The sequence below is a fragment of the Ceratotherium simum genome, chromosome 7 (genome assembly GCF_057802395.1).
Source record: "Ceratotherium simum simum isolate JZ-2026a chromosome 7, ASM5780239v1, whole genome shotgun sequence".
In the NCBI taxonomy this organism is placed as follows: Eukaryota; Metazoa; Chordata; class Mammalia; order Perissodactyla; family Rhinocerotidae; genus Ceratotherium; species Ceratotherium simum.
Genome location: NC_141906.1, coordinates 72163990 through 72452347, shown reverse-complemented (window position 1 = coordinate 72452347; position 288358 = coordinate 72163990). Strand labels below are relative to the sequence as shown.

Genomic DNA, 288358 nt, shown 5'->3' with positions numbered 1-288358 from the left:
TTATTGTGTGATGGGCTTAGGGTCTGAGACCTAGGGAAGCCCTGTAAAGGCCAGGTATTAGGCTGTTGCCTAATTCACCTTAGGTAGAAAAACTTTTACCAACAAAGTTAAATTATAATTATCATTCAACAAGCTTTAATGTCCATTATATGTATTATAGGCACTGAAGGCCCAGAAACAAATGAGACATGGTCCCCAGGCTCAGAAATCAGGCAGAGAGTTTCTGTTCTTTGACCACGAACGTTTCCGCTGTATGACCCACCAGAGGATGAGATCTTGCAATGGAGGGAGGAGTGTGGCTGTCTCCAGGGAACCAAAGTGCAATGCTGCAGATTCCTCTTTATGGCTTTTCTTTACAGTGTTGGAATACACCAGACAACTGAGAATGCTAGTAATTTTATAGCCCAGTCAGAAAGGTGCCTAGAGATTAGAGACAGGAGATTCTGCCCTCCATCCTAACACCCTCTCCCTCAGGGACATACTGTCTGATGTTGTATTCCTCAGTGAGTGTAAATTGTGTCAAGCCTCCACAAATATGCCAAGTACTAGATAACATTTGAGAAATGGCTAATGTCTCCCAGGAAGTAGCATTCTAAAGAAAACATATGTATGAAAAATATTTTTTCCATTAGATCTTTGCTTTAGGTATGACTTCTTCCTCCTAATTTGGAGGGAATTCCTGAAGGCAGTGAGTTTACAGGGAGGAAGGGAGAAAGCTTTTTTTCTCAGGAACGTGTGTATTAGGGAGACAGTGTGTTCCAAACGCCAAAGCTGGACCAAAATATCATTGAGAGAAGATTGTGGGTCAGGAAGGGCTCTGGACTGAGAAATGGAAGGACCTGGGGTTGAAGTCCATGATCTTCGCTTATAGATATTTTAATCTGAGCAAGTCACCAAACTTGCTTAAAATCAGTTTTCCTATCTATAAAATGAGTATAATAATACCTTTTTCATATAGTCTGTAATGAAGATGAAATAAAAGATGATAGTTTCAGAACTTTTTGGACTTTGCACCCCCCTTACAAATAGGAAAGGAGAATTATTATCATGACCATTAGGAGGAGGAAACCTGTCTGAATTCTTTGGAAGAACAGATAGTTATGCGAGTGCTATGTGGATTAGAAGATGGTCAGCCAAGGTCTTTGGAAGTCAGAATGAAGAATGGTTCAAGACCATTTATTTATTTATTTCCAGGGTAAAGAATGATGGGAATATTGAAGAATTTAAAAAAATGATGTAACTTTGTCTCAATCTCTTTCAGTGTAGTAGCAATAAAATTAACCTTACACATTGAGTTAGGCTAAATTCATTCAGTGGTAGTGTTAATGAGGAAAGCCTCTGCTTCAGTATAAAATAGGGTTATAATAATGAAAAATTGGCTTATTGAATACAGGTATGAATTGGATAGACTACTGGCTCTTTTATAAAGTCAAGAGATCAGTGAACTTGTGGTTATATAGTGTATTGATTATTTGCACAGAAATTATGACTTAAATGCTAGTGAGAGAAAGAAAGGGGAGAGTAGGCTATTTGACCTTCATACAACTGGGAGTCAGAAAACTTCAGGAGGGTGTGACAGGAAGACAGATTTCAGAACCAGAGGAAGGTTTGAAAAGCGTAAATACACAATCACATATCCTCTGGTGCCTTAAAACTAAGCTGGGGAATCAATTTTGTTTTTCTTAGCATTTTGGGCGTTCAATCTATGGTGATTACGATCCATGGCAAGGTAAAACTTATACTGATGCCAGCCCCCTTCTATGTTCTAGGTATACTTGGATGGTAATTAAGTAAACCAAGCATATGCTGATACGCTCAACTGAGCACTTCCAGAATCTCCAGTAGAAAGCCATTGAAGTAGATGATAAAGGTGGAGGGTAAAGAAATATCAAATAAGAGGAGTGGTGAAATTCAGAGTAACAAAGATTCCTTGTATAACAGCACATAATATACATTTATTTTAATAGTGTTAAGTGTACTATCTAAACTATAGGACGACTTAACAACTTGAGCATATTATGACTGTATCACCTCTCCACCATAAAAATTATGGTTTCTATTTCTTTAGTATCATCTATGTTTGTATTATACATTATATTTATTGAGCATCTACTATACAGAAGAACAGCGTTGGGTGTATGTGAGGGAATAGTCTTCATTGGCCAAGGACAGAGTGAGATCAGGTAAGATAAAAACTGAGCAGTAATTAGGGGTTGGTAATTACTAAGGTATTAGTGGCAAGTGACATTTCAGATGAATGGGAAGAAGAATGACCCAGATAGTTTTTGTTGTCTCTCTTTTCTGGTGGTATGGTTGTCACAGATATACTCAGGCCTTGCAAGTTTTCCACGTTGTAAGCATTGAGGTCATCTAGGGAATTAGAGATGTGAATGGGTTGGCTGTTCCATCCTGTGTCTCTAGGACTTGGACACTCTCTTTAGATCTCATTGACAGATATGTAACAAACTGCCCTTAAGACAGGATCTTAAGACTTTCTCAATAGAATATAATCCCTCCGAGGGCAGGACTGGGTCTATCTTGGTCACAACTGCATCTCCAGTCTCTCACATTGTGCCTGAAACAGAGTGGGAATTTGGTAAATGAAAAACTTCATATTTGTTGGAAAAAGGTCTTCCCTGAAGCAGAAAATTCCTTTGAAGCTTAAATATATATCATAAAACTCTGAGGCCATTAGTTCGAGTCTGAAGAAGACTTGGAAATGAACACTTCTAGAATGATTACATTTGTTCAATGGACAGTATATCCTGCCATCACAGGAGCACCCATACATACATGCCTACACCCTTGTATCCCCACATAGCCTCACTTCTGTCTGCTTTTTGGTCCTCTGATCTTTGTTGTCTAGTTTGAAAAAAGCAAGGAAAGCGACATGAATTTCAAGTTGTGCATTGTAGGCTTTAGGCCTTAAAAGACAGTATATCATCAGAGAAATAAATCCTTTCTTCTGAGACTGACTGTAATTTTTTTTGGCAAGTTCTCCCTCTCTGTTTGCAACTTTCCCTCTTCCTTAGAGGATTCTTTAAGTTCTATCCATCATCTCATTTACTGAAATGTACCTCATTTGGGAATGAGAACGTTTTGGCATAGCTGAGAGCTTTTAATGGAAATATGAGAGAAGACATCTCTGACATACATAATACCTTCAATATGTTTCCATATATTGCACGATCTCTGATGCGTTACCCGAGACGCATAACGACAGATGGGCCGAGGAGGAGAAGGAACACTCCCCAAGTGGGGATTTCTTTAGAAACCAAAACTCTTTCCAAGGTGCTTTGAGCTATTCTTAGCAATTGGGGTTCAACACATTCACCCCCAACAGAGGCAAGTTTCTGCCAACAGGCTGCCTTGGGAGCTTTGTTGCTTAGCGTTTTGCTCCAAACAAGAGTCAAGCCGGGCAACATAGTCTTAGACTTAGAGAAACCTAGAGCCAGAGCACTGAGTCCTTGTTTTCAGGTGTGTGACTATGGTCCAGTTACTTGGCTTCTTTGAACCTGTGAATCCTCTGTCACGTAATGGGGCCGAGAAGTAGTTTCTGTTCACTTCCAAACTCAGAAATAAGCGATGAAAAATTTTTTAGTTAATGGTGGAAATTATGAAAGTTTCAGTGTTGTTTATAGCTATCTTTTTTTTCACGCATCTAGAGTGGAAATAATTAGGAGAGATGTTCCTTTTCCTTTCGTATTTTACCCAAACCTAATCTAATCATTTGATGACTTGAAGTTTCCTCCAACGCAAATCACACATTCCAGAATAATGCAAAACTTCATTTTGGAGTGAGAGGAGTGAGCAGCAATGTGATTTGACCATATATTATGGGGTTAAGAAAGTTTAAAAACCACCTCAATGAAGATATAGTTTTGGTATCAATAGCTGTACAGTCATTAGCAATGTTTTACTGTATAGTCACTCTAAGAGCATCTTTCTCCTTCCCTTATTTTGTTTTTCGTTTTTTTACCCTGTCTGACCCATGCTATAACAGATCTGAATCTATGGAAAGTTTTATATGCTCTTTCTTAACTGTGTTCCATGAGCTTGAGCTGTTTATCAGAATCTGCTTTTTTTCTAATCATTTATTTGACTTGCACACAATCTAGTTGCCTATTTTCACCACACCCATACATTGTGCTGACAGAGCCTTGTTTTTTTTCAGCATAGTTTTCCCATCTGGGCTGTGTGCTTGTTATTGTAGTAAGATAGATAAAATACTTATGTAAAGACGTACTGGGGCCAAACCGAGTGTATTCCCAGATTTATGGCTTGTTAGAGTAGGAGAGAACTGAGAGGTCTTTGGAGCCAATGCCTCAGCTTTGCAGATGAGGCAAGAGGGACTTGCTGGGCATTATAGAGCTCATGATTCATCAGGGGAACAAATGCCTTTGGAAAGGAACAGCTACCAACAAGAGAAACCCTAGAATGTCTTCCTGGGTTAATTTAGAATTCTTTACTGGAAATAACTGGGGCGATTGGAGGTACAGAAAATTAACCCTGTTATCTTGTTTCTCTGAATTAATAAGAATATTCTTCAAATTGGAAAACCATTATCCTTTTGCAGACTGCAAATCAGAAGACATATATCCATAACAGCCAGCTTTACTGGATGTTCAAATTTCCTTTGAAAGTGTACAGTAGTATGATTACAAATAAAACGTTTCCTTTTTTGCATCCTTAACATGCCTACCGTGCTGACCACTTCCTACGTGCCCACTGCATACCTTCCCTGCCTCTGCCCCTTAATCTAGCCGAAACGCCCATTGCAAACGTATCCACATTAGTTGTTTTCAGCTGACTTTTGTTCTGGTCTGATCTCAGCCCATGTCTGAATGCTTGGCTTGGAAGTTGAAGGTTTTCAACTTCATTCTGCCTGTGGTTCTTAGACTTGGTGTTTGGCCTTGGTCTCCATGGAGTTTGAATTTTGTTCTGTTCAGTAAATGAGGAAATAGGGCTGAATGAGAACAGCAGCAAGTCTGAGCTTGCAAGTGGAGGCAGAAGCTCTTCCAGTTGGGACTTTTTGATGCAGGGACAATGCCATTCATCACAGAATCACAGTGACAAGATGTGACCACAAAGGGAGGCTCCTCTATGACAAGGACCGGTGAGTATATTCTGAGCAGATTGCCTGTGTTAGGGAATACTGTCCTCCATCAATACCAGTGAGAGGCATGGGACTTTCCTCAAAGGAACACCCCACCGCATGTCCAGAACTTGCCATTTTGGGATCCTCAGCCGCTCAGCATTCCCCAGCCATTGTCTACTCCTCTTCTGCACCGACTTTATTGCCCAGACCTGTGGTGCACACATCTTGCTCCTCTGAGCCAGCACACTATTCACCTTCTGTGACCTGGGTTTCCCTTCTGGCTTTATCTTTGTTTCTCCTGGGCAGTTTGATCACTAAGCTTTCAGTTAATAATCCCTTCTTTTGCTTCTAGAAACTTCTTCCATGACACCTCCCATTCAGGCAACATTTCACTTCACTTCTTTTGGGTGGATTCAGGAAAGTGTACAAGTTGTTCCTTAATCAAGCAAACTACAGATACTCTTTAGAGGGGTGTGTGTATGTGTGTGTGTGTGTTTAAACACAGCTTCAAAATAGTGATTTAGCTCCTGATTCACAGGAAATAGGCATAGAAGGCTCAGCATGGAGTAGTGAACAGAGCCCTTGGCAAGGATCAGGGAACCTGAATTCTATAGCTTGCTCTGCTAATAGCCATTGCTGTGTGACAGAAGATGAGTCACAGCCTCTATGAAATCTTAGGTGCAAACTGCTGAGTTGAATCATTTGACACTAGAGCCTTTTACAGATTATGTCTATATGAGATAGACCAACTTAGCATGGATTTGGGGTAATATATGTGTGGGGATTTATTGTAGAAATATATTAGATTGGATCTCTTGTCCATCAACTGCAGTGGTTTTGGGATACCTGAAAGATTGGTTCAGTTGAAGGAATTTTACATGTTCATAGCCAGTAAGTAAAGGGAGAGAGAGAAAGAGAATAACCAGAGGAAATACATCATTAGCTATTATTTAAGATATTCTGTTTCCATCTGTCTGATACTGTTGACATGACTTCCTGAGAAAATACTCTTCCTGTTGTGTTTGACTGGCGTGAGCTATATTTTTGTTTAAGATATTTTACTCTTCTGACATAAACCAATTAAGTGTCATATTTTATCCTTCCAGGAGTATTCAAATATAAGGTTGGCTGGCAGCCAGTTTGCTAAGTCCTAGAGGATAATAGCTTATTGTCTATAAACAGCCTTGTTTTAAAGTTTCTCTATTCAATTCTGACTGTACTTGTGATGCAAAAGATATTTATAGGGCTGTGAAAAAAGGTCATATGTTGCTGTTTGCTGCACTGAGTAACCTGAGTGATTTTATTTTTTCGTTCAACAGTTCTTTGTTGCTGTAGAGGACCAAAACGTTGACTCCCTTTTCACTATTTGCTGAAAATTTCACTGTTGTCTGAAAGCTTTGATATTGGACTTGCTGAGTGGTTTGGAATGGCCCATTGCAATGTTAGGTATATCCTGAAAATATAAATAAATAATAGGAAAACGAATTTAGTCAAATTCAGCACTTCAAATTCATAGGCAACAATATTGTGGTATTAGGAGGCAACAATATCTTGATATATTTAGGTTTCTCTTCTGTAAAAAAATGACCTCCGTGTTTAAAACGAAAAGCTGCTTTCAACAACTTCAACGAGAGGGTGATTTTTTTCATCTTAAAAAGTTCATTCAAACCAGCATATTTATGATTTATGAACAAATGAAGGGAGAATATAAGGGATTATACTCCTTTTGAACTATACAAAGTTATAAAAAGCTTAGAGAAAAAGAACTTGTTTCAAGAAAAATGTTTGTTGAATTGATTTATTGAACCCTTCTAAATGCTCTTGGATGGAAAAATTCAAATCTAAATTTTATTTTATGTTGCTAAGCTTTCTATAAGATGGCTTTGAAACTTGAGTGAGCATAAGCTTAACCATAATTTCTAGCACCTGATAATTCCGGTTGAGGATGTGGATGACGCAACTTTAGTGCAAGAAAGAATGGCAATCAGTTAAGCATCACAGCACCCCAAGAAAAAAGGAAGAACCATGTGGCCAGTCTTCTGTGTTTCAATCCACTCTTGTTATCTCACAATTCAACGAATATTTACTGAGTGCCTTCTCTGTGCTAGCACAGGGCTACATGTTACAGCTACAATAATAAAGAAGAAACGCATTCCTTGCCTTTAAGGAATTTACAGACCAGTGGAAGGGTCTGGACGAGAAAATTGAATATTATAAGACAGTGTTATCACCAGAGACAAATAGGGCAGTTTGGGAATTCATGGAGCCCAGTCAGGAAGGGCAGAGAAGATCTCCTGGGAGAAGAGCAGTCTAGGCTGAGCCCTGAATGGTGAGTAGGTGGTTCCATGTGAAGGGTGGCAGTGGAAGAAGATTGTTTAAAGAAGAGGGAGCAGTATGTATGAAGGCCTTCAGATGACAGAGAACAAATGTGACTAGAGCAGAGCATGCAAGGGGTGAGAAGTCTTCCCTCAGGCACTCTTCATCATCATAGAAAGCAAGCATTCACTAAGGGTCAGCCGGATGTGGCTCTGTGCTATCAGAGAGTGATTGCTCATCAATGGTTCCCTACTTGTAAAAAGTACCTTCAGTTTTAAAATTTTTGCACATGTTATCTCATTTAATTCTCATATTAAACCTGTGAAATAGACCACATTATCCCTGTTTTATAGATGAGGCCAGAGGCGTGGTGACATTGTCAAGATTACTTAATGAGTAATGAGCTAGAACTGAGTCTTAAAGTAGTTTCCTCCCCAACCCCCGCTCCTCCTCATCCTTTCCATCATCATTTTCCCTATCTTCATCTTTGTAATAACAACCACCATTTGTTGAGCTTCTGCCATGGGTCAGAGACTACCAGGCACTCTACAAACATGGTGTCATTTAATCCTTTTAACAATCAGGATCATCTGTAGAGGAAGGAACCCATGTTCTTTTCCCTCCATCCTATCTCCTTTTTTATGAAGAACAGGGCTTGCCCCTCTTCTGCTTTCTGTCACGGTTGGAAAGACTGCTTTGTGGGGAGAGGGGACATTACAACAATTCCTTTTATATGAAGACTTCTGAGGTGTTTTATCTTCTGGATGCTGTGAATTGTGTAACCGATCAGGTTTTTCCTTTGATTGATTGCCAGCCTGTTTAGAGCTAACTTTGTAACCCCCTCATGTCCCCTGCAAATGCAAAGGTCTTTATGGTATGTATTTTTGTATTAGCTCCATAAAATACCATTTTATGGAATTATCCTTATTTTTCTTCTTTCTTTTTCTCTCCTACATCTAGTTTATCCTATCATTTCAGGACATACACGATTAAAATGTACTTAAATTGCCTGAGAATAGCATGGAATTGAAGAGTTTTTGCTTTGTTGTTCTCTGCTGCTGAGAGTGAATTGCACCAGTCAGTCCACACATTTTCACTCCCTCTTCCCCAGCACTCCAGCTCTTGTGTGTGAATCGGCAGTCCAGGACTTAGGGTGACCAAGGAGCAAAAGACAGAGTGTTGGCTTCCAGTCCTCCCCAGTCTTTGCCAGTAACCTTAGTCTAATCAGCCTTGTGTTTCTTTCCTTTCGAGCTCACTGTTCATTTACTCTGCAGGTTTGTCTTGTCTTGTCTTCATAAATTACAACAGCTTTGTTTTTGGTTTAAACAGAGAAGCTTAAGGAAGAATTCAAAGTTGTGGCATAGAGTGCGCTGTCATCCCAGAAAGATGTACATATAATTTATAGTAATTTAGAGTGAAGGGATGGGATTCAGCTTAGTAAATCTCTCCAAAAGTGAACATCAAAATATACTCTATCTTGTGGGAGATAGGGAATTTCTTACATTTCTTGGAGGTGTTTATTTCAATCTGTCAAATAACAATACTGGGCTTGGGGTGAAGGGCATTTCAGGATCAAGAGCTTGGGGCCTGCAGTGGCATCCAACTCTGCCACTAACTTTGTGACTTCAGATGATGTCATTGTGCTGTTTTCTTATCCTTAAAAGAGAACATGAGCTCCTTCTTAGCCTTGTGAAGATTAATGTGATAACATAGAATTGCTTGGTAAAATGCCTGGTGCTCAATAAGTGTTAGTTACTATCACTAGCCTAACTTCTGCTTATCTTTTGTATCTAAGCTTAGTTGTTACATCTTCTGGAAAGATGTTGATAGAAATAATAATTATTATTATAATAACCATCATAAAGTTATTAGATATGTGTATATATGAATAGAGTGTTCTATATATCAATTCATACAATACATATATGAATTATGTATGTATATATGCATTACAAGAATAGATATATAGAATACTCTATACATATATATACATATGTGTATTATACATATATATGTGTATATAGAGGTCCAGTGTTTTTGTTATTTCTTGCTGTCATTTTGCCATTAAGAGCTTACTTCTCTGCTCTGCTGATCCCTCTTCCCTTCTTTCTTTTTCTCTAAGCACTTCTCATCATCAGAATCAGATTTACTACATATTTAACTTTTTTGTTTATTGTTTGTCCCTGCCCTGCTGGAACATACACTACAAGAGGGCCCAGCATTTGTGTGTCTGTGTGTCTTCACACTACAATAATCCCCAGCAACCAGAACATTGCCTGCAGTAGTCACTCAAATCTGTATTGAATCAATGAATGATCTTCAAACATCATCAAAATTTCATTAATATGAGTTTTGATGATACTTGAAAAAGAAAGGGTACTTTGGCTGAGGGCAGAAGCTCTTCCCTGTGGAAGTGGGTGCTTGAAAGGCCAAGGGAGGATATGGGTTTCATGACTCTTTAAAGTGGTTGGTAGCTCAGAATTCTGTAATAAATTCGTTCCAGTCTTTTTGTCACCAGCGAATGGAGTGCCCACTGTGAGCTGGAGAAACCAAATAGAAACCGCCGACATGCCTTCAGAACACTAGCCTTTTTTCTGTTTATAGACAAGGGTATTTTGACAGGACCAAGAAATATGAATATCTTAGTTGGAATTCACAGATGTCAAGTATTTTTCTTGTGCAGTGTTTGGTCTAACTGACCCATCTGGGGTCACAGAAGTTGACCATTTTATATTCAAATACCATATTAGTTAAACATAATCTAGGTCTTGATGGACAGAAGAGTTCTGAGATAAATTCAGCTCAACAAATATTCACATAGCACGTGTTATATGCAAGGATTCTGCAGGGCACAGCGGAGGATGCAAAGATAAGACCCTGTGCTGCCCTTTAGGAGCCAACAATCAAGTAGAAGGAATGAAACCAATGCCAACATCCAGGGCCAAAAAGAATCAGGAAACTTGTTTTCTTGTCTCTACATCTTGCGGATATTTTTAATTCTTCTGATTATATTAATGAAAAATTTTCTGAAAATGCCTCTCTTTTTGTGAAAAGGCTTAATTGAGGATCATTTCCTGCCTATCACAAGTAAAGATGAATATTTTTACATTCTTTGGGCTTCTGGGTTTCTGTATGAAAGGGAAGTACTATTTACAAATACTTCCTCTGTGGCAGATAAAGTGCTAGGCACTGTCTTATCTATGATCTTATTTAGTCCCTAAATCTCATTGTGAGTCAGGCATAATTATGCCCACTTCATAGGCAAAGAAGCTGAAACAGAGAGGTTAAGTAATTAGCCCAAAGCCGTGGAGTTAACAAATTCAGTTAGTAAACGGCAACTGGGTTCCAAAAACATTTTTGTGACTCAAATCCCATGCTTTTCTTTTTCTTTGTTCTTATTTACACTATAATTCACCGGATGTAGAGGCTTTCCTCTCTAAGAAGTAAGTAATATTATGGTATCAATTTTCCCTGTTCAAGTGAGACTATCACCACATACTATTATATACACAGGAAACTTGCTTTAACCTGTAGTAAATCTTTCTCTGGTATATGAGATTTTTGAGCATAAAGTTTCACTTGAATTATTCATATAGGAGCTGAGTTACTAACAAGTTTCTCAAATGTAAACTGCGAGTTGGTTATGACATAGCAAAGAGACCAGCAGTAACCAGCATGGAATGTCATTCCACGGCTGCTGGGATCCGGTAGACTGCACATGGCAGAGCTTGCCACGGAAACGAACAAGATGAGAAGAAGGAGCATCATCATCATCAGTGTTTTGTGTGCTAGTCTGTTTGTGCTCAGGGCAGCACTGAAGATACATTCTCTTGGTCAACATATGTTTCACATTGCAGCCTGAAAGAAGTGTATGCAGTACAACAAAATCTTGTTAATTTGAATTAATTAGTGGGAAGGTCAATCTAAACTATGAAGAAATTTGAACCAAGGAAGAGATACAGAAAAGTACATTTTTGTTATTCACAGGAAACTTGCATCAGAGACCTAAAAGCTGAAGGGTTCACGAAGGCCTCTGGTCTTTGCGTAACATAAGACTAAAGTGTCCTTTTAACGGAGAAACCACGGAAAGCCAGGGAGATCAAGTGATTTTCCCCAAGCTCAGACAGCTGGTAAATGGCCCAAGAAATGCCGGAACCCGGTCTTCCCAGAACAGAGGTGTCTGTACTCCTCTTCTATTTAGAATTAATAAAGTATTGCCATTTAGAAGTTTCATGTAACTTTTCTTGGATGAAAAAATTTATAATATGACATTTATTTGTATGTAAGTGAGTGCTGCTACAGTGCTATAAACCAATTATGGTTTTATTTTTTCTTGTTGATATTAATTGACTTTTTTAAAAAATTGAAGTATAATTGAGAAAACTGTAGTATATTTAAAGTGTACAGCCTGATGATTTGATATATGTATACACTGTGAAAAGATTCCCACCATCAAGTTAATTAATACATCTATTACCTCACATATTTACCTTTTTGGGTGTGTGTGAACACTTAAGTTCTGATCTCTTAGGAAATTTCAATTATACAATATGGTATTATTAACTATAATCATCATATTATACATTAGATCCTCAGACCTTATTCCTTTTATAGCTGAAAGTTTGTCCCCTTTTACCAACCTCTCCCTATTTTCTCCATTCTGCCCCTGTTAACCCCTTGCAACCACTATTCTACTCTCTGTTTCTATGAGTTTAACTTTTTTTTTTAGGTTCCATATATAAGTGATGTTTGTCTTTCTCTGTCTTGCTTATTTCACTTAGCATAATGCCCTCCAGGTTCATCTGTGTTGTCACATGTGGCAGGATTTCCTTCTCTTTTAAGGCTGAATAATATTCCATTGTATATATACATCATATTTTCCTTATCCATTCATCCATCAACGGACATGTGGGCGATTTCCATACCTTGGCTATTATGAATAATACTGCAATGAACATGGGAGTACAGATATCTCTCTGAGATAATGATTTTCTTTCCTTTGGATATTTACCCAGAGGTGAGATTGCTGGATCATATGGTGGTTCTATTTTTAATTTCTTGAGGAACCACCATACTGTTTTCCATAGTGGCACTAATTTACATTCTTACAAACAGTGAGTGAGGGTTCCCTTGTCTCCACACCCTCACTAGCATTTGTTATCTCTTATCTTTCTTATGATGGCGATTCTAACAGGTGTGAGGTGATATCTCATTGTGGTTTTAATTTGCATTTCCCTAATGATTAGTGATATTGAACATCTTTTCATGTACTTGTTGTTGGCTTTTTGCATATCTTCTTTGGAGAAATATCTGTTCAGGTCCTTTGCCCATTTTTTAATTGGATTATTTGTTTTTTTGCTATTGATTTGTATGAGTTTATATGTTTTGGATATTGACCCTTATTAGATACACGGTTCGCAAATATTTTTTCCCATTCTGTAGACTATCTTTGCACTTCGTTGATGGTTTCTTTTGCTGTGCAGAAGCTTTTTACTTTGATGTAGTCCCACTTGATTATTTTTTATTTTATCGCTTGTCCTTTAGGTGTCAGTGGGTCATTTCCTAAAGCCCTTTGCAGCTCTAGAATTCTGATTCTATGATCCATTGCTCCTCGGTTTCGAGGATTCCAGCATTTCACCTGGCAAAGTTGTTTGCACTTTGAATAATCTGTTATAGGGATGTCATCTTGGGGGCTTGGAACGATGGAGACTCTGTGCCAATAAAAGCATACAAAACCATAGTCTTTTTGAGTGTAGAGAGTGCCTAAAACTTTCATGTATCCCTACCTGGGTTTGAAACCCAATTATGGCTCAATAGAACCTGGTTAACTCTCTCTAGACTCTTCTAGGGACGATGTCAATATATAGCTTGAGTCTCTGGGATTTTTTGAATGCATGTTTCCCCTAGATATGAAGTGCAGATGATGAAAAGCAGCCCCTTTGAGGTGATCATTTTCTCAGTCTGTGTTTTCCTTGGCTTGGGTATGGAACATGGAGGTCTCTGAGGCCTTGGAAGATGGGCCCTGTGCACGTACTACTCAGCTCCTAGGCCTGTGTTTATGGGAAAAAGTTCCTAAAGAAACATATTGAAATTGAGCAAGATCAAGTATTCACTTGTGAGTTTCCACGAAAGTTGCTTTTTTTTAATTTTCCCCTTCACTATCTTGTGGAAATGTCTCAGAGCTGTCTTATCTGGAGAGACTTGTGCATTAAGCCAAAAAAATTTATAATTCATATCCCTTTCTGTTCTCTTGGGGCTTCAACACACAGACAATCTTATTTGCATTCTCTAGCATTCATCTCCCTGCTTCCTGCCTGTTTCAAGACTGCCTTAGTAAGTTACAACATCCCTTCTCTCCAGCCCTGAAGCCTGTGTCTGTTGTAAGTCAGAAATTCGATTGTGCTCAAAGTGGAAGGAAACTGTACTGCTTCACAAGGAAGGGGTCTTTGGCCATATCTACTAGCCTCTTTCCCCACATTTCAAATTCTTTAATTGAGAGCCAGAAGAAATGGTAGGAGGCTGAAGGATTCAATGGCAAAGGCTTGTACCAAATACCAAGTACCATCCTCTCTTCTCTCTGCTCCAGGAGTTATTCTTAGCTTGATGATTTTTCATAAACATTGGCCTAAGTGTGGGGCAAATTCTCCTACTATAAAAGATGTTCTTCTAGAGCAAGTTAATTTCCTTTAGAAGCAATGCTAATTCTTTCAGACCAAAGAAAGTATTTAACATTCTCAAACTTCCTAACTCAAAAGTGGAGACCTGTTACTCTGAACATTTTTGAAGCACTCAGAGATATTTGAGGGAATAATTTATGTCCTGGGAAAATCTAGATAATTAAATGCTCCAATAAGGACTATTCCCTTTTGCCTCTTTGTCTCCATATCCGTGAAGAGCTAAGCGTCAAGCCCTCGTCTGGTATTGACCCAGTGAGCCCCTTACTAAGTCTGATGGTGAAAATCAATCCACATGCCATTCAGTCTAGACTTCAGGGCCAGAAGGAAAGAGGATACATCAGTCAGCACACTAACCTTCCTTGTGCTTCCAGGTTCCTGCTATATCCTAGAGGAAGTATGGTATAGTACATTAGTGAATTAATTAACTCATTAATTAATCCATTCATTCAGCACACACACTGTCTAGATGTTCATAGTATGTGGGGTGCTGAGCTAAGTCTTAATATTCAAGAGTAAGAGTTTAGCTGTTCAAGATAAACATGTACACAAGTAAATGGACCGAAGTGGTGTACACACCGTAATGGAGTATATGTAGGAACAATGGGGAGAAATAGATGATCTCTGGCTTTATGAGAGATGCTTGAGATAAGAGGGCACTTAACATTTCCTGTGGCTGGTCTCACCAAGGGATTAAGATAGAAATGGGAAGTCTTGTGTTCTCTGAGAAGCAATTTGCGCTTTTCCAGACATTCTCTTAGTGCTTCCTAGTGTCTGTTATGAAAAGCCTACGTCCCACCTGGCTGACTTCCCAATGCTGGTGGTAAAGGAGCACCTGCTGCTGGGGAGGACTACTGGTGTAGAAATCTGACCTGGACAGAATCTGGCTCCCTGTAAGAACCCATGATGAACTTTACATTGCAGATCTCAATACGAATCAATGAATCAATGAATCAATGACATGAGTCCTTTTCCTAGATTTGTTACTAACTCGTTGCATGACCTCTTTGGGTTTCCTTTTTAATAGTTGTAAAAATGGCTGCTCTGCTTTGCTTCATGGGGGCTGATGTGAAAGATCAAGTGAGAAAACCAAGGAAATATTTTGAAATGTGTCAAGTTCTTGAAAAAACTATACACGTATAAGAAATGCTATTAATCATTGTCTTTTGGGAAAAACATGATATATTGAAGGCAGACAGGAGAGAAGGAAGAAAAGAGGGAAGGAAAGAGGGAGGGAGGAGTAAGGAGAGAGGAAAGAAAGGAAGGAAGGTAAGACTAGAAAGAAGGGAGAGAATGAGAAGGGAAGGGAAGAGAAAGAAGGAGAGGGAACAGAAGAGAAGAATAAAATGAAACACATACTCAGACAACCAAATCCAGGCTGTGGTCTCTGCGTAACACCAAGATATGTAGGTAGTACTGGGAGGAATGGAGAATCGGGTCAAGAAGGATCTCATTAGCCTCAAAGGCTGTAACCTGCTAGGTTTGTTTGGACTCACTATTCAATGACTGGCACTGATTTTTGCTTCTTCTACTAAATTTGTAGCAGTCTAGGGGAACTTTTTTGGATAAATATGTGACATGAAACCAACACTCACTTGGTTTTTTTTTTGTAATTTATTTTTTTTATTGCAGTAACATTGGTTTATAACATTGTATAAATTTCAGGTGTACATCATTATACTTCTATTTCTGCATAGATTACATCATGTTCACCACACAAATACTAGTTACAATCCATCACCACACACATGTGCCTAATCATCCCTTTAGCCCTCCTCCCTCTCGCCTCCCCCTCTGGTAACCACCAATCCAATCTCTGTCTCTATGTGTTTGTTTGTTGTTGTTTTTACCTTCTACTTATGGGTGAGATCGTATGGTATTTGATCTTCTCCCTCTAACTTATTTCGCTTAGCATAATACCCTCAAGGTCCATCCATGTTCTGACAAATGGCTGGATTTCATCATTTCTTATGGCTGAGTAGTATTCCATTGTGTATATATACCACATCTTCTTTATCCATTCGTCCCTTGATGGGCACTTAGGTTGCTTCCAAGTCTTGGCTATTGTGAATAACGCTGTAATGAACACAGGGGTGCATGTCAATGAACACAGGGGTGCATGTATCTTTACTCATTGGTGTTTTCATATTCTTTGGATAAATACCCAGCAGTGGAATAGCTGGATCATATGGTAGTTCTATCCTTAATTTTTTGAGGAATCTCCATACTGTTTTCCATAGTGGCTGCGCCAGTTTGCCTTCCCACCAGTAGTGTATGAGAATTCCCTTCTCTCCACATCCTCTCCAACACTTGTTGTTTCCTATCTTGTTAATTATAGCCATTCTGATGGGCGAACACTCACTTGGTTTTCAAGTTGTGTCTATGCCTCCTTCACGGCTTCAGACATCAAATAGTATACTGTTCGTTGAAAACTACTAGCCAGAACATAGAGAATACCAAATGCTATGCTAAAAGCTAGGTCAATTGTTTTCATCACAGATAAAACAGAAATTTTCATTACAAATATTCACACCTGTATAACAAGACCTCAAAGGAAAAATTAAAAATGTTAGGGGATTGGGCCGGCCCCGTGGCTTAGCGGTTAAGTGCGTGCGCTCCGCTGCCGGCGGCCCGGGTTCGGATCCCGGGTGCGCACCGAGGCACCACTCCTCCAGCCATGCTGAGGCCGTGTCCCACATACAGCAACTAGAAGGATGTGCAGCTATGACAGACAACTATGTACTGGGGCTTTGGGGGAAAAATAAATAAATAAAATCTTTAAAAAAAAAAAAAAAATGTTAGGGGATTGCATTGCTTGAGCACGTGCTATGCACTGAGAACGGTCCTGGGTCTTTAGTGGGGTGGTGAGAGGGTTTGGGACATGGACAGGGACATGAGAAGAACTTCAAAGGTATGGAGAAATAGTTCTTGCCCTTGGTGCACTGTACTCTTTAGAAAGGATTACACTGTATGCAGAGGGGAAAACAAGCAAACTGTAAATGCCCTGTAATATAGTGGAAAGAAGATCTGGGAGTCAGCAGCACTGAGTTCTAGTTCTGACTCTCTATACAGATGTGCAACCTTACCAAGTCATGTCAACTTTCTATCTGACAAGCCCTCTGCAAAATGAAGAGTTTGGGGTAAACAGTCTCTGAGGTTCCTGAGAACCTCAGAATACAAGTTCATTTAGTACCCAGAGAGTATTGGGTTATAATAACAATAATTATAATAGCTAATATAATGTATTATTGTGTTAAATCTTTACACATTCTCTCAGTTCATCCTCATGCAGTCTTATAAAATAGGTATTTTTCCACCCATTCTTTAAACAAACTCAGATTCCAAAAGGTCCAACACTCTGCTCTTAACCACCGCACAATAACAATAATAGTACTAGCTAACATTTATATAGAGCTTGTCATGTGCCTGGCACTATTCCAAGCATTTTGCATATATTAACTCATTCAATTTTCACAGCAAGCCAATGAGGTAACTACTGTTCTTTTACGACCTCCACTGTACAGCTGAGGAAACTAAATCACAGCAACTGTTAAGTCATTGGACCAATAAAAGGCAGATCTGAGATTATAATCTACGCAGTCTGGCTCCAGGTGTCAAACTCTTAACCATTAAAACATCCTGTCCCTTAGTCTATGCATAACCGCAGAAGAGGTGTGGCTTTAATAATGTAATGACATTACATTCCACACCCAAAAGTGTGTGTGTGTGTGTGTGTGGAGTGGGATATCATAACAGAAAGTCTTTATCCGAAAAATAAGTCTTGACTATGGCTTGGTAATCGAGGTAGAATATAATTTTAGAGAGGAAGCAAGAGGAAAAATTCTAGGCAGAGGTTAGCCAGCAATACAGCAGGACACAATAATGTGTGGTGAGCACAAGGAGTCAAGAGGCTGCTGGTGATGTGAGCAGGCGGCAAGGTGGCAGAGGGCTTTGATAGTCAGGCTAATTGTCAATATTGAGTAGGACAAATAGTGAGGAAACGTAAATCTTGGTCACAGTTTTTCTATCAGAAGGAAAGATTCAGGGTGTATGGGTGGAAGCCATCCAACTGGTTGGTAGCAGGTGTGATCATTCAGGGCAGATGTGAAAAGGAAGAATAAGACCCTAAAGGAAAGATTAAATGGATGAGAATTATTCATCTTGGAAAAGAGGGCTGAAGGAAGAAAATAATTTTCAGAGATTATTATTTTTTTAGTAGTCAGGATTGTGAGACATGAGTTTTTATGGGACATCATGCTTTTCTTATCTGGGAGTACTTAAAAGAAGCTCAGATTGTATTATCTATCTTGGTTTAGGTTAATCTTGTTCCAAGAGAGGCTGCCAGTCCGAGATGACAAATATGGTAGCATGTCTGTCACCTGTCTCCTATGACACACCTGCAGCAGACAATACTAGTCGATCACCATGGCACTCTTCCCCTTTGAAGCCAGGTCTGGTCCCAACATTCAAGAGAGTATTTCAAAAAATTCCAAGAAACTTCAAATGATTGAAGGTGGCATAAAAGTTAGGAGGTGTTTGTCCTCCATGGTTAGCGGATTTCGCAATGTCCCTTAAGGAATAAATGACTCTTCCTTCTAAATATCACTTTGTCATTGCTTCTTCTCCTACTCTGTCTTCTCATTTGCTTTTGCCTAGATGACTGATAAATTTCCTCTAACAGGCTCCCTGTCTCCAGCCTTGATCTCTTTTCATGCATTCTCTACACACTTGTCAGAATTGCCTTTCTACTACACTGCTCTGATTATGCCGTTGACATCCTTAGGATGCTGTAATGGCCTCACTTCCTTTTCAGAAGCAAGCCTCAACACATAAGTGTGGACAATACAGCGCCTTCTCCTTTTCTTCCTGCTTCCTCTCATTCGTCCAAATTTACCATAGCACTGTATGATCTCACTTATATGTGGGATCTGAAAAAGCTGAACTCACAGAAACAGAGTAGATGGGTGGTTGTCAGGGGCTGGGTATGGGGGAAATGGGGAGATGTTGGTCGAAGGGTACAAACTTACAGTTATAAGATGAGTAAGTTCTGGGGATCTAATGTACAGCATGGTGATTATAGTTAAAAATACTGTATTGTATACTTGAAGTTTCTTTAAGAATAGAGCTTAAATGTTCTCACTATAAAAAAAGGTAACTGTGTGAGGTGAAGGATGTGTTAACTAACCTAATTGTGGTAATCATTTCACAATATATATGTATATCAAATCATCACTTTGTACACCTTAAACTTATATGATGTTATACGTCAATCGTACCTGAATAAAGCCGGAAAACCCTCCTCCACCAAATTCACCATTATTCTAGCCCTACCAAATTACTTGGAATTTTTGACTCGCTATGCCATTTCTGCTTTAATATCTTTCTATATACTCTCTCTCTCTTTCCTTCTCTGCAAAATATACTCACTCCTTTTCTTCTGCCTGCTAAACTTTCTGCTCATGCTTCAAGATCAGCTCAAACATCAATCCTTCTGTAAAACCTTCCCTGACTTTCCCCTGCGACAGCTGGTTGTGCTTTCTTCAGCATTCTCATGGCCCTTTCAGAGGCAAGGACTTGTCTTTTTTACCTCAGTACCTTGATGCTTAATAGAGTGTCTGGCATGCAGTACATTCTAAAATTTGATTAATAAAAATATACATCAAATGACAGATCAGTATTAGTTTTCCCTGGTTCATTTGAGAATGAATATGGTACAAGAGAGTTGAAACCAGGTTTTCTGACACCAACTCCCTTTGATTTTTATCCTTTTCCATCACTAGGTCAGGATCTTATTACTTAGACCCCTGAAATGGCCTCTTTGATCCACAGTTTCTTTCTGCCAGACCACACTGCATCCAATCCATAAGCAGATTAATCGTCCTAAAATTAATATTTATATCACTTTTCTGAAATAAAACTTTAATTTCTCTCTTTTCTACCCAAAAAAGTTCAAACTCCTTGGCCCTATAGTCAAGGCTTCACAATCTGTCCATGACCTCATTTTATTGCTTTATCTAACTCTTCCTCCCAAGGAAAAACTTTCTGCTATTGCCATCTGTACTGCTTATTATGGCCGGTCTGCATCTGCTGATTGCCCACCTCTATGCCTTTGCCTGTGTTCATCTCTTTTGTTATGAACGTCTGCCTTCTTCATTTTCATCCTCACCACTACAACTCTCTCCCCATGTCCTCTTGTCTGTCCTTACTCCTCTTTTTCACATCCACTTTGTGATTATTTTTTGTACCACACCATTCGGAAGTAATCCTACCATTTCTAGTCTTCCCCTACAGCACTTAGGTGATTTATACTACTTTGAACTTGTCACATACTGCATTGTCTTGAAGAAGCCAGAACATTTGGGTTCTAATTCTAGCTCCACCATTTATAAGCAAAAATGACTTATTCATCTTTGAAACGAGAATGATGATACCTATCTAACCTTTGTTATAGTATGAGAAAGATCAAGTATGATGGTATATGTGTGAAAGAACTCTAAACTGTAAGGAGGCTCTTGCTATATCTTATTGTTTATATTAGTTTGCAAGTCTTATGAAATCCAGACCTGCGTGTTGAACACTAGCACTTTCCCTTTGTATCCTCAACAGTTTGAAGCATAATGTCTTGCACACAGCAGGTGCTCAGGAAATATTTATTGCATGAATGATGAATCATCTCCACAGGAAACAGAGTGAGCCAGCTAATTGTCCTCGTAGGGTCTGTTTGTTGACAAGTGAGACTAGGTATCATCTAGAAATGTGAGATTGTGAAGATTCTCTGACATTCCTTTCAAGCTTCACTTCCCTCAACCTCCCCAATATACGTACACTCACATGCACTTGTTCCCTGCTCTTCTCTGCTGTCACTGTTTTAGGAAGTAAATAGCAGAACTGTGAACATCTGCCATTCATTTTGCTTCAGTGCTGGTGCTCGAGTGAGCTATTGGCCTCTTTGCTCAAGCCAAAGACCTAGGATGTGTTACGGGACTGAGCGTATTTTCTTGCTTATGATAAAAATCACAAAGGGCAGTGAACTATTCCACAATGTTTTGGAGAGAGAGTAAGATAGCTCAAGTTAGAAATTGGAGACAGACAGCTTTATGGCTCTTGGTTTTTAGTGTTTTAGTAAAATCACCATCTAAAACATGTCCTCTAATGGGAACCACTGCAAAGATTAAAGAGTAGTTTTGGACACTATTATGCAAGTGAACAGGTCCTCAGAGTGAAGGGCTAGTGATGCATCTGGTACCACTGGTGCCGCTGAGGCCCCTGAGAAAGAGCTGGTTAAGTTTGACCTTTGTGGAACACTTGAGGTGGGTGTCCATGTGTCACTTCAGTGCCATGCTAAGCCATGTCAAAACAGAACTCAAAAAGAAAAATCAGTAACACTGACTTAGTCTTTAAAAAAAAATTGTATTGTGGGGCCCACCCTGTGGCCTGGTGGTTGAGTTTGGTGCACTCTGCTTTGGCGGTCCCGGTTTCACAGGTTCCGATCCTGGGCACGGACCTATACCACTCATCAGCCATGCTGTGGCAGCAACCCACATATGAAATAGAGGAAGATTGGCACAGATGTTAGCTCAGGGTGTATCTTCCTCAAGCAAAAAGAGGACGATTGGCAACAGATGTTAGCTCAGGGTGACTCTTCCTCAGCCAAAAAAGAAAAAATTGTATTGTGTTCATCATGAAATTTTTTTTGCATTAATTTAATTTAATTAATTAATTAATTAATTTTTTTGTGAGGAGGACCAGCCCTGAGCTAACATCCAATACCCGTCCTCCTCTTTTTTTTTTTTGCTGAGGAAGACTGGCCCTGGGCTAAGATCCGCACCCATCTTCCTCCACCTTATATGGGACGCTGCCACAGCATGGCTTAACAAGGAGTGCGTCAGTGCGAGCCCGGGATCCGAACTGGCGAACCCTGGGCCACCGCAGTGGAGCACGCGCACTTAACTGCTTGTGCCACCGGGCCGGCCCCAGCATTAATTTTATTTTTTATGATGCTGCATTAAAATATTATTTATCTTGATTACTGAGTTTTTTGGCTCCATCTTAAATTTGCACCTGAGACAAGTGCCTCACTCATCTGACTTTAGTCCTAGCCCTAATTCATTTGATTTTAGTGTGTGCACCTGTAGCAAATGAAATAGTTAAAAAAAAATTGCCTCAATTATAGAGAAAGTGCATGCTTCCTTGAGGAAGCATAGATTAAGAAGATAATGAATGTATACAATATAGCCTGCAAAATCATGGAATAATCATTATCCTTATAATCTCAACAGTTAGTGGTTGCTTGTTTTTAGATTTCTGCTAGGTGTTTTCTAGAATGCTGTGATCACAGGTGGTGCCTTCCTTCTTGGAATTTACAATCTAGCAGGATATACACAGGGGACATTTAAAGGCAGTTGACATTTATAAGCACACACAATGTTCTAGATGCTCTGTGAAGCGGGTTTACATGCTTTATCCTCATGATAATATTATAGCGATTTTAAAAAATAGCCAATTTTTAGAGTACTTCTTAGTTCAAAACAAAATTGAGCAGAAAGTACAGAGTTCCCATATACCCACTTCCCCTCTTACATGCATAGCCTCCCCCACTATCAATATCCCCTGCCAGAGTGGTACATTTGTTACAAGTGAGAATGTATATTGACATGTCATTATCACCCAGAGTCCATAGTTTACATTAAGGTTTTCTCTTAGTGTTATACATTCTATGGGTTTTGACAAATGTATAATGACACGTATCCACCAACATAGTATCATATAGAATAGTTTCACTGCCCTAATAATCCTCTCTGCTCTGCCTACTCATCCCTCCCTCCCCCAGTCCCTGCAACCAATCCTTTTACTGTCTCCATAGTTTTACCTTTTCCAGAATGTTATATAGTTGGAATCATACAGTATGTAGCCTTTTCAAATTGGCTTCTTTCACCTAGTAATATGCATTTAAGTTTCCTCCACGTCTTCTCATGGCTTCATAGCTCCTTTCTTTTTAGTGTTGAATAATATTCCATTTATGGATGTTATTATATCTGTTTTCATATGAGGAAAATGAGGCCCAGAGAGGTAAAGTACCTATACCAAAGTCAAAATGACCAGAGAGCTGAGATTTGAGCTCCAAATCTCCTGACGCCAATTTGAGTACTATTTCTTCAAATCTACAGTTGCCTCAGAGAAGAAAGTAGAGGACATTGTCCGAACACATATGGGTACCAAAGAAAGTGAGTTGATGGGGCCTTGAATGAAGGGAATTGGTTTTAGAACTTCATTTTTAGATAAGGAACGATTGAGACAAGTTGCCATTTGTTCTTTGGTGATTCCAGGAGCACTTCATGGACTGAGGAGTCAGTGGAGTTAGGAGGCATTTTTTAAAGGCTTCTTTTTTTTTTTTTGTGAGGAGATCAGCCCTGTGCTAACATCCGCCAATCCTCCTCTTTTTTTGCTGAGGAAGACGGCCCTGGGCTAACATCTGTGCCCATCTTCCTCCACTTTATATGGGACGCCGCCACAGCATGGCTTGCCAAGCAGTGCGTCGGTGCACGCCCGGGATCCGAACCAGCGAACCCCGGGCCGCCGCAGCGGAGCGTGCGCACTTAACCGCTTGCGCCACCGGGCCGGCCCCTAAAGGCTTCTTAAGGGATGAAAGATAGACTGGGATTTGGGAGTTTTGCAGGTATGAGATGTAAATTGAGAAACATGGAAGGACATGTGAACAAGTTAATTTGTTGAGAAACTGCCCATACAAAGCACATGTAGTCTCGTATGCCAGCTATCACATTAGCACAACTAAAGGATGACAAAAGCAAAACTCTTTCAATAGAATCAAGTTTATGTTTCTCTTGTTTTGATATTTTTCTTCCCCACTTAACAATGTGTCTAAAGTAGGTATTGACAACAGTTGCATTTATGAAGCACTTACCGTGTGTCACGCCTGGTGCTAACTACTGTATATGTATTTATTTAATTCCCACATGTCTATAAAGTACGTTCTGTTATTCTGCCCATTCTACAGAGAAGGAAATTCCACATCGAAAGAGAAGTAATTGGCCAAGAACAGACAGCTAGTATATGCTGGAGTGAAATTTGAACCCATGTTATTCTGATTTCAGATCCCAGACTCTCATTCACTACATTTAGTAGAATCTGGCATGAAAATGTGTTAACTGATGTTAATTTTTCCTCACCACATGTGATCATCCTCTTTAAACTTCTGAAAAGAGTCATGCAGGAGAACTTAGCATCACTGAACACACATTAAATCTATCATTCAATAAGGATGTCTATGATATTTGTTTTTTGTCTTTGATGTATCTGCATTTATGTGTAGTTATACCAGACAAACATTGTCACTTTTAAAAGTAGAGAATTAAAGTCATATTGAGTTGGCATATTGGCCAAGCCTTACATATTGCATCAACATCCCTTAATGAATAGAATAAATTCATTATAAATTAATCCTGGATAAAAATAAATAAATCCTGGATAAATGTTGTTTCGACTTTTTATGTGTTGGCCCTGTTGCATGTGGTACTAGTTGGATGCCTAATAAAGACAGACATGGTAATTAAAAATGCCTAGGAGGAGAAAAGATGTTAGGAGCATGTGTGAGTTTAATACTGGCTCTAAAATACTCACGTGCTCTCTCAAGTGAAGACTCAGATTGATCAGTCCCATTCTCTAAACTTTATATGCTCTTTCTTTCTATAAGGTGGGCCAAAAAATAGTGTAGTATTGACTCAGGAGTCCTGACCTATCTACAAATTAGCTGTGTGGCTTTCTGCAACTTTGGACATTGGTTTTCCTCTGTTGCAACAGGGGAAAGGGTTGGACACATTGTGTTCCTTGGCCTATGACTTGATGATATTTGGGCATGTGCTTCAGCCTAGTCTTCTTAATTCAGGTGCACAAGCTGGATCTTCATCTTGTAAAATCTTTATTTATTATTTTTCACTATAATCACAAAGCATCAATTAGACAACCTTCATTGCTTTCAATAATTATGGTGACTTATGTCTGTATAGCTCTCAGTAGTTTATAAAGCTTCATTACACACTATGTCTCATTTTATCTCTCAATAACCTAGACGAAGGGAGACAAGGTCAAACATGGGTTTGAGTTACTTAAATTCCTTATCTGAAATGTGCATGATATTATATCTACCTTCTCAGTCAGCAGTGAGGGAAAAATAAGATCATACATGTAACATGCTTAGCAGGGAGTCTACCACATAATCAATGTTGAACACGTGTTGGCTGTTTTTTTGGTGGCTTGTTCCAGCTGTCACACATTCCTGATGACAGAGCTGTTCTAACTCAAAGACAAGTGCTCTTACTAATATACTCTACTGTTTTTCGAGTCTGGGAGGGGAACTAGAAGGAAATTTTCTTCCAGGGAAAGAGTGGACCATTGGCTTTAACCTTGGATCTATGTATGCCCAGTATATTCACTCAGTGTGCTCTTACAGTCACCTACTCTGGGTTAGGCACTGTGCTCGGCATTGAGGATACTAAAATATAAGAATGGCACAGTCTTTGTATTCAGAGAGCTCATATCTGGTGGGTGAGACACATATGTAAAAAACAAACAGTGTTCCAGGCTTTTAATAAATGCTTTTTTAGATGAATAATGAAAGCAAGTGCAAGATGCTTTGGCATGCAGAAAGAAGGAGGCACCTAAGTGCCAGGGGAGTTTGGCAAAGTCATGCTTGAGCAAGTCCTGCCTGATGAGTTGGTGTTAGCTAGACAATAGGCCGGAGGAAGGAAGGACATTACAAATAGAGAGAATGGTATATACAGAGGAAAGAATTGTGGGAAAACGTGACACACTCAGGGAATACAAGTACCTCCATAAGGCTGGAGTCCAGTAAGAGTCTGAGGGGTTGACAGAAATTGAGTCTAAGGAAGAGGGTAGGAGTCAGATTGCAAAGGGACTGTATGCCATGCTAAGGGGGTGGACATTTATCTTGGAAGCAACAGAGTAACACTTCATGATTTTTTTTGTATTTTATTTTTTTATGAGGAAGATTGGCCCTGAGCTAACATCTGTCACCAATCTTCTTCTTTTTGCTGAGGAAGATTAGCCCTGAGCTAACATCTGTGCCCATCCTCCTCCTTTTTGTTTTGTATATGGGATGCTGCCACAGCATGGCTTGAGCGGTGCACAGGTCTGCACCCAGGGTCCAAACCTGGGAACCCCGGGCTGCCAAAGCAGAGCATGTGAACTTAACCACTATACCACCAGGCCGGCCCAACATTTCGTGATTTTAAACAACAACAAAAAAAGGCATGTTTATTCATTTTAAGAGAGCATTCTGGTGTTTACGTGGGGAGGGATTGGAAGCGGGGTTTAGATACTACTACCATCGAGGCAAGAGAAACTGAGGATGTAGATTAAGACTACAGGAGAGGCACTGGAAAAGTGACCTAGGTTAGTGAGCTCTTCTGGAGATATTTGGGAGGACTGGTTATTGGGAGTGGAGAGTAATTTAGAGGGAGGGAGCGGGGGTCACTCCCAGGTTTCTGGCTTGGGTGATGGAGTGGCAATATCCATATAAGATCAGGCATTGGGAGGAGGAAAGGGTGCTGCTGATGAATTCTCTTTAGCTATGTTGCGTTTTAGTTTCCTGGGGATCATTGGGAGAAGTCTAGTGAGACTTTGAAAGTATCTGTCTGGTGTTCTGGAGAGAGACCTGGGGTGGCGAAGGGAATATATATGAGCAATATCAGTAAAGAGGATAGGGGTTGAAGCTTCAGCTATGGAAGAGGTGGCCCAGGGGGACTGGGTAGTGAGAAGTTGCTTTGTTTTGCCTGTGTTTGCAGAGACCAGGGATTTTCATTACATGAATGATAATTATTGGATAAAACTCCTCTAAGAACCTCAGTTCCAAGCATCTCACTGGGTCCCCACATTTCTCTGACTGGCAACTCCTGAGTAATTAGCAAGTGATTAGGGAGTCAGTAGGGGATTTAGGGTTTGTCCTCCCTACTGCTCACTTTCTGCCTGTCACTGCTCTTCTGAGGCTGAATCAAGTAAAGGTGAGGAAGGGAAACGAGAGTCTACCTGGCTACACGTGAAAGACCTCCAGCTTATTAGGACTGGAGATGAACCCATTCAACTCTTGGCTCTTGTGATGCTGTAGTGTTATTTCTGAATTTGTAGTGCCATTCCCAGATGCTGTTATAGCTGGTGGAAAATTGATGGTCTTAATTATGGTCAATGTTTTCTTGGTGTGAAGCATGTTTTTAAAAATTTAGTTGTTTTTATTTAAAAAAAAATTTTTTTTAGAGACCGCCCTCCCCTCAAGGTCCTTTCTCCAGAAAGCTGCTCCAGAGTGAGCAGCTCTCTGATATTTTTCTCAGAAGAACTTCTCTTTTCAGTTCAGAATTTTATCAGCAATTCTTATGCTAAGAGGGGTCAGGAGATGAGGCATTTCTCACGTTACTCTTGAAGCTACTCATGAATAATGGCCTATATCACCTCTATTGTCTGCCCCAAAACATAAGCAACCAGACAGAAAGGCAGAGGAGAAATTAAAGATCACTGAATGAGCCAGAAGAGCAGGGTAAGGCTGAGATAGTGTCAAGAGGTAAAAAAAGGCAAGGTAGAGCATATGGTTATGTAGGGAGAAATGTTTGCATAGATTAACTACCCAACAGATAGAGAATAAACCCGATTCCCTGGTTTAAAGGCTAGAAGAACATCAGAAAAGAATTCTGCAATCTTCAGAGTGAGATTAAGGGCATCCCCACCAAAGAGTAATGTAGCTAAAATAAATTAGGGGTCATTATTCCAGGCCGAATGGATAATGGACTAAGAAACCCACTGAACTTTTCCCCGCCCCTTCATAACGTTTCCAGTGATTTATGCTGCCAGTTTCTGCTGCGGGAGGGGAGGAATCCGTCTCTCTAAATCCTTCCTTCATCAGTGAATTGATTTCATTGAACTCCGACTGGGGTTTTCGGTTTGCGGGGGTGAGCAGGCAAGAGAAGGAACTAAGAGGGACTAGAGAAGTCAAAGGGAGCAAAATAATTCCAAACGGGGGGGCTGGTAGGACCCGTCCTGGGAAAATACGGTTCCGGTTCTTTGTGGGAAGGCTGTGCCTATCTTTTTCCTGCCTACAGGTGACAATATTTATGAAAACAATGTGTTCTAACTTGAAAGCATAGCACCTGCCTACCAGAAGACTCATCCAAGACTCTCAAGGGAGGGGCAGCATTTAAAATGAAAACTTGGCGGAGCTTCAGTGCTGTGCCGGCTGAGTCGTTTTGAAGTGAGAGGAGGAAACAAAGAACACACCAACCGAGGAGGTCACGGAGTGTGACAAGGGGTCTGTAAGAGGGCACACCATGCTGCCTAACGAGAGCAAACCCAGCCCTTTGTGCTGGGGCACGAGTCCAGGGAGCGGTGGATGCTGTGTGCGCGGAGGCTCCGACCTTCCTGTCCCCGGCCGCGCTGCTGCTGGGCCCTGGGAGGTGACTCGCTGGGGGGGGTCTGGCCTTTTGTTTCAGCGTCTTCCCAGGCGGTGACATCAGATTTGATGGGCTACTGGCGCCTTCAGAGAGGCAAGTTTTATGTTCCCGTGTTTCTTATTAAAGCTTGTTAGAAGTACTAAGTAGAAGGGAGCCCTTTAATCCTAACTGGGAATAAAAGAGCCCAGCCTTTTAAATGAGAATAATAATAAAACTACAAAAAAAAAAAAAAAATCACTTCAACCCTCCAAGACTCTCTTGAAAGGTTACCTCATGCAGTATCTCCATTAAGACAGGCGGAGTAAAACAGCATTGCATTCTGGCCTGAATCTTCCTTGTTTTGTTTTTAGACAAATAGCTTCTCTTGTCGCAGTCCCAGGTACAAATCCAGCACTAGTGACACTAAACCAGTGGCTGTTCTCTGGTGGTCTCTGAGGATATGCTTCAGTTTGGTGTTTGATGGTGGTGGTGGGTTCCATTCCAGAGCTGAGAGGGGTCTGATGTGTTCAGAGTATCTTTCGAGTGAGATGGTTCAGGGACTGGTCTAAGGACTGGTTAATATTCACACCTTGTACTCTTCGCATTGAGATAGTAACAAACCAGAATCTACAGAATCAGAATTAGAAGTGGAAAGGGCTTTGCAAGGTCTCTCTTGTCCATCACATGTCACTAGGCAAAGAAGCCCTTCAGTTACCCAAGACAGATGAAAATCCCCACATATAGGACCCTGTGCCCCTCATTTAAATAAGAACCAATATATAGTATTAAACAGTCTCCTGAAATGACTATCCAGTCAGCCCTAGCCAGGAATGGCTCGATTTTGTTGTACTCAGAGCACTTCCTTTTTTTCCCTTAACCTACTGAAATCTTACAGATATATGGATTCATTAAACCATTCATTTATCCAACAGGCATTGATATGTTAAGTGCCTAGAGTGGGCACAATGCTAAACTGAGCACTGTGGGGAATACAAAAGAAGTAAAGGAATAGTCCTAGTCCTAGAGGAGTATCTCATGTTGAGTGGGCAAGAAAAGAATTCATGAAGTGACTAGAGAACAATGCAGCACAGTGCAGTGGAGGTATGATATGGTGCAGAGAGATGGCACATGCTCTGGGAAGTAGGGAAATCTCATGGAACGAGGCCAGTCTTGAATTGGCTTTTGAGGGATGTGCTGGATTTAAATTCGTAGAAAGAAGAGGGTTTGGCAGAAACATCTTAACTTTTGTGCAGACTATATAGGAATTTAAGATTCCATTCCTTTCTTCCTCAGAGGTTGCTCCTATCCACGTTGTAGGGACCATCCCATCTACCTTATAACCCACAGTCTCCATCTTTCCCCAACCACCAAGTCTTCTGTTATTTGTATTGTCAAAGCTTTGTGTTGGTTGTTCTCTAAAGAGAACTTTATCTATGAGAGGCAGATTAGGTGCTGTTGGAGGAATGGGTTTCATGGAAAAGGCCCTCTGACTGCCCACCCTGCCTTTCCTTCCTCATGTTGGGCAGTACTAGACTGGTGTTTGCTGACACCTTTATCTCCTTCAATGAGTGGCTGGTAAACTTAGGTAGTCTGGGTTCTCATATTGTCAAGCACGGTGCTCACTAAGAGCAGCATAACTTCTGGTGGGCAATGTCAGTAATTTCTTCAGCCTTGTGGACTGCTTCCTTCAAGCCAATGTTCATGAAAATTTTACACTCCAAGTTGGTGTTGCTTCTTACATATCCTGCTTCATATCAGCTTCAATGCCACTTCCTCAGGGAGATCTTCCCCTGCAGATCCACAGAATCTCTTTCTCTTCTCCTCTGTGGTCCTTCAATCACAGTTCGTAGTGATATGTTTACCTGTGTGGTTAGCTGGTTAGCGTTTGACTCTCCCACTAGGATGTTAGCACTATGAGTCAGGAACCTGATTTGCTTTGTCCACGACTATACACTTAGCCCATAGCCTCAGTACAGAAATAAATGTTGGTTGGATGAATGAATTTAAAAATAGAAGCGTGGGTGGGTAGAGATGCATGGTCTTGGGAATTAGGACACTTAGAGTCTCTTTGGGATTATCAGCATAGGCAGGGAAGTTCTGGCTCTGAAATCACCCATAGGATCTCCAAGAAAGCTGTTGAGAGGGAATTGCTGCTGTCACAGTTTAGAGAAAGGACATCCCCGTACCCTCTCAATGAACTCAGTAGTCCCTTGGAACTGTCAGGCCAGCTGTTTTAGAGGTGCTGCCTTCTCTGTGACTACATGCTGGCTGCCTCTAGCATTGCCACAGGAATCCATTTTACTGCAATGTGGATTTTCCATTAGGGATGGGAAAATCAGCTCAGAAAATCAGATTTAGTTATAGCATCTTTCCAAAGGAAAAGAAATTTCCCCTTATTTCATGTTTTCAGTTTCTTACTGACTTTTTCCTGGGGATTTCAGCTGTACATTCTGGATACTAAAACGATAGCAATAACAACAGCTAATTTTTACTGTGACAGGCACTGTTCCATTTCATTTAATCGTCACAACAGCCTCGTGGAGTGGATATCACTGTATTCATGTCCATTTGATAGAGGCATCAGAGAGGGATGAAGTAATAGGACAAGCAAGTGATAGAGCTGGCATTTGAACCCAGGTTTAGTTCTGCACCTCTTATTCCCTATACTGCCTCCTAACACAGGCTAATATTTATTTCAATGCTATTCATGTATCAGACTCATGTATATAGTTCATACATGAGTTCAGACTCATGTATGTAGTTCAAGAGAACATAATATAAGTTCTCTTATTTAGTGTTACAACAACCCTATGAGGTGAATACATTTATTATGCCCATGTTATAGGTGATGGCACTGAGGCTCAGAGAGGTTAGGGAACTTACTCAAGATCACACAGCTAGTTATTACAATAGCAAGACTCCGGCTTTGATTGGCTTACTCTAAAGGCCGTGTTTCTAACCACTGCACATTACTCCCTACACACTCCAGAAATGCTCCATGTAGACTGTTCATTATGGTGGCATTGTAGGACTAGTTAGTTGTGTGCCATGCAAATGGCCTATCAAAATTGCAGTAGAAAGCTGACTAGTTTTTCTGCCATTATGTCATAGCCTTTTCCTCCCAGTTCCTTGGAAAGGGAAATTGTTTTTCCATTTGACAACCGTGCATCGTCAAACTGATCTGTTCTCCCCACTTGGAAACTCGCACTGTATTTCCTATACTAGCATGCTTCTGGTAAATGAGCAGCTTCAGTTCTCACCCTTCCCACTTGAATTGATTCCTGCCCTGCAAAGGGAGAAGGTGAACCAAGGCAGGTGTCCCCCTCTGTTTATTTCAGTCAAAACTCTATCTTTGTAGAAATGAAAAATAAGAGAATTTAAATGATCCAAGTCAGTTCTCTGTAATAAATTAATCATGTGTTTGTGTGGGGAAATATAAACTGTAGTTAAGTTTCTGCAAACTAGATGGCCAAATGAACTTGTGCTCCTCGGCCTTGATCCACTCTATCCATCCATGCATTGTCCATGTGCTAGTCGAGGAGACAAGCCCAAATCCCCCATCCCTCTACACCTCCATACTCTATCTTTCTCTTTTTGAGATGCTTTGGCTTCTGTCTTCATTAGGTTCTGTGAGGATGAATTCAAGCTTGGTCTGATTTCTTCAGACTCTGATTTGTAAGCGCTCTCATCAGTCCCTGGGTCTTGACTTTCTCCTGCAGATTCTTATTTGATTAACCCTTTTGACTCCTGCCTCCCCCTGTTGCCATAAGGTGGAATCTTCTGCCCTAATCTTAACTCCTCTGAATTCAATTTCAGCCCTTTGCCCATCAAGGCCAGTCCTGAGACCCAGCTAGTTTTAGCAGCTGTCTTATCACACCCAAAATCAGCAATACAACTTGGCCCAATCCTTAATAATAGGATATTTTTTGTGTCTCACTCTGATAGCAGAAGTCTTTCAGTCCTAGAGATGATGAAATAGAAAAATGCTTTGACAGTTTCATTTACTAGAAAGAATTTAAACACAAACATTTGAATAGAATAGGTGGCCCTGAAATATGCTGGAATATATATACCTTATCACACATAAAATATCAATGGAGATGGGGATGGATCTAGGAAAATTGCCAGCTGAAGGGGAAACAAAACCCTCAAGTTATATCCTTATGTCAAAAAATGCACCAAAATAAATTTCAGGTAGATTACATGCAAAAATTCTTCACATAATATAACTTGAAGACAATATAGGTAAATATTTAATTTTGGGTGAAAAGTACTTCAAAATATAAAAGTATCTGTTGATGTGACAAAGGAAAATATTAACAAATTTGCATATACAGAATACAAAAGTTCTGTAAACTAGAAAAATCATAAACAACTTAGAAAACATATTTTCAATAGTTGACAAAGTGCGTATATATATACATGTGTGTATAAGATATACATATATATGTATGAATCTTAAAAATCAATAAAAAGGGGCCAGCCTTGTGGTGTAGTGGTTAAGTTCGCATGCTCTGCTTCAGTGGCCTGGGGTTTGCAGGTTTGGATCCTGGGCATGACCCTATGCACCACTTATCAAGCCATGCTGTGGCAGGTGTCCCACATATAAAGTGGAGGAAGATGGGCACAGATGTTAGCCCAGGGCCAATCTTCCTCAGCAAAAAGAGGAGAATTGGCAATGGGTGTTAGCTCAGGGCTAATCTTCCTTACCAGAAAAAAAAAAATCAATAAAAAGAACAATAGCAACACAGTAGAGAAAATGGAAAAGGATACAAACAGGTAATTAGTAAAATAAAAACAATAAATGGTCAATGAATTCTTGAACTATCAGTCCAATCTCACTAGAATTCAAAGAAATACAGACTAAACAGCACTGCTAAATAAGTAGTAGCAATTAAAATAAATAAGATGAAACTCAAGGCTAGTGAGACTGTAGAGAAATGAGAATTTCCTTCAATAGCTAAGTATGTAAATTGGCAAAAACTTTCTAGAAAAAAAATTAGCAAGACATAAAAAAAGAAGAAAACACTTTGATCCAATAATCCCACTCCTAATCTGTACTAAGGAAAGTGGTCAAATAGTTATGTAAAAAGATGTCTATGACAACCTTATATTTAGTACAAACCCTAAATACATCCTAAGTGTCCAGTATTGGGAAAATAGTTAAATAACTTATATCTCTAGAATAGAACATTGTACAATGTTTTAAAATGTTTTTGAAGGATATTTAAACACCAAGAATGCTCCTAATATGGTATTAAACTAAGATAGAAGGAAGCAAAATTATTTACATTATGGTCTAAATGCAGTAAAAAATGCATAAATACATTAATATATAAATGCCCACATGTGTAAAAGATTAGAGGGAAATCTATTAAAATACCAAAAGTGGTTATCTTTAATTGTTATTATTACATGTCATTTTAATTGTCATCTTTAGATTTTTGTTTTATTTTCTAAAATTTTAGTAGCAAACACGTGTTGCTATCATAACCAGGAAAAGTAATAAACGTTATTAAAATGTGTATATCTTCATCAGTTGAATTTTTTTGTTTTTGAGTGTCTGTAAAACATCAGGGGAGAGAGGCAAAGAGGAAGGTGTCTCCCGTCCTCCACTGCAGTGTCTGGGCTAGAGCAGGCTGTCTGAGAGGCAGAAGACGTGCATCTCCAGGGTAGGCAACAGGGAGTCCTGGTGAGTTGCACATGTCACACAGGGCCAGAGAAAATAAGGACAGAGATTAAAAGGGGTAACTGTGGTCAGCATTAAACTAGATGAAAGTACCACTGAGATCTGTTCCTGAGAAATTTCTGGATCCAGACATTTCTAATCTCACGAACCTGCTTTCCTTAAAGCTATCCCAGATGGAAAACAAATATTCTTTTTTTTTTTTATTCTTTCTTTTTGTTTTTTAATTTTTGTTTATTGCAGTAACATTGGTTTATAACGTTGTATAAATTTCAGGTGTACATCATAACACTTCTGTTTCTGCATGGATTACATCATGTTCTCATGTTCACCACCATTGAGGAAAACAAATATTCTGATTTTTCAATTCTAGTTTTTCTAACAAAGCACTTCTGCCACGGTACTGTAAAGTTTGTTGTAACGGCAGTCTCTTACACTAGCCTGTAAGCTTTGCGGGGGTAGGGACCTGCTCTGTCTGGTAGGGTCGTGCTCAGTAATATTTGCTGAATGGATGCATGCATGAATGGACTTGGAAAGTAAACTAGAGAAAAGAAGGCAGGCTTTACAGCAGCTTCACACTGTTACATTTGTTTTTGGCTATAAGTTTTACTTGGTTATATGGATTATTTCTCTTTTTCTCTGCGAGTTCACCCATAGTAGATTTAGCTTGTTGGCCATTCAGTCTTGCTTTGTACTGAAAATCCGAATTGATGAGCATCTAAAGGAAAAAGAAAAAGATGAGAGGTGATTGAGTGCAGTGGTCAAGAGCGTGGGCTCAGGCATTAAATTGCCTGGGTGTGCAATTTGGCTCTGCCAAGTGTTAGCTCTGTGATCTTGGGCAGGTCACTTGACCTCTCTCTGCTTTAGTTTCTTCATTGATAAACCAGTGATGATAACAATAGAATGTACCTGATAGGGATGTTGTGAGGATTAAGTGGGTTAGTTGACATAAAACTTCACACATTGCTTGGCACAGTATAAGTGCTCTATAAATGGTAGCTATTATTATTATTTTTTCCCTTAAAAGAGCAGACATCCTCCTCAGTTCACCACAGCTATTGAATTAGTTTTTTAGTTTCTGTAAGCCTCCCAATGTTTTCTATCCAAACCATGCATAGATAATGAATTTGATGTCTTCATAAAGCTTGATATTTTGTAGCAATGATTTTAAGCTCTCTCATCTATTGTCTCATTTCATTAGTTAATGATCATCATGACAAAGTAATAAAAAGGGTCCTTTAAAAATACTTCTGATATTGCAGATGTCAAATACCAATTACCACAATACTTTATTCTAAGACCTGTGATATTTTTCTTACTTAACATTTTGTAATTATTTGCATTTTGTGATTTAAAATTTTTCTTTTCTAGACTCTAAGCTCTTTGAGGGAAAAATTTTTTTCCTGTACTTCTGACCTTTACTAATCTTCATGAATATTTTGCTGATATACAAATATTTATTAAGTGAGTAATTAGATCCTTTCTCCTTTTATTACAAACACAGGGGACACTGAGTGTCTCTGACACATTGCTAGATTTCTTCTTGTAATTTCATCTGGGAACTTTCAATTCTTATTTTCTACCCTCAAACAGTGGCATCTGCAAATAAGAGAGGATCCACTGGAGGACTGGTTGGTGCTGGCTGATTCACTTGATGTACCTCCTTCAGTAGAAATGACAGCCGGCATTTCCCCTGTGGCTTTGAAATACATAATTGCAAACTCGGTGAGGTGCTGGACCCCATTATTCATCCTTTATGTCTTACACTGAATGTGTTCATTTTTTAAAAACATTATTGTTATTTTATGTCAACAATAATAATACCCTTCTGTTGTATATTACTGAACAGTTTATAGAGAGTCGTATACATTATTTCATTTAATCTGTACAATAAGCTTATATTTTTATTGCTATATTATATGTGAAATCTGAGGATTGGGAGGAGAAAGGGTTAGCTAGCGGGTGCCATGTGCTTTACACACATTATCTCATTCAGTCATCATAGCAGCCCCTGAAGTGAGCAATAATATCTCTATTCTACTGATATAAATCTAAGGTTCAGTGATCCTAACTAGTGTGTGATGGAATTGAGATGCAAACTGGTTTGTCTAGCAATGAAACCTGTGCTTTTCCCACTACACCAGCAGTTGACTGAATTACACTGTAACCTTTATTTAGTAGAGTCTACTTTTTATGACTGAAGTCCCTGGTTTTTTCCCCCAGCTTTATTGAGGTATAATTAACCAATAAAAATTGTATATATTTAAGCAATATAATGTGATGATTGGATATATGTATACACTGTGAAATGGTTACCACAATGAAGCTAATTAACATATCCATCACCTCGCATAGTTACCATTTTTTGTGTGTGTTTGGTAAGAACACTTAGATTTACTCTCTTGGCAAATTTCAGGTATACAGTACAGTATTGTTAACTATAGTCACCCTGCTGTATGTTACATCCTCAGAACTTATTCATCTTATAACTGGAAGTTTGTACCCTTTGACCAGCATCTCCCCATTTCCTCCACCCCAGCCCCTGGCAACTACCGTGCTACTCTCCACCTCTGTGAGTTCGCTGTTTGTTCACCTCTAGTGACAATAAGATCTGGACACGCACATGATTCTAGAGAACATCATAGGACAGTCTTTCTGTGCCTCATCCTTCCCACAGAGAACTCATACTTTGCTTTCCCAGTCCTCTGTTGCTGGTAATAAACGTGGAGAATGCAGACACCGTGTTGCATTGCTATCTGTCACTGTTTGCATTGTCTCAAACCAAGGCAATGATTTGGGATGGGGCTGAGGTCAATTAGCATTCTCACCACTCTTGTCGTGTCCTACTCTTTCTAAACCTAACTCCTTTACACAGAATGCCTAGATCACAGATTTGGCAGTTTGGCTGGCCTAGGAGGCAGAGAGCAGTGGCTGCGCTGGCGGATACTCTGACTTGCATTTCAAGGATGTTTGTTCCAAAATTCCAAAAAATGACCAACTTGACTAGACCTGTGGTGGTGTGAGTGTAATACAGAGAATCTTGTGGATAAAAAAAAATAAGCTTGCTCCTGACAAAGTGATTTGATCTTTGGATCCTAATAACCCTGGTTGGAAGGTAGAAACTCTAGTGTTCACTTTTGGGTCAGGGAGTCAGTGCTCAATATGCTAAGAGAATTCATTTTCCTTGAGTGTTCTTCCTTTCAAGTCACGTTTTACTGCTGGAGTTACTCAGCGAATTAATAGGTATAGAAATGCAAAGCTCTTTTCTTATTACATTCTATCGATCTGATTGCAGTGTCATTAATTGAAAGACTAGGAAAATGTGATAGATAGTTCAGCTCAAGATTCTACACTCATTTTGGCCCAGATCTGTTGTAAGAAAACTGCATGAAACTGACTGAAAGGAGCCTTTTGGTCTGATGTGAATTATTCTTTCTTTGTCACTCTTTGTAAGAGCATTCAGTCCTAGTGAGATTTACAACGTGAAATTATAAACTGTTTCTCCTCTTAAAGGAAAATCAAAACTCACAGTGCTTATTTGTAGAGTTGGAAATAATCCATGTAGTAACTCATTTTTATAGATTACGTATATATGACATTTGAAAAAACCGGTTCTGACAGAAACAAATTGTGACTCAAAAATAGGGAAGCGGGCATTTTACTCTTCATTTTAAGCAATTTCCTTTGGAATATCGTGGTTGTGGAACATTATTTTCCTTCATCCCCGTTGCGTCCATCTCATTCTAGTGGTGTGTGAAACTTTAGAGAGACTGGTATGTGGTTAGGGATTGTTTTTTATTGTTTTTGTTTTAGGGATTGTTTTTATTGATTTTTGTGATGTTTTTTACATATTTTCTTTTTGGGTTGTTAGGCCTGCTCTCCTTTGGATTTCCCCTATAAGTTTAAATTAACTTGAGAATTTTGTATATGTACAGATGTGCCCACAAACATATTTAATAGGTGTACTCGAATATGAAAATGTAAAAGAATTAAAAAAAATATTTTAATCCTCTATGTGACGGGAAATTCCCCAGGCTCAGACAAGAACATACCAGGTTGTGTGTAACTTGTTCAGGAAGGCTGAGCATCACTCCTTGCTTCCTACTTATACTTTAGTAAGCTGGGCTATTTTTTTGTTGTGGTTATTATTTTAAATATTTGAAGCTTGAAGTGAACGGGAGTAATGTTCAAATTTAAATCACATCTAAATGACATAAAACATCATCCAACTCTTGCTTTTAATAAATGTTGTTTGGAGAAGTTTAGAAGTTTAGTATGTGTTACTGATAATACATGTCCCACCAAATATTTTTTTATCCTTAGTCTATGGTGTTTGAATTGTCTTTCGCAAGGTGCCATTTCTTCTCCTGGGTGTGATTTTGATGGTAGAATAAGTCATTTGTGGAAAGATAGGAAGGGAGCAAATTGCCACGCAGTATGACCTCCTTTTGGAACACGTCTTGCAAGTGTATTTAATGCTCTCTGAGCTCAGAGACAATGGCTTATGGTTTGAGGTCCTCCTAACTGACCTTTGCCTTGGTGAGCAGTGTGAGCTGCTTCCTCTGATCATCAGCTACTCTCAGAGTGAAAAAGAGGCTGCACCAGCGGGAGGAAGTAAGTGCTGTTGATGAGAGCACAGGCTGCCTTACCCCTGATATTATGTCTAAAAATACATCCACAGAGAGGCAGGCATATGCTCGCGCCTTGGTGTGAAGGAGCTCTCGCCTGTGTTTCTTGCTATACCCATCTAAATTCTGGAGTGAGGAATTAAATTATTACAAAAGCCTTGCCAGTCTTTGATTTGCCATTGTCTCTGCTTCTCCGTTGCCTTTGAATGGGACTCTTGATACAGGGCTTTCATAGACCAGCCGGTGCTGATGGGGTCCGTGACTTGACGATGGCGCCTGCTCGTTCCGTTGCGTTCTGTCTGAGGAGTGCTTTTCTTTCCTTTTTGGGAGGCAGAGAGCACTGGGCAGAGGTTGCACTTGGCACATCACAACGCCGTTGTCACTGCTGTGGCTGTTATTGCCCTCGGCAAGAGCCCGGGAGCCGACAGGACGGTGGGTCACCTCGCCAGCCATTTAGCACCATTTCCCTTCTCCCTCTCCACACGGTTAGGATTTGTTCTTTCTTCAGTGACAGGGTTTGGTGGGGGTTCCCGAGTCTCCCTCTCCACCCTTGCTTCATCCTCACAGGGACCTGCTTTATCTTGATTTCTCACACCTCCCCTGCAACTCACTTTTTAGCTTCTATTGTTGGGGTTTTCTCTTTCAGTGTTATCTCCAAATTTCTCAGCTTCTGTAGTTACCTCACAAGTTAAAAGGGGTGAAATTATTATTCGAGCCCTTTTGTCTAGGAAGAAAGAAAACAAAAATTGCTCTTTAGAGCGATAGTGCTAAGAAGAGGAATAAATAGCAGAGAGAAGTAAGTGACACTGTTTTGCAGCCCCTGCTACAGCTTGGCTGTAAATACATGTCTTCAGGTAAGATTTTCCATCTTATTTACAGAGTTAGAGGAAGATGTTAACCTTCAGGATATTTTCCATACCTTGGTTGAAAGTAATTTCAGTTCTAACAAGAAGTGCTGAAGAAAGAAAGGCAGTTTTTCATGTACCAGAAAAAGACAAAATCACTGATAACATCAGATACAAAGTAGACCATTCCCTTTGAAATTATCCATATTCAAAAATGAGTAAGATCAGCTGTTACTTATACCTCCCTCTTTCTTCTTATATATTCAACAACAATATTTTGATGTCCTTGAAAACTGAAAGGCAAAGCATTATTTTTCAAAAGGGTTGATTTTTTTTCAGGTTTCTGCAAAATGAGATAAAAGAATTCTTTATATTGCTTCAGATGGTTAGCACAGAATACGTCCAATGCAAGTTACCACAGATATATCCAATGTAAGCTGATATTCACATGTGCAATTAAAAAAAGATACACATACACACACACTCCAAAACAAACCCACTCAATGTTAACCAAAATCTAGACTTGAATTTAAACCAAAATAATTTCATCTTTAAAGAGGAGAATTAATCTTCGTATATGCTTTTCTATAGCTGAACATTCCCTCTCCTTTTTTCAACATTATTTTATTAGTTTCTTTCATAAAAGCCACTGAAATGGACAAAGAATTCTACCATATAGTTAATTTAAATTCTAGTGGCAGTTGATTAAAATAGAGCATGGATCAAATATGTCATAAACTCTTATTTGTCACCAGGTATTTCCTTTTAGTTCAGCTTAATGCATTTTATTCCCAATGATGCCAAAGAAATATATATGCCTGTGGACACTCCACACCTAATTATGCAGCTGGATACATTAATAGCCTGTAATATTATATAGATCTGAGAGTTAAACAGAAAAAAAAAAAACAGGAAAAGATGCTGTTATTTGTAGCCAGCAAGTGGCATGATCCAGGTGCTGGAGTATTTGCATGTCTTTCCACCTTTGTTCCTTCAGAGGCGTTGAGGGTCTCAGCTATTGCTGACTAATTGGTAGTTGTAGTAACCGCTATAGGCTCCTTAGATTAGAAATGCATGCAGACGTGGGTCTCGATTCAAACACTGGGGAACGCATACTCTCACTTACTTACACAGGCAGAAAGTCTTCATACTAATAGAGGTGTGATGGAGATAGCAGGACATAAAACAGAAGAGAGAGAGAGACAGACAGAAAGAGAGAGAGGGAGATGGCTGGCAGCAAGTATACCCCTGCAAATAGTTCTAAAATGCGTTTGCAAATGCAGAAGCCTTCAGAACCATCCAACAATTCAGACACCCTTTTTATTTCTTCTCTGCGGGACGCCTCCATCCAGACTATTCGCAAAAAAACGGAAAAGGTGAGAGCCCTGCCATGTTAGCTCAGAATTCATCTGATTTCCTTTTTTCCCCCCTGCCTTGTATTCCTCAATCCATTGTCCATGCATCCGATGGCAGCCGCCCTTGCTCTTGAATGCAAGTGTCACAGCAGGAGCAGAAAAAGGGTTGAGGGAAGGCATTGTCAAAGCCACGGTTGTCTATTGTTTCTTCGCTTTCACTGCTCTGGATTTTTTTTTTTTTTTTTTTTTTTTTTGAGGCTTTCCCTCACTAGTGGCCTCTGTCCAGGAGGAGGGAGAAAATTGCAAGAGTTCGTGGAGTAGTAGAGTGGAGCTTTTTTTATTGCACGCTGTTTTGATAAACAGCTCAGCAATACAGTTCACGAAATTAGGAAATACAGCACGAGTGGAGGATTCTGGTGGGAGAGCGAGGGGGTGGGGGGCTTCAGAGATGGCTCCAGCCTGGATGCCAAAGGCAGTTTCTTTGCAAGGACTTCGGTGGTGATTTTTGTTTTCTGCTGCATTTTCAGTTTTAAAAAATCATGAGAAAAGTCTTATTCATCTGTCAAGCTTTCCATTTGTTTATTTTTGTTCAGCTCAACAACTAGATGGAAATTTTAAGCCAGGCCAGATCTGCTGTTTGTGATTTGCTCAGAGGTTGAAATCGGTTCAGCCTGAATCGGTGATTGTCTTTTTCAGATTGTTTAAACTTGCATGTGAAATGTGTGTGGTAACTTTCCAATGTACATTACAAAAAATGGGTTTGATCATCATTCGTGTGGCTATAAATCTTGGAATTATGTTATTTTGCACCTTAACCGTAGTTATTCTTTTGGGCGACATTTATCCGCAACTGATTATCATCTTTGAACAGGCCAACTCCTCTCATAACTCCCAAAGTTTTCAAAGGTTACAAAGTCACACTTTCAGACTAGATTTTTAGGAAAGTATTTCAAATGAGCATTTGACATAAGCAGGAAAATGCTGGGAATTTTTTCCAGCAACTTTATGTAATCTATATTTCTTCAAATAAATAAAAGTGATTAAAACTGATTCCACATAAAAAGAATCAGAGGGCAGATTGAATTTGAACTCCATATTCAAACAATTTTGCTAAAAAACAAACACATTGGCAAATTTTATAAACTTAGTTTTAGCTTAGAAAAATCACATAGCTATAATTGGGGTTCTCCATAGTTTTCTTCCTTCTAAATATTGTGCTATCTATAATTATCTAGAAAAAATTATTCCAAATTGATCATTTTTTTTTCCTCAAGCCGGCTAACTTCTGGCATGAGCATAGGACTTTTCACTGTTATCAGAATTTGCTAAACACTCAGAATTTCAGTTTTGAAATGTATTTTAAGTCAGGAGGGGATACATCTGGATGCAGAGGAAGAAATTTTTTCTTTCAAGGAGCCATTCCATTTTATAACACATGCAGGTGGGTTAATAGTCAATATGAGCTTATGGTTTCTTTCTTTCCCAAATAATGACTGTAGTCTGTCCATGAACATAGGAGTAGAATAACTTTTGGGTTCCATAAGAAAACACCCTAAACTGGAAGTCTGAAATCTCCATGTACATGAACAGCTTATTGGGCACCCTGAAAATACATTCTCTCCCTTTCCATTTTCATTGTCTTGATTTAGGGGACTTGGGCCCAGCCACCCTGCCTCCTTCTTTTGTGAAGGGACATTTTGAAGTGTCTATAGAAAGCAAACTTCTCGAAGCAATACAGAGCGGGCCATGGTTTGAATGCAAGTCTGAATTTAATTGCGGCCACCCTGGTAGTACACTGTTTAGTTTCCAGCACACATCTGCATGATCCTTACAGCAACTCTAGGCAGAAATTGTGAGCAAGGAAAACTTATCTGTGATAAAGTTACATATCTTTTGCCAAGGAACAGTCACTTGGGGTTGATTCAAAAGTCAAATTTAAACAAATGTTTCCAAGGCTTTTGTGTACGGGGAAGTTGGAATGGCTAACTTCTTCAGAGCACTTTGGACAGAGAGAAATGGAGAGCCCCATCTTCTGACAAATTCTAGTTTGGGAAAGGGTGAAATGAGGGGAAAATGGCTGAAATATTACAAGGTCGGCTAGTATTTCCACCTTAAAATGCTAAAGACAAAGAGGTTAGTGAAAGGCTCAGGGTCTCTGTGATTGAAGTAGTGTAAACAATTTCCTTTTTCACTCCAGAACAGTGTAATTCTCCAAGGAGCTGGAAGGAATGCTCAGACCCCTGGGAGAACAGACTTGGAGGGAACCCCGTCTCTTAGCCTGTGCCCCCTGCAAATTTTTCCTTTCTGCTGGATCAACTTAAAAGGAACAACTGATCTTGCGGCCAAGGTCAATCCCCAGACGTTTTAAAGGCACAGGTTCAAGTTCAACCGTGAATCCAAATATTTTACATAACTGTCTGTAGTTGTTCCAGTAGATATAAAACTTGCAAATCATATAGAAAACCTAACCTGGGCATTTCTTGAAAATGGAAACCCCACCTCTAATATTTTACGTATTGAACACAAAGTGGTCAAAATGTTATCTGTGCCTTATATCTTCTGGGCCCTAAAAATACAAACATCTTTTAAAAAGCAAGGGAAAAACAGTATTTTTTGGCATTTTTAGAACAACGTCTCAAGAATCAAGCAGAAGATCGCATGCACGTGTATATAAAAGACAAAATACGATGCAGCTGTTCCACTTCTTCTACCCTCCCCAGGCCCTCAGGCTGATTTAAAATAACCACTGAAAGGTCAGGGTGTGGCCAAAAACACTCAACTCATTTTCAATCCCCTCATTAATTGAAAACATTTTCTTTTTCAAAAGCATGTACTTTGTTGAATCTCTACAGTCAAGCAGCAGACACACCCTTTAGGGTTATCACTTTTTAAACCCTTTTGGATCTCTTTTTTCCCCTCCAAATTGGGAGGACAGAGTTGAGCTGCCCCTTTTTGAGTGAACAGCACACCTTCCTCTACCTAATGGTATGAGGCCTGTAGAGATAAAATGCTCCTTTAATTTCCTTTGTGATAAAAGGTTCCTCGTACTCATAAGAAGTGTGAAACATGAGCGAAATGAAGACTTTCTACGATGCTCGTCAACTGGCACCACGAACTGTTCTTGTGATATTTTGGGAAGCACACAGAAAGCTCCTAATGGTTTGTTCAGTTAGCAAAGAGGTGGCATTTGGATTTGATGTCTCATGTTCAAGGAGTCGGGTTTTAGAGTAAACAAATACGGAAAATGAGGATTCCATCTCTAGAGGATGCTTTGACTAAGCTCTATTTTCTCCCCAGATTTATTTTTCTGGAGTGGGTGGGGGAGGAGGTAGGCACTATTTTATTTATATAGTCTTGCTAGGCTAACTGCAGATGTTTGGGATTTCCTTGAAAAATAATTATGTTATTTTGACAGTTGCTGGTTTAAGTACAGCATAAAACTCCTGAGAGCATTCTAAGAGAAGTTATGTGGTAATCCAGGGCTGGATTTTTGTTTGTTTGTTTTCATACTCATTTAATGTAAAATTCTGTGTAAACAGTGTTGATCTGGAGAATGTTTTTCCTCTACCTACTTCTCTGAGTGTAGGTCTGGAAGGATGAGAAGTGGGTTTGTAAAATGTCTACTCCAGAACCGCTAACAAGAAAGTTTGTGGGAGGGTATTAAAAGGGATGCCAGCCCTGGTGGTCTAGTGGTTAAGATTCACGCTGTCACCACTGCAACCCGGGTTAGTTTCCCGGTCAGGGAACCACACCACCCATCTGCCACTGTCATACTGTGGTGGCTGCATGTTGCTGTGATGCTGGAAGCTATTTCAAATACCAGCAGGGTCACCCATGGTGGACAGGGCTCAGTGGAGCTTCCAGAGTTAGACAGCCTAGGAAGAAGGACCTGGCCACCCACTTCCTGAAAAATTATCCATGAAAACCCCATGAAAAGCAGCAGAGCATTGTCTGATAAAGCATGGGAAGGTGAGATGATGGCACAAAAAGACTGGGAAGGGTTCTGCCCTAGGGTCACTAGGAGTCGGAATCAGCTCCATGGCACTAACAACAAATTAAAAGGGATGTCTCAGGTTAGCCACCTTTAAAAAGTTAGCAATTTTATAATGCCTCTCTAACCTTCTTCAGTCCGTTTCACTAGTCTCCATCCGTTTGGGCCCTGTTGTTCCACCCTTGCCCCAACCACTGGGTAGGTAGAATTAAAATAAAGTCAACAGGAAACACGAATGCCTTTACCCCAGAGAAACCTGGTCATCCAAGCATAAATCAAAACTCATGGAATAAATGTAATTTATTTGCATCATTCAACCTCTTGAAGGAAACAGGTTATGGTTATTGCTGCAAAACCTTTTCCAAAAAAGCTAAAGTCATTTGACTGTCACAATCTAATTTGTCTTCATATTCTTGAAAGAGTGATTTTTTTTTTCTGATATACATAAGGGGACATTGAGGACCAAAGAGAGCTTTGGCGTACCCGATGTTAAGAAACATATGGTGCAGGATCATGTACCCAAGTGAAGATCTAAGCTTCCCAGCTCAGCTCCTTCTGCCAGCATGCATCACTTTTCAAGGTTATACTTGAGATCTCAGAGGAATTCAGTTGCTTCTCTGGGCTGATTAGTGAAACCCAAAACCTAGACTGCCCTTAGGAAATTCACGATCAAAGGGGAGAGTTGTCTCAATATGATGCACTTTGCGGGTTTTAAGGACCTATTTCAGGGTAAAGAGAATCAACTTTTTTGCACATTTGAGACATTTTAAATAATTTTTAACTTTCTTTTCTTTTCGTGGAAAGCTTTGACAAAGTAGGACACATGAACATTAGGATGGATAATATTAGAAGTGTTGAAAGTTCTCAAAGTGTTTGGTTTTTTCACTACTTGCTAATTTAAGAAATGATCTGAAACAGCAATTCAGGACTGCAGGGTGGTGATCTTAAGGGCGACCTGTCCTTTCCTGACACGGACTAGTTATTTTGGATATTCCACATCACTCCATTTCATACCAATGAATTTTGGTGGGATAGATAATCAGTTGAGATGATTCAAGCCCAGACCAATCTTTTTTTCTACTATCAGATTTTACAAAACTAATCTGGACTATTGCCTCAATTCTTGACTTCATTTTATTCTTTTTGGTGGAGTCTGAAAATACTGCATTGTAGCTAATCGTACAAAGGACCTCATTGCAGAAAGAAAATCATCTATCCTAGATCATTGAATTTTAGAGTAATCATGACTCTAGGGACTTTTAAATAAAATCATAAAATGTGAATTAAAGTTCACCAATATCACATGTCTTTTACATTAAATCAGAAGTGCAGGGTCTTTATTTTCCACCTTTAGGTAATTTCGTCCATAGACCTATCTGGAAGAAACTCTAAAATTGTCCGACATCTCCACTATTGTAGTATATTATTTGATTCCTGTCCCTCCTCCCAGCTGATGTGCTATGATCAATGTTGAGCTTATTCTTTTTATTTAACTCAAGTTAATGTGATTTCCTAACATCCAGAAAAAATATCTCCTCATTGGTTGCTCAGTTGCTAACAATGTTTTGCATGATGGTGTCAGCTAAGTTGTGCCTAGGCATTCAAGAATGGTTGGGCAATTTATAAGCTTGTATATAGATTATTTTATCTATATAAAGTTATTTTACTTAAACAATGGAAAAAAGAGAACTTTTATCATGTTTGTGCTTTTTAAAAATGTGGTCATTATTATTAGGTTAAAATGAAACATACCACACAGTGTCTTCATAACTTTTATTTTAATAATAATGTGAGATTGGGTTTATTTCCATAAATATCTTGACATTTGAGTTTATTTTTAAAAAACAAAATCCTGAAACCCTTCAGTTGTGGATAAAGTAATGTTGTAAGTTTCCATTATCCAGTAGGCCTATGTATTATGAGTGCACTGAGCAGTAATCCAATCCTTAGCTTTGTTTGAATAGAACTTGTCACACAAGTAGGCATTATTTTTTATTTTCCTGAGATTTTTGTTTCCATGTCCCCTCTAATTTTTTTTTTTATTCCTGAATAAGGTTAATATGACACATGCCAACCTGGTGAACATATTGGGGCAACTGGAAAGAAGGGAAATGGCTAGTATTAGACTATGTAAATAAGCTGGGAATTGGAACAGTGACAGATCAGATTTTTCTAGTGACTTGACTATTCATGCTGAAATATCAGGATATATATAGAACAACAATTAGAGGTGGGGAATAGCCACTGAAAGGCTAAATCTTTCCTTTCCTGGAAACACAGCTAAGAGGGACACTGCATCTTCTCAAGGCAGGCCTAAACTTATACAGGAATATTCAATCAGAATTTGTCAAATGACAAATATTTGTTGAATGCTTGCTCTCAGTCCAGGGCTGGAGGAGATGTTGTTGAAAATGTGAGAATGGTAAAAGATTCAGTAAGGGTCCTTGAAGAGCTTATTATCTGGAAAGAATGACAGTAAATTCAGTTTAGCTGTTCCAGAACATTGGTGAGCAGAGCTATTTGGCAGACACTGTGCAATGTGCCACAGGTAAGAAAGAGATAAAAACATGGTCCCTACCCTTAAGGAACTTACAGCCCTAGTGAAGGTTATGGACTCATAAGCAGATAATTTCAATAAAAGATGTGCTGTGGTGACAGAGCAAGGTGTTGCCACTTCATAGGCTAGGAAAGGCTTACTGAGGAGATGTCTAATCTGAATCTTGACTGAGGAATTATTTATTTAGTAAGTTCTGGACCCTTGCTTGGTGCTGGGGATTTAAGGAAGGATAAGATGGTATCTATCTTTGAGGAGACCATAATCTAATTTAGTAGACAAAAAGTTATGTGGTGTGTTTGGAGGGAGTCAAGAAAGGTGGCCTACCCAAGCTGTTCTTCAGGAGGAACACTGTGAATAGAATGATATGAAGGTGTAGAAGAGGGAACAACTAGTTCTGCCTGGAAGAGGGTAGAAACTGGGGAAGACTTCATGGAGGAGGTGACATTGGTCTGAGCATTGAAAGTTAAGTGGAATTTTCCCAGGTAGGGATAGTGAGATGAGAATAGAAGGGAATTCCAAGAAGATGAGATGGCATGAATCAAAGCATGGGGTTTTGAAAGGGTATAGTGTGTTTAGGGAAACAAGGTCTAGTTTGGTTTGGCTGGAACCTATGGGGCATGGAAGGAATTGGAGGAAATTGGGTCAGGAAAGTGGCCTGGAGCCAGAATGTGAAAGCCAGGCTAAAGAATCTGTTGTTAGTTTGTTTCTGAAAGGCAGTGAGGAGACATTATTATTGGAGATTTTGAAAAGTAATTTGGGCAGTAGAGGGGGGAAAGGAAGAGAAGAAATGTTAGAACAATGGTTCTCAGCAGGGATGGGCAATGTATCAGAATAACCTGAGAAGCTTTTGCAAAATACACCAGCCTGATTTTTTTCTTTAGTCTTCTGTCTTTTCCCTCAGCCAAGTTTCTGATGTGATATGGGGTGATGGGAAGGTAAATAAGGATATTTTGAAACAGCTTGCTAAGTGATACTGACACATCCTGCCCTCTGCTATTGCATTAATCTAGTCAAGAGATGTTCAAGTAAGGCTGAGACAATGGAGATGAGAAAGGATGGTTTGAGGGATGCATGAGAGTTAGAATTAATAGGATGGATTGGAGGAGGGTGTGATGGAGAGGAAACACGCTAAATACTTAGGTAGCTACTGTAAGTGACTGAGAAACTAACTGAAATGAGCTCAAGAAGAGGAACAGAGTCTTTGGACAAGATTATGGATTCTACTTGATACATGTAGACTTTGAGGTCCCTGGAGCCAGTTGGTAACATAAGAAACTGGAGTTCAGGAGAGCTTAAAACCATACATATGCAAGTCAGTTTATGAAGCAATATAAAATACCATATAAGTGTTTAAAAAAGGCAACAGAAAATCAGGGACAAGGGAGATTTGTGTTGGCTGGAGCAGACATAAGTCTTCAAGGAGAAGTGGAACTTGAGTTGCATCTCAAAGCGTTAATAGAAAGTTCAACTTCAAGAGATGAGATTAAAAGTGCTCATTTGCAAAAAAAGTATGGGGTGAGAAAGAAAAATGCTGTTTCGAGAGGGCAGGACAGCAATATAAATGACTTAATAATAAAACCTAATATACTCTCATTTATTCTTCACTCCTAGAGGGAGCCATTATTATTCACAATTTATAGATGAAGAAGTAGGTTCAGAGAGGTTAAACAAATGACCCAAGTGGTTCCAATTGGAGCCTTCAAATCTAGACTCTTGTTCTGATCCATTAGGTGTGTGCCCTTCGAGGCAGGGTTCATTTCTTACCTAGCCTGAAAATAGAGTAGACTCTCAATAAATAATTTTTGAATTAAAATGAAACTTATCAGTTCTTTTATGCATTAGTTTAATTATTTGCCACCTACATTTGAGACTAAACATGGAATGTAACACTGTAGGACTCGAAATCACCTTAATGATTTTCTAATCCAACCAGCTTTATAAGAGGAGGAAATTAAGTCTCAAGAAAGGAAGTGACCTACCTAAAATCTCACATCCAGTTATCAGCAGAGCAGGACAAGTACCTTGATCTCAATTTCTTCTTCGATTGGGGAATTTCTCACATACCTTTCAATCCAAGAGAGCCGTATATGCAAAGTGTGAGACAGTCCTCCCTCTTCTGAGCTCTCCAAAGTTGGATGGAAATGGAAAACATGGGTAGGATATAAGAGGTGATTTGATAGGTAGGAACTTTGACTATCTTTTTAATCATCCAGTCTAATCATTGTATTTAATGGCATGAATAAGAGAAGGCTGACACAGGAATCAGACACAAGGGTTAATGAGCAATTCATCAGAGAAAAGAAAAACAACAAACAAAAGCTTGGGGGAGGTAGTACATTTTTCCATCTATTATGATGGGATGCTATGGAGGCACCTTTGTTTTGCCATCTTTCAAATGAAAGCTTGGTCTCACTACCCGGGATAGATGAGAAGAAATATCATCCCAGGCTAGAGAACTGATGAGAGGGAGTGGCGCAAGGCGTGCTGGAAAGGGTCCAGGGCTGGGATTCAGGACCCCTGAGAGGGCTCACAAGCTGTATGATTTTGGAGACTCATATTACTTTGTTCTCCCAGGTTCCTCATCTGTAAATGAGAGGGTTAGATAAGATTTGTTTAGCTCTTGCTTGTCACTTGCCCTCTCAAGTAAACCCCTGCCTGAAGCTAATGAGCCCCTCCTTACCAGAATGTGAGGTGAGGAAATAACTTGAGGCAGCTCTACATTACCATGAATGCTGGCTCCTAAGGGTGAGCGGAGACCGGGGCTGCACAAACATCAAGTGGCAGCCTCCTTGCTCAAGCCACACCACATGGGGCCAGTTGGCCCCTCTGGTATCTTCAGCTGCTGGTATTTAGCAAAATACCACATCAACCAGTTGGCTTGCGGGGAGCCCAATCTTCTCACCTAGTCCCTGCCAGCCTGTCCTCCTGGCTCAACTCTGCTTCCGGCCTTCCATGCTTCACCTCAACTGCACATTCTTGATGATGACCATGAATTGATCTCACTCTTTATCTCCTCATTCCATCCTGCCCTTCAGCTTATATCCTTTGAGTTTTTTATGCATTATTTTTTTTTGTTTTAAAATTGTATTTTTTAAATTAACATATAGCGAAATTGACTTTTTTGGGTATACAGTTCTATGAATTTTGACACATATGTAGATTCATGTTATCATCACCAAAAGCAAGATGCAGAACAGTTCCATCAATTTCAAAACAATTCTTTCATATTAGTCCTTTGTAGTCATACCCTTCCCTCATCCCCAGTCCCTAGCAATGCTGAGATGTTGAAACTGTCATATCGATGGAATCACGCGAATGGAACTCTTTCTTGCAAATGGCTTCTTTCACTCAACATAATGCCTTTGAAGTTCATCCATGTTGTTGTATGTATCAATAATTTATTTTTTTATTGCTGAGTGGTTTTGCCTTGTATGGATATAGCCCATTTGGTTTATCCATTCACTGGTAGGAAGACATTTGAATTGTTCCCAATTTGGGTTGAATATGAATAGACCTGTCATGAATATCCATGTACAGGCGTTTGTGTGAACATGTATTTTCTCTTCTCTAGGGTGAACAAGAGGAGTGAGAGTGCTGAGTTGACCCCCTTTAATTTTGATTGCTTCCCACTTTTGAATCTCGGTTTCCCCACCCCCTGGACTTCTGATCCTGGCCACACACCGCTGCCTCACCTCTTCCTCAGACGAGCAGGCCCATCCATCCCTGCAGTTCTGGCTCTCTCTCCTCCATCCCACAGTCTTCCTCTTTCTGGCTAGGAACTCCCAGCACAGAATAAAACTAGAGACCATTTTGATTAGTCTAAATCTTTTTCAGGTCTGAATTGGCTGTGATTTGGATTATCGCACCAGTATTGTAGTACCCTCTGCTGGCTGATTCACAAAGCTGGCTTTATGCCTGTGTGAAGAGAGAAATTGTAGGTGCAATGGAAAAAAGAAAACTAATTGGGGGAAGGAGGTAGTTGTGGCAAACTACCATTGTAGTGACAGCCTGACAGGGACACTTCGTGTATTTGATGCTACACATATAGATAAATGCTGTAATATTTTTGTGGAACCCTACAATATTGTGCTTGTCTTCTCAATTGTAGGCAAAGATGGGCTGTCTGGAAAGCTGGACTCAGCCTGGAGCCTGTTACCCAGATTGCTATTTTGTGAAGACTTCCGCATACAAGTGACTCAGATCCAAATATTCAAAAATGATCTTGGAGGACCATCTGGTTCTTACTGGTTCTAAAAGCTTCATTCAGCCTGGTGGATGGATCCAGTACAAAAGATAGTGAGGGCTCTTCACTGAAGTTTAAATATGTTCCACTGACCGAAGCGAGAAGCTGACTTTTAAAAATAGCCAATGCTGGTATTCCTAGGGCCGACTCATGACGTCTCCCTCTCGTAGGTCAGTGGAAGTCTGATAAATATTTAATTGATGATCACGCAGTTGTGTGGAGGCTTTGAAACACATATACACACCCACACACACAATTTTGTATCATCAGGGAACATGTGTTAATTTGTTTGGGTGTCTGAAACAGGCTGGGAATTAGGCTGACCCAGCATGTCAGGCCGTGAGGTCTCTCAGAGCCATGGGATCACTGTGATGTGTCATATTTAATTTGTGAAGACAGTGCTGTCAGCCTTGCAGTTTGGATAGTGGTGCTGATGGGTTGGCTATTTGCACTCGCTGGCTGCTCTCCTTTCTGATCAAAGGCAGGGCTGCTCATTGCGTGGCCCAGGGACAGAGTGTCTCCTCTTTGGGAGGCGAACAGGCTTAGATAGGGAAGGAATCCTATGCTCTTGGCCCTAGCTCTGACCAAGTCCAGACAGAGATTGGGAAGGTAGTGAGAGGGACAGCGGGCACCAGGGAACATGGATTGGGGACAGCCACCTCATCAAGCAGAATGCATGAAGGGGCACTCCTTGATTAACCTTTTGTTTTTCTGAGCTATTGCTTTCTCACTTGAAAGTGGCCTGAGGGGAGGTGTATGTGCTTCCTGTAGTTCATGCAGACAAAACCACGATACATCCTATATTATGACAGTGTAATTCATACTGTAATGCTTTCTCATTATCTAGGATGTCAAGTCATTGAATGCAGGGACTACATCTAATTTCTATGTACCCCCAGCTCAGCTGAGGCCTTAGCCTAAAGAAGACATAAAAAGGGAGCTTGTTAAGTGCTGTGGGTAGAGGTGTGACTTTTTAAGAGCACCCATAAGTTGGATGTGGTATATAGATGTTGAGACCATGAGGAAATTACTTTACCTTTATCTCAAGTAATTTGTCTTTCTTGTATTCCCTTTCAGTGAGGATGCTGGTGTTCCATATCCAACTGTTCTCATCTTTCCAAGACTATGGTGCTCCGGCAAATCTTCCCTACTGAAAGGGAACCAAGGTCTAGAGTATATCTTAGATGAAATAAATTGGTAAGTCTTTACCAGCAAGTTTAATATTTTGATTCCAAAGTGTACAAAATAACCACAAAGATCACCTCAGTACCCATGACCCTATCTGAAGACATGAAGCAAAACCTCTTCATAGGCAAAAGCAAAAATTAATGATTTAGAATGTTTTAGTCTGTCCTAATATGTCTATTCTATGAAGATGGCACTTAAAATGATTTCTAACTGTTAATGGAGAAATTTAACATTATTGGTTTTATAAACCTCTAGAGAGGCTTATGGTTTGCAAGAAAGACTTGCTAGGGCTCTGCAGTTTCTTCAACAAGGCTTTCCCTCTTCTCCTCTCAGGATATCATACTTTCACACAGAATCTTAATATTGCCTTGTGAGTGGTTTCTATAGGGGCCTCCCCTAGCCTGGTCCCTTGCAGTGTTCGCTGGGTCATCAGAGACTTAAGTTGGTTCCTGGTGAGTTTACTGATGATGGTGGTTACAGTGCCTGGATTTTTAAAAAAAATTTGGTAAAATATACATAAGTTAAAAATTACCATCTTAACCATTTTTAAGTGTACAGTTCAGTGGAGTTAATACGTTCACATTGTTGCACTACCGTCACCACCATACATCCACAGAACTCTTTTCATCTTGCAAAACTGAAGCTCTGTACCTGTTAAACAACAACTTCCTATTCCTCCCAGCCCCCCAGCCCCCAGCAATCACCATTCTACTTTCTGTCTTTATGAAGTTGATTACCCTAGGCACCTCCTATAAGTGGAATCATACAGGATTTGTTGTTCTATGACTGGCTTATATCACTTAGAATAATGTCCTCAAGGTTCTTCCATATTGTAGCATGTATCAGAATTTCCTTCTTTTTCTAAAGCTGAGTAATACTCCGTTATATGTACATACCACATTTTATTTATCCATTCATCTGTTGATGGCTACTTGGGTCACTTCCATCTTTTTGGCTATCATGAGTAATTCTGCTATGAACATGGATGTACACATATTTCTTCAAGATCTTGCTTTCAATTTTTTGGCAAATATGCCAAGAAGTGAAATTGTGGGATCATATGATAGTTTTCTTTTTAAGTTTTTGAGACACCAGCATACTGTTTTCCGCACTGCTTGCACCATTTTACATTCCATCAACAGTGCACAGGAGTTCCAATTTCTCTACATCTTCTCACTTATTTTCTAGTTGTTTGATAATAGCCATCCTAATAGGTGAAGTAGTATTTCATTGTAGTTTTGATTTGCATTTTTCTGGTGATTAGTGATATTGAACATCTTTTCCTGTGCTTATTGGCCATTTGTATATCTTCTTTGGTGAAATGTCTTTTCAAGTCCTTTGCCCATTTTTGAATGGAGTTGTTTAGTTTTTTTTGTTGTTGAGTTGTAGGAGCTCTTTATATATGCTGATTTCCTTGTCAGGTATATCATTTGTAAATATTTTCTTCCATTCAGTGTGTTGCCTTTTCACTATGTTAATCATGTCATTTAATGCACAGAAGTTTTTAATTTTAACGTAGCCCAATGTATTTAGTTTTTTCTTTTTCTGTTTGGCTTTTGATGTTGTATCTAAGGAATCATAGCCAAATCCAATGTCATGAAACTCTTCCCCTATATTTTCTTCTAAGAGTTTTATAGCTTTAGGTCTGGTCTGTTTCATGTAGTACCTGTTTTTACCCCTCCCTAGACAGTGAATTTCTTGAGCACAGAGACTATGGCTGTTCATCTTTGTGTACTTAGCACTTAGTATATACCTGGCACATAGTAGATGCTCAGTAAATTATAGTTGAGTGAAACAATTTTATCAGACATGATGAGACTAAACCAAAGAATATATTTATAGTGATTTGTCATCCCCATAATAATAATAGCAGACTGCCTTGGAGACCCATAAAGAGATCTCTGAAGTAAAAAAGTAAACCTGCTTTCAAAGGCTTTTTGGCATTTTATTTATTTACTTTTTCTTGAGAATGTTTAATGGAATATTTGAATATTTGTCATATTAATTGTGTTCTTATCATACCTGACCTTGAGTGCCTTTCTCATGAGCTCTGTGCACAGGTAGCTCTATAATGATGACAACGTTTGTACAAGGAGATTGTTTCTCCACATGGGTCCATAAAACCCTGGGTCAACCAGTGGCGGAGGTGGGCACTGGAAGGATAGCTGGCCAAGTTAGCTTCATGACCTCGGGCAAGTTATTCCCTATCTCCGAGCCTCCCTCAGTTTCTTCATTTATAAAATGAGAGCATGTACAAGATTCCTTCTAGTTCTAAAATTATAAAAGTTTAGGTATTGGTGATAGGACATTTCAAATAGGAGAAAAAATTCAACCACTTCTGGGAAGAAACAAAGATAAGATTCACCACAATCTCGCCTCACAGAGAAGCTTTCTACCCCAGAAGAGATCTGAGAGTCAGGTAGAGAGAAGGCTGTGCCCAGTATCTGGAGTTACATTCCTGCTCATGCCACATGTGCTGGCAGGGAAGGCAGTGAATTGAAAACAAAATTCCCATTATTGTTGTTGTTATTACTGAATCAAGGAGATCTTCTCCACATTTCAGCCGTTCCAGAACCAATTGTCTTGTACTTGGGTATGTGTGTGGCACAACTAGTTTAAAACATAAGAAAGCTCTTGGTTACACTGTTAGTTAAAACTATGAGTACCACCCCACCCTCCAAACACCATACATCCCACATGTTTCCTGGGTGACTTTCAGCCATGTTTGAGAGACAGCTGCAACTACAGCCTCCCTCTTGGACACCTCTATAAGAGGTGGCCCGTGGCGTACTAATCTCTGATTCTGAGGTCTCCTTTCTTCCATGGGAATCATTGGACCTTTCCGAGACTGGGTGTTGGGTCTTCTTTATGGTGCCAATGAAACAGCAAGGCCTAGCAGGGAATCAGGGAAATCTGGGTTCTGACCTCTACTCTTTCCATCTGAGTGTGGTTTGGGCAAGTGACTTACCCTCACTGGGAATGGGTTTCTACAAATATGAAATGGTAAGGCTGTTATCTACTGTTTTATTTGGAGAATTATGTTGCTGAAAGAGAGGAAGAGTGGAAGGAACTAACTTTTATTGAGCACCTTCTAGGTGCTAGGTGCTGTGCTACGTGTTTGTATAAATTATCTCGTTTAATGCTCAAAGAGCTCTATGAAGGAGCCATTGTTAGACTCATCTTAGGATGGGAAAATTGATGCTCAGAGAGGTTAGGTGACTTGTTCAGAGTCACACAGCTTATACAGTCATGTGCCACATAACGACATTTTGGTCAACGAGGAACTGCATATAAGATTAGTACCATATAGCCTAGGTGTGTAGTAGGCTATAACATCTATGTTTGTGTAAGTACACGCCATGATGTTCGCATAACGACGAAATAGCCTAACAACTTATTTCTCAGAATGTATCCCCATCATTAAGCGATGCGTGACTATACCCAGCAGAATCAGAGTTCTAATGCATATCTGCTGGATTAAAGCAAATGCTCTTTCCCCGACATCATTAGACCTTGACTTAGAATGAAGCAAATGTATTCTGCACTGATGGGGCCCCCTTCCTGCTTCTTCCACTGTTCAGGTAGCTAATTTGCTTCTTTTAGGGCTCCTGAGACGGGGAGCTCTCAACCTTTCAGTCTTCTGGCTTTTACCTTTGCTGCAGAATGGATACCACCTATTTTCCCCAGAAGCCATATTTTCGAGAGAAAGAATGACTTTTGGTCATATCTGAGGGGCAAAAAATTATCCCGAAGATAAAGATGCAAGCACAAGTGAGGCTCCCTCTATCCATGACCCTGCCTTACCGTCGTTTCTTTTTCTCTCTTTTCCTTTTGCTAAACACATTCTTCAAAACCTCGTTCTCATTGGGGTCCCTGGTGAATGTGATGGTGGCTGGAATCCCGCTCTGGGGCCCTGGATTCACAAAAGGCCAAGTTGACGTCCATTCTGCATCTGGTTTATTTGATGCCAGAGGAGCGCTGAGGTCTCCTGAGAGAGCCAGGAGAGATTTGCCTCCTGCAGAGGTTTAGATAAGCCCCAGCTAATCTCCATGGCTTCTTAAGGGCACACCTGCTTGTCTGCCAGCCAGCAGCCTCCTCGTTCATTTTCCGTGGGACGGCTGGGGTCAGAGGGCCTCCAGAAAGCCTTTTATCCCCCGCGGCCGGCCAGGCCCCCCTCAGCAGCACCTGGATCCACACATAAGACTTCCTTTGAGGGGAGGTCGAGACGTTGTCCCTCCCAGAGTAGGGGCCAGTGCCCTTTTCCTTCCTTTTGAGGCGGCTTGCTTGTTCCTTCCTTCTGAATAAGCATTTAATTCTAGTTTCATCATGCATGCCTCAGACTCGATCCCACTGGGGCTGAGCGGATCTGAATTAGTTTCCGGGCTGCCGAGCTGTGAACACATAGTAGGTGCTCAGTAAATAGAGATCAGGTCTGATTGTGATCTGCTTGGGAATCCAGGAAAGACTCTTGGTCAGCTTTCCATTTGTTTCATCATTGGAATGTAACAGTAACACTGGTAATATTAAAGTCTTGCAGAATTCAAGAGTCATTTCTGTTTAGGAGTTAGAGATTCTCTCCTCTCTCTTTTCCCAAGTCACATTTTCCTTGTTAATTATCTTTAGGAGTAATTAGTGGTGAAATTGATTTGTTTTCTATGAGCATTCTGCTTAAGATGGGTGGGCAGAGATTGCTGTTTGACACAGGAAGCTTCCAGGGATTGTCTCCCTCCCTCCCTCCCTCCCTCCCTCCTTTCCTTCCTTCCTTCCTCTCTCTCTCTTTTTTAATTTTCTGTACATAAAATGGAGACATACATCATTTTTGAAGAGGGTACTATTAATGGTAATCTGTGGGGGTATGGCTAAAAAAAACCTAATTTAAAAAACTATAATCCTCTCTTCCTTTGAGCTCACCAATTCTTCTTCAGATTTATAATTCCACTTGCCCCCAATTCTACTAATATTTGTTGAGCGCTTATTTTCTAAGTCCCTGGGCTGAGTAAGATGGGATGAATCCAGCCCCATGGAAACCAGTTTAGCTGGGAAGATAGGCCATTGGAATTATACGGTAAAGCTATGTGTGGATTGATGGCCAATTTGAGTGTTGAAGAAAGGAGGGATGATTTATAAATATCAATTACTCTGATTATGGGCATGATATCACAAGCTTAAACACATTTCAGTTATATTCCCCAAACCATGCAGGATAAGCAGTGTGATCCCTGTGTTATAGAGAGGAAATGGAAGCTCAAAGACATTGAGAAACTTGGTAGATTGGTGGCAGGGCAAGGACTATACCCCAGGTAACACAACTAGTACTCGGAAATCCAGCTGTCATTTGAACCCAGCACTGGATCTGAACAACCCTTGGATTCTATCCTATTCCATCTATGCAGAAAAGCAGCTGTTAACAGGGGCAGAGAATTCTGTGTAGGCAGCCACTGTAGATAGTTAGCACTCCAAAGAGATTTTATTAAGGGGAATACATGTAAAGATAATTTACCAGCTAATTGCTAATTTTCCCTTTCAGCTTGGATTGTATATATATCAGGGTGTGTGGTGACTTTAAACTATGGGTTTTAATTATTTTAGCTAGAGTGCTCTAACTCTTCCTCTGCCTGCAGCATCCCCGTTAGGATGCTTCCTCCTCGCTGAAATGCTTTGGCATTGTCTCTCCTCTAATAATGTGTACACAAATGGATGCTGCACACCTCCCTTCTTCCCAGTGGAGTACACAAACAGCAAGCAGACAGACACTATCTAAGAGGCTGCAACTCAGGGCCCATAATATTGTGGCAGAAAGCAGAAAATAAAACAGCCAGTGCTGGGTGCAGGATAATAGCATAATAGGATAAGTGTGAGAGAGTCAGGAGGCGGTAATGGCCCTGGAGATGGAGAAATTCTGGGAAAGTAGGGTGGTATAAAAGCGGAGAGACCATCTGTGGGATCTAGGCAGTTGTGAGAGACTCTGAATGACACAATATGGAGATCTGTTATACAACACAACAAATAGTAGTGAAGTAATCATCTGGCCTTACGATTGTCAGATGTTCTTCGTTTGAAATACCACCTTCCTGGCCTTGAGTACCAGTGTAGCCATGTTATAAACAGCAAGGTTATAAATTGCCTCTTCCTCCAGCCAATTAAAATTGCAGAAAGTGAGAATCAAAAAAATGTGATGCCTCCTTTCCCCCCAGATGGACTCTCCCCTCGACCAGCAGTGGGCACTGCTCAGGCCCTCAACTCATCTTATTCAAGCACAATAAACAGCTATATCAATTAAACAGCTATATCGGAAGAGATGGAGAAAGAAACTAAGCTTTACCGAGTGAGTGTGTATACGTGCCAGGCACGGCACTTGGCTTTTTGTGTAGATCAGCTCATTTGGTCCTCACAATTCCACCACCTTGAGGTTGATAGCATCCTTCTGATTTGAAAAATGAAGAGATGGAGGCTCAGAGAAGGAAAATGACTTGCTCAACTTCACCCAGCGGTGGAGCCAGGATTCTCACTCAGATCTGGATGAGGCCCAGGTCCCTGCTCTTTCCCCACCGCATGTTTCCCAGAGGTGGAACAATCCGTGAATGCATGACATCTCATCTGAGATCCTTTTCCAAATAGCCGTTATCCATGAAAGGTTCTTTTGACATGAAATGCTTCTCTTTAAGTCTCTGGAAATCTGGAATCAACTAACCCACACCCTCAAGTAATTGGATTGATTCTTCTATACTCCAATTTTAGATGAAAGAGACGAAGGAGAGGCACACCAATTAGTTTAGGAGTTTAGACAAAGCATTAACTTCTTGGATATACTTTTATCTTAATATAATTTTTCAGCTCAGTAATCTATACCTCTACTCTATTGAACTATGACTGCTAAAGTTTAGAATGATGACCCAGAGGTATGGCAAGGACCTAAACCATTAAAGAGGACCAAGGAAGAGCATGGAAGAAAGAGACTGATTTTGAAAGTCTCAAGAACATAGGCTTGAATCTCCATATAAACCCCCATAGGTCGTGGCTCTAGGCAAATTGATCACTGTAACTTCAGGTCCATCAGCTGGAAGGTAGTCGTGTAGTACTCAAAAGGTGGTTGTGAGAAGTGGATGAGATAACGTGTGTACAAATCACCCAGCCCGGAGGGTGATACTTTGTACCTGCTCTGTAAATCCTAGTTTCCTTTGTAAGGCAGAAAAGTAATTTGTAACGACAAGTGAAACAAAGTGGGTATTGGACATTTGGAATTTTTTTGTTTTCACCTTTAATGCAGCATCTATGAAATGGTCAAGAGGGTTTGGGAGTCTTAGACCATTTCCCTAGGCAGATGGGCCCTGCGAGTGTGCTCCCAACATGGAATTTATGTCCTGGCAATCAGCTCTCTGCCTCCAACACTATTCTTGCTTCTCTTAGTGTAGGTTCTCACAATGACATGTCATATATTGAACAACAACAAAAATGTAGAGGTTTGAGCAACCCACAGTAGAATTCACCAGTTTATTGCTTTAATTCAACAACCCAATTTTCTCTAAGCAGACTTAGCCAAGAGAAGCAAATGGCATAGTATTATGCTTAAATCTCCATGCCTTCTGCATTTCCCTATAAACCATTGTTTTATGCCTCCACCCTCTACCCAGATAGCTCAAATGCTTTTAGAGACATTTTGTCCTTGTTCCTATGAATCCAGATAGGTCAAGTGCATACTGATGACCTTGACATAGTGAAGACCATGAGGAAGAGAAGGCCTTGAGAAACATATTTACCTGTATTTACAAATGAGCCTTCCATGGGGCTATAGAGCATTGGGGTTAAGACCACTGACTGACTTTGTAGTGAGGCAGACCTTGGTTTGAGTCCTGGATTTACCACTTAAATCTTGTGATATTGGGAAAGTGACTTCACCTCTCTAAGCCTCAATTTCTTTATTAGTAAAATGTCCCTGGCTCATATAATAAGTTCTCAATAAACTTGTCATTAAATAAAGTTTGCTTTCTGTTTATCCTACTGTTAATAAGTTCTTTTAGCTACCTCGTGATCTCTTCTGAGACTGAGATATAGTTTATCCTCGTAATTCTAAAAATAGTTCATGCCCCAGTGTTTTCTGCTTGAATTGGCCAGATGGACACTGAACTAGCTGGGGCTTCTCAGTTGAAGACAACACAATACTGCGGTATTGCCCCTGGCTCGTGCTGTTTCTCTCCCTGCCTCTCTTCCTCATTCTCCCCTTCTACAGAGGGGGTGACACACTGACAATGTCAATATGGCAGATGTAGGGTTTCCATCAGGAGCCCTGAGCATGGAGACCATTTTATCTAAATTTGCAATGATTTGTTTCTTACTGCAGACACTACTCTTTAGCATTATTGATCTCTTCTGTCTACCGAGCCATGTCAGATGTCTTTGACCCTGGTTTGCACCAGGAGCAGTCGAGGGGCTGCCTGAGACCGTGTGGCATTGTGATTGAATTCAATTCCTCTTTATGTTTGCACAGGCCTCTTTTGTCCTGCCTTGAGATGGTTTGTGCCATTGCAGGTGGGGTTCAGAGTCTGCATCCTTTGTGTCACGCTCCTCAATATAGTGACGACTTCTCTCAGGGTCAGATCTCTTTGCTGCGTGACTCCTCCTGTCTCCCGGAAGGAAGGGCTCTCAAAGCTTGGGTTTCTTCTCCAGGAAGTTGGTGGTATGGTTTCTCATTGAAACTAGGAGGGGGCTGGAGAAGAAATTATTTAATCAGTACATATAAACAGAAATGACAGGACGAGATGAGGAGGAAAAGGGGAATATAGAAAGAAGTGGGGAATTCCATCTTTTTTCTTTTTTTCTTCTTAGAGTTGAAAGTTTTCCTGTATGACCTTCTAGGGCTTGAGTGAGAAAAGAAGTCAGGAGAGTTTTTTCTTTACCCCTTTATTTTACCCGTTCAAAGAACAACTAGACATATTAGTCTTCCTAGACTGCTCTTGCCTGGCCAACTGTTGTTCTTCAGCTCGCCGCATCTCATGAGTCCAAGCCCCTTTCTTTTCTCTTTTATTCTGGATCCTGCATGATGATCCACGTCCCCTGCCATTTGTGCTGTCTCAAGATTACTGCTTCTGGACACTTTGAAGCCCTAAGGTCGCTCAGAGAGAAGAGTAATATCCCTGGGGAAGGTAGAGTAGCCCCACCGGAAACATTTGATTTTCCTAAGAGAATGACGCTAACTTGAATAAGTAGCAAATATATTGCAAAGCAAAAGGCTCATGGTCTACAGAGAAGGGATCAATAAAGGTTGTGTTTGCATGGTGAAGTGAATCAAAGAGTTGGGGTAATTACTCAAGAAATTTGCTCCAAAACCTCTTCTTAGGAGGGATTAAATTTGATTGCTTACTTTAAATGTATTGCCCCCTCAGTTCATCAACTCTATCAGATTTTACTTGTATAGGCCCAATCTCTCTCTTTCTGTCAGTCTGTGTGTGTGTGTATGTGTGTGTGTGTGTGTGTGTGTGTGTGTATTTTTTTTTCCAAGCAGGTGGGGGTAGGGTGATAATCCTGTACCAATAATCTTATCTTTATTCTAAAATCCAATTCATTCCAGAACTGGCAATATCATCAAAATTGTTAACAAATCAGTGTGTTAAATTATGGTTCCTGGAAGGTGAAAGACAAATAGTTGACTATCACACCATAACCCTTAGCATAGTTTACTCCATAGGATATAATCATTGTATGTTTTCACTGGCATAGCTAGCGCCAAGCATCCCAGTACATCACATACACTCTGTTGCTTTAACTGTTGCCACGACAACCTCAACATTTTTCCCACAGTAACAAAATTTAAATATGTATCTATGAATTTGAAGAAACGACTATAAGATTAAATAAAACCCTACTAACATCAGTGTGTTTCATACAGCATTCTGAGATGATTTACATAATAACAACTATTGGATAAAATTTCATGAGATGCAATCTATAGTTAATCTTTCTTGGAAAAGCACAAAATCATCAGGCTCTTTTATAGGCAAAGGGGTGAGTGCCCTATTCAGTTATTCATCATCTCTTGACTGTTGATATATGCCACTGTGTTAGGCTCATGTATGAGTTAGTACACACTCTGGTAGCAATTAGACCTAAAAATATATAAAGATTTTTTAAAAATTAAAGTGTATTTCTCCCTCTTGTATAGTCCCATACACTATTTCTAGTCAATAGTAGCTTTCTTCAATGCAGTGATTCTGAGACCCAGGTTCTTTCCATCACATAGCTCAGCCAGCTCCTGAGCCCTCATCAGCCTCTGCATCCAGCTGGCAGCAGGCAAAAGAGAGTGTGGAGATATGATGTGTTCTAAAAGCATCAAAGTGAAATTGATCACTTCTTCTTCTTTGCATTGGCTAAAACTAGTCACGTGGCCACACCTAGCTATAAATTGGGCTGGAAAATGTAGTCCCTGGCTTGGTAGGAGCTTCTTGGCAACAACTCTGTGTTATAGAAGGAGAATCATGAATGTTAGTAGATCGCTTGCTAGCTCTGTCGCTGTACGGGTAGATAGAAAGGTGAGGAAGATGTACTTAAAACAGATGAAGGGGTCGGGGCCGGCCTGCTGGCACGGTGGTTAAGTGTGTACGCTCTGTTTTGGCTGCTCAGGGTTCGCAGCTTTGGATCCCGGGCATGCACCGGCACACTGCTCGTCAAGCCATGCTTTGGCGGCGTCCCATGTAAAGTGGAGGAGGATGGGCATGGATGTTAGCCCAGGGCCAATCTTCCTTGGCAAAATGGGAGGATTGGCATTGGATGTTAGCTCAGGGCTAGTCTTCCTCACACACACAAAAAAACAAACAAAAAACAAAAAAAAACAGATGAAGGGGTCACAGTTTTGGGGGAGAAGGTCATATAACGTGTAAGTGCTGTAGTAAAGGGGCGGGCTGAGTGCCATGGGGAGTGACTGCTTCTGCCTGGCAGGATTGGGGAGGTTGATGGCCCTGCCTTTATAGCAGCTGCAACTTAGTCTTATCATAATTTTAAAACAATGGACTTGCTTAAAAGCATGTGTGTAGGAGTGGGAGGCTGGAGTAGACGGGAATTAAGAGAAATAATTAGATAATATAGTTGTCCCTGCTGGTTCTTAAGCGATAAGCCTATATTTCTCCTTCACTCTCCACTTGCCTTATCATGAGTGGGTGACCTTGATGAGACATTTTCAACACGGTATCCTTGGTTCCTTTTAATCTCCTGTCAGTTGCTATCGCTGTCAGCATGACCTAGCTCCAGTGAAACATTCAGCTTTCACTTCAACCTTACCAGGAATGCTAAATTATGAGGAAATGTCAAGATGAGAGGAAGCTATAAACACTGTGGACACATTACTTGAATGGGTCATTGAAGGACACTGAGATCTTCCCTCAACATTACAAGGGTTAAGAGGGCCTGTATTTTGATCTTCTGAATCCTTCTATAGTCTGAGTTGATATAACCTGTCACTTGAGTACTGTCTGTCTCTGGTGCTGACTGCTGTTGTATTCCAGCCAGGTGAATCGCACTGGACGGTTACTTGCCTGGAGAAGGAATGACCAGTTACCAGTTTACCAAAAGATGCTAAGATTCCAGACATAACTTTCATTGGTGGGTGGGGCAATGTTCTTTGAGGTCTATTCATAAAACAAATACCAAAAATTCTTGGTAGCCATGAAAATGCTTTGAAAAATTACAATGACTTCAATACAAATGAAAGAAGGTGTACGGTAATTATTATCAGTATTTCAAATGGAGAATTTTCCTAGTGGCGTTTTTAGGAAGCACTTCCCTCTCACCTAAGGAAAAGCAGAAGTTGGGTTTGTATGAAACATTTTTAGTGATTCTATGGGATGCTAGTCAACCATAGTGAGCAAGGCGAGAGATTGATATGGATAAAAGAAAAAGCCATGGCCCTCAGGGATTTGGAGTTTGGTATGGGAGACAGAACTGACAAACATGAAATAACTGATGCAACATAAATGCAAATACCTGAACAGGGAGTAGAAATTGAGGCAGTTATTCAGATAATTGGATCAAAAACACTTATTTATGAATTACTGTACATTTTTGCACATTTTCCCATATAACAGATTAATTTTCTCTATTTGAATGCTTTTTAAGAAAAAAGAAAAAGAAAATTTTATAGTTTTACTTGGTTTTCAGGTCTTGGCCCTTAGGTTCCGGTTGTGGCTTTGCTTCTCCTTCACTCTATACAGTCAGCCACTTGATAGCCTCGAGCCTTTGTTTCTATAAATCTATAAATGGACAGCTGAAATGATGTCTTATGTCCCGTGTTTTTCTACAGGTCTTGGGTTCTAAGAGTATGCCCTGAGTGTTTGTACTTTTTACTATGATAGCTTTTGATATACCCCACATTTGATTAATTGTGTGATGAAAGCCTTAATCGTGATATGACCCCTCTGTCGCCTCCCCTTTTCCTCTAAGCTGTGGTCTTTCTCTCTTCCTACTCTTTCTTCCCTAGACTCTAATCTTTTCAGGTTCAGTGCTTGGACTTAAAAAAAAAAAAAGGCATTGAGACACTGAAAAGAGAGATTTGAGGTTCTACTCCTCAAAAAAGGCAAATGCCACTCCAACTCTTCTAATTTATGTCTGTAACATTGATGACATGTTGGTTGAACAATTTAATGTTTTTAACAAAGCTTTGTTTTCTCTGTTTTGATTGTTGATGGAATAGGTGACCCCAAATTTCTAAGGTATGTTGGGCTTTAAAATTACTTAGCTCAACTTTGCCCAGAAAAGTACACAAGCTAAGATTCCACTGAAGACAGGTATTTCTGAGTGATGAAGTGAGGCCATAGGAGTTTATCCTCAAGGCACATAGAGTCAGGTCCTCAGGGCCCAGGCAGCATAGAGGAACACTACAAGGTGTTTGGGTAAGTGAGAGTAGAATTGACCATTGTTCTAGCACTTTCTCCCACATCATGAGCAAGAGGCCTTTCCAACAGGAATGGAATGTTCCAATGATGTCCACTTCATAGAATAATCTTGTGATTTTCCTATGAGGTCATTGAATGATACAACTTCACAGTTATAAGTGATATTAGAACATTTAGTCTAACTTTCCAACAATGAAAGTCTTCCACATAAGGCGTCCTTGACTGAAGGCCATTCAGCCTCTGTGTGAACCCAGAAGTTATATCAATAATAAGAAAACGCTGTCATTTTATCTCTCTTGCAACTAATTATAAGTTTCAAAAGAACTCTGAGTGTCTGACGTGAAGATCAACTAGCTAATGTAGATACCAACCAGAGTTTTAATTATAGCCATAGCAGAGTTTCTACATTTAATGTTGATGAGTAACTACAGACTATTAACTGCTTTGATAATAAAAAAGCAGTATCATGTATGCAGCCTTTTAAGGCGCTTCTCAAACCTGAAATGCCCCTATTCTGGACATGTTTGAATGTGGATTGATAATCGGTATGGGAAAGAATTGGGACCACTGACTGGAGCACATACCTGGTAATAAATTCTGATTCTTATCCCTTTTTTTTTTTGCTTTATATTCTTTTTCTCCCTTCTAATCCCAATTCTTTTTTTCCTCCTACTACTCTCCCCAACTCAGATCTGTTCTCCTATATATAGTCACCTTTTGATTAGCTATGTCAATTAAAAATCCTAGACTACTTTTACCCGTTATTATCACATATACTGCTAACCTGGAGTATGCGTATCTGCGGGGCAAACTAATTGTGAATTTATCTTCAGCAAAATCAATTTTAGAGGCAGATGTATGTGTATGTGTGTGTGTGCACGTTTGTGTGTAGAGAGGAATTACAATATTAATCAAACACAGATGTTTTAGAATTATCATCTCTCTAAAGTTTTCCATAGCAATGCTCCTCTACATTAGGAGCAGCCATCTAGAATACATTATGCCTTATATTTCTATGGCCTTAGAAATAAGTATAAAATATGTCGATCGTAAAGTTGTTTTTCAAAGCCCCAGAACATACCCATATATTAACACATCTTATTGTTCAGTGTCATATTGTTTTTGCAGCTCACCTGGACTAGATTGTATTATATCTTGTGCAAATGGGCTGGTGGCTGCTTTCAAGAATTACCCAGGTATCTATTTATCTAGCTAACACTTGGTAAATGGCAGTGATAAATGATCATGTACTTCCTGGAAGCACAAGTGTATTTGCACAGGTCAAGCATGTTTGAGTGATCTGTTGATGCTCTGTAAAGGTGGAAATCAGGAGCCACAAGACAGAAATAGAAAAAGCTGAAAGTTAAGCAAGGAGCAGAGTGGCCCTGAGCTGCAAGGTGCTGAATAGCGGGACTCTTGTGCTTTCTAACAAATAGTCTTTCACAAAAGTTCATGAACTCGGTGAACACATAACCTTGGAACCTAGTGGTGCCAGGACATTTTAGAGGACCCTGGATCCTCTGTAGCAGCTTGCGTCAGAGTGAAATGTGGTGGAATCCTGGAAGGAAGCTCCTTTGTTGTCTCTGAGACACATTTTGGTCATCCTTCTCCCTCAGAGGCATTTTCTGTAATAATCTGCTTAGCCACTTACAAAGCCCTTTACTAGCGTTCCCTAATGAAGCTCAGATCCACGGATTGTGGTCCCCATTTTTCAGAGCCTGGGTTATTAGATGCAGAGAGGTTAGGGTAATTGCCCAAGAGCAGACTGTTTTGATCTGAAATGAACCTAGACATTTAGGATATTAGTTCTGAAATGTTATGCCCTAGACTTTCTGGATCTGAATTGCAATTCTTTCATGTATGGCTTGTGGAGTCATTTATTTATTCGTTCAACACACATTTACTGAATATCATTTTGTACTAGGTTAGATGTTAGAGAAATTAAGATAAGTCAAATGTAGTCTCTACCATCGAGGACTTCAGTCTAGAAGGAGAGAGAGACATAAATGAAAATAATTGCCATATGACGTGACAAATGCAGTCGTAGATGAACAAGTGAACAGCTCCAGGTGGTGGAGCTCCCAACTCTGCCTGGGCATTTAGGTGGCTAGAAGAGGTGATCTGAGTCCTGAGGGACTACAGGAGTTTGCCAGGCAGATAAGAAGGGGAAATGGCGTTTTCCATAACGACTTATCTAGGCAGTCTCCAGCAACGTCCTCACTCCCTTTCCTAGAACTCTCCTTGTTGAGAAGGTTGGGACCATCTGATGTGAGTTGCCTCACTTCCTTCCATGTCAAAATATCTCTACGTCTTCACCTGCCCTCTCTTTCTTCTTGAATCAGAGGAGGAAGTGTCCTCCTCTTTGACAAGACTCGAGCACCCAACTGAAACCACCCCCCACGAGCTTTCCGGATTCTGTCTTCATTCGGAAATCGTCCACAACTCTCTCTCACCACAACTCTTTTCTCTTTCTCTACTTGAAAGTTCCACTCGGATAACTAATGAGGTACCCCTTGTCTGGAAGGGGAAACAAACTCCTTTGAATTAACATCCATCTCTTGCCTCCCTTTTGTTACTAACCTTTCCACAAGGTAAGTCTATGCTCCCTAGCATCACTGTCTGACTGTCCCTCGTAATTCAGCTTTACCCTCCACCCTTCGTGGAATCTGCTCTCTCACCGTCTTGCACTCCTCACTGTGCCACGGCCCAGTGCTTCCAGTCGTTCACAGCGCTCACTCCACTTTACGTTGCTGTCGTACTTGACACTGCTAGCAATTACCCTCCTACTTTCTTTAAAGCTCTTTCTCCTCCTGCTTCCATGACGTAGCATTCTGCCACTTCTCTTCACTGTGACTCCTTTCTCAACCTTGCTAGATGTTCCTTGATTTTCCAGTTTGGATTTGATAACTCTCATCAGCTCTTTCTTCAATACTTTTATGACTTTTCTTTCTCCTGAGTCTTATAATATGCCAGCTTTCCTTATAATATTCTTTTCAAGGACTATACCTTATTCATTATGATAAGAAACAGGATTGCAGAGGAGTTGGGAGAGCAGTCTGAGGCAAACTGCCTGGCTCTACTGTATGACCTTGGGTAAATTACTTAACGTCTCTGTGCTTGTTTCCTTACCTGCAAACCAGGGGTAATAATGCCTTTTTTACAGTATTGTTGTGAGGATCAAATGAGTTAAAACATGTAAAGTGCCTGGAACAGTGACTGGCGTGTGATAAAAATCTAAAAGTGTTAATGTGCTGCATTTCTATTCACCATGGCACCCAGCTCAGGAGTAATATTAACATTGCTTATACACATTTATTTAAAAAATAAACAATTAATTATACATAATAAACATTCAATAAGTTTGTTATTGCTATTGAGAGCTTACTATTGTTAGACTTTGGCCTAAGCACTTTTCTTGCTTTATGTCATTTAATTCTCACAAAACGCCTGGAAACAGGTGCCGTTATTATCCCCATTTTGCAGAGGAGGCAACATAGTCTCTGAGAGGTTAGGTGGCTTGCTCAGGTCCCACCTCCTTGTGGTGGAGCCGCTCTGACTCCAGAGTGACGGTTCTTAACTACGGCGTGCGTAGAGGTGTTCCTTAAGTGCCAACTGACGAGTGCCTTCAGGAATGTTCCCCTGCCTCCTTCTAACAGTCCACAGCCGGGACAAGCTTAGCTCCATGGTGAATACCCATTTTCACTGTGCAGAGTTTGAAAAGTTCTAAATTTTTATGAAGTTATAAAGCCAAAGTTGGAATTGCATTGCCTCGCATTCCCCTAAGTTATGCAGTTATTTTTACCTATGCTTCTTTGGACTCACTATCACTTTTTAGGTTCTTGGGGATCCTATCTTTTACTTTCTTTATGTGTCCTCCATAGTGTCTGAGACAGTGCTGTGTTCAAACAATTCTTACTGTTACACACAACAGGCAAGAAGGTTTGACAGAACCAAATTCAGTTCTAAGGCCTTTAGTGACATGATCCCGCACCCTCGCCCCTAACTGGCACCTCCTCTGAAAAGACTTCCAGGATCCCCTCCTTCCCCCACCCCACCTCCTTCTACCTTCACATCAGAACTGGTCACCCCCGGCCTCGCCACCTCCCCCAGTGCACTCTACACTTCTTCCGCAGGCGACCTGGCACGCTGGTCTTCCCTTCAGACTGCTTGCTCCTACTACAGGTCAGAGTCCTAGTCAGCCCTTCTTATTTCCTTTGTGCCTAGTGGTGCTCCACACATAGAAGGTTCTCAATAAATACTAATCCAATAAATAATTGAAGTAGGCTTTTTGCTAAACTTTCTGGATCTCCCTATGAATTTGCACATGGCAGTAGCACTTGATTCCTTGGGGACCTCAGACAGGAGTGGGAAAAGATGTAGTCCCTCTGTAGGTGTATTTTCTGGGTATGAACGGTGGTGAGCATGTGGTCAGGCCTTCTTTAGTTGGCTAGCTGGATCATATCTGTCAGCTCTACTTCCCCCCTCTCTCTGGCTTACTCTGAAACATCATCCGCATCTCCACCTCCACCCAGCCTAGGCAGCGATGACACCAATGTTTCTAGACCTTTCAGCCATACCTCTCAGCTGAGCTACCTCTAGAAGTGAGCTCCCATTCCCATACCCCCTGACTCCCCCAGTGAATCCTGTAAGTGTGATTATCTCCGTGGAACTTTTGGATCAAGAAATATTGTTAGTTTTTCTGTGTCCAGCTCTGGTTATCGTAATTATTTTTTATGTGTTTGCTTTCATAAAGCCCTTTCACTTATTGAAGCACTGACACATACTTTTCTTCATTTGGACAAAGCAACAGAGGGAGTTTAATAATAATGTTGGCAGTGTGAAATGAATGATCGATAATATTGCTGAGTGTCTGGTACCAGAATCAATACTTTATATATTATTCCATTTAATTCCTAAGTGGTGACTAACAGCACTCTAGAGTTTGGGCTGATGGGATTTGAATCCTTACCAGCTGCATGTCTCTGGATAACTTACTTCAACCTCTAGGCCTGCTTTCCTGTAAGACAGAGGGGCATTTAAGAGCAAATATTGCATAGAGTTGTAGTGAGTAGGAAAGAAGATAAGGCGTGTCAAGTACCGAGCACAGTGTTTGGCACATAGTTTACAAATGCAGTAAACATTTTTATTTTGAATCCTCACCATAAACCTGTTATGAACTATATTCAACAGATGAGTAAAGAGAGGCTTGAAGTCTAGATTCAGGGTCCATGTGGCTAACCATGGTGCACCCCACCTCTTGGATATTGGCAGACATACATTCTTATCAGATTGGACTGAAGAGCGTCAATTGGTCTTGAAAAGTAATGAAAGCTTCCAGCATGTTATTTGATAATTTGAATTCTCTTTCTCCCAGGTGGTATGTGCCAGGCCCTCTGATCTGTCTCCCTCATCCCTACCCCCTACCAGACTATAGGAATAAACTTCTCAGTTTGCAAAGGCAGTGCAGTTCCCTGCTATGGTTGAGCAGTCACATCCTAACCGTTGACCTTCCCACCAGCTGTCACACCCTCTATCTGCTGCCAAGTGGCCCTAGAAGAATCTTCCAAGTGATTTCCTGCCCCTGGAAACATCAAAGCTGTCCCTCTCCCTCTCCCCATTCTTCCTACTGAATGCGCCACTGGTTGGTATAAATGGAGGCAAGTGCTCATAGCCTCGATGACTTGGGGGGAATTCTGGTCCACGGGAGGCGGGGCTCGATGACCAGGGCAGGGAGATGAAGTCCCACACAATGTCCAGGGATGTGGGAAGACCCTCAGACCCTGAAAACACCCCTGAAAAGGCCAGCAGGTTAGATGTGTAATCATACATCCAACACCCTGCATGGGTTTCAAAGGGGAAGCCTACAGCCTCGAGTTGTTATTTCTATATTGTATAATAATCAGGCCACTGTTTTGAGATCATGTCAAAGATAACAAAGCATCAGAAGCCTCTTCTGTTGCTGAAGAACCAATCAACCTAAACTAATACTTTAATGACCACTTTTCCCAACGAGAAAACAAATTCAGGCAAAAAAAAAAAAAAAAGAAAAAAAATGAAGCAGGGCGCTAAGAGGAACCTTGTCTGGTCAATGAAAAGAAGAAAGAGACGTCTGGAGCCATGGCAATGGTGTAGGGATTACTTTGATCTGGAAAATAGGTTTCTTCTTTTTTTTTTCTTTCCTCCAGTGCTTTTTCTCAGGCAGCCAAGAGATGCTATTGAGCTTGATGAGGGAGGCCCTTTCAGAAAGAAGGGGCACCTCAGAGGAGACTTGAATGACTGCTTTCATGGACGGCTACTTTAATAGTCTCATGTTTGAAAAATATGCAATTAAAGGAAATACTATTACAAATAGCCCCTATTTGTTGCTTGAAAAATACTATCGATTAACTGAAAAACGAGAAAGAGGTGTGCAAGATTATTCTGCTAAGTGTGAACGGCAGATTGTAGGAGGGAAACACAGGCACACACAGACACATGACCTACATACGACACCCAAGGAGATGGAGAGAGGACACTCATAACACATCATGAGCTCTTTATTCCTTTACATAGAAAAAATGACTTTCAGAGAAAGTCTTGCCCACCAGAGTTTTAATCACTTTCTTTGCGTCAGTACTGTTAATAAACATGAAAGTGTTATTGGTTAAGGATTCAATTTCTCGTAAGCTTAGTCTGCAGCAGTTGGGGGGTCTTCATGCGTGAGAACGATGTTTTTTAATGAATGCTCTTTGGGCATTTTAAATGAAACAATAGCGACCCTGGGAGTCTGATCTTTCATTTTCCACTGATATTTGCCTTTACCTTGCAGCCCCCTGCCAAGTCCCTTTCCATCCCGCCACCTGCCCGCTCATGACATCCTCTCTCCTCTCAGATCAAGGCCTGTGTTAATTGGCAGATATTCAGCAAACAAGTAGACGTGTGTCTTTAGTGGAGGATAAAGGAAGACTTTGTCCTTCCCCAAATAGATGGAAACATCTCTGGCTATTCTTTTAAGAGATTTCCAAAATCTTTGTCCAGGTAACCTGCCTCGTTGTCATGGCAACAGCAAGATGGTTCCTGTCTCTTTCTTCTTTGCCTTCACGGATTTATTTAACACTTTTATAACTGATATATAAGTGCCATCTAAAAGTGGATGTTCTACTCTTCTGCATACTGGTAGAAAATAAGAAGAATGAAAGTGTAATTACCATTTTTAGGTATTTGCTTTATTTTGGTTCTCCCTGGAAAAGTTGACCAGAGATTTGTTAGTCCCTAAATTGTGTACAAATCAACCCCAGATGCAGATGAAATTAGGTTGTCCGTTTTCTTTTTTAAGCTAAAATTTGGTAAGCATTTATGACGAGTTAGGCACTGTACTAAGCCTTTTATCTATATTTAATCCTGAAAATGAATTCACTTATAAGGCCTATTATTGTGCCCATTTACAGATGAGAACCTGAAAGGTTGAGTAATTAGCCTAATGTCACAGAGGTCACAGGAGTAGAGCCAGGAGGCAAATCCTGACTCCAGGGACCAAGCGTGGCTGAGTCACAGGCGTTGGAGACAGTCTCCTTAGGGGAGCTGACAGCTATTCTAGCACGCATGAAAACAGAATTGAGAACTCAGGCCTTTTCAGCATGAAAGCTTTATATCAGACCTGAGTAAGTGTGTCTTAATGGAAAGGAATATTTGACACTGAAACAGGATGCTAAGGGAGTTGGGGAATTTTCTTAGGAGAAATTCTTTCTCAGGAAAAATCCTTTCAGAAAGCAGAGGGATGAACTAGAATAGCTCTTGGGATCTTTCAGGATTCTCTGATTCCATGGGGTCGAGGCAGGCTGGCATTAAAGGGAGAGCAGAGATATCCTTGCTGACACACAGCAGGAAGGACTCCCCGGTCACTGGGGCAGGCGACGGGGGGACACAGTAAAACACGGTCCCTGGGAACTCCAGCACACTGAAGACTCGGGCAGCGGAACCACAAAGCTCCCTTCAGGGACAGGTTGGCTGCCCCAGGGCCCAGTCACTGTCCTAGAGTCTAACTGGGAAATGGCTAAATGTCTGTCTTAGAGGAACGAGAGACTCTCCTGGAACTGTTAGAGGCCTATCCTTCAGTTTCTCCACACTTTGTGCTCGAACTCCTCACTGCCTTTGTGTATGCGTGGCCTTCTACCTGGGCCTTCTTTCTCTCCCTCTTCAGTGACTAATCCACTTGAGAGGAAGGATAGAATACTGGTTAAAGGTGTGGTCTCTGGGTGTCAGTCTACCTGGGTTTGAGTCTTCTACCATTGCTAGTAACCTTGGACAAACGGTTCAACTTCAGCCCCAGTTTTCATATGAGTAAAATGGACTAAATACAGCTTCTGCTTTGTGGAGTTATTGAGAAGATTAAGTGAGGTGACACATTTCAAGTGCCTGGAAGAGAGAACAAGTTCACTAAGAATTGATTGTTATTACTATTACACAATTCTTAGAATTTCAACCTAACTACTAAACTCACCAAATAACCTTCTGGTAGCCCCATAGATCGGGGTAGCAGCTGCTCCTTTGTGCTTCTGTGGTACCTGCACTTCTCTTAGCCCAACGTGATCGCCTGTTTGTCTGTCTTTCCAGTAAACTGGACAGGTTAGTGAAGGAAAGGACACTGTCTTGCTCCCCAGCGCACAGCATATTGTTTGTGCGTGATCTTTGCCATGGAATAGCATCGGGAATGGGAAAGCCAGCCTGCACTTGAGTAGGGCAAATAAAAGTTTTATTAATGTATCCCAGTAATTATTTAAGCAGTTTTCTGTTAACCTAGTACAGTCTTGAGCACTGGTGGACAGAGAGAGAAGACGCATAGTATATATTCTGTGCCTTCACAGAAGAGCCCACGAGAAGGACACGTTTAAGACGTGACTGACCAATGAATGCAACAATAGAGAGCACTCAGTATGCAATGGGATTTTGTTAGAGAGACACATGCAAAAGGCAAGGCTTCTGGTGAGCCTGACAGGATGCAAAGGATTCAGTAAAGCAGAGGGACTAACTCAGGAAGGGGGAAGAACAGGAGTGCAAGTGCAGAGCTGGAGACAACCATTGAGTGGATGTGGAATGGTGGAAAGTGCGGAGGCTAGACTGGAAGATGTGGGTTTGTGAATTCACAGCTCTGTAGGAGATAATCTGCACAGTGGTTAAGAGCGTGAGTTTTTTTTTTGTTTGTTTGTTTATTGCAGTAACATTGGAAGGGCATGAGTTTTATAGTCAGAATTGCCAGGGTTTGAATGCCGGCTCAGTTGCACACTGGGGCAGTGACCATGGGCAAAAATACTTAACTTACTAAGCTTCAGTCATCTTTCCTGTAAAATGGGAGTAAGAGCATCTCCCTAAGGTTCCTGTGAGGATTAAACGAGATGATGTGTGAATGAGTTGAAGCCTGGCATATAGTGTGTGGTCAGCTATTATTTGCTTGGTTACCAAACATGTCTCTCTGAATGTTTTATTTTGTATTTTCCTGACTCTGGAGGTTGATGAGACATGTTTCATCTCCAGGTCCACTAGGGAGAGTTTTACCTATTCTCCTTTTTTAAATTATCCCCATTTTATGATCAATTGATCATGCATTCAACTACATGAATTGCAATTACAATTTGCAAAAGGACTATTGAATTTCAGAAATCCGATAATCTTGTGGGGTAGGCTGGGAAGTACAGTTATTCCTATTTTCTAGCTGAGACAACTGAGGCGTGGAAAGGTTGGAGGATTTTTGCAGGGTTCAGCAGTTAGTGAGTGGGGGCACCATTAATATACTCAGGACTTCTGATACCAGTGTAATCCCCTTCCCTCGTCCCCTGCCGGATGGGTGTGTTTATTTCTGATGACTGGCTTTGATGAAGCCAAAGTCCTCTTCCTTGATCTCTGCCTAATCCTTTTAGAATTTGTATCACATCATAATTTGAAAACTTGCTAAAGTAAGAATGTAAAACGGCATTTCAAAGATAGTGATTTTGCATTCATATTTCTAAAGGACAATTGAAAGCAGAACATAAATAAAGAAATCAATTTATTAGATATCAACCTCAAAAGTACCAAAAATCTCTTGGACAAGGTAGATGGAGCCACAAGGGAACTAGTGCTCATTGCCTCTAGATAGACTGTAGGCATCATATATGTCAGGTGTGTTGTGGTTCATCGCCAAGATTTTGTTTGTTTTCAGCTCGTGGAGTTGATGCTATCACATATTGGATTTTTAGTTTGGAATATTGGGCTCCATTAAGTGATGCTGGCAGAGGCCTTGTCACCCTTGCCTCATTTAGCAGGGCATCTCCTGGCAGCCGGAAGGGAACCTTTTTAGGAGAGCGTTGGGCAGCTGCTGGTAGGGTAAATCCCTTCTCAGGTACCACAAGAGCAATTGAACGCTTCTTCCAACCTGCAAACTGAGTAGATCCTGTGTTTGAAATTATTTCTTTGGAGCCTGCTGGAGATTTTTTTAGCCTCATTTCTGAAATTCGTGTGGCGATAGACTGCTTGCATTTTGTGTTGAAGCAAATACAATAAAAGATCTGAAGCACAAGCATGCTTAGCTTCTGAAAGTCTCTGGGATATAAACATGTGCAACAATTGTGCCTCTCATGGTTCTTGCTTTATCTGGGACCAAGGCATTTGATAATTTGATACACTGGTGGTTTTACTGAGGCACTTTTTAAGAAAAATTCGAGAACCATCAGTCATTATTCAGAGGCAAATTTCAGAAATGAAATTGACAATCTAGTTAGAACATTACTGCTTATACTGCAGAACAGAGCCACCTGTCTCAAACTGCAAATTTGGAAATTTATTTTTCATTTTGTTTTGGAAAAAAGGCTGGTATTTCTTGGATATATCTTCAAAACACATGGTACAAGGTGATGGAATGATAGACTGTTAAAGCTGGAAAGGACTGCCAAATAATAGCATTGAGGTCTTGATTGTTTCCTACTGAAGAATACACGCATACGGAATCATAGCTCCAATTGACAAAGCATGCTGCTGTTATTACAGGATTTAAGAGATTTCACATACACTGTGGCTGTAAAAGCTATGCAATTTGTACTAATTTACAATCTTCTTTGGGGATTTCATTCAATGATAAGCTTTCATTTTGTGTATGTAGTTCACTTTGCATGTGAAGACTTTGATTAGAACATATGTGTACACGCTTGGCTACATGTCCAGAAGAACCTTATCTAATATTGATGCCGAGTCACCAGTGCCACTCCCAGGTCTTGTTGTGTTATGTATATCTAATACAGATACTACATACTTCAGGCATATGGCAAAGTTTGCTACATTAGACTTTTCTGACTTACCTCTTCAAGTTGATAAAATTGTATAACACGTTTTAAAGGATCTAAGATTGATTTAAAACTTAAACCGAAAAAGGAGGCAGGCAAATGAACAATTCTCTGAAGAACTGAAGTTATAAGCTGTAAGAATGACCTTTCTGGGTATAAAGGATGGTGGAGAAACTGCATTATTTTATCAGAAGGCGATCCATCCTTCCGTTGGCCGAGCCATATACATGCAGTTGAATGAATTCAAATGAGAGCATTAATAGAAGCCACATCTGTTGATGTATAATTGATTATGACGTTGAAAATATTGTCAATGAATGTAACGTATTCCGGGCTATTTAGCTTATTTTTACCAAAGATTGTTTTTCCATAGGAATGGATGGAGAAACCTTTGTCAATAACCCATATTATTTTGTGAAACTTTTTGAATATGCTCATAGTAGGCACTCAAGACATATTTTTGGAACAAACCCCTGGTGGTTTGTCTCAAAATGGTTTAAGACGCTCTTAATTTCATCACAAAATCCTGCTGAAAAGTCACAGTGTTGAGCTTGTATATTAGTTTTCCATTGTTGCACTTATTCAAACTGGGAAACTTTTATTTAGGGAAGGAGAGCAAAGCATCGTGATGTCCCAGGAAGAAATTATTGTTAAAATTAACATCTTTTAGGTTACTTTAGGCACTTAACTACTTGTTTTATTCCGAAGGAGTCCCCCTAGAAAATTCCAACATCTATATATGAATAAATATATCAGTGCTAATTAGTCCTAAATTAACTTGAAATTCTTACTTATATCTTACTGAAATCCTCTTAGTGTTTTATAGTTTAAACCTATTTGCCTTTGATGTGGACACGCATAGGAGCCATCAATTTTTTTCTGTTTAAGATTGTTAACTCTACCTTCAAAACACATCGCTAATTCTTTTATTTCTATCTCTACTGCTACTGCCCTCGTTCATATCATCACTATTTCTCACCTGGGCTACCATGGGAGAACCAGCTGAGTACTGGACTACTAGGTGGCTTCCTAACGTGTTACCTTGCATCTTCTTTTACCACTTCAAGATCCATTCTTCACATTGTAGCCAGAGTTGCATTTTTAGAAGTCATGGCAAATCATGTCACTCTTCTGCTTAAAACTCTCCAACAGTACTTAGAATAAAATCCAAATTCCTTACTTTGGCCTACAGGGCTCCACAGCATTCATATGTTTGATTATGTGCTAGCATCTCGGATCTGCAATGACCTATTTAAGATTGGGAAGATGCTAGAATCTCAGCTATCAGCTGGCTGGGAGAGGGTAGACCAGGGCTAGGAGAATGAACACAGCTGTAGGAATGTAGGCAAATCACAATATCAAGGGGGATGGCAGATATGAGTCCAATGCAGGCCGGTCTCAGTATTCTTAGGGAGTCAATCTGGGAGGGAGGTATTACAATAGGACTCCTAGCAGTGACAGTACTCTCCAGGCTAGCGGTTCCAGGCGTGTTAAGGTCAGAGCACTGCGTGGAAGGGTCAAGCCCCACTGTGACACTAACAAATCACCTGGGTTCAGAGTAGAACTCCAGGCCAGAAGGGAACTGGTTTACATTATGGAGTCCAGTGGTTGGGGAGCAGGGGGGAGGAAGGAAGGCTTCAGCTTGGTGGACTGAAGTATACCCAGGGCAGAATGACCCCTGTGTGCCCCATCTGCCGTGGGGTTCCACAGGGCTCACATTCTTTCAGGGCCAGGCAAGGGAAGGCCCTGTGCTTGATGGTTTTCAATGCCTATAGCTGAGGGGTTGGGTAGGTGGGGGCTTCCAGGATCCGGTGCTTGTTTCGAGCCTCAGATCGTCATCCTCCTTCCCTCTGAGTGGGGACCCACTTCCTCTTATGTCTCTTTCACTGTGGATTGTGCTGCCGTAGTGTTCAATCAATACTTGAGATTCAGGGAAAAAGGTCCTCGCTTGAAAAGAGTTTTTGAAACTAAAAGCTTTACCGAACTGCAATTGTCCCTTCCTCCATTCCTTGTCATGGTCTTCACAAAGGAACACTTATTTATTTTATTTTTGTTTTGTTTTATTTTATTTTTACTTTTTGGCTAAGACTGCAGTGCTTCCCCAGTGTTCAATGTCTGTTGAAGATGTTTGATAAAACTTTGAGGGTGACAACAGAGTCTATATTTTCCTTTGAGCTCAATATGGTCTTTCCCAAGTTTCTTTAAGCATCTTCTGGTTGGCGTACAGCATCGCCTCTTCACATTTCTGTTACTTATTTTTAATTTCTTTCATAAGCAACATTAACCTTTTAAAATCCTCAAGTTGCCCTTAGTGTTTGCCTTTCACACCCTTATTAGATCATACCCACCCTAGTTTATCTAGTAATTTTTTTCTTGCTGGGATACAGTAATGCTTCCTCTGCATTTTGATTCTGTTTTCTGCTTAAGAAGAAATTAAACTTCACAAAACTCTGAGATCACAAAGACTATTCACTTTCAACATCTAATTTCCTTGTGGAGGGAAAGACATGAGTATTTCCTGGGAAGGGGCATCAGATATTCTTCACGAGACAGATCTTGTCATTATGGAGGCAGGCATTGGAGATGAGCATAGTGGGAGGTGAAAGATGGTGCAGCTCATCTTGGAGAAATGAGAGTTTTATTGTCTTCAGTCTCTCTCATCTGAAAAATGGAAGTAAAGCAAAGAAGCAAAAGGGAACTAGATGGTTTCAATAGGAACATGGAACATAAAGACAATTTTTTTTTTATTGATGTTTTAATGGTTTCTAACATTGTGAAATTTTGGGTTGTACATTTTTGTTTGTCCATCACCACATATATGACTCCCTTCACCCCTTGTGCCCACCCCCACCCCCACTGCCCTGGTAACCACAGTCCAGTTTTCTCTGTCCATGTGTTGGTTTATATTCCACATATGAGTGAGATCATGCAGTGTTTGTCTTTCTCTTTCTGGCTTATTTCACTTAACATAATACGCTCCAGGCCCATCCATGTTGTTGCAAATGGGACGATTTTGTCTTTTTTTATGGCTGAGTAGTATTCCATTGTGTATTTATACCACATTTTCTTAATCCAATCGTCAGTCGAGGGACACTTAGGTTGCTTCCACTTCTTGGCTATGGTGAATAATGCTGCAATGAACATACGGGTGCATAAGCCTCTTTGGATTGTTGATTTCAGGTGCGTTGGATAGATTCCCAGTAGTGGGATGGCTGGATCATAGGGCATCTCTATTTTTAATTCTTTGAGGAATCTCCATACCGTTTTCCATAGAGGCTGCACCAATTTGCATTCCCACCAGCTGTGTATGAGGGTTCCTGTTTCTCCACATCCTCTCCAACATTTGTTGTTTTTTGTCTTGGTGATTATAGCCATTCTAATGGGCGTGAGGTGGTATCTTAGTGTTGTTTTGATTTGCATTTCCCTGATGATTAGTGATGTTGAGCATCTTTTCATGTGCCTATTGGCCATCTGTATATCTTCCTTGGAGAAGTGCATAAAGACAATTTTTAAACATTAGTGAGACATTAGAGTAGGTTACCAATTGTGAATGTGGGTTTCTTGGAAATCATTGAGAATAACGAGAGACAGTCACCTGCCTAACTGATTTTGGCCGTGTGCTGCCCGCGGGTAGGTGAATGGGATGAACTGAACATAGGACAAGAAACAGCTAACAGGAGAAGGGAAGCTGTGGGGCATCCTTTTGCAGGTAGATGTGGAGCAGTGGCTGTGCTGAGCATCTCTGGACCAGGACAAACAGATACTCTTATCCTCCTCGTCTCTCTTGCCCCATATCCAGAATATGAAGACTTGGATGTGTAGATTTATTTAGTTTTAATTAATTTCAAGAGCCCCGTGTGGCCAGGGCCTACCATATTGGAGAGTACAGTGCCCAGTACAGGGAGGTAATCAACAAATGCTTGTTGACTGACAATAAATGAAAGGCAAATGAAAATAATGAACAATGAGAAAATAAGTGAATACCCATCTATTTGCCTCACAAGGTTGCGTTGAGGGTTAAGGGGTTTAGTATACACCTGAGAACTTTAACAAACTTCACAAGCTGCCATTCTAGAGTAAGGTAGCATTTGGAAATGAGACACTGCTTGAAAATTCGCACTTAATTTTATTTAGATCATTTGTGGAGGGAAATCTATAAAAAGTGTAGCATATACTTTGTTATCCTCTTAAAACTTAACTTCTCTTGGATTTTGGTTATTTCATGAGTCAAGCCAGAGAGTAGAAGCAGGTTGAACTTCAAGTATTATTAAGAACGTTACTGGGAATAGCTGTGTGCCTATGTCACTTCTTCTTGCCACATTATCAACTTGTACTTCTCTTGTCATCGTGCTTAACTTAAAAGCCTCCCGCCCTCCCTTCCCTTCTGGTTTGTTATTTATAATCTAATATGCTCTAAACAACCAAGTAAATAAGCTGTTAAGAATTACATGCCAGTGACTGCGGGGAAGCCTCTGACTGTTTGTGACCAATACTTACAGGAAGACATGTGTCTCTGTATCCAGTGGACACAGAGGTCGGGAAGACATTCCCGTGACAGCTAATGCAGAATTCAGATATTGTACACCCTTATTTATTGCTGCGGTAAGGCTTTATCCAGAAGGCAAAGTATTGCCTTTTATATGGTTGTGATTTTATTATTTTGTTTGTTTATTTCTAGGCACAATCTAAGTTAAGTTCTTCCTAGCTATAGGAATCTTATGCTTTATACAGGTTCCTTCTTGCAAAAAGATGAAGTGAGGACTAAATTAGATATGAGGCAACTTTAGCTCCATTCTTGGCTTAGACAGAAATTTCTATTTGACTTTGAATGCAGGATATACATGCTTCATTCCACCACTTTGTTGTGCAGTTAAGAAATTTTAAATAATTTGGACAATTTTATTTTATTAGTAAGAATTACATCCTATAGGTTTTTCAGGAAAGGGTCTGATTGATGCAGGAGAAAATACAGACATGGTCAGAATTGGCCACTAGCCTTCAGGCTTTGTGGTGGCTGGTACAGTATTTGCCCAACAACTAGGACAGGGGTGGGCACAGATTAGAGCTCTATAAATAACCACTGAGTGACTAGTGAATGAATGATGGTGAATGAATCAATGTGTATATGAAAGAATCAGCAGTGCACATAACTTGCCACTAGGTTTTTGCAAGATTAGGTATATCCCAGTTCTTAGCTAGTCTGGGGAATTTGTGCTGACCTTACTTGATTGCCTGGGAAGGCTTTCCCTGGCACACTCAGACACAGCTGTCTGTTCAAATATGATCCAACAGCAGTCCGGTTTGTCAAACACCAGAAGCTGGTAGACTTGGTCTTTTTCACATCTTTAAGCAACATGAAATGAATGTTACAAAGAATTGCTCTGAACCACCTGCTGGCAGTCACCATTTCCCTAGGGCCGGCTGAGTCAGAGACAGCCACTAGATCCAATTTGGTTTCTCTGATTTAATTGGCAATTTTACTGGAGCTGGAGGGGGCTCGCTTTCATCTCTGGCAGATCTGGCTAAGTCATACATAGCAAAGGGTCTGGAAGGGAGCTACTCTGGGGCCCTTGGGCCTAGATGGGAAGGCTGCTGGACTCTCATTTCCTTGGGGGTCTCATAGAAGAGGAGCAATGAGTGGACAGACTAGAGCTGTAGTGCCAGTGGCTGGCCCCTAGGACTAGGACAACCAGTAGGGGGCAGTCACTGCACTGTTCTTGCCCAGGGCCCCAGGCTGATGGGGAGCAGAGAGCCTTGGTCTTGGGTGTGGTCACATTCATATTGCTATCTGACCCTCAGTCAGTGAGAACCAGTGGCAAGTGTTTTTATTTTTGTTCTTTGAGGGATATAGTTTTATGAAAGTAACTGAAAAATAAAATCAAATGAAATAATTTTCACATCAGGGGCACAATAAGGGACCTAGAAAGAATGGCATTTTATTTGGACTTCATGAAGCCATTCCAATGCTGGGGGAAGGAGAACTCTTCTTCTATTTCTTTTCTTCCATTTTTACCCCAACCTTGTACCTTACAAATTTTGAAGTAGTCCAGACCATATAAGGACCAAAGTAACTGCAAAATCAGGGACCTCATAAGAGACAGCAGGTCAACAACAGTGGTGATCAGTAAATGAAATCAACAAATCTCAGCACGGCCAGAATGTGGGCCATAAAGCAGAGAGATTGATCAGCACCACTGGAGGGGACCCTCGGCCCTTTAGAGAGAACATGTGAGCCATCCAGAGGCCCAGAGGTAGTCCTAGAGGAGCTGGGCTTCCAGCAAATTTGCTGGGGGGACTTATTGTGTATCCCTCTCCCCTCTTTGATTTTAACTCTCTGGACCTTTGAAGTCTGAGAAACTGAGTTCTACATAATACTAATTCAGGTGACTGCATTGTCACCTGTGTAGAATTAACCGTCTTATCTTGGATTTTTCCTGATGTGTTTGGGAGAGACAGAGAGGGTGAGGTGAAAGAGAAAAAAGAGACATACCCTTGAGGAGTTTCAGTCATGTCACAGAAGCTGTAACTACAATGTTGACAGAAGTGCCAGACATGTCAATTCTAAGAAAGAAGATTGGATGAAAAACTTGAAAGCTTGGATGCGACCCTGATTAGTATCAACTGTTATTATAGGAGGGCTCCTTCATAAAGCTATGCCATGGTGCCACTGAGGAGCATATCTTTCAGGAATGTAGACCCAAATATTCATTGGAATGTACTTTTGCATGTTATACTCATGACTGAATATAAAAATCCACTAGTGCCCCATAAAGAACCCTTTCCATAAGATGTAGGCAAAGCAGGTAGAGGTCTAATACAAATGCTCTGAGAAGAAGATAGGAGCATTAGATGCCAAGAGTTGATTGAAGGAGTAAGCATGACCCACACTATTAAGAAGTCACACTTGACTAGCTGCAAGCTGATGAATTAATTGAATAAAGCAAAACTGAAGAAAATCAAAGCATTTAAATGCACACACACAAGAACAGACATACACAACACACACACCACACTTGACTCAAAGGTCCATTAGCTTCTCCTTATTGGAAAACCTTAACTAATCAATTCATGTCAATCAGATGGCAAAACATATAGGAAAAACTGATTTCATGTATCTGACATCAGAGAGTGATTGAGCATCAAATAGTCCCCTAGGCGTTGGCACTGCTGGCAGATTTTTGGAATGTCAAAAATATGGGTCCTTAAATCAAGTATGAACATGAACCCTTTGGAACAAGAGTTCCTCACATATTAGAACCATTATTTGCTTCATGTTGACCGAAGAGTTCCAATAAAGCCAAAAATAATGCTTTTGAGACAGAAAAGCAAAGCAGAAGTTCTTTAACTGAAATGTGCCGAAGAACCACCCAGGAGTTTGTTGAAGAGGCAGATTCCTGGGTTGTACCAAGAGAGACGGGGACTCAGTAAACCTCAAGCAGAGCCTGGGAATCTCATCTTTAAGCAAGTCCTCAGATGATTCTGGACCATATTCTGAGAAACACTGACTTAACGGCCACCGTTGATCTAATGGAAAATGTTACATTAGCCATTTTCTTATTTATTTATTTATTTACTTACTTATGTAATCAAAACTGATTAATCAGAACTTCACATGGGCCAAATGCTGTGCCAGGGATATAGAGACAAATATTGCAGAGTTCCTGCCCTCAAGAAGCTCAGAGTTGAGTGGGGCTTAAAAATCTTTGAGGGCAGTTTTGTTATTATCTCTTCTCCTATTTAGATATTATCTTATCCTATTTACTATTAGAGTAAAAGCAATGTTATTTGTCATAAAGCAATTAAGTGTAAACATTATATGATAGAATCTGTAATCTACATGCATCATCTAGTGTAGCAGTTTGTCCAAATTAATTTTAATAGTTCAGAGATTAATCTATTTGATTGTTTATACCAGAATCCCATTTCCAAACACCTGGGGTCTGTCACATCTCTTTGAATCCTTTAAGTGGAAAACTGAAATTGTTGCCTGAAACGGGAAATTGAGACCACCGGCCCACCACCTACTGGAGGAAATTAGAGCCTATATCCTACAAAACAGAGGTTTTAACTAACCTAGATGGAATCTGATAATCCAGATAGTTATGAAAGATACTAGGCTACTCTGTGGGTAGGTTTAAAGCCTCATCTTGGTGTCATAGAAAGTATGATTCTCCATTTGGGGGCTATGGAATCCATGGTACAGATAGTGTTAAGTGATCTTTTCAGGTTGCACTGAAAATTAGTTGCAAAGTGAGGATGTGAATTTCTACTGTTCATTAAGAATTTGTGATATAATGTCCTTTATGTCTCTTCTTGATCGTGTTTCCTGGGGGAGCTGGGAATGGCTAAGATAGATGTCTGTGAAAGAATGAATATTGATGATACATTATGGAAGGCTCAATGAAAGTTGTGAATTCACCAGATGCTTGGAAAGTCAGCAGCTTCTCTTTTATGCATTTCCTTGGCCTAAGCTTGGATGTTTTCCAAGAAGCAGTTACAGAAGCAAGTGGAAGGACCTGATGTGAGTGAGTGTCTGTGCATGTGTATTTGTGTGTGTGTGTAAACTCTAACTTGTTAAAATGAGGAATGTGTGAGCAACTTTCAAATCTTCCTTTAACTGAATGATGAGCTTAGATTTGATGGGAAATCAAATTAGAGGCTGAAAAAAACCTGGATCCTTACTTCTAAGCAAGCTGGCCTCTAGGCAATCATTTTTACGTGAACCAGGTCCTTACTGCTAAGTTTGCTTAGCAACACGTTTTCTTGATGATGGTTCTCAAAGCAGAGGGAAGTGAATGGAGGTTTGATTAACCACAGGCCATAATGGCTATATCAGTTTCTTTTGTAAGTGAAAGATTGTCTTTGCATATTCATAAGGGGGTGTCTAAGCAGCACTGCTGGAGCTGTCAAGGCCTCTAGGCTGTGTTGGATTAGTAAGTGTATGGGAGGCCTCCCAATGGGTGGCCCTGGGGACATTTTTTCACAATCAAGGAATTCAGATTGTACAGATTTTACTCACTGTAAAAGTTGTTAGGCATAGAGGGAGGTTATAGAACTTATTTTTCCCATAGATCTTTAAGGGTAGGACAGAAACTCACTGAATAGGTTGAATTCAATACAATCCTGAAGCCTTTGAAATAAACTGTTACTAGGATGGAAAAGCTAAAGGAAATGTAGTAACTGAGAAGTAGGAAAGTCAGTCCAATTATCACAGCAGCTGGGGGTGGGGGCTAATATATAAATTGGACATTATGTGGGATAAAGGATAAATTTTGTATTTTAGGATCATTCAGATTTTCCTAATAATATACTACTGTAATGAGCTTGGCCAAATGGGTCTAACCTGTTAAAATGTATCTATATAACAGAGTCAGCTGAATTAGGAAACATAAATATAAGGCTTATATTATTTGTACCAGAGTCAACCAATTGCTCAAGATAAAGCTTTATTTCGTTTACATATTTTTTAACATTGCTTTTAAATGCAGCATCTCATTTGATCCTCCAAGCAAGTTTAACTAAATAATGGGGTCTGGGCTAAAGTATTTGCATCCTGTCTTAGAATTATAGTCATGCGCTGCATAATGACGTTTTGGTCAACGACAGACCGCATATACGACGGTGGTCCCATAGAATTAGCACCATATAGCCTAGGTGTGTAGCAGGCTATACCATCTAGGGTTGTGTAAGTACACTCTCTGATGTTCACACAACAACCAAATCTAACGACGCATTATTCAGAACGTATCCCTGTCATTAAGCAACACATGACTGTATAGGCACGGCTAAGCTTAGAATCCCATGCTCTTTCTGTTCAACCACACTGGTTCCTTCTGAACTTGGCATTGTCTAATTCTACAGTTTTATAAAAGCACGATTATGTCAAAGAGTATTCAATTTTAGAAGCTTGACTCTAGAGAGGTGATCGTAGCTACCTGTCTAAGAATAAATCAGAAATAGATTTCCACACCACTGCTTCCACTGCAGCCTACATTTCACAAAATCTAGGATTGAGGAACATATTCACAAACATGTTGCAGGAGACAAATGTGAAGGTAAGAGTTGGATTCTTGCAGCAGCTTTAAAATAATTCCTACTCAGGATGCCCTTAGCTTAGTGAGTACACACGCTGAGTAGTGAAGGCTTTTCAGAGAGTTGGTTTTGCCTGTGAGCTTCTAGAGACCATTTTTTGATTCCTAAATTCAGCTTACGGGAACCTTTAAACAAATGTATGCTGCATTATTCTCTTTATTCAATTATGACAGTCTTTCCCCCAGCATTTTAATTAGCACTCATTTACTGAGAATTAAACTGTCATTTTAGTTGAACTCAAAGGAGTACCCGAGGGACATGCATTCCACAAGATAATAAAAGCACCATATAATTCTGATGCTTCAACAATTTAGACTAGAGCCATGACAAGGCTTTTCCCTCAGCCATTTCTGCTGGGACATAATCATCACTGTTTAAGAAGGGGAACACCATCATTCCATACCTGAAAATTTGAGGCCTAATCACGTTGGATCAAGAAAATCTGTTCGATTCCTACTTGATGATATTCAACAGAAAAGTCAAAAGGAAAGATCAGTGATGCTAGGGTTAGACATTTGGCTTCCAACCCAGGTTTTGCCCCATGACTGCCGTGTTTTCTAGGACGTATCGGTCCTGGTTTTCCCACAAGTGCGGTGGGTACGGTAATGACTGGTCACCACAGTGGGCTGTGAATGTGGCTTCTCCGGCTCTCTAGATCTGCTTCACATCTTCAGATCCATGACTTTTTCTTGGCCTCTATACTATAAAATATTTCCTGTCTGAGTGTAGCAGGAACCTCTGTCAAGGCTATGAGATGAAGAAGTACTATAGAATATCCCATGTTATCTTTGAATAATGCCATTTCCTTTCATTTCTGGAGGTTCAAAACCAGTGGTTTTTTAAGTCCACTTGAGATGTGGTTCATCTTACCGACTTGCATAGTTTTCGTTTTATCAGCCAAGTGATTCACCAGTTTTGAGACGCTGAATGACCTTAGTTGATTACAACAAGCATAATCACAGGACCACAATCAAAATGTACAGACTTCCAGTTATAAGATAAATAAGTTCTAGGAATGTACAGTATGGGGACTGTAGTTAACAATACTGGATTGTATATTTGAAAGTTGCTTAGAGAGTAAATATTAAGGTTGTCATCACGAGAGGAAAAATTGTAACTCTGCGTGTAACTATTGTGGGTAATCGTTTCACAATATATACATATATCAAATCACTATGCTGTATACCTCAAATGAATACAATATTATATGTCAATTGCATCTCAATGAAACTGGAAAAAATCACAGGATTGTGGAAGAGAGGCGACCTTGGCAATCCAATGGTATCCAGTGTTCCCATTTACAATTGGGAAGACTGAGGGTCAGAGAAATTAGGTGACTTTCCCAGGGCCAAATAACTTAATTTGTGGGAAATGAAAACTGGAATTCAAGTGTCCTGGTTTCCGTATGTTTGTTTTCTCTATACATGTGGGGCAATATATTGTAACAGGGAAGACCAGGAATTCTGGAGTGCAAATGCCTGGGTGTGAATTCCAGCTCCACCACTTCCTCCTACTGAGGAACTTTAGGAAAATGTCTTAATTTTCGTGATAGCACTTCTCTCAGTGTCTAACATAGTAAGAGCTCAAAAATATTATCTGTTGTCCTTACTACATCTCCCTATTTTCCATGACTCCTCACAGCCACCAAAGAGTACGGAGCAGGCATTTGCATTTTGTCTGTCTGTCTCCTATCCCTTATCTTCTGCCATGCTTTGTAGCACCTCTTTGTGCTTTGTAACTAAACCTCAAAACAACCGTGCAGTGTGAGTGATATCAATCCATCTTTAAGATGAAAAAGATAGGCACAGAGAAATAATTTGTCCAAGGTCCCATAGCCAACAAATCAGAATTCTCTTTGATTACAAAAATCTAGACAACTTCCATATATGTCAGGTTGATTGTCATTTATAGTACTAGGTCTAGACCTTTCAGATGTTGGCTACTGTCATGGAGTTTTATTTTTGATGAGGGGGCGAGTGTTGTGCATCTTCCCAAAATATGTTTTGGAAGTACATTATATTGTTTTCTGATGAGATGGCTTCACCTTTAACCTCTTCCTCTTTAGTAGTAAAGATTAATCTTTTCTTACCTTAGCTTCCCTGAAAGTCAGTTAGGGGAGAAGGAAGTTCAGGAGTCCTCTGAGAAGGGAGGTGAATATCTAATATAAGTGAGAGTATCTTACTTTTTTGTTTCTTGAGGCTGTGTTTGGCTTTAACAAGAAGTAAGCAAAGAAAAACTCTTCTTTGAAAAATAGACAAGGGGGCCGGCCCCGTGTCTTAGCGAATCTTAGCTCAGGGCTGATCTTCCTCACACAAAATAAAATAAAATAAAATAAAATAAAAAAATAAAATAAAATAGGCAAGAACAATTTGAAAGAATAAAAAGTAAGAAAATTAATTTTTTCTTCTCACACAATTCTCCAGTAACATTGTTCTGCTCTCATTGATGGTCTGCCATATTGATGTTCCCCACAAAGAAATATGCCGATGTCCAGAGCTCTTACAAGAGTTTCTGTTAAATCCTCGTTTCCTTTTAGTTCAAGCGAGTTCTCTGACTTTTGTGCAAGACTTTGAATTTTTCTTGGCAAAGCTAAGGGAAAAAACCCCATCCTGAACAGATGAGCATCTCTCCTGTTCATATCGATTTGAGGAAAGGAGCTTCTGAGAAAAGGATTCAAGAGTTTTGATGTCCGCAGATGTGGAATTGCGGGAAGCAGCAAGGACTGAATGATGGTTTATCAGAAGCCAACCTGAAGCAAGCATCGACTAGTTATTCTCTTGAACACAGTAAAAACAACACTCAAATCTGTCAGTGAGCACTTACTTGTTTTAGGTGTTAGAGAAGCTTCAATGGACATAACGGCACCTTCGCCCTTAGGAGTTTACCTCTTAGTGAGAAGAAAAGCAGTAAACACGTAAATAAGTCAAAGATTAAACAATAAGGTAAGGTAATTCTACTGCATATTACATAACAAGTTGTAGTTCACTAGATGTTTTCTATGTGTTATTTCACTTAATCCTCACAAGGATTAGTTGTGGTTTTCTAGGTAGGCACCTGGCACTGGGGTGGGAGACATGTTCTCTCTGGCTGTCTCTCTCTTTTCAGTTCCATTCAGTCTGAGCTGGTTGAATCACCCTTTCTTTCCTATCATGAAGGTAGGAGTCGTCTTCTCTATTTGAGCTCTGTGTCATCCTCTTGTCTCTGTAACTACTCTCTCCCTAGGTGAGTTCTTCCAGTCCAATGACTTTACATACATAGTGATATCATGATGCTCCCAGATTTATATCTTCATCCCTAGCCCTCATCTGAGTTCCAGATTCATATATTTAACTATATATAACTAACCATAGATAATGCCTTTAATTAGATGCCTCAAAGGAATCTCAATGTTAAGATATCAAAATGGAATTCTTGATTTTCTCCTGATCTCAAACTCTTTCTCATTATGCCCAACCTTCCTCCTTCCCAGTCTTACCCCCAAAGAAAAAGGGCATCACCAGCCACTCATGGGCTCAGGCCAGAAACTTAGGAATTACCTTTAATTTCTGTACTTCTGTCATTCCCAACATCCAGTCTATGAGCAAGTCCTGTTGATTCTACATCTACAATGTTGCTCAAATGATTTTCTCCTCCTCATCTCCTCTTGCCACCATCCCAGCCCAAGTCATCATTATCCACTGCCCAGGTTACTGCTGTGGCCACCTAACCTATCTCTCTGCAGCCACTTTGCCCTTCCACCCCATCCCTGACAAGTCATTTCCCAGATAACGTCTAGAGAGATCTTTGAAAAACAACAACAAGGACAACCAAAAAACAAAACCAGCTCATGTGTTTCCCCTGCTTAAATCTTTTAATGACTTCTAATTCTTCTTAGAAAACATTTAAACTCCTTACCCTACCTTAAACAACATGTGGGATCTGACTCCTGCCCACGTGCTTAACTCTTCAACCTCATTGCAGGCTCCTGTCCTTCTTGTCACCATTACTCAGCCCTCCCTGGATTTCTGGCACTTTCTAGAACACTCCAAGCTCTTTCCTACCCCAGGAGCTTTGCGCCTATTGTTTTCTTTCCCTCTCTGGCTCCTAGTCTGGCTGCTCCTCATTCTCTGTGCTTCATTTTAAATTTAATCTTTCCTGGCCACTCCCTCTCCTTACTTTTTTCTCTATCACCACACCTGGTTAGTTTTCTTCTTAGAACTTACTTTTGTCTAAAACTGTTTAAATCTGGAAGTGGGGTAGTCCATATGTTTCAGGCCGGTTTTCCAAATTGCTTTGCTTTGAGGTTATATGCTAAGCCATCTACTTGCCTTTTTGTATTGATAGCTCCCATAATAGCATCTCCTAGAATCCAGCCTTACTCAATTTCTAAGAAGGCTAACTGATTCAACCAAGCTGCGTAGAGGCAAGTTTTCTGTTTGCCAGTCAAAGCTCTTTGTACTTTACTTAAGCTTCAGTGACTGTGGCGGTTAATGGGTGGGTGGGTTTCAGAATAAGTGACAAAGAATATGTCTGGCGCCTGCCTATGACTGATGCATTTGCCTATCTATCCGTGTTTTTGGCTAGCTACTATTTGTGCCTCTCTTTTCTCTCTTTAGTATAATGGAAAGAAAACTCTGCTCACCGTCACGTAGGCACACATAAAGACTAATGAAGTCTTTGAGCTAGAAAGGCACACTTGCCACCATTTTGAGCAATTCGTTCTGGTTTTGTTCCACAATTATTTTAAACCCACCAGATGCAGCTTCTCAGAACAAACATTTTGTATTTCTACTTGCTTTCTTTTCTTGCTTATATCATTGTCATCCTTAAGTGCCCGCTTCAGAGTAAACTTTGCTAGAGAGAAAATGAATAAGACAAAGGAAGAAAGACATGACATCAAAAGAGGATGGTTAAGTCAGAGAGCAGGAGAGACCAGTATGAACAATCTCTGCTCCTGCCTGTTTTAATTATCTCCCAGTTTAGTTCAAGGCTAGTTTCCCTGTGGCTGTCATGAGCTATGACTTCAGCTCATGGTATTTGAGTATGTTGAAATTTAATACCACTGACATTGTAATGATGCTCAGTATACACACTAATTAAAGCCAGCCAATGACAGCCATGTGAACCCTAAGTGAAGTGGATTAGGCAATGAATCTGATGCCCAAGAGATAAAGGAGAAGTAGCAAGGAAAACCCAGTGAAAAGCCAAGCTTCACCTAGACATTTTCACACCACTTAAACTGTGAAACTTAGCAAAAATCAATGAATTGATAATCAATCTGAATTTTGTCCTCCCAACATTCATATGTTAAAGCCTTAACCCCCAATGTAACTGTATTTGGGGATAGAGCCTTAAAAAAGGTAATTAAGATTAAATGAAGTCATAATAGAGAAGTCCTGATCCACTTATATCTGGTGTCCTTATAAGAAGAGGAGGAGACACCAGGGATGCACGTGCACAGAGAAAGGGCCATGTGAGAGTGGCCATGTGCTAGCCAAAGAAAGAGGCCTCAGAGGAATCCAACCTTGCCAGCACCTTGATCTTGGACTTCCAGCCTCCAGAAGTATGAGAAAACTGTATTTTGTTGTTTAAACCATCCACTCTGGGGTATTTTGTTATGGCAGCTCTAGCAGACTAATACAATCAGAATAACTCTTATAAGCATTAACCAAATAATTATTGGAGTGCAAGATAAATGAAAGCAAGGATTCTATCTTATTCACTGTGATATTTGTAACACCTTATAGAATGCCTAGCACATAACTGGTACTGAATAAATAGCTGACAAAATAAAAGAACAAATGAATGCATTTAGACCTATGCCCCACAGCGCCATAATCTCTGTACAATGTAACCACAATTGAGATTGAAAAGGCAGAGGCTTTGGAGCCAGATAGACTGGTTTAATTCTTTACTACCTGTGACTTTGGGGAAGTTTCATAATCTTTCTGGGCCTTAGTTCCTCATCTGTAAATTGGCAATAGTAAATTTTTTATCATTTAGTTGTTGTGAAGATTAGTTGAGGTAATGTGCCTGCTACCTAGTAAACACATGTAAAGTGATAGTTGCTATGGTGATGATGATAAATAGTACATTCAGTACTATTTATTGAGCAAGCTCCTTCTATGCACCCAGCATCGTTCTTGGCATTGAGAATAAAATGGGTAACAAAACATTGTCTTTGCTCATGGGTGCCTTATATTCTAGAGAATAGAGTCAAAAATAACAAGAAACAGTAAAATAATTTCAGAAATTGGTAAGTGCCACAAAGAAGATAAAGCAGAATCATTACATTATTCTGTGTATGACAGCATATGTGCAAGGGGTTAGTTGGTGAAAGTCTCTCTGAGAAGGAGATGTCTGAGGCTGAGTCCTGAATGATGAAATGAAGCCAGTCTAGAGAGTGTCTGGGGGAAGAGCAGTCCAGAGAAAACAGCTGGTACAAAAGCCCTAAGGAGGGAATGACCTTAGCACATTCAAGGAACAGAAGGCTGATGTGGCTTCAATGTAGTGAGCAACGTGGAGAGAGGACAAGAGGAAGTCAGACAAATTAGCTGGAGCCAAATCATGTAAGGATTTACAGGCCAGGGTGAGAGGTTTGGATGTTTTCTAAATGCAATGGGAGACCACTGTAGGGTTTTAAGCGGGGGTGTGACACGACTTGATTTACATGAAAGAAAATGTTCTGCTGCTCTGAGAGGGTGGGTGGTAGAAAGTCATGAGTGGAAGCAGGAGGCTAGTCAGGAGTCCTGTCCAGAGAGCGCTGGCTTGGACTAACGTGTGGTAGAGATGATAATGGATAGATAGGGATTGCTGTGAAGGCAGATGGGCAGGATCTCTGATGGACTGACTGTGAGCAGAAAAAGAATGAGAGGAGCAAGTGTAACTCCTATTTCAACTTAAGGAACTGAGTGAGATGGTGCCATTTATTGTGATCAGTGGGGGTAGGGAGAGGAGGGGAGAATCAACAGAGATTACATCAACCCTGACTTTGTCTCCATTTATTTGGTAGAGTTGATGTGACCTTCATGGCATAGTCGTCAGAAGCCTGTCTCTTGAGAAAAATCACAGTATTTCAGATTATCAACTTGATCATTTTTAAGCCTCACACTTTAAGTAGTTGTGTGGAAAATGATCTGGATGAAGCTCTATAACACTGATCATCTGAAAATATGAATTCTTTATTTTAAAGTGTGACTAAACCTGAATTTCCAACTGGACTAATATTGGTATTGTATAAGTCCTAGATTCAACTCATTTATATTGGCATGTGATGCCTATGTTATTTCAAAGTCCAAGACTATGTTTTACAAAGATATGCAAAATCAGTTATTTCTAAGGGAGAAAGATCTGAAGAAATCTTATTGCAAATAAAAAGTGCACTAGCACACATAATGTTCACAGTAGCATGGGATGGCCAGACAGGAACAGGTTTATCTTGAATATAGCCAAGATATTTCTATTTCTGCCATTCATGTCGTCATATGTGAGTGACAGAATTATGTACATATTGGATTTTCATACCGTGTCTTCTCCTGGCAAAAGTGTATAAAGAAAGTTCTACAGGGGTAGTGACTAAAGATATGAGGCATGTTCCAGCTGGATTCAAATAATCATTCCCAACTGATTTTGTAGAACGGAGTGATCTAATGGTTGGCTAAGACTTGACTATAGCTATGACCTTTTGCCTAGAATACCAGCATGGCTCATTAACACTGACAGAGGACTGCAATTGCCCAAATACTTAAAAAATAGTACATAAACAAGGACATCTTTATATTTGGGTTTAAAAAAATTTTTTTTTGACCCTTTGCCTGTACTCAAAAAGTTTAAATTTTTCTTTTCCTTAAGACTTAACCAATTAAAACTATAAAAGCTGTAAAGATCAGGGCAGAGCATGTTACTCTCTTCTTTTTGTCTATCCCCAGAATTTAGCACAGGAGCCCGAACAGGGTAATGCTCAAGAAAGGTCAGATTCGTGGACAGAGTTTTGGAAAGCCTAGTTAAACAACACAATAACAACAATAAACAGTGTTGCATTGTTATTAGAGAGAAACAGCATGGATAGTGTGAAAAAAGATCGGTACAAACCTCACTGGATTTTGGTCCAAACACTGCCCCCAACTACCTGTGAGACTTAAGAACAAGCGGCCCTCCCACCCTCTGCCAAAAAGCTCTGGGTCTTGGTTTCCTCATATGTAAAACTAGGCAGTCACGCCAGTTCCAAGTTCTCTCTAAAATGTCCCATTTTATGGTGATGGGTGATGATTACCAGTAAGATATTAGGTAATGTTGCTAGACTTTGCAAATAAAGATACAGGTGCCCTGTATTTTATGTCCATCTTCATATTAGAAGTTGCACTGAGAGGCCCCTGAAGAATACGGTCATCATGAATAATCTGTAGTGTGCATAATCTGCTGGTATTTAACAGAGACCTGACTGCTCCTGTTAATTTTTGGAACTTGTGCCACTTCAGATTGTTTTTGGAGTTGTGGAAAATGCTCCTCTCCCTGTTGATACAGGCCATGACACAGAACTTAGAAGAAGCTAGGAGACTAAGCAGAGCAGAAACAGCTGTAATCATCTTTCTCAGGCCCCATGATAGTTCTCCAATGGTGCAGAAACCTGTCGATAACACTCCCCTTGCAAGGTTCTGCTGGAGTTTAGAAAGCAGCCAAATTCTTGCTGTGCCTCTCCTCCTTCATACTCAGCGTTACAGTGGCATTCGGGAATAATTACCATTCATAATTATGTACTTTCATGGAAGAAAATATATACATCAGGTTCTCTTAGATCTTGAACCAAACTCAACCCCAGTTTGGCCACATTCTTATGGTTGGGGAAGAAAGAAGTCAGTTCCAGGTGTTCCTATGTCAGGGAAAACCATCTCCTTGACGAACTTTAGAAATGTTATGTGTGGCAAGAAATCTTTATAGAAACCAGCAATTTATTTGTTCCCTGTACCAGGATAGTGCTCCCCTTCCAGCGTTTGCGGATCCGACTTCTCATGGTTCAGGTCAGACATGGTAGGTAGATTAGCCGGCCAAGTTATCCAACACCACAGCAAAAAATGTGAGTAAAGCATAGCAAACGAGGCTTATGGGTTCTGGGTTTTGGGGTCGTGATTACAGGTTAGGAGCTTCATACCAATTGCTTCTATCCCTTGACACATTTCCATTTTAAGGTTAAGTAGGTTTAATTACACAGCTCCTTTTCTCATCTTTGCTTCTTTTTGACATTACATAAGATATTTTAGGAACAGAGAAAGGTTAATGGGCCTATGATGGGGCCTAGAATTAACTTCCTTAATTAAGCCTCCAGAAGACATCTTTTCGTTTCTTCTAATGACCTGTCTCGGTTAAAAAAGACCCAAAGCTCCTGCAGTTTTGTGCAGGTCCTGCTTGTGTGAGACCCGCACCATCCATCACGTGATTGGAGCTTTGTCTTAGAGGATGTTCCTGATTCAGGCAACTGCTGTCATCAACAGCGGGGCTAAAGTGATGGACAATGAGAAGAAAAATCTGATCAATGTTGTGACTTTGGAAAATTCACCTTTGTGGATTTTAAACACTTACAGTCCAGGCGTCAATTTATTTTTATGGAGTAGATAGATGAATATCTCCCTCCTCAAATTAAGCTCATCAAATATATGTAAATTAAATTACAATTTAAATGTACCAGACGGTTAGTGGACTACAATCAAAACCTTGCCATGAATCTTCTCTAAAACTCATATTCATACCCTTGATTTTTGTCTTATTATTTAAGAATGTTTACTATGTGTTTATTTTAGGTGAGGGCCAGCTGTACATTAATTTCTCCCTCTTTTTTCAAATTGCTCTCTTTGAGGAACAGTCATCATTGATGAGATTTTGCAGAGCCCCTTGCAACATGATCAGAATTCTTATATATTTAAGGGCATTCCCTGTTTTCCTAATTCTTTTGATTTAGTTTGTAAGTATCTCATTTACATTTCTTGATATTATTGGAGCAGAATATATATGCTATTAGTGTTCTTGTTCTTCCAAAATGATAACTGTGGTGGTATTTTCTAATGGGTAATATGTATCAGAATCTCCTTTTTAAATTCTGGTGTTCTCTCTCTATCAATACCTGGGCCATAGCTGATGGGTTATGATTTAGAGATATGGAGTAGGACAATGAAATCTAATCGATGTTTCTCAAAGTTCCCCCAGAGGATACTGCTCTGCACCCTATGTGTGTGTCTGGAAATGCAGTTTGCTTTAGAGCTCCAAGCCCAGGGCAGTGGATGGGTTCTATTGCCGCTTCTCCAGGTCTTCTCTCCTACCTGATCACAGAACTGTCTGAAAAGGGGAATTGTTGCTAAACAGCTTCTTGTGACATTGACCTCAGCACTGAGCATGAAATGGAGAGCCATTATTATCCGAACTATGCAAATGTCAGAGTAAATGAATGTGCAGTTCATTGAAAAGGCTTGTTAGGGACAGAATCCTGAATCTGTTCCAGGTGTTTCCATGGATCGTCTCTCCCAGGTAATGGATCACTGATGGTTTGTTTCCTACTGTGTGTAGATATTTCAGTTTGTTAATGGACGTCCTGTGTTTTGTTATAAAGAGAGTTTATGGAGCCTAGATAGAGGTCTAGGAGAATGTCTGCAGAATGATGCATTCTTAAAAGCAGACCTTGTCTCTCCTCTTTCCCTAATTCAGATATTATATAGTGTGGATGCCTGTCACCACTCAGTGTTTTATTCATATGACATACCCTGAGTTTAATTCTTTCTATCAGCGTTAATTATCTGTATTAAATAGAGTAGAAAATAAATGACCTTACGTCTGTCTTGCGCTCTTCTCTTCAGGACAGGGCTGGAATGAGGGGATTAATCTGTAATAGGATAGGCAGACTGAGAGGTGGCAGGGAGCACATGGCATGGGGACAGAGGGTGTGCAGATCCAGCTGCAAAGGTCAGAGCATAATGTCTGAAGGGTAAGGTGACCTGAAGCGGTCAGCATCATGGAATCTGCAGTAATTAAACAGAACGTGATCAGGAGAAACCAAAAGCAAGCAATATATAGAAACTTTTCTGTGTCTTTGTTTCCCTCATCTGTAAAATGCGGATAATTCACTACCTAGTAAACTGGTTTGTTGCTAAGATTTAACGTGTTAATACACATAAAGTACCCAGAATGGTGCCTGGCACATAGTTAAGTTGCATTAATGTGTGAAATAGCATTATTGTTATTGTTTCCATAGGCAAGTTGCATTAATGTGTGAAATAGCATTATTGTTATTGTTTTCATAGGCAGAAACTGGGGTGTAAAGTGGGTTCTGGGCCTCAGAAGGAGGGGATAAGAATGCAAGGTGGAAGACGGTGCAAGTGTAGCTTGCCCTCTGAGGAAGGATGCTGAGCTGGAGCTCCTGAAGTCTTTCCTGCTTGAGGCCCAAATTGATCTCGGAGACCAGTTGAGCTGAGCTTGAAGCAGAGGGTCCCGTGAACACCAGTGGGGGGATACAGGGGAGCAGAGGTTGAGACCGAATTTCTAGAACTGTTTTCTCCAATTGAGCTCACCTCTTGTTTTTCTCCTCTTCTGACAACACCATCATGCCCCAAGGGAAAGATTCTGTGACCATCTGGGAGAGTGGCTGGTGTCCATGTTAACTGTCTCAGACTGAAAGTCCCTAGAAGGCAGGGCTTGGTTGTGCCTTAGGCTGTAATTCTGCTGATCATTAGATGTCACAGGTCATTAGGTGTTTAATAAATGATTTGAAGTAGATGTTTTTTCCTTTAGGGTAGTGGCACAGCTGACATAGGTAATTTTCACTATTAACATCAATTCCTTAATATCCATCATTGGAGAATCTCAAAGATTAATTCATTGAAAATATTTTCACTAGATCTGTAGTTGCTGTGTAATTTTCACAGTTCCCAGGGATAACATGATAGCTATTTTACACAGTAACTGTATTCATTTGATTACTTAATTCATCAAGCATTCATTGAGTGCCTACTATATGTTGGCAATGGTACTTGATACTCAAGATACAAAAGAAGAAGGTGACATGGTTCCTGGCCTCAAGGTCTGGTAGACTAGTGCAAGGACAGAGACAAGTTGACAAACACTACAGTTCAGTGAAAGTGCTGCTAATAGAGCAAATATGAAGTGCCATCAGGCTCCAAGGATGATCAACTCTACCTCGTGGTGGAGAGTCATGGTCAAGAAGAGCTTCACAGAGGTGATAAAAAGAATGACATGGTCGTAAAAGGTAAGAAGAGGTTTATCTGGCAGAGAAAGAAAAAAGAGTATTCCCAGCAGAAAGGCAGCTTGGGCAAAGGGAGAGGCATGGAACACAAATATTAGGAGGTTGGTGGAAAAGTAGGAAAGTGGGAGAAATAGGATTGGGAAGGTAAAAAAAAGCAATATCACCAAAGACCTGGCATGAAAAACTTGGAAGTATTGACTTAATCAGAAGTCACCAGAGCACTCCAAACAAGAAGATAATATGATCAGATTTGCCTTTGAGATGTCCTTTTTGATGACAATTTGGAGGGTGCAATGGATGAAAGCAAAATACTGCATAGGGAGACCAGGTATGCTGTTGAGAGACTATTTTAATGCCCATGTTATAGATGACAAGGATCTGAGCTAACGCAGGGCAGTGAGGATAGAAGGGAGGACTCAGATTAAAAAATCATTTAGGAGGTAAAATCAACTGGATGTCTAGAAATGGAGGAGAGGCACTTTAATGCCAAACTTATGTACTATTAGTTATCACAGTCCACAATGCATATTTTTCCTTCAAATCTTTACTGGTGATCCAAAGCAAATTCTGCTCCAAGAGCCCTTAGAGGAAAAAATGGAGGTGATAAACCTCCTTCATTTCAAGGACATTTTGGATTTTATTGGGGTCCTTTCTTTCTCCATTGAAATGCCCAGATAACCCAAGGTGGTCCACTAACTGAAATGTTACAGATGAAGCTAATGGGGAAGCCAGAGAGTCCTGGTGTTAGTTTCTAGATCAGTGCTTCCCAAATCTAATGTGCATACAAATCCCCTGGAGATCTTGCTAAAATGCAGATTCTGATTCAGCGGGTCTGGGGTGGGGTTCTGCCTGTTTAACAAAGCTCCAGGTGCAGCCCGTGCCCTTGACCACGATTTGAGTAGCGAGTCTCTAGATTGTTTCACAGAGAGGGAAATACAACTTGTTGGTGCAACAAAATGACCACAACCAGATTGCAATAATAGAGGAAAACAGAACAAGCCTCAGATTGTGCAGCTGCTCCTTCAGATCTTTCAGATCTTGTCTGGGTGCGGCCTCCTGAGCATGGTGTCTGTCCCAAGAAGAGAGCTGGTAAAGTCATATACAGTCATACACAGTCTGAGCCAATAGGTTGTCCTGGTGTTCCACAAAGAGCCACAAAAAGTTTTCTCATCATGCTGCCCCTAGCATTTCTCACTAAGTAATCAAGCCCTGACTCAAACCTGAAAATAACCCCTACCCGCAAACAGTCCCACCTAACCAAAATGGGATAGACTAAGTTTTGTTAAACTTGCTATGGGATTGAGGAATATTTTGGGTTAAGAGTTATAAAAAGCTCTTTGTAGCAATTGCAATATTTATGTACCTGTCACCACAGACAAACAAGACTGGAAATTTGTAAACTGACTCCTTCTTACCTTATGAGTCAGCACTCACCCATGTTTGGCCTCTACTCCCTGACCATGTAGTGCTTAAGTTACAGTTCGTTTATCTCCATCAGCTCTTTAATTATGAGAGCAGAAGTGCTGGGGACCAGGACCAGATGCCAGGGTTGGCATTGCCTGGTGAGAGACTGGCACTGACAAATGGCCTTGGGTGGCACAGACACAACCTGGCTTGCTCTGGTTGCCTGAAATAGAGAGGAAATTTTGCTGTAGGGAGACTGCAGTAGGCTCTGAAATTGAGAGGAGTCTGGTATGAGGAAAAATGCTGTCTTGGGAATCAAAAAAACCAATTCCAGCTCAACAATAACTGGTTATATAATTTTGGATGAGGCATTTTGTCTTTCTCGGTCTTAGTTTCTCTCTGTGAGAAATGAGGAGGTAGCCTAGGTCAGTGGTCTTCAAACTGTTCTCTGTAGAGCCCCACAGTCTTCATGGAGGTGCCAAGAGGATCAGGCAGGACCCACACAAGTCCCTTCCAACTCTGGGTCATGTGAGTTTGAAGGCCCCCAACATGAACATGCTCTTGATTCTTGGTGTCATGGTAACATTTTTCCAATCCATAGCAATGTTCCCATTTGTGAGACCATTGATTTAGATTTTGGGCTTTCTACAAGTCTTTTCTATACTCAGCACTGACAAAATTTTAGAGGATAAGAAACCTCCAAAAAAAAAAAAAATTAACTCAAATGCTGCCCTCAGGAATCCTATGATCATGGATCACACACAAGGAAAATATTTAGAAGAAAGCTTATTAACTATATGAATGTGACAGCATCTATTGATTTTCCAGGGTATACCTCATCTTAAGAAAACTGACTGATTTCTGAAAAATCAGCTGCAGGGTTAAGTTTAGTAAACCAAACCAGAACTAACCCACTATTTAAAAAATGCATTTATTCACGTTCCTGGACCATGAGCTGGAGTTGCATAGCTTGTGCAACCACTAGACTTGTCTTTATCTCAAAATATTTCTTCTAAGGAGTCTATAATCTTAGCAATTCATTTAAAAGAGGTTTACTTGTTTTCATTGTCTCCATTGTGTATTTACATGTGTTAAAATTCTGTGGACTAGACTAAAAGGATTGTTACTATATTATTCTTTCTCTAGCCCTGATCTTCCCAGGGTGGTTTTCCTTCAACAAGATGTACAGATATACAAGTTGTGAAGTGCCTACGAGCAAAGTTCAATCAAAGTGGCTATTTATATACAACTTGTATATACAATGGAGCATTTTACAAAGGATTTCCCTTTGTAACACTGACAACAGCACCTTAAAAACAGCAGGCATACTTGTTGAATGACTGAATGACCATTCATTCATTTATTTGTTCCATGAAGTTGACCCCATCACAGAGCTTTGTATGAATTACTGTTTTCTTCTTTGGAGAACTGGTCTAAAGTTCTCTAATGCTTCTCCTAATAACTATACTTTCACTATGATTCACTCAGCTAGCTGGGGCTTCATATTTACCTGGCTTTGAAGATCAGTCCTCTTTTGGCAGAGGCTACACACTTGTCATTCTACTGTTCTGTTTCCTCCATAGGATTCTCCTCTTTGGCTCTTCTGCTTGGCCACAGAAGAATCATTCAACACAGGCTACCGACAAAGAGGGGCGTTTTTGGTGTGAATAAGGGTAAGTCATGATTAGTTAATAGAAGCTTGATTCTCAAAAATACAGTGAAATTTAGGGAATTTTCATCACATTGATTGTGGTTCTTTATTGGATTATGCCACAATATACAAGTTCATGTGCACCAATTTTGAATTTTAGTTTTTTTTTCATATTACAAGCAAATATCTACTTGAAAATTGACATCAGAAGATTGATAAGTTGGACTCAGCTTCCTGTAGACTTGAGAGCATCTCCAGAAAATAGCGTTATGTTCCTACCGTCCAGGAGATGGGGAATTGGCATTTCAAAGCATGATGTATGAGAAAGATAATCAATAAACTATAAAAATTATTGGATCATAGACTCTGGGAAATCTGTTCTGGAACTCAAAGGGTGAATGGGTTCAATTCACTTGGCTATGAAAAATATAGGTAAGATAGCATGAGACCAGTGAAGACATACTGGGAGAAGGGAGCAGAAGCCTGGGCTGTCATCTCCTTGCTTGACCTTGAGCCTCTTTGGAGCGTAGCATGCCCAAGCATAGATTAGGGACAGAAATATCTGCCCCTGACTTTTCAGTGACCTTTGGAGGTTTAAGTCGAGATAATAATGATGAAAACACTGTAATGCTAAAACTGCTACAGATAAACAAGTACTCATCATGATACGGCTGTGGCAAAAGGACAGGCATTGAAACCACACAGATCATTGTTCAAATCTCAAACTCTGCCACTTATGAAACCTTGAGAAAGACATTCAACTTTTCTGAGCCACAAAACTATGGCTTCACCTTTAAAACGGAGATAATAAAGTTCTTGAGGTGAAAATGTAATTTAAATATATGAAATCCCATACCTTATACAGTAGATATTCAGTTCATGGTTCTTATCATCATCATTACAGGTAGGAAATAAGAAGGCCATCTCTAAAGCATTCATTTATTCATCAGATACTTTGAGTGTTCACTACGTACATTGGAAATTAGATACAATTTAATGTCGACTTATGATGTCAGTGAAGACAACATGAAATCATTTTAATGCATATTAAGGGAATATGCTGCCCTTAAATAAAAAGTTGAAGTTCATAACTGACCAGTACGATTTACGTTGTGCACAAATTGTTTTTGTTTGTGTTGTTTGTTTTTAGATTTTTATAAAAATCATTCATATCCTCACCCAGTCTTCCTTGTGATTAACAACATATTTGCAAGATGGTCACACAGTGAAGTAGAGCTGGGACCTAGCTGATAAACTATGGGCTCCTTGAGGGCAAAACCTGTGTCATAGTTAACTGTGCCTTTCAGTGCCTAGGAATAGTTTGTAGACTTTGGATTTTATTCTGGAGGAGATGGAAGCCATCTGGAAACTGAGGTGTATCATGAACTGACTATATTTGAAGAGATTTATTCTGCCTATTATAAAGAACGGGAAAGGGTGAAGCCAGGGAGACCTTTGGATGTCATTGCAATAACAAGGGGGAAATACGATAGTGGCGTGGTCTTGAATGGCTGTGGTGGGAGGTAGTGATAAATGGTCAGATTCTGGATCTGCTTTGAGGGTAGAACTATGGAATTTGCTGATGGATTGTAGCGTGGTGTGAGAAAAAGGAGTCAAGCCTGAGTCCAAGTATTTTGGACTGAGCAATGGGAAGGATGGTGTTGCCTCTTACTGAGATGAACAAGACTGGGAGCAAGTACGAAAATTTTTGAGGGGAAGATCAATGATACAGTTTTATACAACTTAAATTTGAGATGTATATTATATACCCAAGTGAATGCAGAGTTGACAATTGGATATTTGAATCTAGATTTCAGGGGAAATGTTGAAGCAGGAGATACAAATTTGACAGTCATTGGAGTACAGATGGTATTCAATGTCAAGGGACTGGAAGAGATCACCAGAGAGTGAATGAAGAGAGACAAGAAGATGAGGTCCCAAGACTGACTGAGCCCTAGACCACTTCAGTGTGTAGCGGTCAAGAAGATGAGAAGGAACCAGCAGAGGAGAACAAAAGGCAGAATGATAAGAAAGAGGGAAACTCAAAGAGAGATTGGTGTCTCAGAGACAGAAAGAAAGCAAAAAAGTAAAGATGTTTTAAGGAGAGGAAGAGAAAGTAGTCAATTGTGTCAAACGCTGCTAATAAGCCAAAGAAGATGAGGACTGAGAATCGATCTTTGGACTTGGCAAAGTGAAGGTTCATTGATAACCTTGACAAAAGCTGTGATGCTGGAAAGATTGGACAGATAACCTGATTGGAATGAGTCCAAAAGAACAGAGGAAGAGAAACAGAGACAGTGAGAATAGACAACTCTTATAGGATTTTGCTACAAAGGGGAGGAAAGTAATGGGGACAGGGGGGTCTGGGGGGGCGTGACTCCAAGAAAATGTAGGGTCTAAGGAGGGATGATACTGACACATATGGCCCAGGCATTGACGAGTCAGACTGGATGCTGGCTCTAGGCCTGGAGCACAGTCTTGTAGGGCCCTGCTGATCCAGACTTTAACCCTTTGGTTGCTGGATTATGGCATTTCCAGGAGGTCCCAGGGGAACGGTTGGGGTGAAAAAAGTGTGAGAGGGGGTACTGGGAAGCTCAGGGTAGGGGGTGCTTACCAACAGACCCAGAAGTGTTTGCATATTTTAACAATCAGCATGGTAGTACCAGTGTGTTCCAGCTGAACATCAGCCTTGGATCCATAAAGAGTTTGTTTTTTCTTTATTATCTTCATTTTTTAAGATGAGGATATTGTAGCATATTTTCACAATGATGAAAATGACCAGAAGAGAGGAGAAATTTGAAAATTTGATGATGTAAGAGAACAAAATGAGAATTATAGGGGATCCTTGAGTTGGTGAGTGAGGATGGGGCTAGTGCATAAATGAAAAGGTGGGTTTTGATAGAAACACAATCTCTTTGTCCCTTATAACAGGAAAGAGTGCAGAGGATAGGGGCACAGACCTAGGCTAGCTGCTAAGCGGTGGTAGAGGGCACGTGGACTTTTTTCCTGGTTGCTTCTATTTTCTCTGTGAAAGGGAAGATATTTATTAACACTTCAAATTTTTCTCTTCCTTGGGATCACTATGCATCTGCATTTTACCTGAGATTCATTTGGAATTCTGGGGAAATCCTGGCCACTAGACCAACTTTTGATTCAGGATCTGTGTCTCCCACCAGGAAACATGCACCTGTGGAACTTTGGTCCCATCTTGTGCTGTGAACGATGATCAGAGCCCAATTTCCTTTAGAGCCAGTTTATTTAGAATGTGATGACCCTTGGCCCTCTACTGCCCTGCTTTGCTATGGAGTGGCCCAGAGAGGAAACATTTCTTGCCTGGTATAGTGATGTATCCAGCGCCACCATAGAACCTGACTCAGAGTAGGTGTTCAATAAATATTTCTTGAATGACTACAGGGAGGAAGGAAGGAAGGAAGGAAGGAAGGAAGGAACAAAGAAAGGCAGGAAGGGAGGGAGGAAGGAAGGAAAGATTCAATTTGCATATAGAAAGGACACTACTAATCTAGCCTAGTTATGTATGTTTCTGCTCAGGAGATTTACATCTTATTTATAACTAATTCCTCTGTTGCGTGTTTGGCATTCCAAGATTTTTGCCTAGATTCAGGAATACACCCAAAGTGGCAAAAGGATGACAGTGTTGATTGCTTTGCCTCTCTCTCTACCTCTGAAGTTAATATGATGCTCTCTCAGTGCAAAGGCACAGACAGGAAGGAATTTAATGCAAATTTAGCCAGGAGTCTAGTGCCACTTCACAAAATATTGATTAGGTGTCTGATTTGCTCTCCCCTGACAATGGGCCATAGGAATAAACCAATGAGGTGGGCTCAACTCCAGCTCGTCATGGTCATTCGATAAAGCCAGGCAACCAATGAGGAGCAGCTACCTTTTGATTGGGCGAGAGGCCAGTGAGGGGGGAAACCGTCTTAGCAACAGCAGAAAATATTGCACACGCCCTTGCACACACGCACAAACACAGACATCATGCTTTACCACCCTGCTGCAGTTAACAGTTACTGATTACGTCTCTTAAGGCTTTTGTTTGGCCACAGTCCTGCTTCCAAAGGACCAGTTTCTGTTCACAGATCACACTGCTTACCTGGTCAGTCAGCCCATAATCCCTTTTTAATGGAATAAAGGGGCAACATTCCTCTCTCTGCCCCCTCCAACACACATCTTATTAAGAGCGAACTTTGATCTGCAGGTAGACGGCACAGGCTTTGCTCTTGAAATGTGCTGTTCTGAACCCCTTCAGGGAGCTGGCCCCACCCCCGCCCTCCTTTGACCCACCTGCAGGTGGGGAAGGCGGTGTGGCGTGGAGGCCGGGCCCACCGCTGGACTGCTGTCTCTTTTGCTTCCTGTAAGAACTGCAGAAGGGATTGCACCAGGCTAGAGCAGGCTTCAGTGTCGCTGTTATTTTCCTTGCAGGCTTCCCCTTGTATTGTTCCATGGCCTTCTCATCCAGGGCCCAGGAAAGCTTTCCTGTTTTTGGCATGACATTTGGCAATGTCATACTTAGCCCCTGGGTTCCAAACATTTAACATTCTCATTTGCAAGGTTCCCCTCCTCTGGTCTCCATTGTGTTTTTTGTTTCCTGAGCAGCTGCCCTTATTCCCCAGGTGCCAGGGCATGGGGGCTCCCCGCCAACCCCTGGTTTCCCCAAATTAGTAGTGGTCATGGCTTACTTGCCTCATTTCTGAACTCCCCACCCCATATCCTAGCTCTGGGTTTATTTCGAGGCAAGTGGTGATGGCAGGTAACTGGCAAGGCACATTGGTTCCCAGCATCGTTCTTTCCTCCATGAACTTTGTTTCTTTGCTCTGACAGCTGGTTTCAGCATGAATCTTTGATCCAAGAGCATCTGTCCATGGATTATCCTGGCCTGCTGGTGGCTCTCACTCATGTTCCCTGCTGACAGTTATAATTCTGTCTGGGTAGGAAAGCCTATCAGTTAGGACAACCTTCACTCTAAGAGGCGTGTGGCTATATTTTATGCTAGAGAAAAGGAAGTTGAGATGATGTCATAGGAATTTTCCTGTCCAAGAAGGATTATTGTGTAGGAAATGGTAGCCAGCTGTTTTCCATCTTGTTGCCTACAAAACAAAGTGAAATGACATGAAATGGAAGCAAGAGAGAATTAAGATAGACACGAAGAATAAGTTTCTGAATATTAGGGTTAACAGCACCTGGAATGTATTACCAAGTGAGCATTTGGAATTACTTTCTGAGTTAGGTACGGTGCCCATCCTCTGGAGTTTTATTTAGGTGTATTCTCTCACAGATGCCGTGGGATGGACGTGATGACCTACAGGGCAGTGTGTATGGGCTTTGGAGTCAAATTGGTCTAGATTTAAGTTGCAGCTTTTCTGCAATCTCATAATATGGTGTTAGCAAATTTATTACCTTCTCTGGGCCTTTTTTAAAATCTGTAAAATGGAAGTCACAATATCAACCATATAGGTTTAAATAAAATCATGTATGTAAAATCCCTAACTTAGGGCTTACCATGTAATAAGCATTCAAAAATGTTGAATCTTCCTCCCAATTCTAGAATTCTCAGAGCCTCATTCCATCAATAGAGCTCTGGGAACAGTATTGTTAGTCAATTTTTAAAAATTGAGCATTTACCTAGAGCGTAATGTTATGAGGTCTAGACATGGTGTCTGCCCATGACAATTTACATTTTAGGCCAGAAAAGAAGCCAAACAAGTTATATAACAGGGAGCAGCTGAGGCAAGGCAAGATTAATGCCAATTTCGTGGAGCCAGCAAGTATAATGTGAGTGGGATATCAACCTGCATTAGAATCATCCAAGAAAACATTACAGGAAAGTTGGGACTTGATCAGAGCCTTAAAGAATGGCCAGAATTTGGATAAGCTTAAGGGATGGAGGTAGGCAGAGGCGCCTCCCAGGTTGAGGTGGTAGCATTGGCAAACTCTTAGGAGAAGAAACGAGCATGATTGTTGAAGTAGGAAGAGAGGAGAGTGGTTGGCAGGGAAGAGAAACTCTTGAAGTATGTTGGTTAAAGAGCTCAGGCCCTAGAATTAGGCCTATCTTGGTTTCAGTTCAGGAACTACCACTTACGTTGTTGTGACTCAGTTTCCTTAGCTGTAAAATGGGCATAATAATTGTGAGCATTAAATGGTATTGGAAGCAGATAAAAGGCTTGCGGTACGTCTGACTGCAAAAACTATGCTTTAACCACCACACACACTGCCTTCATAACAGGACAGCCAATCCAATATTTTTAATGTGAGAAATAAATAGATAAAAGATACAGCTATGAATGATAGCTGGACAGAATTAATCCTGTGCTGCTGAGGAATGCTGTGACAGTGACCTTTGGTGTCCTCCCTTCCAGACAGCTGCTTGTACCCACTTCTCCCTCTGTGGGTTGTGATTCCACACATAAGCGTTTTCCCTTTTATCTCCCCATTTGCATGCTTCTATTAGACATGGATTTGGTTAGCCCTGCATCTGTGAGACGGCTAGCCAATAATAGAAGCCCCACAGGGACTAATGCGGTCTGGTTTGGGGAGCAGGTCTGGCGAGTGAGGTCTAGGTCAGGAAGCTATTAGCTGCAGAGTCAGGAAATATATTCAGCTGTCATCACTTTTTAATTAAAAATAGCCTGTTGGCACTTGCATTCCACCACTCTGTTGTAGATAGTTGAGCCCCACCCTTTCCCTGCACTGGGTCCTCCCACAAAACACGACAAATATCTTCTCCCTGGTCAAGGGACTCGGGGGCTTGTTCAGAGACCGTGAGAAACTTGATCTTTAGGAGGCAACAGGCACAATGCATAATGCATAATCTCTTTCCAGCCCTGCCTCTAGTAATGGCTGGTTGGTGAGAACATTTATACCATGGAAATCTGTAAATGCTACAAATCGGGACTTTTTCTTCTCTGGAGAGTGGCATGTTAAACATTGACCATCTCACCACCGGAGGAGAAGGGGTAAATTCCCAGCTGGTAATTCCTAAGATTACCATTGTGAAGTAGGATTTTCTATACTCCAGATTTTTTTCTTCATTTTCTATCACATTAAATCCACTTATATCATTGCTTATATAGAATGGAAACTTGAGAAACAATATGGGATCAGTTCAAGAGTCCACTCAGCTAGACCTAAGTTAAAATCTCCACTCCTTAATTACTTGTCACATGGCCTTGTCCTTGTTTACTTAACTGTTTTAAGCCTTGGTTTTCTCATCTGTAAAATGTGGCTAAGAATAGTATCAACTACTTGATCACTGTGAACATTCAATGAAATTGTTCATGTAAAGCGCATAGTGCAGTACTGGGCATGGAACAATCATGCAGTAAATGTAGGCTATTTTATTAGTGAGTATTTATAATTCAGGTTGGAGGACACAATAAAAAGTTGATCAGGTGTAGACTAACCATGTTCTATCAGGCTTGTCATGAATGTGTAAGGTTAATAAGGACATTATTTGACACAGTTATCTGAACCATGTAACAGTGAAGTGTAGTAATTGGGTGCCACAGCACTTAATTAAATTGTTTAACTTATTACTCTGGTGTTTTTGCATTTAAAGATATTGTGTAAAACAAAACACAGCACAGTCCACACTCTCTTAAATTGGCATAATACACAAATTGTATATTCAGCATCTTTTAGCAATATGCAAATTAAGCACCAACATATTTGCAGCTTCATCAACACAAAGCATTTGTTTTGTGCCTATTTTCCATAGACACTCCAGAACAAAACAATTTTTGACAAATACAGTTCCTACTCTTTTGGAGTTTTTGGTATAAAAGAGACAATACTAAGATCTCTCTCATAGGTAGACAGACAGATAGATGAGAGAGAGAGGGGATATTCTGAAGGCAGAATAAAAATTTTTGTGCCAAGAGCTAATTCACAGAAATGTGAAGTTATTTACCTGTGTGGTGAAATAGAAATTCATTTTAGGTGAGTGTGAGGTCGCCTCACTGGAATCTTATAATAGGCCAATAGGTTTCTAGTAAATTTAGTCGCCTGTATTGACTAATTTTAATTTGTTTTTCTTTGAAGTGCAATTTTCTCTTTCAAAGTTAGCCAGACCAAAATGAGGGGCCAATTCAGAAGAGGTCAGTGGCAAAGTTCACCCAACATTTACCAGTGTATTTAATCCTGGTTTCACTGGTTCCAGTGGTAGCTCTAGAATCAATGGTTGTCCAAATGGCTCGTCTGTATGGTGAGTCTTCACACTCTCCAGGTCAGCATCCTCAGTCAACCTGCATTAGAACCACCTGGAGGGCTTATTAAAATGAAGATTCCTAGGCCAAAGTCCAGTCCTGTAAATTATGTGGATTGAACCTAAGAAGTTTGCATTTTATCATGGGCCTCAAATCATTCTATCCACCTTAAACCACTCCTCTAGAGCCTACCCTCTCAACGTTCCTCGTATCCTGTGCCTCCTTATTCCTTCTGCTGCTGCCTTATTCATACATCTAGCCTGGCTGCTACAATAGACTCCTAATTGGTCTCCTAGTTATTCTCTTTACTACAGTCAAAATAAACTGAATGAAATTCAAATCTTATCACGTCAGATCCTACCTAAAACCCTCCCATAGCTCCCTATTTTCTATAGGATGACTTAGTCTCTTTCCTAAGCCACTTAGGGCCCTCACCCGCCTTCCTCTCCTGCTTCATCCACTCAGTTGCCCCTTGCCTGCTCCAACCACACTGAAGGCTTTCACAGTTCTCTGAGCACCCTGGGTCACAGCTCCAGGCCTTTGCTTGTATTCCAGCATCTTGCTAGAATGGCCTCCCCTCACCCCACTCCTGGCTCTCCGGTGACTACCTACTCATCGTTAACATAACAGCTCAAGAATGACCTCTCCTGTGATAACTTTCCTAACCTATTCTCTTTATTGTGCCTGTCTTCCCCTCCAATCTGTATTTACTTTGATGATAGCATTTATTACCTCCTCTGCAGTATTTGTTGACATGTCTGTCACTCCCTTGAAGGCAAAGCCCGTGTCTTACTACTCTTGGCATCTCGAGGAACATATTAAAGTAGTGTTTTTCAGAATAAATGAATGCACCCATGAACTGTACAAGAGGGAGCCTAAATTTATTCCCAAATTAAATCTTCAGCTCAGGAGTTGGTTGCATCATCTTTCTTTTGATGATTTATATCTTATCAAGAGTTTCCAAGATTGAAAACAAAATGAAACAATTTGGAGTTTCCCGTATGTAAGTGGGCTCAATCCAGTTTGACTCAAAAATACTAAAACTGGATGAAGCCACAAAATGTCCCTTCCCTCCAAGATAGAGAGATTAAAAAAAGAATGAAATAAATGAAACCAATGTCTTTGTTATATAAATCTCAGAGTAAATTTGGGTAAATGAGCAATCTATATGGCAAATGTAACTGATCTTTCTCGAGAGTTATTTTACTTAATTGGTTGATTTAATTTCCTAGCAAATGAAATCTGAAAATACTATCCCTGAGAACACTTACTTGCTACAAATCTCTTCTCTTACCTAAACCTCATTTATTTCAATTAATTTCCCATCATTCCTTCTCTCTCACTGTCTGCAGTGTGATTTGGGTATTGCATAGTTTTCTTTCAAGGTCACAGTTCAAAGATCAAACATAAGAAGTTGAAGACTTTCAATTCTACCATCTAAGCCAATTTTAAGAATCAATGGTTGTCCTCATGTGTTGCTTGTGGGAATGTAAAATTGAACAGCCACTTTGGAAAACAGTTTGGCAGTTTCTTAAAATGTTAAATGGAAACTTAGTATAAGACATCAATTCCGTTCCTAGGAATTTACTGAAGAGAAATGAAAATACATGTGCAGGTAAACACCTGTACATGAATGTTCACAGCAGCATTATTCGTAATAGTCAAAAAGAGGAAACAACCCAAATGTTCGTGAATTAGTAAATGGATAAACAAAATGGGGCATATCCATGCAAGGAAGTACTAGTCAACAATAAAAAGAAATGGAATACTGATACACGCTACAACATAGATGAACCTCAAAAGCATACTGAGTGAAAGAAGACAGACACAAAAGTACTCATACTGTGTGATTCCATTTGTGTGAAATATCTAGAAAAGGCAACTTTATAGATACAGAAAGCAGAGTAGTGGTTGCCTGAGATGGGGTGGGGAGAATAGGAGCAGAAATTGACTACAAACAGGCTTGAGGAAATTTTGGGGGGTGATGGACGTGTTTTAAAATTGGGTTGTAATGATACTTACCCAACTCTATACATTTACAAATAATCATTGAATTTACAGTTATAATGGATGAATGCTATGATGTGGGAGTTATACCTCAGTAGAGCTGTAAAAATGGTTAAAATTGGTACTTGGTTACTTTCATATTTTATTTTAGTGATATTACAGTCTCAAAAACCTTTCCCAGGTAGTGTTAAAAAAAAAATCTTTAATCACAGGTTCTAGATTTTAAGTTGGTTTCTTTCCTTTTCCGCAAACCCCTGAGACCTTTCACCTTTGTACCAGTGGAGACATATTCAGACTGTAAAAACTTTTTTCCTTCAAACTAATTAAGCTCTGATGACATCAGCTGTATTTGCGGTACACCTGATTAAGGCCATGATACTAATTAAATTCTTGAATGATTAAAAATGCAAATTACCAGATTTGGTTCAGCAACAGGCATGGCTGCCTGGCTCCAGAACAGTAGAGGAAATAACCACTCTCATCTCAGGTAATGGAATGCTCTCCAGTCTAACCTGAGTCTAATAAGATAATAGCATCAACTGTGAATGACCGAGACTTACCTATTTCATATGGGGCAATATTTCATTTATAGGGCAGCACATTTCTAGGTGGTTCATACCCATGTGAGTATATCGAGAGGTGCTGTGGCAAGATGGAAGGACCTCCAAGCTTTGGAGTTAGAACTGAGTTCAAATGCTGCTTCTGTCACTTACCAGTTGTGTGATCTGTGGCTAATTATTTAATTTCTCTGAGCTTATGTCCCTTTATTTATAAAATGAGATTTGGATATCTATTTCAAAGGATGATCTGTCCCAAAGGATTAAAAGATTTACCCCAGTCATCTCTGAAGATAGAATTTGTAGATTGTGCTTTGGTAGAATAGGAACTGCTGTTTTATTTTTGTCTGGTTCTGATCCATTTAGTTGCATGTGCCATCCTCTTACACTGAGCCTATCCCAGTATTCCAGTACAGTTCATGGGGCAGCTAGGAGGTGGGACTGGCTGAAATAAAAGGACCATTCTGAGACATAAAAAGGGATGAGAGAGATAATCATTAATTTATGCATTCAACTAATTGTTATTGGGCTTCTCCGTGTTCCAGGCATTTATTGCATAGAGAAGAATAATGTAGAATGTGGTAAAGGTTTTTAAATACTGGGATGATAATAAATTTTATACCTATATAAATGTGTGGTTGTGTGTGCATGTATGTAGTTTTTCTCAGAATCAACTGCACACCAAAGGTGACTCAGACATTTATGGAACTTTTATTGGAGACTTCTGGTGAATTGTGGGTTGGAGATTGAGAGACCAAGGAGGGAACATGGTGGCTCCTTCAGTGTTAGTTTTCTCCGACTTTTCTCTTGTTGTCTCTGGCTGGCTATAAATGGTGTCATAGAAAGAATACCAGATTCCGAGTCAGAAAACCTTGGTTCGACAACTGCCCCTTCACGTTTTAGCTGTGTGACTCGGGCTTGTCATTTAACTCCTCTGAGCTTTATTTTTCTCATTTATATAATGGAAATAAAACCTCTGCATTGTCTGCTGCCCAAATGTCAAAGCTCAAATGAGGAAATCCATTTGAAATCATTTGATAAACCATAAAACGAAACACAAGATAAGGTGAGGTGCGGGTCGCTGTTGCAGAAAGAGGCTGACGGGAACTGGGGAACGGTCAGTTATCTGTTGTAGGAAACAATGATTTTGGCATTTCTCCACAGAGTAGACATTTGGTGCTAATTTATGCACATTAGTTAATTTTGTTTTGCTGGGGGCTCAGATGGGACTCCCTGATGGATGTGCCATCCCTGACAGAATTAAGAAAGCCACATGGCTCAATGCTGTGATCCTTCCAGGGTTGGAACTAAAGGAGACAGGCTCTTGAGAGGCACAGGCTTGGCTGACAATTTCCAAGTCGTCTGCTCAAGGAAACCCCGCTGAGGCCCAGGAAGTGGGATGAGTAGAGAAAACCCTTTTGTCATAAAAACTGTTAGGCTTGTTTTCAGCCCAGCTCCCAGTCCTCTGGGTTTTACATTCCAGGCATGTAGGAATGTAGTCACCCAGTGGTAACTGGTGGTGTTGAGCCCTTCTTTCCAAGCTCTGAAACCATCTGGGCTAGCTGAGAGCGAGAAGGAAAAAGTGGCATCCTTTTCAGTGGGAGAAAAACACTTTCAACAGTCAAACTTAAGGCAAGTTCTTGGAGAAAAGAGAATTATTCAGGAGAAAGACAGCCAGATGCTCTGCAAAATCTTGTGTCTGGTTATAGCATAAATTGAGGATGGGCAGGAAAGAATCACTGCATCTTGAGAATTGTTGAACCTCATCGTGGACATGACTCAGGTAAACCGTAGAATCCCGTGCGTCTCTGTTTACGTATTGCTCTCACTCTCCACACTGTAAGCTGCTCCTAACTAGGACCAAGGTCTTGGCATTTTTTTTCTATCTGTAGTGCTGACCCTAGGGCTTGGCATTCCACAGTTGCTCCATATATATGATTGAGTGGAATGGTTGCACTGGCCCTTTCCACACGCCAAGGCTGACGGGGGAAGGAGGGTAATCCCTGTGGGTAATTTACCTCAATGTTCCATAATCCTTAATATTTGGGGAGGATTTTCACTTGTTAAAAGATAAAAATACTTCTCTTCTTTGGTACCTGTTCATTTTGATTGTGCTTGTAGCATAAGCAATAGGCTAGAAATGGACCAGAAGGCAAGCAAGGCGTGATCTCTTTCTATCAGGCAGAGCTTCCCAGAGGCGCTGTGGCAGGCTTGGGGGGGGGGGGGGTGCAGTGGTTACAAGCGTTTCCTAAGATATGGATGGTTTCGCGTTTCTTATAGTGGATGAACATGTGAAAGCAGTTCTGATGACTATTTAGAAATTTGCAGTTCCATTTGCACATTCATTGTATGGCTTTGTCTGTAAACATCCTGACTTCTCTAATGACTATTTGGGCATCTGAAACTATAACAGCCCCACCCCTAGAGTGTCCTGGGGCAGGTACATACAATTCACTTCCCCCTGATCTTCCTGTTAAAATGTCCTGGTACTAGTTCGATTATTTTTTAGTCCCAGCATTTATTTATTATCAGTGATGTTCTTTGCTTTGCCCGCAGTATAAAATATTAGATTTTTTTCTGATTGAATTTGCTCTTATATATTTTTTCTAATAATACAAGAGTATATGTGACTTTAATCTTTACACTTTAAAATCAGGTATTAGGTGTTCCTAAATAGAAAATGATTTATTTTACTAAGAGATTTTATACAAGGTCTGTATTTAATATCTTCTATAACATTTTCTAATTTGAAAAAAATTAATAAAATTTAATTAATTTTATTACTAAGTCTCAAATAGAATCTCCCAAATTCTTTCCAAACGTATCCCAGTTATGCAATTGTTATAATTTCCTGTGTGTAATGACGTGAAAAAGGTAGGGCAAGACTGTTATAAATTATCCTTGTTGCAATTTTTCACCCTGGGAGATTGGACGTAAGTGGAAAGAATGTTAATCTTGGTGGAAGGGATTTGTTAGAGGAATCCAAGATGTTGCTATTTTCGTTTTCAAAGTTCCATTTGCTAAAATAGTGAAATAAAGAGGGCAAGTTGAACTTAAAGATATTTCACGGTGATGGACACTGTCTGCTGGGATTGGATGCCTTTCTGCAGATTCCGACCTCGCCAGCTGGCCCTCTCTTGCTTCTTCCAGGAGAGCATGGGTTGAAAGAGGCAGCAGGAACTCAAGAGGTAAATGTCACTCCACCTAGCCTCCATACTTTGAAATTACACATGGATTTAACAGATTTCAAAGTGTCATAGTCGTACAAGTCATAGAATTCATTAAACCCCATTTAAATGAAAAGTAAGTGATAACTCTCCTACTTAAAAATAATTGAGCAAATGTTTTTATATTAAACGGAAACACTTCAACAGCATTTCTATTGAATAAATACACCGAATACAGGAGAAAAACACAAAATGGGTCTGACACTGACTTTAGATTACTCTTCCAACATTCTGAAAGTGTGTGCAAGGGGTGCCCCCTTTCTTCTGCAGGGCTGGGGAGAGAGGTCAATGCTGAGAAAGTGCACCTGCAGCTTTGAATGCCACCCCCTCCAACCCCCGGGGCAGGGAGGGGGGAACAAAGCATGAACTAGGTGGTCTCAGGAGTAAGGTTGCCATATTTAGCGAATATAAATACAACAATATATGCAATATTTGAGATATACTTACACTAAAATTTATTTTTGTTTATCTGAAATTTAAATTTAATTGGGCATTCTGTTTTTATCTGGCAACCCTACTTAGGAGGGAGTTGGGGGAGAGGGATCTGGGAAAACATTAGGAAGCAGAAAAAAAGGAATCGACAAAGTGGTGAGTGAATATTATAGTAGGGGGATGTCTATGTCATGTACTTGGAATAAAATTTGCACAGGATTTCCAAGGATGCAGAGGGGCGTGTTGTTGGTCAGGGAGAGCTTCAGATGAGAGCAGTACTGATTCTTGAAGAAGACCAGAAATGACCCTCAAAGGAAGATGGTGGGAATTGAGGAAGGACATTCCAGGCAGAAGAAAGCGTGTCGAAAGGCTCAGAGGGGTGAAGCAACTCCAGTATCCACCTCCATGGAGCCTTTCTGTCCCAGCCGGAGGGAATTCATCCCTCCTTTCTCTGTGCTCTCATGGCCCTTTGCTGGAACCTGAGTCACCCAGCTCTTATGCTTTCTGCTGTTGAGACATCTATGAGGGGGCCCCATCAGGTTGCAGGTGGCAGGTTATGAGACAGACCCCAGACTCATCTGTCCTGGTCGAGCAGACCCCGCTTTTTGCAGAAGATTGAGACCAAACGCATCAAATGTTTCAACGATTTTTCAAGCAGTGCAAAATTTTGCATATGTATATATATGTACTTAAGTAAACACAAGAATTGATTTATAGAACATCAGACCTTAAATATCTAGGAATGGTTCCCCACGAGAGAAGTAACAACATGAAAGTAAACCAAATGGAAAAATAAGTAAAATTCCTTGCATTCCCTGAGATTTATCCTCAAGCCGAACCATCCTGCTTAAGTGTATGAGGTAAACTCTCTATTGCATGTCTCAGCAGTTTATTGCTTTTGAATGTTATGTTTTACAGGAGAGAGGCTGTCCTGTATGTTGTTTGTGATACTTTTATCCCTGTACTTAGAATCCTCACCTGCATAAAGTTCTTCAACTGAGGGTGCTGTGGAAATAGACAAGGAGGACCATACCTTCTGCCCCTTGGCCACAGAAACTGAGGAGCCCTGGGTATATGTGGAAGGGGAATTTCCTTGCTGCCCTCTTCCCATAATGGTATGAATTGGAGGCAAGCTTACCCAGAGATAAGAACATTGAGAAGGTGGCTTCTTCTTGTAGTTTTAAGGTGCAGATAAATTTCCTTCACCGCCCTCCCACCCCACCCCGCCGTTATCATTGTTTTGGTGGTGGTGGTGGGAGGCTATTTGGGGAATTATACTTTGCCCATCAGCTGTCTAAGGGTCAGAGTGGTTTGAGCCTTTCAACTCTAGGAGTGTTTATCTTGTCCCTGAAGTTAATGTTGTATGTTGCTTTTCTCTTTGGTTTTCTTTGCACATTTCCTAAAAGTGCTGGAAGTGCTCCATCTAACCATTTCACTCAGACCTCTGAGGACCTCTCTTGGCTTTTCTTTACCTGAGAAATGCCCATATCTGGTTTGATGATCCATCCAGGCAACTTGCCTTTTTCGGCACCATGCAGAGAGCCTAGTCTCCTTTGCCTTTCTTGGCCCTAGTGCCTGTCTTTGGGGTGGAATTGATCCCATGCTTTCTTTCGGGCCCCACTGAGGGCTGGTTTCTGCTCTCCTGCGCCACCTGCTGTAACCAGCTCCAAACGCAGCTCTCCCAGTCTCCAGCCCTAGGCTCCCAGCAGGAGCCAGAGCCAAAACCTCAGACCAAGCAGATGTTATTTAGGCTGCCAGATTTCTGTCCCGGTCTTATCTGTGCTGCCTTCACTGGCTCACTAGATCAGAATCCCAAATGTCCCCAGATGACTTGCCTCAAGTCACGCAGACCCTGAGCTCCTTGGCCAGAAGGAGGGAGGCTGCCAGTTTGGGGGCTGGTGATCAGGGGCTCCTGCCAGCTTCCTGAATATGTGGTCAATGGAGGCCAGCCTCTGCCCAGCAGTGAAAATGCAAATGGGTTTCTTTCACAATGTCAACACACACATGGCACTTATCCTCTAATGGGCTTTCCAAAGTGTCCCCAACATGTTCCTTGATTGGGCCACTAGTTTTCTCCCAAGTTGCTCAGGAATTGGAAACTTTGTTTTGTTTTGTTTTTTAACACTCTGGACTTTTCTACGTTCTCACAAAACTTGGTGATTTTAACCAAGAACCCATCAAGAAAGTGGAGTGCTGCTTTTTATTAGTTAGATTAAGTACCCTCATTATTCCCTATTCTAGGTTAAAGATCTCTTGTTGGGGGGGGACTTGTGGATTTGTTTATTCTCCATCAAATGTAGTCTGGCACATAGTAGGCACTTCACAAAAGCTTGTCAAAATATGCAGATTCTATCTGGTGAAAATCCTTCATGAAAATCCTTTTCTACTTGTCCATTAAAAGTAAAAACTGTCAGATCTGAGATTCTGATAGTTCATTCCTGATTTAAGCCTGAAAAAATAAAGCTGACCTGGTGGAAAGAAATGCTGAGCGATAGCAGTGATTTCTGCTATTACTCTGATAAGAACGAGGATGGTAACCAGCTGTTGTCTCCTGAAGTTAGAAAAAGTAGCAATGTCTGTATGTAGGAGAGAGTTGGGTTAGATATGAGATAGAACTTCCTGAGGGCAGAAGTTACAGGATACTCTTATATGAATGGAGGTTTATGCCAGCAACTACTCTAGAGATAGATACACATCCAGTTAGTTCAATAAACATTTATTAAGCTCCTACATTGTACCAGCACTGTGATAGAACTAGAGTTAAAAGATTAATAAAGTACAGTGCCTGATCACAGAGAAGACTGAGACAAATAAACAGACAATTTCAATGTCACTTCCTAAGCACTAAGAGAGAGCTGTGCCCCAGGGTGTTGTGGGAGCAAGATGAAGGGGCACAAATTCAAGCTGTGTAGTCAGGGAGGGCTTCCTGAAGGAGGTGATGCTTATACTGAGTTTTACCATTGGATGAGAGATATCTAGATGAACAAATGCAATCAGTGTATTCTAGCAAGGTGGACAGCTAGATTAGTTGACGTAGAACCATCTTTTGATCATAGAAAATCCTTTCAGTCCTTCTGAGCTATCTGGGAAATGCTGCTGTCCTATAGGCAATGTCTGACAGTCCTGGTGGCAAAAAGGGGCTCAATTTTCTGTTTCCATGTTCAACTTGTTACCTTATTGGGACAGCCCTTCATAGATTTAGGAGGGAAGAGATAAAGGAGGGAATCTCATTTTTCTCTACATCCAAGGGTTGTGGTCCTCTCAGCAGCCTCTCTGCTTCGACAGTCAGGGCACTGCAGAGCTGGCATGTCCTTGACGCATCAGCCCTGGTGTATTTGGGGGCTGCCAGCCGAGCCATGCTGACTGGAGTCCTAGACCAGGCATTCTCCATGCGATCCAGGAGGCCACATAGAGGAAGGCTGAAGCTGGGGCCTGCCTGCTGGGTCAGAGAAAATAAACGGACTGCCACCTAAACACTCTCAGCAGCTGCTCTTTGAATTCTAGCAGATTATCTTGCCAGGCCCCATTGTACAGATGGGAAAACCGAGGCTGAAGAACATGGAGCTGCTTCCTAGGTCCTGGGGAGTAATGGGTGGCTACTATGTATGGATTTAGTTTCTCACTTCAGTACCACAGCTAGTACCTCCCCAGGGTGGGAACTTCTGAGAGGCATTTTTCCCAGAGAGAAGTGCTTTTGAAATGGCAGGCCAGTTAGTAGTGGCCTGTTTCCACTGGATACCCTGCTTATTGGGCTGGCATCGCGGGGGTGGGGGTTCCCAGCCTCCTCCAGGGAGGTCATTCAATCCCAGCCATGGCAGCTGGTGTCCTCCATGCCCTGGACCACCATCAGAGAAAAGGATCTGAGGGAGAACAAAGCATGCAGCCGTGGCTGCAGACCTGAGCCCTCCACGCCCGCTTGCCTGAGGCGGGCCCCAGCGGGGCTGGTGCCAGGCGCTGTGCTGCTTCTCCACCCCCTTCCTGGGCCCCTCGGCTCATCTGCTTGCTTTCAGAACTCCAGCCATCCTGAATGGGTCTTTGTGTGCGCCCCAGGAGCTGGCTCGGAAGAGCCCTGATCGAAACGCTGGACAGAGATGTCTCCTGTGGATCCAGGCGCAGCTCGGCGCGGTGCCCATCTTGTGGGAGGCAGGCCTTTATTGTGCCGCTGCCATGCCCCATATCTGGGAGCGAGCTGGGACCTGGATGAATGGGAGAAATGTTCTGCACCCCTGCACAGTGGGGTCATCGGCAGGGCCATGGGGATGCAGTGACTCAGTCACTTCCCCTGAGCTCTTTCCCACTCTCTCTCTTTGCTACTTTGCCCCCAGAGGTGACTGTAATATGAATACCAAGAGGCACAATGAAATGGTCCCTCCTTATGTGCCAGGCACGGTGCTAAGGGTTTTATCCCATTTAATTAAGGCTTCTCAACAATCTGTGAGATATGTCGTCTTAGCATCCCCATTTTACAGATGAGGAAACCGAGGCTGGAGTTGTTAAGCAACCTGCCCTGGTAGTTCTGAACACCGATTGGATGGATCTGTGCCCTTGCCTCCTGCTTCTAGCTTTCAAGGTGTCTCCTACCAGACGTGAAGTCCTAAGGCCACTTTAGCTTGGCTCCCTGAGAAATCAGCATGCTCCAGGGTGCTGGCAGACTCAGGGGACCCAAGGGGAGGCAAAGCCTGCTTCTGGCAAAATGCAGAGAACCTCCTGGCCTTCTGAGGGCCCATCTGCTTTACACTGTTACCACTTTGTGCTTTATTTTAAATCAAAGGTAACATTTTATTTCATAAGATAGAAGAAACTATGGATGTATAAGGAAAAAGTTGGGGTACAACTACATATTGAAAATTTTGCTAAAGAACCCTCCCCACACCCCCCAGGACGTAAAATGGTTTTATGAGGCAAACACCACATGAGGGCTTGGAGCCCAGGGTTCATGTCAGGTGTCCAAGGTCCCGGCTCTCTTTCTGACTGCACTGCTCTGCCTGGTGTCCTGCTGTAAGTGAGGGGAAAGAACTAATTCCAGGCATCTGCCTCTGCAGCTCTCTTGGGTTCAAGTGTAGGCACGAATCTTGCTATTATTTTTTTCTTAGTAGACACAAGTGGTGGTGATGATAGCCTTTACACACATGTACGGCAGGGCTGTCTAGCTTGAGAGGGGTGATCCATAGCTCTCTTATGGAGCAAGGCTCAATGGCCCTTTTGGGGGACAGAAATTTTAACCATGACTTTTAAAACAACTCTGTTAGCTGAGCCAAATGGCCAGCTGGGAAGTACTATGAGTATTTCTCTGTTTACAAAGAGGCTATGAGCAATCTATGGTAAAACAAACAAACAAAAACAGCTGAAGAAATGCAGGTTAGATCTTAAGAAGAACTTTCTAACTGTGCAGTATAATGAGATAAGCAGGCAAAATTATAAAAGTTGTCCTCCAGAGTTTGTTTGTATTTGTTTCTTTTCTCTTTAAAGAAAAGTTAGCTTTTCACCTTTCTAGGATAGTGTCATTATAGTCCATGCTACTTCTGGGGATAAAGGAATGACTGTCATAGGCCTTATGTAGAGGGAGACTCCTTTATATCCATCTTTCACACATGACAAGAAACTCTAGAATTGGAGTCCCCAGAATTGTGCATGACATGGTGTGTCCTGCCCCTCATTGTGAAGAGGTAATGTCCCTTCCTGGTCACTATTGCATTCAGACCCAGAAATGGCAATGTTGTAATAGTGGGTAAAGTGACTGAGTAATTTTTCTATGCATTATTCTCCAACTTGCTTTCTACAATCTTTGTGCATTGCTTGGATATCCAAGGATCTTTACTCAAGCTTGTTTCTCCATTAAACCATTGCTGTCATCCTGGATTATTATTACAGTCTAATTGTGGTTATATCTAATAAATACTTATGTTTTGAGTAACTGAAGCCTAAGTACAGCAGAGAAATACCCATCACAATCAAGATAATCGTTTGTAGATGATTCAGGTCCTGAGATGTCGGGTGTTGAACAAGCAGAGTCACGAATACCCATTAGCTTCTCTTTCATTTCCAGCCCTTCTCCACTCACTATGCTGTCAATCTTTGGGGTTTTTCTTAGGAGTCACTTGTTTCCTTTTTACTTTGCTATTCTCATTTCTGAGAGTGGAACTCACTCTTAAAACAAATAATTGTTAAAGATAGCAGAATTCAAGAGCCTGAGGGATAATTCAGGATATTATCCCTTGTCACAAGGATTATGACAAGGAGAATATATACAAGAGAAACCCATATGGACATGGCAAGTGAAATTCACCTCTGGTATGTGGGCTACTGAAATTTGAGCAACTTTCTGGGTCTCAGTCCTTTATTCATAGGGTAACACGTGAGTCATTGGACAATTTAATCTTTGTGAGTAAAGATGTCCATTTGTTCCTTGGACTTTGGTCAGTAGGTAGAATCACTATGTTTGGACTGTGACCAGTAGGCAGCAGAGTACCACCAAGAGTTTTTGAACAGAAGAGTGACATGATGAGAGGCATTTATCAGGAAGACTAAACTGAAAGTCCATGTAAAATGGATTACAGTGGGTAGATACTAGTATGGAAACCAATCGGAAAGAGGTAGCAAAAGTCCAGTGGAGAAAAAAAATAACTTCACCATGGATAATTGCAGCAGGAATAAAAGAAAAGGATGAATTCAAGAAATACGTTGGAGAGAGAATGGACAGAGCTTGGTAACTAAGCGAGTATGAAGGAGGGGCATGGGTGAGGGAGGAATTAACTATGACACGGTCGATATCAGATTTCTCCAGGGAGCACTTGGGCGTTTGTCCAATGGCCAGTGGGAGTAACTGAACTTTCTGCACTTTTCTTGCTGAGAAACAAGGAGGGAACAACAGTGGCCTGTTAGCTGTGTAAACTTACCCCCATGAAGTATCATTATGGGCAGAGTATGGCCTTGACATAGGGTGATTCAAAATCAGAAATAGGGCAGTGGACACAGGTTTGTATTTCCATGAGAGGTGATGCCATTGGATGGATTCCATTGCCACTGCTCTGCCCCCACACTTGATGAGGATGGTATCTAATACTCAGGTTGGTTTTAGTTAGTGGGGCTCTCTGCACACAGAAATGGCGAGAATTCCACAAAGAACTGAAAGGGAAAATTTAACAGAAAGTGCCACGGCAACATCCTGCATGACCAACAGTATTGGGTGACTGACTTTAGCGTTTTAAATTACTTCCCACCCTGTCTCTTCTTGTCACCATTTCCCTACTCATAAATCCAAGGCCCTGATACCAGATTACCTCAGCTTTAACAACGAAATGGGAAATGATTTGCAATTAAGTTCTGTGTTCATTGCTGTCATGCCACCTGAAGACAGTAGGCATTGGGAAGTGTAGTGAAGATAGCATCTTATTGGCCTTCAAGATCAAAAATTTCAGTATGGGACCATCGGCCTTGTCTCTGGTTTCCCTGTGGGCCTCTCAGATAACCTAGTAGCACATTCTCTTACACTGACTCCAGGACAAGAAAGAGTGTTCTTTCAATAAGGAAAGCCCAGATGACTAAAGCTCTTTCTTAAGAGAAAGGCCCGGGGGGTTTCCTCTTTCTATGATTCAGGTTGGTCTCTGGCCAAGGACCTATGAAATCCCCTGAAGATGAGCAGCTCTTGAGGGTCCAGCTGTATTCTCAATTAAAGACAAGAAATTTGACTCTTCTCACCACCCTGTTTGGTTTCCCACATTGAAGGCTGTTTTTAGCCTAAGAGGTCCTTTCTTTTCTTGGTTGGAAATGCTAATATCTATATTCATTAGTTGATATAGGAAAACCGATCATCTGTGCAGTTACGGCAGGCAAACTTCAGTTCATAAATTTCCCTCCAAAGCATGAAGATGTGGTTCCTTCTGATTGCCAGGGCTCCACTGGGGTCTGGAAACTGCTGGAGAGCTTCTGGGTCAGGCAGTGCTGGGGCCTCTTGGAGGGGCAACTCCTAGGAGGGTTATCAGCATTAACTCTCTTGCTCATAATGCCAGGCTTTTTGATAAGGGCACTGAAGCCAGCTTAGGTTCCTAGAATTTATTTACCCATCTGCAAATCTGATTTGCCCTCATTTCTTTGTCTTCTAAATTAAAAATGGCAGGTTTGACCTCAAAACCCTTTGGTTTCTCTCTGGGTAAGAAAGTTCAGTACTGAATGACTGACTGCTCTGGCTATCTCTGGACACATATGGGTCTTCTTAGCCTGTGAGAATAAGCTCAAATTTTCCTTTTCAAAAGACTCTGTTTCCCCAGTCTGTAGAATACCCTCAGACTCTGAGCATGGACTTATAATGCTGTTGCCTTAGTTAGCCATGAATTGATGCCAAGAATTGAGGACACACTTCTATGATCATTTTTTTTGTTGTTGGAAGGCTGTTTGGCTGATCTTGCAGCCATCTCTCAGAGGCAGGCAGTTCTCAATGATCTGCACATGGATTACATGCTTTGTGAATTATTCATGGATAATTTTTAATTCCAAACTGGCCGTGCCACTGCTTGACATGCTGCATTAAGATATCCCTCAGTCTTCCCCTCAGCTAGGGATACCTAGGGAATGTTATGCATTCTGATATTAGCATAATAGGAAATAAACTGGGAGGTAAACTTATTGAAAAGTCAGTGTATAACAATTTCCTAATCAGAAAAAAACAACTTTGGAGTAATCCCTTGTGGAATTAGGTTATTTCTACCCAATATCCCTCCATGTTTATTTTTAAAAAGTCATGTATATACTGCCTCCATCTTCCTCCCAAAGCCAGAACTTGCATGAAAGTAATTGCAACATTGAACCCTGAACTTTGTAGAAGTTTAGGAGTGAGAGAGGGTATTGACATAAATTCTTCCGCCAACCTGAGATCCCATGGGGCTTGCTCTAAAAGCTTCTCTAGCCCTTTCTCAAGACAGTCTTCAAGGGAGTTGACTCTGAGTTATCTTGTCCATCTTCTTAAACAGGATGAAACCCAATCAAGCAATGTAAAACCAACGTGAATATTAGTTGCGCCTGATCCCCTCTTTGGTAAATCATCCCGTACCTACTCCACCTTAAAAGTGGACCGTGCACTTTCTGCATGCTGAGACTGCATGAAGTGGGCCCCAGCTCTTCTCAGGGAAGGAATGTAAGCAGAGCCCTGAAGAAACCACTTGGCTCAGCAGTTCTAGGGCTTGTTGTAATTGGCCTGGCCTGAAAGAATTCAGCAAGCTGTACCTGTGCCAAGGAAAATGCAAATGCTTCCCTGAAACAGAGGCGTTTGGGGTGCATAAGAGGAGCTGGGCTCATCTATGACCCAAGTAGAAAAGCAGGGCAGATAGAAAATTTGGGAAATCAGAGTGGCAACGTGGGGACCGTGGGTAGAGGCCACATCAACTGAACTGGTCCTACCAGGCAGGGTGAGTGGGGCCTAGAGGGGAAGGAGCTTGGGTAGAAGGCTTCCTCCTTCCATTATGAGCCTCGTTATTTCCCTGAGGAGTAAAGCCAGTCTTCTTGCCCAGTCCGGCTCTCATCAGTTGCCCCAGTGATCCTCTGCTGGGCTCAGCATGTGTCACCTTCCCCAGACCCTGAGAAGTTGACCGGGGCTACTCTCTGACATTCTCAGGCCAGGAAGAAACTAGCTATGGACTGACTGCTCCTGATTCTCTATGGCTTCTCACATCCCTTTTCTGTTAAAAATGTAAAAACTAGAAACCCTATTTTGTACGTCTGTTATTTTTCTCCACGGCACCTTATAATTCTTTGCAGTGGTTTTTACACTTGGCTGCCTTTGGCTGCCCTCTTCTCCCCCTTCATTATTTGTGACCTGTATTTGTAGTCCCAGCTATATACCTGGTGCTCAGCCATTGTAGTTACTAACCAAATGATTGTTAATTGACTGATAGTAATTCAGATTACTATGGGACATTTTATAGCATGATTTTTTACTATCATTTTTATTTCTCTTTCTATCTTATATCTGAGCATATAGCAGGTGTTCAGTCAACACTTGATGGCTTTAGATTTTTCTGATGAATTAACAATCTTTTGCAGCCAGAAAGGTACACTTGACTGCCCTCCTCTGAGAAAGGAGCTAGTGGAGAAACTAAGTCGGATGATGAGTCTAGCTATCTTTCTGTTTCTTTCCACTCAGAAGATCTTTCAATGCCTAGTCTCTTCCTTGTTTCTCAACATTTACTTTTATCCCCACATCTCACCATCTCTTGAAATTCCGAGATGGTCTTGGAAACATCCCAGGTATCTTGGACCTCCCTGGAGGCGCTCTCTTCTCTTCTCCCTACCTCTAAATTTCCCTTACTGATCTCACTTTCTCCCTTTTCCTCCATCCTTAGCCTCTGTGTCTTTCCCCTCCTCCACTTACGCTCTCTGTCCCCTCTTCTCAATCAGAGGTCAATCCATTAATGCTCCGTTTCTCTTGCCTGCCACCCTCTGCAGCTTTCCCCTCCTTTTTACATCTCTGCCCCAGGTCACATCATGCAAGCAATTCCAAACACACACCACATCCCAGCACCCCTCAAACTCCATAGTATTTCTTTCTTCCTTATCAGCAATCTTCACCTTTTTTATTTCTCCTGCCCCTATTTTTCTACCTTCCCAACTTGCACTGGAAGTCTTGCACGTATATGCAAAAGGTAGCATAATGGGCCACAATTTCACCTATACTTTTTACTAGCACCGTGTGTCATAAGTAGTGGCCACTCAAACTGGAGGTGGTGTTTTTAAAATTTGATATAATTCTGACTTTTTAAAATCCTGATTAATTTTAGGTTCTGTCTTTATACTCTGAAAAAGTGCATAGTAAAGGTACCATTTTTCTTCTCCTATGTTTCCATGTCTTGCTAATGTGTTTTGTATGTGTGTAGTTTGCTTATTTCCCCATTACGATGGTCTACAATGAAATTAGCTTTGGAGGCAGCATTCAAACAGAGATCAGGCAATACTCAATTGGGGAAGTTATGGAACGAATTCAGAGGAAAGGGGTGAGGGTGTTCAAGAAGATGGCTTCTTCTTCTTTTTTGCTGAGGAAGATTTGCCCTGAGCTAATATCTATTGCCAATCTTCCTCTCTTTGGTATGTGAGCCACTGTCACAGCATGGCCACTGATAGAAGAGTGGTGTAGGTCCAAGCCTGGGAAGTGAACCTGGGCCACCAAAGTGGAGCATGTCAATCTTAACCACTAGGCCACCAGGGCTGGCCCAACAAGATGGTTTCTAAACATCGCTTTTAAAACCTGAAATTCTCCTTAAACTGATCAGAGTATAGGGGTTTTGCCTTTTCCTTTGTGTTTTCTGCTATGCTAAAGGGCATTTGTCCCACCTAGGAGGTGCTTAAATATTGGAATTCCCTGAGACAGTAAAATAAATTATTCTGTTCAAAGGAGGAAGAGGAGAAGGCAGCAAGCACCTTTGGATTTGGGTGATCATTGAACTTATTAGACCATCAGGTCCCTCAGAAGGAGTTCAATGCTCTGTGTGAGGATTTCATATGTTTGTTTTGTCCACTTTCTCCTTTTGGACCTCAGATTGTTGTTGTTGTTTTTTTTTTTTTTTTTGTGAGAAAGATCAGCCCTGAGCTAACATCCATGCTAATCCTCCTCTTTTTGCTGAGGAAGACCAGCTCTGAGCTAACATCTATTGCCAATCCTCCTCCTTTTTTTTTCCCCCAAAGCCCCAGCAGATAGTTGTATGTCATAGCTGCACATCCTTCTAGTTGCTGTATGTGGGACGCGGCCTCAGCATGGCCAGAGAAGTGGTGCATCAGTGCACGCCCGGGATCTGAACCCGGGTCGCCAGTAGTGGAGCGCACGCACTTAACCGCTAAGCCACAGGGCCGGCCCTCAGATTGTTCATAGACCCAAACACTCTGAGAGCTAGCAGGATCCCCAAGGATTATTTCCATTGGGTAGGTGCTTGGGCACTCTCCTTGACTGAAGAACTTCCGATGACAGAGCCCTCCTAACCTTCTCCAGGCAGGAAGTGACTTTTCCAATTATGGGCTGAACTAGCAGAATATTTTTCTTCTAATGAGTCAAAAAACATTCTGTTCGGAGTTTCTCCCAGTTGGTTCCATTCTATTCCCTGAAACTCGGCTGAGCAAATCTCGTCCTTTTCTACCTGAAAGCCCTTTGGATATTTGAAGACAGCAATTATTTCCTATACAGAGCTGTATCTTCGTCTGCCTAAACATTTCCAGTTTTCCAAATTCCTCGTGACATGATTTCCAGTCTTTTCTATACTTTGGTTGCTCTATTTTCAGTGTATTGTCTGATGTGGGGTCCAGAGCAGAATGGATGCTCTGACCAGCCCAAAGCGGGAACTCTCCATCCCACCCCATTCATTTTCCTCTTCCTCAGTCCCTGACCCAGTGTCCTTCACATGCCCCAGACCCCCTAATATTTTCTCCTTGAGAAGTTTTTCTGGACTTCTCTTCCATCCTTTACAAAGTCCTATCAATGAAGGTCCTCAGTTTTAGAACCATTTACATGGAAGGGAATCTTTTTGTTTTTGTAGCTTTCCTTGAATTCTCCAAATCCTTGTTGCTGTTTCTTACTTGACTTGAGTTTATAACAATGTTTAAGTGTCTTCAGGGCAGGTTGCCTTTTTCATATTCAGCCCAGAGCCCAAGACAGGTCTGAGAAATATTTGTTGAGTCCATGGTCAGTAACCATATCATGTGTTGACTTGTCTTCATCATCATCATCATTTTAGTGGCACATAGCTCCTTTTGTTTGGTGTTTGTTTGTTTGTTTGGTCTTTATTCTTGTAGTGTCTATGTTGCTTATGGAGAAAGAGCCCATGAAGAAGCTATGGTTTTTAATAAATGGAGTTTTATGATTTTACTCCAAACTCGATCTTCCCGTATGGTTCAGTACAAGCTGCCACCAACATCAGGAAGGTAGTGGAATTTAATAGAAGTTAGTGGGAACTGGCTTGATATTTGGTTTGCTGAAATTAATATGAGGTGTTCTATATTGCCCCCCTGGCCAGCGTTCCCCTGCCGGGATGGCTAGCAGAGTCACTGAGGCAATGTGATATGGTGAGAAGAGCTGTAGGCTTAAATAGATTTAAGTTTGATCTCTATCTCTGCCACTTATTTATGGTCAATTAACCACTCAGACCTCAGTTTCTTCATCTGTAAAATGGAGTTAACCTAACTTGGTATGATGGTGAAATGAGATAATGTGTCACAACTCTGACCAGTGCACTGTTGTCATTCTGCAGAGTTTCCTCATTCAGTCCCCACTAGCACTTCTGGTAAATGAAGAGCATCCAGATAGGCCCATGGGTTGTTTCCCCTGCATTCGACAACATGATGAATTTTCTCCTGCAGGCTCAGTCTGGGTCTCTCTGTCTGTGTCACACCCAGCACGCTGTCCTCACGGCTGGAGAGTCAATCAATACTCCTTAATGGTGCAGCTCATTGCCCTGCACTGAGGAAGGTCAGTGAGCATCATTTCCCCGTCTCTCCAGAGACAGAGCGTAGTCTAGACACACGGCGCAGGAGAAAGTCAGGAAACCTGGGCCCTCACTCCACTGATGGTTTTTCTAGTGCATTGGACACGTTACATGGTTGCGTGAGTCTCTGATTCTGTTTGCAGAAAGAGTAATATATTTGAATTCCTACCTGCCTGCTGGGGTAGATGAGAATGAATGAATTTGTATCTCTGAAGAAAGATACTATTTGGATATATAGTCTGTTTCTATCAAGTTGGGGAGCAGTAAGTTGCCAGGGCTCCAAAAGGCCATGTGCCCACACTGGCCAGAGTCCAGAAGACTGGACCATCACCCTTTACTCAGACGGCGGAGACCACGCCTGTCTCCCCAGAACAGCCCTGTGTGAATGTCTGACTTTATGATACATTTTTGCCGGTGAGGGAATTGGGCATGAAGCAGAGGTAAATGGTTGCCAATCACTGCTTCCCATTCAGAGCAGAAGCCGTGCAAGCTCATGATTCATGCCATGCTCACCTGGACTCAGAGACCTCTAGGCACTGAGAACTCTGTCTCCCCAAAGTATTTTCCTGATTAATTACAGGGCCCTCAGCACTGCAACTCACACAGAGGCCCATTCTTCACGGCTGGAGTCGGACTCCACACCCTCTGGGGCACACTCCTGGGGCGTGTGCACTTTCTTCTCTCTAGCCCTCCTCCCACGGAGGCACGTCCCAGCTGGGTACTGCCTTGCCATGCTCCACATCTCCCACAAGGGGGAGCCCCGGGAGGGCAGCGGAATTTTGGAAGTGCTGAAGTTTTCTCCTCCTGTCCTCTAACTGATTTTCGCGCACCCAACTGTGAGATTTCTTTGTTGCAATGTTGGGATCTGAGATAACACTTCTGGAGGCTGCGGGGCGACAACCACAGCTGATACCATCTTTTATTGTTTGTTGTTATTTATCTAGCATTATAAACTAAGGAGGAAAAGTAACAAAGAACTTGAAGACTTTCATGACTCCCAGGCCCTGGATGGAGGCAGGCGGCGTCAGACAGACAGAACCAAGAAATCTGAGGGGCAGCCAGGAGGTGCCTGTGGCTGCAGAGCCCAGGTAGGTGCCCAGGAGATGATGAGGAGGGGCTCATTGGTGGGGAGAGGCACAGAGCCCCTAATGGTGGGAGGAGCGGATGGAGCAGACACGGGTGGTCAGGAGAGATTAAGGGGGGAAGGCAGTGCAGAGAGGAGTTGGGAGATTGAGGGAGAGTGGAGGGAGGAGTCCCAAAGGAGTGCAAAAGAAAAAAAAGATGCTTGTAGGCTCTGATGCAAAAGACTGACCGCAGAGCCGGAGAGGGAGGGTTTGTGAACTGAATCAGAGACTTAAACTGGTTTGAAGTTGGTTCCAACTTGGCCGCCCCAAAAACTTCACAGGGCATCAGAGGCCGGGAGTTTGAGAGCAAATGCTCAGTTGCACAAGAAAATTCAAAGTGAGTAGGTGTGCCTGAAAGTTGATCTAATCATCCTGGTTGTGTTTCATATAGCCACACCTACTCTGGACTTTTGACCTAAACTAGAAGGAATTCTGGTCTGATATTCCGGTCTGGTGGCATTTTCAGGTTCTTCCCACTCTGAACTAATGTTTCAGACTTTCCCCTTCTTCCTCGCAGTCTCCCACAGTTGCTCTCGGTAATGGACTAGGAGTCAGAAGTTCTCATTCCGCCACTTAGTGAGATGAGCTTAAGCAAGGAAACGTCGGAGTCTCCTTTTTCTTTGTCTATAAAAAGGAGATAATAATACATTACTGATGAGCTTTATAGGATTTTTCTGAGGATTGAATAAGTAAGATAATGTGAGTAAGTGCTCTTAATAGATTATAATTGCTAGCTAAATAAAAGATGGCATTAATAATAATTAATCAGTTAATATACCCTTACTACTCTCAGCGGGGTATTTTCCTACTGAGCTTTGGAGGAACCTGTGTGTGTGTGTGTGTGTGTGTGTATACACACACTCTACTATTTGTGGGAAAATTTAAATACATGACCCCCTATTTCCATAGCACTTTCTAGAGTAACTTCTTTGGCAGCTACGTGAGAAACTTTGTGTTCTTTCCCTTTTAGCCACCTTCAAATGTTCTTTTTCCCAGCCTGGGCTACATTTTTCTATCTCTCAGACATGCAGATAATGATCGATGGTGTCTGCTTGGCCACCTGAAGAGTGATTTGTCTGTGTCCTGGACACCGTGCTGCCCGAGTAAATGTCACACCTTGTCTCAGGCACATGATCAGACTGAATATGTTGGAAAGAAGCAAATAAGAGGCTGTGTTTATAATCCCATCCCATATTTCCTGCCTGGGATGTTCTTTCCAGATCACTTCTTACTTATTCATTGAAATGTCTCAGATGGGAAATTGGGTTCTGCACTCTGGGTCAGGCTGGTTCAGTCGACCTGTGAAGTCTGAAGTTGGCTTTGATGCCTGTGGACATATTCACTTTTTCCTCAGGTTCCAGAAGCAGTGTGGTGTATGGGGAAGGCAGTGTAGACCATAGGCAAATCCCTTGACTTCACTGAGCCTTCTCCTCCCCATCTGCCAGATGAAATTGTTGCTTCCCTTCCTTCCTGCATCTAACTGTAGACGTGGGGCCACATGAGGTTATACCTGACCACACCAAAAGTTTGTAATTCCACCATGTTATCTAATTATAAGATATCATCTTAGTTAATCTGCTGCATGATTCTTACTAGTGATTTACCCATATTTTACAACCTCAGTTATTTTAAAAGCTGTCTTTCCCCAAATGCTAATGTATTCTTTTATTTCTTTTCTTCTTCAGCAATCAACTGATAAATCAAATATTTATAGAGATGCTAAGTTTAAGTCATACACTCACTCACCTTCAGAAAGTTGGTATCCTATTTAAATCGCATGTACAGATGCACAATATGTACATAGACTTTGTATTTTTCTAGACCCGCCAAACACATATATACATCCCTTCTCCTTTCAAGCATGTACTTACTCCCCTTTTAAAACAAAATATATGCAAATATATATTTGAACAAAAACACATACACTGACGTTCACACAGCTTACTCACTGAGAAAGCAGACTTAATGGGGAAGAGAAATGAACACCTCGCTCTATCAGCATTTCAGCTATTTTAGAGTCCAGAAGGGACCACAAGACACAATTCATGTGGTTAAAAAAAAATCATGGATCAATTTCTGCCCTGTTCCTAGCAATGAATATCAATATCTCGCCTCTTCCAGACAGACTCTCAGCAGCTTTGGATATTTTTAAATGAGTTTTTTAAATACATTTGCAAAGCCAATTATTTTGAATCTCATCTGAAGCAATTAAAAAACATCCTGACATTTAAGGTGATATTTTTTCCCAAGTAAAATAATTATAAATAATAGTAATTATGAAAAAATCATTCAGTTACTCTCAGTCTGCTTCAACCTTTAGGTTAATAAACCAATCCATTAAAACTCATCTTGCTCAAAGGACCAATTTGTTAAAAAATGTAGCGACCTTTCACCACAAGTATGATTGATATTTTCTTTAACAATAATCAGAGCTGTCTTTCCCAGAAGAGGGTGTGGTCAAGTGGTAGGTATAGAGAACTAGGGTTCTTTTATGCCTCTCTCAGTTATACTTCTCAGTTAGGTAGAAAATGATGTTGATGATGATGAAGATGGTGATGATAATGTACAAAACTCTGATTTCAAAACGTACCTTAAAAAGACTTTAATTCTGAAAGTCTCAGGGCAATTGCTCACAAAAACTGACAATATCATTCATCACGCCAGGAAAGATTTTAGATACGCCTTCTGTCTGCCTCTGATGTTTCATTCTCTCTAAAGGTGTGGGGCAGGGATTTGCAAATATGGCCCACGGGCCAAATCCAGTATGCCACCTGTTTCTATAACTAAAATTTTATCAAAACAAAGCACATCTCTTCATTTACATATTGTCAGTGGCTGCTTTCCTACTACAAAGGCAGAGCTGAGTAGTTACAACAGAGACCATATGGCTTACAAAGCCTAAAATATTTATTATTTGGCCCTTTAGAGAAAAAGTTTGCCAACCCCAGGTGGAGTAATGAAAAAATAGCAAAAATCAGTTTTCTTTGAATTTACTACACCAACTAATATTTAAGCAGCACTTTACAGTTTATAGTCTGACCACGTTATTTTGTAACAGGTATTCTTATCCTCACTTAATTAATGAAGAAATTGCAAAGTTTTCCATGATCGTTCAGCCGTGGAGTGGTGTAGGTAGAACTTGGCCTCTGAGAAGGAAGAACATGGGCCAGACGGCAGCCTTTAGAGAAGCAGAAAAGGAGATGCTTTGAAGCTGCAATAATGGCTACTTATCTTTTTCATCCACCCAGATGTGGTCATTGCCAGAAGACAGTAAGGGAGGCAAAAATCTTGACATTCTGTTCCCTCTTTATCAGACCTTGGCCTGGGTGATTTTAACCTTGTTCTGCTTCTACGTCCCTACTCTCATAACCAGAGAGTAATAAACAGAACTAATAAACAGAAAGGAGAGCAAAGTGCTTTGCAGTCAAACAAAGCTAAGCTTTATTGCATCAACTCTCGCTTATCCACACTGAAGGAATGTATCCGCCCTGAAATTGGCACTGTGGCCTGGATATTCTGAAACAACCAGTAACAGAAAAGTCTTTGTTTTGGAATATGCTATCTTTTAAGAAGTTTGCTTTTTGAAACAGCAAATCCCTTCTTCATTATGTTTTTCTTATACTCTGTGTATTATCAAAATTATATTTTTCCCCCTGAGCTCATTCCATCTACTAGCAAGGTGGGCCATAAGGTACTGGAAATCAGGAGGAAGGAAGCCTGGAATGAAGACTTTGCTTTTGAGATCCACATGTATAAAACAAGCTGTTTTGCAGAGACCAAAGTTTTTCTTAATCTTAAGTTTTCTTGGAAAGGAGGCAAGGGATAAAACGAGAGAGATGAGAATAAGAAACTCCTATGTCAAACCTTTCCTAAAGATTCTAAGCCAAAGATAAAGATTTAAACAGTTGAACTAATTCAATTTTTCCACTCAACCAGCTTTTATTTTGAGTGTCCAGTATGGCGGGCTATAGGAGTTGAAAGAGTCCCATTGACTAAGATTCAGATATTCTCTAGGAAATGATTTATTAGAGAAATGAACATGTGCATATGTGCTTACAGATAAAATCTGAGCATGCTCAAAGAAGTTATTTTTCCTTACTGGACAATCACTGAAGATACCGTGGAGGAAGTGGCATTTTGTGAGACTTGAAGAATGTGTAGGTTTTAGACATCTGGAAATGGAAGGGGTGGCATTCTAGGAGGAAACAGAGGGGACAAAGTCATAGAGCAAAGTATAGGATTTGTATGTGATCAGAAAGTCATTCATTTTATTTGGAACCCATGGTTATGTGGGAGTGGAGGAAGATAAGGTAGGTGACGTAGGTCAGAGTCAGATCCTAAGGGCCTTGAATTGCAGGTTAAGAAGTTTGGTCTTTATTTGGTAGATGATGAGAACCATTGCATATTTTTCTTTAGAAGAATTACGTGATCATACCTGTGATTTGGAAAAGAGTCTAACAGATATTTGAAAAGAACTTGGAGGCAAGGTCATCAGTTAGCGGCTAGAGCAATGGTCCAGGCAAGATGAGTAAGGTAACTCGTTTGTCTTGTGCTCTAATCGCAAGACTGCTCCTCTATAACCTGACTGTCAGAGGTTATAGCACTGGCTGAGGGCTTTCTGAGGGCATTTATTTAATGGCATGCCAGTGGCATTTACTCATAAAACCAAAAAGCCATTGGGGCCAGAAATAGGGGTTTTGGTTACTTCCCCAGACAGGATGCAGTTGGGGTGATTATACATGTGATTCATCGAGGTCGGGAAACAAGCCCTCCACAAACAAACACCCCTCCCCTCCAAGCCCAGTGACTCACAGCTTCTTCAGTTTGGAAAGCTCTGGAGTCCAGGCAGAATTTGAGGTGAGATGTTAAATCATAAATCTTCAGTGTTCATTGTTACAAGAGGAACATTTTTATTCATCATTCTAGCAATAAGCATTTATTGAACTCTTACTGTTTTAGGCACAGAGAACATGGAGTTATAAAACATAGCTTCTGCCGTGAAATATTCCCCAGTTTAGCTGAGAAAACAGATATAACATAAACAATAAGTAGAGTATCCCATAAATGTTATAAGAGAGAAATACAAACGGTATTAAAAATTCAGAGGAAAGACCCATAACCACTTTGGGAGAGGAGCGATGGCATTGGAGCTGGGTTCTAAACAATGACTGTCATTTATTCATTCCACAAACGATTATTGAACATTTACTATATGCCAGACACTGTTCTAGACATGAGATTTCATGCTTTTGTGGAGCTTATGTTCTAGTGCAAGGACTGAGATATTAAATACAGCTGGGAGCCAAACAAATGAATCTCTACCGTCAGGGAATTTACATCTTGTAGAGGAACACTACAGAGAGCAGCAACTAGCACTTCATTCCAAGGGAGAGGAGCAACATATGCAAAAATAAGCATGAATCCAGTCCTACTGGTAACGAGTGGTGAAAGAAACGTCACATTTGGGGGGTACCCAATATGACAAGAGGGCTTATTTATAGACCTGAATTAGGATGTGCAAGTTGGCCTGACATTCTTTGGCTGGAGTTGACAGACAGAAGATGGATACCATTCTTACACGGAGACTCGTAGCACTGAGTCCCCAGACGTTCTGATTTGCAGTGTCTATCAGCAAATGGAGTCACTGATTCAGCAGTCTGAGTGCTGTGGTTTGGACTCTCTGATAATTGTTCTGTACCTTCAATCTGACGGTTCTACAATGGCCTGGTGCCATGAAGATGAAAACTTAAGACACTGGCTGATTCCTTGATTAAATAATTTTCAGGTCAAATTCTGTAACAACCAACTCTGGCTTGGAGGTCATACTTGATTCTCATTTTATCAGGTTGTCTAAAATAACCAGGCCATGAGGTGGTTATTGTTATGGTGCTCATTGGAATGGGATTTGACCTATATAAGGAAAAGAACTAGGACAGAAATAGCTCTTCAGCCCATCACAGACTTGGAGAAATCCAGTATAAGCAATTGCAGAATCACAGAGCTGGAAGGGACTCAAGGTGACTTAAGGTGATCCTGGCACCTGCCTCTAGGCAGATGTATGCCTGTCTGGAAATTTAATATAAATTCTGGAACTCATTATTTTAACAATACATAAAAATTTACCCATCCTGAAGAGTATAGTTCCCTTCAGGGCAGTGATGCTGCCTAGCCTTGGGCAAAACATCTTTGAACCTCCTGTTTTATAGTAGACCTCAGAACCCGTAGCTTATTCTTTTGAATATACTTAGTAGGATAAAAATCATTGGCTTTGGAGGATGTTTTGCATTTTCAAAAAACCAAGTGCCGTATTCAATTGGTCCAGCTGAATGATACAATTTTTTTTATTAAAAATGAATTTAAATGCAGCCCTGAAATTATGAAGTGACACTTTTGTTTGGCTCATAACTGGTTCAAAAGGAACTTAACCAGCAATTGCAAAAGTAATAAGTACATATTCTTCCAGGTGGCTAATTTGAGGGTACATGAGCTCTGGTAAGCCAGACTGTTTCTCACTCTACTTGACGAACTAGTTGAAGTCCAGGAGTGAGCCTTGTTTGTCTCAAAATACCCACCTACCACAGAGGCAGGTGCATGTCAGGGGCAACTTCTTGAATGAATTAAAAAACAATGCCATCACTTTATAGTCATATCATGAATTCTTTGTCCATTTTGATTTCTTTCACCAAATATGAATCCCATGATCACCTCTTACCTTAGGCTAATTATAATGGCAAGGGAAGCAGTCTGTGGTGGATAGAACACTGTTCTGGGATCAGAGTTCAGGTTCTGGTGTAAACTGTTATGAGTATGATGGTGGCTTTGGGAAAGGTACTTAAGCCTGGGTCTCCATTTTTAAATAAAGGGATTGAACTAGATGGTGGGAAAAGGTCCATTTGAGGAATAAAATGTTGAGTAGCTACTTCGTGCCTATCTCTGTGCATGTAGTGAGAGATTGTTTTTAAGGTTTTAGTGTTGGTCAGGATTTTTGTGTTTGCAAGTGAGAGAAATCCAGCTTGGTTTAGCTGAGGGAAAAAACCAAACTTCAGGAAGAGCAGGAGTACATCAGACTCCAGAAATTACCAGAATTAGGGACTCAAGCACTTCCAGGACACATTTCTCCCGACTTTGTCCTTGGTTTCTCTCTCGGGGTCAGCCTTATTTTCTCAGATCTGCTTCCTCCGTGACCTGAGAGAAGTTTGCAAAACCTCTAGGAAGTCCTCCGGGCTGGGGAAACAAGATGCCATGACTGGCAACTGCTATTAGAACCACCAGGTTGGCTGGAGAGAGGGGCAGCTCCCCTAGAGAATGAGTCACTAAACAGCCAAAAAAATAGAGCTCCACTAAAGCCTACCATCCCTGTTTGCTGCCCACTCCTACCCTAATCTCACACCAAGCACATCTCTGGTGACCTCCTACCCTCCTTGAACACCCTGCCCGACGTCGCTGCCTCTGAGGGCTCACTGCATGGGCAGCACAATCCCTTCCTGTCTGTGCTCCCGGAGCACCTCGGACACATCTCTACCGGGGAAGTTCAACTCCTCATGTTGCTGTCGTGCTCTGATTACAGGTTTTTCTCCCCCACGAGACTAGGAACTCCTCAAAGGCATTAACTGCCTTAATTGGTTTTGTGTTACTTTATTTATTAGGTTATTTATTAATTATTGACAGCCTACAGTGCACTAGGTTCTAGGGATTCAAAGAGAACTAACCCAAGATCCTTGTTCTCAAGATAATCAAGGTCAAGAGGGAAAGACGTGATAAACAGCCACTTGCAGGACAATGCGGTGGATGAATCCGCCATGGACTTCAGCGCTGGTGCGCTGTGCTCCCTAAGCAAAGACAGGTATTGAGAAGGCCAGAGGGAGTTTCCGAGAGGTGGAAAGAGGCTACCCCTGGCCTGTGCTGGGTCCTGTTGAATAGGATTGAGCCTGGTTGTGTAGGGTCTGGAGAGAGGGAGCATTCTTTGCAGTTAGAACAGCTATGAGAAGCTCAGGGGGTGCCTGAAAGTAGGATGTAATCAAAGGCTTCTGTCTGAGTGGGCTAGATAAGACAGAGATACACGGAATAATTGGAAAATAAGACAATTTCCAATAAAGTACTAATTTTACAGTACAATGCTCTAGGAATATAGAAAAGAGTAAGATCACTGTGGACTTATGAGGAAAATCCTTCAGAAAATGTGAGTATTACCTCACTTCAGGGGAGTTAGCACTAAATCCGAACTCAGAGAGTCTGAGTTTCAATCTCACTCTGCCGGATATTAGCTTGGTGATAATTGCTCAATCTCTAATTTTTACATCATAAAATATAAACACTAAAATCAGAGTTATCCTGAGGATAAAATAAGACATGTAAATGAAAGTACTTAGTGAACTGTAAAGCCCTACACAAACTTGTTATTCTTTAAATCTGTTTATGTTTAAAACAAGGAGTTCTTAATTGACAAGAATATTTGGAAGATATGAAAAGATGTATAAATATAGTTACATGGAAAGATACAGTATTCACATTAAGAGTTATATCATTTTTACTTACTGGCTAAAAATCTTGGTTAATGCTATTGCAAAATGCATAACATGGTAATCAGCTGACTACTGCTTTTTATATATTTGTGACTCTGAGGCTAGGGCAAATGAATACTACTTCAGCTGGACATGTGATGTGCTAGGAATTAAGTCTTTTGGATGTTGTGATTATAAGGTGTTCTCTTTACCGACTGAACTACATTCTTGTAGACAAAAGCTTCACCTAAGGATTTTCTTCCAGTTGTAGAAAGCTAAGAGGGGAAACTTTCCATTCAGTGCCTCAATTTCCTCCTCTTTAAATGGTCATAAATAATGATGGCATTTTAATGAGTCACACTCACACAATGGATCTGAAGAAGTGTGATCTAATTATTCTGTGTGAGTCCGTCTTACGCTCTGGTCAGGTGTGGGAGAGGGCAGGGAAGTACATCCAACATATACAGAATGACCCACTAAAGGAATCTGAACTCTTTGAGTGTATCGCAAAGACTATGGGTGAAATACGAAAATGTAATTGACACAATGTGTTCAGGCACACTGTGCGAATAATTGTTCTCTCCATATGCTCCTTCAGTTTTCCAGAGCTCTTGGCTATCTCGTGGGAAGAAATCCCTGCCTTGTCTCCCACATTCACCACCAAGGCCAACTCTGAGCCGATCATTAAAGGAGAGAATGATTCTAATGCTTTTCCTTGTTCTGTGAGGGTGGCCTTGAAAAGCATGGAATGAGACATTAGAGATTTGTCACTCATTCTTATTCAATGATGAACCCAGAGAACCTGGAAATGGAGGCTCATGACTCCCAGGTATGGGGTCAAAGACATGGCCAGTTGGTAGTCCTCTCTCTCCATTCATTATTCAATCTACCTGGACCTAACTCTTCTGATAGCTGCCTTTCTAAAACTTATGTAAGGAAAGAGAACATGGCTCCTTTCTTGGAACACTAGGTCTGTGAAGTATTAATACAAGTTCCACAAGATAAGAAAGTATTCTAAGGTCAAAAAAGTTTGAGATATTCTGAATATATCCCCATTAGGGATACAAAATGCACATGCACGTATCTAAGGCTGCAAGAAAAAAAAATTGAACTTGGTTTTCCCAAAGTTATTTGACTATAGAACTGTTTTACTTAGCAATACTCATTAGCATCTTGAGTACCTCTTGTTCCTCCATAGTAGAGTTTGGAAAATGCTGTTCTTAGAGAAATTTCAGTAAATACTCCTATTGAAGGCTGAAGTCTATGCTTTAGATTGAAAAGAAGTTGAACATACCTTAGATACAACCTTGTAAATAGGGAATACATGTTTACCATCCCAAAGTTTCTTTCAAACAGCTCATTCTTTATTAAATTGGAGGTTTGCGGGGAGGGGGACTGAAATAAGCAATCGGTGTTCTAGTCCATTCATCCAGGAAAGCTCTATTTCCAAGATTAATTCAGAAAAAAGTTTTTCTTCTTTTCCACTAAACTGGATAGATCTCATGGAAAATCCCATGAAAATGTTGAAATTGACTCTTCCTCTCCCTTCCCTCTTCCCTTTTGCTCTTCTTTATAAAGAATGAGTGTGGGTTCGATTTAGAACTATTATGGTTTGTATTTGATGGAAACCTACTCGCCAAGGGACAGAATAACAGCTAGTAGTTTTAGCTGTAATCACAAAAAAAGCTTTCCTCTCCTTCAACGTTTCCATTGCTGTGATCGTGAGCCATATCTTGAATAGATTCTTTCCAATAAGTGCTAAGATTATGCTTTCTTTTCATAGACTCTCCAAAGTATCTTTTCTTCCTGCCCACAAAATAGTCAGGAAGGAAAAATAGGAGTAGTCAGGAAAATAATAGGCAATGGGATCAACTCTCTTCATCATATGCTTCATTTTATTCCTCCTCTCAGAAGCTTTCCTTGATCAACTGTCTTCTCTTCTTATCACTGTTTTCCGCTGCATCTCTTCAGAATTTATTCAATCCACAGGATGTAATTTTAGCTATGGTGACACAATGCTTTGCAACTGACCTCAGTCCATTCCTCTGTGTATTTTCTCTGCCAACTAGAATTTAAGATTCATTGGACATAGTTATAATATATTTTAATCTTTCATATTATCTTCAAAGTCTCATATGCAGTGTGCTGTACAGAGTAGACGTTTGTTTATTTGAGTTGACTTAAGAATAGTTTACATGGAGTGAATATCTACTAATTTTGGGGGTTTAATATATATATGACTAGAACATAAATGTTGGAGTCCACCTGACCTGAGTTCCAATCCCAGGCCCAGAAAACATTAATAATCTGTGTGCTCTTAGCCAAGTTACTTACGTTCTCTGAGCTTCCATTTTCTTATATACATAATGGAGACATTATACCTACCTTTTTATAAAGGACTTAATGAGGATAGTAGTTAGTTTAAAATCTGGTTTCAGACAGCTCTAGATTTGAATCTTATCTCTGCTTCTTTCTTGCTATATCATCTTAGGCAAGTTAGTTAACCTCTCTGAGCCTCTTTTCCCTCATCTGTGAATTGGGGTCCATAACAGTATTTGTCTCATGGAGTAGTTTGGATTAAATGAAATAATGCATGTAAACCTTAGAGTAGTAACTCATACCTAGTGAGAATTCAATTAATGTCAGCTATTACTATAGAAGAGCACCTAGCACACCCAATATTAGGGGCTCAAATAAACTTTAGTTCTTTCTCCTGCTAATTCTCATTTTTAAAATGGTTGCCATTGACAGATACACTTTGTATACATGTTGGCTAAAGGGACTTAATACATAACTTTCATGTATGAATGGCATTCTGACTCTTATCTTAAAAGGCACCAAACCCTTCTGAAGAAAAGGCTTTCTTGGGAAGATAATGAACATCTGAATTAAAAATAGCTTACATTCTTAAAGTGTGGTGGGTTGGAGATATTTTTTATTGGACACAGCCATTTTGTGATTTGATTTCCTCAGGATATGAATCAGAGAGAAAAACCTGAATTTTTGTCCCAGAAAAAAAGGGGTGGATGGGCAGAGGATTTTTCACTGGTAAGGCAATTTACACACTTGTCCTTTTCCTCGTGAGTCATGGTCTATGATACATTTCACAGCAATGTCTATGAGTTTCCAAATCTGGAATTAGACATATCAGCCAAATAAGGGAGAAAGAAGAAAACTGACTTTTAATCCACATAGCTACCATTCAGAGTTCTAGAAGTGGAACTTCAAAAAATGACTATTCTAGCACCCTACTTTTAGTCATATCTTTAAACTCATTGAAAGAGAATTAGCTAATCACTTTCAAACTATCTTCAGTAGAGCAGCAGAAAGTCAATCCCCAGCTCTAGTGTTCTAGAAAAAGTTCTTTCTTCCTAATCTCTTCCCCAAACCCTTTTTTATTTTTTTGCTATATTTTGAGGCTAACTCTTCTGTCTCTTTTTGCTTTCATATTGGCTGACCTAAGTTTATCTTAAAATGACATTGTAACTTTTTAAAATTTATTAAAGCTTACCCCTTTTTATTTTTTAATTTTTCAAATTTTTATCTTTTTATTTTTCCAATCAAGCAATCTCAACTCATTTAAAAAGCTCTCAAAGTCCATTTTTTCCCTAATTCGGGTCATTTTGGGTTACTATTCTGACAGTGTTCCTCAGGTATTCTAATAGTAGAATAAAAAACACCAATACTTTGTTATATATACACTCTCAGGTGTCTCCAGGACCTTGTGCCACTCGGAGTACATTACAGGTGCTTAAATAAAATGTTGACTGAATGGATAAATCTGGCCTCATATTTGTATAGCTTTTAATACTTTATGGAAAGCGTTAGCTTCCTCAAAAAATCCTGTGTGAGTTTCTCTTATTTTCACTGCCCATGCACACGCAAAAAATCTTACCTTTAGTTATAAAGCCAGTAAGTGGCAAAGTGGAAACCTGAACTTAGGTCTCCAATTCCCAGTCCCATAAGTTTATTGACTTAACCTGAACATTTACTAAAACAGAGATTCTAGTGTTTTAACAAATATAGACCCCCCAAACTCAACCTCATACTCAGATAATGAAGAAAATAATGGAAGGAATGCATACCAGTTGTAACATGTCTTTATTAGGAAGTATATCTAAACATCATGTTATTTTTAATCGTAAAGTGTGATTTGTTCATAGATACTTTTAGTCCTGTCTGACACTGAGCTCCAATTCCCATTGTCTTTCTGTAAGCTTATCATTTTCTCACGTAGTAGCTCCACATTTTTTCTGGGTATGAAATATTAACAGGACATGACAGGGCACTTTTAAACTCTTCATCACCAAGATGTCATCAAGGTGCCTTGATTGAGTGGTGTGTGGCTAGTGTGAGGACCTTGAGACACCTCATGATGAAATTCTTGCTGCTCCAAGATTTGTTTAGTGCTGAAATCAACCATCTTTACCATTTCTTTCATTTTCTCTGCTGAACTTGCAAAGTCAGCAAAAGGTGGGTATTAAATGATCAGAGAGACGGGTCTCTTGCACTGATCTCCTTAAAGGCAGGGACTGTCAGAAATTTTTATATTCCCATCCCTAATCCATGGTCTGGCATAGAGCAGATACTTACTACTTATTTGTTATACTGAATTGACATCTAGAAGAAAATCCGAGAAATCTGAGACTCAGTCTTGACTTCGCCCATGACAATGTTGTTCTTAGGTAGGTCACTGAGCTTCTGTGACGCCATCTGTAAGATGCGACATCTGTCTACTGTTAAAGGACTAATGGAAATGTCAGAGTCCCAGGAAGTTGAGTTTTATGAAATATTTATTTTAGACTTCACAGACCAGGTGAAGTTCTATTCTTTAAATAAATACTTTACAAAATGATGGTCTTTGTGTGAATCATCAAAGCAAAGGGACTCGTGGTGACCTAGTTGTGGATTAATATTTTTAATTAGTAAGTCATTTTTTTGACAAATTCCTATAACCCTCGATATCTGTTTTTCCCCTTAATTCACATTCCATTGTGATCATCTTTATTATTGAAATGGAATTGTCAACTTGAAGATATGTTGAGAAATGGTTTACTACAATCTGGGTTGATAAATCTTAACAGGAAAAGCTAGGAGCCAAATGGCTCAGAGCATTGTGAAATCAGCTAAATTAGGCTTCTGGAATATGTGGGCAGTCTAACCGCTTTCTCGTTAATCTGAGGCAGAATGCCCAGAAAAAGTATTTCATAAAGGTTAGTGCAAAAGACAAGTCCATTGAGTCATTGTTGGGTGCTGGATGACCTGGGAATTTATTGCACTTATCAATGAAGGAAATTTATTCTAATGTGGCCTTGCTAAGCAAGTCCTTGTAAACTTGTGAATGAACACTTCTGATGATTTCTCTCATTTTGTTTCCTCAATGGTTCTCAAACCTGGAGCAGTCATTAGAATCACCTGGAGGACTTGTTAAGTCCAGATAGCTGGATACTACCCTCAAAGTTTCTGATTAAGTAAATCTAGGGTGGGGTGGGTCCCAAGAATTTGAAATTCTAACAAGTTCCCAGATGGTGCTAATGCTGCATGTCCAGGGACCACACACTGAGAACACTGTGCTACCTGATCTCCCTTAAGACTGCCAAGTCTGGTAAAAAGAAATATTACATGGACTGCTGCTCTTTTCTGAGACTACTTTAATGAAATGGAACTTAGATAAGCCATCAGTGGCACAAACCACAAGCAGACATCTATGGGTCAGAGTGTCTGTATAGAACTATGATGAACACTGGAAAAAGAAAGCCAGAACCGTTTTTTAAAAAAGTTAAACTTGGGGGCCAGCCCCTTGGTGTAGCAATTAAGTATGCACGCTCCGCTGCAGTAGCCCGGGGTTCCCAGGTTCGGATCCCGGGTGCGCACTGATGCACCACTTGTGAAGCCATGCTGTGGTAGCGTCCCATATAACGTGGAGGAAGACGAGCACGGATGTTAGCCCAGGGCCAATCTTCCTCAGCAAAAAGAGGAGGATTGGCAACGGATGTTAGCTCAGGGCTGATCTTCCTCACACACACACACACACACACACACAAATTTAAAAAGTTAAACTTTCAACTCCCTCATGAATTTGTAGAAAACATTATTGTGGTCTTTTGCAAACTTCTTCTTGAGTCATCTGAAAATATATTACCTGAATTTTTAAAAGCAAAAGAGGGAAGATATGTCCCCATTTTCTCCCAGGTTGTCATTTTTGGTTCCATATTCTCTTTCCCAACAAATGGACCATGTGTTCAGGTGTCTTCCCCTCTTGCATTATGATCTAATTAGATACTAGGCAATAATCCTCTATCAAGCTGTTTTAAGTTGAGTCCTTCATTCATATAGGCACAATGTTATCAATTCAGATTCGTTTCCTGGAAGCCTATTTCATTCAACTTAATTCAATTCAATTTAACACTCATTGAGTGATTTCATATGCCAAGCACTATTCTAGATGCTCAGGAAAAGAAATGACCAAAACCTACACAAATTCCTGCCCTTACAGAGCCTTCATTTTAGCAAACACAGACAGTAAACATAATACATAAATCAATATATTATATCCCCTTGTAGTAGATGCTATGAAAAATAGGAAATTAAAGCAGGGTAATGAGTAAAGAGGTTCAGGACTATAGGGGCTGGCAGGGGAGGGTTGTGTGTGCACTTGCGATTTTAAATAGGGCTGCCATTTGAACAAAGACCTGAGGCAGGTAAGACTATGAGCATGTGTATATCTAGGGAAGAGCGTCACAGGCAGAGAGAACAACCTGTGCAAAGGCCAAAAGGCAGGAGCATGCCCAGCATATTTAAGGAACAGCAAAGAGGCCAGTGGGGCTGAAGCAAAATGTATGAAGGGAAAATAGCAGTAGATCAGAGAGGTACAGAGAGGCAAGGTCAAGATCATGTAAGGCTTTGTAGGTCACTGAAAAGGACATTGGCTTGAATCTGAGTGAAATAGGAATCACGGCAAGATGTTGACTTTTTAAGAAGGATCTTTTTGGATGTTGTGTTTAGACTGAGTAGGGCAAGGATAGAAGCTAAGACACTAGTTATGAGACTATGCCAGAACCCAAGCAAGAGATGATGTGGCTTGGGCCATGGGTTGGTCAGCAGAGGTGGTGAAAAGTAATTCGATTCTGTATATATTTTGAAAGTAAAGTTCAACAGGATTCCATGATAGCTTGGATGTGGAATGTTAGAGAAAAAGCAATCAAGGTTTTGGCCTGAGAAACTAGAAAGATGAAATTGCTATCAATTGAGTTGTAAAAGGCTGCAGGAAGAGCACGTTTGTGGGGAATATCGGGATTTGGGTTTTGAATATATGGAGTTTGAAATGACTATTAGACACTTGATCGGCAATGTCGGGTTGGTTGTTGATCATGCATATGCGGGGCTTATGAGAATATGTTGAGTATATCTGGGCTAAAGATGGAGTCCTCAGCATGTTGGTATTAAAATCTGTCAGGCTGAGTAAGATTATCAAGTGAATGGGTATAGATAAAGTAGAGAAGAAGATAAGGACTCAACCCCAGGGGTCTCCAGCATTAAGAGGTCAAGAAGGAAAAAAAGAAACCATCGAGAAGGAATGACCATTGAAGTAGGAGGAAAACTAGAAGGGTGTGTGTCCTACAAACCAAGAGAAGGACGTGTATCAAGTAGAGGGAAGTGGAAAACAGTGTGGAATGCTGCTGATAGGTCAAAAAGATGAAGACTGAAAATTTACCATTGAATTTCACAACTAGAGATCATCGGTAACCTTAACAAGAACATATTTGGTGGAGTGGTGATGATTAAAGTCTGGCTTAAGTAGCTTTAGAGAGAATGGTAGAAGAAGAATTGGAAATAGTGAGGAAAGCCAACTCTTGAAGTTCCTGTAAAGAGAGGCAAAGAAATGAAATAGAAATAGGTAGGGAAAGTGGGGTCAAGCTAAGTGTTTATTGTTGGTGGTGGTGTTTGTGTTTGTTTGGGGTTGGGAGAAATAACAATGTGGTTGTGCACTGATGGAAATGATCTAGTAGAGAGGAACAGATGAGTGTTTTAAGAAAGATAGGAAGAATTACTTAAGCAATTCCATCGGGTTGGCAAATAGTGATAACATCTAGTGTTCAAGTGGAAGACTTGGCTTCAGAGAAATCAGATATTGTCCTCCGTGGTAACAGGCATGTTTAGGGTACTAATGCTGGTAGGGGAGGTAGATGTAGTGTTGAGGCCCTGTGTAAAATCCCTTCTGATTGCTTCAGTTTTCTCCAAGAAATAAGAACCAACATTATCTCATAAAATATCAAAAATTATTCAAAAGAAAATAAAGCCCGGTTATATGCCTCTATAAATATTTATTGAAAAAATAAAACAAAGCCAAACACAATATAAAAAGTATGCTATAAATGTTTCATTTCAGGAGTTTTTCTAAATGGACTGCATTGACTGAGGTTTTTAAATAGAGATGTAATGTCCTTTCAACTAGGGGCTCTTCTTTCCCTGGTAAATGTCTCTGTATCAAGCATAGGCGTTCTTCATTGCTCTACTAACCTTCATATTAGAATTTAGGAATATTTGTGTAGAACATTTTAATTTGCCAACTCAATGTGCATGAATGTCTATAACATCTTTTAGATGGTAAACGTGAGTGGAATGATTTCCGTGAGAATTCTTCTACAATGATCTCTTGCTCTTCATTTCACCAAGATGGCTGACCTGTATCATCTTGTCTCTGTTGTCAGTTTGGCACTTTGTAGATACTGGCTGCAGTTCTTAAACAGATATTAATAGGAGTTTTGGCCGTTCTTATTTATGATAGGGTTGTAAACTTAATCAGAGATAGGAAGCACCTATATGATTAAAAAAAGGGAGATAGTGGGCCCTTTAATCTAAATTCTGTTCCCTCTCTGGGATAAAAAATGTCACTTTCTGGAGGATTGACATTGTATCTTAGTGCTTTGCTTGAATATAATTTGAAAAACAGAGTTCAGAAGGCATTGCATTAATGTTTTGCAATGATAATAAAACATACATAAGATGAATGTTGAAAAGCTACTTATTGGGGTTCTTCGTATTGGTGAACAAGTGAATCTGAAGCAAAAGAAGAATAACCACAGTGTTGAACTCATGGGGTTGTAGGGGAAATGAAATGAGATTACCCATGTAAAGTGCTTTTTACCATGCATGGCCCATGGTAAGTGTCCAATAAATTATTATAGTAGGTATAAGGTGATGGAGTTCCTTAGGAAAGATATAATAAAATTGTCAAAATTAAGGGACTATCTTAGTTAGCTGTGTTTTTTGTAGGAGAGAGGGTAGCAGGAGGTTACTATAGCCCAAATTACTTCATTGAGAAAGAACATTTAGCAGTAGAACCATATAAGGGCCAAGTAGACAAGAAACAATCATTCAGCTTTTATGCTCCCAGCACTATAGTAAGCATCTAATATGTATATTTTATTTAGTTTTTATGATAGACCTGCACAGTAAGTTGTATTAACCCAGTTGTATGGATGAGGAAATCGAGTTGAGGAGAAACGATTAAGTGTTACAATGGGAAAGCTCTCTGCAAATGGTTAAGTAATTTAAAAAACTGACCCTGTTTACTAAGCTGCCCATAAAAGAGCAAAATCCTCAGCAAGATCACGATGTGATTTGATTCCTAAGCCCCCAGTCTTCTTTCTACTATACAGGTTATTGAATTGCTCATCTAAATCCAACTCAAATTCAAATGCATGTTGCTGTCTTGGTCAGAACCAAGGAGTCAGCTTACTGTACTCTCTATTATCGGTTTCAGTTCATGCTTCCAAACATGTATGTAGAAATGGTTCATGCTTTGGTATTAACAAAGGCTGAAGACAAAAGGAAAATCTCACCTCCGTCCTATGAGAGAAAAAGCTCTTCCCATTCCTGAAAGCTATAATATAGTTTCTTTGAGATCTGGCTGTGTTTTAAACTCAAACTGGTATTGTTCTGGTTGATGAAAAAGAGAACATTCCCTCTCTCTTCCTACAGGAATGCCAAAATGAAAAAACAAAAAGTCCAATCTAGTTTTTAAAATTTTCTATTCAGAACAAAAGAAAATCAAGTAGAACAATAGTTTTCTCTTTTTTTTAAGGGGAAAATCAAATGGCAATAGCTTGGTTTTAACAGCTTTTTGGAGAATTCTAGGGATGTCACGCTCCCTTCATTCATGGTAATCAGTTGCTTAACACAGCAGCTCCATTTATGAATGAAGGAGAACAGTTTAGCTGACAGCAAAACTTAAAAATATAACATTCAGTTCATGAATGTTATGTAAATCGAACAAATTCATGCAATAATGAATACGTAAAATGTATTTTACACCTGAGTTTATTCCAGAACAAAAAAGAAATTAATACAAGCATTTTGAAAAAAAAGTTAATATGGAAATGTCAAATCTCCAGTTCTTAACTCTTTCAAATTTTTCTTCAGATGTGAAAATGTGAACTCTCCACTCAGTCTATAGTTGGCCACCTGAAATAGGAAAAATGATGCCAATGCATCAAAATGGTTTTTTCCTTTCTATAACCTGAGGTGAGGGGTGGGAAGTTCTCATTTGGGAAGGGACAGGAGAACTTGTGGGTTTCCATTATGAATTTAGTATGAGAATAACTATGTGCAAATATGTGAAGGATTTACACTTTTCAGTGGGGAAAAAAAAAAAAGTCATCCATGTCCACAAAGACTAATTTAGAACAAGAAAAACTAATGTTAGTTGTAGCACAGAGCTTAATGGCTAACAGGGTAATTAAAGATAGAAATTTGTTACTAAGAGGAATTGTGATTTTATTTTTTCCCTGAAGAAATTTAAAAATCTGCTTAGCCTCCATCTCCAATAACCTAGGTTCTCCTCCACCCAGAGACGGGCATCTGCACTGATGATTCTCATGGGTGTAGAGGATCCCACTAAAGTCTTCCCTTCTCCTCACCTCAGGACTTATTTATATAGTGTATGCATTTTATACTTTATGCTACAAGTGAAACTTGATTTCCCTTGTTTGACAATTTCTCATCGTCCAGTGGCCAGCTTTCTTGCTTCTTCTGGCTGATTGCAGAAGGACTGAAATGCCGCGAGAGAGGGAGAGAAGAAAGGAAGAGGGCAGAGACCCAACCCAGCTTCCTCCAGCTTTAGTCCACGTCACATGAGGAGTCTGTAACTCATCCCTGAGTTCCCCCACACCCCAGCAACTTCCGTGAAACCACAGCCCCCCAAATGCATGGCTGATCATTTTCTTTAGTGGTGCAATCATGTTCTGTGATTACACGGAATGCTGATTTTATTCAAGTTCTTTCAACAAACTCATCTGAGTGTTGCTGCCCCTTGTCAAGTGCTGAGTCACTCTCAGTGCTTCATGGCATTCTGCAAATACCTCATCCTTCCTTACTTTCCTTTTTTTTTTTTCGTCTTCCTTTTGTGTAGTTTAGAACAAGTCCTCCTTTTTTTCCCAACAGGCTTGTCTTTGGAAAGGATTGAGAAGAGCCAGTAAACTTGGCTTCCTCACTTCTGCTTCTCATGTGAGTATAATTTATATTTCTAACTGTTATGCAAGTGTCATTAAGGCAGTGTAGCTCCCCAGGTTTCTGTGGAAGAACTGCCTTGTTTGATCTTTGTGATGCTGGCACTCTTTTAGAATTAACCGTGGAAAAACTTGATGACACTTCATGCTTCTTGTAAAATTCATCTTCGGGGTAATTTTACAGTGTGTGTTTTCCCCCTTGAATGTTTTAAAGAGCTGGATATCTGTCTCTTTGCAGAGCATTCTAGCAGCTGTGTCTCATTTGCTTTGCAAGGGCATTGGAAGAAATTGCTATTTTGGAAGCTCCTTAACATATGGGATAATTGTACAAAGCACTTTACAGTTTGCAGAGTGCTTTCCCATTATTTTACCCAGTCATTTCTCACAGAAGCCCAGGATATATTATTTACTTCTTTCAGAAAGAGAAATAGAGGTACTGAAGAAATAATAGAAGCTTGGCAGGACAATTTCTCATTCTGGAATTAATCAATGGATTAAAATCTCTTCCTTCAGATCCTGTAATACCTATGCCAGAAAGCCTCATGCCTTTTGACCTAAACAGGTAGACCTACATACCCGCTGTGCATCTCAGGAATGTGTGGTCTATCCAGTCTTAGGTCTACCCTAACAGGGAGCTGTTTGAGTGATTGGACTTTGGGAACTGTGCTGTTTAGCTGCTTTTATTAAAAGTGATATAATGGATGGGTAAAAGCACTGTTTCTGGGGTCAGACTGCCTGGGTTTAAATCCAAGCTCCAACCTTTATCAGCTGCGTGACATTAGAAGAATCACTTAACCTTTCTCAGCCTTATTTTTGTTATCTGTAAAATGGGAGCATTAGTAGCTACTTCATGGAATTATTGTGAGGCTAAACTGACTGAATCCATGTCAAGCTTTAAGCACAGTGACGAGCACACAGTAAGCCCTCAGTGAATGTTAGCTGGCCAGCCCTAGTGGTCTAGTGGTTGAATTGGGTGCTCTCACCGCCAGGGCCTGGGTTCTTTTCCTGGTCGGGGAAACTTAGGGAACCCCACCACCTGTCTGTTGGTTGTCATGCTGTGGCAACTGCGTGTTGCTGTGATGCTGAATGCTATGTCACTGGTATTTCAAATACCAGCAGGGTCACCCATAGTGGACAGGTTTCCATGGAGTTTCCAGACTAAGACAGACTAGGAAGAAGGACCTGGCCACCCACTTCCGAAAAAATTGGCCATGAAAACTCTATGAATAGCAGCTGAATAGCAGCAGAGCATTGTCTGATACAGTGCCAGAAGATGAGATGATGGTACAAAAAGATTGCGCAGAGTTCTGCTCTGCCCTGCCCACACAGGGTCGCTAAGGAGTTGGAATCAACTTGACAGCACTAACAACAAGAAATCTTAGCTATTACCATGTTATGGTTCAAAAGGTAGCCACCTGGTCATTTTTCCTGAGCTTTGTTTAAGTTGGTTTGTTTCACGAAATTACACAGATGGCCCAGTCAAGACTGGAGATAGTTGGTGGTTTTAAGAGAGAGTTGATGGGTTAGTCCGAGATTATACTAGTATTTCTTCTGCTCTGAAGAGTTGTAATAATTACAATTTCTCAGTCTCTCTTGTCATTCTACTCTTTAAAACACAAAGTGTCAATGTTGTTCCTCCTGAATAATGTGGGATATCGACAAAGGGCCCTGTTCACTAGTACCCACGGGGTTTCAACCTAGCACTTTTGAAATGGTAGCACACACAAAAAAAGCAAAAGATGACGTTGGTTTTTTTTACAGTTTTAGGTGAAAGTAATAGTATAGAGGAAATAGTGGGAATATGCCTAGTTGTGAATGTGCTCTCCTTGGAATATAGAAGACTGAGTCCCACATCTGCTTCTAGTTTGCTGGGTAGACTGGGCAAAGCTCTTTGCTTCTCTGTACCGCAGTTTCCCCAATGGTAAATGGGAATTATAATACACATAGGATGATCAACTTGTCTCTTGTTTGCTGGGACTTTCCCATGGCAAGTACCATGTCCCAGGAACCTCCTGAGTCCCGGGAAAACCGGGATGGTTGGTCACCCTAAATATCCGTCTCTCATTTTACTGTGTTCACCATAAGGGCAATGGATATAAAGGGCCTTAGCCATTTCATGAACTGAAGAGTATAATCAACTCAATTCTGAACACCAAAGGTCCCAAAATAGTGCTTTGGATTATTGGAATAAAAACGTGGTAATACAGTATATCATGTCTTAAGTAAGAATATCACACTTGAATTCTTGGTGCATCATTTTATAAACTGCTTAGGAATATGTAATGTGACTGGCAAATTCCATTAATGGATTTGCTATGTCTTACACCATTCTTATATGTTTAAATACATGTAATTGAAAGTACGTACAAGCATATTCATACAGAACAGTTAGGACAAGTACATTCAGGTCGTGACAAAGACAATTTGCATTGGAAAGACCTCATTTGAAACGTCCTTAATTCCTGAAAAGTTCTGTTTTGCAACCAAGACATGTTTTTGAAAAGATTGTCATTTACAATAAATTGATTAGTGATTTCTCTTAGAAAACTTTGAAGGACGGGCCAGCCCCGTGGCGTATTGGTTAAGTACATGCGCTCTGCTGCTGGCAGCCCGGGGTTCATATCCGGGTGCCCACCGATGCACCGCTTGTCAGGCCATGCTGTGGCGGCATCCCATACAAAGTAGAGGAAGATAGGCACAGATGTTAGCCCAGGGCCAGTCTTCCTCAGCAAAAAGAGGAGGATTGGCATGGATGTTAGCTCAGGGCTGATCTTCCTCACAAAAATAAATAAATAAATAAACTTCGAAGGAAAACAAAATAGTTTGGGGAAAATGACATAACTGACCATGTATTTGGTATCTGAAAAATAAGTACACACCAGAGGATAATGGTCTATTGCTTGGAATTGACTTGAAGCAATATCAGTGTTCAATAGATGTGAAAAAATATCAACCAATGTGCACACTCAGGCGTTAGAGCTGTTTCCAAAACATGGTTCATTTAGTTTTCTTTCATATCATATAGAGATTGCACTTGAGTGGAATTTCAAAATGTACAAGCATGTATTCGCTTGAAAATTCAAAAAGTTTTTTGATTGACTTTTGTGTTTTACCTAGAGGCACACAACCAGAATTCAACAAAATTCAAGCCAATGTAAGATCTACAAATGCCAAAGTGAGGCTTCTTGTAGACATGCATAACAAGATAAATAATACATAAATAGTATGCATTAGTAAAAGCATAAAAATAATACATAAATAGTATGTATTAGTAAAAGCACAAAAACAAGCAAGTTCAGTCAAACTCAGTTTCTTACATTAATAGAGAAAGTAATATTTATTTTAAAAATCAGATTTTTAAAATATAACAGCTTGTTTTCTGCTTGGCTTTTAAAATGGAACATGTAAACCTCTGAGAAAATTTTAAGAGACTTGAAGACCTTGAACATGTCACGTACTTTTTCTTTATCTACCCCAGAGGATCTACTGAAGCCTTGGGCACGTGGTGGACACTCAATAAAATCTTGTTAACTTGTATTGAATGTTCTATATATTAATAATAATTCAAAATAACATAATGAAACCAGAGTGAAAAGGGCATGGTCTACCATTCCACATTCAACTTTTCCCCAAGGAATGAACTACTTTACCTCTCAGACAGAAGCAAAGAGCTCATTCAAAAGCAGAGCTGAAGGCTGTTGGAGTTATTGTTGTTTATATTTCCCTGGACAGAGGAGTAATTATGTTGGCTTCAAAGGCCTTTTCTTCTACCTTCCATCATGGCATGCCAGTGCAGGAAGAAACCTTCATTCTATTCCTCCATTTTACAGATGGAAACCCAGAGGAGGGAAAAATTTGCCCATGGTCACAGATTCAAACCTTCCCAGATATCTGTTAGTCTTCATTTAATTTTTTCAAATTTCACCAAATACAGCTGTGGGCAATTTTCTTGGCCCTCTTTTAGTTTAGGTGACTCCCTCATCTCTATGTCCTGCCCTCCCATCCATTGTTATTGCAATCCCACTGCTCCTTAAACAACTCACTTCCTTCTCTCATTTTCAAATGGCATTTTCTTTGCTCTCAGACAACACACTTGAACCTCCACTCCAAAGTCTCAAGCTAAAGGAATCTTCTAGATTACTCAAAGTGCTATATAAATATAAGAGCCATTCCTGCATTTCTTCTTAGGCCTGCAGCCTTCGGTATAGTGACTGCATAGCTCTGGGCTTGCACTGATTTCTCTCAGGCTTCAGTAATATGAGTCAAGGCTTTGCTTTAAGGTTAATTTAGCTGATGATAAGAGCAAGCTGAAACTTGTGAGGATAGACAGAAGCTGGAACAAACCGAGGTCATAGCTTGAACAGAACCTCTGAGAAGATGGATTGCCTGTGGCTCTTAGAGCATCCTTCCTCTGACCGTAGTGATGCAGACTGAAAGTAGAAAAATGACAGTCTGCTTTAAGGAGCATATGAGGGGACAAAGATTTTTCAAAACTCAGCCCCACAGAGAAGAAATCTGCTTGATATTTATTTAGGCCCCTGCCTTTTAAATCTTCATTACCCTTGGCTCAGTTAGGTGCTGAAATTTATGCGTCAGCGACAGGTGATTCTTATATAAGAATGGAATCTCGGGTGTGATAAATTTGGTCTTGAGAAATCTCAGCTCAGTCATTGCAGATGGTAGTGTCATGATGGCAGAGTTAGAGAGTGGCGTCCTGTAGGGCTGTGGGCTGTCTGTGAAATGGCTACTCATTTCAGAACTATCTGAGCCAATTCTTTGAGCCTCAAGGTCACGACCAAGGGGCACAGCCCAACAGTTGGGTTCACATTCATTCTAGCAACATTCTTTCCTACTCAGACACTGCTGCTGACTCACTCCCATTCAAATGGCCAGCAAGAGTCAGGTTGTAACCTATGTTCTTTGTGAATATCTTTATAATTTGGGGTCTCTGTCTATCATGACTAGCCCCTGTAGGGGTGAATTCTATGCTTGTAAAGAATTGCTTATACTGTAGAATTTTCATCAACCTGGTTGGTTTGGCCAAGGAGACATTTCAACCCACTCCATCCCTGTCAGGTCCTGCAAGTTTCAGGGCACATGTTCTTAGCCTTAGTTTTGAGGAGTCTGGAAATCCCCCAAAAGTGCACATACACACAACAATTGTGAACGTATATGCCTCTTTCTAGGGAGAGCATCTAAAGCTTTCATAAAATTGTTACAGAAGTCTGAGATTCAACATTTAGTAAGAGTCACTATTGTAGATGAAGGAAATAGTCTGAAGCATCCCTGGATCTCTTTTAACTAGATTTCCCATTTTGAATTTTAGATTGAACTTGATCAGAGGTCAGCAACATAGGCAAGCTTCAAAGTCAGATAAACCCTTGATTCTGGCTTAGACCCTGACTCTACATTTCCTGACTATATGAGCTTAGACATATCCCTTCTCTAAGCCTCACATCCTTATTTAGACAATGGATAAAATGGGAAAAATGTCACCTACCTTGTTATGTGATTGTGAGTGTTGAATGAGAATATATATAAAGCTTGAGATATACCTGGTGCTGGTTTACTGTTCAATGAACAGTAGCTAGTACTGGTAGGAGTCACATGGAACTCATGTCCCTAGAGCATGTGGGATGATGCCCAATGCCATGTGTCTTCTACCTTTCTATGTTTTAAATTTTTCTCCTTCCTTTGTCTAATCACTGAGTCATTAGCTGCCATTTCACATTCTTCATAAGCATCAACATGTTTTACCCACCACTCTCAAGAGATGCCACATTCCTATCCTTTAACTCACCTCTTATGGGCAAAAGAGTGATAGTAACTGGCATTACACTCTTGAAATCTCATTTTACAAATGTTATTTTCTTTTAAAATAAAAATATCATGTTTTAGTAATTTTAAAAATTCTTCAAAAGGCATATATATGTATATTTTAGCTAGGGACAGTTTTTCTTACCTTTATTTGCAATAACCTGCTTCATTTCCTAACATGTAGTAAGTACTAGTAGATATTTGCTTAATGAATGGAAAAGAAAACCCTAACAAGCTAAAAATAAGGGATGTATGCATGAGAACATTGGTTATTTTACGTCATTCTCTTGTCCATTCTTATTCCCCATTCTTTTCTCTAAAGACCACCACAAACATGACTTACCTTGGAAATTATGAAAACAGAATTGTCGCTCTTTTGAGAATCGATATTTTCGTAGCAAGTGTACAATCATCCTAAATGGGGAACCCCATTTTTTTAGACTAGAGATGACAGTTTTTTGAGATTGTCCAAAAAAATTTTGAAGAGAGAATGCACTAAGAGTAAAAAAGCTATGTTTATGAAAATATCATGAAAGCTAAATGTGATGCACTGGAAAAACTTGACACCAGATTTCACTGTAAACCCATGAGATCTATATCTTAACTATATCGATAAATACTATTCAAGGGAATGTAAAAATTCCTTCCATATGTGCATTTCTGTTGGTCTAGCTCATTGCCTAATCCACAAAAGTTACTTAATAAATATCTGTTGGATGGATAGATTTATATTATATTTTTATTATAATATAAATAACATGTTATTTATATTTATATTATGCTGATAAGGAAGATGCTATCATCCTTCATGTAATATCTTTATGAACATAATATTTCTGAAGCTCAGCTGACTGAGAAACCATTAAAAGAAAGTGCTTTGTACATCTGTTTTCTATGACAAATAGGAATTGGAGACACTATGGGTGGAACGCTTTTGAGAGAGCCTTTATGAGTGTGTGTGAATTGCCATTAGTTTGTTAGCAGTTGAGTTTTGCAGTTACACCCATTCAGATAGAACAGTACTTTAGGAGCCCACAACAATCTTGTGAGTGTGCACCCTTCCCTCTTTCTCTCAATCTTATCGTTCATAAAAGAAATAACAAGCAAAATCAGAATGGCATTGGCCTGCCTGACTTAGGGCTGAGACCAAGTAAGGGCAGCAGCATGTTCTGCAAGAAGTCTCGAGAGCCTCTTGTCCCTGTAGGAAGACTCACCTGAGAAGAAGTTAGGGCAAAGATAGCTGTGTGGCTAGGATAGCTGTCTACAGCAGCCAGCGTCTTCGTGAGGAATAATTGAACCTGGGGCGCTGACGTCCAGAAGCACGTGGTCATATGGGAGAACCATAGAAATAGGGAGGTCACAAGAGCAAAAGAGAATGAAACAAAGAAATTATGCCCCAAAGAAACAGTGTGTTTCTTCTTTCCTTTATTGCTACTCAGAGCCCTGTATTCACTTTTGATTACTGAGTACTGTATCTCAGGTATGTTTCCCATGTCACCACTCAGGCTCCTCTTTAATCCTCCTTATCGTCTACATCTATATAAGCAAACATGTGGCATTGGCCTTACCTTGTATTTCTATTAGGGAATGAGAAAAAGTAATCGACATTTATTGGGCATCTATAGGTGCCAGGTACTTCTACTTACTCTCCAATTCAACATGTTTTAGATGAGAAAAATTGAGTATAAGGAATTGAAGTAACTTATCCAGAGGTACCAGCTAAGGGATGGGACTGGATTTGAGACCGTTGGCTGTCAGCCTCTGCATTGCTACATGGAACTCCTCAAGACAGATAGGAAATCCTGAGAAACTGAATAAAAGGACATGCTTGGTGATAAGGAGTATTCTCTTTGAAGATTTATTTTCTTGCTTTCTTGCATTCCTTTTCTATACAGACCAACACAGAGACCTTCATTTGTATATCTACATAAGTGAGCTTACAGGCTTTGCCATCTTTCCTGTTCACACAACAGCAAAGGTTCCATTTCACAGATGTGGAGATCAGGGTCTATGACTGCGCTTCTGGTACTGGACAGGCCAGGATGGTCATGGGAGGTGAAAAAGTAGGATAGGAATGGATTTACAAGTGCCAGATCAAAGAGTCGTATGTGGCTAAACAAATACTGGAGCACCTTGGTTTTCCTCTTACCCATCTTGATGCTCAAAGTAATTGCACTTGAGCTTGAACTAATTCTAAGTCAAAATTGTAACTCATTTCTGGATCCCTTTTTTCAGTAGCTTGATTTAGTGTGTAAGTGTCTGTGCTTTTATCTTGATAATTTCTCTAATACTTTTCTTCCTCATCCTCTATCCCTGCCACTCTTCCCTACTGAGCTTGAATCCCAGCTACAGAATAGTGTATTGAATGCCAGGTGCAAGTCAACAGATATCTCTGTGAAAACCAAGAGAAACAAAAGCTTAGCACTTCCCAGTACTTGTTACAACATACCGACACAGCTCATGTGTTGGTGCCAAGGTCAAGGAGGTCTGCCCACACTTGAGCTCAGGCATTTGAGTCTGTCAAATGAGTCAGTGAAACAGGAATGCAGGGGTTTCTTGGCTGGATGCATGTCAATATCACTGTGCATAAAGACGTCTGTTTGCTATACCAGTGTTTGCCATCACATTAAACCATCAGTTTAAAGAGTGACTAATGTCCTGAGTACATTTGTCTTTATAAGAAGTTCCTTGCTGCAGAGGCAAATGAATTTTGTTGAATATTCTTTAATGTCCTCTTTCCTTTCCTTGTCTCTCCCCGATCATCCACTGTCTCCTTCAGGCCTCCCCTGTACCTCTACAAGAGGTAGTGTCTTCTCTCTTTGCCCATTGGCAATCTAGCACACATGCAATTACTTATGCACCATCTGTCTTCCCCACTAGAGTGGACATTCCACGCAGACTTGTTTTCCCACTAATATATATATATATATATATATATATACACATATAAAAAAAAATATATATATATATATAAAATTCATCTGCAAGTCACTAGGGCCAAGTACAATGGCTGGCACAAACTAGGCATTCAATAAATATGTGTTGAATGAAAGCAGGATAGAATGAATAGAAAAGCACATTAGTTTATTTTGCTGCATGTTTGGCTTCACTGAAACATTTACTTTTTTTCTTTTGAGTATCGTTCATTCCTACTGCCTCTCTGCTCTCCTCCGTCAGTATTTATTGAGAGTCTTTGATGTGTCAGGCACTGCACTATATGCCAGCATGATTGAGACATGGTCCCTACTCCCTTGGAAAATCCAGAGTGGCTTGTACTGATCGTATTGGTTCTGAGTCAGGCAGCCATACTTGTAAATCACTAACCACTGTGGGCGGAGCCTTGGAGTGGCTGTTTGTGGGAGGATGCAGATAAGGAAGACATTGTTCCAATCTTAGGACTCTCACAACTCATAGGGTAGTGAAGAAATAAATACATGAAATATGTAGGATAACATATGCCTAGCAATAGCAAATAGTGGAGTCTAGTAGAAATGGCTGGGTGTCTTGTAGAAGTAAAACAATGAATTTTTCCCCCTGATATGAAATCTCCCTGATACTTTTAGCTAGTACATAATTTATATAACAAGTTTTTTTTCTGTACTACTTTGTGCTTGACACTATGCTAGAGCTGGGTACATGGCGGTGAAGAAGAAAGATGTGAAATTCAACTCCAGGAAGGGGCAGGCCAAGACACAAGTGTCTGACTCATACCTGAAAATGAGAGCGAGTATGAGTGAGCAGAAGTGAGAGTAAGAGAGAGGAAGGTAAGGGATGGGGAGAGTAAGAAAGACAGAGACCAATCTGAGGGCTCTCGGTCAGTCCTCTGCTTCTAGGTCCAAAGAATTCCAGAGAGAGTGACTTTAAATTCAGGAATTTTAACTTTCTATCTTAGAAATTTTTTTCAAGAAATAGCTTGATATTGTTGAGGTGAGTTTGGTAGAAATATGAGAGATGTCTAAATAACTCCAGCAATCTAGGTTATTGGAGAATAACTTATTTCCAGGTGACTTGGTTAACTTGGACTTAAGATGTCCAATGAATTTTCAGATTTAGCCCCTCCATCTCTACTATCCATACATTATGAAACTTAAAAAAAATTTTTTTTAAGTGCGTTCCCATCTTTACAATGGTTGGAAGCATTAGACCTTGTGGTCATTTACTGCATATTTATTTGGTGCTTACTCTGTGCCACGCAGTGTCTTAGGCCCTAGGAATTCATCAGCCCCAAATCATTGGCCACGGGCTGGAGTCAATAATCTTGATTTTCCTTATATAAGATATATTTCAAGGTGCCTCTGAGAGGGTCTTTAGACTCCATTTTTTGACAAAAGGACACATCATGCATGTGTGTGATTTGGTTTTAATCATTAAAGGGAATAGGGAGCAGAACTGAATAACACAGAAACTCTAAAATTAAAACAATTTGAGAATTGCCAAAAACATGACCCTCCTAAATAGTCCTAAGTCACCACTTTATCAGGCTCCATGAGGAAGACAAGACAGGCTCAAAGGACAATTATCTGCCATACAATTGTAGGAAGAAGAGTGTTTTCTTTTAAATATTGACCTAATGCTTAATATGCCTTGGGCACAAGGCTAGGCACTTTTACATGGATTATTTCATTCAATTCTCCCAATAACCTTGTGAAATAGATCTTATTGTTATTTCCATTTTATAGATAAGGAATCAGGGCTCTGAGTGACTAAGGAAGTCACCCAGGACAATACACCTAATAAATAGAGTGGAGAACTCCTAAATAAAGTTTCATTAACTGCAAAGACCTTGCCTTAGGTTGAAATCTCTTTCAGAATATTCTTATTAAGACTTAGAGCCATTTCTTAGTGACTCTAAGAAACTCTCTTCTATCTGAAAACTAAAGGAGGGGTTAATTTGGTTTAGGATTTTGTCTTCTAAAATCTTTAGGATTTGTTGGAAGATACTATCACTTGCCATGTCTTGGCCTGCTATGCATAGAACATGCTAGAGAGTCCCTCTTCAACTCAACCATCTGTGCTCTTGGCTTTTAATGTCCACGAAAATGACTGGACACATTCTTCTTATTCTATTTGTACTTGAGACCAGAGAGAGACATTCTATTGGCCTTCTGCAGTAACCTTTCTTAACGTTATTTTCAGTATCTGTTCCAAGGTCTTCATATCACCTTCCCTTTTGTGTGTGTGTATGTGTTTGTGTGTGTGTATTTTTTATATTATTTCTTATAGTAATTATATTATGTTAATTTATTGTAATTATAATACAAATATATTAAAATATAAAAATTTTATTTTAATTATTAAGAACCAATGTTCAAGAAATATCCTTACTAATTGGTTCTAGCAATTAAAGAATATAAATAGCAAGAGCCAATAACAAGCAGCTTCTGAATTTGAAAAGTATCCAGATGACAGCCCAGGGACCCAGAGACAGCTCAAACCAGATTTGAATAGTCCATCTTCTATGGCTTATGCACAGGCCTACCTAAAGGCAGGGAATTGGAATAGTCATGGGCATAGGATTTCACAACTTAAAGGAGCATTTGAGATCCAACCCCTACAATGTAGAGAAGGAACTGAATCCTGGAAAGGTTAGTGATTTGCCCAAAGTCAAACAGGAAGGCAGAACAGGATCTAAAGCAGTGATTCTCAAACTTTTGTCTATTGATAAAAAGGAGATTGTTACAACACAGATTCCTGAATCACAACCCCAGAAAAGCTGATTCAGATCGGGGGTGGAGCCCAGGAGTCTGTATGATTAATAAGCCTCCTGGCTGATTTGGCAGCTGGTGGTCTTTAAGAAACACTAATCTGGAATCTCGGCCTCATGGCTCTTAGTCCAACTTCTTCCCAAAGGACTATGCTGCCTCCCTACATTAGAAAACATTCCAAACAATACATAAGAGTTTTTGTGATTCATGTTAGTGCTCTTACTTCCTGGCTCAACAATTAATTCCTGATTTCATCATTCATTGAGTAGTTTTCTTTCACTCAATCAATCAACCCCTGTGATGTGCCAGGCACTGTGCCAGGAGCTAGACATACAAAGATAAAAACACAGCTCCACCTCCAAGGAACCCAAGAGTGGTAGCTACCATTTCTTGAGCACTTTATTTATACATGCTTCATACAGTTTATCTCATTCACATATCTCATTCCTTACCTTTAGATAAGGCTGTACATAATAACAACATAATCTGGGAGTTTTACCTATGTAGAGAATCACACATATTCTCTGCAACTTTTTCTTCACACTTAATATGTCTTAGAAGTATTTCTTCGTCTGTTCTTTCTTTATAGATGTCTAGTCCTTATAATGGCTACAGAGTATTTCCCAATGTTGATGGACCATCATGTATTTAACCATTCCCTTATTGACAAGCATTAAATTGTTTATACTTTCTCCTATTACAAATAGTTCCATGATGGATTCCAAAGTGAATATTGTTGTCCTCACTTTATAGGTGAGGAGATAGAGGAAAGTTCATTACCTTGTCTAAGGTCTCACAATGGCAGAACTAGGATTCAAACAGAGGCCTGTCTGTCTCAAAGTTTACAAAGTTACTTTCTTTTCACCATTATGCCTTTTAATAATTGCAGTAGAATGGGGTAAGTGCTGGACTTAGGTAGGTACTATGGGATCACCAAAAACCAAGCTGCTGATAGAACTGCAGGGTCATCTGAGAAGTGCATTTGAGCAGAATCTAGGAGTCTTCTGGGCAGAGAGGGAGAAAGCCACTCTAGAAAGAGGTATAGGTTTAGTATAAACCAGTAAATCACACGTGTTGATCACATCCTGGAGGAAACCTGTAATACACACTTGTGGGGAGATTCATAGAGAGAAGGCATGATATTTGCACACCAGGATCTTACAGCATGATTTGTGCATGTGTGTGTGTATGTGAAAAATAACAGAGTAATAAGCTAGTGAGTACAGTATAAATAAATACCTACCTCTTTTGGTGCCTTTGGCAGAGCCCTGGCTCTGAGTGGGCCCTGGGGTCCTGTCTACGTGGCATGGCAAGGAAATTTGCCCTCCTAATAGCTCAGTTTCTTACTCTGAAATGAAGAAAGTACCATCTAGTCTCTGCCTACTTGACAGGGATGTTGCAAGGCTTCGGTAATTTCTGTAAATATTTTGAGCTCCTCTGAGGTGTGTGTTCTGTAAATAGGAGGTATTAATAGCAACCATCAGAACCAAAACAAAACTGAATTGGGCTGCAGTCATTTTCTGAGAAAGAAACACAAATGTCCACAAAGCATGAAGCTCACACTGGGTTTGACCCATCTTAATAGGCAGCCTGGGTCTCACGTCGGACATCGCGACAGCTCAGGCCCTGATCTCAAGTGGGAAAATCCGAGAGACTAGCTGGATTTTCCAACATTTAATTTCCCAGCTGATTACTGTGATTAAGAGCCCATCTGGCACAACCCATTTGTGAGGTATGTGTGTGCAGGGAAGTGGGACTCTAGTAAAGGCAGAGATCTAACAGAAAAAAAAAATGCACAGTGGAGCCAGCACTATTTTGGAGCCTTCCGCTAAAAAGTTTAAATAGGAATTTCATCGTATTAGCGTTAGCGAGGCCAATAGGCCATATATTGTAAGAAAGGCAGTTAGGGAGTCAGTTTCTCTTTCTCAGGGCTTTTATGTTCGCTTCGTGAGGATTCGGTGGTACCTTTGTCTGCCATGGGTCTAGAAGGGCAGTGAACATGCTAAGAAGAAAATCCAGCTCTGGGTTTCAGTAGCAACACACCGACCAACATCTCTATGCAAACCCATGGAAACCAAGCAGTGGCTGGGGAGACACACAATTACACTCTTGCACAGGGATGACAGTGATAATTTAGGGTGACGGGGTACCCTAGCTCGTGCACCCACTGCTCTTATCTCCCCAAAGAAAGCTGTGAGCAGGGGGTGGAGGAAGCCATGTGGTAGCTCTCATAGCTTCATGGCCCCTTGAGTGTAACTGCAGTTCCAAATCAATCCACTGGCAAGTTGATCTCATAAGCACTAATAAGACTTACAGATGTGCAGAAACCAAGGTTATGATGCTCAATTGAACTCCTGGATGGAATTGCTTGTAATTTTCTGTTACCCAGGGGATCCAATGTAAACCTGTTCCAGACAGAGTTTTATTGTATTTTATTTCTGAGCTCCAACCAGGCTTTCCCTTTGGAGGTCAAGCCTCCAAGTCTCCTTGAAAATTCCTACCTCAAAGGTAGAGGCTCATGACTCCTGTGGTCACCACTTCTGCTGGGGGCTCCAGGTCCACAAGGAAAACTCATCAGTGACTTGATCTTAATCCCTTGCTGCATGTGCACAGGTCACTGAAAAACATCTGGTGGCCCTGACCCTTCGTGTTCATTTGCCAAATGTATTGAAGTGGGGAGGAACTGGAGAACCCATCTGCAGTCGTCCGTGGTGATAGAGGGATGGACTAGGTAATGTCTGACTTCAGGAGGACCTGTGAGCCCTATCTATTTTACTCAGTTAAAAAAGGATTGATGGACCTCCCTTCAACGGTTAGAAGATCTCCACCTTTACAGGCTGTTATGCCAAGTTTCTTTGGGCCAAGGCTAGGACTGTATCCTCTATCTCATCTCAGAAATGTGAAAATAAAGTTGGCTTCTCCACAGGTAGGAATCAATACCTGATTGCCCTTTGGGAGATTCCTACCCTGTGTCTCGGGCAGGTGGATTTCACAGCCCATAATGTGGAGTTCAGCAGAGAAAGCTAGATCAATAGGAGTGAGAAAGTCTCTGATGTGGTCCCCTTAGGCTTCTGTTTCTGAAAAGGGACTTTTACTTTAATTACTTGGACCACACACTAAAGCTTTACCTTCTTGTAGGGGCAGAAGTCCATTAGCAAATCTATGAATTACAGTGAGACCTCAATTACAATGATGAAGCTTCCTCAGGGCCTAAGGATTTCTGCTGAACTCTGTGGCTGAGTGTCCTGAATAAAGAGCAAGTCTCCTGATTTTAGGTTCTGTTCAGCCAAAACTGAATAACCTCCTAGCAGGAGGGAGCTCAGCAAAGTCAATGAGATAGGATGGAAAGCATCCATATCTCACTACAGTGTCTTCTCCTTCCTTCTGCTTGCCCTCACCTAGCACCAGGAACCTTCCAAGCTTCCCAGGAGAAATGGTAATTCCAATCTGGACCAATTGCATTGCCAAGGGAGAGGTCTTTGTTATAAAATGTATCGTCTCACATAAAGGAGAACTAGATTAGGATTAATGGATTTGGCATACCTGCCTGCACAGAAATTGTTTTCTCATGATTTTTCTTGCCTTCAACAGAGATTTAGCTGTCAGTAGGTTTGTGTCTCTCAGTGATTGGAGGAAGAGGATGGAAATTGTTCTGCTATGTTTTTACCTTGCTCCAGTAACTTTAGAGTGTACTCTAAAGATGGTGTGAATAAAATATGTAAGACCTATTTCATGCAAGGTAAAAATCAACCTGAACTCCTTCTTTATTAGCTGGAATGTCCAGAAATAATATGAAAATAATAATACTTTCCAGGAATCCAAAAATTTATCACATAGAGGCTGCTGAACAGCTCATCCCCATCGTCATGAGGAAGACAAAGAAATGCTGATACAAGAGGAGTTTGGGGTCAGTCAGGAACGGCAAATACATAGCATGTGTTTCATCATCAACCTCCTTCCCCATGGCAGTGATAACTTACTAAATGCTCATAAAACTCTTTTCTACTGAGCTCAGACAGGATTTCAGAATCCTTCTCAGTTTGTACTCCAGACAGCCTCTACCAGTCAGTCAGAGTTGGCATAAAGGGCTTAATTTTTAAAAATAAAAATAAAAAAAGATGGCATCCCGAGTTCTTCATGGCGTAATAAAACTGTTTCAAGAAGGGATTTTTGAGCTATATCTGTGGCTTTTGCCAGCCTTTTCTGTTTACAAATTATTTAGATGGGACTTGAGACTCAACTTTCCACTTACTCCACCCATTCTTGTCTACCACCCCAAAAATATCACACCAAAAGAAATGGGAAATATGATCCTGCTTTTATGAGCCATCCATGAGGTGATGTCTGGTCCATATTAAATGTCAGAAATAAATTATTTATGTGAAATGAAAATACAGAGACGTGATTATATTATGGATATTAATCCTACCCAAGAATAGCAGCTTAACCACCTTGAATGTCCCCTGAGAGACACCAGTACTTTTTTAGTTATGCTTTAATAGCCACTTGCCTTGGGAATATTTAGAAAATATGTAAACATTTTACAGAGGGCACTTTGAGTTTGATGTTCTCTCTTTAAATCTTGAATTTATCCTCTTCTCAGTCCTATCCCATGCGTGAAAACAAATATAAATTCAGCGAACACTAACAATTACTTCAGGTAATGGATAGATGGACTTTTAGTCTGGGCCTAGATAGGCTAAAACCATTCTGCAGAATCAGGAGCCGGTGGCCTGTTACTTGTCACTCATGGTCAGAGTTACAGGAATGCACAGTTGGATTGGCTTGACTAGAACATGCTACTGGAGACCTTTCTCAACCTTAATTGACCCCTGACATCAATCTCCGATATGAGCATTTGGTTGCTTATTCTTTGGGGTCACCTAAGATGGCAGCTGCCAGAGGACATGTGGTCAGTGTTTCCTGTATTTTAGGATTATAGGTGATACAAAATGGCTGACTAACAAGGCAGAATGAAAGAAGGAGCACCATGAAATTCCTTCAGCCTGACCTAGGACTTTCTCACCGGTATGGGGAGGGGAGGGGGATCTCTTTTTTTTTTTTTTTGTGAGGGAGGTCAGCCCTGAGCTAACATCTGTGCTAATCCTCCTCTTTTTGCTGAGGAAGACCGGCCATCTATTGCCAATCTTCCTCCTTTTTTTCTTCCCCAAAGCCCCATTAGATAGTTGTATGTCATAGTTGTACATCCTTCTAGTTGCTGTATGTGGGACGCAGCCTCAACATGGCCAGAGAAGCGGTGCGTCGGTGCGCGCCCGGGATGGGAACCCAGGCCGCCAGTAGTGGAGTGCGTGCACTTAACCGCTAAGCCACCGGGCTGGCCCAGGGAGGGGGATCTTAATTCTGATGCTGCCATTGCAGTAATGTATGAGCTTAGGAAAGACACAACTTTCCTCCAGGTCAGCTCTCTGCAGCAATGTGGAGTAGTAATACCAACTGGACTTAGGGGATAATTACTGAATCATGTGTAAAGCATTTTGCAATCTGAAGCGTTAGCTCATAAAAGGTGGAGAGGCACAACATTCTGTTCCTTACCCTGTATATGGGGCATAAGCCTGAATTTCAGGGTGGAGTAAGGGAAGGTCAGTTTACAAAATGTAAAAGAGATGTGGTCTTTGACCTCAAGGCTAGAGTTGAGAGATTTGGATGGCAAGTATACACACACACACACACACACACGCATATGTACCCATACCCGTGTTAAAAATAGAAATTGTATTACTTTATACTTTGAGATGTGTCTGGGCAGCATTTTCATTTGCCAGCCACTATTATGGCTATTTTTTCTTTCTGCATCTCAAAGAACAGACTCTTTAAAGATTTTCCAGTATGATGTGAAAAACCATATTTTTTATCTGAAAGTTATCTGAATTGACTTTTTGTGCATCTGATGCAGTCTTTCTTCCAGGCTAGCGTAGCTACATTGATCATTTGTTTACTGGTATCTTGCCTTTTTCCACAAAGGATTGGCAGGATTGGAGGGAGGGCAGGTGGTGCTGTAATGAAAGGTATGTAATATGTTTTCTGTTCTTTTGGGAATTTGAGAAAACAGTAAGCCAGCTCATAAAGGAAAGCAGCTTTTGGAAAATCTAAATGGAAAAGAATCCTCCATTGCAGGACTAGTTGTTACATTGATCCTGTAAATTGGTTCTTCTTCTCTTTGATGATATAGATCATGCAGTGTCCTAGCAAATATGTCTTCACATTAGGGTGAGATAGTCCTCCCATTTCCAGCAGGCAGGATGAATAGGCCAAGGGGCAACTAGGCAGGATTTCCTGGGGTTTGGGCTACCGTAGCTTCCTAGACAAATGAAAAAATGCAGGTGTCACTCCTCTGCCCCCAGGCCAACCAGGTCACAGGGTAATTGCCCAGTTGCCTGCTGGGATAGGCCCACCCTGCTCTTCTCCCTCAAGGTTCATTTTTCATTTTGATTGAGTCATGATGGCTTAGTGCCAGAAAACATCTGAGGATGTGCCTTGTAGGGAAAAGGTCATTAAGAACTCCAATGATCTCCCCTTCCCTGAAATCCAGGGCTCAGTTTCATGGAGTCACGTGTAAAGGATGGGCAAGCAGGGCTGGGTGCAGGCTTATGTCTTTCTCTGTGAGCGGCAGGAGCGAAATCTCCATCTTGCTAGTTTAAGAGTTGCCTGACTGCCTTATTTCAACTGAGGCAGCACAGCTTGCTTTAGCTTTGAAGTGTGAAAGCCAAATAAAGGTTGGCAAAGGGAAGAGAGAGAAGCTGCATAGCCTTCTTGGAGCATGAAGAGACACACCCAGCCTATGCACTGAATGCAGCAACTTTTCCCATCCGGATCCTTACCAATCCCCCGTCCCATGACCACCTCTGAGAATTGTGACTAAAACAGCACAGGCTTGATTGGCTGCCCCTCACTGGAGCTTTTGTGTTGTGGCTGGTGGTCAGACATTGTGAATTTCTCTAATTTGGGAAGGAACCAAGCAGATGTTCACCCTCCAACTATCTTGGTGTGTGTCTTGCTAATCTGCCCCTGACAGTGAGGCAGGAACACACACAGACACATGCAAACATACAAATACAAACACACATACACACACACACACACAACGACCTGACTTTGGTTTGCCCCAGCACCCTGAGCAATGAGTTAGGCTGTTTATTGTCCTGCCCCCTCTATGTCCTGGGGAAGATTTTAGAAATTCTAATACAGGAGACTGAGAAAGGAAAATATTGGTTTCTACAGTACAAACATCTCTGTCCTGAAAGAAAATGTTAATTTTCCCCTAAATCAAATGTTGACATACATCAGCTGCCACTAAAGATGTGTCACTGCGGGAGAAGTTCTCTGCTCCGGAGCGTGGATATTGGGCTGGAGTCTCTCCTCCGAAACGCTAGCTGGTTTAGAAGCTAAACAGGTTTGGTTCAGAGGTTTTATGAATTGTTCCAGTTTGTTTTCAAAAAGCTGATCTCTGTGGGACGCCGTCCCGAGCAGGGGAGCAGGGGAACAGGGTTCCACTTTGTGGAATGCACTGTTTTCTGCCGAAGCTGGGCCCCTCCATCAGCATCTGCAATGATTTAGGCACTGCTTATCTCTGCCAGGGGATATAGGATTCTAATTGGAGATGTGGGAGGGGGGAAAATGGCTAGGGGCACAGAGAAAGGATGGAATCCACAGGCAAAGAGAAATTTCCAGCACTAGATGTTTTACCTGCCTTTTTCCCCACTGCCGCCAAAACATGGCAGTCTAAGTATTCTTTGTTCAACACCTATGTTTTAAAAATTCCAAATTAAGTTCCCCTACTCCCTCCCTCCAACTAGTCTCTCTCTCTCTCTCTCTCACACACACACACACACACACACACACACACACATCCTTTTAACTTGTTAAGTTTGAAAGATGATGATATATACAACCAATGTGCTTTGCCAGTCTGCACGGTGAAGGCCAAGATTAATGCAGAAGGTTGGTGCAACGGTGCCGCAGAGCAGCGTGATCAGAATACAAGATGGAGCAGAGGGGGAAAGGCCAAGAAATATGTCTGTGCTTGGAGTTTACACAAGTCTCCTTAGCAACTTGTCTGAATTTATTTTTCCCTTAATGTGTGTGGGTTTCTTCCAAACCCTGAGTGAAATGGGAGTTGAATTTTTAACTGACCACTGTTTCTCTGCTACGAGCGAATTGTTTCAGTTGGTTAGCGAGGCTTTCTCTCCCTTACCAGCTCCTTCCCACCCGAACCCCTCCCCCGTGTAGGTAGCTCTGATCCTTTGCATTGTGACTTTCTGGACTGTTGGTAGCTTTCCAGAAATTCACATCTCCGTGGGGGAATGATGGAGCCTGTTTCTGATGGCCACAGCTGTGCGGATTTCTGCTGCAGCGTCGCGGCTTCTAGTGCATGCTTTTGTGTGTGGCATATGTGTAAATGTGCCTGTTTATACGCCCGTGTGTTGTAAAATAGGGAGGAACAGCGCTCTCTTCCTCTTGACTATTTCTTTTCTTTTTCTGTCTTGCTCTTCTCCCTTTCTATCTCTCATCACCCCCTCAACACACACACACATACACACACACGGTCCTGTAATTCTAATTACAGAATATAAAGCTATTAGGAAAAAAACTGACTTTTAGGAATCTGGTGTGTTGGATTTTACGTGACCGGGCTTGCTTCAGGCCAGACAACCATAAATACTGCAGTGGTTTTACCTAAAATTGCTTTACCTTGAAATAACTCTAGGGGAGTAGAGTTGCTGCCTCATTGGAGCCGACGTTGAATATAAATCTTAATATTTTTCCTTCTTGCATCCTCCCCTTTGAGATTCAGGGGAAAAAAGAAACCTAGCCAAAAAACGTTAAGGTTTGATTTTGGCTCTTTTACAAACAGATGTTGCTTGTCATTTTGTTGTTGTTAAGCAGGCACCAGATTGGATCAAGTGGCAGTGTGTGTGCATGCGTGTGTGTGTGTGTCTGTGTGTGTGAAAGGGAGAGAAAGAGAAGAAAGAGGGAGGGTAGGGGAGAGAGAAAGGGGTTTGGGGGAGAGAGAAAAAGAGTTGGGGGTAGATAGAGGGCTGGAAGGCAAAAACAGATCAATTTGGGGAAAAGTTGAGAGCAAAAAGTAGGTAATATAGATTAATACCTTTATTCTTTCCAAACTTCAATTTGGCAGAGACTATATAAAATCATACTCTGTTTGGTAGTTTGTTGTTGTTCCAGAGAAAGAGGGAAATGTGGAACTTAGTAGATGTGGAGAGCCCTAGGTGAGAAAAGCCGGCCTCTCCTGGGCTGGAAGGCAGGGAGAGGGTTGGTAGGCTGTTCAGATACTCCCCTAAGCAACTCCGAACCTGGAGTAGGGTGAAGGTCTTTCTGTCTCAGCGGAACTTAGTTTCTTGCGTTTGATGGTTGCTTCTTTTTGTAAGTATCCTTGTGGAGGTTCCAGGCTGTTTTGTACTTTTCCCAAAATAAGAATCCCATTGTTATACAATCAAGGCTCTAAGGAAATACTGACTCTTTATGTATTGCATATCTCTTTTCTTGCGGGATCCCAGTGATTTAATCCTCAATTCTCTCCTAAGCCACCCTGTACCCTCACTTAATTCGTAGCTTTCTAATCTAATTGTGGTATAGTTTCTCAAGAGCAAAACGTAGGTTTGAATATCAAAGTGTTAATGTTGGCTGGTATGTAGGAAGCCTTGTTCATATAGGCTTCTAGGAAGCATATAGTTAATTTATATTAAAGAAATGAAAGACATCTAATTTTTAAAATATATATCTTATGTTTCCATATCAGAATCAGAGTCTTCTATTTTTTTAATTTTAATTCTTTTAAAAACCTTCCTGGCTTTATTAACAATATAGCTAGAAAGGAAGTTGTAGGCTGGCATCATTGTTTGCATTTTAGAAAGGAATGAAAATTGTCATCCTGAGCAAACTTCTTGCTTTCAAAAGTGAAAGTAGTCTCCTTAGCCAGCTGCTCACGAAACAACTTGTTACTGGCAGCCTCTTAGTCTTTTGTTTCATCGGGTTTGTCAAAAGCAAATTTGCCTCCAATTTCTCACTCTGAAATAGTTGATCTCTGTTATACATCTGTTGTAAGTGAACATTTAGTGGGTTTAAGATTGTTTTTAAATTATGGAAAAAAAGCCCACTACTCCGATAATCTGAGGGCATCTTTTGTTTTAGTCCAATCTGTCTTATTCTATCATGCCATTTTTCATGTCTTTGTTCTTTAGTCGACCTAGCCACGCTTTCATTTTTCATTTTACATAAAATATTTATTTTTTTAATACGGGGGTGTAGTGGTAGGAAGATTATAAATATCAATTTCTAATTTTCCCTTTGCCTGAGAGGAACACGAAAACCATGGCGTTGCTTTGCCAGTCTCCTCCCTCCTCTACTTCCTTCTGGTCAGTTTTTCCTGGGTAGAGAAGGATTAATTCTACCTAAGCTAGCTGGCTGTGGTGCTGGAAGCCTCTGCACTGTGTGCTGGAGAGACGATCCCGCCCTGGGGTCTGGTATCCTGGTGGCAGTGTCGCAGGTGGATAACGCGTGAGGTGATGCATGGCACCAGTGAATCACTCTTGGAGCAGCAATTGCTGGATGTGACTCTTTTGTTGAGGTGATTGGATCTTTCTACAAAAAGCAAGGGCTGCAGAGGGTGAAAGAAAAGACATCAGGAAAACTGGAAGACCACAGGAGACCAAAGATTAGCTGTCTCCCCTCTTCATGATGTCGGGGTGAATGCCAAAGGGTAGATTTGAGATTTCTTTCTCTCTTCGTTCCTTCTTTCTTTCTTTTTCTTTCTTTATTTCTCTCTCTCTCTCTTACTTTTTGTTTCATTCTCTTTCTTTTCTTTCTTTTTCTCTCTCTGTCTCTTGGTTTCTCTTTTTCTTTTTCTCCCTCTGTCTCTTTCTCTCTCTCTTTTTCTCTCTGTCTCCCTCTTTGCCTCTTTGTCTCCTTCCTTTCTCTCTCTTTCTTTCTTTACTTTATAAAAAGTTGCTCTATCCCCTCAGGACAAAGGAGGTCTGCTGAGATTCTGCACATCTTTAAAAAAGGAGGGTGGAGGGCAGGGAATCTTCCTGTTGGTGTCGTTCTGCTGACATCACCATGGATTTGGTGTTCAAGTCCACGGCCAGGCAAAACTCAAATACATTTTCCCTTTTGCAAGCAGCTGCACAGTGAGTTTGCCTTCCATTAGTAAAGGAACAATGAAGGAAAAGCAAACCCTGCGTCTAAAACATGGCCAATGAAAGAACGTTGGAATGGAAGCCAAGAATCCTGCTGTGGTGGAAGGGGGATAGACTCATGAATCCACCACAATCAGATATTTTGCTTCTTTTTAACAGCCCCAACAGCAGAGAGAAATAATCACTCCCGAATCATTTCAGAATCAAAAAGTTAAAACGATGTCTCAATGATGCTACATCGTGCCAGGTAACGATTGCCCAACTTGATTATACCTTAGCCATTCTTAATTATTGATAGCCTATCTCTTAATCATGTTTAGCAAATGAGTGGTTTGGTATAAAACATTGGAATTTGGGAGTATTCCGAGACTTCACATTCCTATTTGATCATTTTTCTGGTAAAATCGTTCTCAAGGTCTGTCGGTAGCCAGGGAAATTCCAGGAAAAAATGTGAAAGTGACTTATTTGCAGAATCTTTATATCATGTATAGTTCTGGAAGTGAAGTAAACGTAATGCTGCCCGTATTTTCTAAAATTACTTTTATTCCAGTTTTTGGTGTTCCTTTTCACTCTCGTTCTGGCATTAATTCTAATTTAGCTTTACAAAAGAATTGAGTGACAAAAAGAAACCAAACAAAAAACAAGCAAAGAATCTTGATCTATTTAAAATAATTTTATTTTCCAGACACAGGCGAATGGTTTGAAGATATTGGCCTAGCAAGATGGCAACGGGTTTGAAAAATAGGATTCATAAGAGGTTACTTTTTTCAGGTAATGGTATTTTCCTATAATTTCCCCCAAACCTTTCATTTCCTCAAGTATGGCAGATTTTTAGGGCATGCTTGATGAATTAATTATGAAGAATAACTGCATTTTAAACTTGATTTTTAAAAATAGCAACCAGTTTTATAATATTCGTGGCCAATGAGTAGAGCAGCCATGGCATTTGATTCTTCGGAGTTTGGAAAATTTTTTGAAAGTTATTGCTTAACATTGCTTATCTCTTTTGACAATGATTTAGGCAGAACTCATTTGAAACTATCGGGCACTATGCTTAAACTCTATGACTATCTTGGGTAATTGAATTTAAAAATATAAGTATTAGAGGATTGTCTCTAAAAAGCCTACCATGTGCTCTGAATTCCTGGAAGATAGGCCTATATAAATTGCATAATAACAAATTGATGTTTTAACTTTTATCCTAGCTTTGTAATACTATATGGCATTTTATGGAACTATCCTCATACATATGCAGTGACTGAGATTTGAGCTCAGCTATCATGATGTAGGTAGTTTTCTTTTAGTGTTATTGAAGGACTTTGTGCCACTTAAAAATGTTTAATAACATAAATGATACATTTTCTTGATAAATTACCTTACACTGCTTTTGCCATTGTTTATAGGCATTAGCCTACATTTCCAACTTAATTATTAGTATTACCATCTAAGAGAGCCCAACAGAATCTTGGTTAATAAAGCAAGCCAAAATTTCCTCTGAAAAGAACCCTTATTTTTCTCCTCAACATAAAGAAGGTTCTTGAAAGAGACATCCAATTAATATTTTGGGGAAAATATCTACTCCCAAATGAACCGTTTTTCTACTAGGTCAGTATTTGATTTTCTTTTTTTTTCTGCAGCCTAGGCATCTTCTGATTTCTCTTTTATTTTCTGAAATTAAAACTGTATTGTTTGGAAGCTAACACTACAAACCATTTGGAATGAATAACTTCTCTCTGTCCTATATTTGCCAAAAAAAAAAAAGATACAGAAATGCCCTCAATTGAAACACAGCATTGAGCTCCTTTCTGTGGACTTCGAGAGTGCAAATTGATGAAGTTGGTGCTACTTCGATGTAAATGTAACGCTTTGACAGATCTTCGTCCATCGCCAACCAATATTGCATTCTCTCTTTTTAATAAACATGATAATAACAATTAGCTCTCATCACTTTGGGAGGCTGGACCTATTCCTTTCCATTTTAGTAAGAGTTCCTATGTCACATATATTCCAGAAATCTAGCAGTGTTCAAAGTACCCATCCTCAAATACTTCTGGCTCCAGGCCTTGGTCAGAGAGATCAAAGGAAAATAAGAGACTTGAAGTTTATTTTAAAATCTTTTCTTTTAGAAAGGAAATGAACATTTTTAAATAAAATAAAGTAAAGACCATTTTGAGGTGACTGGTTTGGATCCTACTTACTTCCACTTGCTGTTGTTGCTTCTTTGGATCTAAAAGTCAAGCCATGGAGCTGCAACTAAATTCTCGGTTTTGGCAACCTTCGCAGCGCCAGCCGGCTCCAAGCAATTGTACCCACGGCTCAGTCAGGGTGAAACAGGCGACAACGAAGCGTCAATGAACAGTTGCATCTCGGTCCCTATTCATCCTATTGTTGGCTTCCTGGTCTCTTGCTTTCACCTTTTGCCTTTGTGTACACAAGGGCCTGCTCTTTTCTCTGAATAATTCCCAAATTCAGCTCTGTCTTTTTTGTTATTGGTAGAGTCTCCCAGATTCTTGAGAAAGGAATGAATGTTCATATGTTGAGGCAAAGGAGATACATTTTTTGAGAGCCGGAATCTATAGACACTGCTAACAAAAATTGAAAAGGTCTCTTTTTAGGTCCTGCAAAGAGATGGAGGCATATTTTTTCCCAATGTCTAGAAAGGGGGATTATTTCGCTCTCCTCATGTGTCCTTGAAGTGCTTATGATTAAGACTGTCTTCAATAAAATTCACAAAAGAGGCTATTAATGAAAGTTCATTGTCTTGGATGTTCCATTCTTACATGTAGAACATTGGTTTTGAGGAAAGGAAGTTATGTTGACAAATGAAATACTTTTATAAGAAGGCCTCAGAAACATTCATTGCTACATCCTTGAACAGTTTTCGGGGAAGCAATTATACAATTTCTTTTCTGGTTCAAATTTTATAAAATATGCCCAACTTGCTAATTATTGGTGTTTGGACCAATAATGTGTGGGGGTCTGAGGGTGGAAACGTAAATACAAACTTTTCCTGAAGATGAATTTTTCAATTTAACCTAGCTGGAAATCTCATCTAGAGTAGTTTTCAGAAGATACTTGCAAGCCTCTTGGACGTGCCGGCTAGTTTATTCCAGCTGTTTTCCAGAATTCAAATAGGGAAGGAAAATCTCACCATCCTTTTTCATGTAATTACAGGTATTTAAAAAGATGAACTTGCATTTAGGCTCTCATGTTTTCCTCTCTCTCTCTGCCGACAGTTTAAAGAATTTTCTTTATTCTGCTGATTTTCCATACTGATATCACTTTGCCCAGATTGTGTGTTAAGGACTGAATAAATGAGTCTTCCATAGTGTTAAATAGTAAATGACGAGGTTTACCTAAAGCCCATTGTACCTGTAGAGTAAGTGAAAACAAAGGGAGATATGTTGGGGAGAACCTAGAAGATACAGGATGAAGTCTTTCCATTTCTGGCATAAAACGATAGAATGGCAGAATCTTTGGTTGGACTAATGGTTTTAACGTTTTATTTTCAGACATGTCAAACCCCCAAACGAGAGAAGATACCGAGGCCTGTTGCCACAAACCCGTAGATCCGAACTTGTGGTGATAGTCCACACAAGCTTGTGTCTATAGGTCTGTGTCTGTTAGGCAATCTCACAGACCGCGGGCTGTGGCTGTATGCCACTCAATATCCCTTCAAATGCCTTATTCTTCCTTTCTTCTCCTTATTTTCCTCTGTGAGTGGTAGAAATGGAAACAGGAGCTGGTATGGAGGAAGGAGACCTTTTGTTCCGAAATGGATGAAGGTCTTCAATGATTAATTTATAGGCTTGCCTTCAATTTCCTTATCTCTTATAACTACTCTCAGCTATCAAATTAAGAGACTCGGCTTGCAGGTGAGGCAGCAAGAATTTCGGTGACTCAGACAACTTACTGTTGAGTGATGAGTAAATTGATACATAAATAAGGGTTTGTTTTGTTTTCTGTAAGCCTGACTAATTGTTCTCAAAGTTATTATGATCTTTTTTGGAAACTGACAGAGACGTGTTTACAAGACCTATTTCACTCTGGTTTGAGTTGTACCTTGTAGCAATTCGTCCTCACCCATTGTTCTCCATGCACAGTCAAATCAGTCCTTATCTTTAAAAATAAAATTAACGGGAGGAATGGATGTGCTTAACTATTTATGCGTCTATAAATACCCAGCACTGTAAGAAAAAGAACTTTTTATAAAAAAGAAATAGCCTGTTGAAATCCAACTTCATACTTGGCCAGAGCTGTTTTATAAGTCTTCACCATGTTTAAAAGGCTGGAATGAAAATAATTTTATCCCCTTGCCTCTTAAATGTCACCATTGTGCCAGGATTGGAAAGCCAAACTGACTACAGATCAAAGCAAAACTGGCTATATTTGTCTCATTCCAACAATGTGAGCTGAAGAGTCTGTAAACAGAACCCAGGGTGAAAAGTTGATCAGATTTGGATAACTCTTAAACTTTTGCATTCCCTTTTGGTCAAACATAGGGCCAAGAATTCTCTCTTTTTTGGGGGGGGAGGGGCAGCCTATTCTAACAAAAAGAGTTCAATATGAAGTAGTTATTGAGTTAACATCAGCAAGAAGTTTGAAATTCAAATAGATACACTTTATTTCATTAAATGCTGTTTCCTTTTAAGAGCCACACTATTCAGAGATACCTAGAACTCTTTCTTCTATGAAGTATATAAAAATGAAATTTTGTAGGAATTAGGAAGGCCCAGATAGAGATCACAAACGTTTGAAGGGTAGACTCAAGCTCTGTAAATGCTGCACCCAGAGAATATTGTGTGTATGCATTTCCTTTGCGTTTGCTCTGCATAGTATAGAGGAGGGTTGTCTATACATCTCAATGTCCAGCTTGCCGAGAAATCATTGCTTTATTATGGAATGATGGAACATTACATCCAGAAGAGAAAGACTGTCCCCATTGGTGTGTATCATGTATTATTGTTTGCCCAAGGCCTTTAACCACCCATTAAGCAAACAATCTACTTGGTTGGTTTTACATGCCTCTTTGAAGTGGTTGACTTAGAACGGATAAGCTGCTAGCAGATTAAACTTGTACCTTCCCTGGATAAACACCTGTGTTTGATAAAGACAAAATCACATCTCTACTCATCATCCCTTTAACCTGCTGTTAAGTGTGTGACCAGTGGAACCAATGCAGTTCATGAATCCAAGGGGACACTGAGCTGCCTGTATTCCCTGTACAGGAACAACACAAAGACTGCTGGATGGCCAGTAGGTGACTGCCAGGTGGTTTCTTTTAAGGAGGTTTTTTAAACCCATTACCCCAAGAAAAAGATTATGCAGAACAGTCAATCTTTTCAAAGTTTCTAAAAGAACTAAGACATTATTATTTGATTTACCTGGCTAGAAAATATTCTAGTGGAAAGCCCAAAACCCCTGGACACTGGCCACAAGAAACAGGATATTAAATATTTTACATGATGATGAAATTCAGTATTTTTCCCTTCTTCCATGTTCATGAATGAATGGTTCTGTGGATATTAATTATTCTCTTGGGGCTCCCTCAGAGTGGACCACATATTCTGCAGGAAGCTGAAGAAAGTAAAATAATTTCAGGTTTCCCCAGAAAGACTCTAAAAATATATACTTAGTAGTCATTATTGCAGTAGTTTTTACAAGTTTTATTAAAATTCTCAAATCACCACTATCAAAATACATTTATTAAGCTGTAACACCAGGATATAGTTTAGATTTGTTTTTTTTAAACAGAAAAAAAATAATTCTTATTCCAAGAATTGGAGTTGATAAAGCAATTCAGCCCTCGTCACCAGAGTTTGGAGGGGAGGAAGGAACTGATATTTAGTTTGAAAAGGTTTCTTGTTTGTCTTCCAAAATTAATAAATGTATTTCTCTACATGGGAAAATGGTGTGTGTAGATAGAATTAACTCTGAATTTTAAGTTAATATGATTTCTTATTTTTCAATGTGCTTACCAATCATTCCCCAAGATTTGTTAGGTCCTATGGATCCTTGTCTGCTGACTATGGTATTTAACCTCATCAAATGTCCCCAAGACTCTCTAAGTAAGATTTTAAAAGCTTCTTATGTCTGTAATACTGCTGAAACTTTACAGAGAAGTCAATATGAATGACTCTTCAAAAAATGTCAAGGATCTATTAATACCTAACGTGTTGCTCATTAAAGTATGAGTTGGAATAAAGCCACTTTTTTCTTTCATTGTAGCCATATGGCTAGAAAAATTATAAGATTCATTCACTCTGTCATTCATTCAACAAAGAATTCTTAGAATGTGTTCAGTACTTTGCTAAAGAGTGAAGATATAACTCGGACTTCTAAAAACTGCTTATCTGGTCAGGAGCCCCTTTGCAGAATTGCATGTCAACCAAACATTTTAATGAATAATATATTTTAATCACAACATTTGTCCAACTTCCCAATATCTAATCAATATAGAACATGTTTACTAATGGGGAGTCCCTGCTTTTCCATAATCTCAGACACTCAGTGTTGTTTGAGGTTCATCCTCACTTCATTTAGGGGGGTTGGCTGCTGGTAGCACTTAAAACCTCAATGTTCAATAGACTGAGAGTCTGTTTACATGTAATCTGAATACTTTTGGAATAGATTTTTTAAAGTTAAAGAGTACAATAGATTCTCTATAGCTAAAGATGTATAACTACAGTTCTCCTATAAATGCTTCTTATTTTATTTTTTACTTCCTCTTTTCAGTAAGACTTTTTGTGACATCATTCCATATCATAATTGCGTGTTGTTATTACATGCCTACAAATATTTAACTAATTATGTAATGAGCCATAATTGCACTAATACATGATAATAGGCTAAAATCAGTGTAAATAAACAAGGAAATTCACACAACCAAAAGAGCAGGGTATTGAAAACCATTAGTATTCTAAGAGCAACATTTTTTTATCTTTGACCCCTAGAAGAAGAATGTACATGGAGAAAGATGAATTTTTCCATTTCCAGATATTTAAAAGCTCTATAAGCTATATGTTTAGGCTAATATACTAGTGTTCTGGCACATTGTAACTTATCCTCTCTTTGTTGTATTTTCTTTTGGCAACTCTTACCTGCCCCTCCACTGCCTTGTTTCCCATTCATAAGGGCTATATCCTGACTGTGTTTATAGAATCAGGCAATTGGCCAATGCAAGGAAAATGAAAGAAATTCAAATGCAAAGGAAAGAAAATGAAATATATTTTCTTTTAGTGTCCCAGTGAATATTAAATCTTACACATAAGTGAGCATCTAGAGGCAGATGACTCACAGTGACTCTTTGAATTTCCATGTGAGATCCAGGATTTAAGGCAAACTTGCCAGTTGAATGCAGCCATTCTGCAATTTTTTCCCCCTCTGGAATCTTGATAGCAAATCCATCTTACTCTGATTGAAGTTACAATACAAATGGAAGAACAAGGGACCTGACATAAAAATAAAAATCACCTGGCCCTTCACTTTAGGTTCATTTACACTCACACTTTATCTGTTCATTCATACATTTTTGTTTTCACTCAACAAACGTATTTTTAAGTCTCTACTACGTGCCAGGTAGTAGGCACGCAAAGTGGTAGTAGATTTGCAAAGAAGAGTAGTGCAGCCCCATATTCAATAGCTCAGGGTCTAGTGAAGGAGACAGACAGATAAATTATAATGCAATGGTGTTAGGGTTAAACTAGAAATGTGTATATGAAGTTAGGAGATAATCAGAAGAAGAATTCTTTGAATTGACGCTTGAAAGATAAATGGGAGTTTGCTTGGTAAAACTAATTTCCCAGTCTTTTCCCCAAAACCAAGTAGCATTGATCCAACAGAGGCAGCCTCCTCAAAATAGCAGCTCCACTTCATGATAGCTGCATGAGGGAATAGGGTTGGAAAAATTGGAAAAGTAATCCTTCTCCAGGTTAGTAGAGTAGCATGGAGAAACACCAGCTCTGCAGCATTTGGATCTATGTTTTGAACACAGTCAGCACCATAGAATTATCACTCTTCATTTCCCCATGTGCGCAGACACTCCTCCATCTCTGTATCCCTAGGCCCAGCTCCTTTGTGGAACGGCCTTTACCAGGCAAAACCAGAGTCTAGCTGAGCAATGAGGAGAGACGGCCATCAATAGACCACAGAGCAGTCCTCGTGGAGAATACAAACCTGACCAAACATGAGTTCACATGGAGATAGGAAATCATCAAGCTTGTGAGAGTCTGTCTGCTACTCCAGCATCTACTGGGGCTGAAGATAAAGGAAAGACCCCATTTAAAGATTAAACGTACAAACAGGGAAATTTACCATGTTCCCTTAAAAGAAAAAAATACAGAGTCACATTTTTATATGTTGCTAAATAAACTACTGGAGACAGACTTTACGAAAAAAATGCTGAAACAGTCAATTCTGGAAGGAGGGACACTTTATCAATATATGAACTATGTAATATATATGATAAATCCTGTTGAGTGAACGTTCAACATAGCTTCCGTATATGTTTATCTCTACTTTGCTCAGAATCCTGTTATCTATATCTTTTCACTGTGTTTTGGCATAAGCTATTTCCCCTTGTTTATTGACCCTTTAGAGATTCCAGTTTTTCAGTTTCGCCAGGGAAACATTTGTTTTCCTAATCCTTTTTTCAATTGTCCAAGTTTAAATATTGGTCTACTTTTGTATTCTGTCAACAGATACCAGGGGTCATTATAATGATCAGAAGAACTGCCATTATATAACATTACCATAATTTTCATGCACAAATAATTTCTGGAAGACCAATCCCAAGTATTTCCTCCCTTCCTGTATACACAATAATCTCAAACCAAGGTTCTTGTGTTATTTTCTCTACCGTCAGACCCTTTGATATGTTGTCTCTTATGAATGGCCCAAATAGGTGACAGCACGAAGAATAATTATAAGACTAACTTGCAATTTCATTGCTTAAGAAATGGTAGCTTTCCAGCCATTATGACTGCATGTTCCCAGGTTGAGGTAGTAGGTTGTATAGTTTAGAATTACATCAAGGGAGATAACTGTACAGCCTCCTAGCTTTCCTTGGGTCTTGCACAAAGCAACATGCCGAGAACGCTCATGATTCCTCTGGGCCTTTTTTTCCTAGGAAAGCCTATGAAAGGTAAGATTGGGTACTGGTATTTTAGAATTCAGCTTTTGTTTAATTCTTGTACCCATACTGTATTTTCATGTACTGTTTCTTTGGATTTTCACTTACCAAAAATGTGAGACACTGAGAGATTCAGTATATCAGTTATCCATTGTCACAATAATGCTGCATAATAAACAACACAACACTTCAGTGGCATACAACAATAAACATATATTTAGCTCATGAGTCTATGGATCAGTGATTTAGATGGGGCAGTTTTTCTGGTCTTGGTTGGTCTCATTCATTCTGGCTGTCAGCTCTAGGATGGGGTCACTAGGATGACTGGGGCAACTCAGTTCTATTCCATGTGTCACATCTTCCAACAGGCTAGTCCTAGCACATTCTCATGGTTAAGGCAGAGGAGCAAGAACAAGAATAAGCCAAATGGCTAAAATATTTTGCAAGCTTCTTACTCTTTATGTTTGCTAATACCTCATTGGTCAAAGAATGTCACATGACCAAATCTGGAGCCAGAGTGGAAGACACTACAAAGTTTCTTGGCAAAGGGCATAAACTCAGGAAGGCATGACAAATTGGGGCCGTTTTTGCAATCACATTGCACTTTCTTGGATTTCATCAAATTGAAAGTAATTGTGTACTCTCCATCCTCAGAAGCTCCTAAGATCAAGAGCCATGTTTGTGAATTCATACCTTGGAATTTAAGCTAAGCTGGTCTTTGTCTGAATGCTGTTTATATCTCTGTTAATGAGATATGCTCCAACTAACTTCTGTGGAAAAATTGCCAAGAGACTGGAAAGGTAATAATTTGGGGATTGATTATATCAGAGTATAAGGCTTGGTCATTTCATGGTGATAACCAATGTCATGAGTGATGGACATTTTACCTGACTTAGACTCAACTCACACAATCTACACAGAGCATATGGGCAGCAAACCATCACTAGAATACAAGTCTGTTGTCTAGAAGGGGGTTGCTCCAAGCCCAGACACTTTTGAATAGAAAATGCAGACAGGTAGTCAGAAGGTACTTAATGAGGTTATTTAATCCATTTTATTTTTCTGGCATTTTAATACACAACATATGTAAAAGAGAATGGTTTTCCAGCCTCTACCTATAGTTCTCTCTCTCTAAGCTGCCTTAAAAAAAAGATGAGATCCCTGTGTCATCATTTTGATTCCATGCTCAAACATTTTCATGGTGCGTCCTAGTGATTGTTACATTACTAAGAAGTCAAGGATAACTAGCCCCAGCTGTGATGATGAAGCACAGCTAAACGTTCAGTGTTTTAGGCCACCTAGCAAGTCTACAGCAGAACTGGGAGCAAGGCAGTGAGGCTCCTGTACAGTCTTCATTTCTTAGCTTGTTCATTCATCCTTTAGAAGGGCTTGTGGCCTCGCTCTAGAAGACACTGTCATTATTTTGTCACATTTATTATGAGTTTGACATGAAACACAGTTATTACCTGTATCTGTGTTGAATAAGAGTTTGTGTATTAAACATCTGTAGCCACTTGACATATGAGGACCTACTTAGTACTGTTTATACATTTATATAGCCTTGTTTTTTTTTAATCAAGTCATCTTCCTGTACAAGACAATAACGTCCTGTCCTTTTCAGTAGCATAAACTTGAGTGGTTTCATGTAGCCGTGGTTCCTAAAGGTAAAGTAGTGTTTGTTTGGGGTTCTGCTTCTAAAGACAAAGTAACTTTCATATAATTGAGTTTCTACTGACTTAGTAATAAGATTGTATCTTCTCGAGTTTAAATAATGCCCTATTTGCTTTCTGAATGGCTGTGGTGTTTAGGAGGTTCATACTGTTGTGTGTTTCAGCCAATAGCACATGGTAGGACAAAGAGTTTGGGAACTGCAAGGAAAATAAATTCTGTTGGAGGCCACTTTAGACACATTTTAGTGTGAGTTTCAGCAGTAATGGATGGGTAAAGTGTTATTCAAAATGATTCGTTCCTTATGTTCATCTTTGGTGAGTATATGCTCTGTTTCCTCAGGGAAACTCTTTACTGACTTTTATATCTGACAATCATTCTTAGTCCCAGCGATCCCAAATATACTGTTAATACAAATAACCATAGTATCTTCTGGGAATTAATCTTAGAATTAAAAAAAAAAAAAAGAGTTGCTGCATGTTGCATTTAAATTATAATATCTGTATGGGTGGCGTAAATGTTATTTTAATTTTTCAGAATCTGGTAATTTAATCCAGTTATTTTCTAACACACTGATAAGCTTCAAATCATAAATGGGTTGCTAGCATCTTGATCTTCTTCATCAGTCAAGGAATGTTTTGCTGACGCAATTTAAGGAGACTCTGGCTAGTCAGAATAGTGAGTTTATAAACTTTCTGGAACACAGGTCATTTGTACTACTTTATTTGTGTGCATCAGATTATTTTTGACTTGGTTTATTAGTAGAGACATTTAACTAGTATATGATAATGCAGTCAATTTTCTTCTTGTACTGGGTAAGTATGCACTTCCAAAAACGTTCTTGTAAGGACAAACACTAACATCCTCAAAGTTGGCTCTGGCTCATTATCTTTTCTGAGCTTTCTGAAGACCCAGGGAGAAATGAGTGATCCAAGCTTTTCTTAACTCAACCACTATATGTTTTCTACATACTTAGTGCAAGCTTTGACTGCAAATATAATAACCCCTTACATCATTACTATTTTTGTTCCCCTCTACTTTTCCTTTTATCTCTTGCCCTCCAAATTCTAACCCCACCGAAACACTCGTTTTTCTATTCTGAGTAAGACCAATCTCTGGTGGTGTTTAATAGCTTATTTTCCTAACAGTTGTACTTCCAAATTCTATTGAAAGCATCCTTTAAGTAGTGCCTGACATGAATCTACTGAGATCTTGTTAAAATACAGATTCTGATTCAGTAGGTCTAGATGGGGCCTGAAATTCTACATTTCTAACCAACTCGTAAGTGAGGCTGATGCTGTTGGTTTATGGAGCCCACTCTTGGGTAGCAAGGTTTTACATAATCAAATGCTTCTAAATTCTAGGATGTCCAGGCATTTAGGCTGAGGGTAAGAATTTGGAGACAGTTTCCCATCTTTAGATAAAGTTCCTCCTTTACTTGTAGTGACACAGCTTATCTTTTTAAAAATCTTATTTCCCTTCACGAATACAGAACCCTAAGATCCAGCACTATGAAAGTTGCATTTTAGAAATAGGGACATTGTGACATTGAGTATAGTCCTAAAGATCTTCATATCACAGTGGTCATTCATTCAACAGAAGCATCTTTGAATAGCATGTGTAAAGAGAATTCAGCTGCGGGCGTGAGTGCAGGTGCCAAACCTGGTTCTGCCATACTCAAATCATTTAAACTTTCTGAACATCAGTGTCCAAATATGTAAATTCAAGGGCTAGAATTGGATAATTTCTGAGGTGCCTTTAATATAGAATATTGTACAATTCTGGGACTGTCATTCAGGAATCTTAGGGACCAGGATTTTTCTTCTTAGCCTCTGTATCCTCCTGTCTTATAACATGGAAGGGGATATTCCCAATTCTACCTCTGTACTATCAAAGGGATGTGAGCAGAATGGTGAGGGACAATCTGCAGTAATGGTTACCACAATAAGCTACTAATACCGAAGGCCACATTAAAGCAATGGAAAAAGTAGCTTAAGAAAACAGTAAATATTAATCCCCATGTTCCTTCCATGGTTTGCAGATCACTAGGGTAATAATAAAGAGAAGTAAATTAATTTCTACCTAGTTAACGTCTATGAAAAGGGTATGTTAAAGCACTGAATATCATTTTAAAGAAGAGATTATCTCAGTGGTGAACAGGAGGGAGATATGCAGGATATGTGAAATTCACCACCTCCTTCCCTGGTTCCTGTTTGTTCTCTTTCTAAACAAAAATTATGTGCTTCGTGCTCCACGGCCAACTGCAGTATGGAGCACATGAGAGCTTCTGTGGCCCTTCTCAACCCTTTTACATCAGTCACAGAACTCCCACTGTTCTGTGTTAATGCAAAATGCAATAACGTTTAGCATCAGGACATCTCTGAGTCAAGAGGTTAACGGAAAACACATCTCCCATTGTGTTCGTGCAGCTCTGATACTGTTAATGGTGAAAACACCATGGAGACAAATAGATCTCTCTTTATTCAGGAAGCTTTGAGTGAAGAGAAAATATATATGACATCTTTACAACATGAGAGCCCTCTCTATATGGTGCATTAAGGAAGGATGGAGGAGGGGAGAAGTTCACGTAATATTGTGCTTGATACAGCTTGAGTCTTGTCTGGAGGAGAATTCTGTCTCCTCTATTTTCTTTCTGTTGCTTTAGCAAATAGTTCCAGTTCTAGTAGGGAGGAGTGGATTTAACCTTTCAAGGTACAAATTCAGGAAAAGAAGACTCTTTGAATAAGCATAGTGGAAGGCTTTATGGGTATTGTCTAAAATGTGACCAGAAGAGATATATGATGACATAGCTGCCTCTTTCTTTCTTTTTCTACTTTTGTGCATCTTGTCTTTCTCTGTTGTGCGTTTCAGATATGGGGTCTGTGGACCAATATCTTTGTGAAAGGAAACCAAGGCAAAAAACCAATACATGATAATTACGCTGAGATTTTTTTACTTGAAAATTACCTGAAAATAGACTGTGTGTTCTGTATGGCCATATAAAGATCATATGCTAGCATATTTTTGTGGTCTTGTTATCCATGCACTTGAGAATGTCCCTCAGGGAAATCTTTGTCAAGGTCACTTCTTGTTCCTATAGAACTTTAAAAAGAAATTTGTTTTGTAGTTCATGAATTGTGATCAAAACCTAAATCAGGATATTCCATTTCTTTAGGACCTAAAGACTTTTTACTCTGTGGTAAAAAAATTCTGGATCAAGAATCCCTTCAGGGGGTTACTTGCACAGTTTAGAAGTACCAAATAGTTATCAAATTTTCTATGTTACATGTGGTCTTTGAAACATTTGGAGGATATACATTATTGATTACCATTCAATCCTGTCAGATGACTGCACTGGCTTTCGGGGTGGGGGTGGGGGGAAGAGAGTGGGGATTTGCTTTTTTTTTTTTTTTTTTTGGTGAGGAAGATTAGCCCTGAGCTAACATCTGTTGCCAATCCTCCTCTTTTTGCTGAGGAAGATTGGTCCTGGGCTAACATCCGTGCCCATCTTCCTCTACTTTCTATGAGATGCTGCCACAGCATGGCTTGACAAGTGGTGCATTGGCCCATGCCCAGGATCCAAACCTGTGAATCCTAGGCCACCAAAGTGGAGCCCGTGAACTTAACTGCTACACCACTGGGCTGGCCCCTGCATACAGTTTTTACACTGAACTGGAAACTTCTAAACATGTTTCCAGAGCAGCCTGATGCACTGCAATACTAGTACTCTAATTGTTGATTCACTTGCATCAAGGGTAGCCAAATTTCATGTATAAAAGTTCATCAAGTCCAAGAAAGAAGGAAAGGAATTCCAGAATGACTCATTGTTTAATGAATAAGGCCCCAAGTGTTCTGTGGTTGCCATTTTTATATTTGAATAAAATGTATAGAATTCAAATCATAACTTGAATTCCAAATTGGGGCAGCTCATGCTCAATGGTGAGGCTGCAGTGTTATAGCAATATGCTGCTTCTGGTCAACTGCTAATAAGCAACTTCAAAACATAAATGGGCCACACACTCATGATGTGTGTTCTGAATCCTCTAAGGGTTTAAGAGTCTTTTAATCTATTTGTAGCTTTTTATTATTGAGTAATGAAGTGCTGCTGATATACTGGAACCAATAAGCAAAACACATATTAAATCAAGCATTATTCTAGGAGAATATATCCCTAAAGACTGAACAAAAAGGTACAAAATGAATTTATGGGAAGTAAACTTATTTTGAGAGGGTGAAGAAACTTTTTATTACCTTCCACGACCAAGAAGTAGAGTTTTCTGGTTAATCAACAGAATTTTTAACAAAATTGCCAGATACGAGATACATAAATGACCAGTTTAAAAAAGAAAGATTATATTCTGCTTAAAGCTAAAATTGTTCTAAATACAATGTAATATTTCCTTAAGATTTGTAAGTTATTCAGAATCTTGTATGCTTCAAGATCAGCATTATAAAGCTAAATTTAGGTTGTATAGTTAGTTGACATGTAGAAGTGCCAATTATAGACCTCAGCTTGGCAGAATACTATTTAAACTAGATTTTACCATTTATGTTCTATGGCTTAAGCTGGAAACTCATGTTAGTATTGACTGTGATCTCATCAAATGGAAAACTGCCAAAATATTCTATTGTAAATTAAACACTACTCTTAACCAATCTACCAAAATATTTAGTTCTAAATACAGCACATACATTATCCTGTGAACTTGTGTGGTTCTAAATTTAGCCAGCTCTGTTGGCTATTCTCTGCCTTGCCAGATCTTCCCTCTACCTTTTCCCATCCTGTTCTGTACTCTCGAGGTTGACCTTCATGGGCTGCCTCAACAATCCCTTTTACCCTCTGGGTTCTGAATGTGTTTGGCCAAAGGGAGGGAAGGCTGGAGACCTAAAGGAAAATGGAGAGAGAAGTTAGAGTACTTAATCCTCCTCACTTTCTTCCTGCAGGCCATGAGGTTGACCTAGCTTCATTTCTTACTGAAGATGGTGGCCACCTCTTATAGTTCTAGTTCTCTCTTTAGCTTACTTTTTTTTTTAATTGAGGTAACATTGGTTTATAACATTATATAAATTTCAGATGTACATCATTATAATTCAACTTCTCTATACATTACATTGTATTCACCACCAAAAGTCTAGTTTCCATCTGTCACCATACAAATGACCCCATTTACCCATTTCACCCTCCCCCAACCTCTTTCCCTCTGGTAATCATCAATCTGTTCTCTGTATTTATGTGTTTGCTGTTGTTGTTGTTTTATCTTCCACATACGAGTGAGGTCATATGGTATTTGTCTTTCTCTGTCTGACTTATTTCACTTAGCGTAATACCCTGAAGGTCTATCCCTGTTGTTGCAAATGGCAAGATTTCATCTTTTTGTTATGGCTGAGTAGTATTCTACTGTATATATATACCATGTCTTCTTTTTTTTTTTTGATTTATTTATTTATTTATTTATTTATTTATTTTTAATTTTTTATTGCAATAACATTGGTTTATAACATTGTAAAAATTTCAGGTGTACATCATTGTACTTCTATTTCTGCATAGATTACATCATGTTCACCACCAAAATACTAATTACAACCCATCACCACACACATGTACCGAATTATCCCTTTCACCCTCCTCCCTCCCCCCTTCCCCTCTGGTAACCACCAATCCAATCTCTGTCCCTATGTGTTTGTTTATTGTTGTTATTATCTACTACTTAATGAAGGAAATCATACGGTATTTGACCTTCTCCCTCTGACTTCTTTATCCATTCATCCATTGATGGGCACTTAGGTTGTTTCCAAGTCTTGGCTATTGTAAATAATGCTGCAGTAAACATAGGGGCGCATATATCTTTTTGAATTAGTGTTTTCATGTTCTTTGGATAAATAGCCAGAAGTGGAATAGCTGGATCACATGGGGTAGTTCTATTCTTACTTTTTTGAGGAACTTCCATACTGTTTTCCATAGTGGCTGCACCAGTTTACATTCCCACAAGCAGTGTATGATGGTTCCCTTTTCTCCACATCCTCTCCAACACTTGTTATTTCTTGTCTTGTTAATTATAGCCATTCTGACAGGTGCGAGGTGATATCTCATTGTAGTTTTGATTTCTATTTCTCTAATAATTAGTGATGTTGAACATCTTTTCATGTGCCTGTTGGCCATCTATATATGTTCTTTGGTAAAATGTCTGTCCATATCCTCTGCCCATTTTTAAATTGGGTTGTTTTATTTTTCCTTGGTGAGCTGTATGAGTTTTTTATGTATTTTGGATATTAACCTCTTATCAGGTATATGATTTGCAAATATCTTCTCAATCAGTAGGTTGTCTTCTTGTTTTGTTGAGGGTTTCTCTCTAGCTTCTGATAACTGCTCCCTCAAGTTGTTCTCTCAAGATTAGGTGTGGTAATGACTTCCCCCTGTTGTTAGTCCTTGGACACTTAATCATCCCTTTTTGGTCTGTCTTAACTCTGCCCAATCTTTGCAAAGAATCCTTTCACTACATGTCCCTCAGTTTCCCCATCTGAGTGTGCTATTTTCTTGTCTAGACTCTGATTTTCTAGCTAAAGTAAACATAAGCTAGATAACAGAAATTAGTCATTTGCTTTCTATCTTGTGTGGGAGATGAGGGATAGGGGAATAGATATTTATCTTTTCTATAATACTGTAAGCTCTGGAACGGCAGGGACCATATCTAATACCTCCTTTATAATTCTTTACAACACCTGCAAAGGGCTTAGCTCACGGTGCATGCTCAGTGCACGTGGAGAGTCTTACTGAGTTCCTCTGAAATCCTCAAATTTGTTATAGGCTTAAATGGAATGTAGGCTCTTGACTTAGGATGTAGACTTCAAGAAGTCAAGGACCACATAATTTTTTCAGCAGCATTTCTAATATAATATAATATCATATGACAAAAAAATCATACCCACTCTAGAAATTCTAACTTGATAAAAATAGAAGATTTACTTCATGGGTTAGGTTGATTTATGTTTAGTAGATGAGAAATAATTCGATTTAAAATGTTTAGATCTAATTTTCCTTTTATATTACCAACTCATCCTCTAGTATTTGTTAGTTTTTTCTATTTGTGCTATTTTTTATATATTTATTTATATGGCTTTCACCTCTTCAGTAGTTTTGACAATCATCTGAATATAATCTGGATAGAGGGAACATATAGATTGAAATAGGAATTAAGAACTGCAGGATAAAGAGAATAGTTACCAGAATAGGTATCTTCCCTATTTGTTTAAGGTTCATATTGCTGGTTTGCTCTTTGACATTACCATGATGCCAAACCTCTCCATACTTTAAATTTCAAAATTACTCCCAATTCTATGAGATACAGCAAATGGAAATGGAAAGCACTGATTCATAAAGTAGTAAGTTGTTATCGTATTGTATTCTATTGTATTCATTTCCTACTTAGTGCAAATCAATGTTTTAATATCTAATTGCTCTGAAACTTGTGAAAATAGATTAGGAAAAAGTTAGGAAGAAATTGCCTTTTGACTTTCTTTACTGAAAGGAAACTGCCGGACTAGTTCAAAGAGCAGATTCCTTACTGTTCATATTTTGCAAACAAGATCATTTCTTCAACAAATGGAGGCAGTTGGAACATTGTCAACTCAGATAAGTTAAACTTTGTGTCTCCCTGATAAGTGAAACTGTTTAATGATAATTTTACTAGTCCACTTGGGAAGTGACCAAAGAACTATTAGATAAGTTAAAACAACAAAAAAAAAGCATGGAAAATATTTTTGCCAACTGTTTCTTCTTGGCCTCCTGGCAGAGATCAACAGTTACGTTCCCTATCTAGGGACTATCTCTTGTGGGCCAGACCGGATGATCTAATAGGTCTTTACAATCTGTAAATGCTGTGACTTTTATCCCCAAGTGAACTACATAGTTTATTTACATAGAAACACACTCACAGGCTTAAGGAAATGCAGTATGACTAATGCTAAGGAAAGTGAGCCAGGATGACTCAAGTGACTTTTTTTCTAAATAGGATAAGTAAATTAAAATCATAGACATTCTCTCTAGTTCCCTTCCAGCGTCTCAATATGTAGATTTTAGATGTCAGAATTCCAGTAGTGAATTAGTTTTTTGCCACCAGCAAATTATAAACGTGTTGTCCTGTTAAATCAGTAAACCTTTGCCGTACTTATCAAGAAAGCTGTACTTATCTTCAATGAGATTTAGTTTAATTGTTGTTTTAATTTCACCTTCTATCCCAGGCACATGGGAAATTAAAAATGTTGGGAATGATAGAAAAATAAAAATGGCTAGAAAAATACAAGCATGATGAATAAAGCATAATCACTGTGCATTTCAACTTTATTAAGAACGTGTTTTCATGCCTTATGCTACATTTATCTAGACAAATGAAGCATTGGGAGGAATGTCAATTTTTTAATAAAAAAATTGTTTCCTCAGGACTGTGTTGGCAAAGACAACATTTTTAAAGACTATTTTTTTCTCTACGTTGTATAAACATTTTATGCTTTCCCCATCAGGTAATACTTTGAATTGTCTATCTGGGACTAAAAATCAAAATTGTTTTTATTGTTGCTGTTGTTGATTTTAATTATTTTTTAATCTACTCTCCTGCATACCTGACATGAGGCCCCCTTAAAAATAAATATAGGGGCAGTCAAGAGATCTTACTTCCAGAGGGCTTAGAACTTCTCAGCTGATTCCCTGCCCAACTCACTCTGGCATACATAGGTTAGAATAATGTGGTTAAGATATACCAATTAAGAAGGCAGATGACAAAACCCTAATATTACCCATGGATCATGTACCTAAGACAACTGGATAAACTTGAGGCCATTCTTTATTTTCAGAGGAGGTGCCTGCTTGCCTATCCTTTCTGATGAAAATGGGGGTAGTGAGGAATTCTGTCTGGGGGCTTGATGATCAGTCCCTTCTATTTCGCTTTCTGCTTTCAGGGTCTTGATTTATTGCATTGAGGAAACAGGCATTGTAAATATACTGCATTGCTTTCTGATATCCCATAGCTTATTGTACAGTTGATTATGTTGCTTATCCTTAAACAAAGCATTTCTTAAAATATGATTATTTTTCTACAGACTCTCTTATAGTATATGCTAAAAGCTCCAGTAAGTCATTCCCAAACCGCTCTGTGTCAAGTGAAGACATCTTTCAGGGTCACTTCCCACAATAAATTAAATATGGAATGTAGCATATATTCCTTATCCTGCAGTCTTACGGTTTAAGTGAGAATACCACCCTCATGAACATAACTCATTTTACTAACTTATCTCAGTTTAGTGTCTCATCACACATTCTACCTGTGATTTATCATTCTTCTCAATTACTTTCATGGCTCATGCTTTGAAATTGCCCTAAAACTTAGTTTCCTGCTGAGGGCTGTGTTCGTGGTTAAGGATACGTTTGTGCTGACTGTGTCCTCCAAAGCCTAGCTTGAAGGTCACTTTCTCTCCTGTTTCCCTCTCATTTCCCTCAGGCAGCTCTTTCCTTTGTGCTCACAGTATACTTTGTTCAAACAACTACCCTATCATATTATATGAGTGTTATAAATGTCTATTTTACTGATAGTTTTTGTGAATCCCTTGATGTGACAGACACCATTTTAATCGTCCTTTTATTCCCAGGCTGAACATAATAGTTGCTTAATAAGTGTTGGTTCATTTAAACCAAATTTTCTTTTAGTAAACAATTTTCAACAGGCCTGTGATCTAGGAAATGTCAAACTCAGTAACATTTGTACCTCACCTTTAAGTTCTATATTATATTCTGTAGCACCTCTAGAATTTTTTCCTTTCATTCTGCTATTGTTTCAGTGCGCAAGACTGAATCTGAAATAGGTTCAATAGCCAAGTCAAAATAGGGTGCAATTGAAGCTTGGCTTTTGAAAAGTTTCCTTAGGATGTTGGGAGTTCCCAGAAATGAAAGGATTCATTAAACTGCAGATACAGAGAATAAGCCCCAAAGAGAAATATTTTAACGCTTATCAGAACAGAATTGACTAAATTTCATTACTTAATTTTTATTTCAGAGTAATCACACGCAATTTTCCTGCAACGGGACAAAACTTACTGGTGAAGAAATCTCCCTTGATGTACCCTTTTCTGCATTGTTCATTGAGTGTAGATAAAACCATCACGGTCCTGAAGATGATGAATGCTTGTGCTTTGATGTTACTAAGCTTCCACAGTTGCAGCTTCCTACTGAGCTACATTTCTAGTACAGTTTTTCAAGTTTTTTTTTTTTAAGGCATTATTGTTTTTTTTTAATTTTATTTATTTCTTTTCCCCCAAAGCCCCAGTAGATAGTTGTATGTCATAGCTGCACATCCTTCTAGTTGCTGTATGTGGGACACGGCCTCAGCATGGCTGGAGAAGCGGTGCGTCGGTGTGCGCCTGGGATCCGAACCCGGGTCGCCAGCAGCGGAGCGCGCGCACTTAACCGCTAAGCCACGGGGTGGCCCGTTTTTGAAGTTTTTTTTTAACTAAGAACTATATTTTATGATGATGATGGTAGTGAGAATAATGATGGTGATTTTTCAAAAATCATTTTATTGAGGTCATATTGGTTTGTAACATTGTGTAAATTTCAGGTGTACATTATTATATTTCAGCTTTTGTATAGACTGCATTGTGTTCACCACCAATAGGAGTGATGGTGATTTGTTTCATTAATAGTCACTGTGTGAATGGAATAGACAATAAATACTGAGTTATTTTTTGTACTTCATCAAAATTAAAAAGTCCTTCAAATTAAGTGATGTACTATTACAATATTAACTGTGTCTAGCAATGTCTGTTCAATTTAAGAATTCATTGAATACATTTATTCTTATGTCATCTTTTATTTTTTAATCCCAGGAATGAAATAAATAATTCTTTCTATCTGGAAGGATTTCAGTACAACCCTACTTAAAGAGTTAATGTTGCCGTGGTTAACCACTCATCAGGTCTTCCAATCAATTTCATTTCACTTTATCAAATAATTGCTAATCACTACGCTTTTGTTCTCTTTTCCTCTATACATATTTCAAATTTTAATCTATCAATAATATGGGCTATTAACAATGTGTTGTACCTTGTTCAGTCTTCTCTGTTTTACGTAGATTATATTATATACATATATAGACATAGTATATATTATGTACATACCTATATTAGGTATGTATATATATATATCACATTCATTTATTTGGTTACTAAATAGTACTTTCGTGAGCATTTCTGCTAGGTGCCGTGGTGAATGCGAGATAGATATGATATTTCCTGCCCTCAAAGATTTTGAAATATAGTCAAGAGAATAAAATAATTACAAAATAATTCTTCACAAATACAAGTGCATTAAATACAACCCCAAAGGTCTATGATGAGTCAGAGGAGGAGGATATTTCCAAGTGTAGAATCAGGGAAGGCTTCATGGAAGAGATGTATTTTGAGCTGGGGCTTGAAGAGTGAGTAAGATTTTGAGGAACAGAGATTAGGGGCAAAATATTCCTGATAAAGGGAAAAGTGTAGATAAGGTACTTGATTAAAGAAAGTAGGAATGGAATTTGGGAATGGAAATAGTCCATTTGGGCTTTGACATAGTATGCAAACGGATTTAATAGAAGAAAAGGCTTTATGAGTAATCTGAAATCAGTTCATAGAGGGACTGGAATGCCATGTAAAGGTGTTTGGAATTTCGCCAGGTAGCTATGGGGAACATGTAGGTTGACTAACTATCTACTTTAAGATGATTAATTAGCTTATAAAGTGGACAGGACAAGATGTGGGGAGACTAGTTAAGAACTTACTGCCATAGACTCAGGTGACCTATGTATGAGTCTGAACTGGAGTGTTGGCAGTGTGTGTAGAAAGGAGGGAATATTTGGCAGATCCTGTGTGTGTGACTGGGATTCAACAGTAGATGAGTAAGAATAAAAATGGTAAAAACTTGTCGAAGGTCGATTAAGCAAATTAATTTATTTTAGATTTGAACATAATGGTCTTGTGAATTTTTGCAGCAATACTTAGCAGACAGGGAATGGAAGCAGAGGAAACGAATGATGATTACTCAAGATCATAGTTTGGAAAATGAAAAGATGTAAAAGGTCAAAAGATAATAGATCCTGGGGTGCTCGTGAAAGCATCATGGAAATGGCTTCACCAGTGCTACCGACCAAATAGAGATACAGTTTAAGTGCAGCTAGAAGAGAGTGATTAGCTGGGGGGATTGTAGGAATTAGCTGGGGGGATATGTAGGAATTTTGGAGTTGCTATGTCATAATTAGAAACTGAATAGATTCAAGAGAAGTGAGGCGTGGCTATGTAATAATTAACAGAGGATTTCCTGAAGATGAAGCAGTTCCAGATAATGATGAAGTTCAGGTTGTGGCCATATGTACTGATGACTAAAATGGAAATGAGATAAATATCATCAGACTGGATGAGGCCAGGGTACTAGAATGGCCCTCAATGTAGACAAGGTGGAGGAGAAAACGATAAACTGAGATAAAACTAACTTATGGAATTAAAACACCTCCAAATGAATGAAGTTCAGAGACAAATTTCCCTAAACTTTCTCCATCTCTAAGAGAATTGTGATAATAAAATTAGGCAAGTCTTAGTGAAGAAGCCCCTTTCTCCCAGGTTCTGATAACTTCAGAATTCTCAGTTACTTTCTAATTTTTAAGGAATTCAATTTATCATTTCAAATGCAAAAATTATACTTAGTCTCTTATTCACTAAAGGCAAGGGCGTATAAGTTCATGATCATTGGACGTGTTTAAAGGTGCAATTAATCCTCATTATTTATGAGTTCCATATTTTCACATTCTCCAACTCAATAAAATTTATTTGTTTGTAAACCCAAATTAATACTGGCAGTATTTTCGTGGTCGTTTGCAAATATGCACAAAGCAGCGAAAACTTTGTGTCGCCCGATGCGCACGTTCCCAGCTGAGGTCAAACGGGGCAACACTCTGCCTTCTTGTTTCAGCTCTCATACTGTGTGCTTTTAAAGATCTATTTAGTGCCACATTTTTTGCATTTTTGCACTTTTTGTTGATGATTTCACTGTTTAAAAAGGCCCCCAGGTGTAATGCTGAAGTGTTGTCTAGTGATCCTAAGCACAAAAGCTGTGACGTGCCTAATGGAGAAAATACATGTTAGATAAGCTTCATTCAGGCATGAGTTATACTGCTGTTGGCCATGAGCTCAACGTTAATGAATCAAGAATATATATTAAATAAGATGTCTTTAAACAGAAAGACATAAAACAAGACTATGTATTTATCAGTTGATGAAAACATGACCAGGGGCTTGCAGAGAACTAACGCTGTATTTCCCCTAGGAGCAATTCTCCAGTATTCAGTAATTCAGTGTTCATGGCAACTCTATAGAACATGACTACCACAAATAACGAGAATTGCCTATACCTTTTTGTTTTGATTAAAGGTGGCTGTCTTAGTTGTTTGGATCCCCACTCAAGTTCTTTCTCACTAATGACCATTCCCTCTTTGAAATGATAAACTTTGCGTAGATACTATTCTCATGTCAATTGGTTGATGAAAACCAAGATCTGATTTATTTAAATTTTTATTTTGAAGTTATTTTCGACTTACAGACATGTTGCAAAAGAGTACAGTGTTCATCAAGATTCCCCAATATTAGTATCTTTATAATCACCGTACAATGATCAAAACCAGGAAATTAACATTGTTATAATACCACTAACTAATCTATAGACCTAAGCAGAATTTCTCAGCTTTTCCAGTTAATGTCGTTTTTCTAGTCCAGGATCCAGTCCCGGATCCCACATTGCATTTATGTCATGCTTCCTCAGTCTCTTTCAATCTGTGACAGTTCTTTGGTCTTTCTTTGTCTACCATGACCCTGACACTTCTAAAGAGTACTCCTGGTCAGATATTTTGTAGACTGTCCCTCGGTTTGGATTTATGTGATGTTTTCTCATGATTAGATTGAAGTTACTCTTTTTTGGCAAGAATGCTACTGAAGAGACCATGACATCATGTCAGCGTCAATGATGTCAATATGCTATCTTACTGGTGATGTTAATTTTGATCACTTGGTTAAGATAGTATCTGCCACATTTCTCCACTATAAAGTTACTATTTTTCTCTTTGTAATTAGTAAGTGGAAGATGATTTTTTAATGTTAAAACTTTCTAGATTACTTTTCAATCAGCTGGCAAGCACATTATCATTAATCAATTCAGTGCTGAGCACAGTGATAAGTGGTTGGCATAATTTTAAAGTGGTATTCTTTTGTTCACTGAGACTGACAGTCTAGTTGGGGAGATAGGTATGGCACACATTAAACAACATTATACAAGGGAAGATGTAGAGAACTACATTGTGGCAAATTGTGTGGCACAGGATATAAGAGCTATAGGAGTGATCAGGGAAGGCTTCCTATGAAAAGTGGGGACTCCTGCTGGACTTTGAAGGGTAGGTAGGATTTTTCTAGGTAGAAATTTATAATGTAGTGAAATATATTGAGTACCTCAGCTCCTTAGGAACTGTGCTAAAAGCCAGCAATATTTAGATAAAAAACAGAATCCTTACCTTCGAGGAGCTCCCAGTCCAGTGAGAAAGACAGAGATGTCTATCAATGGGGAGCAAATGTGATCAATTTTATATAAAGATGGGAGAGGAGAGGGTGTTATAAGTGTGAGGGAGCTATATCACACTTCAGAGATGAAACTATAACCTTCGGCTTATCTAGTCTAACTCTCTGTGCTCTAAGAATGCCAAAAAACGTTCCTGTGATGATGTCACTCAATCTATACTTGAACACTTCTAGTTATAATAGTTAATTTCCGAAGGCATCTTATTTCAACTGATTTATGTCTTCTACTGATAGAAAAAATTTTTTTCTCTTGAGCTAAAATATGCCTCCTCCAAACTTTCACCAATGGGTCTAGTTCTTCCCTCCTTTGCTACAAGGAATAATTCTACTCCCTCTGTTTTGGGATGGTCCTTAAAAGTACAGACACTACATCCTTTCTTAATGTCCCCCTTTCAACTTAAACATGAATAAATCTGTATACTATATGTGATTTATAGATCCTTCACAACTCTTCATGTATTCTTTTGTCGATTAGTATGGCAACCAATATTGAAAATATTCTCAGGCCAGCGGAGAATACCATGTAATTATTAGCCACTTCCTTGTTCTAGACAACATAATGCTGATAATACAGCCTAAGTGTGCTTTGGCTATTTTGGAAGCCAAACTGTTGGCTTTGTTTGTATTTCCCTTGTAAATAATCTGTTCCCCCTCAGCCTATTCCTCATACTCTCTTCCTCATCCTCATCGCCTCCCCTGGAGATATTTCAGAATAATTATTATATAAGGTCTCCCCTACCCAATTCAGTTGGAGTTTGAACTTAGCATTCAAAACTTCTTTCTTTCTGTCATATTTTGTGCTCTTCATTTGACCTCTGGTTGGAGTTCTCTTTGAACTTTGATCCTGCTGTCTGGCATAGTGTTTGTTTTTCTCCGACTTTTAATATCTTCATGTTCAATAAGAATTGAATCTATTTTCATCCAAGGCTTTAATTAAATAAATAAGACAAGGTCAAGAACAGAGCTCTTGGGCAAACCATGTGTGTCTGGTCATTTCACAACACAAAAAGCTCCCATCTGTACTATCATTCAGCTTCCACATCTCGTTCACTCTGGAGGGAATGTGTGGTGAGGGAGGAGCAGGGCATGCTCATTGACAGTGACAAGCATGACCTAACCAGAGCCTAAGGTGGCATGTTGACAAGTAGTTTCAAATCAGGTTATACTTCAGGGACGATGGCTTACATTATGTCATATCCTAAAATCCAGGAAGAGTCATTATTGCTAATGGCAATAATTCTACAATGTTTTACTGCTTGTGGACTTTTCCCCCATGCATGGTCTTATAAATATGAAATGGTATGAGATAAGTTGCCAGTGAAGATTTTGGGCTAGAGAATGACAAAATAAAAGCAGAATTTAAAGCGTAGTATTCTGTTAATGGAACTCCAGATGGGCTGGAGGGGGAAGAAACTGGAGAGAGGGAGGTTAGTAGGGAAGATGCTGGAGTTATCGAGGAAGTGAGGAAGTGTGGAACTTAGACCAAGACAGTAGTGGAAAGTGGAGAGTAAGGAACAGATAAAAGACACATGTTCCACAGAAGAGCAATAGGACTTTGTAACTAAAAATGAGTTTGGGACATATTAAAGATAACTCCCACATTTTAAGTCTGGAAGAATGACAGCTAGGTAGACAGAAACAGAGAAATTGGTAAGAGGAATTCTGTTTAGGGTTAAGGTTGGTTTTCTTGGTTTTGTGTTTGACTTAATGGTGATGAGAGACAAGAGTGACTCTTAGATGAGAGCCTAAGACTAAGTCCTCATCCGTTAGCATAGAGAGAAGACTTGCCGTGGAATGCTACAGTCAAGTAGAAACTTAAATGGCCTCCTTTGTGGCATGGCAGAGCTGGAGGATCACAGTAGCTGTCAGCACCTCTTGGTTTCCTGGCACAGAGGTGGATTATTGCAAAAGTAATGAATATTGTTTCTAATTGAGCCAAGGACCTCTTAACTTTGCAGATCCATTTAAATGTTGCAAATGGTAAATGTGGTTATGAAAATCTTGGAAGTGGAGGTTGGTGAAGATAAATTATGTCCAAATCATAGAATGAGTCATAGGAATAAAATCTTGGATATCCTATTCTTTAACCATCAGCAAATATTCTGGCAAAGCTATCTACCTACTTCTAAATAGAACATTCTACTTTTTTCTTTCAATGAATGCTCAATTTATAGTCTCTACACCCACACATACAAAAAAATGAATGCAAAGAGAGAATGAAAAGGTATTAACTAGTAGCTCCATTAATCAGCCTTTAGAGAAGACCCTGTTATTAAGCTCTTGATCCTCATCATCACCAGATATTCATTAAGCACCTGATTATGCTTATGCTAAGTATTCACACACTGGGCAAAAGTCACATGGGCTTGCCCTCTCTGGGTATGTAGACCCTACATCCAGGAGCAAAAGAGAAAATAATGTAAAATGGCCAAATAAAGTGCTGCTGATCCCCTCTTCAATTATATTAGCAATTCCTAATCTGTCCTGTTTTATCAAGGAACAAAATCTTCCATATAAGTAAATTTTTATAAGAACACAAGTTTTCCTATCCAAGCATCACAACGACTTCTGCCTTTTCAGCTTCTTGAAACAGTTTTCTGCACCTAACCCGCCTGATGGCTAAGAGTCATGCCTTAGGAACTGCCGTGGTTGAATTCTGTGCTCTCAAAAGTCTTTCTTTGCTTTTTGCTTTTTAGTCATTTCAGTATTCAGCTGTTGGCAGCTGTCTTTTCCACTCTTTTTGTGCCTGCCCTTCAGTAGCTCCCCGACTTCCCTCGTAGTTTGTCACTCCAAAACATCTTCAGGCCTGGGGAAACAGTTAACCAAGATCATCATAAATTGTCAGTGAAATGAGTCAATATACAGTTCTGAGTGGGGCTCTAAAATAAAGGCATAGATCTGTTGTGGAGCCATCCAGCTTGCTACTTTGAGTATTCAAAAGCATGTGATCTGCCCCCTTCTGTATTCTAGCATGGGCTCTAGGAAGTTGAGGTTGAAGAAATACTGACCTATGAGTAAGAGGGGCCGGGCGTGTTGCTCTATTTACAGTATAGGTTATTAGATCACAAGTTAGTACATATTTTAGGAATAGAAAGCAAAGTTTCATGTCTGTAAAGTGGAGAAATGATAAACTTTCTTGTAATCAATCTGATGGAATAAAGATTTAGCTCTATATGAAATTATAAAAATAAAGATAAATATTCTACCTCCATCTTGGATGCCTTCTCTCAAATATACACACATAGGTACGCCATTTTGTTCATCTCACTGGTGGCTATTTTCTTAAACCAGAGCAAAGTGGTTTTCATTCCACTAATGGGAATACTGTCGTTTTCAGTGCTTCTGAGGAGTATTGTCCCCAGTGAGTCATGGAACAATGCTCTAAGAGCCAAGCACTAAAGAGTAAGCTAGACGCACAACCTTTGGGTAGAGACGGAAAACGGAAACAGTCACTTTGAAAATCACCACTGGCTTTTATTACTGAAAGATTAAGAAATACCATGATTGGCTCGGAGCTTCAGGTTTTGTGTTAATCTTCTTGAGTTCTCTGTGAGTCTCTTTATGTATCTAGGTGGGCTTTTCATGTGCCAGGTGACTGACATGTAGGAACATTTTCTTTCTTTGCTATTTTCAGGTTCTTCTAAGAGTGTACGTGTGGCCATACTCTTCCTTCTGTAGGCTGCATACTATTTTAAAGGAAAAAAATTTTAAGATTTAAAATTTATGATAATTTCTAGATTGGCTACTTTAAACTGATAAAGAAATAGTTTGATTAAAACCACCATTTAGATTACCTTTTGTAATGTCAGCAATAAGAGAATCTGTTCTGCTTGCAAATTAGAATGGTGTTTGTATCTCCAATGGTGGCCTATTTGTCTTCTGGAGATCTGTGCAGAGTGCCTGAGAGCACAGCGCTCCCATTTTATACATGGTGAAACTAGAACCCAGGGAGGACCAAAGACCCAGGGCCATACTGGGACACGGGTAGCAACAGACCAGGGCTGTTTGGAAGGGACAAGACCAGAAGTTCAATTAAGCAGGAAGGGTTTGGTGGCAGCAGGCTCAGGTTCAAATACAAAGGAGTAGTTTACAAGAGAGGAACAAGTTGAAGCAAAGTCCCAAATTCTAAAGGTCAGGTGATAACTGGGGATATGTTAATAAGCAAAGCTGAAAACCAGTCTTAGGATGGAAGGTTTCCTCTCTGCTTAGTTTATGCCATTTGCTGGCACAGGTGGCTCTCGGGCCTCAGGATTTGGTCATAGCCAGACAGAGGTCCAAAGATGAAGGCTGCCCCTCAATGAGACAAGAACTGAGATACCTGGATTGCCTCATAGTTGGTTCTATTTAAGTGGCACACTGAAACTGAACTTCTAAGTTCATCGCACAATTTCTTCCATAAAATTATGAAATGGGTTGCAGTATTTGAAAAGCTTTTCCCTTAGCTTAGTAAAATAGTTTCAGGAAAGATTGGAGAATTCAGTTTTGAAAAGGATCACAATAACGCCATGAGAAAAAAAACTTTCTAGAGAACTTCTTTTTCCCCAAGAAAATGATTTAAAGTTAATTTTGCAAATGCTGGCATAATCAGCATAAGGAATATAGAGTTGTTAGGAGAACATAGCAGGTATTCCACAACATATAGAAACATGACATACTTCTCTAGGTAGAGACAAAGATCATGTATCTAGGTAAAAATTCAAATTAAAGCCAATTCTAGAAAATCTCTTCCCCCAAATAAACACCTTAAAACGACTTTCTAGAAAGCAGTAGCAGTCAATATCACTTTGGGATATTGAGATAATAACCACCTTAACTAATATGATTGCCCTAGAACTGATCAGAAGAAGAGTCATAACATTTATTGAGTGGCTGCTTAGTGCTTAGGTTTTGTTTACATTCCACATTTAATCCTCCAAACAACCCCATAACTGAGGAATTATTATTTCCATTTTACAGATGGTGAAACCATGGTGTGAGAGTAGCCTGCCTCCCTGGTGTGAGAGTAGCCTGTGGTTACGAGTAACCACACAGTTACTCGTAAAGGTGGAACCAAGATACAGTGCTCAGCCAGTTTGTTTCTTCCAAAGCCAGAACTTTTTGCACTGCACCACATCACCCCCTCTGCCCCCTTAACTGAGTGAATTTCATTATATTCGAAGAAAATCTGGCATTGAGCATAGTTTAACAATTAACCATTCACCAAACTGAGATATGATTTTGCCTTGTGAGTAGAAAGGACAGTTGATTCAATTTATCTTATGCCAGAGAAAGGGAAGTTTGGCAAGAAATTTTTGGTTCAGCTGATAAGGTACTTTCTTCTTCACAAGTTACTTTCTTCTTCACAAGTTTCTTTTTAATCAGTCTCCCTAAAGATTTTGGCTCTAACACGATTGTATAATACTAGCTGGTTGGAGGTCCCAAGAGCTAAATATATTTGACTCTTTCTTTATTCATTTTTGTTGTTGATTCCTATTATTGGACATGGATATTTTTCTTTTAAGTCCAACGTGCCGTTCTCATTATTCTTGTAAGCAGACCTCCCCTGTTCCTGATCAAACATCAATGCAGATACTCCAGTGTCCGGATCTAACTTTGTATTATCTAGAGCAGGGGCCCGTCAAACTTTTTATCTCTAAAGGGCTAGAGAGTAAATATTGTAGGCTTTGCAGGCCATATGATCTCTGTTGCAACTACTCAGCTCAGCTATTGTGGAGAAAAAGCAGCTATAGACAAGAGTAAACAAATGACTAGATTAATAAATAATTAACACAGACAGCAGCATGGGTTTGACTCAAGGGCTGTCATTTGCTGACCCCTGAACTAAAAGAAAGTTTGTTGACCAACAAAAATGTATTAAAAAGCAACCCAGATCTCCCTATATGTCACGAAGAGTTCTTCACCAGCATGCAGAAGAACATGGAGAAATGGCAAATCTCATCCAAGGTCTTCAGTCACAGAATTTCTCAACAAATAGAACTGCTCTCTTCTATAATTTGTCATTTCAGTCAAACATTCATATGAATCAGTTTTTGAAAGTTTGTTTATATTATCCATTTTATTTCTTGGAGAAGGGATGTCTGTGTTCCCTTTACTAAATGTGTCTGATTACCACTTAAAGACAATCTTCTAACAATGTTCCTTAAGATGCATTTCCTCTTCTAAGCAACTGTATTAAGGAGTCTCCTCCCATCTTGATTTTCTTAGTCAGATGCCCTTGCTGTATCTATTATTCTCCTTTCTCCTTGAGATCTTCCCACTGGGACCACATTTACCCTCCACTTGTTTATCCTTTGTTTGTTATTTTTGTTTAGACAATAGTTTACTCTCCATTGACTGCACTAATAGTGAGCAGTGGCATAGATAATCTAGAAACAATGCATAATCCCCAAGTCACTCCTATTTTGGAAGCTTTATGTGATTTTTTGAGGAAAAAATTTACTTTGGTAATTGTATTCTTCCCAACCTAATATTAAAATCAACTCTAATTTCTGGAGCACTTCATTGACCGAAGTGCTATAGAAGCGTATCTCTGATTAGGAAAATCGTTTGACATGGGTAATACTTATGCAGATAAGAGATTTGAGCATATGAATAACCAAATAACAGTTGGTGTGTCAATCAACAGATATGTTTTTCAGCCCCATTATTTGTCATGGATATGTAGCACTTACTAAAACATTATTAGGCACTTTCATATGCGTTGTTTTAACCCTTACAACGACTGTATTACGGGGATATTACTATTTTCATTTTGTGGATTAGGCTTTGAGAGGTCAAATGACTTCCCACAGGTCTCAGAAGGATAAAGAAGCATTGGGATTTGTACTCTGTCTTCTGATAGTAGATCTAGCACTCTTTAAACAGCTACCTATGGGGATACAGTGAATAGACTCCATGCAACTCAGAAACATCACTGCCATCCCTATTTCTGGCCACTTAGAGGACTGTAGATAGTATACAAGACAAGCTTGCTGCCTGGAGGGAATTTGTAAACTCTTTTCGGAGATAAAGCATATAGGCATTCATACTTCTGTGCCTTTGTTCATGTGCTTCTCTCAGCAGACCTCGTCTTTTTCCCCCACCCATGTGCTATTCTTCTACTCAATATGTTTAGCAAATTTATTGAGATATAGTTTACATGCAACAAACTGCATCCACTTATAATATACAGTTGATGAATTTTGACAGGCTTACAGCCATTACAATAAAAATACAGAACATCTTCATCACCTCCAAAGGTTTCCTTGTGCCCCTTCACAGTCTGTCTGTCCCTCTGGCCCTGGCCTTAGGCGAGCCCTGGTCTGCTTTCTATCTCTATAGATTAGTTTGCATTCTCTACAGCTTTATATAGATGGAATCATACAGTATATACTCTCTTGTGTCTGGTTTCTTTCATTTAGTACAAAGATTTTGAGACTCACCATGTTGTTGCCTGTGTAAGTAGTTTGTTCTTTTTTATCGCTGAGTAGTATTTCACTGTTGTACGGATATATCACAATTTGTTTATCCATTCATCAGTTGATGGAAATTTTGGTTGCTTATAGTTTTTGGCTATGGTGGATAAAGCTGCCAAGAACGCTAGTGGTACAGGTCTTTGTGTGGACATACATTTTCATTTCTCTTTGGTAAATCCTAGGAGTAGAATTGCTGGGTCAAATGGTAGATGTATATTTAACTTTGTAACAAACTGCCAATTGTCCACAGTGGTTTACCATTTTACATTCCCACTAAGAACATCTGTGAGTTCCATTTCTCCATATTCTTGTCAAAAAACTTGTTATTGTTAGTCTTTTAAATTTAGCCATTCTAAGGGGTGTGTAGTAGTATCTCATTGTGATTTTAGTTTGCATTCCCTGGTGACTAATGACTTTGAGCATCTTTTCATGTGCTTATCGGCCATTTGTATATCTTGTTTTGTGAAGTGTTTATTTAAATTTTTTATCTTTTTATTAGGTTGTCATTATTATTGGGTTATAAGATATCTTTATATATACTAGATACCAGTCTGTCATATTATGTGTGTTACAAATATTTTCTCTCAGTCTGTGGTGCGTATTTTTATTTTCTTAACAGTGTCTTTCAAATACCAAAGTTTTACATTTTGAACAAGTCCAATTTATTGAATTTTTTTCTCTTACAGTTCTTTGTTTTTGTGTCTCATCTTTGTTATCTTTGCCTACCACCAAAGTTTCAAAGATTTTCTGCTATGTTTTCTTCTAGAAGATTTATAGTTTTAGCTTTTACATTAAAGTTTATTATTTACTTTGAGTTGACTTTTATATATGCTGTGAACTAAGGGTCAATGTTCATTCTTTTCTGTACAATTATCTCATTCTTGCACCATCTGTTGAAATGACTTTTCCCCCATTAAATTGCCTTAGCACTTTTGTCAGAAACATCAATTGACCATTTAAGTGTGGGTCTATTTTTGTACTCTATTCTGTTCCATTGATCTATATGTCTAGCCTACTCCAATACCACACTGTCTTTATTATTATACTTCTGTAGTAAATCTTGAAATAAAGGAGTGTAAAACCTCCATCTTTTTAAAATTACTTTGAAAATTCTACAACGTTTGTATTTCTATGTAAATTTTATAATTAACTTGTCAATTTCTGCAAAAAATAAAATAAATCCTGCTGAAATTTTGATTGTAAGATTGCTTTGAATCTAGAGCTCAATTTGGTAGAATTGACATCTTAATGATATTGGATTCTTCCAATCTATGAACCTGGCATATCTCTGCATTTCTTTAGGTCTTTACACCGAGCGATATTTTGCCATTTTCACTGTAAAGGTCTTAAACATTGTATTAGTTTCCTAGGGCTGCTATAACAAATTACCACAAACTGGTTAGCCTGAAACAACAGAAATTTATTCTCACAGTTCAGGGGCCAAAAGTCCAAAATCAAAGTATTGGCAGGTTGGTTCTTTCTGGATGCTTTGAGGGAGAATCCATTTCATGCCTCGCTTCTGGTGTCTGCCAGCAGTGCTTGGCATTCCTTGGCCAATCTCTCTGCCTCTGTCTTCACATGGCTTTCTCCTTCTATGTCTCAATGTTGTCTCTTTTTCTGTCTCTTGTATGGACACTGTCATTGGACTTAGAGATCAGCCTAATACGGATGATCTCCTCTTGAGATCTGTACCTTCATTAACCTTAATCTACAAAGACCCTTTTCCTAAAAAAGGTCATATTTTGAGGTTCCAGGTAGACGTATCTTTTGGGAGCCACAGTTCTACTCATTATATGTATAGTTTTGACAACTTATTCCTAAGTATTTTATGTTTTATTGTGCTGTTATAAATGGATTTTAGGTTTTCATTTCCAATGATTTGCTGCTAGTATACAAAAATATAGTTGACTTGTATGTGTTAATCTTGGTCTTGTGATTTTACTAAATGCAGTTATTAATTCTGGTCATTGTTAAGTAGATTCTTCTAGGATTTTCTACATAAACAAGCATGTTGCTTACAAATAGAGGCAATGGTACTTCTTTTTCTGTCTAAGCCTTTTATTTTTCTTGCTTTATTACAATCACTAGGATGTCCGGTGAAATATTGACTGGAAGTGCTAAGAGCAGGCATCTTTGCCCTGTTCCCAGTCTTGGAGGGAAATAATTTTATAGTTAACCATTAAGGATGATGTTAACAATTGGTTTTTTATAGAATGCCTTTTATCAGATTGAGAAAATTCCTCTCTATTCCTAATACTCTGAGAGGTTTTTTTTAAAAAATCATGACTATGTGTTGAATTTTATTGAATACTTTTTCTGTATCTATTGAAATAATGATATGCTTTTTTCCCATTTATCCTATCAATATGGCAAATTACATTAATTTATTTTTAAACATAAAAACAATCTTACCTTCCTGGAATAAATTCTAATTGGTAATGATGTATTTTTTTTATGATGTCTTAATAGTTTATAACATTGTGAAATTTTAGTGGTAATGATGTATTTTTTTTATGATGTCTTAATAGTTTATAACATTGTGAAATTTTAGTTGTACATTATTGTTTGTCAGTCACCATATAAATGCCTCCCTTCACCCCTTGTGCCCACCTCCCAACCCCCTTGCCCCTGGTAACCACCAAACAGTTCTCTCTGTCCGTGTGTTAGTTTATCTTCCACATATGAGTGAAATCATGCAGTGTTTGTCTTTCTCTCTCTGGCTTATTGGTAATGATGTATTGTTTATATGTTGTTAGATTTGATTTATTAAAATTTTGTTAAGGATTTTTGTGTTTATGTTCATGAAGGACACTGGTCTGTAATTGCCTTGTAATTTATTTGTCCAATTTTGATTTAAAAAAATGAGTTTGCAAGTGTTTCCTCTTCCTCTGTTTTCTGGAAGAATTTTCTGAGATTAGTGTTATTTCTTACTTTAATATTTGATAGGAATCACCAATAATGCCATTTGGACCTGGAATTTGCTCTGTGGGAGGGTTTAGATAATGCATTTAATTGCTCTAATAGATATAAGGCTATTTAAATTTCCTGTTTCATCTGTGTCAGTTTTAGTAAGTTGCATTTTTCAAGGAATGTGTCCGTTTTATCCAAGTTCTGACCTACTTATTTTTATATATCTAGCCTAGATATCTTTTTCTCTTGAAACCTTCCCTGACACCTCCAGTAGAAGTGATGTCTCATCCTTTGTGCCACTACTTTGTCTAGTATCATTTGTACTATCCAACTGACTTTTGAAGTTAGTCCATGTGTCTCTTCCTATACTAAATTGAGGGCCCTGAATTTCAATGATTGCATCCTGTATATATTTGAGTCTCTGTCACCTTATATGGTACTTGGCACATAATAGATACCTCCAACCCCCAAATATTTAAATAATCAAATTATTCCACTTATCATTGTCTAATTTATAGTTACACAAGGATGTTTCTAACTTCCTCGGTAGACTATGAGCATCTTTTGCAAAAATGGAAAAGCTACCTTTAAACTTTGCTAGAGTAAAATATTCTGTGCTCCCCCTAACTGAGTGTTGGAATAACTGTAAATTTAGAAAAAGTCCAAAGTATTCCCTGAAAACTTATTCTGTCTATCTCATAAAATATACAGAAGTAGCATAGAAGATCCAAAACAGACTTATCTCAAAGTATGCTGGAGAACTTCCTGTTGTCTTCCCACTACTCTTCGTCAACCTTTTGTCTACAACCCTAGCAATATTTAGACAATAGCAGATGCTACTATTCTTTTTTTAAAAAATATATATGTATTTATTGCAGTGACATTGGTTTATAACATTGTATAAATTTCAGGTGTACATCATTATACTTTTATTTCTGCATAGATTACATCATGTTCACCACCCAAATACTAATTACAATCCATCGCCACACACATGTGCCTAATCATCCCTTTTGCCCTCCTCCCTCCCCCCTTCCCCTCTGGTAACCACCAATCCAATCTCTGTCTCTATGTGTTTGTTTGTTGTTGTTTTTATCTTCTACTTATGAGTGAGATCATACGGTATTTGACCTTCTCCCTCTGACTTATTTCCCTTAGCGTAATACCCTTAATGTCCACCCATGTTGTCACAAATGGCTGGATTTCATCGTTTCTTGTAGCTGAGTAGTATTCCATTGTGTATATATACCACATCTTCTTTATCCATTTGTCCCTTGATGGGCACCCAGGTTCTTTCCAAGTCTTGGCTATTGTGAATAATGCTGCAATGAACACAGCGGTGCATGTATGTTTACGCATTGGTCTTTTCACATTCTTTGGATAAATACCCAGCAGTGGAATAGCTGGATCATATGGTAGTTCTATCCTTAATTTTTTGAGGAATCTCCATGCGGTTTTCCATAGTGGCTGCACCAGTCTGCACTCCCACCAGCAGTATATGAGAGTTCCCTTTTCTCCACATCCTCTCCAACACTTGTTGTTTCCTGTCATTCTGATGGGCTTGAGGTGATATCTCATTGTAGTTTTGATTTGCATTTCCCTGATAGTTAATGATGTTGAACATCTTTTCATGTGCCTGTTGGCCGTCTGTATGTATCCTCTGGAGAAATATTTGTTCAGATCTTTTGCCCATTTTTTAATTGGGTTGTTAGTTTTTTTGTTGTTGAGATGCATCAGTTCTTTATATATTTTGGAGATTAACCCCTTATCAGATACATGGTTTGCAAATATCTTCTCCCAATTGTTAGGTTGTCTTTTCGTTTTGTTGATGGTTATTTTTTTGCTGTGCAGAAGCTTTTTAGTTTGGTGTAGTCCCATGTGTTTATTTTTTCTATTGCTTCTCTTGACTGGTCAGACATGGTACTTGAAAATATGTTGCTAAGACCAATGTCGAAGAGCGTACTTCCTATGTTTTCTTGTAGAAATTTTATGATTTCAGGTCTTACATTCAAGTCTTTAATCCATTTTGAGTTCATTTTTGTGTATGGTATAAGATAATGGTCTACTTTCATTTTTTTTGCATGTGGCTGTCCAGTTTTCCCAGCACCATTTGTTGAAGAGACTTTCCTTGCTCCATTGTATGTTCTTGGCTCCTTTGTTGAAAATTAGCTGTCCATAGATGTGTGGGTTTAGATGCTACTATTCTGAATGTGGCTAATTAGGGGCATCACTGGTTCCTGAGTTCCCACCCAAATGGCATAAGGGGTATTAAAAGGCCAAGGCCATGATAACTCAAGCAATTTCCATGGCTTGGTGTGAAAGGAGAGGCTCTTTCCTTACAGATGATCTTACCTTTGTGTATGTTTCATATTGGTCCTGTTTAGGAAGGTTTGTGGACTAATTTGTGCAAGACACATTCCTTCTCTTTATGCTTGATACAAGATACATGAAACACCAGATCCAATTGTATAGCCTTTCTGCTGCTGCTAAGTAAAATGCTTCTACCTTAAGTCTCTTTTCTCTCTCAACACAATAGTACTCTGTAAATCCTCTGATCTGGGTTGCTATGATAACCTGGCTTTTCCTACTTAGAAATGTGTCTAATGTACCATCTTACCACCACATCTTAGCCAAAGAATTGGGAAGGCAAGGCAAGTTTTTCTATGATTCCAGTCTATTAATTGAAACAAGATGTTTCTGAGGTCTTCTCAATGTGAAAAACAAAAAAATAGTAGCATTTGTTTATTTATTTGCTTACATTACTAAGATCAGGAACTTGCTACTTCTTCAGGGAAATTATTTGTAACATGTCATTGAGAACACAACAGTTCACACTGATCATTCCCTGTGGTCTGCCATGGTGAGAGTGATACTTTCCCGTATTATAAACACTGGACAAGGGAGCTCAATCCATCCTCTCTTGAAATTCTAGTCTTGGTTGGAGTGACTCCCTTAGGCATCCACAGCTCTAGGTTCTTTCTGACCAAGAAATGAAGCAAGTACTCTCAGAGCTGTACACATTAGGGAAAAAAAATCTAAAAAGCATCCTTGCCTTTTAAATGTTAGAGATCAACATGGGGATCTTTCTCACGTTTAGGTAGTAGATACAGCTTCTTTGTGGTCTGAGCATCAAACTTATTGAGAGAAGGACGTTGCTGAAACTTAACGTTAATTAATAATGTTTATTCACACAAACCTGGGTCAAATGGTATTCTACATGGAGGTAAGAGAGAAGAGGATAGAATAAATACATAACCTCTTGCAAGCGGTTTTCAGTTGAGAATTTTTGAGTAGCCACTTGAAATCAGGAACAGTAGGAGTTGGGAAGAAAAGGGCAGAATATAACCACTTTTTTCTCCCCACCTAGCACTGTGCTTAGGCAGAGCACAGTCTATATGAGAGCTGCCTTATAAAAACCTGCTGAATGAATGGAATGAATGAATGGATGGATGTTAGATTCTGAGCTTTCTTACACGGTAGTTTCAAATTGTGGTGAATTTGTTGTGTTCCATCTGGGTATTGTTGGAGGCCAGGAAAGAGCTTTCTATTCGATCCTAGAAGCTGAGACTGTGCTGTGCACTGCCTGGATAGGACCAGCTTCTGGCAGTTCCATTTATCCAGAGGCAGAAGGGACTCCCCTGCCTGCAACTGGAGCACTGTTGCCAGTTTCAATAAAGAAGCTAAATTGCCTAAGGAAACAGTGTTTCCTCTTACAAGGTACGATCTTGGCTCCTCTGCCATGAGGGGGGCTGTTCTTGGAAATGTACTCCAGAGCTTTCCTATTTAACCAGGGTAGGAATTGCATTGCTGCATACTTCCCCTGCTGAGGCCCTGTGAAAGGAACGAGTTGGGACAGATACAGCAAGATCTTAGGACAAATTTTCCCCATTTTTCATGCTGTACAACACAAAAGTGAACTTGATTTCAACAAGATGACCCAATTCTTAGCATGCTTTTCTACCTACCTTTACCCATAACGCTTCCAAATCACTGTCTTTGATTCATATTGTGCAGAGAAACAAGAAATGAAAAGAAGATAAACTGGCTAGTTAAAAGTAAAACGGCATTTAATTAAAACTAAGTTTGCAAATTCACAGAGAAAAAAGATATTTTGCTCAAAAAAAAAACACAAAAAAACAAAACCCTGTGATTTACCCTCAGGGTAGCATAACACACCACTGTCCTTTTGTTGTTTTGAGTGTATTTTATTTGTACATTGGAAGTAGATATTTTTCATATCGTTAATAATTGCTCTACTACATTGTACACTCGGCATTGCACATCATTTTAGCCTTATTTAGTTACAAGTCTTTCATTTTCTTTCTGTACTTTTCTTAAGCTTGTTTCTGAGTGGCGGTTTGTTCACATAAGCTTTCAATTTTAAATAACACAATCCGTTTAGTTCACTAGGCATCTTTATTCGCTTAAAGTGAAGAATCAGATTGTGATTGTGTTGTAAATAAGTCAATCCTTTCCCTCCCTTTACAGGAAAAGCTGTGGATGCTAAAAAAGAGAACTGAAAGAAATAGAAATTCTTCTAGTCTTTCATGAACTCAGTTATTGGAGTCAGTAGAGCTAAAACTGTGGGGGAAAAAAAAAGAGAAGAAAATGGAAAAGGTGTTTTTAGAGCTTTTAATTTAAGCCACTCCAGTGTCCCCCTTCTCTGCTTCTTTCCACTACCCTGACCCCACCCCTGTCCCACAGTCAGAACCCGGGCACAGGGCGGCTCAAAAGCCAAAAGGAGAGTAAGAATGAGGCTCTGGATTATCGCTTCCAGTGATCTTAAAAGGCCCAGGCAGAAGGACTCTGCCTGGAGAAACTCCTTTTATCTTTCTAAAACTGCATCAGAGAAACTCATAGATTGCATCAGTGATCCTGAAACCTTTATAAGTAAAAAGTTTTCTATATTTAGGAAACCTAATCTTGTTGAGATCTTTTGAGGTAGGAAAATATGATGAGAAATAAACATTCCCTATATTCCTACGTATTGGGTATGCTCCTGGAAACATCAGAGGGACTGTTTGCCAAAGTGTCTTGGCAGTTTTCAAAGATGGCTGGCCAAGTCAAAAGAGAATGAGGAGAAGAAGAGGTTTATGGAGTACTGAGTCCAGCATTGTGTATAAAACCCAGGTTTCAATGTAAAGAAATCTGTTGCATAAAAACCTTGGGAAACATATCATCCTCTCATTTCTTTACTACATAGATACCTCACACAAGTACCCTGTTCTTCAAAAAATTTTTTTTAGAAAATAAGAAAAATATAAGAAAATCAACATGGTCCTAAAGGAGCAAATTTTGTTTTAATTTTCTTTTCCTTTTGCTGTTCCATTTAAGAGTTAAGACAACATTTCAGCAAAGAAATGTGGAGAAGGGTAAAGGGAAATCAATAAAGTTATTCTGTGACTTTTCCCAGGAGGGAGCTGTGTTAATCGAGAATGGCTTGCTTGGCTATATATCACGTCCAAGGAAAGAGCAGGAGTTGATTTTGAAACAGATTTCCCAGGTAGACTGAAGGATATATACATACATATATATATATATATATATATATATATATGTATACACACACACACATATATACATACATACATAATTTTTACAAGAACGGTATGTGTGTATATACACTATTATATACATTTTATTATGTATTAAAAATGTGTGTGTATATATATACACATACACATTTAAAAAGTAAATAAGAGTAATTTCTGTAGATAATTAGTAATATTGAACAAAAATTCTTCTAGTAGTATTTCATGTGTATTGATCTAGGATCAGTTTATACTTTATAAGTTTCTCTAATAAGTCTTTTGACCCCTAAAGAACAGACAAAGGAATAGAAACCAGATTTCCTGACCAAAGCCCGATGAAATGTCTTTGACCATAGGAAATCTTCTAGAGTCTCTCTGGGTCATATGTATAGTCACTTTCTCTAGTGATCAACATTATAGAAATTTTTAGCCAGTGTGTTTTCAGCAGAGCTTATGAAAGTCCAGCTGGCCGGGGGACTACCCAGGTCCCCCGGGCCATGATACCACATTTTCAAGTTCATTGGAAGCAGTGGTGGTTTCCCACAAATTCAGCCACATAATTGGGTGGGAGGCAGGATACCTGGGTGTCAGGCCTGACTGCATCTTCACAATGTGATCCTGAGTGAGTTATCTATCCTTTCTGGATGTCAGTTTCACTTTGTATGAAATGAGATGAATACTTCTTGCCGCTTCCCAACAACATGCTTTTTTATTGCCCAAGAATCTTGTCAAAATTTCTTTGTTCTACTCAACAATCAGGAGATTTTGGAGACAGTTTATGGGGATCCCCTTTTCATGACCCAATCTACTATGATTGATTAATTCCACCTTGCTGAGACTCTTAACATTTTTCTTCTCTTATTTTGTACATTCAGACTCTAAATTGTTTCTAACATCAGCTAAGATGCTCTATTTATCTTCTAAGTCCAAATTCCATCTATATCTTACCTGGTCAGAAAATATTTTTGTAAGAGAATGGAATCTAGACAGAGAGAGGGACCATGCAATTCTAGAGTTTCCCTGGAGGGAATTTAAGAGTTCATCTAGTCTAATTCTCTCATGTTATAGTCGAGGGAGCTAATGATCTGAGAGGTAAAATGTATCAACCAAGGTTACTGTGACAGAGCTAAGCGGAGAACTGATGTATCTTTAACTTTCAGTTCTATATTCTTTCCATTGGTTCATGTGTCTTGGGACCACTATAATTAGGAATAGAACCTCAAGTTCAAGTAAGCAGACGAGACAAGGATAGGTAAGACTTTGATTTTCCCCAGGGCCAGATTTCAGCTCTGTGTGCGTAACGTGGCCAGCGTGGCTTTAGTATCCTCTTGGAGGATGGAGGAGTTGTGGTTGCTGAAGTGTCTTCTTTGCCCCTTCCTGTTCCGTGAGACCCAGCACAGAATCTGGATCTAATTGAACTCCCACCTTTCCATGTTTATTTTGGATGTGGTTGCATTTGCACTGTATCTTATAGCTCTTAAATTTTATCTTCAGATTGACTTGATGCATTTTATATTCAACATTTACTGAGAGTTTATTGTGTGCCAGTCATTGTGCGGTGGGTTGGAGATGCAGAGCTGTGTCTCAGTCTCTTAACTACAGTCACGGTGCGACATGTCCTGCATAAGATATGCTTACAGTGCTGGAGGGTGCTGAGGAAGGAGAGACTGAGATCATCCCAAGGAGTCACAGAAGACAGCAGATCAGGTGACAGTCCTCCTGCCTTTATTCTCTCATCCCCTTCCTTATCAGGGCAGAGAAGTTAATTTTATGCAATGGTATTTTCCAGAGTAATCTTTCCCTTGTTTTCAACAGAAGAGAAGTAATATGTAGGATTTTTCCCTTACCTCCCTGTCCACCCCGTCTTAGATACCTCACCAATTCTCTATGAATTCTCTGAACAAAGCTGGTTTCCTGATACTTCAATCAATTCTTACAGCACTGTGGAAAGCAAGTCACCAGGGCCCAGAGATATATGCATGTGTACATTAGTTGGGGTGGAGATATCGTGCATCATTCATTTCCTCCACTACTTTAGTTTTAGAATCTGTTTTCTCTGTTTACTTTGTTTTTAAAAAGACATTGACAAGTAGACACCTAAACGTTTACTAGAAACACCCAAAGCACTGTTAATGTTTTAAACAGAATCTGAACACCAGTCAGATATTTTTTTGTTTTATTTTCAAAGTTCTTTTCCTCCTTACTTACCTTAGAACTTGCCTCACTTTTCCATAAATTTTATGATATGGATTTTGAGTAATTAAGCCCCTGGCATGAGAGAAAAAGTTGATTGCTCTGTGTTATATAGCACCATGACCCTGGATTATATTAAATTCCTGGAAGAGTACAGAATGGACAATAATTTGTAAAGCACCTATTATGTGACAGGCACACTGCTACGCACAGTACAGCTGAAATCAGCACATCTTCATTCAGTGCATGTAAGTACCATGAAGACCTAAGCGTATAGACCATGGGCCCGTAAACTGAACAATTTTCCAGATTTGTGGTAGTTAGTCAAAATATCACAGTGAATCTTTAAAGATTTAACAATTCCAAAACAATTAACTTAACCCCCCTTCATTTGGGAGTGCAAGTTGGTTGCCGACTATAGTTGGTTTGCTCTGTGCCGGCCTCAATTGGAGCACGCAGTCCAAAATTCCCGAAGGGCGGAGCCTCAGACCCCAGAAAGCTAACCTGACTCCCTCTGACACAGTTCTCTGTGGTCTTCATGTCATTGCTGTTTGCAGCATAGAGAGACTCCTTGAGAAATGTCGAATGTGCCAAATTTAAAATCTCTGAGGTAGCAGTTTCCACCTTTAAAATATTCCTCGGCTTCTCCCCAGAGTGCTTCCTATGCACTGCTCTCTGTTTTAATCTCAGCAGGAATTCTGATACTGCTGCTGCACCTCAGTCCCAAAAACCTGTCTCAAAATATGTTTCTGTGTTCTTTTAATTTTATTAATTCTGCACACTCAGCGCTTTGGAAACGCATCTATTTTACAAATGCTCTAGTGGATTTAATAAACAGGAAGAGGTGTTTGAAGCTCTTCCTTACTGTGCTGTCATTAGTTAATAATGGGGCGACCAAGATGCATAGGGTCTGATTATTATTAAGGATACCTTGGGTGTACACAAACTCACTCTGATTGAACTTGAGGCAGTTCATGCTGCCTTGAGTATGGATTGGGAGACCTAGATTCTATTCTTGGTGCTGTAACAATCTTCTTGGGAAAAGTATTTAGCCACTAATCGCCTCAGTTCCCAAGTGTGAAACAAGAATAATGGTATGAGGATATTTGCTTCCCCCTTTCCTCGTCCTAAACCTTTAGAACCTAAATAGTTAAAAAAAATATGAAAAATCTGAAAAGTCTGAAAGTGAAGAAGGAGTGTGTCTTGACTTGATGACCATTAATGAAAAGGTGAGAGACAGTATTAGGAGTTTGACTGGAAACCCTGAAATCTGAATTGCAATCCAGTCTCTTCTTAATGATGGGTCATTGCCCTGGATCTCCTCTCCCCTTTATAGAGAGAAAGTACTATATAGTACAACATGGTATATTGGAAAGTACTCAGAGATCCAGAGATGGTGAATACCGTAAAAGGCCCTGATCTTCCGAAGAGTGTTAATTTGGTCAGTATAGATGTCTCTAGGAACCATGGCATCAAGAAGACTGGATTTGAGATAAGAACACTCTTGCCTTCCAAAGATTTACTTTCCCGCACCTCTCTCCTCCCTCACAACCTTCAGGCTTTGTAGCAGTTTCAAAAAATATACAGACAGCTCCAGGCCAAGTCCCTGGCCTGTATCCTTGGTTGCATATCATCTCTAGACTCTTGGCCTTGTAATCTCAATCTTCAAAAGTCCGAGGGGTGGAAATATGCCTCTTTGCTTGCCAGCCTAAACCTAATGACTGAATGGCAGGGAACCTAGACCAAAATAGAACTTGGCTCTTAGATGACACACTTTAGCCAAGAATAATGATTTTTATAATGTCAGGCTCAATTCCCTTAGTGCACAGGTAATAGGGATCTCACCTTTTAGAAGGGCCTTGATTCTGTCTCTCTCTCTGTTTCTCTCCCTTAGTTTACCCATTATTGTACAGCAGTGGAAGCTTTTCTCTTTTACCCTCCTAGACCCCAAAGACTATTGAAATGTACTTCCTGCAACTTGGTAGAATCAGACCCCAGGGCAATGGGCCATACATCACCTTCCAGAGAGCTTCACAAACCACATGGGCCCATCACATAAGCTCCAGACCTACGGAGTTAGGCTAGAAGCCAAGAAAAGTCCTCTGAAACTCACCCAATGAGGCATAAAGAGGCAACAGAATTATTTTATATATTCATATCAAAAAATATTATTAAATATATATGCTGAAGAGTTATCTCACCATTGATTTCCCCTAATATCCTAAAAGGCTAAGGAAAGCAAAAAAAATTTTTTTTAGTAGACCAAAATCCAAGTATTTAGCCTGACATTACTTAGCCTGACATTACTTAGCCTGACACTTGGAGCTGGTGTGGATTTGGGGTATAAATCTGCCAGATGACTCCCTTTGAGACCACTTGAGATAGAGATTGCCTGTACCAAACACTGCTCCCTACTGGTTCAAAGCCTCATTGCTTTAGGAAAAGGGCTTTGCTAACCAAACAGTGCACAAGGAAGCTTCCTCTTCCTCAGCTTTCTGTGAAGAGTAAGGAATATCTTTGTCAATTGATGAGAGAATTTAGATAGTTCACATCCAAAGTACATCTAGAATTTAGGGGCTAGAGTAGAAGGACTATGATTACCCATCTAGCTCTCCCTTGAGAGATACTACCAACCCCAAGGATGTGTCTTTAGAAAATGTGTTCTGGGTTGATAAAATGGAAACTATCCCAGCCTAGTGAAGATAGTCACATTTTTGTAATAGAATTCAGTGGTGTCAAAATTCTGAATGTGCATCAATGCTTGTTGAAGGACAGAATGGACGCCATCGTGTTGCCCTTGCCTCTTCTATTCAGAGACAGGAATTCCTCAGATGAAGACTACCATAGAAGCTAGCCTGCCAAGGATACCACTTAAAGTATACCATTTAAGTATACATACTTAAATAGTCTTCCCTTAGGCAAAATATGGAATTGTCTAATCCTTTTTCAGAATACATATTATAAAACCCTGGAGCCTGTAGGTCATATAGTCATGAACCATTTCTAGCCTTTCAACCTCTTGTTGTGAAATGAGGGCATCTGAGCTGGATTGCTTATCTCCGATTTGGACTTACCCACACACTCTAAAGTGTAAGAGATCTCCGTCCCTGCATGTAGCCCAGAATAGTCCTTCACAGCCACCTCATCCTGGGCACTTTATCACTTGACATTACCTCCTAATCCACAGATCAGTGAGATTTCAGACAAAGTTTGTCTGGCTTCAGACAGAAACAGCATGACTCTGGAAGGTTCAGAATAACTTAAATTGACAAATTTGCTATTTTTCAGAAACACAAATAAACATGGCTATAAGTGGGACCTCAGCCAGAGGGCAGTCTTAGAGAATAAGGCGGCAGTTCTCCATTTATTAGATGCTACTTTTATGTGGCATTTTACTAAGCATTATTCCAAGGGTTATTTAGACATGAACCCTGCTCCCTCAAAAAGTGACAATAAAAACCACATTAGCATAAAAGTTTATTCAGAAACTACTTGGTGAGCTCCTGCTGTAGGCCACGTGCTGTGCTATGCACTGGAAATACGAACATGACCATGGCATTGCCCTCTCTTCATTTACCTTAGAGTCTGGAGATGGAGATAGCGTAGTATACGGACAATGCCAATACCACAGCATCATTTGCTGTCCTCTAGCTAAGGAAATTACACTGCCGTGCACAGTGCCTGACATATAGTCAAGTCCTCAATCAATATTTATTGGATAAAATGAATTAAATGAAAAGAATGAGTAAATGCTAAAATAGAGTAAGTAGAGAGTGCTATGCAAAATACTTAAAAGGAGAAACTAGACTAGTTGGAGGGGACCAACCGCAGAAAGTGTCATTTACACTGAGACGGGAGTCAAAGAGTATAATGATGCAGAGGAAAGAGCAGGCTTGTGGAATTAGATTAGGGTTCGAATCCTGACAGCGCCACTCACGAGCTGAGCAATCCTAACTATCCCGAACCTTATTCTTTGCATCTATAAAACATTGATGATGGCTTTCAAGGTTGTGTGAGGGGTTAAATGAGATCTTAGTTATCTGTAAGTGTCTGTCACAGAGAAGAACCTCCATGAACCTATTAAAGGAGTCACAGACAACAGAATTGCAACATTAAAGCAGTAAATACCTAAGTAATAAGGTTAAGAGCACAAATATTTTGGGCCGGCCCCGTGGCTTGGTGGTTAAGTGAGCGCGCTCCACTGCTGGCGACCCGGGTTCGGATCCCGGGCTCGCACCCACGCGCTGCTTCTCCGGCCATGCTGAGGCCGCGTCCCACATACAGCAACTAGAAGGATGTGCAGCTATGACACACAACTATCTACTGGGGCTTTGGGGGGAAAAATAAATAAATAAAATCTTTAAAAAAAAAAAGAGCACAAATATTTTGAGTGATAGGTAGCAATAACAAGCTTAAAATCATGATGGAAATAAGAGAGGGGTGCTGCAGCAGTTCTTGGCCTCTAAGCCCATACGAAGGTAGAGGTGGGCAGTGCCTCGTAGGGGGTTGTCTTCCTCCTCCAAGCCATCCCGGAAGACCTTCCTATTCAGCTTTAGCTGCAGAACCATGTGGCCCCGCCTGTCACTGTTCACAGTACGGTAAATACCTTTTCAGATAGTCAGATAATCTTAGGATATTATGATGTGTGGAGGCTTGATACAGACCATACTTATGTGTGTGTGTATATATATATACATACACATATACATATACATAAAAATATAATTTTTTTCCTGTAAGTTCTTGGAATAATTAGCTTCTGTGGCTTTTATCTTAAATTTACACAAATATACCAGACTTCTTTCTTCTGTTCTTCCTTCCACCCATGTACATCAGGCCTTTTCCTGCTGCATTCCTATAGTTAGATCAATTAACACACGCGCACACACACACACACACCCTGTTCTCTACTGGCTTCAGCTCTTTTTAGGTGAGCTTTTGGGAAATGCCTTAAGATGAATCAGATTGTCAGATATGTAAATGCGGGTGGGGGAAGACAGGGAGGGGGGAGATGCTAGCAGCCGACTTTTGGTTCAGGTTTTCAGTTCATAACACCAGCTAGAACTATATTTTGATATGGCACAGAAATGTCAAGCAAGAGAGTAAGAGAGAGTAAAGAAAGGAGATGGTGGTGGCCCGAGATGAAAGAAACTGCAAGACATAAAAATATTTTAAACATAAAATTTGGGGAAAGGAGAGGTATTTAAAATGATGATGGGGGAGGGAAAGCAATTGATTGGGCCTTTGAAACCATGCCAGGAACCAAGAGCCAGGGGCAGTGGCAGAGGGGAAGGCCAGGTAGGACAATTAAAACGGAAATCTGCTCCTCACAACGCAGCATGGAGCAGGGCTACAGAATTTGCTGCAGTGGGAGGTGGGGCCAGTCTGGCACAGTCTGTGGGTTTGAAAGGAGCTGGGCGGGTTGGAGAATGCCAGTCAGCCTTTGTAGTTCTGAGCTCAGAGAGGGGGTGACAAATACTGGGCTTCAGGTCAGAAGCCTAGCTTGGGTGGCTTTTGGAGAAATTTTCCCTCTGCTCCCAAACTCTTAAAATTCGCTCATCGCACCACTGGCCTCCAATCACAGCATAAACACGTGGCCTGGAGGCTGTCCTCCAGCAGCGATTCTGGTGGTGGTACCTGTTGGCAGACTAATGGGGTCTTTTCCCTTTCCTGTTCTCTAGAGACCGTAAACTGGGCTGAATACAATATCTTTTTGCATATTTTCCTTCACCCTTCCCACATGCTTCACATCTCCCAGACTCCTAGGGTTAATCCCCAGGACAACCTTGCTTTGAAAGAAAAAATGTGGTGAGCCTACTTGAAGATTTGGATCCCAGAGGCCTCTGTCTGTCCTGCCTCAGCCAGACCCCAGACAGCCGGCTCAAGGAGATGGACATTTACAGAGAAGGAAGCAGTAAGTTTTTGTCGTTGTTTGTTTTCAAGGCTTGGTTGTTCTCCAGAATTAGAGTCCCTGAAAGCATGAGGTTTTCTTTTTTTTTTTCCTTTCCTTTCTTTTTTTTCTTTCTTTCTCAGCAAAAATAAATAATATCCCCTTCCCATCCTGGGGGTGATTCATAAAAGCAATTGAATTAGGAAGTGCTTCTTCATTGCTGCGCATACCCTGGGTTAAAGATATCTGAAGTTGACCTGTCTGTGCTTATTCTCAACACTGTAAAATTTTAAAATGTATCTGCCTTTGTTAAATAATTTGTACTGATCATCTCCAGAATAAATACTCTGTAACTGGATGATTGATTGTAACTACGATGAATTTGTCCCATGGATGCATGGATGTCTTCTTTGGGGGTTTTTGTGCATACTTGCTACTCATCAAAGGGAAGGATAGAAAGACTTTGGAAGGAGGGTGTGGTCCGGCTGATTCAGCTCCCTTCCCTGCCCATCACTGACTCCTTCCTCTGCTCCTCCCTCTCTCCATCTCCTACCCTGACTCCTCAGATCCATCCTGAGCCAGCTGTCAATGAAATAGCATCTACCTTTCTTTTCTCTGACAGCCTGTGTTACATTCAGTCAGGTAGGAGACCACTCCCCGTAATCAAACTCATTACATTTGTGACCTCAGCATATTTTCAAACCAAGACGTAGAGCAGACATTGCATCTACTCCCTCAGCTTCTCCCATCCTTGGATTATTAGCCAAGGTAGTAATAATAATAATACTGTATTTAGGAGCTCTCTAGCACATTTCAGCTCTGAGAGTCTTACAGATGTTAACTAATTCATCTTCACAACACTCCATACAAGAGAGGTAAATATTATTAACAATGATATAATATACATATGTATACACTAAGGACAGCAAAATAGTTCACTTATTTATCATGGTTCACTTGACATAGTAACTGGTATTTTTAAAACACCCATCATAGATACAATAATTAGAGTTATGCTTTTGTTAACAAAACCACTACCCACTTCTAGCATACCCTTGGGTACTAAATAATTACCCACTTTGTGTGGTTATCTAGCTCACTAATTACCCACAGAAATTGGGGTCAGGTGTTAACTGCTTGAAATAAGTATCCTCCAAAGACATTGCTGAGTTGTATAGAGAAAATGATGTGTTCATAGCAAAACTTTCATAAGTCATATATTTGTATATCTTTGTAAGCCGAGTGAATACAGACAGGGGCAAATTAGCTTCGTATGTGAAAATCATGCTGAACTATTGTTGCAAATGTATGGAAGTTTAGGAGAATCTCAGAAAATTTCATTCTCTGTTTACTTTTCCTTTCCGAAGATGAGTGCAATGATTCCCATAATCTGGCTTTCATATATAAGCACACTAAGACAATTGATGCTCTGGTTAAGAATGATTCATTTTGGCATTACAGGGAGGCACCCAGTGAGTCAAAGATTTTTTTTTTGACGGCTCCACCCTTTATGATTATTCTAGCATGTTTCTTTTTTCTCCATCAGTCTAGTGCAAACACCCTATTAGCCAAATCTGAAAAAGATTCTAACCCAGTCACCAACCCCTGCCAACCATTTCTTTCTCCTTCTCAGTAAAGACAGACAGAAAAGAAAGTATGAAAGGAAATCCCACACTCTGATTGCAGGTCTTTCTCCTTTTGCGTCTGTTCGCTCTGCTTCCACTCCTCTCTCCTCTCCCCTCTTCCTCTCTCTGTGGCTCCTTCTCATCTCTGCTTTTTCTTCTCCTTTTCCTTGGCATCCAGCTGTGCTTCTGCAGGTCTCACAGTCAGAGACAAAGCACAATATCTGAGTTGAGCACAAAGAAGCTACCTTTTAAAAACATCGACTTGGAGGAAACCTGCATCCTCAGATACCTCCCTCCTTCCTCGATATTTACGGAACCCGGCATCATACTCCACACAGCGCTGCCTGTTCTCTGCGTGATTCTAGCCAGGCAAATTGCGTTAAGATGGCAATATACCCACTGTGTGTACAGATAGGTAGAGACCCTAATTTTCAGGAGATGCCTGCTTTACAGATCATTGTGTAGCTGAGCTTTTAAAATGAATGCCAACAGAAATGGTACGAGATGCTCCCTTAGTCAACTAAGGGTGTCTTTCATTTTTTCCTTGTGCCAATTTTTGTCATCTGAACTATTACTTATCATTATCGAGGGACTTCAGGGTGATCAACGAAGTGTGTATGTATCTGATAGACATCTGAGGAGAAATGCTTCAGGAATAAGGAAAATGTATGCAGTAGAGCAAAGGTTTAGGATGAGCTACTGTGACTGATGAGTTCACTTCAAATCCAAGGGAACGTAGGTGATAAATTAGTATATATGGCAAATACAGTCAACGAGCAAAACCCAGCCATTGAAAGGAAAGAGTTTTAAGCATTGTAGTCATCATGCCTGAATAGAGTGTCTGTGTATCTTAAATATAGATTTGAATCACTGCTCTTGTATCCCTCTAGATGCTGATTTCAAAGAAGTATTTGGGCATTGTTGACTTTCTGTCTATAAAGAAAACCCACCAAAATTCACAAAATACATCACCTACGCTCATCCACGCATATGCATTTTAAATGCCGATGGGAGGCGGAACAATTAGGCACTATGGTCTCTCTTCTTCACTCCTTTCCCCCTTTTTTTTCCTTTTAGAAAATGTGATACCTGATCTCTGGGTCTAGCAGGCCGAGGCATTTTTTGTATTTGTATAATACAATGTCTGGCCTTCCCCCTGACCTGCTGGTGTATTTTTGGTCTCATTAGTAGTCAGGGAGATGCTTTAGTGCATCCGGTGCTGCGAGTCAAGGATGAGACACTACAACAGAGAGAGGGAGTGAGCGCGAGAGGATATTAGAAGAGAGGCTTGTCTCCAAGATATGGAAGGAAGTGAGAAATGACAGGACTGTGAGCTTTGTATGGAGGAGCGTGGCAGGGCGGGGGAGCGGCGAGGAGAGCGAAGTGGATTCTCAGGCAAGGGGGGAAGCCATAGAAGAGCTAAAGGTGATTACAGGGGGATATTGATTCCTTATTCTGCCAGAGATTTAAGCAGGCATGCGAGGAATCTGCACCATGGTTGGCAAAAGGAGACCCGTTGCCTCCTGTAACCAGACACTCGGGCTTTCCAGGAGCCTAGGGAGAGAGCTGAGAAGAAAGGGGGCAGTGTGGTCTAGGAAAATTCGACTTGTCGCTGATTTGTGCCTGATGCTTGCTGTCCGTCAGCAGCCTCCCTTACAATCTTTTTTTCTCTCTCTCCCTTTTTTTTCTTGCCTTCTCCTTCTTCACTGAAGCCTAGGGGAGCCAGTAAAGATTAAATGTGCTTTCTCAAAGGCAGCCACTTCATGCTGCTATGTCGAAAGGGCCATTATTATTATTATTTTTAATAGTAAAAGAAGGGAGCAAGGTTGGGAGAGAGAGAGGAGCTAGGTAGGATGATGACGGACTAGCTTTTCTGAGAGGAAAAGGAAAAGGGAAGGGAGAGAAAAAGGAGAGACCCTGAAGTGCATGGAGGATTGTGCCTGAGAAGAACCTACAGAGGTGAGAAAAAAAAAAAGTTGTCTTGAAGATGGGGGTGACGGGGGTGAGGATGCTGAATAGACCCTGTACAGAGGGAAAAGAAACATAATGTAGCTGTCTTGCTGGTACGATTCTATTTTGAAAGGTGGGGAGAGGAAGGAGAGAGCCTGGAGCTTTAACGGTTTTTAGTTGCATACCGAAATATATACAAAATATTTAGCATTTTTACTAAGTGCTTGAGGCCCCCTCCAGTGTCTTCCTTGCGGGGGGCTGCTTTGTCATTCTCTCTGACTAGCCGGCCATCTACCTTGCTCAGGCTGGAATAAAAGGAAAAAAAAGAAAGAAAGAAAAAAAGGGAAGAAAAAATTTTGAAAGAGTCATCTTCCCACCCACTTCCCTTCCCTTTCGTTTCATTTTTGGAGGCGGCACAGGAGCCGTCTTTGCACAGGAAAGCTCGGCTTCCAGGCAATGGTGAAAAGCTACTATCTATCAGGTACAGAACCAGTAGCTGTCTGCGAAGATGGAGGGGAATTATGTTTCGGATTCCTCGGAAATATTGGCAAAAGGCTTCAAAGGATCCGCGGCGGGAGTGGGGCGGGGGAGACGCATCTCCCCAGCCTGCACCCACCCCTTCCCACTTCGCGTCTACCGAATGACAGCCTGGTGCTGGCTCTGGGTGATTTGGCCTTGGCTTCAGCCAAGCAGCTGATGCAGAGGAGGCCCCGTTTGCAGGACTGGCAAAGTGCACGCTAAAGAAAGAAGGAAGAAATTTTGAAAAACAGCTCTGGGGAGGCTTCTCATTCTTAAAAAAAATTTTTTTTAATAATATTTGACTGAATATTTTCAAAATTTGATCAGTCCCAGTCCCTCCCTCCACTCCCACCAAATTGCCTTTTTTCTCTCTCGTCAAAGCATAAACTACAGAGTTACAGTCTCTAGATTTGGTGTATCGCTTCCTGCCCCCGCCTCCCCCTCTCCGCCCAGTTCTCCGTCCGCTATTGAAACACCTCGCCCAGGCTAGCGCACTGCGAGTTCGCATTTCCCCCCCTTGCTCGGAATGCTGCTACAGGAGGCTGCAGTCCTGCTCCGCTTCCTATGGGTGAGTTGAAAACGCTATTCGTATTTATACTTTCGTAGCCTGCAAATCCTACCTCTTGGTCTTCTCCTCCTAAAAATCTGATTTCTGTGATTTTACATGCCGCATGCTGGCCCAAGCGGAAAGCGATGCCTCCTGTTTTCTTCGCAGTCATTCGTGGTAGTTGTAAATTAAAGCTTTGAAGAGACATTTAATCTTCATTGGAGACCAGGGTTTTAAAACCATGGGCATTTCTGGGTCTGTTCGTATTATTTTCCATTTTAGTAAACTATTTTGCCCAAAGCTTCAGAGTTCCCTCTGATATATTCGCGAGTGTATGTTCAGGTATGTATGTGCGCCCAGAGCTATTGCGTACGTGCGTGTGTGTACATGATATTTAAGTAGATTCTACACCTTGTGAACTAAGAAAGCTTAGAGAGCGAGGGAATACCCTGCCACCTGTTTGTTGCCTTTTAGTCATGATCTCGATCAGAAATTGCCTGTCATTCTTGTTTTGCTTTGTTTTGTCTCAAGAAGGAACAATTTGTTGCGCTCCTCTCAATCCCTGAGACCCTAACTTGTGATGTTTACCGTTTAAATCCACGGGTTAGGCTCTTGGGAGCTGTGAGTCGTGCCTTTGCATCCTGGAATTTGGTGGAACTTTTTTCTTTAAAGCAAAAACAAAAGAAAGAAAGTTGGTCTGAAGTGACTGAGTGCACCTCTGAGGTTTTCATTGTTAGATGGGATCAGGTGACCAGAAAGGGGCAGCTCCTGCATTTTTGTGCAAGTAGGTATATATTCTGTTATAAGAGCGTGTTGGCTGCTCTGTGTATGTATATGTATTATTGATGTCTGAGGCTTCTGGAACTCCTCTACCATGGTCTATTCCTTGAGAGCAACACGCAGTACTGTTGAGCGGAACAAGAACAGCTCAGTACCTAGTGCTTGACCTCAGAACATATCAGCTGAAGTCCCAGCATGCCCCATGCCTCCAACTTTTAAACTCAACAGTTAATCTTAAAATTGTGCCCAATTAAAATGGGCATGTAGACATATTACATATTCAGTGCTCACGCATGTGTGTCATAGGTGGCTAGACAGTGAATACACAGACACAGATAGCGAACCAATCTTTTGGGGTAAAATATCGATAGGCTAAAAATTCTACTCTTGCTATTCTACACGAAGGATGGAATTTATGGGGTTAATAAGATTAAGTGTGTATTACTTTGCAAGATTTTAAAAAATAAAATAAAAAGAGAGATATAGCCTCCTTGCTTGGCATCTATTTTAAAATGTTATACAGAATGAGTTTAAAAGTAATAGGAATTGGAAATATATTTTCTAAACATATAAAAGGAAAGGAATAACAACAGCACACACGCACACACAATTATTTAATCCTTTAGAAGTAATCAATGTCTGTTATTCTTCATTTAAAAATTGGAAAAAACTTATCAGGACTTAAATTCAATCCAATGAAGTTATTTATAACACCAAACTGTACATTTAAAATTATCTTCTCTTAAGGTAATTGTTGCCATTACCTAGTTTGTAGTTTTCTGAAAATACAACTTTTTGTAACAATAATTTCAGTGATTCAGATCTATCTCGTAGTTTGAGAAGAGAAACAGTAACTTACCTTTCCTTTGTTGTGAAAAATGCCAATATGCAATTTCATTTAAACAATTTTTGTATTCTTGGGCCAACATTTGTCTTCTATTTTGGAAATACCTAAATCAACCCTGACTTCAAAAGCTTTCCTCTTTTAAAGACTTTATGTTGGTTGTAACCTCGTTTTATACACATAGTCGAAGGTTAAGGAAACTGTTCTTTTCCTGTTGCTTTTTTTTAGGTGTTTATTGCAATTTTAGTCATTGACTCCAAATCGTAGTCAAGAAACCATTTTGTATCAGAAAACTGAATTGAGAAGATGAACTGTGCAACAATTGCACCATGCCTTTTGTTGAAACCTCTTGTGTAGTTATATTATTTAAATATTACTTTCCAGGCTTTGATAGTCAGAATGTGCTTCAAAGGAAAGAGTTATTTGATTTTCAAGTCATCTTTTGATTTCTCTACGATAGATTAACGATTTTCCCCCATCTTAGCTGACGTGTATGCATAGGTATTTGGAAATTCTGGAAAGGCATCTATTTAACTTATGGATATATATCACTACGTGATTCATATCAAATATTTGCTAAATATTTGGTGTTTTTGGAAGTCAAAATATAGCTACAGTTTATTCTATGCAAATGTATGCATGGATCAAGAAAAACATGCTAGATATAGTTCTTCTGTGATTTTAAATGATCACAGGATAGTAATTTAATACAAGTGATACAGTTTGTAATCCCAGGCACTCTTTCGGTCTTTTACATGTTTTCAAGTGGATTGCTCATGTTCTGAGGTTGCTATCATACAACTGATCGCACAGCCGTTTACGAGTGCATAACGACACACAAGATTTTGTGTTTCAGCAGGGAACTGCTTCAGTGAGGCCAGGTTTCTCAACACCCCTTCTTCCTCACCGAGCCCATCAGTGAAGTTCAGTGAAATGAATAACATAATTGGTGGTTGGTTCAATCACTACCAGTCTAGACTAGCCCAGACGCATCAATTAGAGGGGGCTGTCTTTTAAAGGGAGAGTGCAACCGAAACAAGCAGGGCATTATTGATACTGATCTTTAAAAGTGCAAATCCAGCTTGGCAGATAAAAAAAAAAAATAAGGCGGGGAATTGGGGAGGGGGGCGCATTGCAGGAAGAAAAGAGAAAGAAGTGAACTGGAGCTTTCGGACACAGAAGGACAGGAAGCTTGAGAGAAAAGGAGGGGATAATGAGAGAAATGCAATGCGCACCTCCTTGGAACACACAGTTACAATTCAGTTCACAGGGCACACTGGTTCACCGTATTTTTAACTAGATTCTCCCCCCCTCCCTTTTTGTATTCCTTTTTTGCCTCTGTTTCCAAAGAAGTGCCAGCTCGAAACCAATGCAGTTGGAAATTTAACAGCTCTAGGAAGCTCTAGTGAGAATAAAGCCAAGTCATACGAACCAGCCAAAACTCCTTTTGCAACATTTTTCCCCAAAAGAAAAACACAGCAGATGTTTATTTTTGAGTCTCTAATTCTACCTTTTTAAAAAATCAACTGTACTAATGAATAGTACTCATTTTAAACCCAGCACCTGGGAACTTATTTATGGGCAAGACATCTTTTGGTAAACAGCTCATAGTTTTCTGGTGAATACAGTAAAATTATGAAGAATGTAACAAAAGGCTTTGGCAATTTGGTGGGGGGTTTGGGGATGGATAAAAGACAGATGATTTAGAAAGCGTTAGGAACACATCAAGCCCCAGGGAAAGAAAATGTTTGATTGGTATTAATTAAAACACTGCTAATATATTCTAATAAAATCAAATTTAACATTCTAAACTAATCCGCTTGGTATGTCAAAGGAAAAGAAAAGTATTATCTTATTTGCATCTCTGCAATCCAAATGCATTTGCTCATTCAGCAGAATTAATTTTTATCACCAGCCTGTTTAATCTCCTCACAGATTTAGTCAAACTTATTCTTTCAAACTAAAAAGGATCAGGGTAGGGAATCCATGGAGAGTATTGGGGAGACTAGCGACTGTATTTAGTACTGGCTTTATATTTTACGATGTTCTTTTCTCTTCATTTGCTATAATGAGGTATGGAGGAAAACAGGGAGACTGCAGCAAAAATGATGAACGGTTAATTGTTCCTCTCTTTCTCTCCTACCTACCAGGTTATTTAGGAATTTCAGTTGCCAAATTATGAGTGGCATTTATCTACGTGATTGATGTTGGTCTGTTGATTAATATCTCATTTATTTCAAATTTCAGAATCTATATTATTAAAAATTCCTAGTGAAAAAACACTCTTAAGCCAGACACCAATTGCCTTTTCTCAATTATTTTCAACTGCAGTCCTCCTAAGAGAAAGTGGGAAGGTGCATGTAAAATTTTATTCACCAAGAACTGAGTTCTTTGTTTCATTTTTAAGTCAAACTTTCTACAGGAAAATTTGTACTTTTATGAAATGGCAAAGCTTTATGCTCTTTATTGTTTAACTCTCACAATGGATAAAATTTTCCCCAAATGACATCATAGCCAAAATGTTTCTCCTCTCATTAGTCCCCCATGACTGTGATATCACATGTAAATATGTGCCTAACGCAAAAAAGGAATGGGCCATCAGTATTGAGGACCACATTCGTGCATGTCAACACTGAGCCATTCTGCACACTATTTAGAAGACGTAAACTACTGACTCAACTGATGGTGCTGCCTTTTTGCTCCGTTGCCTTTTTCAGTTCTTCAACGTAAAAGAGCAATCGCAGTTCGGTTTCACATGTATTGTTCTATAATCCAGGCAATAAATGCTAATTAGTAATGCTCAAGGATCCGACCATTCAGAGTAATTATCATAATTTACTTCTTCCTTGTTAAAGACATTCCTTGCTGATTAAAAAAAAAAAAAAATTAAATCGTCGTTTTACCATTGCACTGCAGTGGAAATGCACTGGAGAGATGTTCAAGGTATAGTCATATCATTCTGGCTGCATTCGAAGTCACCGACATGTGCCTCTTAGCTGATTCCAAATGGAATTGCAGCTTAATTTCTGAAAAGAAATTCATGTAAATGCATAAAGTTTTGCATGTGCACCAGGAATGTATGATCTTATGTTACAAACCCCCAGGCTCCTCCTTTCTGGCCCACCCCTTTCTAGAACCACTTAGTGAGCAGAACAAAGGACTCTGCTAACTATAGAAGCATCATTAAGTGTGAACAGCAACAGCATGATAAAGTATGTGATATGACAACATATTTCATTGCACAAAAGTGCAGATAATTAAATAATTCAATAGTAACCCTGACTAATTAGCAGAAAGATCTTTAAGGAGGAATCAAGAAAATGGATCCAATCAACTTGAATAATATGCTCCATTTTCCAAGATCACAAATATGTATTTGGTTATTTGATAACTGATTCGTACAAAAAGGTGAGGACAAAAGCCTATTCCTCAAAATGGAGCTTTGATCCAGTATCCTCTTTAGGACAAATTAATCATATGTTTGATAAGAGCAGAATTTAATGCAGGGCTCTCTCTTTTCAGTTAAAGGTATAATCTGCCATTCAACTGCACTTTTCTCTTTTATCAGTTGATCTGAAAAGTCATCAATCCCTTAGCTTTTTGTATTATTGCTCAGAATATATATGAAGCCTCCCCTACGTTTTCTAATGAGGCTCGTATTTAAGTTTATTTCTTGTTGCTTGAAGCAAATAAGGCTCCTGTGCACAGAAGGACTAGAATAAATAACCATACTAAGTCTTATATTTGGTGGCACCCTCCCCCCTTGCTTTATCTATCGAGGTAACACTCCCTGTGTTCATTGTTCATTGGTCCTTTAAGGGAGAGCTTTAGCCTTTACTTGAGGGTTGAAGCACATTAGAGGAATAATTCCCTTTGCATACTATACAGAAGGAGCCACCTGCAAAATGTTGATGCTGTTATTGAAATCTCAAGTGGAATCAGCTTTCAAAAAATTAGATATTAGATACATCCGATATCATTTGCAATGTGTAATTATACTAATGCGCATATAGTTGTGTGTTGCTTTACATGTTGCCTACTTGAGATTTTTTTTTCTTGGGCATTTCTCGTTATTTAGAATGTTTTTTAAAATCAGCTTATTAAAAAAAAATTCTCGTTAATGAATATAAGAGTACAAGGGCTCTACAGTCAGTGTTCTCAGGCAAGAATAAATGTGTGTGACCTAGATGTTGGAAATTAATGATCTCTAATACGGGTTATCGTTGTGGACACTTGCATTATTTGTAAAATATTTGCTACTCTTTACTGATTTCATTTTCATTCTGACTTTGGACAACGTGAAGTAATGGAGAATATTAAAATAGTAAATCTTATTCATAAGGAATCCATTTCCTTTATGGGAATAATGAGATAAAATGCTAGGGAAATGGCCTTAGGCAGAGATAATAATTTTAATTTAATCAAAGTAATCAAAATCATAACAATAATAAACAACTTCTTTTCTATTTTTCCTCCATTTTGTATGGCACACGATGAATAACTGAAACTCTGCCTTAGCTCATTTATGCACTAACATCAGCCTCCCTTTTGGTGTCTCGACATGGTGTCTCCTTGGACTGGAGACTCCCCTCCAAGGAGCTGACCCCTGAAGATTTAGCTATTAAGGAAAATTCCAGACAGAGCACCTGTGAGTGGATTGGTCAGCCTGGCACTTGGCACTTGCTATGTGCTCAGTAGGTAAAGATGCTCTTGATGCAAATTCAGAGAATGATTACCATCAGATCACAGAGAGCCCCTGAGCAAGACGGTGCAAGGATCCCAGTTTGTGCTCATATGTTCAGGAGACAAAAAGGATTCCAAGGGAGGCTCATGTTGAGATGATACAAGATATTACTCATTCCGATTAAGTAGGCAGAGGCCCCAAGGAAAGCTGATTTGTTAAACATTTGACTCATAATAGACACCTAGAATATGGTGGTTCACATATTTATGCTATTTATTTCTCAAAATTTATTTTAATAATGGAGTCTATATTACAAAAAAGACATTTTGCGTGGGCTGTTTCTATGCAACACTAAAGCAATGCACTGGTTTACCTTTCATCGTCTCATGTATACAAGGGCTTTCCGTTATTAGCCACCCGAAGGAGTCACCAAAAAATTCTGTGAAACGTCCTTCCTTACTGCCACAGCATTTTAATTTCTTCACAAATGAGTCTTACACACATGTATCAAAAGCTTAGCACCCCACCCTCTCACTCTATGTTCACAAAATAATGAATTCTAAAATCTGTAAGATGTATATTTAATTACTCATCCGGGATCAGTTATTGCATGCTTCATCAGAACAGAAAAATACCTATTAACAGTATTTAACACTAGGTTATTTTACAGGTTTTAGGGAAAAAAATATACCTGTCATCTAGAGAACCAACATCTTCAATGTATCCAAAGCATTTAGGGCGGAAAGTAGTGATATGTGGTAGTGTATCCCTTTTGGTGTGCCTAATTCATTATGCATCTCCATTGTGCTAGGATAATGAAGAGGCTGACAATAAACGCTTTAGTTAAATTAAAATCCATCTGCAAAGTATATTTCATTCATAACAACTTTAGTAAAATAAAAGAAACATTAATACAGCTCTTCCCAAATATCCTTGTCTGTAACATGAGTGGGTTGGATGAGTTGGTCTCTAAATTCTTTTACAGTTCTAAGAAATTTTGAAACTCTTCTAAAGTATTGAGGTACAAGAACAACTCCAGGACCCTTGAATCTGGAGTCTATTTGTACTAACAGTTGCCCTTTAAAGTTATATTTGAGTCCACCTCCAGGTACTGTATTTACTAACATATTTTGCCTTGATGCTAAAACAGTAAAGACTGAAGTTCATTTTCAGGAAGGGCAGTGACATAAAAGAGGAACAGCTGAGGAATGAAAAAAGCTACACAGTGGGAGAAGGAAATTCTTGATCTGAGTTCTAAGCCCATTTCCTTCAACATTAGCATAGAAGAAACCCAGACGAGCACCTGCCTTTCTATTTTAAGACCATAGTCTTTAGTCCTGCCTTCATTTAATTTCTTGCAATATGGTTTGTTTTTGCCCATTGGGTTGACTCCTTTGAGTTTCACATTTCCCTTTCCACTTGATTCATCTGAGTCATGTTAATATTCCCTTCTAAAGCCTACAATAGTTACAGTAATACACCGCACTTCCCAAATTAAATCCTAAGGTGTTCAAAACCTCCTGAAAATTGCCCTGCTGCATTTTCTGAAACCACTCCGAATGTATAATCCCTTCTTGAATTAAGCGAGCCTGCCTTCCCTGGCTCCCAAGTCTTTGAACTTGCTTACACCCTGCTTTTCTCTCTGCACACCCTGTCCCTCCGCCTTTCTACATTTCAGAAACCTTTCTTTTCTTTTTTTCTTTCTCTCCCTCCTTCCTCCTTCATTATTTCTCTGTCTCTTCTTCTTTCCTTCTTTCCTACCTACATTCCTTCTTTCCCTCCCTCCCTTTCATTCTTTCTTTCAGTGGGTACCATGTCATGCTTTGAGCAAGGCACTAGAAATACAACGACAAATACAAGGAATTGACATTAACTCCTAGCAATTCTAGTGACTTCGTTCACTTCTGCATTGCTAAGCACTTATGAATCCACAATTATTTTATTTTGCATCTAGTGTTTAGATATACTGAACGTGTCCTTACTGTCCTGTCTTCTGTTGTTGTTTTCCTACGTGTCCTATTTCAGTAAGTTGCCTGTTGGATAAACTTGGAGCTTTTCTTACGGAGCATTTTCTCCCAGAGCAATTAGCGTGGTGCTCCCACACATACTCAAGCGATACCATTGCTTGACTGATTCTTGAGCAAGGTGAACAATGAGAGAGAGCTACATTTTTCTGGTGATGCTGCATTTCACCTAGTGAAATGTTAGTTAGAAACAGCATGGCCCCCAAAGTATGATTACATTTATTTATTTTTACTAAAGTGTCGATGTGATAACTTTCCGTGACATGTTCTGTTATTTTTTTAGTTGTGTTGATGTTCCTTTCAGCTGGTCCTATAGCCCCCCCTCCTCAGGAATGTCTCCCCAGTGAAAGGACAAAGACTGCAGAGACTGGTGCACTGATGGACGCGCAAGCCAACTATGAAGTTGAAACAAAGAAAGCCATCACCTGAGGACACCTCTCCCGCTAAGCAGCACACCCAAATGGTGCAGTTTCAGCCAATAGAACTCTGAGAACAGGAGGCAATCTTTTCAAGAAACAGAAAAACTTAATAACGCCATCTAGATTAGATTTCTAAGGAGCCAAGGACTTTCCCTTCCTCATGTGTATTCCTCTGTTTGTATTTAAATTTGGTTTCACGTTCACTTTAAAAAATTTTTCCTAGTAGGAATATGCTTATTAATGCACCAGTTTTAAAATCAAAAATTGCACAAATGTGTTAATGTTATAAGGAACAAAAATAATGCTGTAAGTAGATCGATTTTTTAGCCACATACATAGTTTGATCTTAAGAGTGACCTAGAGAAAGTAAAGTACTTTTGAAATAACAAAGGAGTCAGAGGCAATGCAAAGGATAAAATAATGGTGTAAAACACTCATAATGCAGCGTAGAAATATCACATTATTCCGCCTGATACTAACAATCAACCATTTTTTTAATCAAGCAAGCTAGGTTCTGTGAGACATGTTTACTGCCTCTAGAGTTTAAATCTAGTTAGACAGAGGTATATAAACTTTTGAAAAGATAAGTAACAAATTGGGTCAATAGATGATAAGAGCAAAACCAAAACAAAATAAAAGATATAAATAAGGAGCTTAGAGGAGGTCACCATGAGCTGGACAAAACTGTCTGTTTAGGGAAGAAAGTTCCCAAAGAAGGAAAATATAAGATGAATCTTAAAGAATGTTAAAGATTTAGATAAATGGAAAGGAAGGAGAAAATAGAGCCCTTTAGATGGATCCATATTGTGAGCAAAGCCATGGAGGAAGGAATCTATGTGGTGAGTTTAGAAATTATGAATACACATGTCTAGTTGACTTCACTCCAGACATTCAATGCCAATGTGTATGTACATACACGGTAAAGAATTGCACACACATTCCCCCTCTTCCGCTCCAGGGGTCACCTAGAATTATAATCGTATTTCTTTGCCATTAAAGCAAGTGAGAGTGATTGGTGATAATGTGGAGAACTTGTGATTTTTCTGTTAACCTAGTAATAATTGGTATTTATTGAGTTCTCGCTATATGTTAAGTATCTTACATATTAACTCACTTAAGCCTCACGACAACCCTGCAAAATAGAAATTATTATCCCTATTTTACAGACAAGAAAACGGAGGTTTAATGAGGTTAAGTAACTTGCCAAAGTGCCATATATAGGGTTCACATTCAGAATTGGCAATTGCAAAGCTCATGATCTAGCTAACGCATTAAGTCAGGATATTGTGATCAATGTCACAGTATTGCTACTTCTTCTGTATGCTTTGATATTTTTCTATGGTAAACAAATAGCTATTTCATTTAATTATCCCCTCAAAATTTTCAATTTCCTGGTTAAAACACTAGAGTAATAGAATGTATTTTCATGATAGAAAATTGAAAAAAGTGAGGAATAGAGCTTATTGGCATTTTAGGCATTTTTTTTTTTTTTTTTTTTTTTTTTGCCAGACTTTGATGAGATGTTCACTTTGGTCTGCATGAAATCTCAAATTCTTGATAATAAAAAAAGGGGGGCAGGAGAGCTTAAAGGTCATCTATTGTAATGTTCTCTTTTACAGATGAGATAAATCCATCAAGTTAGAGTGACTTATGGAAGATCACACATTTGAGTGTGGCCGAGTTAGGTCCACAAACCAGGCCCTCCAGCCTAGTCTCAGAGGCTCTTGAACTACTCCACCCTGCCTAAATGAAGTAGGAACTTGAATTTGATCAATGAAAACCTTCTATCTTGGTGATCAGGGAGCATTGTACCTAGCAGATTGCTTCAGTTCTGCACCTCTTTGGCTTCTCACCTCAATGTCACAAATAGCTAGCTGTGAACTAACATCTGTAGATCCAGAAACTGTCAATGGTCTATCCCGAAAGAACAAACACATAATGTTGTGTGTACAATGTCTTCAATGATATTCTTAAGTTATTTGGAATTCTTAGTTCACCTAAACAAGTCCGATCTCCTAATGAGCACTTTCTTAACTTAATGCACAGTATGTATTTGTAAGTGCTTCTGATGAATATTTATACATGATTGTTTCAATAGTCCTTATGTTTTTGAAAATATCAATAGTTATTTGCTATTTTAATCCTCACTTATCCATGTAACTAACTCAAGAGTACTTCAGCCGTAAAAAGCTGGAATTGAGGAAATCTCACTCTTCTTTACCAGCCCCTTTGCATTCAGTTGGCATTTAGTAATGATTAATAAAATGGTCAGCTGGATAACGCAGAGGTTCAAAATGCAGTTCTGTCTTGAAGGAGTCAATTAAGCTGGGACTACTTAAGGACAAACATCTAGACGTTTGGAAGTACCTGAATATGTGACTGTTGTAAATTTCCACTTAGGTGTCTGGCATTTCAGACTTAGACCTTCTCGTGGCTCAGCTTGTCCTATTTTCAAAATGATGATTATTGGCCACGTTTCACACAGTACTCATTAAGTGAATTCATAAATAAACAGGGTTTTTTAAAGAGTAGCCAAGCACAAAATGTGACTTTGTTGACATTTTATGAGACTTTGTCATATGTCCCCTGAACCCTCAATAAACCAATGTTGTATCAACTGTGAACTTGTGTTGATTTCTTGAAAGAGCATGCTCTCATAATTTGTTTGTTTTCACTAGTGTATATCAAAGCTAGTTTCAGGATCCACGAGGAGCAAATAGTCTAATGTGATGGGATAATTTAAATTTAGAGACAATTTCTAAATGATCCCATGTTGCCTTTGGATAAACGGTACTATAATCTACCCAAGTCAGAAACCAACGTGTGATCCTATCTTTTCTCTTTCTACCTGTCATGGGCAGTCGATCAGGTAAATCCTTTTGATTTTTCTTCTTTTTGTTTTCAAATATGTCTCCTTCTCTCTATCATCTATGTGACTATAGTTAAGACAGTCCTCATTTCTCACCTGAACTACTGCATCATGCCTCAGTTTTTTCCTCCACACAGCCAAGTAGCAGCCAGGGAAATCTCTCTCAACGGCAGATATGATCATATCATTCCACAATTTCAAACTTGTCTCACCTCCCATTGCCCTTGAAATATCATGACGCCTGAAGCCCTTCATATCCTGGATCCTGACCCCAACATTCCTTTCTAAACTCATCAAGGACTTCTCTCACACTGCTTTTCTTGGTGCTTGCCATACAACTTTGCCATTTTTTAAGGTTCTCTATCTTCTGGGCTTTCTCGCACACCTAACCTTCTGTTTAGTATTCTCTCCACTACCCCTTCCAGACTCTACCTCTTGTCCTGTAGGTCTCATCCTAGAAGTCATTTCCTCTTGGAAGTCTTCACCCCAACCATCCACTACCCCTAACTAACTAGCTTCCCCACATCAGTGCTTTCATAGCATTCTGTTTACCTCCTAATGACACCTATCACCCAGATTCTAATAGCTTATGTGCCAGGCTCCTCCATTTGAATGAGATTCTAGAGCTGCCTTGTTCAATAGGTTAGTCAGTCCCATATGTGGCTACTTCAATTTAAATTAATTAATATTAAATAAAATTAAAAATTCATTTCTCAGTTGCACTGGCCACATCTCAAGTGCCCAGCAGCCACATGTGACTAGTGGCCATCCTATGGAACAGCACAGATACAGAACAATTCCGTCATTGAGAAAGTTTTATTGGACAGTGCTGTTCTGAAAGACAAGTACTATGTTTTGTTTGTCATTTCATCCCCTAGACTTGCAGCCTTTCTTAACTGGAGTTTGTCATCTGAACTACGGAGGACAAAAATTATTTGAGTGACTATTTTCTCAATTCTCCCAAGAATGATGTATAACTAATACTTTACTATATGCATAAGAAGAAAGTTAATTCACTACATGTAAAGATGCCCAGGGGATTAGGGTTTAATTCTAGCATAAAACTCTAGTTGAGAAAGCCTATCACAGTGCTTGGCATAATGTAAGTACTTCATAAATATCTGCTGAATGAATGACACATCTGAATACTTAGACATTTTGTGTTATTTATTTTCACCTAGATGTGTGGAGTCATGTCTTTAGATTCCCAAGGGTTCTTCTCTAGAGGCTATGGCGATAGACGATTTCCTTACCTTCATCCCAAGGATGGTTAAATTGTTTCCCTGCAGTGAGATTAACGCTTACTTCACTTTCCTTCATTGTTTACACCGGCAAACAAAACTAGAGAGGTGAGGTCTTATTCAGTGGCTAAGATTAAAGTGAACATGATCAAAGTAGATACCAGATTTGACAAGGCTGATTTCTTGTAGGGATTGGCCAAAGTTCACTAAAAATGTTATTATTTCCTGAGCACCTGCTATGTGCCAGGCACTTTGTTAGGTCCTGGGGATATAGGAGGGAATAAGATGAACACAATTCTTGTGCTCATAGTGAAACAACATTAATATAATTATTTCAGTTCCTCTCCCTGCATTGTACCCAGAGCAGGAGTTCTCAACCTTGGCTGCACAGTGTAACCACTGGGGAATTTAAAAAATACTGATACCTGGGTCCCTCCTCAAAAGACTCTGATTTAATTGATGTGGGGAATTGGGATTTTTTTTAAAGCTCCCCTGGTGATTGTAATGTGCAGCCAAAGTTGAGAACTATTAACCTATGAGGATGTAATCTTAGAGTGAGTTCAGAGATCAAGAGCTTTTGGTACTAATAATTGATAGCATATTAGAACCCAAAAGAGAAACTTTAAAATCACCTAACATACCTTCATTTTATTTTTAATTTCTTATAATATAAATATAAATAAGACTTAGGAGTCACTGAATTGTCCAGGTCAAACAGCCAGTTCATGACTGAGCTAAGACCCAACCCCAGGTTTCTGACTCTAACACAATGCTCTTTTTGCTACACTAAGCTGTCTCAAGGAAATGGAAAATATAATTGTCTTCAAATCAAGAGACAACCAACGTCCACTGTGGTCATAATTTTTAAAAGGAAGAATTGAATTTGGATCAATTTGAGCCCCATGTACTCAAATTTTTCCACTAATGAAATGTGAGCTCCATAGATTCATTTTGTTAGAGTGCAACATTTTTTTTTTTAATAAACATACAACATTATATATTCAACTGTAAAGAGAGAATTCAGTTCCCCAGGAGCTCTTAATCACATTCTCACAAATTCAAAAATCAGTATACATATGTTAAACTCCATATATAACTAGGAAGGACATTTTGCCTTTAAACTTTAACTGCTCAATAGCAGAAATGGTAGTGGGAGGAGAAAATAAAAGAGTGCATTGTGCTCCCACATCCTCTGTCCCCACCCACCTTATTACATGACATTCCATTCAGTTAAACATTGCGCAGTACAGGTAAAATTGCCAGTCTGTCCCCACGAGAAAAATTGATTTTGAAAAATAACTACCATAAAAAAAAGTTACCTCTCTTAGTTACCACCTCCACCACCGCCCCATTTTTAGATTCTACTCATAGATCAAGAGAATCTAGGAGCCAAAAATCGTCGAGTCCACTCTTCTTCATCCACAGAAGACCACGTAGTGAAAAGAACCTTTCCATTTTTTTAAGGCATCAAAATAAAACTAATGCTCACATACTTCCTTCGAAACACATTTCAGTGTTTGAGAGCCTACATAGTTGGGAAATTCTGTTTTATTTCGATTCCAAATCCCTCACGCTGTAGTTTAATCCCATTTTCTCTTGTTCCCTGTGGAGAGAAAGAACAGCTGGGCTCCATTCTCTCTAAACTCAATCCCTTCATGTCCTTAAAGACACCTACCTCCCAGCCTTCTCTTCTCTGGCATAAATAATAGCAGTTCCCATCAGGAAAATGTCTCTCTTGGATTGTGCACATTCACTGCCATATCACATATATTCTTGCTCATCAAATAATGTTCATAACTAAAACAAGCCAAGGCCAAGAGCAAAAACAAGCAAATGTATCATTGTTTTCATGAATGAAGTTACAGATCCAATAATAGATGCCGAATACATGGTTGTGAATGATAATCTTCCAATAATTATGTGCCAAAATTATCATAATTTCTTTTAGAAAGTATTGGCAATCTGTTGCTTTTGGAGAGGAGAATTAGAAATTCAATGATTAGGTTTCAATTTTCTTTATGCAAGTTCTCCCCATTCCCTGCAATGGAATATTCCATTCAGCATTCCACAGCAGGAGCCACCATTGCTTTGACAAAAATAGATACAGTATTGGAACATTCAGTCAATGGAGTAATCCAATTGTCTGAACATTCTTTTCTGCTTTGTCATTTACATTTTAATAAATCCCAGAATATGTCAAGCTGTATCGTGTTGTACCAAGTGCAGCTAATAACATGTCGTTACCAGATGCAATGAGGAAATCATAACATGTAAGTCCTGCAATGCATCAGCATTTGGTTTGTGTATATTTTTAGTTTCCTACATTTTAAATAGGGATACTCTTAAAAATAAAAAAATGGATATTTAGCAAACTCTTTGCTATTATCAACATTCTGTTAGTATATTCAGTTTTCATAAAGGAAACTGTGGGGAGCGATGCTCTACTTAATGGATCTAGGAATTCTGGCATCCGTTCACCCCAAGGATGACACTATATATAGCTAGCAAAAATGTAGACTGTTAAGTTACCATTGTATATCTATTTCTCTGCCAGTTTACTCTCTCTCCATTCAGGAGGCTCAGATAATCACGTTTTAAAGTCATTTGACATTGAATGATTCCAAGATTTCAGGCAAACCAGTCCTGAAAAAGATTGTGTGTGCGTGTGCATATATGTATAATTATTAATCTATATGCATAACTTACTCCATGCATATATTGACCACCGATTGTTTCAACACTTTGAGAGATTTGTTATCCTGGTTTGACAGAACCCATTGAATTTTTACCATGTGGCAGAGCTATAGTGATGGTGGAGGGAGCCTCAGCATGTTGGGGATCCTTAAATGGCAGATATGTGCCTAGAGAAAAGGGTTCTTCAGGGAAGAGACAATTCAGATTAGCCTCAACTAGTAAAAATCACATGGGACACCAGGATTAAATTTAGCTCTGGTTATATCCTTTGTACCTAATACCCAAGTCATTTAAGTTAGCCCATCAGAAAACCCTCACTTTAGGCTTCTCCTCTCAGGCTTCTGATTATTACCTCTTGGGATATTAACTGCCAAAGGACCAAGGTTATTTCCTGACATCAGGTAAATCTGATTAGTGTTAAACTGATAATAAACTCAAGGACTAAAAAAGAACCATTTGTGTTTTGCTGATGCTTAGAGCAGTTTAAATGCTTGCCAGAGGCAAGCACACCACTATCACTACATGGGGTCAAGTCTTGTGTTGAGGAGAGTGATATCATAGTTTAACAGTAGGGCGATGGAGAAAACCAAAATGCAGTGGCATTGTAATGCACAAGTGAGGTCACCAGCATTTCCTGATTCCCAGAGTTTTCTTTTACTCTGTCTCAGTGTGATAACTGGTAGATTCAGTGGAAAAGTATGACCTAGCCAATAGTAGAATGATCACAATATCTTAAGACCTCAGAAGAACCCTTTACAACTTCTCCATTCACTTAAAATATCCTCAACACTTACTCTCATAAAGTATTACCACGATTACAGAATAATGGGTTATGATTTTGATGGCACTCAATGAACTTGAATTAATTGACTAATGATCTCAATCAACATTAGGAAAATTTTTAAGAGGTGTGTCAAATAGTGAAGGTCAAAAGGCACAGCTGAAAGTTCTATTTTTGTGAATCAAAGGTCTCATGTTCTAGATCTATCAATAATTATCTATCAATAATTATGTCCTCTAAAATTTCTGGAGTTGATTTAGCTTATTTCCAAGTTTGGGAGATGTAGCTGATCTACCTAATACATAGAAATAAGCACAGAGAAGTAGGCAAAACGAGGAGACAAAGGAATATGTTTCAAATAGGGGAACAGAACAAATCCTCAGAAAAAGAACTAAATGAAACAGAGATAAACAACCTACCTGATAAAGAGTACAAACCAATGGTCATAAGGATGCTTATTGATCTGGGGAGAAGAATAGAGAAACACAGTGAGAACTTCAACAAATAATTAGAAAATATAAAAAAGAACCAGTCAGAGCTGAAGAATACAGTAACGGAAATGAACAATTCACTAGAGGGAATCTTCTGTAAAATGAGAAACATGACAATTGACCTGTCTTTATTTTACAGAGATATTGAAAGTAAACATGGTAAAGCGTTTCAAGAAGTCTCTTAGATTACTTATCATTGGCTTTCAACTACCCAGGTTAATAGAAAAAAACAGGGATGCAGATGTTATAAAAAATGAATATGGTTTTTCAGAATGCACTTTTGATGTGTGCTTCCGTCAAATTTCTCTTTGGATTCTAGATCCATAGACTTTCAATGATGAAGAAGTCATACAAGCCATCTAGTCTATCTTTTGCTTGATTTTTCTCTGCTAGTCAATAGTGGACCACCTTCCAGATCAGCAATTCCGTCTTGGACAACTTAGATAGTTTAAATACTTTTTTCTTATAGTGAATCACAAGAGCCTCTTCCACCATTCCTGGTTTTACCCTTGGGCCATACAATGTAAGTCTGTTCTCTTTTCTACTTATCAGGCCTGCAGATATTTAAAGGAAGAAATCATTTTCCTTTCAGAGTCTTCTTTTCTCTAGGCCTCACACACCTAGTACCTTCAATCACTCCTCCTATGGCCTTATTTCAAATACCTTGATCATTCTCATTAGTCTCCACACTCCAGTTTGTCTATCTGCCTTTTTAAATGTGCTACTCAGAATTGAATGCAATTTTCCTAGATGTGGACTAACTAATGGAAAGCAGAGTGTGATGATCAGTTCTTAAAAATTTTTTTCTAAGTACTAGATTTTTATGAATAAAATCTCATATTAATCTTCTTGGCAACCATTTAGCAGTGTTGACCCATATCATCTTACTATCTATGAAAACATTAAGTCTATTTTGTACATGGCACTGTCAAACATCGTTTCCATCATCCTTAGATTCAACCCATTATTTTGTCTCCCAATATCCTTTTTTATTCTAATTAAGATATCTGATATATCAGGTATTTTTCTCAGAGTCATCTTATTCACATATTTGACTCCAACTTTCCCAAAGGAGACCATAAGAAATCTCATCAAGTAACTTGTTGAAGTTGGGATCCCAAATGTCATTCCCCAAAACTGTCAGTCTACTAACTGTCAAAGAAAGAAGTAAAGTTAATCTGGCATGATTTCTCTTCTTTTCTGTTTTCTTTTTGGTCTCATATTATACATTAGTTTTTCTTAACACCTACTGATGCTAAGAAGTATCCATCGGGATGAAGGATGAATGGCAAGGGAAAATTGATTTGGATCAACATTTTGCTCCAGGTAATCAAAAGAGGGAATATTTCATATGTGAACAACTGAGATCACTGCTGCAAAGGTTGATGTTTTAAACAACTAGAATGTCCTCTTTCTTGCTATCTTTGGGCTTATAAATAACCCTCCTTGAAAGAGGAGGTTTAGGTAAAGGGAATTGGAAATCTTTTGTCCATAGTATAAACAGATATTAATATGTCCATAAATCCTTGCACTTATCTATCCGACAAAATAAAGTAAAAGTAAATGTGATTAAAAGAAAAATACTTGGTTCCTCGCTGTAGGAACGATTCTGTATAAGAGGAGAGGGAGTTATACAAGATTTAGAGTATGGTCTGGCACCCTATTCAAGGGGTTTAAGTTACCCAAGTGCCTGAAGAAATTCAGAATAAGGCATTTCAACTCAATTCAAATTGTTAAAATGAATTGAAATTCCATGATAAAGCAGTTCCACAATTTGACCCCAGAGGACAGAATTGTTAGTAAGGCTCCAGTGTGCTATGCTATAGGATGGTAATGTTATCCAGAAACATCGAAAATCCCCCTTTCATTCCTTTTCTCACTCCTGCTGTGCTGAGACTTGGCAATTCTTTCTGTGCACTCCTCTTTCTTTTTGCCTCTTTTTCCTTTGTTCTTTCTTCCTTTCCCTCCTTCCCTCCCTCCTCCCCTCCCTCCTGTCCTCTTCTCCATCCTTCCTCCCTCCCTCCTTCTCTTTCTTTTTTTCCGTTTTTTTTTTGTTGGCATTTTTTCTCTCTCTTTTTTCATTTTTTACTGATTTTCTGACAAGTTGTGGCTCTTTCCACTAATTGGGAACTAGTGAAGAGCCATTGCTGTCTGAGTTTGCTGTGTGCATGTGGCTTTATTTCTCATGTTACTACCATTCTCTCAAGACTTCATTTTTGAATAAACTCATGTTAAAATTTCATCTGAGGATATAACCACGTGTAGAAAGTAGTTATCAGGGTTCTGAACTCTCCTTGAAAGAAAAAAAAACTGGAGCCCTCCTTGATGGTTTCTGTGCTTTTTCCTTAAGTACTTCCTCACTTTTACTCCACTGCTGTCTGGTATCTTTGACAGGGAGACAGATTCAACATTTAGAGACCCACTCATCTCTTCTTTTCTGTTCCAGTGGTTAACACTACCACTTTCATAAATAATGAGAGAATTCCTTGTGATCACCACTCCTATTCTCTAAGTGGTTCTTAAACTAGAATGTGCATCAGAATCATCTTGGAGAGCCATTAAACCACAGATTGCTGGATCCCATCCCCAGAGTTTCTGACTCAGTAGGTCTGGGGTAGAGACCTCAGATTTGCATTTCTGTCAAGTCCCCAGCTGATGCTGCTACTATTGGTCCTGACCACATTTTAAGAACCACTGCTCTAATTCTAAACCATTATTTCATTCTCCTTCAACCATTTCTTCAATGGGATAAATAATACCAGTTCCTTTCATCTTCTTTAGTAACATCTATTTCCAGAACTTTTAGTCATCAGGGTGGCTCTCCTTTGAACTATTTCCAAATTCATCTTTTGCTCGATGGCTCGAGCTGGCTACAGGACTGTAGCTAATTCTGACATAATAAAAATAACAACCCCTTACATTTCTATGATGTATTTCTCCCAAAGGGTTAGAGCAGTTCTTTCTTATCTATTATCTTGTTTGTCTGCCTAGTATCCATGTGATATTGTCTCATTTTGGTAAAGGAGACATTTTAGGGAAAAGATATTGAGCAATTACCATGAAGATATGCAGGACAAGACTTGAACTCAGCTTTCCTGACTCCTAGTTCACAGCTGTCTTTGAATTCTTGGAGGATTTGTTTAATTTCCCAAACCCAAAGTCCAATTCAGCTCGTTGAATCAAGGTGAACTGCTGTGATCTATTAACACACTTTCAAAAAAAATTGATTTTGAGTCCAAGTTGCCCTTAGCTGTTCAGATACAAACTAAGCCTAATTTAAAGAATTCCACTTAAACAATATGAAAATGTAAAACTCTTTCACCTAGATCTTTATTTCTATGATCATCAGTAATGACTTTTAACTATGATCCCACCTTTGGCTTTCAGTTCATTAAACATATTACTTTTGGGGCAGTTTGTCCCCAGATTTTACCTGCTGTAGTAAAATAGCTTTCTACCTGGTGCTAAAAATCGGTTATGCCATTGTTTCATTTTTCTGATCTTGCTAGTCACAAGATAATTAGGAATTTCTACAGTTGTCATTTGCCTGGTTTTATGTACTACATGTTTCCAAAAATAAAAGTGAGAAAGAGAAATTAGAGGGAAAGCCATTTCTCAACATACCAATTTTATTATTTACATGATATCCAGGTCCTGTAGCTCCTTAAGCCCCATGGTTCTGTCTCTGCTTTTCTTATATGCTGTCCTGTCTTCCCATCATGACAAAGAAAATGAAGACTCTGGCAGCTTATAAAACCATTTGGCTGGATTAGATGGGTTTTTAAGGGTCCTGTTGTTTACCCCTAAACCATTGTTGCAAAAGTGAAAGCCTCCAACTGTTCAACTGATGCACAAATTGCCATCAGCAAGGTATTAGAAGGAATCTCATTTATTACCACCAAGGAAAGAAATAACACCAATGGACTGAGTGTCTTTCATCCAAATTAGACTAACCAAATCAATTCAAATCATTAGAATATATTATATCCAATTATATATAAATCTGCCTTGTAAATAGCCACTTACCTGCTTGCCCAGAGCGATGTTACGCTTTATGCTAAACCAACAGTTTAAAAAATTATAGAATTGACTGGCAAAATATTTTAATGGGTTGTTATATATTTTGTACTTAATTCATTCAATAAACATTAATTGAGGACCTACTACATCCTGGGAATACAAAGATGACTAATACATGATCCTGGTCCTCAAAATGCTCACCTAGTAAGGGGAAATAGACACGTAAAGAAATGATTGCCCTTCTCTGGCCCTCAGCTGCGTTCAATCTCGGGAAAATTAATGGTGTGAGTTTCTGTCTGATTCATGCATGGGGAAAAAAGATGAAGAGACTGGTAAAAATACCTAGAGGAAAGTAAAAGATGAGAATTTGAGAGAGAATGCATGGAAGGTTCGTGTCCAATGCCTTCCAATGACCTTCTCTGGTAAAGGCAGGTTTTAGGTTAAGCAAAACATAATGAGGAAGGTGGGCTGGAGCACGAATGGTGAACACTGTATTCCAAAGTCAAATAGAAGTGGCTTTTAGATTATCCAGAATGTTGTGATCTTATTCCATCTCTTCTTATGTATAACTAAGTACATTAAAAACATATTTGCAGGGGAATCACTAGCAATGGGGAAACATTTTCATTCCTCGAATTGTGTCTCTATCCCCAAGACAGTCCATTTACTTGGGTAATAATATGTTCTTTCCTTTATATATCAAGATGGTTTGACTGACCCACATTTAGCAGAACACATATGTGAAAGATGCACATGGGTCCACCCGTGCTTTCGTGAAACAATGGTCCCTTCCCCTTTAAACAATGGCATTTGCTAGCTGGACCTAGGCTGGACTATCTGAGATCATGGTACGAGTGCAGACCAGCAAGTGTTTGTGGGGTAGAAATTCACTGGTTTATCTAGGGAATGAATTTATAACCTCATGAATACCAAGTCCAAACCAGCTGACTGTGGAGCCATATAATGAGGGAGAAGATTATCTTCTTGGTTTTAGTTTTTTAATATCTTCTTTTAAAGGGCACAGTCCCAATACAACATGTTAATTGAGATTAAATGCTGATTTTGAGACTCCTAGGTGGGTCAGAGGACCTTCTTCAGACCTTTAAGAGAGAAGAGATTCTACAGTCTGTCAGTGTTAAGTCCATTATATGTTCAGCCAGGGGACCCCAGAAAGAAAATGATAACCCTCTTAGAGCTAGTGCTGAAAAGAATTTCAGAAGTGGCTTTTGAACCCTAAAAGAAAGTCATACAAAAAAAAGTCACTTTTTCCCAAAGTCATTCAAAATTTTGCCTTTTTAAACATAGCTTGTTTCTATTTTCAGCCTTACTTGTCATCTTGCATTCTCTAAGATTTTTTTGCAATGATGCTAACTTATTATTAGCTAATAACCATGAGTAAGTAATTCACGTTTTCAACTGACTTTTTTGTTTATAAAGTTCTGTTATCAAGAACTTTTAATGTTTTGTTATCAGGCTCTGAAAACTGGCATCTCGTGTGTGTGACCAGTTTGGGATCAAGGCATTGCTGAATTCTGATTGGCCAAGTTGCTTATGGTCTGATTGCCAGTCAGTAATGCCCATTCGCAAAAGCGTGGGATGAGTTAATCATGCTTGCAGTGGGGAAGACTTGAATGCTTTTTGTTCTGTATGTAGCTTATAATCACTTTTTCTTGCATCTGGTTAAATATCTGGCCGTGTGACATTCCATGAATGCTAAAGAGCAAATGCCCTAACTATGTGCACATTTTTATTTTTCTGTATTATTGATGCAAGTGACCCCTCTGTGAATAAAGCATTTGCACATACAGTGACTTTGGGTTAGGCCAGGAGCTATTTCTTGGGAGCCAAGAAGGGCTCTAGGACAATTGAGAGCCTGGTTGAGCCTCACTTGTGAAGTTGGGTGGAATTTTCTCCAGCATTATCCCACTCAGTAGTGCTTGTCCCCAACCCTTAGCTCTGTCACATGTCTCCTCCCTTTAGGGCCTCAGGTTCAGCTCCCTGTACCTATTAGAAAATAATTGATAGACTAATGCTTCCTTAAGGTATTATTTAATAAGATGGGTTCCTCCCATGGGGATTAGTACTTTAATAAAGGAACCTTGAAGACGGAAAAGACTTAACATCTCAGAGAAGTCTTCCGTGATAGATTTTTCTGACACCGTGGCAGACTTGTGGGGTGAAGTGGGGAACCCAGCCTAAATCACTTTTATTCATGTTTCTCAATACCACTTGCCTGGGAAAAACTGTTAAGCAGACAAATGGTGATGTCCCCAGAAACAGGGTTTTTCTCTCCCATTAGGCATCTCGGTTATTGTTGTGTCAGGAGAGATAGAAAGGTTTATTCAGTCCACACAGGAAGGTACAGAAAATATGCTACTTTTTGGAATGTACGTGATGTCTCTCAGAACCCAAGGACACCATTCTGTCTCCAAAAAAGTTCGCTGTGGATATTGAATAGTTAATGCAGTGTCTTGTCATTCGTGAGGCACCTTCCCCCTCTGCTTTTTCAGTTCTTAAGAATTTTGAGATCTGGCATGGACCTTAGAGGTCATCTATACAACTCCGCATGCCTTCTCCCACTTTTCCAAGTGTAACCTTTGGCCATCCCATTTAACTTCAAAAGTTCAACTGGAAGTACATTTACAAATAGACATCCACCCAGAACCAGAGGCACAGAGAGACTGACTCCAACCCCTCACATTTAATTCCATTTAACCTCTACTCTTCTCTGTTTCTGTCACTCCAGACATCCAGAAGTGTGATGACATTACATTGGTCCACCAGCTACACATAGACATGCATAATCTCATGAAAGGCCAAGTTAGGATTTCCTTTAGTCAAAATTCTTTCCTTAAATTACAAACGCAAAGAATTGAACTACAGACGAAAGGTACTTAAAGGTAAGATGTTCACAGGATTTATTTGAGCCATCCAGGATGGAGACTGATGGTATACTCATCATTTCCTCCTCTTGCCTTGTGTTTATTTCTCTACTTATTCAGGTTTATTATTTATTCAGTGAGCTATTTTTTTCCCCTCTCAGCCTTATCTCTCTCCTCCTTTATCATGTTCTTCTCTGAATCATTCTTCTTACTGTCTGCCCACTTTGTTTTCAACATACATTCAAAATTATTAGCACAGATGCTAGACCACTTGCCATCCTCATACGGTCTTTGAAACATCTGATTGCAGGGTAGAAATGCCTTTAAATGGCCATTCTATTCAGTCCCCTGCTGTCAAGTCACTACTCTGCCCATGATCAACTGCTATCATCATTCAAATCTGAATAGAAATATCGATTCCTTAAGGAAGCCTTCCCTGACCTCCCCCCGATTAGATCCTGTCCCTTTGTTTGTGTTCCCATAACTGGCTGTAATGTTTTTCTTTATACCATTCATGGTTTGTAATTATGTATTTGGGCAATGATTCGATAAACGGATGCCCCTTCCATAGGACTGTGAGCTCCAGAGGGGAGAGATGTGTGTTTCACTCTCCACTACATCCCTACCTCTTCGTTCAGTGCCTAACTCCTAATAGGTATTGATAAATGTTAATTCATAGTTATTATTATTATGAATACTAAGGTCTATGATCAGCCTTGTTTTTATTGTAAAACAAAACCTGGCGATAGGTAATGGATTCATAGATTCGCCTACCTTTTCCTTCACTCATTCATTCATTTATTCATTTATTTATTCAGTATAGCTGTCAAACAAATAATAAGGAATACATATTGCTTGACTCCTATGTTTAAGCCCCTTTTCAAGCAAACAAGAGTGAAATAGTTAAAATCTCTGCCCACTGAAGGAACTTGTAATTGTTAGGGAGAAAAGCAGATACACAAACGATTCTAATATAAAGTAGAGATGACTAAGAGCCCAAGAGAGCTAGGGAGCACTTACAGCTTGGGGAACCAGGACAGCTTCACAGAGGAAGTTGCCTTTGTCTGTGACTCAAAGATTATGGATGACTTGGACAGGTAGAAATGGAAAGGAATAGTATTCTAGATGGAGAGAAGAGTGCGACCAAAACCGTGCCTCTATCCCTTGACTGCCATGTGCCTCTGTAGGAAGCAGCCAATATCTTGGTGATCTTGAAAGGGAAATAAAGCAGGAAGTGGAGACTGAAAGGCAGTGCTGGAAGAACTTGTATGGTCCCCACAGGAGTTTAGATTTTTATTCTCAGGCCTATGTGGAGTGATTAGAGGCCTATGAGCGTGATGATCTCATCTGTTGTGTGTTTGGAGGATTAATTTAGCATCCCTGTGTCTCAGGGTGAAGTTGGCTGTTGTGCTGATCTTGGCAACTCTCACTTCTGGTGCTTGTGTCACTACCCCTGTGTCTTAGTCTCCAAGGCCCTGGACTGTAACCCTGCTGCCCTGGTCTGGGGTCAGCTGCTAAATTTCCCTGATGCTGATTGCCCACAGTTTGAAACTCTACTTATCACCTGTGTGGACTCAGTTGACACACTTCGTCTTGGTCTCTTAATAAATGGACTGCGTATGACATGTCTTTTGAGCCAGGTCTTCTTGCTTCCTTTTTCGGAGGAGGAAACCAAGGCATGTAAGTGGCAGAACTGATTTTCAAACCCAGGTCTTCTGATCCCGTGTCTGGAGCACTTTTCTGTCATAAGTTCACAATCTCTCTTAACTTTAATAAAAATAAAAAGAATGAGTGAGTAAAAAATCAAACCACAACAGTTGAAATTTATTGAGTCCTTTCTATGTGCAGACTCTGCTCTCTAAGTGCTTTTATACGTATGGAATCATTTAATGACCACAAAAAATTTTGTGAGGTGGGTACTATTGCTCTTTTTACAGGTGAGGAAACTGTGATAAGAGAATTGAAGTAATGTGCCTAGTCATGAAGCTATTAAGTGGCAGAGTCTGGATGGAAATCCTGACAGTCTGACTCTTGAGCCTGTGCTGTACTACTGGGCTACCGCCTCCTAAGTTAAGGGATATACATACGTGAAAGCACCTACTCATTCTCCCACATACAGTAGGTGCTCAATAAATGTTGCCTGAATGCCAGTTCATTCTTTGACCTCAGCTAATGCTGTGTGCATCCCACTTGTCCTGTGCCTCAGAGCAATTTTGTGGTCTGTGATTTGTTCTCCAGATGCTCATACACAAGTGGTCATCCTGAGGTGAATGGCTCCACTGCTGTGCATTTATATTTGGTCCCTCATCTGCTACCAAACCCCAGGAGTCTATCTTCACTTTCCAACCTGGTCTTTCCAATCAAATTCAACTTTTGCTATTTTAGTGAATTACAGACGGTGTTTGCTCTTCTGCACTTGCAGCAGACATGGTCTTTGGAATAGGTCCACATAACCACCTTCTGGGGAATAAACCTTTTAGGAACCTATACCTCCTCTATCAGCATTGTATGGGATTCCAAAGATTATCAGGCAAGACCTTTTGAAATAAGCAATTGACTTAAAAATTCAACAAAAGGTGTTGAATTAATACCTTTCACACATACGTAGTCATAACAATTATATGAAGAACTGTCATCTCATTTTACAGATAAGAAGTCAAGTTCAGAAAAGTAAAGATGCCACGGTCACACCAAGTGAGTGGTAGAACTACAGTATAAATGTAGGTGTGTCTGATTTCAAAGCTCATCTATTTGATTAGCAAATATTTATGAAGTGCCTACTATGAGCTAAGCATTCTGTTAGGCCCTGGGGATGTGTTAAGTAAACAAGGTAGGCTTGGCTCCTGTCTGTAAAGAGCTCACAATGCAGCAAGAACAGATAACTATATAAACAACACCACCAAATGTGACAAATGCTGTGGTGGAGGAAACTCAATCAGAGTGTCCCTTCTTCGTATTCCATAGGTGGCAAAAAGTACAGGCCTTAAATCTTTAAAAAAATAAATACACATTTAATGAAGCAATTATTCCCTTCCCTCTATTCTTGATTCCACCTCTTTTTACTCTAAATTAGTAAGGAGTTTATTAGAATAATTGAGGGTATGTAAAGCTCATGATATCTACCTTTGGAAACATTAAAAATATGAACAGGTATGGTCCCAGGACAATAAAAGCTTCGACAGAACTAGGAAGGGCAGAGAGCAATGTAGATGCTAGAAAATTCTAGGAAAAGCTTGTAAAGAGGGTCAGCTTCAATACACTAAGTTCCCTTTGCATGAGTGGTCAGGGAAAGCCAGCTAGCGGGGGATGGTGCTTTGGTGATGGCAGCAGCAGGCTGTGCGCCCGAGAGCAGTTTGTGCCCTGGTCTTGTTTACAGTTTGTCTGAGGCTTCTTGAGTTCAGCCCAGCCAGATGGACTCTTCCTCTCAAATATCAGACCTGATCTTTTCAAATAAAACTGTACAAAGCACATTAAAAGCTTTGATCCAATTGTTTACTTTGCATTTGTGTGTGTTGGGGGGAATAGGGACAAAGGAAGGATTTATTAGGCTCTGCTGTGGGTGGCCAGTGCAACCACTGGGCATGTTAGAGGAAAATTGGAAGTGCTCTGAGCTGACATATTGGATACATATCAGCACTCGGACTCCCCGGCGCTCCAGCTAAATTTCGTGGACTTGCTCTGTGGGCCTCCTTGTGTGTTTCAATCTTCTTGTCCACAAGGGGGAAGTTCCTGAGATAGGAGCCCCTGGAGTTTAGCTGGTCAGTCCATTCCTCTGTCTCAGGGCAGGTCAGAGTCAGACACCTTTCTTAAGGATTCTCCTGGAAAAGAAGTTTCTCAACATCTCTGGGTGACACCAGCTTCCTTTTTCATGAGCACATCATACTCTCCAAGTGTTTCACATAAATTAACTTCTTTGATCTGCATCCTCCTGAAACAGGTGGTTATGTATACTTTCTCTCTCTCTCGTACAATCACCCACTATACAGACATTTCTACTACATGGATTAGAAAACTGAGAGTTTCGATTACAGGAAAGAGGAATCTTTAACTGACTCCCACTATATACCAGACACTTTCAACAGATGATTATATTAATCCTCTCAAAAGTCCCATGCAGTAGGTAAGATTTGCCCATTTTAGAGGTGAAAAATATTAAAGCTCAGAGAAGTTAAAAACTCTGGCACATTTATGATAGATATTCCTACCCATGATCGCATCACCAAAGGGGTGGAGCTAAGAGCCAAACTGAGTGCGCTGATCCTGAGGCCTGTTTGTTTGGTCTCCTCCTGAGCTGGCTGGCCTGCCGTGTCAAAGCCCAGCTCCTCTCAGGACGCTTGTCCTCTGGCTTCCAGCGCGGTGTTCTTTGCCTACACCAGATAACCAGCGCGAAGGTGCCATTGATCTCAGAAAATCCTCCATTGTGTCTGTTTTCTTTTATATTTGTGTTCAGTAGAGACAGAGAACACCTAAAAGGAAAGCTGCCATAAAGCTTTTGAGATCAGTAAATGAAAAATATTATCTGAGCAGAATATACAGTGTTCTGAATGGGGATTCAGGAACCTTCTCATGCTTAGGAATGAGAAGATAGCAAAGAACTGCAGCTTTCTTTTAGCTCAACGGAAGAGCAACTCCGATTACTTGGTAAATACGGTGTCTGGAGTATACAGAATCCCCGAGTGTTAATACAGAATTGTCCTCTTATTTCTCAGCTCCAGGTCCCCTTTCTCCCCTTGCTCCCTGCATCATGTCCCTCCCCCGGATAAAACTGTTGCACATTAAGCCCTTGGTCTCTGGATAGTTCAGGGATGGGCACTAGAGAGGAAAGGAATTTAGGAATTCCAGTACAAACACCGTACACAAAGCTTAATGAATTGCAGTGCCTAGTGAAATTAAATGCCTCTTTTAAAAAAATCAGTTGTTCCTAGATTTCAAAAGCAAATGAGGCATTTTGAAAAAGAAAAAAAAAACATGATTGTTGCATGTTTATTAAATAGAATTTTAAAATATCTAGTCAGGGTGTGTGTGTGAGAAGAAGACAGACAGAGACAGAGAGACAGAGAGAGACAGAGAGACTAGGTACTGTAATTTTAATTGCTTGTAATCTAACTTGCCTTTTTGTTCCTTCTTTCTTTCTTTTCTTTTTTTTGTATCAGTTAATCTGTTGGTTACATTTTCAGCTTTTCTTTGCTTCTGGTTTCATTTTCAGATGAAAAAATGCTAGGCACACAGTGCTGCTGTCTGGTTGCCATGGCGACCACAGCCTATTATCCTGCCTTGTCATTCATCAAGAAAGAATTGCACTTGACAGAGGGAGAAGAAAATGCCTGCAGTCTGCAGCATAGGCGGAAAAAAAGGTTTTCTTTCCTTCTATCTATGTAAAAGGTCTTTAATGCCCGTTTAGTTACATGTTTTATTTAGCATTATTTATTACTTGTAACGACCATAATTGATACCTGTAAAAATACATCCCCTCCCCCCAAAGTATTTAACTTGCAATTTGTTCATTTGCCTTGCTTTCCCATTTCAAATCTCTACCTAGTGTCGCACCCCCACCCCTTACCACCACAACCACTACTTCCATTCCAGTAACAGAAACAGCCAAAAGAGTTGATTCTTCACAGAGAATGATCTTTGCAAATGTAGCTAAATGAGCCACTTCTTCCTAAAATTGTGTTTTATAATCAACAGTTCTCTTGTCCTGCTAGTCTTAAAACTAATTAGTATGATACATAATCAATCAATAACTGAATGTAACTTTTGATTAAATGACTTCTCCGAGTGTACAATGCCTATGAAATATAGCGTTAGCAAAATAATACAAAAGTACAGCCATCTTTCCATTAGATAATCGAATATAAAATCATGATTGCTCTTTACAAATTTGGATCCCTCCCAAATCCATTGTTCTTCAAAGGCAGGAAAAGTTAATTACTTGTTATTTGACTATTCCTCATCATGGCCATTTGAATTAAGCCAAGTTATTTCCAAAAATAAATGGTCTAATAAATTTTGTGTTTAAACACTCACGCTTTTATTAATTATTTTTTTAAGTCTGATATTTTCCACCTCACTATTCAACTCTTGAAATGTCTGTATCTGGTGGGCCATTTTAAACAACTTTGCTCTTCTGATTGCTTTGCTTTGCTGTTTTTGAACTGTTTGATTTCCTTGAGAAGATGGAAAAAGTAGTTGTAAAATAGGTAATATTTTAAGTTGAGATCTTCTGAGCTTGGTTTCGAATATCTCCTTGATCTTCTGTCTCCATGATCAGAGAGACATGGACAATAACGACATGTCACCTTGAGCTGGTAACACACCAGCATTCAGCATAACTGATGCTTGTTGCAATTAAGCCATCCCACTTTGAGTGTAAATGGGCAGCTAGGTTGACGGCTGATGAACTTCTGAAGTGCAAGTTCTATTCTGTCTGAAGACCACTTCCCTACTAGAGGTCAAACTTCACTAGCACACACGGAAACACTGAAATCATATTTTTACATTGTAAGTGAATTAGAGTTGGATAATTATCTGGTCAGTTTTGGTTTTAAGATGGTTCAGATTTTAACCTTCCCACCACTTCCTTAATTATCTGGATAATTCTGGCAAGAGGAGGTTTGGGGGTGGAGAGGGATAATTCTAAAAGAATTAAATAATTACAACTGTCAGAAAATCTGTCCTGGATTTTAGATATGGCTACACAATAATTCAAAATCTCTTGATTTTCCCCGCAACTAAGATAAATTCTATTAATGCATACTTCACAGCATCCTTTATATACTCTCGCCATGTAAAAATGTAGAAATCATGGAATGTTTTTCTATACTCTTGACATTTAGGAGAGCAAAAGGAAACAACAAAAAGGAGAAAAGCCGTATTGAGTTTAGAATTGTGGCTATTTTCGATTGGTTCTAAACTTTTGCTTTAATATTGCAGCAACACCACTGTTCATTTCCTGTTAAACTTCAAGCCTACCTTTTGATTTTCAAATGTCCCTTAGGCTAATGTTTTCACTGAAGAATGAAATGAACAGGCAGAAACAATTAAGCGAGCAGATACAGTGAAAACGAACACCACACTGCACTTTCACAGAAATGGAAGTGTATGAAGGAATTCTGCCTGGAATTTGATCCTACGGCAGCAAAGCCTTTGCTTCGCGTCATTTTTCTTTTGCCCACCCCCAGTGCACACCACTTCTCCTTTATAGGGGAAAAAAAGATGTAGGCACACAAAGGAACTCCTAAATACTCACAGGCACGGGAAATATTTTCTCTGCCTGTTACTAGTACAGCATAATCTCCAAGAAAAAAAATTCATCTAGATATTCTAAACTGCAAATGTCTCCCTAAGCCTGTTAAATGTTCACATATGTCTTTATGAAATTTGTAATATAGATTGTTTATACACTCCTGATTAAGGGCATCAACATCATTAAAAAGGATCAAGTCAGTTTAAAGATGGAAAATTATAAAACCAGATAGGATTGTAACCTATGAGAAAAAGTGTGTATTTTTTTAAAAACTTAATAATCTAGGAATCTACATAAGAGGATAAATCAAGAGCCAAAAGTGAGCTGTTAAAGAGCCTTCTAAGTTCTATCAGGAATTAACAAGGAAGTAATTAACTCTACCCCAAACAAATCTGCCATCACATGTTTATAGCATTTTTGTCACTCTATGAAAGCTGTATCTTCTTTCTCAGCACCAAACTGAGAGATTTTACATGTCAGGAGCTTGGCATTCCTATTTTTGGATTTACTTTGTTAAAACAGAGCTAAGTCATATGCTGTAATACACAAGAGACTGGTGACAATTGAGCAAGGTAAGGGTGCTGAGAGTGAGGTATCCTTGTATACATTTTGGGAGACTCTATATTATTATCTGACATAAGACCTGTATGACAGGTTCAAGGTCGGTTCCCCTTTAACTTCAAACCTTATTTCTAAGATATGCAATGGGAAATTGCCTTGTGAGAAGATCAGAACACCAAAAACATGCATAAAGTTTAAACCTTGTGGATATCCTTTGTAAGATAAAACAATACCTCAGTGATGAATCTGGAAGATGGAGGGCATCCATAAGATTACCACTGAGCGGAAGGCATGGTTTGGTCTTTTATTGAATCCATCCCTTAGTATTTTCCCCATAAAACACCTCTCATAAACCAGGGACTTTGTATTTTTGTTGTTGTCATGGGGATTTTTTTTTTTTAAATACCAGTATAATAGTTTTACTCTGCAGTAGTGAAGATTTGAAGACAGCTGCTAGTAAACATAAAACCAGCTATATAATGGCATTACAATGGATTTTTTATTTGAGATTCCAGGATGGGGTAAATTTGTTACCCTAACAAACTGCTGGTTACTTGGAAATTGACTTCACATAATAGGGAACATTTCCCCGGAAAAGAAGGCAATTTATACTGGTTAAAACACCAAACACTGACACACTTCCTCTCCTTTGTTGCTTATAAAAATGACAACAACAGGGGCCGGCCCGGTGGCGCAGGCGGTTAAGTGCGCGCGCTCCGCTGCGGCGGCCTGGGGTTCGCTGGTTCAGATCCCGGGCGCGCACTGACGCACTGCTTGGCAAGCCATGCTGTGGCAGCATCCCATATAAAGTGGAGGAAGATGGGCATGGAGGTTAGCCCAGGGCCAGTCTTCCTCAGCAAAAAAAGAGGATGATTGGCAGATGATTGGCAGATGTTAGCACAGGGCTGATCTTCCTCAAAAAAAAAAAAAATGACAACAACAAAAAGCCCCACATATGTGGTGTCTAGACATGAGAACTCTCCAGTAAACCATTCTTCCTTCAGATGTCATAGTACCAGTCCTGGAGCAATTACAAAAGCACAAATGGATTTTCAGCTATCCATGGAAGTCGTATGTGGAATAGGACATTTTCTCTTTTTTTATTCCATGTCTTTTTCCAGTTTTATTGAGAAATAATTGACATATATCACTGTATAAATAATTATACATAATTAAATATAAGACATACAGCGTGATGGCTTGATTTACAAATGTAGAGAAATGATTCCCACGATAGATTCAGCTAACATCCATCTTCTCATATAGATAAAATAAAAAGAAAAGAAAGAAAAAAAAGAAAAAAGATTTGTCTCTTTGTGATGAGAACTCAGGATTTACTGTCTTAACAACCTTCCTATGTATCGTACAGCAGTTATCTGTAGTCATCATGCTGCACATTTACGTCCCTAGTACTTATTTACCTTATAACTAGAAGTTTGTACCTTTTAACCACCTTCCTCCAATTCCCCCTCCCCCCACCATCCACCTCTGGTAACCACAAGTCTGATTTCTTTTTCCATGAATTTTTTCTTTTTGTTTTCAGATTCCACATATAAGTGAAATCATATGGTATTTGTCTTTCCCTGTCTGCCTTATTTCACTTAGCTTAATTCCTTCAGCGTCCATCCATGTTGTCACAAATGGTAGAATTTCCTCATTTTTTATGGCTGAATAATATTCCATTGTATATGTATACCAAAACTTCTTTATCCACTTATCCGTTGATGGACACTTAGATTGTTTCCATGTCTTGGCTATTGTAAATAATGCTGCTATGAACATTGGGGAGCAGATATCTTTTTGAGTTAGTGTTTTCATTTCCTTTGGATATATTCCAAGAAGTGCAATTGCTAGATCATATGGTAGTTCTATTTTTAATTTTTGAAGGATCCTCCATACTGTTTTCCACAGTGGCTGTACCAGTTTACAACCCCACCAACACAAGCACAAGTGCACAAGCGTTCCCTTTTCTCCACATCCACACCAGCATTTGTTATCTTTTGTCATTTTTTTGTGTGTGTGTGAGGAAGATTAGCCCTGAGCTAACATCCGATGCCAATCCTCCTCTTTTTGCTGAGGCAGATTGGCCCTGGACTAACATCTGTGACCATCTTCCTCAACTTTATATGGGACGCCACCACAGCATAGCTTGACAAGCAGTGCTTCCCTGCGAACCTGCGAACCCGAGGCCACTGAAGCGGAGCACTCGCACTTAACCGCTATGCCACCAGGCAGGCCCCTGCTATTTCTTGTCTTTTTGATGACAGACATTCTAACAGGTGTAAGGTGATATCTCATTGTGGTTTTAATTTGCATCTCCCTAACGACTAATGATGTTAGCTATCTTTTCATGTACCTATTGACCATTTGTATATCTTCTTTGGAGAAACGTCTATTAAGTCCTTCGCCCACTTTTTAACTGGGTTATCTGTTCTTTTGCTATTGAATGTATGGGTTCTTTATATATTTTAGATATTAACCGCTTATTAAATATATGGTTTGCAAATAGTTTTTCCCATCCCGTAGGTTGTCTTTTCACCTTGCTGATGTTTTCTTTCATTGTGCAGAAGCTTTTTAGTTTGATGAGGTCCGAATTGTTTGTTTTTGATTTTGTTGCTTGTGCTTTAGGTGTCATAACCAAAAAATTATTGCCAAAACCCATGTCAAGAAGCTTTATTCTTATGTTTTCTTCTAGGAATTTCATGGTTTCAGGTCTTACATTTAAGTCTTTAATCCATTTTGAGTTAATTTTTGTGAGTGGTATAAGACACGGGTCCAGTTTTATTCTTTTACATGTGAATATCCAATTATCCCAGCACTATTTATGGAAGAGGCTGTCTTTTCTTCATTCGGTATTCTTGGCTCACTTGTCAAATATTAGTTGACTGTATATGCTTGGGTTTATTTCTGGGCTCTCAATTCTGTTCTATTGGTTTATTTGTCTGTTTTATGTCAGTACCATTCTGTTTTGATGACTATAGCTTTATAGTATACCTTGAAATTAGGACGTTTGATGCCTCCTGATTTGTTCTTCTTTCTCAGGATTTCTTTGGCTACTCAGAGTCTTTTGTGGGTCCATATAAATTTTAGGAGTGTTTTTTCCACTTCTGTTAAAAATGCCATTGGAATCTTGTTTGGGATTGCATTGAATCTATAGATGGCTTTTTGTAATATTGACATTTTCACAATATTTATTCTTCCAATCCAGGGGACATTTTCTTAATCTTATCTACAGTTATCTGTCACTAGCATCATTTGAACTAAGCAAATTGAGATCACTTGACTATCTTGCTTGTCTTTGTAACACAAGAAAAGGTAAATCTATAATATTCATGCATGTATTTACATGTTTTGCAGCACAATGTTATTTTTCAGATTATAGTGTTATATTTGTTAAATGTCAAAATGGCCTTACAGAAAGAAAAATGTAGGCAGCAGTGGCAGCAGGGAAAACATAATTAAATCTATGAAAGAATTTATTATGATGGCTATCACTAAATCTTGAAACTAGTCACCATTAAAATTTGGGATTCTCTTTTTCTAGAGGTCCATAGTAGCCTCCGCTAAAGATATGTCCACCCAGAACGTGTGAATGTGGCCTTATTTTCAAAAAGGGTCTAAGCTACGGCTCTCAAGAGGAGATGATCTGGATAAGGGTGGGCTCTAAGTCCAATGACAAGCTTCCTTGCAAGAGAAAAGAAGGGGAGAAAACACATAGAGACACATAGAGGTCATGTGAAGACAGAGGCAGAGATTGGAGCGATGAGTCTACAAGGCAAGGGGTGCCTAGGATTACCTGCATCCAATAGAAGCTGGGAGGTAGACATGGAATGAATTCTCTGTTAGAGCTTCCAGAAGGAGCCAACCTGGCCAACACCTTGATTCTGGACTTCTGCCACTAAGGACCATGAGAGAATACATTTCTGCTGTTTTAAGTCCCTCGATTTGAGGTAATTTGTTACAATAGCTCTAGGAAACTAATACAAGGTCATTCAAAAATTAAGACAAAAAGGAGACATATTAATACCCAAAATACAATGGAGGATAGAACAACCAAGCTGTTAAAAGGTCAGGTGTGCACCTGGACCTCGTGAACAACCAAAACTCTGGGGCCAAATTCTGCCAGAACTTTCCATCTTTCCTTTCTGCTTCACTGTCTTTCATTGAAAATTGGCTTTCTTCACTTGGTAGGAAACATTGCCACTAACATCGTCTGAGTTTTCCATTTTATGGCTTCAATCATCTCACACAGACTAATTCCCTCTCATATTTCCAGATCCGGTGGAAGGATTCTACTTTCCTAATTTGGTTCATGCCTATCCCTGAACTAGTCAACTGAAGTTAAGCTGCCAGGATCTTAAAAAACATGGCAGCTCCTGAGGAAACCATATGAACAGGTGGAGATGCTCGCACCTAGGTGTCCTTCACATGGGTTCTTTTCTTATCTATCTGTGATTCTATAGCCATTTTTCTTAAGGACAACAGTGTGGTATCTGCGAAGGCATTTGTTCTGTGGATAAGATCTGGAGGCGAGTCCAGGCTCTGCCATTTACTGGAGGTGTGATGTTAGCAAGTCACTTGACCTTTCTGAGGTTCTTCATCTTCTTTTGAAAAATGAGGATAGATTCACTGTACATACAGAAGGATCTCAATCACGTTTGTTAACGATGATAATAGCGGTATAGAACTTGAATGTGCGTTAAAGACAGACAAGGTCAATTGCTGCATTTTTGTAGATGAGATTTCTGAAGTTAAGTTGGTAAGAAAACCAGGGCAAGAATTTAGGTTAACTACCAGATTAGTGCTCCTTTGTTATTTTATAGGATCTCTCCCCATCCCTGTGGATATAAAACAAGGTCTCATCTGAAGGGTGTCATTCAACTAAGGAAAAAGCGTTTCTGTTAGAACAGATACTGACATTAGGCTTTAGATTAGATAGTAACACAGGGTAAAGATGTCAAAAAAGAAGGTGTAAAGAAGAGTGTTGGGAGCTAAGATGTCAGGGACCCAGCCTAGGTGCCTGCAAAATTTTGCCAGTCCTTGAGCCTATAGAATGTAATTATTTTGAGACAGCTTTCAGAAAGGAGAGAAACAAGTAAGCCATGGTAGGATCAGAACCCTCTAATTTTTAAGCCATATTGTTTATATCCCTCTTCCCTGTGTTTATTTTCCTTTCGCCATCCCTTATTATATAATGAAAACATTTTGAAAGGGCCTACTTGCCTCAGTTTTGCAATGAGGAAATCAAGAAAAAGGTTTTGCCTTCTTCGGGCCAAGGTTGGGCCAGAATGAAAACAACTACCAATAGATCTGGCAACTATAGTTCAGCTCATTTTCTAAGCTTATAACAACTTGATGCTCATACCTATGTTTTAAAGTTTTTATAAGATAAACTGCACTTTCAGTTTGCTCTGGACCACGAATGTCTACTCTAGTTTCTTCAGGATACCAGAGTCATAACCAATGAGACCTATACGTGCTGTTACATATGTGTACACCAATATACATTCACACACACCACTTGTAATGTGTGGCACGTGGCACAGAAAAGAGTATGCTTTTTTAAGGCCCTATTCTGTAAGAAATACTGCTTAAAATGACTACTCTGAGCACAAGAATATTATGAGCATTTGCTTGTAAGATACATTCTTTACATAGTTATCTGTAGGAATATTTCAAAATTTTTACATAGTTATCTGTAGGAATATTTCAAAATTTTCTTTAACATAGAACTTTGTGAATACAGCAAAAGAATTACTTGAAAATGGTGGAACATAAGCTTTGATGTGAAGACCATACCTAGTTAATACACATATTTAGTTAGTTTAGGTGTCATTGTATATCCAACAAATTATGAATAACTCAATCTATGAATCTGATAATTAAATTCCAACCCCTTCCCACTAAGTTATGATGAGACAAACATTAACCGAGATGTTCCATCGTGACTTGATCCTGTCTGAAACCTGGTCTGCTTTCGTCAGTCATCCTCCTTCTCCCTGTCCCTTGCTATCCTTGCCCCACGATAGTCTGTGCTGAAATGGCTCCCTTGCCAGAGCATTTAAAGTAAGTTTCAGTCCCTAGGTCTACAATTTCGCAATGCTCAGATTTTGTGAATGTAATGTCATGATCATTTTATTTCCGGGGAATTTACTTTCTTCCAATGGCCTCTGCAAAATGTGTACCATTTTATTTTTGCCAAAGAATGGCTTCTCTGTGTATGCATGCAGCCCTGAAGCCTGTCTCTCTGTGTGCCTCTGCCATGTTCTCCAGTAGACGGGAGTCATATATTCAGTCATCCATCTATTCATTTGACAAGTGTTCATTGAGTCCCTACTGGGTGCTACACAATGTTCTAGGTGCTTGGGATATCTTAGCACACAAAACAGTCAAAATTAATTGGCCTTCTTAGTGCTTACATTGTAGTGGATGAAATAAATAAAAAAAAAACCCCAATAAGTATGGTAAATAAGCTATGGGGAAAAGGAAGAAAAACAGAATAGGGTGATCAGGAGTGTTAGCAGAAACAGGCGTACAGGCTGCAATTTTAAACAAGATGGGTAAAGTGGGTCTTGTTGACATAACCTTTGAGCAAAGACTTTGGTTGCATGAGGGAGTTAGACATGTGAACACATGGCGTAAAAGTATTATAGGCAGATGGAACAGCCATTGCAAAGGCACAAAGGAGAGTGAGTAGTACTTAACCTGTGGTTGTGGGCCCCCAGAGAGGTCCACCACCTACCACATGGAACTTGTGAATGTGTTACCTTTCGTGGCAAAAGGGGCTTGCAGATGTGATTAAGAATCTTGAGATGGGGGCCAGCCCCATGGCTTAGTGGTTAAGCGCGCGCGCTCTGCTACTGGTGGCCCAGGTTTGGATCCTGGGCACGCACTGACGCACTGCTTGTCTGGCCATGCTGAGGTGGCGTCCCACATACAGCAACTAGAAGGATGTGCAATTATGACATACAACTATCTACTGGGGCTTTGGGGAGAAAAAGGGAAAAAAAACAAGGAGGAGGATTGGCAATAGATGTTAGCTCAGGGCCAGTCTTCCTCAGCAAAAAGAGGAGGATTGGCATGGATGTTAGCTCAGGGCTGATCTTCCTCACAAAAAAAAAGAAAGAATCTTGAGATGGGGAGATTATCTGGGTGGGTCCAGGGTAATCACAGGGGTCCATATAAGTGAAAGAGGGAGATAGGAGAATCAGTCAGAGGAGACGCACAATAGAAGTAGAAGTTGAAGTGATATGATTGCTGGTTTTGAAGATGGAATGATGCCATGAGCTAACAAATGCGGACAGGATCTAGAAGCTGGAAAAGACAAGGAGACGGAGTCTCCACTAGAGTCTCCAGAAGGAACACAGCCATGCCAACAACTTCATTTTAGCCCATTGAGACCTATTTCAGACTTCTGACCTCTAGAACTGTCAGATAATGCATTTGTGTTGTTTTAAACCATTAATATATGTTAGTTCATTAATCAGGAATAGGAAATAAACTAGTCCAAAAAGTAGTAGATTCATTCATTTATTCAGATAATTTTGAGATAGCACTATTTTGTGCATCTAATACATGCCAGGCACTGAGCTAGGAATGGAGACTCAGGGTTAAAATACACAGCTTCTACCCGGAAAGCTATAATCTCAAAGCAATGAAAAATAATTCCTACAATATGTGGCAAAAGCTATGACAAAGCTAAGCACACAATGCTGTGAGAGCACATACAAGAGACATTCAATCAGACTGAGGAGGAAATAATAGCCAGGAAGACTTCCTGGAGGAAGTGATATTTTAACTAAAATTTAAACAACTTGTAGGGATTAATCTAGCAAAGATGGGGGAAGAGAACATCATAAATGTAAGTAACCTTGAGTTCAGAAAGCCATAAGAGAACGTGTCACATCTGGGGGACTGTGAGTATTTTGCTGCTTGCTGGGAAGTAAAATAAAATGCATGAGAAACCAAGGACCAACCTACTCATAAAATGTAGACCTTAAACAAGCAGATAAGTCTGATTTAATATTGATTTAATGTTATTATTCTTTTATTGAAGTATCATTTACCTACCGGGAAATACACAGATTTTTGGTGTACAGTTTGATGAGATTTGACGATCGAATTCACTTGTATAACCCAGACACCAACAAGATGCAGTCAATTCTGCTCCAATGTGAAATATGCATTCCCAGAAATCACCATTGCCACACAAAATCATGCAATAAACGTCACATCAAAAGTCTTATGCAAAAAATGGGACTGAGGCAAAGCATTCAAACACTTTCTCAGTTAAGTATAAAAATAGGAGCCTAATAAAAACAGTAGTGCAGTTTTACACGTTAGGTGATTAAGATGTTCGCAAATGCTATAATAAATATGGCGCTTCACCTTGAAAAAGCCCTGAAGTTTGCTTGTGGAAGCGGACATCAGAGGGGTTGCAGCTCATGAGTTATTGGGAAGTGGAGGAAGGAGGGTTGCCTGAAATGAGGCAGAAATATGTAACACCTGATGTGGGTGGTTGTGACTCATAATACACGAGATGAACTGAAGTAGCTAGCGAATGTTTGAGGGGTGTTCCTTTGAGTGAGGTTTGTGTTTTCCTATGCAACTCAATTCAGCTAGATGCAGTTTTCTGCATTCACTTAGTATTTCTTGCAGACAAAATCACTCATGAGCAAATGAAAAATCCACATCGTGATCAAACTCTTCCCTAATGTATCAATTACACTGGAAGAAATTCACATTTTCAAAACAAGTGTTATAGAAGAACTAACTGTATAGGACATTTCCATCACCCCCAAATATCCCTGGTTCTTCTGCCCAATCAGTTGCCAACTCTTGCTCCCAGAGGCAACCACTGATCTGATTTCTTTCACCATAGAAATCAACAGGGGCCTGGCGTCTTTCACTCAAATGTCTTTGAGTTTCATTCATGTTGTTGCTTTCATTGGTAGTTCATTCCTATGGCTGAGTAGTAGTCCATTATATGGATACACAATAATTTGTTTTCCCATCTTCCTGTTAATGTTTATTGTGGTTGTTACCAGCTTTGGCTATCACGTATGAAGCTGCTATGAACATTTTGTACATATCTGTTTGTGTTCATACGTTTTCATTTCTCTTGAGTAAATACCTAGAAGTGAAATTGCTGGGTCATAGGCTAGGTGTGTGTTTAATTTTGTAGAAAATGGTCAAACTAATTTCAAAAGTAGCTCTACCATTTTATACTTCCATCAAAAACGTGTGCAAGATTCAGTTGGTCCATGTCCTCTGCAACATCTGATGTGGTTAGTCTTTTAGTCATTCTGCTAGGTGCACCGTGGTATCTCATTGTGAGTTAAATTTGCATTTCCCTGATGACTAATGATATTGAGCACTTCATCAGGTGCCAACTGGCCATTCCTATAGTTTTATTTGTGTAGTGCCTTATACTCACTTTACTGGTTGTTTGTCTTATGATTGTTTTTGAGATAGAGTTGTTTACATATTCTGAAAACAAGTCTTTTGTCATATATATGTGATGTGTATATATATATATGACACACATACACATAGAGATATATGGATAGATAGATAGGGACATAGATAGAGATAGATATTTAAATTGATGTCCAATTTAACAATTTTTTTATATTTAGTATTTTCTGAGTTGTATCTAAGAAATATTTGTCTATCCCCAAATAATTAATATATTCTTCTGTTTTCTTCTAGAAGATTTAGAATTGTAGAGTTATAGTTTTTAGGCTTAGGTCTATAATCAATCTCAAATTAACATTTGTGTATGGTATGAAGTAGGAGTTTCAATTTTTCCATCTTCCCCCAGATAAATAGCCGGTATTCTAGCACTATTTGTTGAAAATAATTTCCTTTCCCATTAAATTACTTTGGCACCTTATTCAAAAATTAATAGATCGTGTAAGTATGGTTCTATTTTCCACTTTCAGTTCTGTTCCATTAATCTATTTGTTAATAATTTTACCAATACCACACTATCTCAATTTCTGTAGCTTCATAAGAGGTATTATAATCAAACACTGTGAGAATATATTAATGATTAACTCAGAAAATACTAAATATAAAAGTATATTATACTTTTCAAAATCATTGTGGCTATTCTAAGTCTTTGCATTCCAAAAATATTTTAGAATCGGCTTATCAATTTCTACTTTTTAATAGCCTGCTGGGTTTTTTAAATTGAGATTGTGTGACCTATAGACCAATTTAAGAACAGATAGCTTAATAACATTGAAACTTCTAATCCATAAATATGGTATATCTCTCCATTTACCTGGTCTTCTTTAATTTGTCTCAACAATATTTTGTAGTTTCCAGTGCGGAACTCTTGAAATTTTTTGTTAAATTATTCCTAAACATTTCACATTTTTGATGTTATTGGAAATAGTATGTTTATTCTTCATTTTTCCATTTTTTATTGCTAATATATAGAAATACAACTGACTTTCACATATAGACATTAAATTGTGTAATAATACTAAATTCACTTATTAGCTCTAATAGTTTTTTTTTTTTGGTAGATTCATTAGCATTTTCTACATATATCATGTCATCTACAATTCAAGACAGGTTTCTTTTTTCTTCTCAGTTTATTTCTTTATATTGTCTTATTGCATTGGCTGGAACAGCCAGTACGATGAGGAATAAGAGTGGTGAAAGTGGACGTCCACGCTTTGTTCCCTGTCTAAGGAGAAAGCATTCAATGTTTGACAATTAAGTAAGTATGATGTTAACTGTACTTTTTTAAAAAAAAATAAATGGCCTTTATGAAGTTGAGGAAATTTGTTTTCAATTCCAGTTTTCTGGTAATTATTATTATTATTATTATTATTGGGTGTTGAATTTAGTCAAATGCTTTTTTTTCAACTAATGAGATAATCAAATAATTTTCTTTTATCCAGTCAATACGTTGAATTACATTGATTTTATTTTGAATGTTAAAATAACTTTATGTTTCTGGGATAACCCCATTAGGTCATGATATATTCACCTTTTTGTGTGTTGCTGGATTTGGGTTGTTAGTGTTTCTTAAGGAATTTTGTATTTATGTATCTAATGAGAGGTATTAATCTGTAATTTTCTTTGCTTGTAATGTATTTAAGTGGTTTTGGTATCAGAGTAATACTGGCCTCATAAAAGGAATTGAGAACTGCTCCCTCTTCTTATATTTTGAAAGATTTTGTGTACAATTAGTATTATTTCTTCCTTAATTGTTTGATAGAATTCACCAGTGAAGCCATTTGAGTTTAGAGTTTGCTTTGTGGGAAGATTTTTAAATTATGAATCAATTTCTTAACAGATTTAGAGCTATTCTCATTGTTCTTCTGTTTTAGCTTTAATAATTTGTATTTTTCAAGACATTTATCCTTTTTATGTAAAATTGTCAAATTTATCCTCATAATATTGTTCATAATACTTACTTATCAAGTTTTTAAGTTTGATACGTATCTATATTAATCTATAAGTTTGATAAGATCTATGGTAATATCTCTTCTTTCATTTGTAAAATGATAATTTGTAATTTTCTTGATTAGTATACCTAGGAATTTATCAATTTTATTAATCTTTATAAAGAACCAATTTATGTTTTTATTATTTTTTCTCTATTATTTGCTGATTTTCTATTTAATTGATTTCTGCTCTTCTACTTATTATTTTTTTCTGTATTTTTACTTTGGGTTTATTTGTTCTGATTTTTCTAGCTTCTTAAGGTGGAATCTTAGATCATTGCTTTTAAACCATTTTTATTTTCTAACATAAACCTTTCAAGCCGTTAAGTCTTTTTCTAAGCACTATTTTAACTTCATCCTGCAAATTTGATATGTTGTGTTTTTGTTTTCATTTAGTTCAAAGTATTTTCTAATTTCCTTTTAATTTTGTCTTAGACCCGTGGTTTAATAAGAAGTATTTTGATTGATTCCCAAATATTAGAGGATTTTCCAAATGTCTTTTTGTTACTGATTTCTAATTTAATACTGTTCTGGTTGGAGAACATACTCTAAATGATTTAAATTATTTTAAATTTATTGAGACTTGTCTTATGGCTCAGGATAGGGTTTATCTCGGTGATGTTTTATGGTCACTTGAAAAGAATGTGGATTCTTCAATTGTTGGGAGGAGTGTTTTATACACATAAATCATGTTGGGTTGATAGGATGGTTTGAATCTTTTATATGCTTATTAATTTTCTGTTTAGTTATTCTGTCAGTTATTGAAATAAGAGTGTTGAAATCTGTAACTATAATTGTGAATTTGTATGTTACTTCATCCTTTCTCATCTATTTTTGATTCCTGAATTTTGATGCTCTATTAGGTGCATACATTTTTATGATTATTGTGTCTTCTTTACGATTTGACATTTCTATAATTATTCTCTTTATCTCTGGTAAAACTACTTTTTCCTGAAGTCAACTTTGTCTAATATTAATATAGCCACTCTATCATTCTTTTTTTTTTTTTTGAGGAAGATTAGCCCTGAGCTAACATCTGTTGCCAATTGTCCTCTTTTTTACTGAGGAAGATTGGCCCTGGGCTAACATCCATGCCCATCTTCCTCTGCTTTATATGGGATGCTGCTACAGCATGGCTTGATTAGCCGTGCGTAGATCCGTGCCCAGGATCCAAACCTGCGAACGCCAGGCTGCTGAAGTGGAGTGGGCAAACTTAACCGCTACATTACTGGGCCGGCCCCATCCATCATTCTTATGGTTAGTGTTTTCAAGGTATATCTTTTTTCTACATTTTTACTTTTAAGTTATCTGTGTCTTTACATTATATGTGAGTCTGTTGTAAACAGCACATATTGGGTTATGCTTTTTAATGCAGTATGACAGTTTCACCTTTTAATGGAATATTTAATCCATTTATATTTGGTGTATTTATTGAAACGCTTGGTTTTAAGACTGCTATATTGCTATTTGGTTTGTATTTGTCCCATCTGTATTTTGTTTCTTTTTTTCCCTTTTCAGCCTAATTTTGGATTAATTGAGTTTTTTACTATTTCATTTTATATCTTCTGTTGGTTTATTATTTATACTTCATTTTATTTACTTTTTAATGATTGTTCTAGGACTTATCATATGAGTTCTTAACTTACCATAATCTGTCTTGAATTAATATCAGCCTATCTCATATAAAACACAAGAATTTAAAAGCTTCCTTTCCTGTTTTTTTTCCTAATTCTGTCATATACTTAATGTCTACATTGGAGTTTTGTTAATTTTTTCAGCCTTTTTTTCACTCTGTGTTCAATTTGGATAATTTCTATTTTCCTCAAATTCAAACTCAAATTCACTGGTCTTTTCTTTTGCTGTTAAGCACATCCAGTGAAATTTTTATTTCGGATACTTTTTTTAAGTTCTAGGATTTCTCTTTGGTTATTTTATGTTCTTTCATAAAATTTCCATTCTCTATTGTGTTTCTCTACTTGTTATCCCTCTTTATCCATATTTTCCTTTAAATCCTTAAACACATTTATAATAGTTGTTTCAAAGTTCTTGTCTGTTAATTCCATCATCTCTGTCATTTCTGGGTCTGTTTTTACTGACTGATTTTTAACCTAGTTAGGGGTCACATTTTCCAGTTTATATGTCTAGTAATTTCTGATTTTATGCTGAACATTATAGATCCTATGCTGTGGAATATCTGGGTTTTGACATCTTCCTTAGTAGAGTGTTGAATTTTGTTCTGGAAGGCACTTAAATCAAGGCAGCTTGATTCTTTTGGGTCAGTCATTCAACAAACACATTTTAAGTACCAGATACTGTGTTAGGTGCTAGAAAAACCATGATGAACTGTCCTGAGTATATGATAGAATATCTTAGAGAAAACTATGTCTCTGTGAAAATGTGAATATAAATGACTATTTTTATTATCTACACATTGAGCAAACCAAGAATTTGAGAACTCATCTTCCCAATCTCCCATTTCAGGAACATGAAAGGTGTTATGCACCCCATGAAAAAAATCACCTGGCCAATGAGAATTATCTTTTTCCTAACAGTGGAGCTGCATTGGTACTATTCAATCGTGCATTTCATACCTGCTAACCTCAAAATCACTCCCAGTTGTGAGTAAACACTGTGGTTGGTTAATTTTTCCCCCTTTTAAAAAAAAATTTTTTTTTGGAAGCCATAATGTCCTTGGCCTAAATAATGGCTGAAGGAGGTTGCTACTCAGCTACTTTTTTCTTAATGCTACATGGAATCAATCTCAGTTTCTACATAGCTTCCAGAATTATTGTTAAGAGCTAAGTTAATTTTCCATTGTAGTTGGCAGTGTATCATGTCACATCCAATTGAAGATCCCTTTGGGTGATAGGCTACAGGATGACGTAGATTTCTCATCAGATGCCTCTGTTAATTAGTAAGGCATTTTCAAAATTGAAGAAAGAAGATAATACATTTTTATTAGCTTTGGAGTCTCTTTCTTCATGGAGACTGGAAGTATGATACATTGAATCATGGTCATAGATCTCACCGTGGCTGGCACTTGAAGCTTGTATGAGAAGCAAATGCCGATCAACTTCTGTGATTCTCATCTAAAAATACATAAAGCCCAAGTTGTACTCTAGAGATTAACTGGCTTTGTCAATAACAAATGTTCTCCTTCACTTGAGATTAGCAAGAATTTAGACCTGGTCAGGCTGCTTTTATGTCTGTCTTAGATGACGCTTTCAACAGATGTCATAGTGCAGAAAAAAAAAACAGACGTATATTTGGTATTTAATATTTTCTTTGTGGGAAAATGCATCTAGACAGTTAAAATATAACAACTATAGGCCTATTAAATGCAACAACTATAGATGTAATATGTATTACATATTCTTTCCTTTCTTTTGAAATAAGTCATTGATATCTGGGGATAATTAATGATGGATACATATACACACATAAATACAAATGTATGCCTTTTAAAATTCTATTAAATATTAGTTTGCCCTTGAAGCTCCAAATATCCAGGCTATGTCAATCAAGATGAAGGAAACACAATTAACCGAAAAGTAAAAGTTTTTAGTAGTCAATTTCATTTATACAATTTAATTTGGCTGATTTTTTTCATGAAACTGACCAATTGTTTTGACATTATATAGACATTTTGAAGAAATATGTTTGCTAGTAATTATTAAATGATTAACTTTGCATGTAACGTATGCTAATTTTATATTTTTTTAAAAGCCTGCGTGCTTAAAAGACAACTCCTTAAGTTATTCATCCAGCTCCAGCATAAGGATTTTATTTAAAATCAGTTAAGGTGGAATGATACCCCCAAACATCTTTAGTCTTAAAAGGCCAGTTAAAAGCAGAATTATTCAGTTTAGTGTAAGGAAGAGAGTTTCTCAGAGACCCAAATGGCTCCATGGTGACTCTCAGTAGGTAAGGTCTACCTAGAAATTAAAAGGTAAAAGTAATAAAAGGGATGCTTTCTTTAGAGGATATTTCCTTAAAAATAACGGAGAAAAGTAAAGCTGGTTCCTATGAAATCAAAGGAAGAAGCAGGCCAAAAAGCATACTAACATGGAATTATTAATCAGATGTTTAAAAACCATCTGAAAATAAGCATTGTAAGAGGTTCACACTAAAGTTACCCACAAACACGAAAAGAGATACACTTTGTGTTCTTACTTCGTATTTCCTTTCCTTTGTTCTATATTTTAACATTGAAAAAAAACAATATATTTTGATAATATGCTTTAATTTTAAAATAAACATTACACATACTATAAATGATATGTTAACCTAGTTAGCACCTTCAGTTCACTTGGAAGCTGAGAACAAGGCAAAGAGGATTTTTTGTAGGGTCCTTTTACTTTAATCTTCAATCTGTGATGGATATGGTCCAGGCATACTCATAATTTTTCATTCAACCACTATCATACAGACAGTATCTTTAAACAACAGTTTTCCATGAATTTTCATCGTTTACTTTTAGAAGCTTTCCAGTAGTGTTACAAAATGTAATGACCATCCTCAGTATTTGTGGATCCTTCATGTGTGATGTAGGGTGACCCATTGTCCTTATTCACCTGGGTCTGAGAGGTTTCCTGGGACATGGGACTTACAGTGCTAAAACTGGAGAGTCCTGGGCAAATCAGGGCAGTTGGTCACCCAAACCGAGGGACAGTGACTAAAGTGGCTAGTACAGGTACAGATAATAGTTATTGAGGACTTAAATGTCAAGCTTGATGCTAAGCAATTAACTTTTGCTCTTTCATTTAATCTCATGACAGCTCTTTGAGATAGGTATTAAATTTCATCTCCATTTTATAGATGAGGAAACTGAAGCTTAGTCAGATAATGTAAACCATAGCTTTAAGTAACACATGTGTATTGACTATCCCAGAATATATGCTCTTTTAAATCATTTCTTCTTCCTACGTCTCAAGCTCTTATTATAGTATTACTCATACCATATCATTTTATGGTAAACTTGATGGTGAGAAAATAAAAAGACATTAAAGAGAATTGTTTCAGCTTAGTACAGGAGGACCATCCATTGGAACAATGTTTCTTAACTCCAGTGGAAGGAATTCTGTTCTCACAGTATTAAGATGAAAGAGGTGAAAGTCACCAGCTGTTTTTAAGAACTTGAGGCCAATTCATGTTGGTGTAGAAGAGTTGGTACTGAAGCTTATATGCAGCATGTATTTTGCTGTGCTTCACTTTTTTTGAGGGATAAAGGTGAGAGGACTTAATTTGGGTAAGGCATGAAGAAAAGGAGAGGATTTGGAGTACTGTGTGAGAGACGAGTGAAAGTCCAGAGAGGGGAATGGCGGGAGGTAGTTTAACAGCTGCATGATCTAGAGTGAGGGTGTTGAAAGCAGCAGATGCTCCTGTACTGTGTCTTCAAGGCTCAACGGTCTGAATGCTGAGGTCTGGCTCATACGCTCTCCCATCTCCCCTTAAGCCCTAGCAGAATCTGATACTTGAGCTCAATATCTAAGGGGATTGTGGCCAGTACTAGCAGCTACATCTTAGCCACAGTTAAATGCTTGTCTGGGTGGCAGTATTGACAAATGGAGCGTTGAACCCATTATAAGGGACAGGGTTTCTAACCCTCAGGCCTGATAGGGATCCTGACCCAAACCATTGTAGATGGAGTCCTGCTCTCTGCTTTGGTTGTCAGATAGCCAAGTACAAGAGCAAAGGAATGAACTTGAGAAAACACATTATCTATTCTCTCTCTTCCTTCAAGGCAACCTTCAAGGAAGCCCAAATACTCAGATTCAGGTTGCTAATATTTCCCAGATGATCTGCAAGAAGGAAGAAAGGAATGAGTGGATAAACAAAGTGTAGTATGTACCTGCAATGGAATAATACTCAACCTTCAAAATAAAGGAAATTCTGACACATGCTGCAACGTGGATGAATCTTGAGGACATTATGCTAAGTGAAATAAGCCAGTTAACAAAAGGGCAAATATTGTATGATTCTACTTATATGAGGTACTTAGAGAAGTCAAATTGATAAGACAGAAAGTAGAATGGTGGTTGTGGTTGCCAGGGGCTGGGGGAGGGGAAAACAGGGAGTTAGTGTTTAATGGGTACCGAGTTTCAGTTTTGTAAGATGTTGTAAGGGTTCTAGAAATGGATGGTGGTGTTGATTGCACAACAATGTGAATGTACTTAATACCACTGAAACGTACACTTAAAAAATGGTCACGATGGTAAATTTTATGTGTATTTTACCACAATTTTTAAAAAAAAAAGAAGAAAGGAATCCCTAGGCCTTTCATTATGCACAATTTCCAGCACCATTTAAAGAGTCCCTAAATTTTTGTCTTTGTTCTGATAACAGCTCTCACTAGATAGTTAAACAAGTCCTTGACTTGACTGTTCTTTGAGTTCCTCATCCATAAAAAGGGATAAATCCTTCTTATTTTACCCGTGCTTTTTTTTAAGTATAATTTGACTTTCTCTTAAAAGCCAACTATAAATAAAACTCATCTTTTCTCTTCTTTTTCTGCTGCCCCGCTCCCAAAAAATAAAGAAGGAAAATTTAATCATGAAGCCAGAACATGGTACAGCTCTGCTGTGATTCAGACTTCCCCTGCAGTATTAGAGACCATGGTAGGGTAGGGAAAATGCCCAGTGTGGCTGGAGGGCTGGGCTGGATGGGGATAGAAAACTGCACTAAGGCTCACCGCACAAATGCCTGCCAATGATCAGGGCATCTTACTACACAGCTTCTACTACCCATGGAGAGGCCTAGGAATATTGTGATTCCCTCAGAACTCCTGACTTCACTTCTCAGATCTTTTTGCTAAATCTCATGTATGGCAGAGTCCTCGTATCCCAAAAACTGTCTCCTTATTTGAAAATCAAACACTGAGGCAGCGAGTGGAGGCACCAAAGCACAGCGGTAAAGAGCTCTGGAGCCTGGAAGACCTGGTGTTGAGTGCCTCCTCTGCAATTCACTAGATGCGGGTCCCTGGCCCTATTACCAAACCTCTCAAATCGTAATGTTCTCATCTGTAAAATGGAGATAACAGTAATGTACCTTTTGGAGAGATTGAAATGACTGCGGTGTTACAAATGCCTAGTGCACTTCGTTTGAAGGAACTGTTCAATACATGTTGACATTTATTAATAAATATTTTCTCCAGAGTAGGAAAAAGTGGGCAGAGGAGATTTTTAGCACTAGTACCAGACTCCACATAAAAATCTTCCTCTGTATCTGTGATCCAAACTCTTTTACTGCTGCTTCTTGAACACATATGCAATCCTCCGTAGTGTTTTTGTCTATCTCCATAGCTCCCTAATACTGTTTTATTTCTAAATTCATTCTTCATCTCCTTGTGTTTCCTTTTCTTTACCTCTTAAAAAATATCATCAAAGGTTAAGATGAATCACAGCAGTCTGGCTTGAGAATTGGTTGACATAAAAATTTCAAATATAATCCAGCCCCAGATGATGTTGATAGTGAATTATTCAGTCTAATGAGGAACTCGAGAGCATTTGTAGTCAAATAACAAATTTTCTCCAAATGACACAAAGCACATCTAAAATAGATCACAGCGATCTCACTTTGCCAGATGCGAAACCAAGACCCAGGAATGCAGAGGGACTGAACCGAGTTGAACAAGCATCATAGATTCTGAGGTCAAAATGTTTCTACTGGGTGTCAAGACTAAGTAGTAAATCCCTACCCACTCCCTCTCCTATCCCCTATTTCCTGCAGGATAAATTGCATTATTTTTAAGAGAAATGTTTAGGTGAGAGAAAAACACAACCATACAAGAATACATGGTTAACCCAGATGCTAACAGTATGTAAGCTCAACTAGAGCAATAGCAGTAGAAGCCAAATGTCAGCTAAAGCCAGTACCTGATCTGTGCTTCCTAACCTGGCAGACAAGGCCCTTCAGGATTTGGCCCCAGCCTGCTTTGCAGCCTCAGCTTTCCCCACTCCCCAACTGGAAACTGAAACTCTAGGTAACATCCTTGCTAAACTCTCTCCATATGCCCAGTGTCTCCTACCTGCCTGACTTTGTACATCCTTACCCCCCACCACTCTTCACTTCCTGACTTACTTCTTCTTATCCTTCAGTCTTTGGCCTGAGCATGAGAGCTTCTGGGAATACTTCCCAGCCCTCCTCCAACCCTCTTGGGGGTTAGAGTCCCCTCCTTGAGTTCCCAGGGTACCCTGCACATATTCCTGTCATGGTATCTCATATCATATTAACATGACCTGCTTCCTTGTCTATCTTCCTCACCAGACTGAGAGCTCTTTAGAGTGGGGACTGTAGCTTTGTATCTTAAGTGCCTGGCATATACTAGGCCTTCAGTAAATGCTTGTTGAGGGAATCAATACTGTTTCTAGATCTCCAAAGAATTTCTTCCTTGATTTCTTTTACTTTCACTAATGGTAAGAATCTTGCCCCCCCATATAGTAAGGATATGGCCTAGCATACTTGTTATATGGAATCAATATGACTTAAATTAAAAAAGAATGATAGATTGTTGGACTTGAAAGGATGTTCAGAGGTCATTTCATCTACTCCCATCAGCCCCAGGGTGAATTTTCTGGAAATTTGAAAAGATTTCAGTAATAAAAAGCCACAAAAAGGAGTAGTCAGCATTAGAAATAAGAGCGTGCTAAGCTTCAAGTGGGCTCTAATGGCATGTTCAGATAAGTTTGGTTTTCAAGAATCAAGAACAAAGCTTTCAACTTGTTACCCCTTCATGTTGAAACGTGTAAGTGCATAGAAAGTAATGTAGTTCATATGCCTATGATTCATTTACTGTTCATTCATCAAAATGCTTAGTTGCAAGAGTGTGCTTGACGCCTGTTTAAGCTTCCTTTTCTTGACAAGGAAGTTTGTTTTTTGGGAGATAACTCACGTCCTAAAATTTGGGTACTTACAGGGAAATTCCAAGCCTGTCAAGTCAAAGAAGCTTGTAACTTGGCCCCAAAACTTTCTCCCAGTACAGGTTAATAATCTGAGGGGAGTAATACTACTTTAGATAAACTAGGTCACTGGCTAATTGACTGAATTTCCCAAGAGGTCAGTGATCAACATCAGATTTTCTAAGTTTTTCCCAATTTGCTGCACACTCTTAATTGGCTTCAGATTTATGGCATGAGGCTAAAATGTGTAAAAATGGTCAAAGGCCTTTGGAAAAAAAACCAAAACTAAAATAGTGATCATTTTGAAAAGTAGCAAGAATGAATCAATTCAAATGATGAATTACACTATTACCTGTGTAAAAACCCCATACTAAACTTTTAATGCCTTAAAATGCATCTGTATAAGGAAGGGCTGACGTCCTTCATTTTGCTTCTCTATGTGATAGAGTTCAAGATCAAGAATGCTAAAATCAAATCTTCAAGTGAGAGCATCGATCAGAAGTTGGTGTCAGGATGCTAGCTATGACTAAAACAAAACAAAACAACCCAGATATCAGAATCTAGGATAAGGCTGAACTGCCAAATAAATGTGATATCCAGAACTCGAGGTATGAATTATAGGGCTGACTAAGTCAGAAGCAGCAGAGGTGAGACTCATACTAAGGAGAGAAAGCCCTACGGTTCTTAATCTTGGGCTGAACCAAAGGAAAATCAGTAGATTCAGATCAGTTAGAATTATAGGGTGAGATTTTAGGGGTCTAAGAACCCACCTAATGCTTGAATTACCTGATTCCTGCCGCATGGTGTTCCAACCTGTGCTTGAACGCTTTGGACATACAAAACCCTTTTCCTCATCTGCCCCATTGCATAGATGACTCTTACCGTTAGAAGATTTGTCCTTCTATTGAACCAATATTTATCTCAGTGTTTCTTCCACCCACGGTTCCTTTTTGAGGTATACTCAATAAATTGAATTCTTTTATCCCACATAGCCCTGTGAGTTTTAGGACCTGGCTATCGCGATCTTCTTGATTCTTCTTTTCTCTAGATGAAAGCTTCTCAGATCCTTCTTTCCTCATACCATGTGGCTTCAAATCCCTCCATTTTCTTGGTTGTTTTCCTTTGAAAATCCTTCTCTTTGTCACTCTATCCCTTAAGTGTGTTAATTAGAATGAATGTATGGACCTTTTCATGCTCAGACCTTGAAAAATCCATGATGGAGTCATATTATCTTTAAAGTGAACAGTAGACATATTTTCTTTCATGAGCTGTCTCTCTTCATAGTCCAAATGTGATTTTTCTATGCCTATCACATCTAACTGGCATGTTTGTAGGCATTTGTTTACTTGAAAATTCCTTTCTTATTATTTTTAAATTCTTACGGACTGTTGAGTGAAAGATCCTGCCTCAGACCACATTTAAATCCTAACATCAAGTGCAGGCCTTACAATTTAAGGTCAAATAAACCCCAAATGAAAATAAGGATGAAAGGGACTCTCTGTACATCATTCTAAAGCAAAATGAAACATCATTGTTTTATATGAGTGTAACTGGAAGATGACAGGAAATTCAGGGTAGAGTTAGTGAAGGGAAAAAAAGGCTTATTGGTTTATTCTTCCACAGAGAAAGCCAGATTGGGTAGAAATAGGGTGTGTCTGGACCTGGGGTATATACACACACAGAATTAATCAGGAAGAGAATGTACTGTATCAATATGTCGTTCTTTTTATGGTTATTTATTGAGCTTTATTTGTTTACACAAGAGACAACAGTCCATAGGTTCCATGGGAAAGGTTTGCATGACATAAACTGTAGCAGAAAACAGATGATCATCTGATCTTAATAACTGTGTTTAAACAGAGCTGAACTGCTATTAGTGATACCATCAGTGATGATTTATTTGGAAAGCATGGTAGAGGGACTTTCACCCTCATGGAGTATTTTTCCTTTCAATGTTTGTGATTGCCTACATGATGCTGAAAACATCTGGAAATAAACCAAACTTTTCAGTCCATCATCTGCATGGCTGGGACATGCAATGCCAAAGAACTGAATGCTAGGAAAGAAAAGCGCAACTTTCTAAATTATTTAGAGATAAATAAGTTGCTAGATCTCAGTAATCATTCAAAGGTTGGTGAATATACGCATCTCACTGGGACAAAATATAAAACTAATTCAGGTCACTCTAGTCTGTTAAGACCGTAATTCGTTCCTCATTGCTTACAAGGGTACGGTCCAAATGCCCTAATAGGGCATCTGGATCACTTTGTTATTTGTTCTCAGACTATCATCCCAGCCTCATCTGCTGCTTCTTTTCACTCAATGAATTCTACAATTCAACCGCACAAACTGTGCACCATTTAAGAGTGCTTATGCTTGTTCATGATTTCAGCATGTCTTTGCTCATGTGCATTCTCCTTGACTTGTTTTTCTTCCAGTTTCTCTGTTTGATGAACTTTCTATACTCCCATCCATCTTTTAAGACCATGCTCAAATACTAACTCCTTTGGGAAAGCCTTTGCTCACTTCTTTGTACAAAGTTAGTTGTTTCCTCCACTCTGCTCCTATCGGGCACCTCATAGAATTGCTATCACCCTTTACGTTGTCATTGTTTGTCTACACATCTCTCTTCCTTATTGGAGTATGAGCAGAGGAGGAGGCACGTCTTTTTCATCTTTGACTCTCTTGTGCCTGAAATAGCGGCTGACTCATAACTGGTGTTCCACAGATGATATTTGAATGAATGGATTCCAATTTAAACTCTTTATCTTCATTGAGAAGATTTTTATCTTAATAATTTTGGGTCATTGTTCAACAATTCACTCCAACTATATAGATGATAGTTAAAGGAATATATCTCAATCCAATATTGATTTGATTACATAAATTTAAATAATAATGTGTTCAATCAACTTTAATTCATTGACTGCATGTTTTGCATTTCATGTTTTTATGCAATTGCATGGAAAACACATTTTTACAGTACTTGAATTATTATTCACAAAATATACTTCAGTATGTTTGTAGCTGTACTACATGGTTTATGGAGATGTCTGAACTCTCTTTAGGAATTTTCCAAATCTCTCTAGAATACATGATACTAAAAAAATACAGTGAATGTTAAATACCTAGTAACCTTCACAGAAGCTATGTTCATGGCATGAAAAGCTATAAAAAAATTATAGAATGTCCTATTCACCTATTCAATTCTGGCCATTAAAGAATTTTCATCATGTCTTTTTTGATTTATATTTTATTATCTGTAAGAAAACAACTTCCCATGTTATTGTTTTGTATATGTGTGCAGTAACATACATTTATATGTTTATAGTTCATCTATAGTGAGCATATATATAGATAGATACACATGTATACATTTATATACATGTATATACATATAAAGATACATTTGTATTTAGTGAAACAGGAACAAACCCCAAGAGAAAATTACTTCATCCCCCCCAATTTCACCCATAGCCCCTCGAAACATGCCAATATTTTTCATTTCTTCACCAAAATTGTCAGTATAAAATGGACACTGTGGAATGAAGGGTGATACAGGAATACTTTCACCAGGCTTAAGGCTGTGAGATAATGAAACTAGCTCCTGGGATAAGCATATTTATTGGGTTTGTTATGTATCAAATGTAACAAAAGTAGAGGATCTGAGGAACACCCTGTGTGGTTCGTTTCACACCCTTTGATCACACAATTCCTCTTTAATTCAGATGCAGTAGAGCTTAAGTGGCTTCATTGATGTGTTAAGTGTGGAATGATTTTTGTATAAAATAAAAAAGGCTCCATTATGTGTCCAGAAAAGCCTGTGAGTGCTTGTTTGTTGAGACAGGAAGTTGGTTTCCCACACAGAACAACGGTTCTGCGATGCTGAAGCATTGCGTCTGAAGGAAGAGTAAGGAAACTTAATTTTCTACCTGGCAGAAATCGGCTTCTGGAGGAAGGGGCAGACAATGCGATTGGGCGTCCACTGAATGAGAGAACTTGATTGATTTTCAGAAAACGCGCCGTGCCATGTAGAGGGAGGTTGCCTGGAATACTTTTGTTAGGAAAACGTACATTTTATAATACGTGCCTGTTTTTTGTACCTTGTTAAAAGCGATGCATCCCAGGGAGCACTTGCAGCCCCCACCTGAAGTCAGGTGGGGAAAAAGAGAAATGCTTTTTTGGAATTTTCCCTGCTAGATTTGTCTACAGGTTGATTTTTTTGTTTTTCCCTAAGTTGGCTGCCATTCACTTTTTTGTCCCCCCACTAGCATGGAGAATATGTCTGAGACTTTCCAATGTGAAGTTTAAATATCCATCCTTAGTTTAAATATTTAAGCATGGGTATAGTTCCTATCTGCTAGGAGTGGATCTTAGTCTTATTGTAAACCCATGGAATAAATCCTAACGCTGTGGTCACAGGACGAAGACGAGCAAGATTAGAATTCATCTCAGTCTCATCCTCCAAAGCCCAGTCTTTTCTCTCTACACCATGCTGCCTTAAACTCTATGAGGCAGATAGATTCTAGCCATCCTCCCTATTGTATACCCATTGTCTACCCTCATGGTTATTGTCATTGTCATCTTCCTCTTCAGCCTCGTTATGAGCCAGTCTAAAGGGTTATGCTTCTTAACTAGGAATTGTTCTAAAACAATACATTACGTAGCTGTTCCACTCAATGGTTTTATCATCTGAAACAGACAATAGTCAAGTGGACCAGTGAGAAGCATGTATGGAGAATAGAATAAATCCAAGGAATTTTTCCATTGGTAACACCTTATTAATATTTTGGAGATAAGTGAATTTTCAGGGTGAAAATCTCAGCAAAGGATAGTTACAGCTGTTTCATGTCCAAGAAAACAATCATCAGGCTGCATGAACTGTGTGGGGGAGACAGGATTAGAAGAGTATTTGATTGAGGTTTGGTAAGGGAAGTAAAAAGGTAGACGTTCCAGGTACAATCATATCCTTTCAGTTGATTATCTGGTTATTCCTTGTGTAGATGGATTCTTTTCTGCCCACTCTAAAGTTCTTTATTTTTTCCAAACCTACTATTAATACAACTTCTACTTTTTCTTCGCATCATGCGTGGGTGAATTTTTTCCTTAAATTTGATGTCACAATATCCTTTTGATCATTATAAATCTGTTCATAAAAGAATTTCAGAGTCAAGAAATTCTAGGGGTTAAGTACTGGGGCAGGACAAGGAATATTCTTTGAGAAGGTCCTAGACTAATGGTGACAACCATTAACTTTCTTCCCCTTGGCAATCAGAATGAATTCTTCATCCCTGACTCCTTTATCAGCCTATTCTGTTTCATTGCAACTCACGGTAGCTCTGCCATCGCTTATCCTGGATATTTAATGCTCCTTCTTCATGCACTTCTCACATTCCTCTCATGCGTTTCTCATTGAGCCTCATCTCTCGCCCCCTCCATCTGTTTGTGTAATGCTTGGTATGTGACTGTTGCCATGAACAACAAGAGGCCCTGACCATATCACGTGACTTTAATTTTTCACGCAAGACACCATGTTTTCCTGGAGAGAATTAGTTGCTGCCCTAAAGCTAATTCTCTTACTCAATATGATATGTTCTTATAACCAAGGATAAAAACAAATCTTTTAAAATCTCTCTTCACCCTGTGTTTATATCCAAAAAAAGGATACTGGGCCTTTATCATCAAAGTCAATAACTCAGTGAAAAGATAGTAAAGTCAGGAATCCATGAGCTGAATCTGATCTTGATATAGTAACTGACTTCTTACAATCAAGACCAGTTGCTTAATCTCTCTGACCTTCAGTTTCTCCATCAGAAAATTTTTTTTCTTTCTTTTCTTCTTCCTTTGTTTCTTCCTTCCTTCCTTTTCCTTTCTTTCCATTAACTCTTTTTTCACTGAATATCTTCATTCTCAAGGAGAGAATGTAAAAACCAAATGGAACGTTAAAATAACAACACAAGGCCATTGTAATTAAATAACCGAATAAAAAAGAATAAACTCCATATGCATTTGTGAAGCACTATATAAAACTATGATATTATAGTTATGGGAGAATGACACTCCTGGGAAGACAGGATAATGTAGAGGTCAAGAACTTGGGACTTGGAATTAGAAAAACATGACTTTCAATACTACTAGCTGCATGACCATGGGCCCATTAAAGTGTCCAAGTTGAAGTTTCCTCATCTGTAAAATACAACGTGTTAATAATAGCATGTAACTCAAAGAGCTGTTGTGAGGATTCACTGAGTGAGATTAAATATGTAAAATGCCAAGCACAAATGCCTAGGATATGATAACTGCTAAACAATGTTAGCTGTTATTACTATTGTTAGGGAAGGCAGAGTAACTCACACTATTATCATTTTTGTTGTTTAAAATAACAATAATAATCCCAAAGGAAGCAAAGGTCAGTGGGACTGGAGGAGTCAGGACTTCCCCCCAGGGGATGTCAATTTCCTCTGAAGAAAGGAGTTTAGGAAAGCAGAGACGTGACCGTGCCCAGGACTGACGCACAGGGGTGTAACGGTTAAGGCTCACACTTGTAGGCTTTCTCACTTGTTGATCACCCACCTATCCCTATCACTCTGGAACATCCTTTTTCTCAGTTCTTTATTGAGCTTGTCTTGTATTGTTTTCTCTTAAGTATGTGGTCCCTGGGGCAGAGCTTTCTCTGGGGAAAATCAGCCGGTGCGTTCAAAGTCTCACACTTCCAATATCTGTCAAAATCCTATTCATGCTTCACGGCCTGGGTCAAATATCATCTCTTTCATGAAGCTTTCCTGAGTTGCCCTAAAACGTCATTCAAGAAGACTTTTCTGTGTTCCCATTTCACTCTCAGCAACCAATAAAGTGTGATTCAAGATAGTGGGTGAATCTCAGTCTGTGCATCCGTCCCTTGTATTAGACTGTGAGCTGTTTAAAGACAGGAATTATGTTCATTTTTTAACCCCATATCTTAATTAATCAGGCTTAGTACAGCATAGAAATAGACAAGTGAAATTGAATTGTTTATATTGAATTGAATTCAGTCCTGCAAAGGAAGAAGCAGTGGGTCTCCTTTCCTAAGAGTCTTTTTAAAGTCTTGCTGGACTTGACTTGGGAGCACACAACCAAGGAAAGGGCCCAAGGGCTCTGAATTCCAACTCAAATCCCCACCCCCACCACAAGCAGCCTCTAGATCTCAGAGGCCCTCCGTTACTGACTAGGTGGTCGTGTGTCCCTTGAAGCTGGAATTAAAAATAACCCATGTGCAATATTTGGATTAGTGCCTTGATGACCGGACTCTAGAGATCGTGAGGCCACGAGAATATTCCATTTAGCTTATTTTTGCTGTGTGCTTATCAGAGCATAGTGCACAAGTCCAGGACATTCAGATGGCTGGAGTTAAAATGATTAAAGGGTATGGAACCTACATTTGGCTAAATGCTGTTAAGAAATTCTTTGGCAAAAAATATAATACTAATCTTTCTTTTTTTAATTTATATACGTTGATCTAAAAAAACGTCTTTGCAGTTCAAGATGGAGTTTTTTTTCCTTTTCTCTCTGTCTCGGGGGCGTTATCTGACTTAAATCAGCACTGGCCTGATATGATTTGGAACAACAGCTGTTTCAAATCATATCAGGAACTATTGGAACTACCTACACATTCTCCTCCCCTCATGCAAGGCAGTATGTGCTATCAAGTGTAAATATTCGGTATTATGAATTTACCCCTAAAACATTTCAATGTCCTGCAGAGTTTTCTCAGCAATTTTAAAGTCCTGTTAACCATAATGCAGCCAGTTCTTGATTATCCACAAAAAAGGAAATGAATAGTGGCACAGATAATCCTAAACAGAAAAACAATCAAAATATTTCTTATATTTTACTTTGGAATGCTTTGTATGGCTTTTGGGGATTCAGATTTTCCTTCCCAGTGATGTTCTGCTCAGGAAAAAGTTAAAATGAGTTTGCATTCTCTAAGCCCACACCAAATAGCTGAGGAGGGGATGTGACCCAGCCACACGCTGGGTGGCAGGGAGAAGGCAGCCTGAAATCTGAGGGGAAAGAATTCCACTGATAATCTAGAAGTGGAAAATGCCCATATGAATAATTAAGTGC

General features: G+C 39.4%; 1 protein-coding gene and 1 long non-coding RNA gene across 9 annotated transcripts; both read left to right on the top strand.

Annotated features, from left to right (window-relative positions):
* The first annotated feature begins 114855 nt into the window (after window positions 1-114855).
* LOC106801400 (uncharacterized) lies at window positions 114856-239724 on the top strand. 8 transcript variants are annotated; one of them, XR_015552743.1, is made up of 6 exons: window positions 114856-115139; window positions 131417-131560; window positions 151543-151605; window positions 174460-174547; window positions 174986-175071; window positions 236973-239724. It is a non-coding gene; the product is annotated as an uncharacterized LOC106801400 (long non-coding RNA). The 8 variants fall into 8 exon arrangements; XR_015552742.1 differs by lacking the exon at window positions 236973-239724 and adding an exon at window positions 195142-195457; XR_015552741.1 differs by lacking the exon at window positions 236973-239724 and adding an exon at window positions 177813-177858.
* On the top strand, window positions 213482-214195 carry BLID (BH3-like motif containing, cell death inducer). Its single transcript, XM_087434048.1, is given in 3 exon segments — window positions 213482-213758; window positions 213761-213875; window positions 213878-214195. Coding segments are annotated over 3 exon segments (396 nt in total). The 5' UTR covers window positions 213482-213539; the 3' UTR covers window positions 213940-214195.
* Window positions 239725-288358: the final 48634 nt, after the last annotated feature.